This window comes from Erythrolamprus reginae, chromosome 1 (genome assembly GCF_031021105.1).
Source record: "Erythrolamprus reginae isolate rEryReg1 chromosome 1, rEryReg1.hap1, whole genome shotgun sequence".
NCBI lineage: Eukaryota > Metazoa > Chordata > Lepidosauria > Squamata > Dipsadidae > Erythrolamprus > Erythrolamprus reginae.
The window spans coordinates 374,151,006-374,431,165 of NC_091950.1; the positions used below are offsets into that span (position 1 = coordinate 374,151,006).

General features: G+C 39.7%; 9 protein-coding genes and 1 long non-coding RNA gene across 17 annotated transcripts in view; 3 read left to right on the forward strand and 7 right to left on the reverse strand.

Moving 5' to 3' along the window:
- The first annotated feature begins 1,216 nt into the window (after window positions 1-1,216).
- PEX6 (peroxisomal biogenesis factor 6) lies at window positions 1,217-26,460 on the forward strand. 3 transcript variants are annotated; one of them, XR_011557524.1, is made up of 17 exons: window positions 1,217-2,516; window positions 7,481-7,644; window positions 8,512-8,595; window positions 8,977-9,079; window positions 9,631-9,767; window positions 9,922-10,030; window positions 12,377-12,585; window positions 15,227-15,419; window positions 16,753-16,829; window positions 17,788-17,923; window positions 19,119-19,324; window positions 19,407-19,468; window positions 21,033-21,141; window positions 22,831-22,943; window positions 24,238-24,315; window positions 24,833-24,972; window positions 25,918-26,460. XR_011557524.1 is itself a non-coding variant. In XM_070734639.1 (17 exons), the coding sequence occupies exons 1-17, from the start codon at window positions 1,581-1,583 to the stop codon at window positions 26,049-26,051; spliced, it is 2,994 nt and encodes a 997-aa protein (XP_070590740.1). In that variant the 5' UTR covers window positions 1,217-1,580; the 3' UTR covers window positions 26,052-26,460. The 3 variants fall into 3 exon arrangements, 2 of the variants coding, with proteins under 2 accessions (XP_070590740.1, XP_070590741.1); XM_070734639.1 differs by having other exon boundaries at window positions 22,831-22,947; XM_070734640.1 differs by having other exon boundaries at window positions 17,791-17,923; window positions 22,831-22,947.
- Window positions 26,461-26,918: 458 nt separating this feature from the next.
- GNMT (glycine N-methyltransferase) lies at window positions 26,919-42,757 on the reverse strand. The gene is made up of 6 exons (XM_070734641.1): window positions 42,382-42,757; window positions 37,237-37,364; window positions 33,790-33,903; window positions 30,914-31,056; window positions 29,202-29,323; window positions 26,919-27,641 (listed from the first exon to the last, which is right to left on the reverse strand). The coding sequence occupies exons 1-6, from the start codon at window positions 42,585-42,587 to the stop codon at window positions 27,470-27,472; spliced, it is 885 nt and encodes a 294-aa protein (XP_070590742.1). The 5' UTR covers window positions 42,588-42,757; the 3' UTR covers window positions 26,919-27,469.
- A 12,645-nt stretch (window positions 42,758-55,402) lies between these two features.
- CNPY3 (canopy FGF signaling regulator 3) lies at window positions 55,403-64,425 on the reverse strand. 4 transcript variants are annotated; one of them, XR_011557519.1, is made up of 7 exons: window positions 64,090-64,296; window positions 61,839-61,962; window positions 61,446-61,542; window positions 61,192-61,314; window positions 59,961-60,078; window positions 56,603-57,240; window positions 56,323-56,464 (listed from the first exon to the last, which is right to left on the reverse strand). XR_011557519.1 is itself a non-coding variant. In XM_070734613.1 (6 exons), the coding sequence occupies exons 1-6, from the start codon at window positions 64,205-64,207 to the stop codon at window positions 56,304-56,306; spliced, it is 741 nt and encodes a 246-aa protein (XP_070590714.1). In that variant the 5' UTR covers window positions 64,208-64,296; the 3' UTR covers window positions 55,403-56,303. The 4 variants fall into 4 exon arrangements, 3 of the variants coding, with proteins under 3 accessions (XP_070590714.1, XP_070590712.1, XP_070590713.1); XM_070734613.1 differs by lacking the exon at window positions 56,603-57,240 and having other exon boundaries at window positions 55,403-56,464; XM_070734611.1 differs by having other exon boundaries at window positions 56,323-57,240; window positions 64,272-64,425.
- Window positions 64,426-67,773: 3,348 nt separating this feature from the next.
- On the reverse strand, window positions 67,774-75,954 carry PTCRA (pre T cell antigen receptor alpha). Its single transcript, XM_070734614.1, has 4 exons — window positions 75,839-75,954; window positions 71,274-71,594; window positions 70,657-70,701; window positions 67,774-69,269 (listed from the first exon to the last, which is right to left on the reverse strand). The coding sequence occupies exons 2-4, from the start codon at window positions 71,443-71,445 to the stop codon at window positions 69,133-69,135; spliced, it is 354 nt and encodes a 117-aa protein (XP_070590715.1). The 5' UTR covers window positions 71,446-71,594; window positions 75,839-75,954; the 3' UTR covers window positions 67,774-69,132.
- On the forward strand, window positions 75,721-77,675 carry LOC139157634 (uncharacterized). Its single transcript, XR_011557520.1, has 2 exons — window positions 75,721-76,067; window positions 77,227-77,675. It is a non-coding gene; the product is annotated as an uncharacterized lncRNA (long non-coding RNA).
- Window positions 77,676-85,347: 7,672 nt separating this feature from the next.
- Window positions 85,348-118,006, reverse strand: POLR1B (RNA polymerase I subunit B). Its single transcript, XM_070734616.1, has 15 exons — window positions 117,741-118,006; window positions 114,823-114,990; window positions 113,582-113,728; window positions 112,962-113,094; window positions 110,662-110,798; window positions 108,969-109,192; window positions 106,528-106,699; window positions 103,696-103,867; window positions 102,140-102,421; window positions 100,392-100,525; window positions 99,530-99,700; window positions 97,705-97,861; window positions 94,986-95,182; window positions 93,501-93,748; window positions 85,348-87,712 (listed from the first exon to the last, which is right to left on the reverse strand). The coding sequence occupies exons 1-15, from the start codon at window positions 117,915-117,917 to the stop codon at window positions 86,833-86,835; spliced, it is 3,399 nt and encodes a 1,132-aa protein (XP_070590717.1). The 5' UTR covers window positions 117,918-118,006; the 3' UTR covers window positions 85,348-86,832.
- Window positions 118,007-131,138: 13,132 nt separating this feature from the next.
- On the reverse strand, window positions 131,139-162,546 carry TTL (tubulin tyrosine ligase). Its single transcript, XM_070734617.1, has 7 exons — window positions 161,798-162,546; window positions 146,713-146,791; window positions 142,563-142,795; window positions 141,226-141,361; window positions 140,580-140,849; window positions 137,797-137,940; window positions 131,139-132,830 (listed from the first exon to the last, which is right to left on the reverse strand). Exons 1-7 carry the CDS (start codon window positions 161,952-161,954, stop codon window positions 132,713-132,715), a joined length of 1,137 nt encoding a protein of 378 aa, XP_070590718.1. The 5' UTR covers window positions 161,955-162,546; the 3' UTR covers window positions 131,139-132,712.
- Window positions 162,547-167,713: 5,167 nt separating this feature from the next.
- On the forward strand, window positions 167,714-182,706 carry LOC139154217 (uncharacterized). The gene is made up of 8 exons (XM_070728681.1): window positions 167,714-167,802; window positions 169,965-170,175; window positions 170,404-170,587; window positions 172,131-175,418; window positions 176,257-176,439; window positions 178,396-178,568; window positions 180,667-180,784; window positions 182,131-182,706. The coding sequence occupies exons 1-8, from the start codon at window positions 167,763-167,765 to the stop codon at window positions 182,212-182,214; spliced, it is 4,281 nt and encodes a 1,426-aa protein (XP_070584782.1). The 5' UTR covers window positions 167,714-167,762; the 3' UTR covers window positions 182,215-182,706.
- A 5,373-nt stretch (window positions 182,707-188,079) lies between these two features.
- Window positions 188,080-225,220, reverse strand: ZC3H6 (zinc finger CCCH-type containing 6). Of its 3 annotated transcripts, XM_070734618.1 has the most exons (12): window positions 224,608-225,220; window positions 218,253-218,436; window positions 217,665-217,787; window positions 214,158-214,389; window positions 207,767-207,879; window positions 201,640-201,756; window positions 200,621-200,732; window positions 199,580-199,689; window positions 195,365-195,618; window positions 194,531-195,000; window positions 192,869-193,111; window positions 188,080-190,392 (listed from the first exon to the last, which is right to left on the reverse strand). In XM_070734618.1, exons 1-12 carry the CDS (start codon window positions 224,697-224,699, stop codon window positions 188,894-188,896), a joined length of 3,549 nt encoding a protein of 1,182 aa, XP_070590719.1. In that variant the 5' UTR covers window positions 224,700-225,220; the 3' UTR covers window positions 188,080-188,893. The 3 variants fall into 3 exon arrangements, with proteins under 3 accessions (XP_070590719.1, XP_070590720.1, XP_070590721.1); XM_070734619.1 differs by lacking the exon at window positions 192,869-193,111; XM_070734620.1 differs by lacking the exons at window positions 214,158-214,389; window positions 217,665-217,787; window positions 218,253-218,436; window positions 224,608-225,220 and adding an exon at window positions 212,790-212,841 and having other exon boundaries at window positions 199,580-199,687; window positions 200,619-200,732.
- Window positions 225,221-243,101: 17,881 nt separating this feature from the next.
- FBLN7 (fibulin 7) overlaps window positions 243,102-280,160 on the reverse strand; it is a 50,594-nt gene continuing 13,535 nt past the window's right edge. Inside the window, exons 4-8 of the mRNA XM_070741513.1 lie at window positions 276,424-276,540; window positions 275,415-275,552; window positions 273,665-273,793; window positions 250,959-251,097; window positions 243,102-244,744 (exon numbers count right to left, since the gene is read on the reverse strand). Coding sequence (XP_070597614.1) covers window positions 244,372-244,744; window positions 250,959-251,097; window positions 273,665-273,793; window positions 275,415-275,552; window positions 276,424-276,540 — 896 coding nt within the window. The 3' untranslated portion in view covers window positions 243,102-244,371. The remainder of the gene's footprint in view (window positions 244,745-250,958; window positions 251,098-273,664; window positions 273,794-275,414; window positions 275,553-276,423; window positions 276,541-280,160) is intronic.

A 280,160-nucleotide genomic window follows, 5' to 3' on the forward strand; every position in this document is an offset into this window, starting at 1 on the left:
AATAAAACCTATGCTGGGTATGTTATCTGTGCAACAGGAAGATAAACTGCATTATTTGCATATATCTACTACATGGCAGAAAGCAAGAAGCAGTATGTTTGAAAAGTAGCCTCGTATTGCTAGTTTGACATTTAGTTTAAATCTATTATGTGCTTGTGTCTTGTTGCGGTTGAAGGTGAAGTAGTCGCTAACAGGAAGAACATTTTGGTATATGATAGTCGGAACAGAGACGACAGAGTTGTAAGTTGTCTAATCAAAGAATTTCAAGTCTGGCGGAGTAAGGTATTTTATTGTGAGGAGTGAAGGACCCTTCTTGTGAAATATTTCTGGACTCTCTCATTTATGTTGATGTCAGATATGCAATGTGAGTTCCATACAGGTGAGCTGTATTCTAGGATTGGTCTGACAAATGTTTTGTAAGCTCTGGTTAGCAGTTCAATATTACCAGTGAAGAAGCTGCAACGGATTAGGTTAACAACTCTTAAAGTTGTTTGGATATGATTTGCTTACAGAACAGCTATTCAGCTTTTCCGATATGTATGATATTAATATATGTCTAGTGGCTATGCCGCCAAGCTAGAAACAGAAAACTGTGAGTGATAACCCTGCCTTTGGCATGAAAGCCATCAGGGTGACTTTGGGCCAGTCATACTCTCTCAGTCGAACTCATCTCACAAGACTGTGGGTAAAATAGGAGGAGGAAGGAGTGTTATGTATGTTTATTGCCTTGAGTTGTTTATAAAAATAATAAAAGTGGGATAAAAACAAACAAATGAGGACAATTCATTTTGTTAGTTGTTCCTTTAGTCACAGAAACGGCTAGTGATAGAAATATTTAGAAGCATTTCCCTGCTGGGGTTGCCTTAATATTGCTACTATGAGGTTTTCAAAGACCCCTCTCTTGACTACTCCATTTTTTACAATTGAAGTGCGTGGAAATATATGGTGATGAACCTGAAATACTCCTTACAAAAAGATTTTCTATAGAGCAGTGTTTCCCAACCGTGGCAACTTGAAGATATTTGGACTTCAACTCCCAGAATTCTCCAGCCAGCATTCCCAAATATCTTCAAGTTGCCAAGGTTGGGAAACACTGCTCTAGAGCAAGGATCTACAACCTTGGCAACTTTTAAGACCTGTGGACTTCAACTCCCAGAGTCCCTCAGTCGGCAAACTATAGAGGAACTCTGGGAGTTGAAGTCCACAGGTCTTAAAAGTTGCCAAGGTAGGGAGATCGCCGTTTTAGAGCACTAAAGATTAAGCTCCCGTTTTCCTCAGGAGAGAAGGCTTTAAAAAGAAGCCGTAAGATTTACCCGGAAGTTATAAACTGGAAACACATCTTATTTTGTCCCCTTCATCTATTTCGCGCTGCCGCCTCCAGCTTTGAGGTAGCTATTTGCATCTTTCCGTTCCCACGACGATCCACTCCTTCGGTTGGGCTGCAAGCGTTTGAAAAACCGGTTGGCCACGGACCGGAAGTGCTCGGAACGGTGCGGGCTTTGCACTTGTCTCTCTATGGCGGCGTGAAGTCCCCTTCGGGGTTTCTTCACGAAGACTTCCCCCCTCGGCTACTCTTTTCCATGGCGGGAGCGGCGTCGGCGGTGGTGCTCCGGAGCCTGGACGAGCCCGTCCCCCAGGACCTGCCACCGGCCACGGGGCTACTGGTGGCTCCGGCTAAGGGAGCGTGGGCGACGGCCTGTCCGAGCGGCTTCCTAGTGCTGGCTGTACGGCCGGCAGGGACGAAGCTGCAACCGATCCTCCTGTGCGCGGCGTTCCTGGAGGCAGAAGCCTCGGCAGAGCCGGAGCTGTGGCTAAGCCGGGCCTTCCTCAGGCGGCTGGGGCTGGCGGCCGGCAGGACCGTGAGGGTTTGGCCTGTGCGGAGGCCGCCGCTGCTCGGCTGGGTATTGCTGGGCTCGTCCGCGGCGGGGACCGCAGGGCGGGCTCCTCCGAGGTCGTGGGCCGCCTCGAGTTCTAGCATCCTCGTCAGGCGTGGGGAGGTCCTGCCCGGCTCGGGGCTGCGCGTCTTGGAGAGCCGACCGGCTCTTCAGGGATTGCTGGGCATTGGCACCCGCTTGGCTGTGACGGAATGGCGAAGCGGCGTGGAGGGCCGGGACCGAAGGAGCCTGCAGACGCCTCTGGTTTCAGCCTGGGCGCACGGCGGGGAGCGGCTGGTGGGGGCGCAGCGGGGCCACCCCGCGCTGTGGGGAGGAGACCCCGCGGCGGATCAGTCTCTCTGGGTGACCCCTGGCTGCTTGCACAGCCTGGGCCTCTTCCAAGGAGAATGGGTGGCGCTGCGGCGGCGCGAGGGAGATTTGCGGGGGTGCACGGCCCCCCGTTTGGCCTCCGTGCAAGTCCTCCGACCCCAGTGGTATTTCCCGCCCGGAGACAACGACGACGGGGGACACCCGCGAGCCCCGAGGGCGGACGCCTTTCCCAACGAGAGCGCCCTGATTCCTGCCAGTCTGGCTTTCAACCTCTCCTGCGACCCTTTGGAAGGGAACCTCCTGACGATCCAGGTGGGCGTTGCTGATTAATAATAATTATGAATGCTTGTGAGTAGGGTGGAGTTGGAGAGTGAAACATTAATTCCTCAGAACTAAATGTCATTGAATTTAGATCAGTTAAATCCCAGGTTAGAAAAGCTGATGGTAAACCTTCTGAGCTCCTCCAAAACTTGAGAAATGTCTAACTTGATAGGTTTTTCTCAATATTTATTCATTCCTTTGTTTCAGGGGTTGGCAAAGTTGGCTTTAATATGACTTGTGGACTTCAACTCCCAGAATTCCTGAGCCAATCATGCTAGCTCAGGGATTCTGGGAGTTGAAGTCCACATGTCGTAGAGGAGCCAACTTTGCCTACCCCTGGTTTGTTTGTTTGATTGATTGATTGATATGCCACCCTGGGGCACGTACTTGTCCACCTGTCTGGGAACAGTTTGATCTGGTGACACCTGATGAAGTGGACAAGGCCATTGGAGCTGTGAGTTCCGCCACCTGTCTACTGGATCCGTGTCCCTCCTGGTTGGTTTCGGCCAGCAGGGAGGTGACACGGAGCTGGGCCCAGGAGATTACCAACGCTTCCTTGGGGAGGGGAGTTTTTCCATCACTCTATAAAGAAGCGCTCGTGCGCCCCCTCCTCAAGAAGCCCTCCCTGGACCCAGCTGTCCTTAACAACTATCGTCCAGTCTCCAACCTTCCCTTTATGGGGAAGGTTGTCGAGAAGGTGGTGGCACTCCAGCTCCAGCGGTCCTTGGAAGAAGCCGATTATCTAGGTCCCCAGCAGTCGGGTTTCAGGCCCGGTTACAGCACGGAAACCGCTTCGGTCGCGTTGATGGATGATCTCTGGCGGGCCCGGGACAGGGGTTTATCCTATGTCCTGGTGCTCCTTGACCTCTCAGCGGCTTTCGATACCATCGACCATGGTATCCTTCTGCACCGGCTGGAGGGGTTGGGGGTGGGAGGCACTGTTCTTCAGTGGTTCTCCTCCTACCTCTCTGGCCGGTCGCAGTCGGTGTTAGTGGGGGGTCAGAGGTCGACTCCTAGGTTTCTCCCTTGTGGGGTGCCTCAGGGGTCGGTCCTCTCCCCCCTGCTATTCAACATCTACATGAAACCACTGGGCGAGATCATCCAAGGACATGGGGTGAGGTATCATCAATATGCAGATGATACCCAGCTTTACATCTCCACCCCATGCCCAGTCAACGAAGCGGTGGAAGTGATGTGCCGGTGCCTGGAGGCTGTTGGGGCCTGGATGGGTGTCAACAGACTCAAGCTCAACCCGGATAAGACGGAGTGGCTGTGGGTTTTGCCTCCCAAGGACAATCCCATCTGTCCGTCCATTACCCTGGGGGGGGAATTATTGACCCCCTCAGAGAGGGTCCGCAACTTGGGCGTCCTCCTCGATCCACAGCTCACATTAGAAAAACATCTCTCAGCTGTGGCAAGGGGGGCGTTTGCCCAGGTTCGCCTGGTGCACCAGTTGCGGCCCTATCTGGACCGGGACTCATTGCTCACAGTCACTCATGCCCTCATCACCTCGAGGTTCGACTACTGTAATGCTCTCTACATGGGGCTACCTTTGAAAAGTGTTCGGAAACTTCAGATCGTGCAGAATGCAGCTGCGAGAGCAGTCATGGGCTTACCTAGGTATGCCCATGTTTCACCATCACTCCGCAGTCTGCATTGGCTGCCGATCAGTTTCCGGTCACAATTCAAAGTGTTGGTTATGACCTTTAAAGCCCTTCATGGCATTGGACCAGAATATCTCCAAGACCGCCTCCTGCCACACAAATCCCAGCGACCGATTAGGTCCCACAGAGTGGGCCTTCTCCGGGTCCCGTCAACTAAACAATGTCGGTTGGCGGGCCCCAGGGGAAGAGCCTTCTCTGTGGCGGCACCGGCCCTCTGGAACCAACTCCCCCCAGAGATTAGAACTGCCCCTACTCTTCCTGCCTTCCGTAAACTCCTTAAAACCCACCTTTGCCGTCAGGCATGGGGGAACTGAAACATCTTCCCCTGGGCATGTTTAATTTATATATGGTATGCTTGTGTCTATGTCTGTTAGTATATGGGGTCTTTTTAAATCTTTAAAATTTAAAATTTAGATTATTTATGATTTGTTTCCACGTGTTGTGAGCCGCCCCGAGTCTTCGGAGAGGGGCGGCATACAAATCTAAGTAGTAATAATAATAATAATAATAATAATAATAATAATAATAACAACTCCCGAACAACTCTTTTAATCCAATCTTGCAGGTTTGTTGTGGGGAGGGGGTGCTATATAGACTGCATCCTCTACGGCAGGCAGGATATAATTAAAATAAATCAATCACCCCATTTTTAAATATTGACAACAACATGGCTTCAAGAAGCTCAGAAGGAACAAATTAACAGTCATTGTCCTGCTGAATGTCTCTCAAACAGCATGTCTTTATTTGTTTGTTTGTTTGTTTATTTAATTAATTAATTGATTGATTGATTGATTGATTGATTTGATTTTTATGCTACCCTTCTCCTTAATCTTGGCAACTTTAAGATGTCCAAACCAAGGGTCTCCGACCTTGGCCACTTTAAGACTTGTGGACTTCAAAACGGGCTGAGGAATTCTGGGAGTTGAAGTCAACAAGTCTTTTAAATGTTGATCCTCAACATTTTCTTCATCATGGGCCTCTTTTAAATGCCTTTTTGTGGCCCCGGACCATGGCCACATATCCCCAAGATTTAATTCACGATTCAAGTTCCAAAACATGAATGGATTTATTTGTAATCCAGGATTTCCCAAATGTTGAGGTGTACAGTACCTTCCTTTGGGGTGGCCGAAACTGAGCCCAGGCGAGATTCAAAGAGCTTTTTAGTTTCATTGTTAGAATAAATCCACCTTTCCTAAAGTTTAATTGTATTGTTTTCCTAATTCACTTGTATTCATTTTGGTATTTGGATTTTTAGAAAAGGTGCATGCTTTTTAAGGCAGTGTGGTGTCAAAATGTTTAGGAACTGTTGCTCTAGTCATTTTCTTAGATTAAGTTCTTTCTGGCAGTCCACTTCCCAATATACAAACCATCAGGAAACCTGCTTTAAAAAGCAAATACAAAACCCCATGTAGCATTTAACAAGTGTTTTGGAAAGTACCAATCAGGCATTCCGTGGACAGATGCTTCTAAGGAAGCCAGAGTTCGTGCCAGAAAGATAATGGACTGACCGCAGTAGAAAGGGAGGAGGTTGGCAGATGATGGCTTCCTGCAGCTTTAGTTACAAGCTGAACAGATCTGTAAATCTTTGAAAAAAAGGCCCTATTATTTGTAAGTCACAAATTATTGTCATAAATTTTCCAAAACAGGTATATGTTTTGATGGTCAGGTGTTGTCTAAGTTGAATTGGTGAGAAGTCTGGATTTCCTCCTTTGGATACATGGGAATAGTGGGATTGCAAAGATCCATTGAACAGAGCCGGGGTGGCACAGCAGTTGGATGCTGTACTGCAGGCCACTAAAGCTGACAGTCGATCTGTAGGTCAGTGGTTCAAATCTCATCACCCGCTCAAGGTTGACTCAGCCTTCCATCCTTCCGAGGTGGGTAAAATGAGGACCCAGATTGTGGGGGCAATATGCTGGCTCTGTTAAAAAGTGCTATTGATAACATGTTGTAAGCCGCCCTGAATCTAAGGAGAAGGGCGGCATAAAAATTGAATAAATAAATAAATAGTGAACTGTGGGATGAAAGGAGGAGAGGACATAGGAATCTCTGTTATTATTGCAAACAATTATGTTCTGCTGAATGACCATAACTTTGGATACGATACAAATACTCCTTAACTTAAAACTGTTTAAAGTTACAACAGCACTGAAAAAAGTGACATGGCTGTTTTCACACTTACAACCATTGCAGTATCCCCACGGTAATATGAACAAAATTCAGATGCTTGGCAACTGATTCATATTTATAATGATTGCAGTGGATCATGTTATCATCTTTTGGGACCTCAAACAAAATCAATGGGAAACTAGATTCACTTAATTGTGTTATTAACTTAACAATGATTGCTCTGATTCTCTTAACAACTGTGACAAAAAAGGTCATAAAATGAGGCAAAATACACATAACAATTACTGTATTTTTGGACTATAGGACTCACTGGTGTATAAGATACGCCAAGATTTCAAAGTGGTAAGTAAGAAAAAAAGTTTTTGTTCTCCCTGGCCCCCCTGGAGCACTTGCAGGCTGCCCAAACCCTCTATATGTGTAAAACAAGCCAATTTTTGCAAAAAATGGGGTGCACAAAGGATTTGGGAGGCCTGCAGAGTGCTTTTGGGGGCTGGAGGAAGGCAAAAACACTCCTATTTTTGCAAAAATGGCCCATTTTTGCCTCAGAAGCATTCTGTAGGTCTCCTGAACCCTCTGCGCAGCCTGTTTTCACAAAAAATGGGCCAATGTTTTTGCAAAAATAGGGAGCAAGGCTTCTGGAGGCCAAAAATGGCTGTATTTGGGATATAAGGCGCACCAATATTTCCACCCTCTTTTAGGGGGGAAAAGGGTATATCTTATATTTTGAAAAATACAGTAACTTGCTTGTCAAAAGAAATTTTGGGCTGAATTGTCATGTCGAAGATTACTTGCATTTTGCTTACAGCAGGACGAATTTTATTTCTGGTGGCATTTTGAAAGGTGAAGAATTAAAAGCATATTTCATGGACTAGAATTAATTTCAGTAGGTGTTATCATAGGTTTTTAGAATGGTAATTAACTTAGAAATGAAGAAATGAAAGGGGCCATTTAAGATGTTAAGTTCCAAGCCCTTTATTTTGCAAGGAGGGAGTCATAAATTGTCAGGGCTTAGAAAAATGAAATGCAGTAGATAATTACAATCGTTATAAAAATTTAATGTGAAAAGAGTTGATTTTTTGCTAGTTGCTATAAAGTAATATTAATTTAATCTCTGAGCTATCAAACACATACAATTAGAATATGGCTAATTGTCCTCTACAGAGATATGCGGAAGCTGCTGGTGTGCAAGAGATAAAAGGAAGCCGATCTTTGCTATCTGTGCCACCCATTGCCAAGGAACTACACATAGAAATTGTGATTTCACCAACCTACAACACTAGAGGAATCTACGATCACATTCTTTATCAGCACTTTCAAACTCCCAGGTTAGCTATTAGTAAAGATAACAAGTTGACTTTTGATCCATTTTATGAGACTCTTGCTCTTATTTTTCACTTAATAAGCATACTGAACACAATATGGCCTTACTGTACATGTCAGTTATTTTTTTTCCAGAGTTATCTAAGACAATGCTACTATTGTGTTTTTTCTGTTTTGTGCGCCTATAAGTGTATGTTCTAAATTATTATCTCGTAGAAATTTCTCGAAATTTGTCCCTTTTACTTCCATCAATAATGCTAATTCCAAAGCATTGTTTAATGTTCTTTCCAGAAACCTACAATATATTGTAAATTGGATGTAAACTACTGGTCCTATTTGCTTTTTTCTCTATTTTTCCTTTTTTACATTGATATCATTAAGTGCTTTAAAGACAGCAATATTTCATTCTGCAGAAAAGATTTCCCTTATTGATTATACTTTTCTATATCAAACCTTAATCTAATAAAGATAATTCCACATTTGAGAAGCATGTATTCGCTTATATTATTATTATACCACGTATTGTTTGTTCAACAGAAATTGAAATATTTGAATAATTTATTTTAGTACAGTAATAAGTGAAATGTGATGATTGTTAACACAAAAGCTGTTAAAACTTGCATTGTCACAAAATGTTATGTATCTAAACATCTCTATCTTTATCCGTTTGTTCGTTCATTAATTCATTAATTCATTCATTAATTCATTAATTCATTCATATTCCTTGGTATTTACCTGAAAAGAAGACTCACTTGATCATATAGCTTTAAAATGAGGGGGTTGTCTTAGATTCAGTGGGAATTAAAAAAAGGCAGAGAGGGAGAGAAAGAGTTGGATTCAATATAATTCTTCATTATAGATATTTTTTGCAGGCTTGTACAAGAGAATGATATTCTTTGTCTCCCAACTGTTGGACATCCTGAGTTTTTAGAAGAAAATTCAACAAAGTTTATCAGGTATGTTATTGTGAAAAGTTAAATGGGTAACCTATTCTTAATATCTACACTATCAATCTGGATTTCTTTGACATACTGTAGTATTATGGAAGAACTGATTTTGAATGTTGAAACTTGTTCTGGACTTTGATATGCTACAGTGATTTTAGAAATTAGATATTCCAAGCTAGAAAATTATAATGGCAGTAATAAGTGAAATGTGATGACAATTGCTGTTAACACAAAAGCTGTTAAAAACCTGTGCTGTCACAAAATTTAATTCCAGTTATACTTGTTGCTGATTTTGTAATCAACAAGAGGAATAACTGGAATAATTAAATGTTGTAATGCAAAATGTCAAATATGTGGTTCTAAATTATAACTCATTTATTGTTTCTTTAGATGGCCAGAACTGTGCTTCAGGGTGAAAAGAATATTACCAGTAGAGAAAATAGAGCAAAGTATAGGGTATTTAGCTGATACTCAGAACACTACTTTACTCCTGGTAAGTTAGCAGGAATACATAAAATAAAGAGCTTTTGGATGTCTTGTGTCTGTGGTGCTCTTAGCTTAATTTTAACATTTATTTGAAAACTGCTCAACAATGAGATTTTACAATGAGATCTGAATTTTGCACATGGGAACAAGACTGGGTAGTATTAGATTTTAAAAAGCTCAATTCACCTCTTCCTCTCCACAACTATTTTAGAACAGCCAGTACTGACGTACAGCTTCTTGTATACTTTCTTATATGCCCACAGGAAATATGGAGTTAGACAAAAATGTCCCTTTTTTTGGAGCATAAAATGGTAGTAGATATAAAATATAATAAAAATGTAATGCTTATCAGTGGGGTTTCTTTTTACTTCCACTTTACTTCTACTTTACTTTTCACACACATATATCTTTGTTAGTTTCTTACAAAATTACAGAACATTTATTTTTCCTTTTGTTAACATTTGGTAGGGCTATTACCATCAAAGGTATTCACAGAAATAGTGTCTCTGCTTTTATGAATCTGGTTGAGAAAACAGGTGTTATTGCCTTACCTTGTAGGTAGGTTCTACAAACAGCGCAGTTCCTTCTTTTCCATCTCAAAATGGCTGTAGTTTTTGGAGCAGTTTGTCTCCTGCTGGGCTTTGCGGTACAGTGAAACAGCTATGTGACATCCTTGGCCCTCATTTACACAATAGGTAAGTCCACCTGTGGATTTGGATTCTACCATGTAGTAGTAACTCATTAACTCTTAGAACTCCTCCATTTGTATGTTCTTGCACCCTCCCTATTCTTCCTTTTTAAATTAAAATTATGCCATGATTAAAAAAAACCATATTTTCTATATTTCAGAGAAACCCTAAATGGATCTGGAAGTATTCTTCTTTCAGGACCCAGTGGTGTGGGGAAAATTACAGCTGTTAGAGCTGCCTGTAGCCGCCTCAATCTTCATTTCTTCAAGGTAGTTTTAGAATGTTAAATACATTTGGAATAAGTTGCTGAAAGAACATTTTTGTACTTTTAAAAAGGTATATGCTTTTCCATCCATGAGCACTGAAAGAAGAATGATTTCTTTACAGCGTCTCTCTGAGTAAAACATTTTCTTCAGCTTGGTCTTGTTTGGTATCTTTCAAATGCTGCTGGACTATAGTTTTTACCATTTTTACCAAGTCTCACCATTCACTATTCCTACTGAGACTGCTAGAAGTTATAATTTGGCAACATAGTGGACCAAACATTTCTGATTTCTGCTCTAAAATAACTTTTCAGTTAAGTGCCAATTACATTTGTCTTATTACTGTTCAATTATTATTATTATTATTATTATTATTATTATTATTATTATTATTATTATTATTTATTAGATTTATTAGATTTGTATGCCGCCCCTCTCTGAATACTTTTTGTAAGACTGTAGAGATAGTGAAGGAGAAAGTTAGGACTGTTAATTCCTTTAGTAGTTATTCAAAAATAAGATTTCAATTGGTGCCACATTTCTTTTTCTTATATTATCATTTTCCACTGCCAGAAATCTCTTCCCGCAACAGTTAAAGAAGTAGAAACCCTTCATTTGTCTCAATCAGTTTACCTCAAGAGATGGTAATATTTCACAATTTAAAAAGAAAGCTCCCATGTCTTTCATGAGAGCTTTCTTTTTACATTGTGAAATATTACCATCTCTTGAGGTAAACTGATTGAGACAATTAAGAATGGAAAATTGGGATAATGGTTTGGACATTCTAGAACAGTGTTTCCCAACCTTGGCAACTTGGAGATATTTGGACTTCAAGTCCCAGAATTCCCCAGCCAGCATTCATTGGCTGGGGAATTCTGGGATTTGAAGTTCAGATATCTTCAAGTTGCCAAGGTTGGCAAGCCCCTTTTGGTTTTTCTTTTGTTTCTGTTGGATTTACCTAGTGTCATAATATATTTTTTATCTTTTACCCTAATAAAGTCATGATGTGGCAAAAATAAGATTACATAGTGGTATTTTGAAAATTCATATTTTCTTAGTCACGAAAATTCAGATTTTCTTAGTCACATACACTCTAAACCAACCTTCCCACACTTCAATTGTGCAGGTGAGATTTTTTTTTTTCAACTTCACTGTCTCAGACTGCGTGAAAAATTGGATCTTTCTTAATAATGTTCTCCCAGTTTTTTTCCTTCTTTTCATTTTCTCTCTCTCTTAACTCTTCTCCTCGGCATCCAGTTATCTTCTCTTCCCTTCTGTATCCAGTTCAGCAATCCTTTCTTGTCCCACATCTAAATCCAGATTGTTTCCTTCATATTTTTGACGAAAACAAGGAGTACAAGTGTGCATACTTCTATGCTTGTATTTATGAGAATAGTTTGTACAAATGATTATTTTATGCAAAACATTTTGACTTCAAGTGTTTTGAGTATAAGCATTGCAAGTTTCTGAATTTTACATTTTTTTAAAAAATGTAACTGCTATTCCAAACATCTTAGATGTGCCCCAAGTGCATCCATTTCCAAATCCAAAATGTTTCCAAAATGGTTGAAAAAGCAGTCTGCCCTGAGATGAGAAGCTTTGTAAAGTTTCAAACTTGAAATTATTATAATTAAATTGTTTTGCATAGCTTAGCTCTATGCAAATGTAGTACTGGTTAATTTTATAAACAAGATACAGTGATACCTTGTCTTACAAACTTAATTGGTTCCAGGACGAGGTTCTTAAGGTGAAAAGTTTGTAAGACGAAACAATGTTTCCCATAGGAATCAATGGAAAAGCGATTAATGCGTGCAAGCCCAAAATTCACCCCTTTTGCCAGCCGAAGCGCCCGTTTTTGCGCTGCTAGGATTCCCCTGAGGTTCCCCTCCATAGGAAACCCCACCTTTGGACTTCTGTGTTTTTGCGATGCTGCAGGGAAATCCCAGCAGGGGAATCCCAGCATTGCAAAAACAAGCACTTTGCTGGCAACGGAAGTCTGGAGGTAGTGTTTCCAATGGAGGGGAGCCTCAGGGGAATCCCAGCAGCGCAAAAACAGGTGCTTCGCTGGCAATGGAAGTCCGGAGGCGGGGCATCCCAGCAGGGCAGGGAGGTTGTAAGGTGAAAATAGTTTGTAAGAAGAGGCAAAAAAATCTTAAACCCCGGGTTTGTATCTCGAAAAGTTTGTATGACGAGGCGTTTGTAAGACAAGGTATCACTGTACTTCATTAATTTAATTGGTGGAATTATCTTATTTTCTATGTTTTTGTACTGATTGAAACTGATTCTTATTATAGTTTTATCTTTATTTTTACATGGCATTTTCTCTACCTCTGCCATCTGACTTCGTGCTAGGTGAATTGTGTCTCTTTGTGTGGTGATACAAGTGGATCTACAGAAGTAAAACTACATAATGCCTTCTCAGAGGCTGAGTTTTATAGTCCTTGTGTCCTGCTGATGAAAGATATAGAGCTGCTGGGAAAAGGCCGTGATGGATTTGGGGAAGACTCCAGGGTCATTCTTGTATTAAGGCACCTTCTTTTGGAAAGAGAGATAAATACTAGGTATGTACTATTTCATCTCTGCAAGATTCCCGTCATTATGGTTCTACCATGAAGTTAACTATATCTCAATGGCTCAGGGTTACCTCAGCCTTTCATCTTTCCGAGGTCAGTAAAATGAGGACCCAGATTGTTGGGAGGCAATATGCTGACTGTAAACTGTTTAGAGAAGGCTCTAAAGCACTTTGAAGCGGTATATAAGTGCCATTGCTATTCAGAGAATTGATGAAAACTGAGATATTTACTATAGAGCAGTCCTTTAATTTAGTTAATACCTTTAGCATTTAATATTCTAATCTTTTAAAAATAATTGTAATAAAGTGATAAAGTAAAAATAAAACAAATATAAGTGGCCTTAGTACAGTGATACGTCATCTTACAAACGCCTCATCATACAAACTTTTTGAGATACAAACCTGGGGTTTAATATTTTTTTGCCTCTTCTTACAAACTATTTTCACCTTACAAACCCACCGCCGCCGCTGGGATGCCCCGCCTCCGGACTTCCATTGCCAGTGAAGCACCCGTTTTTGCGCTGCTGGGATTTCCCTGAGGCTCACCTCCATGGGAAACCCCATCTCCGGACTTCCATGTTTTTGTGATGCTGCAGGGGATTCCCAGCAGGGGAATCCCAGCAGCTCAAAAACGGGCGCTTCGCTGGCAAGGGAAGTCCGGGGGTGGGGTTTCCCAGCGAGGGTAGCCTCAGTGAAATCGCAGGATCACAAAAACACGGAAGTCCGGAGGTGGGGTTTCGAGACTTTGGTGTTTTTGCGATGCTGTGATTTCACTGATGCTCCCTTCACTGGGAAACCCCACCTCTGGATCTCTGTTGCCAGCAAAGTGCTTGTTTTTGCGATGTTGGGATTCCCCTGCAGCATTGCAAAAACACAGAAGTCCGGAGGTGGGGTTTCTCATGGAGGGGAGCCTCAGGGTAATCCCAGCAGCGCAAAAATGGGTGCTTTGGCTGGCAAAAGGGGTGAATTTTGGGCATGCACATATGAATCGCTTTTCCATTGATTCCTATGGGAAACATTGTTTTGTCTTACAAACTTTTCACCTTAAGAACCTTGTCCCAGAACCAATTAAGTTTGTAAGACAAGGTATCACTGTATAATTTATTTTTGTAAATAATGAATAGGAATGCACACAAATCAACTATATGGAAGCTACATGATTGTTTTCATATTTCAGAAATCCTAGCAGAAATCTGTGTGTATTATGGGCAATTGGATAATAGAATTGCGACCCTTTTTCTCTGTCTTCTAATAAACCCTAAAAGATTCTAAAGAAAATCTATTACAAACTCAATTTTATATTCCAAGCATAAACAAAGCTGCAAAATTAACTGTGTTTCAGTATGTTGGAAAATGATTCCAGATTGCTTTTCAAGCTGATTCAAAGGCTCCCTGATCAACCTAAGTCCCAATTGAATCCAAATCTCTCTACTATATCTTTGACTGGTTTTTTTTTTTTCAAATGTGATAAAATTGAATAACTTTTCAAAATCAGTAGTCCATTTTGGGAAAATAGCAAATTTCAATCAAGCAAATGGTGGTGTTTTGGGCATAATAGTTTTTAACATATATTTTCTTAAAATCTTGATAATTTTCTTTACTGGAAATTGGATGGAATATGTAGGTTGAATAGCTCAAATAGTACTATGTCTGCCAGGTTTCATACCTTCATGAGATCTTGGGCAAATCCAGCTTTTTGTTTTTGGAAAATTTAAAAACAAAACAGATTTTTTTTAATGTGAATTGTTTATTAAAATGATACCTTCCACTGTAACTTCCCTTTGTAAGAGTAGTAGATGCTTGGAACAAACTTCCAGCAGACGTGTTTGGTAAATCCACAGTAACTGAATTTAAACATGCCTGGGATAAACATATATCCATCCTAAGATAAAATACAGGAAATAGTCTAAGGGCAGACTAGGTGGACCATAAGGTCTTTTTCTGCCGCCAATCTTCTATGTTTCTAAGAAACCTGTAAAATTTCAGAAGGAATTCTGAGCTAGAGACATAACAAAATAATAACATAATAATAATGATGTGATGATGGTGTTGGATTGAATTGAGCATATATTTACATGATTTCTATTTTTTCTTCTCTCTTTTGAAATTGGTCTTATAAAGAACATTGGAGAGAAATGTATACATTCTTATAAAATACAGTCTAAAGATTTTTTGAATTACGCATTCCTAATGTGACTTCAGGAAGGTTCAGTCTGATCACTGTTTTCTCACTTGAATCTAACCTGATTTGATTTGAAATTTAATTTGGATTAAAATAGTTGTCTTTTATTTTATAACTACAGAAATGATGTTACAAATCATGTAAATTACTGGAATAAAATATAGCAGTCCATGGTATTTCTTTCCTAGCTTCTATACTCCAGCTATGAAATGTTTACATCACATCTATTTTATTTATTTATTTATTTTATTTATTTATTTTGTCCAATACACAATGAAGGTTAAAGAGAATAAGCATGTAGTAATATATAGCAAAGAAAGGATATAAGAAAAGGTATAAGAATAAAATACATCAATGAAGAATAGAGAAAAAGATATATGAATGGAAGAAAAGATATTGGAGATAGAGGAGAGACAAAATTTTTTTTAAAATTAATGTTTCTTAACAGTTATCCTGCGCTGGTGGTAGGCACAACAAGTAAACTTGCAGATGTCCCTTCAGATGTGCAAACAGCATTCCTACATGAGGTGAAAATTGAAGCACCAACTGAGGAACAGAGGAAGGCCATTCTTAGCATGCTAACACAGAATTTTCCACTGGGCAAAGAAGTAAGCCTGACCAAGCTAGCCCAACAGAGTGCGGTGAGTGATTGTTAACACAGTCGCTAGAAGAGATAAAGAATAAGGGGGATGTAGATTTGAGATCTCAAAATGCCATAGGATGGTTTGGTTATTGTAACTCATTGGGATTATCTTTTTCATTTAGAATTTGCCTGCCCAAACAATTTAGCAGGGAAGGGTGACTCTGAGCATTTACCCAGAAAAAAAGATTGTGGTTAGGACCCCAAGAAATGACATTCTTGGTTACATTCCCATTTCTGGAACAAATTGCCCCTTAAAGTCACATGTGTGTTTATTCTGACACCTTTATATAAAATGATGAAATTAGTCTTCACATCAAATAGCAAAATGGGTCAATTGGTAGCAACTATTTTAAATAGTTTTATTATAACTATTGATGAGCCGGGGTGGCGCAGCAGGTAGAGTGCTGTACTGCAGGCCACTGAAGCTGACTGTAGAACTGAAGGTCAGCGGTTCAAACCTCATCACCGACTCAAGGTTGACTCAGCCTTCCATCCTTCCGAGGTGGGTAAAATGAGGACCCGGATTGTGGGGGCAATAGACTGGCTCTGTCAAAAAGTGCTATTGCTAACATGTTGTAAGCCGCCCTGAGTCTAAGGAGAAGGATGGCATAAAAATTGAATAAATAAATAAATAACCATCAGGCATTATAATATATTTAATATCATATTAACAATTATAATGTCCGATAGTTTAAACTGTGCTTCTCTCTATTTTATATATTTTCTACTTATTTAATTGTATTTAAGTTCAAAGAATTATAAGAGGTGGTTTGCAAATAATTATTAATACATGTATAAACATAATCCATAATTGTAAACATTTGCACAAAAAAGGTTCTCCCTGAGAGTTAGTGATCAATATAAAGGCTGGATTACAAAATAGTGCAGTCCAGATGTGTGGATTTTAGGTCTCAGAATTTTACCTTTGATCTTGTTGGCTTAGAACAGGGGTTTCAAGCTCGCATCCTCATGGCGACATCACATGACATATCAGGACTTTTTCCCCATTCGCTTAACTGTGACCAGGTCCGCAGGCTGCAAGTTTGACAGCTCTGGCCTAGAAATAATGATGTAATGAATAGTGACATCTTTTTTATTATTTATTTTATAAGTACTTTCAAACATTGTACAGTATTACCCGTTATTTACATGCTCACACCATGTGTTAAGGGAACAGAAAGAAAAGAATTTTATTTGCTTTGGCTTTCACACAATTCATAAGGACTACTTTTGCTATGCAGAGAATGAAATACTTCATCCATTCCTTTCGGAATTCTTTGTCTGTTTGTCATGGGTCTTTGCTGCACCAATACTTTAATCCATGTTTTCAGGGCTTTGTTCTAGGAGATTTCTGTGCTTTACTTTCCCACAGCAGCCGTGCTGCCATTACAAGGATGCAGAATTCAAGGTACTGGAATAAAATATTTCTGAGCATTTAAATAGTAACTGTAAATGTAAATATATCTTATTTGACATACATTAGCATATGACATTTATACTAAGTGGATGGAATGGGGTATCAGTTTTCAAACTGTTTGTAGCAGTAGGAAAGAAAATAACTTCTGACATTTTTTAACTTTTTTATTATTATGTTAATAATAAAACTTCATGACAAGTTTTATTATGAACATTTTATTGAGAAGACTTTGATAACATTATACTGAATGTATATGGGGGTAAAAGCATGCTGTCTTTCAAAGCATGTAAATAAATGGCTACGTTCTTCTTGTTGTCATAGTTCCTAGATCTGTAACTGTAGTAAAGTAATGGTTACTACAGTTTGGGAAGAACTCCTTCTGTTATATGTCTGCTCTTGTACAATTGAGCATTTGAAAGAGGCACTCCCAAAATGTATAAATGCCAGTGAAATATCCCTTCTCAAATTCTTATTGCTTCAAAATTTGTCTCATTAATGTATGGGCATTTTGCCTAGCCATTTCACTGGCAGTGTGATAGTTTCAGAAAATGCAGATGGAGCCCCAGACCCCGGGGAAGGTGTTCAGAGAAGCTGCACTGAGCCTTCTGGGGACATGGCTGCTTGGTTGCTTTGAGGAGAGTGCTTAACCCACACCAGTTTTCTTTGAAAGTTACACCTTTTGCTTTGTAAATCCAAAATCCATAATATTATGCTTGTTTAGCATCTTGTAATCAGCTTGATATCAAACTTACTGGATGTCAATGGAGTAGCTTTCCAATCTAAATCTAGAGTTTTAAACTGCTGGATACATCCAACCATTTTTGGACAGCATGTTTATTGAGATTCTCAATCATCCAGACCATGGTTGAACCAAACGGGTATTTTCTTGGGGGGGTTTCTTTGAAAACTTGAACATTAGGACTGCTGACACTTTCTATGTCTTCTTCAGCAGCTTCCCATGGGGGCCAAATGAAGAGGAAGAATATGATTTTTATGCTGCTGGTTTCCCTCTTCTAGCAGAAGATTTCAGTGTTGCACTAGATAAGCTTCATGATGCTCATTCACAGGCAGTAGGAGCCCCAAAGGTATGACACTTAATAACTACAAGGCAAGGTATAACCCCCTAATAAATATAAGAAACATACCAAAGCTTACATTCCATCCTGTTTTGATGAATAGTTGTAATAAACCAAGAACGGTACTTCTCAAAATAAAGAGAAACTAGAGAGTTTTTGGGCTCCGGTTACATATTTATAAAACTTTAGAGTTATAGTTGCAAAGATCCAGAAAAAAGGCAATTTAATCAATAAAATAGCCAATCATACATTTAAAAAAATCAAATGAAGAATAAAGTACAGGAAAAAAACAGGCAATTTGCTATAAAGTATAGGAAAAAATAAATTAACCTCTATAAATTTGCCAACGCTTTTTATTAAAATTTGCTTTACTTTTTGATTTTAAGAGAATTGCTAATAACAATAAGAAATAGGATATAAAAGCCACAATTTGAGAAGTTTCATGTGAAAACTACTCTTTGGAGACCTTGAGGCATCTTTCAGAAGGCAAAGATAGGGTAGTCTGCAATAGTTGTGGTTCTGTAGAAATAAAAGAATAGACTAGAATAGAATAGAATTTTTATTGGCCGTGTGATTGGACACACAAGGAATTTGTCTTGGTTCATATGCTCTCAGCGTACATAAAATAAAATATACATTTGTCAAGAATCATGTGGTACAACACTTAATGATTGTCATAGGGGTCAAATAAGCAATGAAGAAGCAATATTAATAAAAATCTTAAGATGTAAGTAACAAGTTACAGTCATACAGTCAACATGGGAGGAAATGGGTGAAAGGAATGATGAGAAAAACTAGTAGAATAGAAATGCAGATTTAGTAGAAAGTCTGACAGTGTTGAGGGAATTATTTGTTTAGTAGAGTGATGGCGTTCGGGGAAAAACTGTTCTTGTGTCTAGTTGTCTTGGTGTGCAGTGCTCTGTAGCGGCATTTTGAGGGTAGGAGTTGAAATAATTTGTGTCCAGGATGTGAGGGGTCAGTAAATATTTTCCCCGCCCTCTTTTTGACTCGTGCAGTATACAGGTCCTCAATGGAAGGCAGGTTGGCAGCAATTGTTTTTTCTGCAGTTCTGATTATCCTCTGAAGTCTGTGTCGGTCCTGTTGGGTTGCAAAATAAAAATGATCTTTGAAGGCATCATAATGTTTGATTTGGGGTTGGTTATATAATAACATTGGCAAGTTTTAAGACTTTTGTCCCCTGCAGATTCCCTCAGTCTTCTGGCAAGATATTGGAGGGCTTCAGAATGTGAAGAAGGAAATTCTGGACACCATTCAGCTTCCATTGGAACACCCAGAGTTATTGTCTTTAGGCCTTCAACGCTCTGGCCTTCTGCTCTATGGTCCTCCTGGGACAGGGAAGACATTGCTAGCGAAAGCAGTAGCGACAGAGTGCACTATGACTTTCCTCAGGTGGGTTTTGTGATACAGGTGGTTGGGAGAGTTTGGAAATTGCACTAATGGAATAACTAAACCCTGTGTTTTTTCATTTCAGTGTAAAGGGCCCTGAACTTATTAGCATGTATGTTGGGCAGAGTGAAGAAAATGTTCGTGAAGGTAAGTATGAAGCCATAGTATTTATGTGGAGAGCTTAGCTCTGTGGGGAATCTTCCTTTATAGCCAGGCTAACATAGAAAATAATTCTTGCAAATCAGTCCAACATGAAACAATGTCCATATCTTTGTGGCTATTGCATTTATGCATGTATATAATCTTGCAAATGTATACACATATCCAAATGTTGGAATTATAGCAATCTTTCCAGCAGTTTGATACATATAGAGTAGATCACATTCTGTACTCTAGCAAGTCAGCAAATAATATTTTTTTCAGATGGGGAAATAGATTTCAAGACTATTTAAGATTTCAAAAATCAATATACATTTTATTTTATAGAAAACAATGTTTAGCTAGTGTATGTTTTTGTGCAGATCACTAGTAACTGTAGAATAGAATAGAAATGGGAATAAGATGAGAATTTATCTTGGACCTGAATGAAGAGCTAGAGCAGGAACATCTGGATTTTAAGGCAACTTCATTCCAGAAAACAGGTGCTTCGGCAGGGAAGGTGCATTTCCAGAGTCCAATGATTGCATTGGGATTAATTGCAGGAACCAAAAGCATGTCAATGTTCAACATCAAATTTGCAGGTAGCTACTGCGGAAGACAAGCATCCCTTCGAGTAACCAGGTCCTATGCTACATAGGGCTTTATGGGTAAAAATCAGTATTTTAAAAATATACCTGTGGCACCACATCCAGAAGAGACCTGGGAAGTGAACTCAGCCAACAATAATTGGAACAGGGTCCAGAGAAAGGAAAAGAATGACCATAAAAATAGTGCTACCAGTCCCCAACCCATAAAGCTGATTTTGAATACTGTGGTTAATTGTATTAAAAGCTGCTGACAGTCAAGGAGCACAAGGATAGATGCACCACCTCCATTCCATCTCTGCTACAAGTTATCAACAAGTGCAATCAATAATCCTCACGATGACTCCAAGGGGCCTTGCCTACCCAATAGGGACTGACTCACTCTAAGCAGAAGTGGTGGATGGCTATCAATGGATGCAATAAGGTGGAGAAATGTTAATGTATCTTCATATGAGTATGGCTCTTACCAAGGTCTAATCTGATTCGGTTTGAATCTTCCTCTAATGATGCTGTAGGCATCCTGTTTTAGCATTTCATGTCCTGGAGCCCCTCAATAAAACAAGGCACATCCCAGATTGGCACATAGGAATAGGCCACATAGGCACAATATGATCCAAAGCCGTAAACACCTGCCAATTCTATGCAACAGATAGGACCTTGGCTGAACCCTCTTATCAGATCTTTGGAAAAAGCTCCAAGCTGTCTCTGGAATACTTTTGGTTCTATCAGTCATCTGAGGTGGGCCAATTAAAGGGCCTATTTCCATGTCTGTTTAAAAAAAGACAAGTTGCTCTATTTTTCAGACATTCTGTTGCCAAGTCTGATCTTCCCATGCTTACAATCGCAGCATGTGTCCTAATGTGCATCTTTCTCTGGGTGGCAGTCTAGTTTATCTTTTATAATTAATATATTTGTGGCTGGCTTTAATGTGACTATGCAACCTGAGTACTATCTATCTCTTTCCTCAGTGTTTGCCAGAGCTAGGGCAGCTGCTCCCTGCATTATCTTTTTTGATGAGCTTGATTCATTGGCCCCCAGTCGTGGACGAAGTGGCGATTCACAGGGTGTGATGGACAGGTGAGTACTGCTTATTTATAATGAAGCCTTAGCTTCCTCTTTTGACTTGCTCAATGCTGATTTTACAAGTGGTCTCCTAAACTTGCTTTGTGAAAACATTAAAACATTCACAGATGCACAAAACATCCCTCTCCCCTTCAATTGTACATGTTAAAAGTGCAGTGGTATCTATTTCATTATGCACATAACTTTTATGCCTTAACTTAGATCAGATAAACATGTTATAACACGTTGAAATATAATATTTTTTTCTACCAAATGCTGTCCTCCAATTAGCTTGCAATTAATACCTGTAGTGTAGCCTGTAGTGTAGCCTGTTTAATATGCAAATAGCAGATTTTGCAGTAAATAATAAATATTTGCTTGTAAATATTTAAGCTTCACTGAAATAGGTTTGTTGCTTCAGAAACCAGTTTTAATAGCTAGACACCTGTATTCTAAGCCAATTTCCTTTCTTCCTTTTTAAGTCCCTAGTTCCTTTTCCAATCACAGAGGTACAGAGTTCGTAAAGTCACTTTATTTTACAAATACTCCTTGTTTAAATACCATGCATCAATGACCATCTAAAGTTATGATAATGTTGAACAAATGGTGCTTAAGACCCTTGATGCCTGTTGCAGCACCCTCATAGTGACATTATGAAATTTGGAGATTTGACAACTGGCCTATATTTATGACCATACCATATACAGTACTTCAATTTCCCTTACCCACATATCACACACACACCCATTCTGTCCTGCTGGCATTCTACCCCTACCGCCTACCCATTCCACACTCCACCATCCCCCAGATGACCTTCATTGTCTCTTCCTCCTCCTACTGACCCAGGATCTGGGCTATGGGTGGGGGCCTGGCAAGCGAGCATGCCAGGCCCAGCCAGGGAGAAGGCAGCAGTTATGGAACCGATGGAGAAGAAAGGGCAGTGATGCAGACAGTGGTTAACTGAGTGAAATTGGCAGCTGCTGGCAATTGGCTTACAGTACTGACATCTTGGCTTGGTGAGCCAGTGCTTATGCCACCAACCTGCCTCCTCCCCAACCAGGCTCAGCAAGCTACCTTTGCCAGATGAGGCTCCACCACTCTGTTCTACTTGCCACATACGTCCTATGGTCGCACTCTTGTGCTGTACCTTGATCCAACAGTGGGACGAAGATGGTGAAGGTCAGTTGGGCTTTGTCTACCGAAGGAAGTTTGCTGTGTGGAGCTGGCAGTTCTTGCAGGACAGAAGCATGAGGTCCTTCGTCCCCTAACAACTGCAACTAGGACTGCCAAAACTGCTGTCACTAACAGCTGCTATCACCTGAGGTTTCAGCTAACTGCTTTACTTAACAACAAAAATTCCCTGTCCCAGTTAGTCAATAAGCGAGGATTAATTGCACCATTGTATTTTAGTAACCTTGTGTTTTGCTGTACCCTGGTAAACTACCTTGATATACTGTATATTAAATAGGTGGTTTACATTGCTTTGTACATATAAATATATCTTACCTGTATGAATTGCTTCTGAGAGTATGGTATTTTATGTGTTCATAGTATACATCTGTTACTACAGTATTATATTTTGAACCTGGCTGGGTACGTGCCTAAAAAGATATTTCTGTATCTGCTGTTTTAAGTGAGTTACCCAGTTCAGTGAATCCACAAAGATTGATGGATGGCAACATATTAAAATGTTTCCCTTGATAGAGTTGTATCTCAGTTACTAGCGGAACTGGATGGGCTTCACTCGTCTCAAGATGTATTTGTTATTGGAGCTACAAACAGACCTGATCTGCTGGATTCAGCTTTACTCAGGCCAGGCAGGTAAAGGTTCACATTACAATTTTCTCTGTCTGCTATTATAACCATGAAGCTTTTAAGAGTATTTCAGGTAAAACTACATAACCATAGGAAACAAATTACCTTTTTCATTATACTTAATTTTGGTTTCTTTTGTTATGAAAAAACCTAGGGTTAGGATAACATTCAGTGATGGGCTATCAAAAGTTTTACTACAATGCTGTGGGCGTGGCTTATGCATTTTGTTCCAACATCTTTCAGTGCAAATTGGATGCTCTGGGGTGGAGCTCCAAATTTTGCTACCGGAACACAGTTCCTGACCGTTCCCGTAGGAGCCCATCACTGATAACATTCCTACTCTCTTAGATCTGCAAACACAGCATCTTACTTGCCTCAGAAGGCTAAAAATTGAGATGCTTTCTTTAGAGAAATTGTACTGATTATTTTGTTGGGTATGTTAATAAAATAAACCGCTATAGTGGGTTTTTTTTTCTAAGGATGGGTTAACTCTGGGATACTTTGGGAATCTTGTGCTCCATTGGTAGAATTGTGGCTATATACAAATGTTTAAAATAAATAATTATTAACACAATATATAAATACACTTGGTGATACAGGTTGGTCAGTTTATATTAGGAATCTGTAAAGATTCATTTGTGATGCTGGAAGAGTACTGAAAATGGAGAATCTTATTGTGTTATGGGAATTTTGTTTCATATTTAATAGACACAAAGATTTTATAGAAGTGAAGCACATGAAATTATACAATTCATATTAATATATTGAATAAATACCAGTAAATCAATGTAAGGACAAATTTACGGGACTGCCTACGACCTCATTACGGCTAGTAAGGGCCCATAGAGTCGGCCTTCTCCAGGTCTTGTTCGCCAGACAATGTCGGTTGGCAAGACCTCGGGGAAGAGCCTTCTCTGTGGCCACTCCGACCCTATGGAATCAACTGCCCCCAGAGATTCTCCCTACCAGTTTTCCGAAAAGTTGTTAAGACCTGGCTTTTCCGGCAGACGTGGAAGTACATTGACTGTAATGTATGTATGGTTTTTTAGGATATTGTTTTAATGTATTCTTTTACTCTGATTATTTTTTACTATTTTTCTATTTTATTATTGTTGTATTTTTCTGATTGTTAGCTGGTCTGAGTGCATCTTGGAATGAGCGGCATGTAAATTAATTAATTAAACAAACAAATAAAGTTAGGTGACAGTAATTGATGTATGATTTGAGTACGTTGTATGGAATATGGCTGCCTGCCTTTTTTTTTAATTGCAAAAAATTTTTTTGTATCCCTGGCAGATTTGATAAATTGGTTTATGTAGGGATAAATAAAGACCGAGATTCTCAGCTACAAGTACTAAGTGCCATCACCAGAAAGTAAGTGCCTGTTTTTGGTTATTATAATGCATAATAGTACTAGTTACAATTCTTAAGAAAAATGCATATTAATTATTGTAAGTGAACTATATAGACATCTGTTAAAGATAAATCTGTAGTTTGAGATGCTAAACTCAAAATCTCAATATATTTTATATCAGTGTCCACATAACATATATAGAGGGGTTAAATACGGAGAGGGGCGGCATACAAATCTAATTAATAATAATAATAATAATAATAATAATAATAATAATAATAATAATAATTAAATGATGCTCTTAAAACTTGTTCTTGAGATTGTAAATAAATGATACTTATGAATATTATATGCTGCCTGCTCTGGCTTAGGAGCTTTAACTCATATTATTTTAAGTTAACTACAACATTTAAAAATAATATATATATGAAGCCATGCTTTTCTAAAACATTTCTGCCCAATTTCCAAAATTATATTCTGACCGCATTTCTTTTTTTCCGTGACACTGAAACCCTTGGCGATTTCCTTTTGCAATAGGTTTAAACTGGACCCGGCTGTGAATCTCCTTAGTGTCCTAGACAGATGCCCTCCAGAATTAACAGGAGCAGACTTGTATGCACTCTGCTCAGATGCCATGATGTTTGCTATCAGAAGAAAAGTGGAATGGATAGAAGAAGGTAAGGAACAAAGCTAGATGGCTCAAATGTTAATTAGCTCAACTTAAAAGGTATATGTACATAAATAATAGACACGGGTTAAAAGTTGAGTAAGTATTTTATAAAGCTCTGGCTTGCATTGCGTGTAGAGATCCAGGTGTCTACAATCCTGTTAGCCTTTAACATAACATTAAAGATCTGGTTATTTCCCATGAAGTGTAGTTTGGGAGGTTCACTAAACTCGGTTGACTGATGTTTTATTATAAATTGGAATGTGGAATTTTTTACATTTATCATTTGGATTATTGTTGTATTTGCTGGTTATAATGCTGCCCAAAGTTGTGGCTGTGAGATGGGCAGCCACATAAATCAAATAGGTTTTTTTTATAGAAGGGAAAACCTCCATTGTTCAATAGTAAAACAGAAAATTGGACTGTGATATATCTCCAAATAAATGCTTGAGAAAAGCTGGAAAACTATTACTAGAATTTAGGAGAATGTATACTTGGTTCTCTTGTATACGTGGAGGCTGGCAAGTAGAAGCAGGCAACATACTTTAATGTTTAAAGCTTTGAAGAACAAATGTATTGAATCATATCCGTTATTTCGGAACTGTAGCATATTTATTAGTTCTCTTTCATTATTGTATGTTGTTTTTCTATTACTACTACCATAGTGCTGCAGGTTACGCTTTTATTGATCTTTTAAAGGTTACTGACTTTTTTAGAGAAATGTACTGATTTACATGTGAATTGACATCCAGTTCAGTGGCATGAGTGAATAAGTCATATGATAAGAAGCAACACCTATAAACTGACTTAAGCATGAGCAAATGCTTGAATCAGCATTAATTTTTTAATAAATGCATATATTTTTATCATCTTGCCTAACCAGGAGCAACATACACTGTGTGGTATGTCCAAAATAATTTTAATTTTAATCTGAACCATTTTACTTTTATTCCAGGTCTGGATACTGAAAGCTCAGAACTCACCCTTACTATGGATGATTTTGTACAAGCTGCAACAAGGTTACAGCCTTCTGTTTCTGAAATGGAGCTACTTAGATATAAATTGATCCAGCAGAAATTTCCTGCTTGATTTGAAACAAACATGACCAAGAAAGAAATATCCATATAACCTTTGAGGTACAGAATAAAAGCTGCCATGAGAACATTGTCCTTGTTAAAAGAAATAGCAAATACTCAGTAACAATTTGATGGATTCAGATGAGTTAGAAAAACAAGTTCAAGGCATGAATCTGAGACTGATGTTCAGATGTGTAGGATGTGTTGCAAATTAATCTTCATTCATACTCGGGACCATTGCATCTATACAGATGGGAAATCTTAAACTCTCTAATAAACTGACCCTTTGAATTATGAGGGAAATGAGTGTAAGTATTTAAAGATATTTAAATAAAGACTGTTTTGCTTTATCTGGAAAACTAAAATGCTATCAAATGCACTAAGTGAAAATTTATCATTTCTCATAAATGTGAAATACATTATTATGTATGTGTGTGTGTGTTTCTTTCTGGGTTTAAAATCGAAATAATAGTAGCCAGATTTTAAGTACTCTTGCTCTAGAGGGCAGCAACAGAATACAAATGTAATAAATTCCTGCAGCTGGTTTTACACACTGGCTTCTCTCCTAAATAGTTTTGAAAATGTTCTAACCTTTGGAAACCTCTGGAAAATCAGAGCAAGAAATCTGGAATTCAGGCAAGCTCCCGTATATTAAGATTAAAATGTCAATCTAAAATAAAATCATAGTTCCCTGCCACCTCTTCCCATCATTACTGAGTTGTGGAAAAGTAAATAGAAATTTTGCTTTTCTTAATGAGGGAACTTTTTTAAAAAGTCTCTTCTATTACTGTAAAAAGAAATTTCATTGTTCTATGGCCTGTTCTACAGATGCAGCAGCAAAAGACACAAACACAGAAATGTTTGCTGCAATGGGCAGTAATAGTGTGAAGGCAGGAAGTAAATTTATTTTGAAGTTGTCTCACAAGGTTTTGGAAACACGCGCCAGTCATCAGTCCTGATCAGCTCAAGCTAGTGCAGGCAGTAGGCTGTGAAGAGTATAGTCCAACTTAAACTGAAGGGCCACTGATTCCCCAGGCACAATAAAGAATGAAATAAGGTTTTCCGTTCCCATCATTCCTTTCTTTCCAGCCCTTGAAGAAAGCCTGCATCATTGTAATCATTAGTCTAACATAGGTGTAAATTAGCAAGGCATTTCCAGCAAAAAGAGTATCAAGAGAGAACAATGAACATTTTAGCTAACTATGCAACAGACTGATGCAAAGCAATCTTATCCCACCACCTCCTTCCCTCCATTGAGCATTTCAATCTTCAAAGTGGATTAATTTCAGTAGATTGGATTCTTTGGAAAAATTCTTTTCTGGTTCATGTAGTACCTCTGCATATTTATTCCTTTTTAACAAGTTCTGCACCTTGCCACCCATTGAAAAAAGCCCATTTGTATGACTGCTAGAGTAGTCTGTTGATTAGGTCTCAGCCAGTTCTCTTCACTACATGGATGAAATAGCATGGACTAGGCTTCTGGCCTAGTGTGTAAGGCTGGAAGTCCCCCAGAACTGTGTGTTCACATTGGCCTTGAAATGCATTTTTCAATAGATCTGTGAAAGGCTCCAGACGATGTGGGTAATAAGAAAGACGGAACTGACTGATAAAAAAGAGAGAAAATTGGTGTTAATAGCTAAGTAACAAAAACATGAAGATATTAATACAGAGGTACAGCAATGTAAGGAACGAGGCTTTTCCTCCTTTCCATTTAAATCACTTCCAATTCAGGAACATTAATTTGTCCATGATCCTTTGAGGATTCTGTTCAAAAAGCATGCTGCAAATCAAAATTACTATACTTAGAAATTGTTTTTAATTAAGAAAATAGAATACTTTTTATAAACAACTATTAGCATATGGATGGAATCTTACTCTCTGCTTCTAGCAGTACAAATCAAGAAATGTTAACTTACATACCAGAGGGTTCAAACTGAATGTATGTATGCTGTTTCACTGACAGGTAGTGTAAAGTAGACCTGTCACTTATACCTGTTAATTTGAGGGTTTTAGAGATGAGCAGGTTTCTGCAGTCATCTCATGGACAGGTACAGTGTAGTGTGTAAAGCAATTTTAAAAACTAACTCTTTCCCAGGCATTTGGGTTAGGCAGGTAGATGAGCTCTTCTTATTGATGTGAGTGAGATTGTTACTTATCCTATGGCACTAGCAGTTTATCTGTGCTGGGTTTTTTGTTTTAATATTTATTAGATGCCCAGATTCACTGCCCAGAGAGATCAGTAAGTAGCTCTACAAATTGGATGCACGCATTCATTCATGCATGCCCAGGATATCTATTAGCCCTATCTCTATTGCAAACTGCAGTTTAATGTTTCCAAATGTAAAATAATGCACTTGGGGAAAAGGAATCCTCAATCTGAGTATTGTATTGGCAGTTCTGTGTTAGCAAATACTTCAAAAGAAAAGGATTTAGGGGTAGTGATTTCTGACAGTCTCAAAATGGGTGAACAGTGCAGTCAGGCGGTAGGGAAAGCAAGTAGGATGCTTGGCTGCACAGCTAGAGGTATAACAAGCAGGAAGAGGGAGATTATGATCCCGCTATATAGAATGCTGGTGAGACCACATTTGGAATACTGTGTTCAGTTCTGGAGACCTCACCTACAAAAAGATATTGACAAAATTGAATGGGTCCAAAGACGGGCTACAAGAATGGTGGAAGACCTTAAGCATAAAACGTATCAGGAAAGACTTAATGAACTCAATCTGTATAGTCTGGAGGACAGAAGTAAAAGGGGGGACATGATCGAAACATTTAAATATATTAAAGAGTTAAATAAGGTCCAGGAGGGAAGTGTTTTTAATAGGAAAGTGAACACAAGAACAAGGGGACACAATCTGAAGTTAGTTGGGGGAAAGATCCAAAGCAACATGAGAAAATATTATTTTACTGAAAGAGTAGTAGATCCTTGGAACAAACTTCCAGCAGACGTGGTAGATAAATCCACAGTAACTGAATTTAAACATGCCTGGGATAAACATATATCCATCCTAAGATAAAATACAGAAAATAGTATAAGGGCAGACTAGATGGACCATGAGGTCTTTTTCTGCCGTCAGACTTCTATGTTTCTAAATGATTAGTTGTGCTATTCCTGGTTATCAAAGTGGAGACACAGTAATTGTGGGTTCCACAAAGAAGATACCTTAAATCTGAATCTCCATCATTGCCTTCATGTGGGACTTGCAGAGTATAGTCCAATGTCACCATGTTTGGTTTGTTGTTCACAAGGAGAACCGAGGTAGTAATGTCCTTAGTTAAATCACTCTGAGAAAGAAAGGGAAATAATTAATTAATTATCTGTATTTATGTTTTTCTGCATTTGTTTCTTGTTGGCTTGTTCACTGTGTTAAGCCAGCTCCAAATTACAAAACGACACTGCTGCCTTTTATAACCCACTTTTCTTTCTATTCTGTTATAAGTTTTTTTAAAAAGTAACATTGCTTCTTCTTCCTTCTGGTTATATCATAAGGTGCACTCTGCCCATAGGCAGTTAATTACTTATTCCTCAACTGTATTTGTGCTATTTTTAATCAACATTCCCCCTGGAGAAAAAAGTAGTGTGTGTTGTAACAGTGATAGTAATACTGTAATAATAGCACAATCCTGCTATAGATAAGTGATGGTTAGAGTTTCTCTGTTTTGATCTTTGCGCTGCTAACAGGCTTATGTTGGAGATCAGCTTCAACTATTAATATTTTGTATTTGGAGCCAAATATCTCATTCCAATCTCTAAAAGTCATGACTGCCTGTTAGATCTATACCTTCATGAGTACTCTAATCATCTTGCTGTCTACGTTTGACTCTACAATGTTCTCAGTTGAGTAGCTTCATATGTAATAGCAATAGCACTTAGATTTATACAGTATACCGCTTCAGCGCTTTACAGCCCTCTCTAAGTGGTTTATAGAGTCAGCTTATTGCCCTCAACAATGGGAGTCTCATTTCTGATATGAGCCGGGTGGCGCAGCAGGTAGAGTGCTGTACTGCAGGCCACTGAAGCTGACTTGTAGATCTGAAGGTCAGCGGTTCAAATCTTATCACCGGCTCAAGGTTGACTCAGCCTTCCATCCTTCCGAGGTGGGTAAAATGAGGACCCGGATTGTGGGGGTAATAGCCTAGCTCTGTTAAAAAAGTGCTATTGCTTACATGTTGTAAGCCACCCTGAGTCTAAGGAGAAGGGCGGCATAAAAAATCGAATAAATAAATAAATAAATTTCATTGACCTCGGAAGGCTGGAAGGCTGAGGCAACTTTGAATAATGTACTACGTAACTAAGCAACCAAGTAATGATACATATTGAGATCTCAATGGGATATGAGACTAGAAAACTATTAGCTAATTTAATTAGTAATTACAAATAATATATATACTATACAAAAAAGCTTCCTGTATGTCTATTCCAGTGCTATTTACTCTGAGGCAGCAGTGCTTTGATGACACAGAAGTCAATGTTCATATGTGGTTAATTGGAGACTACAATCTATGCTCTGCTAACCAATTTATTCTCACCCATCTCTGAAAAAATAGTAAAGGAATTTACAAGTTAAACAGAATCTCTGGAAGTAACACAGGGTCAGATTTTCTTCTCTATCTCTATTGTAATATGAATACTAGATTATCTAAATAGAGTCAGGTAGCTTGATGTGGTCCCATTCTGCTCAACAGACTTCTTTTACATCTACCTGAAAAATATTTTTTCAAGAGATCACATTGGAGTATGTTGTGTTGTGCTATAAAAGAGTACCTACTGTTATACGGTAATTAGCTATGATAAGCTCTAAAAAGATATATTTTTGCTTTTTAAGATATTTTAGATGACACAAAAGGTTAGGCAGAAGTAATTTCCAGCACTACCTTGTAGTAGATATTTTTCCCAGTAGGGGCGCAACCAGTTTCCAAGATGTAGTCATAATTACGGTGATCAATGACAAGAATTCCGCCTCGACGAACCATGCTGGCAATATTCCTAAGAGCCTGTTTATGCACACTCTGGTCACCTAGGAATAGGTACAAAATTTGTTACACTGATGAAGAACATGTTAGAATAGAATAATAGAATCTCTGAAGCCGAACTGTTCCATTGGTTGGTTTTTCTCACTGTCAGAAAATTTCTCCTTATTTCTAGGTCGAATCTCTTCTAGATCAGTTTCCATCCATTATTCGTTGTCTGAGCTTTCAGGTACTTTGGAAAAAAAGTTGATCCCCTCCTCTCTGTGACAGTCCCTCAAGTATTGGAACATTGCTATCATGTCTCCCCAGGTCCTTTTCCTCACTAGACTATCCATGCCCAGTTCCTGCAACCGTTTTTCATATGTTTTAACCTCCAATCCCCTAATTATATTTGTTGCTCTTTGCTGCATTATATCTTCTGTTCCCTTTAGGTTGTTTTTTGCCTTCAAACTAGGGGAACCTCTGGCTTCCTAGACATATTTTTTGTTGATTAAGAAGGCAACAATACCTAAATTATGAATATTAGTGCACTCATAAACTACCCGCCCACTACCCTTATAACCACCCCTTTGCACCCCGGAGCTAGTTTTCTGGAGCTCCCCTTGCCTAAAATAATTAGAGAGCATTGTTGTAATAGACAGCATGTCTATGGAGCATGTGCTTTGTGTTGGTTATGACCTATAAAGCCCTTCATGGCACCGGGCCAGGTTATCTCCGGGACCGCCTTCTGTCGCACGAATCCCAGCAACCAATTAGGTCCCACAGAGTGGGCCTTCTCCGGGTCCCGTCAACTAAACAATGTCGTTTGGCGGGACCCAGGGGAAGAGCCTTCTCTGTGGCGGCCCCGGCCCTCTGGAACCAACTCCCCCCAGAGATTAGAATAGCCCCCACCCTTCTTGCCTTTCGTAAGCTTCTTAAAACCCACCTCTGTTGTCAGGCATGGGGGAACTGAGATATTCTTGCCCCCTAGGCTTCTACAATTTATGTACGGTATGTTTGTATGTATGATTGGTTTTAAAATAAGGGTTTTTAGCTGCTTTAGTATTGGATTGTCGCATGTTGTTTTTACCACTGTTGTTAGCCGCCCCGAGTCTACAGAGAGGGGCGGCATACAAATCCAATCAATCAATCAATCAATAAATAAATAAATAAATAAATAATCCGTTCTTCGGATACTTTTTAGCTATGAAGTTATTTTTATTATTATTATTATTATTATTTATTAGATTTGTATGTCGCCCTTCTCCAAAGACTCGGGGTGGCTTATTTAGAATATGATATATTCATTTTTTAAAATTTACAACTCAATACTGAAATTTACATTATTAATTCCCTCCAGCACTAGCCTGCAAGGAAAAAATACAGAATATAATGAATCCAAAAGTGCTTGAAATTTGGATAGAATCTGCAAACTAAAATATCTATTTTTATTTATTTTATTTGTTATTTATTATTAGAGTTGGAAGGGACCTTGTAGGTTATCTAGTCCAACCCCCCTTCCCTCCCTCGCCACCCACTCAAGGAGTCCCTACACCATTTCGGACAAATGACAGTCCAGTCTCCCTTTGAAAGTCTCAAATATTGGAGCTCTCACAACCTCCGCAGGCAAGCTGTTCCACTGGTTAATCGCTCTCACTGTCAGAAAGTTCCCCCTTATTTCCAGGTTGAATCTCTCTTTGGTTAGCTTCCATCTTTTATTTCTTGTCTGGCCTTCTGGTGCTTTGGAAAACAGCCTGGCCCCCTACTCTCTGGGGCAGCTCCTCAAATATTGGATCATGTTAGCCCTGATCCTTCTCTTTGCCAGACTGGCCATGCTCAATTCCTGTAACTGCTCTTTGTATGTTTTAGTTTCCAGTCCAATTATCAACCTAGTTGTTTTCTTCTGCACTTTCAATGTCTTTTTTGTAATGTGTTGACCAAAACTGGATGCAGTAGTCTAACTAAGGCTTTATAGAGTGGTATTAGTACATCCCTAGTCCTAGACTGTATCCCTCTATTAATGTAATCTAGGACTGCATTGTTTTTTTTGACTGCCGCTCATATTTAGCTGATTGTCCACTAAGACTCCAAGATCCCTCTCGCAGTTGCTGCTATTGATTGTGGTTTTTCTTACCTAGCTGTAGGATTTTACTTTTCTCTGCATTGAATTTCATTTTATTTGATTGGGCCCAGTGTTCAAGTCTGTCAAAATCCATCTGGATCCTGAGCCTGTCCTCTAGGACATTAGCTACTTCCACCAGCTTGGTATCATCTGCAAATTTGGTTAGTTCCCCTTCTATTCCCTCATCTAGGTCATTTATGAAGCTATTAAAGAGTACTGGACCTAGGACGCAACCTTGTGGTACCCCATTGCTTACTTCTCTCCATGTGGACTTGGACCCACTGAGGACTACTCACTGGGTAGGGTTAGTCAGCCAGCTGTTGATCCATCTGGTTATGTAGCTGTCTATCCTACTTTTTTCTAGCTTATGGAGAAGTAGGTCATGGTCTAATTTGTTGCAATGCCTATCTCCTATCATTATACTCATTTCAGGAAGAATATATAAACCACTTGGATTACCTAGCAATTGATGTAATTTTCAACACAAATTTTGAATGTAAAAGTTCAACAATTGGTTCTTGTTTAGTATTTAAACAAATTATCATTTCTGCTAGTATTTTTATTTTCTATTTAAAGTCAAAGTAAATTTCTATGTAGACTAAGGAAAAGTCTCAGATGATGCCTTTCTATAGCTTTGGCAATGCAACAGACTTCTAAATAACAATCTTTTGACATTCACCTTTAAAATCTGGAAGATGGGCGAAAGAATTCCCTAAGCAGATGACAGCATCAAAGCCTTCACCAGGTTTCTGTAGATCCTGTGGCAAGGTGAGCCAATTAGCCTCTTCAATTACTGCAGAACAGAAAAGCACACTTTATAAAACTCAACCTCTGCTTCTTCATCATGCCTTGCTCTAGCTAAGAAAAGATGTTATGTTTCTAATGCAAAAGGGAATTGAAAATTATCCACTTGCAACTTTTGTTATTTGCCAAACCTGTGATACTGTATGGCTTTACCATTGTATCTTATACATAGTGGTTTGTGGTTTAATATGTTGTATGAACTGAAGCAGCTATAGTTTATATAAAGAAAACCATGGGTTAAACAAGTTGCAGCTTAGCATAATGTGTGAAGCTAACCTCACACTTTTAAAAATGCGACTCTGCAGGAAAGTCTGTTATGAAACAGCTTGTCTGATATAAAAAAATGAATCCTCACTTTTCCTTTTCCATTCCATTCCCACCAAAAGAAAGTTTATTTTCTGAAATCTTACTGTTACTAGAATAAATGATTAAGAAAGAAATACTGAGGTTTCTATAGCATGCTACATTTGTAAATGTCCTTATAGAACTTTTGCACCTGTGCTAGTATTTAATCGTATGTTTTAAGGGCTGATTCTAAAAATTCTCCTGATTATTGTAAAATCATTTTGTAGGACAATTCCAACCATCATCCAGCTTTTCCTATATAACTTTCAGATTCTTTTGTGGACTTATATCTTTTATGCCCCTGCAAATTTCATTACCATGTGGCTTTACTGTTGGGATCATAAATGAAATAATAACATAGCATTGTCCTTGAGCTAATTCTTTTTAATAGATTCTGTAACTCAGTATTGCTTTTGTAGAAATTTACTTTGCTAAGAGGCCTAATTATTTTGGGTTAAAATAGACTGACACTGATCCAGTTGGAATAGCAAGAGCTATTGGTTCACAGACCAAACTGAGTTATGAAAAATTACCTAATGGCCAAGGAAAAATTCACGTACAGTTTAATATTGTCAAGCTGCTTTTTGAGGCTATAGTTTTAAAAATCATAGGCATAGTGTACAGCTTTAATTACGGTAAAAAATTTAAAGAGTTTCTTAAATGCTTGCTCAGACAGGCAAGACATGAAGAATATCATAATTTCTTCATCTTTTGAGCCATTTCTAAAATGGTTCTGGTTCTTCTTCTTACCAAATCAATTAATCTTAAAGTATTGGCATATGAGTAATGGCTGTGGAGATTTAAATGCATGTAGGTATGTTGGACAAATATTAATTAGATGTTAACTAGACGCCTCCATCTATTGGCAACTGGTTCCAAAAGGTTGGGAAATGTGCTATAAAAGGCACAGAGAATAGTCTCATACTTTCAGGGATCAATTTTCAGAAGGCCAAGTTAGTTTTCATTCTTATTTATAAATGTAAAATAATAAATTCCATAGACAAATTATAAAACATTGCCTGGGAATAGAGGAACTATTCATTCCCCAATACAGTATATCCTACCAGCAACTCTTTCACCTGCACTCCCAATGGTGTCAGCAAAGGAGCACCTTATAACATTGGCATTCTGGCAACTGCTCCAACAGCATTGATCAAATTTCATCTTGCTCTTCTTGTCAAGACATAAATTTACTGCTAATTTTAAAATAGCCTGGAAATGATGCTCTGTTGTTGGGAAACATTCAAATCCCAAAAGTTTAAAGAGCCCAAGACAAGAACTCAGATCTGTTTTTACATAGGACTAAGATACTCATCAAGTCAAAAGTTCAGACTCCTAGCACAATATACAGAAATGTTAAATACTAGAGATGTCCATGTAATGACTGGTGAGTACATTAATATAGAGACAGATGGTTCATTAATCAAAGTACAGTGATACCTCATCTTACAAACGTCTCATCATACAAACTTTTCGAGATACAAACCCAGGGTTTAAGATTTTTTTGCCTCATCTTACAAACTATTTTCACTTTACAAACCCACTGCCGCCGCTGGGAAACTGCACCTCCGGACTTCCGTGTCTTTGTGATGCTGCAGGGGAATCCCAGCAGTACAAAAACTGGCGCTTTGCTGGCAACGGAAGTCTGGAGGTGGGATTTCCCAGCAAGGGGAGCCTCAGGGGAATCCCAGCAGTGCAAAAGCACAGAGGTCCGGAGGTGGGGTTTCGAGGACTTCGGTGTTTTTGTGATGCTGCGATTTCACTGATGATCCCTTTGCTGGGAAACCCCACCTCTGGACTTCCGTTGCCAGCAAAGCACTTGTTTTTGCGATGCTGGGATTCCCCTGCAGCATTGCAAAAACACAGAAGTCCAGAGGTGGGGTTTCCCATGGAGGGGAGCCTCAGGGAAATCCCAGCAGCGCAAAAATGGGCGCTTCGGCTGGCAAAAGGGGTGAATTTTGGGCTTGCACGCATTAATTGCTTTTCCATTGATTCCTATGGGAAACGTTGTTTTGTCTTACAAACTTTTCACCTTAAGAACCTCGTCCCGGAACCAATTAAGTTTGTAAGACAAGGTATCACTGTAATATATAAAACTACATTGATTAATGAACTTTTATCACTATAGTAATGGAAATATAATCTCAATCATCATGAGGTGATGTAATAATTTACAGCTTTATAGTAGTATTTGTGTGGCTAGGCATATAATGAAAGATGTAAAATATAGGAAGTAACACAAAAAATAAAGGTATACTCAGGAAGAATTTGTGGTATGCAGCTTGTGGAAATATATCGAATTGAAATGTATGAAGTCAAGATACATTAGACAGCTCCCACGTGAATTGGGTTTGAGAAAAGTTCCAAAATAAGAGTGTTCAAGCATTGATAAGTATCAATATCAAATCATGTCAAGTCATGCTAATGGGGGTATAAAAATATACGGGCTCATGGGAGTCATTACACAAAATGAGCATTTTATGTAAGCATTATGCTTCAATTCTTCTCGAACTCAAAACTGGCTTGGCTGGCTAAACTTTGAATTGAGAAGGTAATGCAAGGGTGTGTAAATAATTGAGCTTTTAACTCAGAACAATAAAAACCGTAAATCTGAATTTGTTTCTACATGTTTTGATCTCTGATTAAAAAAGAACAGCGTGGAAAGCACTTTTCAGCTCTGAATCTGACACAGATCCCAGACTAGCGATTTTGGGAACAGACCAAAATGTAACACCTACCTACTGGTTTTTTCTGCATTCAGACTCTGCCCTGGAACTAATAAGAACATTTTAATAGTTTGCTGTCAGCGAGATATGAATCAACTAAGAATGCATGACTCCAGACTTCCAAAGCTAATATTCTCCAGATTTGTTAGACCAAAGTCCTAAAATTCTACAGGTTACACTCCAACATATCTAGGATACATCAAATTGGGGAGGGCAATCAGTTGACTTTCTTAAACCAAAAGTTAGAATACCCCAATGATCAAACGGATCTTCTTTTCGACGGTTCCATCGCTCCTTCAAAGCGTATTTGAGCATTTTGTCACTGGCATCTACACTGGTAACACTGAATCCTTCTTCAACCAACATAATGGAATCCACACTGCACCAGAAATGGAAAGAGAAAATTATTTCCAGGTACTCTTTTCAGGGATAAAATCTGAAATAAACTATTAACTCAGATTAACTCAGCATAACAATCCCCTCCATTTATGTTAGCAGTTACATTTTAGTAGTTGGAGGAAAAAATGACATATGAAAATTAGAGCAATGGTTCCTATACTATATAAAATTCTTTCCTAAGGCTGCATACACAGTATCTCCTACATATATCTCTTAATAAATTTAAAAAACCATACCGGCACATATTCATTTAAAATCTATGGGGAAGATAAATTCAATATTCACTCCCTTCTGAAACAGCAAACATGAGTATGCTCTTTTTAAAAAGTATATTTGTGGAAGTGATTCCTTCTGTTTTCCTCATCTCTGGCCCTTTATTACATTATTACTTTTTAAATGGACATCTTAATTAACACAGCAAATAACCACATACATTCTACAATCTTTGTCAACTGAATCAAGAAGGCCTGAGTCAGGCTGTTGGTTTGAACTCTGAGCTTGGTAATTTGGTTACAAACATTCATCACCATTCAAAGAGACATCGCCAGTTGAATTCAAAGCGCACTGATAATGTCTCTTTAAATGATGATGAAATGTTTGCAACCAAATTGCCAACCTGGGAGCTCAAACCAACAGCTCAACTACCAACCCAAGCTACTAATATTCAAATACACTTCAAGACCTGAGTTAAGCATGTGTAATTTCAAGTCTGGCTAAACTCATGATGGAAATGAAATGTGCCATATAGGTAACTTATGATACTTAAATTCAAATTGTCTGTCGATCATACCTAAAATATATCATATTCATATTTAAAATACCAACTGGTTATAAGGAATTAAGCCTATACTCAAACTTCAAGAAGAAATGTTAAATGGTTTATTTTGCTCTGTTTGTACATTATCTGCTTCTGCAAAGGCAGCTAACAGTGTTATATATAAAAACAATCCAACCCTTGGTTAGGTATTTTTTTAAAAATCTGTAAAATACAAATCTTATGTGCCCTCCAAACTTACTTTCACTTACAGCACAACTTCCTACTGTGACAAACAGAAAATATAGGTCATCAACATTTTCCTCATGTTTAAGAGGAGAGACAATGACTAGACCTCAGGGTGTTCCAAAGAGTGGGCGCAGCTAATGAAAAAAAAACCCCTTCCAAAGTCCTATCATGTGACATCCTCATAGGGATGAGATATGGAGGAAGTTGATCCTATTTATTGCATGAACTGAATCCCAGCGGCTCATAAGGTCCCACAGAGTTAGCCTTCTCCAGGTCCCGTCGACTAAACAATGTCGTCTGGCAGGCCCCAAGGGAAGAGCCTTCTCTGTGGCAGCCCCGGCCCTCTGGAATCAACTCCCCCCGGAGATTAGAACTGCTCCCACTCTCCTTGTCTTCCGTAAACTACTCAAGATCCACCTATACTGCGAGGCATGGGGGATTTGAGATATCTTTCCCCCAGGCTCCTTATAATTTATGTTTGCTATGTATGTGTTGTCTGGTTTTAATATGATAGGGTTTTAGTTATTTCTTTTAATATTAGATTTGTGCCATTATAATATTGTTTTTATCATTGTTGTGAGCCGCCCCGAGTCTTCAGAGAGGGGCAGCATACAAATCTAATAAATTGAATTGAATTGCATGAACTGATGAGTGGTTTCTCAAACAACCAGGTCTAGGATCAAATTTGCACAGGCTATCAAATGGCAACCCATGCAGCTCCTTGAAGCAGCAAAGTCATCCAAGAAAATTAGGACATAGCCATCACATCTGGGCTGTTGGGTTCCATGCCAGTGTCAACCTCCAAATGCTCTTTAAGAGCAATTCTTTGTACAGCACGTTCCAAATGGAGGTGAATGATTGTCATCGGGTTCTTGTGATCCATGGACACAACTAGCACACAAATGCAAAAACCTTCTAGCCACCTGCTCTTCCAGCAGTAACTATGAGTGTAGGAGAACTTCCAAATTGCAAACCACTGTTCAGATTTAGAGATGGAATTTCGCAGGAATGTCAGGTATCCAAACCAAAATCGCTCCCTTGTTGAAGGAATTAATTTATAATCTATTTCTCTCCATCTGCACCCTGATAGCACTGGGTCAGCACTTTTGATGCATTAATTTTATTAACAAGCACTGGATCAGCATCATCACCTGTTCAGGCAAGGGACAAGATATATAGCTGATTATCAGCAGCAAAAACTACGGCAACAGATTATTCTCACCCCACTTTTTTTAAATATTAAAAAGGAGTGGAGAGAAAAAACCCTGGGGTACTTCACAAAATAGTAACCTCAGGGAAAATTATTCCTCTCTTACCAACACTGATTAAAATTGTCCCTTTAGGAAAGAAGAAAGCTACTACAAGATAATGTTCCTCCCCATACCTTGAGAAATGATCCACACAGATATCATAGTTGATGGTTTTGAAAGTCACTGAGAGATCAAAGAGGACAAAGAGTTGAACCTTACTCCAATGACTGCACAAGCGTGACCAGTTCACTTTCCTGCTATATCCTGACCTGAAATTTGACTGCCAAGTGTTCAAATAATCTACTTCCTCTAGGATTTTCTGCAGTTGCAAGGCCACAATTTTCTTAACAATCTTTCCTTTAAAAGGTTACAGATGTCAAACTTCTTCAACTTTGTCCAATTTTGGATTGAGAGACAGGAAGCCCCCTTCAAAGCTGACTGAATCCTCCCTCAACAAAATATTGATTATTGCTCAAATCCAACCTTCTATCAGCTCATCGAAACCGGCTATTAGAGGCAGGAACGCAGTTAGGAAGTAGCAGAATCACCACTGCAGAAATTCCCATCTTCTTTAGAACTCCAAATAAGGTGTATTTGTGCCTATAAATGCCTATTTTATAATCCCCTGAATATTCTTAGATTTTTATAACCAACATTCAGCAGTACCTATTCTGTATGTTTTCAGATTACTGTACAGTTATTTGAGGTATTTAAGCCTATAAATACAAAAAAAACAAGAAAGAAAGAAATGTACAGTATGTCATCCTAAAGGATTCACACTATAAGAAGGTGTAGACTTCCAGGTTGCCCACCTTGACACTTCTGTTTGTCCAGAAATATGTTCAATTCACATTCTGTTTACATTAATGTCGCAGGCTTCGTGAGGCAAACTTGAGGCAATTATCTCAAGTCAATTCTAACAGACATAACAGGGCAACAAATTGTTAATATTTGATGCATTAATCAGGTATGGATGGGGAAAAGCAGCAATGTTCATGGGAATTTCCAGGTGTCTAAATACCTCTGAACTTAGAGGAGGGGATAGAAACTTTTTCAACCAGAAAAGTATCTTGGGAAGACTAGTCCTTTCCATTGTAAATTAAAAAGTGCATTCTAATTATGTATTAAAAATACATTGGACCAGAATACCTCCGGAACCGCCTTTTACCGCACGAATCCCAGCGGCCGATAATGTCCCACAGAGTTGGCCTTCTCCGGGTCCCGTTGACCAAACAATGTTGTTTGGCGGGCCCCAGGGGAAGAGCCTTCTTTGTGGTGGCCCCGGCCCTCTGGAATCAACTCTCCCCGGAGATTAGAACGGCCCCCACCCTCCTTGTCTTTCGCAAGTTACTCAAGACCCACCTATATCGCCAGGCATGGGGGAACTAAACATCTCCCCCAGGCTTTCTTATATTTTATGTTTGATATGTATGTGCTTTATGGTTTTTTTTAACAGTTGGGATTTTTTATATAATTTTTATTATTAGATTTGTTCCATTGTTATACTGTTTTTATTACTGTTGTGAGCCGGCCCGAGTCTTCGGAGAGGGGCAGCATACAAATCTAATAAATTATTATTATTATTATTATTATTATTATTATATATGCATCAAAGTATAGGACGATATTCCTTATATATGCACAGAAGGTAGAAGAACGGGTAATGCTAAAATGTCACATACTGCAATAGTTGTATATAGAGCCTTGGTGGTGCAGTGGTTAGAGTGCAGTACTGCAAGCTACTTCTGCTGATCACCAGCTGCCAGCAGTTTGGCAGATTTGAATCTCAGTAGGCTCAAGGTTGACTCAGCCTTCCATCTTTCCAAGGTCGGTAAAATGAGGGTCCAGATTGTTGGGGAAGATATGCTTACTCTCTGTAAATCGCTTTAAAAGGGCTGTAAAGCACTGTGAAGCGGCATATAAGTCTAAATACTAAAATGCTATTGCTATTATTTTAACTTTTTTCTATTTCTACAGATATTTTAGTCATTAGGCCTTAGCATGATGCAATCATAGGTCTTTAATCTGAAGACAGTCTAAGGCTCCAAGCAAGCCTTAATCATCTGATCAAGAAGGATCATCACCCAAGCGTCCTTCCTGTCAATGCCTACCTCAGCTTCAACCACAACAACACACAAGCACACAACAGACACACACTTAAAGTAAACCGCTCTGAACTCGACTACAGGAAATACGACTTTAGTAACCAAGTAGTTGATGCATGGAACTCATACCAGACTCTGTAGTATCATCACCTGACCCCCAAAACTTTATCCTTAGACTATCCACTGTTGACCTCTCCCGATTCCTAAGGGGTCAGTAAGGGGCATGCATAAGTGCACCAGCATGCCTCTGTCCCCTATTCTAATGTTTCTTTTTTACTAGTATCATTTAGTGTTTCCCAAACTTGGCAATTTGAAGAGGTCTGGACTTCAACTCCCAGAATTCCCCAGCCAGCATTTGCTGGCTGGGGAATTCTGGGAGTTGAAGTCCAGACCTCTTTAAATTGCCAAGTTTGGGAAACAATGAGTAGATGAATATTATTATATCTTTATATATTATTATATCTTTATATAATAATATATATTTATATCTTTATATACCACCAATACGTACTTGGCAAAACAAATAAAATAAAGATTCAAAGGAATTGCTGCGATAAGCTTCACCTGCACTTTTCCCTACAAAAACCCCTCCAGCAGGCAGGCAAGCGGGCCCAGCGGACGCTTCTCCCGGCGACTCACCCGGTGCCGCAGGCCACGTCCAGCACCGTCTTGCAGCACTGAGCCCGCAGCAACGACATCAGCCAGTTCTTATACTCGGCCGTGCGGCTCCGCGTATCGCCGATGTAGAGCTGCCAGACGCGCGCCGCCCGGCCGTCGGCATACTGGTCCGGGAGCCCTTCGGCCGCCACGCCCAGCGAGCGAGTCCGGTAGATGCTGTCCACCATGGCGGGCGCAGGTGGTGCGGCGGCTCCTCCGACCTTCTTCAACGGCTCCAGATCAGCTGCGCCGGGAGAGCTGCTGCCGCTTCCGACAATTCAGGATCCCCCGGGGAGCCGGCAGCCGGTCGCCAGAAGAGCTCATTCCAGCCGGGGACCGCCCCTCGGCGCAGCCGACCAATCCAAAGAGGGGATAGCGGACACTCCCACCCGTCCGCCAGCTGAGGGGGGCCATTCCTCCCCTTCCCGCCCTCCCCCCTGTGTTCCTGAAGTCAAAGGTCTTGACCGGTAAATATAATGTTTCTCGAGCCTTCCCAAATCGACTGCCCGCCGGGTGGCTTGGATCCCCCCTGGCCTTTGCTGACTGGGGCAATACCGGCCCAACGTGGCTGAAAGGCGGTTGTTAATGCCACTTACCGCTTATCTTGGAATCACAGAACTTCTAACTGCTGAGTAAACGATGCACAGAATTATTACAAACGAGAAAATATCCGGTAGAACAGGGTGTTAACCCTTTGGTCAGCTTTTCCTAAAAATGGGGCACTATTATAAGTGATAGTGTGTTTGAATTTGGATTTGGGCCACTCGCAATTGTGACATTTTAAAAAAAAAATTATTTGTTTTGTCAAGTACATATTGGAGATATGTAAAGTTATAGTAATATTTATATACATGATACTAGTAGCAGGAAAAAAATAAGAAGCATTATAATTAATCATATACTGTATATCAGTGTTTCCCAACCCTGGCAACTCGAAGATATTTGGACTTCAACTCCAGATCAACTCCAGTTGAAGTCCAAATATCTTCAAGTTGCCAAGGTTGGGAAATGCTGATAAACATTATGCTAGTAAAAAAATAAACATTAGGTCAGGATGGAAGGCACGCTGGTGCACTTATGCACGCCCCTTACTGACCTCTTAGGAATCGGGATAAATGTTTTATTTAATTAAAAATGTTTTAATACAATATTTATTTCCCAAGTTTATATTTTGCTTTTTAAAAATTTATATATTATATGATACACTGCTCAAAAATAAATAAAGGAAATACTTAAACAACAACTCAATATAACTCCAAGTAAATCAAACTTCTGTGAAATCAAACTGTCCACTTAGGAAGCAACACTGATTGGCAATCAATTTCACCTGCTGTTGTGCATATTCAACTTTGTACAGAAGGAAGTATTCAATGAAAATATTTCATTCATTCAGATCTAGGATGTGTTGAGTGTTCACTTTATTTATTTTTTAGCATTATATCGTTATGTTATGCTATGTTATGTTAATATGTCACCCAACTCCCGAAGGACTCTGGGGCGCTTCCAACAAATAAAACAATTTCTAAAACAGTATAAAACATTTTATTAGTAAAAACCCCATTAAAAATCAAACTACGGGTTTAATAAATAATAAAAGCCAACCAGAAATCCATTATTGAAACAATTTAATAAAAATCATATAATCGCATGTGATCAAAAATCATATAATAAAATCATATAATAAAAAAGTTCAATATAATTCAAAGCCACAAAAACCAATAACAGCACTACAATGGCAATAGTTATCCAGTTCCAAGAGCTTCTTGAAAAAGCTGTACAGTATCTCTCTTCTTTTTCTGAATGTAATAAGAGTGTGAATCATCCAGAGTTCAGAGATAACTGATTGCACACATCTGGTTTTGAAAAGATATTCCTTCTTCCTTTTAAAATATTTCATTTAAAAAAATCTTATTGTTAAAAATTGAAAATAGAACTGGAAACAAATCCTTCAAAATGCATAAATAACTTTTGTAGCTATATGCAGGGAATAACTTTTTCAAGATAATATTGCAACTTCTGACAAAATAGACCAGTCTTCTCCATGAGCAATCCTGGTTCTTAGCAGGATCTAGGTGCGTTTCGTGGTTCTGTTCTTAAAGTCCGATGTAGCATGGAACCAAGTTACTTGTGGGACCATCTACCCCTGTCTTTTCAGTTACATCAACTGCCAAGAAGCAGACACTATGGTCTAATTTTGCTTTATTTGCCACTTATCAATGCTGGTAGACAGATTTTACTCTATGATAGGTAGGCAAAGTTGGCTCTTGTATGACTTGTGGACTTCAACTCCCAGAATTCCTGAGCCTATCATGCTAGCTCATAAAACTAATACACTGTGCATAATTACATAAAGTGTAAAAATTAAAGAATTAAATTCCTGGGTTTGAACCTCATAGACTCTATGAGGTTCAAACCCAGGAATTTAATTCTTTAATTTTTACACTTTATGTAATTATGCACAGTGTATTAGTTTTATGAGCTATCCAGGTGAACCACTGAATGAAACCTTTCAGAGCTCTGGGAGGGATAGTGGTCTATGTAAGACTCTAAATCTAAGGAATACTAAGGGAAGGTAGGCTATCTGCTGATTGCTATCCATCCCACTAAATCTAGCAGATAGACACATTAAGTGAAGCAATGTCACTTGATAGGTCCTAGAAAGTATTTTTCTGTCATGGGACCTGACTTACTTAACAGCATCTCCCCCACACCAGAGTTTCAGACAGTTTTGATTGTTTTCGCCTTCCTGAAGACCTGGTCTTTTCCCATGCAACCCAGCAAATACAAAGACATATTGGTAAGAAGTTTTTACAGTGGCTTCAACTTGATTATTTTAATTTATTTCTAATTCTAATTCAATATATTTTAGTTGGGTCATCATTCAGAGTTCCATTGGTAAATGGATGGTTATATAAATTTGTTAAATAAATAAATATACTGATTTATTAGGGGTAGGTTTGGTAGGGAAGATTTGCCTATTTGCCAATGACTCTAAAGTTTGCAATAGGGTTGATATTCCTGGAGGGGTTTGTAATATGGTAAATGATTTAGCTTTACTAGATAAATGGTCAAAGCAATGGAAACTGCAGTTTAATGTTTCCAAATGCAAAATAATGCACTTGGGGAAAAGGAATCCTCAATCTGAGTATTGCATTGGCAGTTCTGTGTTAGCAAAGCTTCAGAAGAGAAAGATTTAGGGGTAGTGATTTCTGACAGTCTCAAAATGGGTGAGCAGTGTGGTCGGGCGGTAGGGAAAGCAAGTAGGATGCTTGGCTGCATAGCTAGAGGTATAACAAGCAGGAAGAGGGAGATTGTGATCCCCTTATATAGAGCGCTGGTGAGACCACATTTGGAATACTGTGTTCAGTTCTGGAGACCTCACCTACAAAAAGATATTGACAAAATTGAACGGGTCCAAAGACGGGCTACAAGAATGGTGGCAGGTCTTAAGCATAAAACGCACCAGGAAAGACTTAATGAACTCAATCTGTATAGTCTGGAGGACAGAAGGAAAAGGGGCAGACATGATCAAAACATTTAAATATGTTAAAGGGTTAAATAAGGTTCAGGAGGGAAGTGTTTTTAATAGGAAAGTGAACACAAGAACAAGGGGACACAATCTGAAGCTAGTTGGGGGAAAGATCAAAAGCAACATGAGAAAATATTATTTTACTGAAAGAGTAGTAGATCCTTGGAACAAACTTCCAGCAGACGTGGTTGGTAAATCCACAGTAACTGAATTTAAACATGCCTGGGATAAACATATATCCATTGAAAGGTAAAATACAGAAAATAGTATAAGGACAGACTAGATGGACCATGAGGTCTTTTTCTGCCGTCAGACTTCTATGTTTCTATTTCTTCTGCTGAATATTTTTCCTGACTTGAATTAACAAACTGGGGGACATGTTCAGCAAGTCTCTACCCACTTTTATTTCTTAGGAGTTCCCAAATGAAGAATTCTATGGCTGGTCAACGCCTCTGTTTTTGGAGTGTTGCCTAATTATCCTTATTGTGGGTTTAAATTTCCATGAGGCATGAAATGCCCAGGCTGCCTAGGGCACAGAGTGGAGTGTTTATCATCTCCATCAGTGTGCGTGTGTCTCTTTTCCAGACAAATGGAAATAATGCAGTGTAACAGCAATATATGATACAATAGAGCAAGAAGTAATATGTGATAATAGGTACAAGTGTACACACAAAAATAATGCTTTGTAATTATAGAAATGGCTTGAAAAGTTGTGAAATATAAAACAAAAGGTTGATGTATTATTTTTGTAATCTTACTGCAACAAAGAAAATTGGATGTCATGACATTTCCCCCTTACTTTTCTAACATTTGTTTTTTTTCTGTATGTTTATCTTATAATGAAATTTAATACAATTTATTATAAACAAACAAAAATAATTCAAAATATTGAAAGTCTCAAAATGTTCCTCAGCACCACACACAAAAATGATACTGCAACATTCTTTAAAAAAAAAGTTTAGAGAGATTCAAACCTGAACAGGGCCTTGTAGGTGTTGGTTTAGTACCATAGTCAGTCTCTCTCCCTCCCTCCCTCCCTCCCTCCCTCTCCTGCTCCCGCTCCCTCAAATCTGATTTTCTGTTTCCATTTCCCAGCATCAAAATAAAGCCTGCTCAGTATTTGTTTCTTTTCTTAAAAGATACTAACTGACTAATAATCAGGAATTCAAGCAGAAAAATAAATAATAGGTGTTGCTTTAGAAGTCTGTTATGCTTTCTATTGTATGACATCTCTCTTTCTCTCATCTGATCTCTGATTTTTTTGTTTCCATTTCCCGGGAATCAAAAAAAAAGGTCTTTTCACTATTTGTTTCTTTTCTTAAAAGATAACAGCTGATTTAATAACCAGAAATTCAAATATTCAAAGACATGTCATAGGAGAAGATGACAGTTTCTATCAGTGACTGCAGTGTTGAAGGCACACACCCTGCATCTCTGTGTGATCAGAGTAGATTTTAAGGATCATAACAATAAGGAGGCTGGTTCTGCATCTTGGCCATAGGTTGACTACACCTGCATCCCCCTTGAGGAAATGTTCAGGCAATAAAATACCAGCTGGCATGCTACTCACTAAATTGTTTGGGCTGGCACAGCTTCAATTCAGCTTCAATGGCATAAAATGAGTTCATACAATCTGTGCAAAAATCCTGTCCTGGAAGTGTTTTAGAAAAGATGGATATTCAAACTTACATGTGCAGTTCTTAACAAATACATATGTTCATTACATGTTATCTTAACCACACTTCATTCACAGAAAGTAATAAACTGGAATCCAAAAAAATTGAATATAAACATGAGCTGAAATCATACAAAAAAACTAAACCAGTCTATATTGGGTGGCTAATTTTTGGTGAGAATGGTTATATACTGATACTGTCAATGTGTTGAGTTCACATTTTGGCTGACCCCACATTCATTCATTCATTCATTCATTCATTCATTCATTCATTCATTCATTCATTAGATTTGTATGCCGCCCCTCTCTGTAGACTCGGGGCGGCTCACAGCAATAATAAAACAATGTACAACAAATCTAATAATTTAAAAAAAACACTAAAAACCCCATTATTAAAAGCAAACATACACACAAACATACCATGCATAAACTGTATAGGCCCAGGGGAGATGTTTCAATTCCCCCATGCCTGACGGCAGAGGTGGGTTTTAAGGAGTTTACGAAAGACGAGGAGGGTGGGGGCAGTTCTAATCTCCGGGGGGAGCTGGTTCCAGAGGGTTGGGGCCGCCACAGAGAAGGCTCTTGCCCTGGGACCTGCCAAATTACATTGTTTAGTTGATGGGACCCGGAGAAGGCCAAATCTGTGAGACCTAATCAGTCGCTGGGATTCCTGCGACAGAAGGTGGTCCCGGAGATATTCTGGTCCGATGCCATGAAGGGCTTTATAGGTCATAACCAACACTTTGAATTGAGACCGGAAACTGATCGGCAACCAATGCAGACTGCGGAGTGTTGGTGTAACATGGTCATACCTAGGGAAGCCCATGATTGCTCTCGCAGCTGCATTCTGCACGATCTGAAGGTTCCGAACACTTTTCAAAGGTAGCCCCATGTAGAGAGCATTACAGTAGTCGAACCTCGAGGTGATGAGGGCATGAGTGACTGTGAGCAATGAGTCCCGGTCCAGATAGGGCCGCAACTGATGCACCAGGCGAACCTGGGCAAACGCCCCCCTCGCCACAGCTGAAAGATGGTTCTCTAATGTGAGCTGTGGATCGAGGAGGACGCCCAATTTGCGGACCCTCTCTGAGGGGGTCAATAATTCCCCCCCCAGGGTTACAGATGGAATTGTCCCTGGGAGGCAGAACCCACAGCCACTCCGTCTTATCCGGGTTGAGTCTGTTGACACCCATCCAATTATCTTGTCTTTGCGGCAGAGTTAATGCCTTCTCTATATTTTCAGGCCAGGAGGCCCATCGTTTTGTAACATAAAACTTTGAACTTTTGGCAACAAGGTCTTGTTTAATATTTGAATGAAAGGCTTGGGATCAAGGTGAAATTATATCAAGAAAGAGAACAGAGAGAGGCAAAATTGAAAAATTGCCAACATCTCCCTTGGTGATAATAATGGAGATATTTGTCTTGGAATCTTGGACAAATTGCTTGTGAAATACAGAAATTATGGTTAAAAGAGACAATGCAGTTGATAGTTCTGTCATTACTAGGAATTGTTCTGTCTGGGTTCCCCCAGACCTCAACACCAACTGGAAGAAACAGCCAGACACTCTGGTAAAAGCAAAAGTACTTTATAGCTGGAAAAAATAAACACAGAGGAAAACCTGTTCTTCCCAACAGACAGGCTATAATACTTTACAGCAGAGTCCTGATGTCCAGACAATACAGCAAGCTTCTTGCTGGCACACCCACCCCAAGGTTTCAGTAGTCAAAGGCACAAACCAGGATTCCAAGACGCCAAAGTTCACAGCTAGGTCCCAAGACTCTCAAAGATAAAACTCCACAAGCCAGGAAGGGTGGGTCTGCCTTTTAGCCTTTCCAAAGAGCACCACACACAAACCCAGCTGTTGCCTCTTTAATGCTGAAAGTACCTAGCCAATTGGTCCCTTCGCTGTGTAGCTCTTCTCTGTCGCAGATCAATTATGGCTTGTGCATTTTCCTCTAAGGAATCCAGGCTGCTTGCTGGGGAGAGCTCCCTCTGGGGGGACTCTGGCTGTCCTCCCTCTTCTTCAGCCTGGGATTCCTCCTCCTCGTCTGCCTGCACCTCCTGTTCCTCATCCTCTCCCTCTGAGCTGGAAACCGACAGAAGATCAGCCGTTCCCTGAGGGGCCTCAGACGGAACCACAACAAGGAATGCTATATTAGGAATGTGGAACAGATATAAATCCAGGTTGTGCTCCAAAATACAGTACTTTTATTAGCTTCAGCGCAAGAAGTACTTTATAGAAAAGAAACAACAAGCAAAGAAAAATGATTAAGGAGTCCTCTGAGATTGGTTGTTTTCTTGTAGACTGTATGGACTTCTTACTAAAAATGGTAAAATATTATTTGGTGATTTATGGATATGCTGATTAACAAGGTTGAATATGGTAAGAAGGGGACTGTCTAATGTAATCTTAAAGAGAGGGAAGAGGTCGTAACAGCTGTCAACCTGGATAACTTCAAGGCAGGATTAGACAGATTCATGGATGCCAAGTGTATCAGTGGTTATTGAAACGGATGTCCAGGTGCCGCCTCTATGTTGGTTGAGACACACAGGATTCACTTGGGTACCATTGGTTGGGGGTCAAGGGAAAGGAAGGGTTTTGCCTTTCTGCTCAAGATCCCCATGGACAATTGGTAGGCCACTGTGTGACACAGAATGCTGGACTCAATGGACTTTGGCCTGATTCAGCATGGCTCTTCTTATGTGCTTATGAAGAGGTTATGATTATGATAAATGCCTCTTTATGGGAGGACCTGTCTCCTCCTTGAGAGACCATCACAATATTGCACAATTTTTGTCCACCATTCAGCCCTCAGGGGAAAGTTTGTTCAGTGATGGTAGTCTTATAACTCCGAAAGGATTCTGGAGGAAGCAGATTATTATCAGATATCAGGCCAGGTTATAGTACCATGATGACTGTTAGTTTCATGCGTAAAAAAGGATCAAGCAGTTCAGCACTTTTATTCTCCTAGCATAGCTAATACGGAACTGCCGGCCAGCTCCAGGGAAGCTGTTTTTAAAGGCTTCCCTGAAGTCGGCTGGCCACTGACAGTCCTGTAAATTTCCCACTGCTGTGCTAACCAATCAGCGGCGACTATGCAAATATGTACCACTTAACGTCCATATGTAACACCCCTTCCTCTTAGTTCCTGCCTTAGCCAATTCGGAGTTGATACAGGTTACAAAGTCCCATAAATAAACAGGTCACTTGATAATCCTACTGGGTCTGCGTGAGTCAGTTCCGTGGTTGTCTTCAGCTTGATCAGACCTGCCTGTTGCTGCTCCGCCGTCGATTCTTGGAAAAATCTGGAACTGGCCTCCAGGCGTGGCAGATGAAAACTCTCCTCTGTTGGCCTTTGCTCCCGATAGACTCCGCTGATCTCACGCGAAGTGCACCAGTAGGAAAAGGTAAAAGGAACCCATCCTTGGTTCCACTTGTCCATTGTTGGATGGCTTGAAGGGCAAGTTGAGGGCATGTCTGATGCCCAGGCTAGCTAGGAAGCTTTCCATATTTCTTGCTGACAATTTTGATCCATTATCCAACACCAGAACATATGTTAACCTGTGGGTTGCAAATAGCTTCCGCAAGGTTCTTATAGTGGCTTTGCTTGTTGCGGAAAACATGTGAGTGACTTCGAGCCACTTTGAGTATGTGTTGACCACTGTAAGGAAGGTTTGTCCTAACACAGGTCTAGCAAAGTCGATGTGTATTCTAGTCCATGGGCCTCTTGGGGTTTCTCATTCACATGGTGTGGATTTCAGTGGGGCTGGTCTGGATTCTTGCCAAGGCAGGCACATAGCTACCCACTCTGTGATGTCTTTGTCCAGTTGTGGCCACCACAGGGAGCTCCTGGCTAGTAATTTCATGCACCTTGGGGCAGAGTGCTAGGGGAACCCTGCAAGGCTTAAGTCTTATTGGGATCACATTGGGGTCTAGGTTAAATGATATGGGCTTGCCCTTATATTTACCTAGCCCTCCGATGAGGACAGTCTGGAAATCTGAGCCGAGCTTGTCTAACTTGTCTTGCTGGATCTGTTTAAGCCCTGTTATTGCAATGGTTTTGGCCATTCTACTCCTAAGATGGTTGGTCTTGGGCCATCAATGACTGCTAGTAGGAGGGTACCACTGATTTATTTTAAGGCAATAGGGACTTTTGCTCTTCCCAGCACACGAATAGGATTTCCCTGGGAATCGTTTAAACAGATGTGCTGAGGTTTGAGGTTTTGCCTGGTCATCTCAGGTAATAATGTCTTTAGCGTTCCCCAGGACATGGTTGTGAATGCTGATCCTGTGTCCCACTACATGTTACAAGGTTGTCCTTTGATCAATGCTGTTATGTGGAATTTTTCTCCCTGATCAGCATCCAAGTGACCTACGGTGTGATAAAGTTCCCGGGGGTTTTGGAATTGGAAGTTGTCCCTTCGTTTGCCCTGTTGTCCTCCTGGGTGGGTCTGGTTGCTCTCCCTGGTCCCATGGATAATTGGGATGTGAAGGGGGTTGGCTGATAGGGGGAGAGTTGAATGGCTCTGCAGGCATCTGCAATGTGACATCACTTCTGGTAAGGGTAGCAAATTGCGTCCCTGAATTTGCAGGCAGCCCTAGTGTGGTTCCCTAGGCAGCCTGAACAGTGATTTTATAGAAGGGCATGAAGACCTGACTTTTCCATTTTGATGCTGGGGTGTTAATGGATGCTATCACTTGCATGTGGGACATGGTGGTACAGTAACTCAATAATGGCAGAGCTTCTAATGTCCTTGAAAGGTTCTTAGAAATTCAGGGAGATCTTCAGAGATGTATTTGCTTTGCAAGTCTATGTTGCACTATATACCTCACTATGTTGAACTTTATAACTCAAATACCCAGGGTTGACCATAGGAAATGTTTTATGACATTTTGTATTATGTCATATGTTTTTAAATAAAATTCGCCAAATTTCAGTTACTTAGGAGTTATGGTCCTGGATATTGAACATATGAGATACCTCCAACAAAAGGTTGTACACTATGATGCAGTGTTTCACACAATTAAAGTTACAAACAGAATAATTCTTGTAATACTATAGACTTAAGTGCATAATAAAGACTAACATTGGACATGCTTGCCACCTAGATTTTAGTCAGTACCTTTGTCAGTTTGAGAAAGATAATAGGGTAAGGAAAAGGCAGTGTAGTTCTGTTTGGGGTGATTTCTTGACTGACAATTCAACCCCTAAAATTTCTACTTCAAAACATTTTCATGTGACACTAAATAAATAAGATCATGCACCTGAGACAATGTTCAACCAGTCATTTGAAATGAAATTCCCATGACATTGACCATTAACAAAATGCAAGTCTTCATTTGGTTAATAAATCTCTTGAACGCCTAATGCTCCCTTTTTATTTACAAATTAAACCTAGAGACCTATCACATTAAGAAATTACAGCCACGATGCCATGCTTTCTATCCACCTCTCTTCAGACTATGACATTCAGATTGCAAAAATCCAAACAGATACAGTATTAGATAAAAGCAAGTAATTAACATTTCTGTATATCTTTGATGCCAATAGCGGCTATTTCAATTTTGAAGTCTAGGTATGGCAGCTTTAGTTTGGATGGTAGATTGCTTACTACATTACTTTGTGAAACAAATTGGATAAAGTTTCAGTTTCCATGTTTGTATTATACCGATTTTTTTGAATCCTGAAATAAGCGCTTGGCTTTATTGCCATGCACTCAAAAGCCTGATTGGGCTTTTTATCAGTAGATGTCTTATTTTGGGGAAAACAGGGTAAAAATGCAACAAACTGAAACAGTTTGTTTATAATGGAGACACATTTTTCTCTATAATGCAGGTGGTAAACAAAACAACATGTAATATTGACATCCTAAAATGCTATTAATATGAATAGAATTTTTACTGTTTCCTACAGTATTTTAAGCTTTCTAAATAAGTTCATAACTTATTATGTTACACAAGTAAAGTATTATTGCATTGAAATAATACAGTATAACAAGATCTATAAGGTACAAAAGGGGAAAAACAATGTGGTTGAAATTATTTTGATATAGTAATGTTAACTGATCAAATTTGGTCCTTTCTCTGACTTTAGACTTCAATTGTCATTAATGTATTCCCAGCTGAAGGAAACAATTGGCTTCCACTTTCATAGAACTGATGTTGTATGTACAAGTTTCTGAATCCTCAAAGACACAGACAGAAGCTTTGTCCAGGTGACATAATCAATTATCACAAGTTTTCATATTTAGATTTCAGAATGCATTTAAAAAATGCTCTTTCAAATGTGTAGCACAGAAGTTTTAAAACTCTGTCAAAATCCTACTGTAATTGAAAGTGTTCACTAATCCACTGAGTACATTTAATATAATTTTCACTCTGCTACACAGAAAGAAAAAGTTTTTTTAAAGTCTTCTGTCATCAAGCAAGACTGTTTAGCAAATCCATCAAAGGGAGCCTGTAAAATTATACAGCAGCAAACAAGTTCGTATAAACATTGCCAAGAGAGGTGTAGTATTTCGAAAGCACATGAAAGATGGATCAAAGTGTGCAGCAAATGCCAACAGAGGAGCTACGTTGCAAAGTGCAAAGCCAGCTGTGACACTCTACATATGTTTATATGTTTACTTTCATTGAAGTGCAATAGCAAACACTTCCCATTGAACATGCAAGTAATTTGCATTGCCCATGGGAATAGCACAGGAATCTGACTTTGTCACAAGATATTTTTTCTTGTCATTGCTTAGTCAATGCCTACAGATGATTAACTTTTTTCTAGGTATTTTTCAAAAGTAAACACTAGCTTCAAATTGTGACTTTTCCATCATAAATCAATGTGCAACCACAACGTTGTCTTTTGGGCATCTAATCTATAATTAGATATTTCTATCAAGTCACTTGGAAATTATTAGTATTAAGTTGGCATTAATGCATCAGTGTACTTTAAAAAAAATCTTATTATAAAGAACTTAGCTTAATGAGAGTTGGGAAATGTATGAAATACATTTCCAGACACTCCAAGTTAAGTTCCCTTATGTTTACTACCGATGAAGAAAACACCATCATACCAAACATCAATGGAAAAACCAAACATAGGATTTCATACCAAAAAATGAAGTATGGTACTAAATCCACTAAAGATAACAAGTGATCATAGAAAGTAAAATTTACCTCAAATTGACAAAATGAAACATGGAAATAAAAAGATATGTAGTATTTCATTTTGTTCAGTACAGTAACAGTATTATCCAACTCTAGATTATATTTTGATGGTTTTTTCAGACCAAAAGTTTTGGTTTAAAAATTATTTTGAGAGAGAGAAAAATAATGAAAATGTAACCCATCACATTGCGAAAAGCAATTTTCTTCTGCATTGAACTGTTGACTCCTGGCAATTTCCAGGACAAGCCCCTGCAAGTGTTTCGGCAATTTTCAGAAGTGGTTTTTCATTGTCTTCTGACTGAGAGAGAATGGCTGGTCTACAATCATGCCTAAATTGGAACTAGAATTCACCAGATTCTTAGCCCAATACATTATCCACTGTATCGAACTTATTCTTGTGAGAACACATACTTGTGTACAATCATTTTAAAATATAGCTAGTCTTCAATGATGACTGTAATTAGGGCTGAGAATTGATAGCTGACAAAATTAAGAGACCAGTTCTGGTTGTAGATATAAGTCAATCACATGCAGTTGATAAGCACATCGAAGGGCCTCTGTTTGCAAGTCCTCTTTGTCCTTGAACAGACTTGTCAGGAGCTTCGTTTTAGAAAACTGATGGTGCAAATATAAAAATTAAATTGAAAATTATTTTTATTTAATTCATATATAATACTATCTGGATCTACAGTTTCCAAGCTGAGCTCTGCAGCATCACAAGACACGATAGGATAGTTTGAATTTTCAAGGGAAATATAACAGTACTTAACATCAGTCACATACCACGAGTCAAGAGCATGGGGGGGCTTTGAAAAAAACTTACTGAAGCTCCAAGGATGCTGTGAAATGGGAAAGCAAACTGTAAGGAGTTTCTCTTGCCATTTTGCTCGCACTCTTCTGTTATATCTTATAGCAAGACACATTCCAGCTTTGTCCTACTTGAAGTAGGAGAAGAATATTAAAAAACGGTTTGAGTACAAAATGAAAAGGCCAGATAGCTACACCCAGTGTTAATTCCTGGCTTAAAGAAGTGTTTATCCATTTGATTACTCCACTCTGACATGGCACAATGCTTTTCAACTCATGGCAAAGGAATTTCATACTAAAATTTGCACACATTGGCTGGATTCACACATTGTGCTAAATCACATGTGTTTATAAATATTTATTAAACAAACAATAGTCACAACATTATTCTAAGTCATAAACAGTGATATACAAATCACTTTATGACTTAGTATAATGTGTGAACCAAGTTGAGACAACTGTTCCTCCTACAGGACACTACCTTTATTTTAATACTTTTCAGCAACTCGGCAAATATGTTTTGTCCAGTAAAAGATTAATAACAGAACGCATAAATGATTCATACATGAAACAAGCAGGTGACCTGTCTTAAAATGATTTTTAGTTGACCACTTTGCACCTGGAGGTCCTTGGTTATCTCATTCCTTTCAATCCCTTGAAGAAACAGTGAACACTGAACAGAGATAATAGATGCATTCTCTGGAACAGATATGGAGGGTGAATGCAGAAACTAAATGAAACACAAATTATGCAAAAAATATCCTTCTTTTTTATTAAAATGCATGACTTGTATGTCCAGAAATAAATTTTGGGTATTGGAAGCATCAACAAAGACATCTGTATAGGCTCCTCTTATTGAAATGGCTGCAGAATTGATTCCTCGTGTAAGAACTTTAAAAAAAAGGAAACAGAAGAAAAACTCAATGCCATTTATCCTGACAGAATAATGAATATTCTTCATTCTCACTTCCTCCCAAACTAAAACCGTGTTCTATTTAATAAGGAAGGACAACAATAAATTCATCTCACCCCCGAATAGAATGTACAAGTTAGAGACCTCTCAGATTACAATCAAATCCAGGAAAATGTTGTCCAGCAATCCAAAAGCAAAAGCGATGGGATAGGGAATTAATGAGGACAGCAAACTCAGCTTCCACATAGAATAGATAGTCCACAGCTCAACTGCATCTCCCACAGCACTTCTAATTTGACTGTCCACCGAAGAATACAAGTAACAAGCTGGCTTCTTGTAGCTTGCCTTTGCTGAGGTGTAGTTAACACTGAAGAATTCACTTTCAAGTGACCATGATCATTGCCCATTTCTTCACTTCCCCTTCACAACAATATGGATCTTCTTGCAACCCTTATGTCCCACAGCAATTCTCAGTGGTCCCACAAGACAAGTGTGGATAGAACGTGACACTGAAGTTTCTACAGTTCATCTGTGCTGTGTGAATGTGAAGCCACCAGATTCTGATCATCATCTTCCTTTGCAGTCTGATCAGGTGACTCTAATGTGCTCGGCTGCATGTTTTCTCTTTCTTGATCAGCCTTGGAGCGTTTTTTATTCTTGGAAGGCTTTTTTGCCTTGCCTTCCTTTTTCTTGGTTTTCTGCCTTGCATTTGCCAGGTCTCCTTTTTTCCCGGCCCAAGTTTCTCCCAGACAGCCTAGAAAAAGGACAAGAGCAGTTCCTAAGTTATCATCAAATTGCCACTTCCCTCTATCTCGACTTAAACATCGCTATTTTTCTTTCTCTCTCAACCTTCACAATTTCCAGTTTAAATTACTAGTTCCTGAAACCAGGAACTGCTGAGTTGACTCCAAGTTAATATTTCACAGAACTATTGTGAAGATGCGATATTTAGGAAAGGCAGAACCTGGAAATGCTGTCAATTCTGATAAATAGATCAGAGGTTTATTATTATTATTATTATTATTATTATTATTATTATTATTATTATTATTATTATTATTATTATTATTTATTAGATTTGTATGCCTCCCCTTTCCATAGACTTGGGGCAGCTCACAACAGTGATAAAAACAATACATGGTAACAAATCTAATAATTAAAATCTAAAATAACAGTTTTACATTAAAAAGTCTAAAAAGAAAAAAACCCAATATATAAAATACATACACACAGCCATATCATGCAGAAAACTACATAGGCAAAGGGGGATGTCTCAGTTCCCCCAAGCCTGACTACAGAGGTGGGTTTTAAGGAGTTTACAAAAGGCAAGGAGGGTGGGGGCAGTCCTAATATCTGGGGGGAGTTGGTTCCAGAGGGTCGGAGCCGCCACAGAGAAGGCTCTTCCCCTGGGTCCCGCCAGATGACATTGTTTAGTCAACAGGACCCGGAGAAGACCAACTCTGTGGGACCTAACCGGCCGCTGGGATTCGTGCGGCAGAAGGCAGTCTCGCAGATAACACTAAGCATAGCAAAACTTTGCATTGTCTACAACTGAAACTATTAACATTACGTCCTGATTAAGTCACCTTTTCCTTTTAATTAATGAAATCTACCTATGAATAAAATTGGCTTTCAATTCCATCCTTCTCAGACATAAATAATTTTTTTTAAAGTAAAGAATTGTTAATTATTATTAAGTTTTAAATTATTTACCTCTTTTTCCTTAGCAACAAAAATAGGAAGCTGCTCTTAGTGACAGTCTTGGTTTTAAGGGTAAAACCGTATTTTTCGGAGTATAAGATGCACCAGAGTATTAGATGCACCTTAATTTTAAGGGAGGAAAATAGGGGAGAAATCTGCCTATTCATCTGGCTGGCGTCCTTAGTCTGGTCAGCTTTAACACATTATTTTATCCCTTGCTTAGGGCTTAAAAAAAAGCTTATTCAGAGAGGGTAACAATGAAAGAGCCTGTAAGCTAGTAAGAGCTGGGAACATCATTAGGACCTCATTAGGGCTGGAAAGAAACTTATTCGGAGCAAGTAGAACAATGAAAAAAGCCTGCAAAGACTTAGGGATGGAAAAATATTCTTTGGAGAGACTAACAATAAAAAAGCCTGCAAGGTAAGAGCTGGGAAGATTGTTAGCACCTTGTTGGGGCTGGAAAAAAAGCTTCGGGGGGGGGGGGGAAGCTACATTCAGAGTATAAGACACACCCAAATTTTCAGCCTCTTTTAGGGAGGAAAAAGGTGTGTCTTATACTCCGAAAAATACAGTCATTCTTTTTAATATAGGTTTTCATAAAAGTCTGAGAAAGAAAATTCCTTAATTTATTCTATTTAATCTGATTCATAAACTCTAAAATTCTAGTGGCTAGCCAAATCTTAGAACCATTTTAATGTGCCAAAGAATTGAAATCGCACCCGAGATAAGTCATGGTTTGTTTTAATTATAAGGTATGGATTTTAAAAGTAGATTAATTCTTTAAAAAAAGAATTTAAAAAACCTAAAACTAAGAAGCTATACTTTCTCCCATGTGGCATGAGCAACTAGGAATCATGATGTTCTTCATATAGTGTAGTGGAACACGACTTTCGTTGCCAATGACAATTCGTTGTTTTTGACAATGACAATAAATTTATTATTATTATTATTATTGTTGTTGTTGTTGTTGTGAAGGGACAGACATCTACCTCTTCGACTATGTCAGTTCTTGTTTCCTAACTAGAACATTCCATTATGTTAAAGAGGTTTCCATAGTGAGCCTAGGATACTGATGGTGAACCTATGGCACGCGAGCTGTTGCCCAAGCTCAGTTGGAACATGTATGTGTGTGCCAGCCAGCTGTTTTTTGGTTCAGACAGAGGCTCTGGGACGTAATTTTTGGCTTCCAGAGAGCCTCCAGAGGGGAAGAGGGAGGACATATTTACCCTCACCGGCTCCAGGGAAGTCTTTGGAGCCTGGGGAGGGCAAAACATGAGCCTTTTGGGTTTACCAGAAGTTGGGAAACAGGCCGTTTCTGGCTTCCAGAGGGCCTTCGACAGGCGAGAGAAGCTGTTTTCGCCTTTCCCAGGCATTAAATTATGGGCATGGGCACTCGCACATGTGCAATAGCACCTGCCCATGCTCTTTCGGCACCTGAGGGAAAAAAAGTTCACCATCACTGGCCTAGGGAGACTTGGCTACCCAATTGTTTTATAGGCTGAACTTGCCATAGTTTTTGGGGAGAAAATATGTTGTTACCAATTTGGTTGCCTTTTCTGAGAGAGAGCTATCCATGGAATCCAATGGATTATTATTCCCACCTATTTTTATATGTCTTTCATCCTGCCCCAAATGCAGAACTTGACACTGCACAGAGAAACATGTTTCCCACCGGGGGGAGGGGGGGCAGGGGAGAGAGATGGGGCTGTGCTGCAGAAGCATCCCTAGATCCCAGCCACCCACATTAATTAATTCCATGAAAGAGAAACTCACTGGTGTCCTTTCCTTTCAACACATGATTTGCACACAGAAACTGGGAAATGTCTTCTTGTTGATGGTTTTTATACCAATCTTCAATCACATCTTCATATTCTTCCACCATTGTCTCACACTAGAAGACAAAGTGAGAGGGAAACAAAAATCATTCCGAAAAAGCTACAAACCCAAGGTTTCACACACCACACATTTTCACATCCTGTAGATAATTTCTTTTGTTCCAAAATAACTATTCAGGTGCCTCAGAATTCTTCCCCTGAAGAATAACAGAAACAGACCAAAAATAACAGAAGAGAAAGGATTAGAGAAGTAACATTTTCAGTATTTTTAGAATTGTAAATTTACATTTTTATCTTAAAAAGCCTTTTTTGTAAAGCTGAATCTAAAAATGAATGCTAATGTCAATAAAGATTTAAAGGGTTAGGATTTTGGAACCTAAGCACCTCAAAAAGTGTTTTCTGCAGTCCCTCTTTTCACGTAAATAATCTGTCAATACCCCCTGCTCCACTATTTGATATATACAGATGTCTACGTATGACAGGATCATTTTAGGCAGCACCTATGTTTTAGAATAATGCCTCAGAATTGCTCTCCTGGCCCCTAAAAATGTAGTCCAGGAAATAAATAGGTCAGCTATATTAAGGAAGCTTTTTGAGGCAAGATATTTTACAGTGACAGCTGATTCCCGTTTTTCACTGTTTTTGTTCTGTAAGATTACTTGACAGGAGAGCTTCTTCTGTTTGTGGCCTCCAGTCTTTAGAAATATAAGTGACATTTTTTCATAAATAGTGATTGGTAGAATTAAAGAGTAAAGACCTAGTAAACCACTGAAAGCTTCAGCAGTCTCCTTCCGAAGCTATTTCTGTAAATTCTTTGTAAATATTCAGATTAACACAAATTTTAGCTAATTAGATGCTTCATTATATATATTTTTAAGTAACTGACCATTTAGAAACTTCTTCTTTTTGGGGTCCCTCAGAGCCTCCCCGGATTACATCACATTGAAATAGCAATTATTGGTGATATTTTTTTTTTAGAAATGATTTAAGGTATATAAACACATTCAGCTGCCTCCATTCTTCTGTGATTTAAAGGCCCAGTCCTCCAAACTGGAAAAAAGGTAGGTCCCATACATCCCTGCAGCCCTGGAAGGCTAAAAATAGTATATCAGAATTTAAATAATAATAATAATAATAGTACAAAAATAAAAGTCCTTCAACCATCATACCTGTTTCTTAAGATCAGCAACTTCTGCCGAGGTTTCATTCCATAACTCATATGGAATGTCCATCACTACTTTTACTCCTTTGTGCACTAAGTTATGAAGAGTTTCAAATGTCTCAGATATACCCTAAAATAGAGTGAATAAAGAATATATTTTGAAAACATTAAGGCAGCCAAAGGAAAGTGAGGAACAAGCAATGCAAGTTGAGGCTTGTAAAAATTATGCAATAAATGCTAGAAGAATTCTAAGTTACAAACCTTTGCAAATCTGTTGCTTCCTGATCTTTCTTTGTGCAAATTGTATTCCAAAAGCCTCTTGCAGATGTTTTCTGTCACCTCGATCAATCGAATGTCCCTGAAGACAGAAAAGAATGCTGGGAAATTAATCAATATTTCTGGATGTCCATTATTTCAACTCTGAAAATGAAAATTCAGGTTGCTTCAATTATTGGAGGACAAGTGGCCAGTTTAATCATCCATTTGCTACCTCCAAATTTTTTGTCTGCAATGCTATGGCACTTTACTTCACAATTCAATGTTTTAGCATTTTGCTTGTACCTCAATCCATTCTCAGGATTCCTCTGTGAATCCTGAGGGAATAGCCAAGATAAAAAAAATTGTTGCATTTCTCAACAGCTTTGTTCCACTTACGATTTTGTGTACTTGAGTTTGGATCCCTTGCCATCCAGAAAGCCATATTTTGTGTCAATCACTTCCTTGGTCTTGCCAGTTTCATCAAAGGAAGTCTTCAGTTCCAAAGCAACATACTTGCAAACTAGAAACAATTAGTAATGATAATTGTGACTCCTGATCCACTATATTACAAACGTTGCTCAATTTCCCACCATTTTATAGCAATGAACATACTGGAAAGCAGACCAGTTTCCTCACTATTCCATTTGCAAAATTTAATGACTCGCTATGCATGGATATAATGAAAATTCATATACACATAGTACTACACTCTTTATACCACAGCCACACTTTTTGCAATTGGGCAACAACAGAAATTCTTTACATAATAAAACAAAGCATACATTCTCTGTTCCAATAAGCCCACACAACTAGCTTTGCTGAACTCATTTTCTCAGTCAAAATCCATTTTGCTTTCTTTACAGTACAATACTACCTATTTCAGAAACCTTAAAAACTCACAACTATGGGCTCATACTTTTTTCTGTTCCTCTTTTCTTTTTTACTCATATGGCCCATTTTAGTGACAACATTTTTTCACATCCTTTTTTCCATTCTATTAATACCATAATGATTTTTAAATAAAACCACCAACCATTCTCCTTTGAAAAAACAGCCATTTAATAGCTATCATTCACTATAGTAAGAAAGTCCTGTCAATAATTTATTTTATTTACTAACATTTATATCCCCGGCCTACTCTTAAACACTCCAAGCAGCTAATAGGCTGCAATATATATTTAAAAAACCCAAAATGATGAGGAGGTTACCCCATCATTCCCAGATTAAAATCATTTATTTTACATCTGCAAAATAACTTAGTAGCACTAATATCATTATATTAATGATTACATTACTTGCCTTATGGAGAGATGGGCAGCAAACAAGTCTAATAATAATACACTTAAAGTTTATAAATACTTTATCATATTAGGAGTTTCTAAACACAATTACTCCCTACTCCCTATTTTGTTGCCTGCCCCATCCCATAAATCTATTGTACTCTCTCACTCTCATGATTATAATTTTAAAAATACCTAGCAATTGGGAGACGGTATTGATCTAGTGCTGTTGGACATAAATATGTTACTTTATATCCAAACATTGTTTCACCTTCAGTGCATTGTAGCATTTTATTTTATTTTTTTAAATTAAAATTGAGTTTAAAACAAATCAACATACAAAATACAAATACAAAGTACAAAATATATATACAGGACCAACATAAAAAAAGAAAAAAAGAAGAGAAAAAAGTGTATACAGTATATGTGAATTATACCATTACGTATCGCTAGTATAAGTCTATTATGTTCTTAACTTTAATTTTCTTCCTTTATTTATTATTTTTCATCACCAATTGTGTCCTATATAATATTATTTATTCTATCAAATTTTTTTGTATGTTCCAACCATTCTCCCAAATTTGATAGAATTCTGTATCCTCTTTACTCTGAAATTGCACTGTCATTTTACACATCTCTGCACATTATGATATTTAATTATTTTCATACTGTTTGTAGAGATTATGTCTGTTTTTCAAAATTGTGCATAGAGAATTCTAGCCGCTGTTAATATGAAATATTGGAGTTGTCTGTCTATTTTTGTTCCAAATATTCCTAACAGAAAAGTTTCTGGATTAAGTTCTATGTCTGTTTGGTTACTTCCTCAATCCCTTTTTATATTGTTTTCCAATATTTCCTTATTTTTGAGCAAGTCCATCACATGTAATATTATAAGTACTGATTTCCTATTTACATTTCCAGCATATAGGACATATACAGTATTGGGAAATATTTTTGCCAGTCTTACCGGAGGTAAAAGAGCATTGTAGCATTTTAAAGAGTAGAACGTAATAAATACTATAATTTTTGACAAAAGACAAGATCGGTGCTCCATTCTGGGACTAAAAAAAAATCTACTGTTTTATGATTCATTTTTATAATCCTCCTAGCTCAGAGATAGGGAAAGTTGGCTCTTCTATGATTTGTGGACTTCAACTCCCAGAATTCCTGAGCCAATCATGCTAGCTCAGGAATTCTGGGAGTTGAAGTCCACATGTCATAGAAGAGCCAATTTTGTCTACCCTTATCCTAGTTGGACTTTACTAGACAAGAGTTTGCCTTGTCTAAGCTCCTGTTTAAATAACTGACGCTACAGATCCCACTCATTCCAGATCCCATCAGCTCCGTACGCCTGAATCCAAGCTCACCTTCGCATTTATTGGGCAGTTTAACCCAGTCGCTGTCATCAGCGACGGCTCCCCCCAGCCCAGCCGGAACCAGCAGCAGGACCAATAAAGCACCGAAACCCGGAACCCGCGAAGCCATCGAGGACCTCCCTTAAGATTGCCACGCCGCCACAGGCACAACAGGCGCACGAACTGATACTCACAATCCGCCCTCCGCTTCCGGGATCCTCCTCTTCTAAAGGTAACTATGACAACTGGCTGTATCAACCAATCGTGGCTATCGTCGTGGCACGCTCCAACGGAGGGCTCGGATTGCTTCGCTCGCCAGCCAATCGAAGACTCACACAGCACTCGCATTTGCGTGTTTTGCCCTCCTCCTCCTCCTTCTTACCCTTGAAGTGCTGCCTTCCTTGCTCTTTGATTGGCCGATCTGACTCCGTCCCTGTTTGTTACGCTCACGCCATTCGTTACGAAAGACGAATGATGAATGGAGGGGTGGGGAGGGAAGTGCTCTTTCCTGATTGGGTCCAGGGCATGTTGAATGAGATACAATTCTGTACAGTAACCAAGTTTGGTGCGCTTTTTTAATATTATTCAGGTTTCTTTTTTTCTTTCTTTCTTTCTTTCTTTCTTTCTTTCTTTCTTTCTTTCTTTCTTTCTTTCTTTCTTTCTTTCTTTCGGGATTGGGCGGCATCGAAGTAGAATTAATAAATAAATAATAAATATTTTTATATTCATTTATAGTTATAGTTATTTATTTATTATTAATATTCATTCATTCATTCATTCAATTTTATGCTGCCCAACTCCCTACCATAATCAGATCAACTATTTTATTCAAAATAGTAATATAAAAGATGTGGAATAAATGGGCCTTCCCTTGCTTTGTGCTTCTAACTAGATTTGGCCTGGAAAAAAAATTATAATGGAACTCAGTGAAAATTCTGGAAGTTGTAGTTGAACATATCTGACAGGCAATGTTTTTTATTTTTTTTATTTGTTTTGTCAAGTCCATATTGGGGGTATGTAAAGATATAATATTCATATAAATGATACTAGTAAAAATTTAAAAAGAAACATTAGGACCATATGGTAGGCATGCTGGTGCACTTATGCACACCCTTTATTGACCTCTTAGGAATCGGGAGAGGTCAACAGTAGATAGTCTAAGGGTAAAGTCTTGGGGATTACGAGATGATTCTACAGAGTCTGGTAGTGAGTTCCATGCATCAACTACTCGGTTGAAATAGGCTCCAGACATTTTGCTGCTGAGGCTGAGCACAAATTGGCACCTCTTACTCTTAAGTCAAAACAAATACTATTCAAATACTACTGTATTTGAAATTGTTATTTCAAAACTGTACAAATCCAAGAGCAGAACGAGATTAGTTTTCTGGTATTCACTGGCAGCTGCTCGGTTCTGCTTTAGGAGTCTTCTGCAAATGGGCACCCTTCAAATATATAGCACCAATAATTCCCACAATTGCTTCTCTCTGCTGGATAGAGGAATAGGGAAGATGAATGATGAAGGGCACCTGTAAGACATCCAGGATGGGAAAGCTCATTTACAAAAATGAAGTGGGTCAATAGTACATTTCACTAAACAATGGTGATTTTTTCCTTAGGTAAATTTGTAAATGATCATAATTTTGATTATGTGGCATCAAATTGTTATCAGCTCTTAGTGACCACATGGAAGTGATCACACCATCTCCATGATTATGGTAGCCTGGTCCTTTAGTTCTTCCCTCCTAGCCTTTCGTAAGCTCCTTAAAATCCACCTCTGTCGTCAGGCATGGGGGAATTGATACTTTCTCTCCCCCTAGGTTTATAAAATTTATGCATGGTATGCTAGTATGTATGATTGGTTTTTAAATTGGGGTTTTAAATTAACTTAAACTTAAATATTAGATTTGCTTACATTGTACTATTATTGCTGTGAGCCGCCCCAAGTCTGCAGAGAGGGGCGGCATACAAATCTGATTAAATAATAATAATAATAATAATAATAATAATAATAATAATAATAATAATAATAAATAATATTCAATGTTGCCATTGAATATCCACCTTGCTGCTGGTTGTCCTCTTTCCTCCCATCTTTCTTAATAGAAACATAGGTGTTCCATTGTATTAGTATGGCTACAAGTGGTGAAAAAATTAATAAAACCTCCTCTTACCTTGAAATCTTCACTCTGCTTAAAATCAGATGTCTCAAAATTGCAGCCTTTTATTTCTGGAGAGACAAAAGTTTCTAGGACTCAGATGGTATTGCATAATTCCATTCTAACACCTCATTCCCTTATATGAAATTGTTTATGCAGCAGACTACAGTAGGGAACCTCTGCTTTCCAGTTTCCATCTCTCTTCCATAACCACAACATTCATTGAAGATTTAAAATTGGAGTAACTAAAGGACATTGGAACTGTCCATACAGTACTTATTTCCCACAATATACTTTCCCTGTGATTCTGAAAGATCCTTGCCTTTTAATATTTAGATGTGGATGTATAAATAAAGTGGATTTTTACCAGTGCCCACTCCATCTCTCCCCCTCTCCCTCCCTCCCTCTCTCTCACTCTCAGCCCACCTCTGTTTTTGCCTGCCTTGTCTTATTTTGCTAGCTGTTTTGTAATAAGATAAACATCAAGCTGTATTTTTGCTACTTGAACTACATGACGTGTATACTTGCTCTGATATTGCTTCATGGACAAACAGAATAATTATCTAATACATTTAAGAACAAATCATTGAGCTCAGTGGGCTTTTAATATAAAAATATACATTGGATTGAATTGTTAGTCTTTTATCACTTTTTGATAACTCAGAAGGTAATCAAACATTGTATGTTATTAACTTTAAGAACTTTATAAAGTCTTCGTATAAACCTGATAATAGGTAACCTGTGGCTGTGGCCCTTCCTATGTTCCTGAATTAATTTTAATCTAATCATATTGACTGGATTTGCATAGTCTGCTAAATTAACCATTGGGTTGTGTGAATGCATTAGTATTTTGGATATTGAGGGAAACTAAAAGTCAAAGGAGTGGTTCCATAAGCTTGTGATACTGAAGCTGGAATCTCCCTATGCTGCAATTAAATAGATCACTATTCTACAGTTACTAGAAATGTAAACTTTAGGTTTCCTAATCCGGAAATCCTAATCCAGAGATGCCAGCCCTCAGTTCATTTTTGTAACTCTTCATTTGTCATATTATAATACAAATGATAACAAATAGTTTCCGACCTACTTATCTTTGCCAGTATAACTGGCAGCATGTAGTCATATTAACTGGGTCACAAGTCAGCAGTTGGGAATATGGAACTGTTTTCCACTTTTCCCAGGAAATGCCTGGCATTTCATAAGCTACTCCACTATTGCACTAAGCTAATGTTAGAAAGGGGTCTTAATATCTTAGCCCCCTTCCATGAGTCCTGATCCACAAAAAATTAAATCCTCTAATTCCAGTTGCCACTACCTGTTTTGTCATTTTCCCTTTCAATAATATCCATCATGTTTACAGCACTCTAATCTAAGGACACTTTCTAGCAGCCTGTTTTCCTTCCTCCTCCTAAATATACATAAAAGTCAGAAGATAAGATGCCAGTGGGAAAACTAAAAAAGGACCTAATTCCCTTCTCCATTTCTCCAATTCTTAGGATGCTCTCTGCAAAATGGCTCATGAAAAGAAAAACACCTCAAGCAAGAATATCAAAGTCTTTATTGAGAGAAAAAGCACCAAATAACAAAGCAGACATTTCCACCCCAGAGGACTAAGGGAACCCACAGAATGAAGAAAGGGGGATGCTAACTGGGAAATTCTGGGAGTTGAAATCCATAAGTTTTAGAGATGCTGAGATTGAGAAACACTGCCTTAATGCAGTGCTCATCTTTTTTCAAACTTCCACTGTTGTGGTTAGCTCTGGCCCAGCTCCTGCCCCAAGGAATGTGCAGGTGGATGTGGGGGAAACATCCGCATGCCGCAGGCCTGTTTTGCTCCCAATGGAATCTGCCGACGAAGCCTCCTCTGACCAAGGAAGTGTGAGTGACAGGGAAGAGGGGAGTTTGGCAGACAGCCCAGGAGGAGATCAATCATCTGTATCATCCTTGGATTCTGAACAAGCATTAATGACACATCCACGCATGCATAGAGTGATGCATAGGAGACAACAACTGAAGGATTATTACAAGAGAAAATGAGGCCACCTGTGGTTGGGTGGGGCTGCTGTAATTAGTGCTACAGATAAAAGTGCAACCTGGTGTTTTAGCCTCATGGCAGTTTATCTGATTCATTGTTTCGTCAAGATCGTGGTTTTTGTGCTGTTCAAGATTGTGTGTGGACTTTCTGGACTTTAGAATTTCCCAGTTATTGGGTGAGCAATTGGACTGCATTTAACCTGTGCCTTGCATGTACCAGAAAACCCCTTTGACATTTAAAAAGGGAGCTGTTTCTGTTTTTCTATTTATAAAAACTTTTGGGTTTTCCTTTTATCGTGTGGTGTGTGTCTTCCTGGTCTAATTACCCTGTTATTACGGGCTGTTGAAACACGCTGGCAGAACATCCACAGGCTTGAAAAACTGATGACGATGATGCTTCAATGAATTATAAATTGTTTCATAAATGATTAAGCAGCACATTTTAAATTCTTATATTGCATTAATCCTGATAATGATTAAGCAGCAACATGGAATCAGTCCAATGTATTTTGAGGCCATCAAATGCAGAGTTCCCACCAATTAAAAGTTTTGTCAAAGATTGCCTTCATCATCCAGTTGCTGGAACTTGGGAGTTAATAACTGAATATTTTCTTATGATTGTGGAATTCTGAATGGACATCACAAAACGATAGGATTGGAAGTGACCTGAAGGGTGCTGTAATCTATCTTGTGCTACATTCATAGCATATCTGATAAACAGAAGTCCAATTTCAGTTCATTGCTGTTTGAGGCAGTCTGACCCAGATTTCTTGAAGCATTTGAAATATTTTAAAAATAGTATTAGCAGTTCTTTTCATTTTTAAAAATAATTTGAGTTTATAGTAACAATGTACTACAATTTTGCTTATCTTTTGTAAAGGATGCAGCAGGTCATCAGTACATTAAACATTAGGAACTTGAACAGCAAAGTTCTGATAGCCAGAAGATGTAATTCTTGTGTGCGATTATGCAGAATTTCAGTAGACAACATCTGTTCCTCCACTACAATAAAATGCAAACAAGAACCGTATTATAGAGCAATATTTGTAGCAGATATTTTTGGTCCTGATTTTCTCAAATGAAACATTCAGTGCTTTATTAGCTATTTCTTTAAGCTACAAAATCAGAACCAGCATGTATTGCTACACAGTAAATTGTGAATGTGTGTCACTATAGTTTTACAAGTCATTTGCTCTGTTGGTTGAAAAATAATAATATTTATTATTTTAATCTGCTTCTTGAGCTATTTTAGTCACATAGAAATAATGTAAACAAAAATATAGTATTTAGACATGCAACCTTCTCACAACATTCTGTGAATTAGTTAAAACTCCTCAATAGGAGTTTATTTGGAAAGATTTGTTTATTTATTAAATTTCCATAGCCGCCCAACTCAACCAAGTTATTCTGGGTAGCTTACAATTTTAAAATTATAAAACAATTGAAAAACATTAAAATAATTAAATATCCATAAAATCAATAAGTATAAATAGCAGCTATGGTGATTAATTAACTAATAGTAAAGCTAAGTAATGGGGCCCCTAACACATTCCAAGGCCCAGACCTGGGCACATAGTCAACTTTTTAAAACTTTGCAAAAAGCCAACAGGATTAGGGCCATTTTAATCTTTGAAGGGAGAATATTTCATAAGTCAGGACTGCATTCTGTTTTCTAGTTCCTGTCAGCTGATACTCTGGCTGATGGGATCTACAGCATGCCCAATTTGATTGGATATGGAAAAGGACAGTCACTCAGTTAACCCAGTCTCAAGCTTCATTGGGCTTTAAAGGTGATAAGCACCTTGAATTACACCCAGAATCACACTGGCAGTTAGTGCAGCTCATGGAATAGTGGTGCTACACGTCAGAGGTAGGTTCCTCCCGGTTTGGACCGGTTCACCCAAACTTATAGCAAGACACTGGTGACATCATGATGATGTCACAGAACCGGTTCTTTTGCTGCCAGTTCATGGATGCCGCCATTTAAAAAATAATAATTTTTAAAAATATTTTTTCTGGTTTTTTCCCCCTGCGCATGCACAGAAGCTGGCACTGCGCATATGTCGCCATCTTGTTTTCACCTTTTTTTGGGGGGGGGGTGTTATATTTTTTAGCATTGCATATCAGGCACGGCCATATGGCACAGGAGGAAGCAAACCAGCAGCGAGAAAAGGTAGAACCACTCCTGGTACACATGCCATGTAATTGGAAATTTCTGAATGTTCTACAAGGGCAGCCTTTCTGTTGTCTGAGAAAAGATAGATCACAATAACTATGATCAAATGAGTGGTCCGTTAAAAAAATGATCAAATGAAGCAAAGTTACTCCCCTGTAGAAACTGATTCGCTAACTACTTGGAAAATAAGAAAATACTGTATTCTGTGCTTACCTTCTTGACTTTCATACGGACATAGATCATCCATATGTTGTTCCTCTGGGGAAAATAACACAATGGTAAGTATGAAACATTATTTTCTTGAATCCTTAAACCTTCCAAATAATTAATGTCTTCTGTTAATGAACAAATTGATTTTTAACTGAGTTCTCTTCATCTAGGTTTAAGACTTGGAGTGGAGAACAGATTGTGTTTTACATAATTATGCAGAAATATTGAAAATTCAGTACACTTTATATTGAAAAATCAGAAGACAAACTTTTAAGCGCCCACTTCAGTTATTAGAGATAACTGATATATCTATTTCTGGCCTGGCCAACCCTAATAAAATTGTTATTTATATGGGGCTAGCATGCACAAATTTGTTTATTTATTGTTTATTTATTTTGAGAAGCAAATCCCCTGTGTGTTTGGTTTTTGCTTGTTTTGTGAATTCAGGCACATTTGTAAGCAATAATTTTATGGCTCAGCATGACATGCTAAAGTAGCCAACTGCGCTTTATTTAATAAACAATAATTAAGTCAGAATTATTCCAATTTATGAATAATGGCCTTATTATAATTTAATGTATTTTTTTACACAAATATTTCCTTCCCCCTTTGATAAATACCAGAGATTTGTAGAGAAGTAGTGTTCCATATTATGGAGTTTTGATTTTGTGCAACTGAGCAAATGACAATATTCCATGATTCAAATTCTTTGCTGGGTATGGAAATCTGTGCAACTGTGCTGAAAGAGCCATCTTCTTCCTTGAAAACGCCATAAGTATAAGTATCCAACATGCTCCCATTTCCATTGGAAAACCAAATGAGTCCCAGTGAGTTCTCGGAGAAGTCATTCACCAAACATATAAAGAGGGTCTTTCTTTCACCATTTATTTCCAGATAGAGTGGTGGTGTCAGAGTTGAAAATAGACCTAAAGAGTGGTGACCTGTTATCCAAAGAAATTGTTTATTATAAAGATGCATGCACAAAATTAGTTTAGAGGACTATTTTTCCCTACAGAAATAATAGTGCTTTATTAAGATTATTGTTGTTTTTGGAGGTTTACTGGGATTTATCTCTTTTTCCATAAAAAATATACCACTTTTCTCCATTCACAGAATTTTATAGGTCTTCTAACACCATTGTCTCATTTATGTAACTCACCTGTGTTTTTCCAATTGTTTTTCTTTCTTTCTTTTCCAAAGAAGTTCTGAAAATTTTACTTACATGTCAGGAGCTGGAGAACTGCAATGATCAAGAGATGTCCAAATGGCCTCCTGGCCAAGTTCACTTGGAAAGCACACAGCATCATTTCAAGGAACAAGGATGCTTCTGAAAATGTGTGTTTGTAACTGACAAACTCAACTGAAGTTCTTTCTCACCACCGTTTTCCTTTCCCATGGGTAACAGCTGCACAGCTGCTTGGCAAAAACCTCAAGGTTTCTGCTTAAGTCACTCTCCTTTTTAATATTTTCAAAATGGCTCATCTCTTTGTATTGCCATTGCCACAAACAGATTTTGCACTAGTATTAAAACATAACTATCTGAAGCATGAAGAGATGATATGAACACCTGTACATGTATACATTACATTTATTTATTGATTTTAACCATCTCAAAACTGCCCCTGGATAGCATATATATTGACTGTTAATGTAACATCAAGTCATTTTTTATTTTTAGCGACCACACAAATGGATTTTCTCCATGACTATTTATCCCTAACCTGGTCTTCCTACTCTGCATTTGTCATCACTGTAATTGGGCCCATCTTCTTTCTTTCCTCCTTTCCTAGCATTAAAGTCATTTCTAAAGAGCTAAATATGTTCATAATATATCCAAAGTAGGATAATTTGAGCCTGGTGAGAACTTGGGGTTGATTTATTCAGTGATCTCTTGGTTTGTTTTCTTGAATGTCCACATATTCCAACACCAAAATTCAAAAGCATCAATACTTTTAAATCTTGCCTCTTCAAAATCCACAGTATACAGTGATCCCCCGATTATCGCGAGGGTTCCGTTCCAAGACCCCTCGCGATAATCGATTTTTCGGGATGTAGTGGTGCGGAAGTAAAAACACCATCTGCGCATGCGTGCCCCTTTTTCCATGGCCGCACATGCGCAGATGGTGGAGTTTGCGTGTGGACGGCGGGGAAGACCCAGGGAAGGTTCCTTCGGCCGCCCAACAGCTGATCTGCTCCGCAGCGCGGCAGCAGCGAGGAGCCGAAGATGGGGTTTCCCCGTTGCCCAGGCAACGGGGAAACCCCATCTTCGGCTCCTCGCTGCTGCCGCGCTGCGGAGCAGATCAGCTGTTGGGCGGCTGAAGGAACCTTCCCTGGGTCTTCCCGCCGCCCAGGCAAAGGGGAAACCCCAAGATCGCTTGCCGCTTGCCCGTTCACCCGCCCGCCCGGCTGCTCGCTTGCCCGTTCACCCGCCCGCCTAGCCGCTCCGCTTGCCCATTCGCCCGGCCGCCCGGCCGCTCCGCTTGCCCGTTCGCCCGCCCGGCCGCTCCGCTTGCCCGTTCACCCGCCCGCCCGGCTGCTCGCTTGCCCGTTCGCCCGCCCGCCCGGCTGCTCGCTTGCCGCTCGAGAGCAAGAGGGGGAGAGATAGAGAAAGAGAGAGAAGGAAAGAAAGAGATGAGAGAGGGAGGAAGAGAGTGTGAGAGAGGAAGAAGCAAGATAGAGAAAGAGAGAGAGAAAGAAAGATGAGAAAGGGAGTAACGTCATCGGGTGGAAAAATCGCGATATAGCGTTTCGCAAAGATCGAGATCGCGAAACTCGGGGGATCACTGTATACTTAAACACACACACTCCCCTCAAAGAGAGGTTTTTTTAAAGGCAAAGTGTAATTGGCATCTCTCACAAGTTTTAGAACATTTAGAATATTGGGAGAAATAAGGGAGATAACTGGAACAGGTTTAGTAAGTCTATATAAAACTAACAAACTTTCTTGAATCAGACTCAATGTCTTTAGTTTTAAGGAACATTGTCTTAAAATAGGCAAAACCCATACATATTATTCCATGGCCGGATCTTGCTGATTGCAGCCACGAGATCAACTGCTTCAGGCTTGCCCAAAAAGCCAGGTCTTAAGAGCTTTTCGGAAAGCCAATAGGGTGGGGGCAGTCCTGACTTCCGGAGGTAACAGGTTGCAGAAATCTGGGGCAGCCACAGAGAAGGTCCTCCCCTGCAAGCCCACCAGCCGACACTGTTTAGCTGATGGGACTTGGAGGAGACCAACCCTGTGGGATATCACCAGTCACTGGGAGTTGTGTGGCAGAAGACGGTCTCGAAGATAGCCTGGCCCTAAGCCATGTAGGACTTTAAAGGTAATGGCAATACCTTGAATTGCGCCTGGAGACCAATAGGGAGCCAGTGCAGTTCATGGAGAATTGGTGTAATGTGAGTGCAACCTGGGGAGACTGGACGGAGAATGAGGAGGCACCCATTGATGCTCCCGCCTCTATGCGGCCCACAAGTCTTCTCCCTGGACTTGGCCCAGCTCCACCATCACTTCCTGGCCCTGGCCTTGCAGGCTGAGTGTGGCTTCTCGGAGCAGCATGGCAACATCATCAACCTGACTTATGGCACCTTCTGCAGCCCGCTTTGCCACGATATCTACCTTGTGATGTATGGGATAGGGCAGCAAGAACAGGGGTCAGTGGGGTCCACCCTAAACTGTGCCCTCTGCTCCCTCCCAGCTGGGTCTGCGCAGGGTTGAATTGCCAGCGGGCAGCAATGCGGAGGCCAGGCCCAGCTTCCTGTCCAAAGTCTTGGAGCTGAATGAGCAGGTGGTGGCCACGGACTCTGAAGTGAGCCTGGTTGGGCTGGAGCGCCTTCTGGCAGGTCGGTGGGAGCCTCTGAGGCCTCCTGCAATGGGGGAGACTCCTTCCCCACCCCTCCAATATTCTTGGTGGCTTTTGCAAACAAGTAACTTGGCTAAAAGTAAAGCCAAATCAGCTCTGCCACTTGGCTTTATGGATGATTTATTCATTTTACATAGCTGTCCACTCCACATTTGTGACTCTGGGATACTTAGAATTAAAACAGAGTACAAAATATTATAAATAAAGCAAACATACAAATAATCCTAATTGAATATACTTTATGTACTGTAGTTTAGAGATAACTGATGTGAGCTGTAAAAAAAATCAATCTTGGCCAATATGAAAGTAGTTTTGTACTACTGCCTTCTGGGATTTATTTATTTTTTTGGCCTTTTTGTAAAACCTGCAATTTTGATAGTATTTCTTGCTTTCTCATTCAAGTTCTAACCAGGACCCATCCCACTCGCCTTTTCACCCCAGACTCACATATCTGGAAATTCATATGAACTGTAAATTAGGGGTTCAACAGCGTTTTCCAGACATTTTAAAAGTTGTCAAGTTTGGCAAGTGGGATGGGTCCATGAATGTAGGGAGGGCTGCAATTATTTTAAATTGTACTGTTTTTTATACTGATCCATATTTATTTTGCTGGGGTTGAAGATGAAGTAACCATTAACAGTAAGGACATTTTGGTGTATGATTTTATATATTAAGGGTTTTAAATTGGATTTGTAATGTTTTGTTGTTGTGAGCCGCTCCAAGTCTCCGGAGAGGGGCGGCATACAAATCTAATAAATAATAATTATTATTTTATTTATTTATTTATTTGATTTGTATGCCGCCCCTCTCCGAAGACTCAGGGCGGCTCACAACAGTAATAAAAACAATATAGCAGTGGAACAAATCTAATATTAAAAAACATATAAAACCCTATCATTGTTTAAAAAAACCAAACAGCACATTCATACCAAACATAAAACAAAGTATTAAAAAAAGCCTGGGAGAAAGGGGTCTCAACTCCCCCATGCCTGGCTGTATAAGTGAGTCTTGAGTAGTTTACGAAAGGCAAGGAGGGTGGGGGCAGTTTTAATCTCCGGGGGGAGTTGGTTCCAGAGGGCCGGGGCCGCCACAGAGAAGGCTTTTCCCCTGGGGCCCGCCAAACTACATTGTTTAGTCGACGGGACCCGGAGAAGGCCAACTCTGTGGGACCTTATCGGTCGCTGGGATTCGTGAGGTAGCAGGCGGTTTCAAGTCTGGTGGAATAAGGCATTTTGTCGTGAGCAGAGGAGTGAAGAGTTTACTATCTTTCATTGGCATAACGCTTCGATTTCTGCCAAGGCCTTCGGAGGGGGGAAAAGCCTTACTGTATTTCTCGTTAACGAAAGAGGCCCAGCATCGAAAAGCGCCGTTGTAGCATTTTCCACAATACTGTAGTAAATCGATCTCGGTGCGGCCTTGTTGTCATTTCCCCCTCCTGGCCTCCTTAAATTGCAACTTCCGGGCAACCACAAGGGTTCGGTGGTAAAAGCGGGCGGGGATTTCGCTTAGGGAGAAAACGGAATGGCATGGAAGGATCCTTTTTTTCTGCAATGGGTAAGGCAGGGGGGGGGGGAGAAACGTTGCTTCTGGCCAGACTGGACTGCAAAGGACCCGGCCGATCGGTGGATCTTGCAGGGCAACAGGACGGGTTCTCCCCGGCTCTTTGAAGTTCCCGGATTTTAAGGAAGCACACTGCTTTGCAGCAAACACGCGAGTTCACGTGTGAATGGGAGTGGTGGGGGAGCGGGAGCGGTCCGCGAAGGAAAGGGTACCCCAGCATGTTCAGCCTTGAAAGCCCGCCGGGGAGCTGGTCGCTCTTTGGAAGGCCGGACAAAAGCGATCGCAGAGAGGGGGGCAGGCCGAGTACTCCGCTCCTACGTGGGAATCCGCCCAAGATTGCTAAATGTATACAGCCCCTCCATAGAAAGGAGTGCTCCAAGTCAGAGACCGGGTCTGCTTGGCTGTTCATTCTCAGGAGTTTTATTTTCTTTCTTTCTTTCTTTCTTTCTTTCTTTCTTTCTTTCTTTCTTTCTTTCTTATTAATTATTATTATTATTAAATAAAATAAAATAAGAGGCATACAAGTCTAATTATTATTATTGTTATAATATAATATAATAATATAATAATAATAAGACTTGTATGCTTGTCAAACAAGTACTGTATAGTATTATAGTATGTATTAACCTAACATAAGTATCAAGTAGAGATAGAAAGGATAAAAGACAGTAGGACAGGATGGTAGACACAAAGGTGCACTTATGCACACCCCTTACAGACCTCTTAGAAAAGGGGAGAGGTCGATTGTAGATACTGTAAGGTTGAAGATTTTGGGATTGGGGGAAGAAACAACAGAGTCCTGTAGTGAATTCCAGGCGTTGACCATTCTATTGCTGAAATCATATTTTCTGCAGTCTAGTTTGGAGCGATTTACATTTAGTTTGTATCTATTGTTATTGTTATTATGTATTAGATTTGTATGCCGCCCCTCTCCGAAGACTCAGGGCATGCTCTATTGCATGCTCTTGTGTTGTTGTTAAAGGTGAAGTAGTCACTAACGGAATACATTGTGATGTATGATTTTATGAACAACAGTTACATCAGTTTGGAGGCAGCGTAGATGTAAATACAGTGTATGTTATTTGGGTGGATTGAAGATGGGGGGAACAGCTGCGGGCAAAGGTGATCCTTCCATCTCTTTCCCTGTGTTTAGGGACATGCCTGATGTTTACTCCTTTCCATGAATGACCGAGGTGATCAAGTGTTGTTGTGTGGATTAGCTTTCTGAAGAATGGAATCTGCCGTAGGATTTTCCAGGGCTGGAAGCCAGAGCAAGGAAGAGAGACAGAACAGCCCTGCCGACCCGCCACCTGCTCCAGAGACCGCTGTGTTGTTTTCAGAAATCCTTCACCTGATCCAGAGTGGACAGGACATCCCTGGACTCCAGAAGCTAAATATCTCTGCCACCAATGGGAGTCCCACGCCATCTCAGATGACTCAGAAACCAAAGCCTTGGGAGAGAAAAGCGTGACACAGTTGTGGAGTTGGAAACTTATATTGAAGATTTAGCACTCTGTTGGATATTAAATACAAACTCTTGGCCTTTCAGGTTTCTAAAGTGATTGAGTATACTATTAAAAATAAAAGTTTGTTTCCACAAAAGCTAATATCCAAAGATGATTTCTGTGTTTTGATCTATAAATATTTCCATGTGTTTCTTTCACATTATGTTGTTAGATATAGGTGAGACAAGGAACCTAGTCTCCAGTCTTAACTCACATGTCTTGCTTAATCGTAATGTGATTTCTTTAGTTTTGGCTTACTCTGATTTGTGAAGTGAAATGAATCACTTATTTCACACACCATGGCTTATAAAAATAATTGAAATACATAGAATTAAATATAACTCTAAATATTTGGGTTTAGTTTGGTATGAGAATACAAGAGACTGGTGGCAAAAATAGAGAATGTGTGATTAGAGCACCACGGCCAGATTTCCTTCACTTGCTAAATAAAGGTTCACAGGGGAGGCGAATGCTATAAACATAAAGTCTCAGGATTGTGAGATTGTAGTGTGTGTATGTTTAATTTAAAAATAATAATAATAATGTAACATTTTGAGAAAAAAAGTGCAAAGAAATAAATAGAAAACAGTTATATAGGAGCAACTTATAGTTATATAGAAGCTGACTAGATGGACCACGAGGTCTTTTTCTGCTGTCAGACTTCTATGTTTCTGGTATTAACAATAATTATATTTTACTCTTGGTTGTAACATAAGTTCTTTCCATAGTCTATTCTTTCTAAATCCATAAAACACAAGTTCATTTTTTTCTTTTTTTCAGCAAAGAGGTCACAACAGGTTTCCAGGATAAATAAATGTAGATATTGTCTTTCCATTTACCAAACAAGCCAAGTTTGCCATCTCAGCTAATTTTGTCGTCTTCAGCAACCATTCTTCTGTTGTGGTATTTCAAAGTTCATTTTTGTGCATATAATAATCTTGTAGCAGTTATACATAACAATCTTGCTTAGTTTCTTGAAGTTGTCAATCAGCTACGAGTTGTTGCTTTCCTGGTTTCAAGTGACATGGTGAAATTTTTCATTGCCTCCCAAAGTGCTTTTTCAAGAGGTAACAAGACTTTCTGGTTTGTTTGTTTTTTAAAGAGGTTAGCTACTTATCCAAGAAGCTTCTTAAGCTCTGAGAAAAAAAACAAAAGAAAAACCAGAAAGTCCAGTTGCCTCTTGAAAAAGCACCTTTGGGACAACCGTGACCTGGATGACAGAATCTTTTTAGATCTTTTTCACTGTGGTTTGTTAATCCATGATGTATTAAAGGAGCGTCAGATCAACATCAAAGGGAGAAAAGGAAGATATAAGTACCCTATGTGGAAACATCACAATCAAGTCTCTATAGGCAATTAACCTTTCTCAATGAGTATCTTCCTGATGTAGTGTGTTATAGCTCCCCAATTCACTAGATAGCACCAATTTGGAGGATGTCTAATTTAATATATTTGCAGTAGTTCCTTGGTACTCAACTGCTTTGAAACTCATAGAATTTGGTACTCAATAGCAATAGCATTTAGACTTATGTACTGCTTCATAGTGCTTTTACAGCCTTCACTAAGCTGTTCCCAGAATCAGCATATTGCCCCCAACAATCTGGGTCATTTTACCCACCTCAGAAGGATGGAAGACTGTCAACCTTGAGCCGGTGGTGAGATTTGAACTGCTGAACTACAGTTAGCTGAAGTAGCCTGCAGTGCTGCACTCTAACCATTGTGCCACCCCGGCGTCAATGCATTTTGATGTGAACATTTTGTCCCAATACTCATTATCTCTTTGATACTCAACGCACAAGCTAGAACATATCAGTGTTGGCTGCCTTGTGACTCACTACATTATTCCTTATGGGGAAAAAAAAGTTTGGTACTCATTGTTTTTGGTACTTATTGTACCCGGAAGCAATTAACGATGTGTTCCAAGGTACCATTGTACTTACAACTGATTTTTAAAAAAAAAAAAAAACTTATCTACAAAGCTTTTTAAAAAAGAAGTGTCAGCTTAAACTGAAAATTAGCAAGGAGTGCTGAAGAATAATTAAAGAAAATCCCAAAACAATGTCTAGCTGCTAACATCTTTTAAACCACAAAACCAGCCTGTGTTTGTTGTAAGCGAGTGTGCACCTGAAAAGTTGTGCTCTGCAGTTTAACCAAAAGTCATGTGTCACTTGTGGAAGTACACCTGCTGTTGATGCTGTATTATTAAGTGGCTACATGTAAAATGCTGATTGCTGTCAAGGCAGCTTTTTATTTCCCTAAATCTGTTTTCCTCTGTTGATGCCTATGATCATCCCGAGAGGTCACTATTATTAATGAGATGCAAAGTCGATCCTCTTTATAAAGCATAGTTAGTTGTACTAAGTCATGATTGTCTGATTATGGTGTAGTGAGTAACCTGTAACTGGACAGATATAAGAAAATGCTCAGCAGCAAATCATAGTTCATAAACTGTCTGGCTTTAAATACCATACATGACTAAGCTATTTGGCTTTCATCCTAAATTTTGCCATATCTACTTTATTCCTCTTTTATAGGAAAACCAAAGTGCACATTTTATGATTGGGGAGAAAAACACATCACCTATTAGAGCAGCAGCAGCCCCAATAATTCATACTGTTAAGCCCATGTTGTGTAAGACATTTTGAAAAACAGTGATATTGTTCCTAAACAGAAGTTTGAATAATGTTGGGTGAAATAACATCTTGAATTGCAAGACTGGTGAAAGGTTAGGACAGAATCATTGTAATGGTCACACGCCCCACTCATTTGCCGTCCATTAAACATTTTCTCTTCCTGTACTTATAAGTCAGGACACTTTCTCAACCTTGGAAACTTAAAGATGCATGGACTTCAACTTTCAGAATGCTAGCTGGGGAATTCTGGGAATTGAAGTCTACACATCTTCAAGTTGCTAAGATTGAGAAACATTATTCGCAAATTACTTAAGACCCACCTATATCGCCAGGCATGGGGAAACTAAGACATCCTCCCCCAGGCATTTATATTTTATGTTTGGTATGTATGTGCTGTATGGTTTTAATTGCTGGGGTTTTATATGTTTTTTAATATTGGATTTGTTTTACTGCTATATTGTTTTATTGTTGTTGTGAGCCGCCCCGAGTCTTCAGAGAGGGGCGGCATACAAGTCCAATAAATTATTATTATTATTATTATTATTATTATTATTATTATTATTATTATTATTATACACTGAGTTCTGTTCCTTAATGACTGCACGGACAAATAATCCTAACTGAAGTGGATACTATGGTGTGCTCAGTCTTTATAGACTTTTTTTTAAAAAATCCCAGTCTAAACTAACAGAGGAAAAATTTCCTGGTGATGCCTATGAGGTCCAAAGCCACTTAAACTTTGTTCAAAATCAGTCAAGGTTGGCTAATCCTACCTTCTGTTGTGATTATTTATGCAAATAGCATTTTGTCATTATCGCTGATGTGCAGTTTCTGTTCTCCATATACTGTTCACAGCAAAATTATTTTTTAAGATATGCAAATATGAACACTGGTGAGGTGATGTTGATGTAATTTCTGGGAAAGGTACTCTCAAGTTTCCTGTTCTAAGCAATATAATATCTTCACTCTTTTCTGGTCACAGTAATGAAATAAGCTTATTTTATTAAATATTATTATTAAATATTAAAGAGGCTACAGCCGTGATGGCAAACAAGTGGCACACAAAGCCGTATCGGTGGGCGTGTGAGCTCAAGTCCAGCATGCATGGACATGCCAGCCAGCTGATTTTCGGGCCTTCTGGGTCCACTGGGAGTCAGGAAACAGACTGTTTTCAGCCTTCGGACGGGGTGGGAAAGGCTTTTCCCAAGCACCAGAGCTTTTCTAGGAGCCTGGGGAGAGCAAAAAATGGATGTGCCATTGCGTGTCAGGAGCGGGGTGGGGTGTCATGTACATATACACATATATGTGGCGAGGGGGACGTTTGCCCAGATTCGCCTGGTGCACCAGTTGCGGCCCTATCTGGACCGGGTGTCACAGCCGCTCATGCCCTCATCACCTCGAGGCTCGACTACTGTAATGCTGTCTACATGGGGCTACCTTTGAAAAGTGTTCAGAAACTTCAGATCGTGCAGAATGCAGCTGCGAGAGCAATCATGGGTTTCCACAGGTATGCCCATGTTACACCAACACTCCGCAGTCTGCATTGGTTGCCGATCAATTTCCAGTCACAATTCAAAGTGTTGGTTATGACCTATAAAGCCCTTCATGGCATTGGACCAGAATATCTCCGGGACCGCCTTCTGCCGCACGAATCCCAGCAACCGATTAGGTCCCACAGAGTTGGCCTTCTCCAGGTCCCGTCGACTAAACAATGTCGTCTTACGGGTCCCAGGAGAAGAGCCTTCTCTGTGGTGACCCCGACTCTCTGGAACCAGCTCCCCCCGGAGATTAGAACTGCCCCCACCCTCCTTGCCTTGCGTAAACTCCTTAAAAGTCACCTCTGCCATCAGGCATGGGGGAATTGAGATCCTCTTTCCCCCTAGGCCTTTACAATTCTATGCATGGTATGTATGTATGTATGTATGTTTGGTGTTTTATATTAATGGATTTTTAATCGTTTTTAGTATCAGATTACTATTGTACACTATTTTATTGTTGCTGTTAGCCGCCCCGAGTCTCCGGAGAGGGGCGGCATACAAATCCAATCAATCAATCAATCAATCAATCAATCAATAAACAAACAAATAAATTGTATGTTTGTGTGTATGTCTGCTTTAATAATGGGTTTTTAAAATGTTTTTTAAATTTATTAGATTTGTTATGAATTGTTTTATTGTATGCTGTGAGCCGCCCTGAGTCTACGAAGAGGGGCGGCATACAAATCTAATATAAATAAATATACACAGATCCAGTGTTCCCTCTAATTTTTTTGGGGGTGGGCGGAAAAGTATAGTGTCTGAGGGGCAGTCCCTTCGGGACTGGGCGGCACAGAAATAATAAATAAATAAATAAACAAACAAACAAACAAACAAACAAATAAAAAACCCACCCTGTTTTGCCTCAGAGAATTTCAAAATAAAATACTGTACTGTGTGTCTATAACAGTGAGCTCATAATAGGGCAGCTCTATCAATATCAAAATGCCACTTAAATAGTTGAGCTAGTTTCAAACTAGATTTTGATTTTCTTTCTCTCTTCCTTACTCCCATTCTTTTTCTTTCTCTTTTCCTTCCTCTCTTTTTTCTATCTGTTTCTCTCTCTTCCTCTCTTCCTCTCTCTCTCCTTCCCTCTCACTCTTTGCCTCTCGGCTTCTGGGCAGGTTTGGAAAACTCTGAGTTGATGATGATTTTTAAGTGAGCGATTGCTCACTGCTCATCTTAGAGGGAACTATGCACAGATCCTTACGTGGAATAATGGGTGTGAGCACATCCCCCCGCATGCCCCCCCCCTTTTGGCACACTAACCAAAAACGATTCGCCATCACTGGGCTATAGTGGTTGGAGATTTTTCATTAATCTGGTTGTTTATATAGAAAAAAAATACAACGATTGCTGATTTTCTTGTTCAAATGTGATTTAGATGCTTAACAAGTTTTTGAGATGTAGAAATGTTTCTGTGCTTAGATGAAAAAGCTTCCTTGGCTTAAACTGAATTGGCACAAGGCTGCATTCAATGAATTTTTGATACCCATACCAATTGTTATTTCTCTCTATTATCTTCTTCCTCTACTTTGTTCCAGAGGCAGAAGATGGGAAGCCATGTTAGGTCTCAAAAGATCTCTTCACCTTACTGCCTTTCCCCTAGTCGAGAACAAAAGTGGATTAGCAAAATGGAATGTGTGAATTTGGGTGTCATGAATAAGTAAAAGGTTCTTTAGGGCAGTGTTTCCCAACCTTGGCAGCTTGAAGATATTTAGACTTCAACTCCCAGAATTCCCCAACCAGTGAATGCTGGCTGGGGAATTCTGGGAGTTGAAGTCCAAATATCTTCAAGTTGCCAAGGTTGGGAAACACTGCTTTAGGGTTGTCAGCCTTGAGTTCAAGTTTGAGCTTATTAGTGACTGCACAATGTCAGTAATAATGACAAAGCACTGTTCTGATAAATAATCCCAACAGAAGGTAGGATTAGCTGACCTTGACTGATTTTGAAAAAGCTAAAGTGAAATAGATACTACAATAATCCCAGGAACATTACTTTATTATGATAAGGTATAACAACAGAATATTGAATGCTTGTCTGCCCCACCCTATAGAGGACAGAATCAAGGCAGGGCTATTTTTCTGTCACATGCTTTCCAGTTTACCTGAATTGAATTGCTGTTTCACTCTTTTTAGGGATCCTTTTTTCCCAAGGTGATCTACGTTCCTTTACCAAAGGCAATCTATGCCCAATCATTGTTCAAGCTGCCTTATCCACAATAGTTTTTGTTTTTTTTATTCGGAGGTAAAGTGCCCTAAAGAATGCAGAATGCAGCTGCGAGAGCTATCATGGGCTTTCCCAAAAATGCCCATGTAACACCAACACTCCGCAGTCTGCATTGGTTGCCGATCGGTTTCCGTTCACAATTCAAAGTGTTGGTCATCACCTATAAAGCCCTTCATGGCACCGGACCATGGTATCTACGAGACCGCCTTCTGCCGCATGAATCCCAGCGACCGGTTAAGTCCCACAGAGTGGGCCTTCTCTGGGTCCCGTCAACAAAACAATGTCATTTGGCGGGGCCCAGGGGAAAAGCCTTCTCTGTGGCGGCCCCGGACCTCTGGAACCAACTCCTCCCGGACATTAGAATTGCCCCCACCCTCCTTGCCTTTCGTAAGCTCCTTAAAACCTATGGGGGAACTGAGATATTCTTTCCCCATAGGCCTTTACAATTTATGCATGGTATGCTTGTTTGTAGGGATGTTTGGTTTTACAATAAGGGTTTTTTTAAGTTGTTTTAGTATTGGATTTATATGATGTTTTTTATTACTGTTGTTAGCTGCCCCGAGTCTACGGAGAGGGGTGGCATACAAATCCAATAAATAAATAAATAAATAAATAAATAAATAAACAAACAAACCATACATCCCTTCTACTAAATGGGTATCTGTTATCTCCATGTTTTATTGTGTTGTATGCTTTCTGTAACATTAAGAAGGAAAATCTTTAGGTATAAAGACTGCATCCATCTTCAGCCTTTTGATAATCTCTGCACTTATGTGAACTGTACAAAAGGTCATTAAAACAAGATTACCATAGATAACAGTATATTTACATCATACTTTCCATAAGGACGAACGCTGCAGCCATTTTAACATTATTAAACACTTGTGATTCAGGATACAATTTAGGACAAGAAGCTATGGAATTAAGACTGGAGTCCCATAATTGAAACTTGTATTTATGAGGACTAATGTCCAAATGTATGGGGTGAAATACAGAGGCTAGATCCTGAATTTTTATTTTCCTTGCTTCTGCTCACTGATCCAGTCAATTTTACATTGGTTCAGATGCCAAAAACAGACATTGCTGAAGCAATAAAATATTCAATTTCTGACTTTCTAGAAATCTGACTAATAATTCCATTTTAATCACAACTTCACTGAGCAACACAAATTGCCACCGATATATCTTTTAAAACCATTGGTTTCTACGTTCTAGTTTTCTGCACATGCCAGGCTCAAACAATGAAATGCAATGAACTATGATGATCTCCAATAAATATACTTGGTTATAGATTTATTTATTTTTCCAGTCAAAAGCCTGAACAGTACTTTAAAATTATCATGCAATGAAATCTATTAAAATCAGTACCCATTTGACTTAAAATTTTATTTTAAAAAGTTAAGTGTTTCTCCAACAGAGTTCAGAGATATTTTTTCCTGTAGATTTATGATCAAAATAGGGAACATTTCAGCAGTGTTCTAAAAAAAAAAAAGTGAACAAGTACTTAATAAAGAAAAATCATTTGAATACAAATCACAATTTCCTTTCTGTTCTGAACAATGTTAGGGAAATGGTAAGAGTAAAAACAAGAACTACTCCATTCCTAAGCCACTTTCGATTCATGACATCTTGCCAGATGCAGGAGACAGATTATGAAAGACAAATAAGCAGGTCAGGACTGTCAGTCATGGCTGAATGTCAAACAGATAAAAATAACAAGTCAAGTAGTGCAGCCAGCTCCCTTCAAAACGGAAAGAGAATAAACTACATAAAATCTCTGGGTATTTATTAAATACAAATCAATCAGAACTTCTTTAATCTTTAATTCAAGGTAGTAGTTGCAAAAAAAAGAAAAAAAAGAACATGCCATCATGTTGCTCTTTCTCCTTTCCTTATTATATCCACATCAAGGAAAGTGCCATTAAGGAACTTTGACATCACTTCTCAATGCTATTAGGCAGCAATCAAAATAATGTTCTGCTTAAATGTAGACAGCTATTAAATACTAAAATGGCATAGGTCCTCTTAGCATCAACTTGCTTTCTATAGGAAAAGCTTCTGAATGTCATTTCCCATGTTTCCAGCCTTTCAGGGCTGTCAGGGACAGATGTAATCCCCAAAGAGTGAAAGAATAATTATTAATACAGTAGTACCTCTAGATACGAGCTGCTCCACATGCAAGTATTCCAAGTTACGAGCCACGACGGGAGCGAAATTTCTGTTCGACACCCAAGCTCAAATTCGGGATACGAGCCGAGCTTCCACTAGGTGGCGCAAGAATCCTTGCTTCTGGTTATCTCGGCGGGGAAAAACAAAGTCTAAAGCCATTTGGTTCCAGATACGAGTTGATCGACATACGAGCTCCGTTCTGGAACGAATTAAACTCGTATCTAGAGGTACTACTGTATATTTATTAATATTATTATTAATAACAAGGAGTATTGCATTAAATTAGCATTCAATCCTTTAAGAAAGACCCAACAGCTGTTCTATTTAACTTATTAAATAATTCCAAAAATATTTAGGGTGGGGTGGGGTTTTTTTGGTAGATAACATGCCCGTCTTTATAAATATATACCACTCTGATCTTACAACATTACATAAATACTGAATTTTTTGGAGTATAAGACACATCCCCCCCCCCAAAAAAAGAGGGTGGAAATGTTGGTGCATATTATACACCAAATGCAGCCATTTTTGCTATCCCGAAGCCCCATCCCCATATCCCATTCTTGGAAAGGGGGTCTGGAAAGCCTGCAGAGAGCTCCTGAGTGCTGGCAAAAATGCCTCCATTTTTTGAAAAACGGGCTGTTTTTAGAACAACTTCTATAGAATTAGAAAAGACAGTTGCCATAATTACTGTACATCAAGTTTCACTTTGACATTAATGGCAGCCAATTCTGCCACAAAGCAGCGGAAGACATAAGGGACAGCGATTGTTTCAATGGTGTTACTTTGATCACAAGAGGCGCAAACATATTGTCGGGCGCGAGTGGTGCACCAGGCTGGTGGAGCTTTCAAGAGTGGTGAGAGGAGACTACCACAGTCAACACACACGTGGGCCACTGAACGATCTGAACAATTGAAGAGACGGTCGTGCAGCAAAAAGGACGTGCCGTGAGCCAACAGCGCATCCCGCTCCATCTCCCCAAAGCGGATGCCGCCCTGAACGTTCCTTCCTCCAATGGGCTGGTTGGTGACTTTATCTCGGGCCCCTGTAGTCCTCACCTGAAATTTGTCAGAGACCATGTGCCTGAGGCGCTGATAGTACACAAGACCAATGAAAATGTCCGCTTCGAGCTCTAATCCGGATACCCCGCTGTACATCCTCTCTGTGCCGTAGTAATTATAGCCGGCAGCCTTAAGCAGCTTGCCAAAGTATTCCACAGCGGAATTCTCTTCAGAAAACGTAAAAGGGGTTGCATCATGACAGAGTCCGTGAAGCGAGGCTGATTTTCCTGCCATGCTCTCAATCAGCATGCCAATGGTCATTCTGGATGGAAAACCGTGAGGGTTGAAGAGGATGTCTGGCACCATTCCACTTTCCGTAAAGGGCATGTCTTCAGCTGGCCACAATCGGCTCAAGATGCCTTTCTGTCCATGACGGCTGGCAAATTTGTCCCCAATGGTTGGATTCCGGGGGACTCGGAAAGTGATGCATACACACTTGAATCTTCCAGTTCCTGTATCATTACCACATACTTTGATGTTATCTACAATACAAGTTTCCTTATTCCTGGAAAAAAAGAAAAAGTTTAATTACTACCAGAAGAGCTTCTGCAGGGAATATCCAACATATTTGGGGAGGAAATAAGTATATTATTATTATTATTATTATTATTATTACTACTACTACTATTATTATTATTATTATTTATTAGATTTGCATGCTGTCCCTCTCTGAAGACTCGCGGCGGCTCACAGCACAAAACATTACAAATCCAATGATTAAAACAATTTAAAACCCTTAATATAAAAAACAACCATACATCTCATACAAACCATACATAAAACGGAAACGGCCCAGGGGAATCAATTCCCCCATGCCTGACGACAGAGGTGGGTTTGCATAAACGTTTTACTTGCATAAAACAGAAGAAGATAACTATGCTAATGTCATACATACAAGATTTTACCAATGTAATAGCATTCTGAATCTTAAGTGTAATTGTTTTCAGGTTGTTTTGCATACAGAAGAAAGTATTTGAAAAGGAACATTATTTATATCCATAAAGTCTATAGTTTAATATCAGAGCATGCCTTTTGGAAGTCAAAAGGTCCTATGGTTCCAACTGTTGGACTTTCATTTCAAAAGACTCATACCTCTTGAAAGTGTCTTCACTATGACTCTGCAAAGCTTCTGTCATCTACTAACACAGAGACTGAGATAGCTGGACACAAACTAATATTGTGGATAACTGAAAATACAACTTTCCAAAAGTTATCTGGACTTTGATGTCCATGCACCAGGAAATGTGCCATGAATTTAAAAATGTTCTCACCTAAATTTTTCTTCTGTTTCATTACATTAAAGTGGTATGATCATATCCAAGAGATTTATCGTCAAATATGCTGCCAGCTACATAACAGCTTCCTATATCTTACCTCAGAGTCAGGCAATTCTCAATCAGACCTACTCAGGTGTTTCCCACAAATACTTCATTTCTACATGCATACAATTAAAACACTGAATGTACTTTTAACAAGTTGTTGAGGAATTTTAAAATTGGTTTAAAGTGATAGTGAAAACAGAAAAAACTCCAAGGCAGAAACAGCTGTGTGTGGGGGGGGTTGGGGGGGGAACAATTAGCCTTACTGCATATAATTACTTGTGACACACAGAAAGAAGAAAAATATTGTTTTCCTTTCTCCCCTTATAAGTATAAAAGTTGGGATCACCAAATAAAATTGACAAATAGATTCTATAGAATTGGACAAAATATTATTTTTCCTCTCCACGCAGACTACATAGCTAATTTATGCGTTTCCTTGATGCTTGTTGGAGAATGGCAATTCAGATAGCTACAAATGGGGATTAAATTAATTCACTTAATTTTATTACTTCCTACTGGCGTTCACAGCTACACAGCATCACTATATCCAGAGGCAATATACCACTAACATAGCCTGGTGGGGGAAAAGAGGAGGGCCTTTTTCCTATCAAGCTTCTTCCATTAATTTTATTTTACTTCAACAGGAAAAATATCTGCATGATTTGAAAGAAAGCAAGTTAACAAAGATCTTGCAACTATGAGAAAGTTAGTGAGAGGAGAGAAAGAGGAAAAATGCTTGTAGAAAAAGTATGGGAAATGAGAACCTGGCTTTCCTAAGGCTGCTTACTCAATATTGGTCATGACCTTTAAAGCCCTACATGGCATTGGACCAGAATACCTCCGGAACCGCCTGCTACCGCACGAATCCCAGCGACCGATAAGATCCCACAGAGTTGGCCTTCTCCGGGTCCCGTCAACTAAACAATGTCGTTTGGTGGGCCCCAGGGGAAGAGCCTTCTCTGTGGCGGCCCCGGCCCTCTGGAACCAACTTCCCCCGGAGATTAGAACTGCCCCCACCCTTCCTGTCTTTCGTAAACTACTCAAGACTCACTTATACCGCCAGGCATAGGAGAGTTGAGACACCTTTCCCCCAGGCTTTTTTATACTTTGTTGTTGTATGTTTGGTGCTGTTTGGTTTTTTAAATAATGATAGGGTTTTATATGTTTTTAATATTAGATTTGTTCCACTGTTATATCATTTTTATTGCTGTTGTGAGCCGCCCCGAGTCTTCGGAGAGGGGTGGCATACAAATCTAATAAATAAACAAACAAACAAACAAACATACACACACACACACACACACACACACACACACACACACATATATAATAAGGACAGAAACACCAGCCTGAAGATGACGAGTGGGACCTCGTCGAAACGTCGCCAGAAATTTCCAAATCCTACACGGGAAGAAACCCGAATATTCATGGGAAAAATCGGTGACAACTTGCACATTCCATGAAGAACAGTTTCACAATGCACGCTTTTTCTTCCATAGACAATATTTTTGAGTTGCCAAATAGACAAGCTACTTGTTAGGGATCAATGGCTATTAACTTTGATAGTAATGTGACTGCCTCTGAAAGTTATCTGCTTGGAGACAAGCAAACTATCTTGTACAGTTGACTGATCACTATAAGACTGATGTACTTGGCCAAGGATCTGATCCAACAGGGCCATACTTATTCAGGGGTCGACAAAGTTGTTCAGAATCTAGGAGCCAGCCAAAAAATTTAGGAGCCAGAATTTTTTTTAAGCAAACTTGGTTTTTAATTTAACAAAAAAAACATTACAAACGTTATAAACAACATTTTACTTTTAAAGATAATAAATATTATATTTTGATATTTTAGATTTTAGGCAACATTCTAGTGTTTTTCACTTTGCGTTTTGTGGCCATGAACATGCCTTGTGATTTTAGAGCTGAAGTACCAGTGGTCCACAGCCTTGGCAGGATCAAACGCCTTCACAGATGGCCCATTCATGGTGATCATAAACAAGTCACTTAAACTTTCTTCTTGCATCCTTGATCTGAATTTATTTTTGACCATGTTCATCAAACTAAATCCTCTTTCACAACATGAGGTTGAGACAGGGAGCACCGCTACAATCGACAACAGGTTTCCCAGAACTGGAAATCTCTCGGTGTTGGAGAGTGCCAAATCCAGAAGCTCACACAGTTTCTTTCCTTTTCCAAGGACCTTAAACTCATACCACTCATTGAGGAGTGAGTGAATGCATTGGTCATCACTTTCAGGTGGAGATAGCTGTTTACGAAAATGATGAGCCAATGCAGTAATCTCAACCACACCGTAGTCCGGTGTGGTTGAGATTACTGGCCCGAAGGGAAGGAGCGGTTCGGGTTCCCCGCGCGGCGGAAGGAGAGGCGCCAGAAGACTGACGGGTTTCCCGGCAGGCCAGTCCGGCCGGCCACCCATGCGAGCGCTTTTCGGCGACTGTTCCGGCCCGGGAGGTCCCACAGGACGCACGCCTTCGCCGGGGTTCAGTTGCATCAGGGGGGGAGGCTTGGGCAGCGAGAAGGGCAACGGCTGAGGGGAGGCCACGGCAGCTGCCGAGTCTCCACCTGACATCGCTTTCACCCCCTCCCCCCCGGCGCAGGCCTGGCTCCGCTGAGCCGGCTCTGCTGTACTCCCGTCGGGATCCGAGGGGAGACCGTTAGTCAGAAACCGAAACAGAGAAGAAGGAAAGGGAGACCGGGCCGGGGACGCGGGGGAGGGGGGGGAGGGGGGAGGAGGGGTTACTGGTCGGAAGTCACCGCGCACACGGCCGGAGGAGGAATGAACAAAACCTCACGCCGGGAGGGGAGGGGCTTCCGCTTCTCTCCGAAGGCGGGTGAGCGGCCAAGATCGGAGCGTCTGTGTGCGGTGGGGGGGAGTGAAGGGGTTCGAGTAGGAGGCGGAATGGAGGCAAGGGGGGGAGGGAGAGACGCACGCAAGCGCAGGGGACGCTGGGAAAGCAGCTCGCTCCGAGGTTGATGGGCGGAGCTACGGAAGCCAAGATGTACCATTTCTGGGCGTAAACACAAGGCGGGAAAAATATACTGTATACCAGTGATTTTCAACCTTTTTTGAGCCGCGGCACATTTTTTACATTTACAAAATCCTGGGGCACACCATCAACCAAAATGACACAAATCTAATAAATAAATAAATAATAAATAAATAAATAAATAAATACATACATACATACATACATAAATAACCCCCTCATATATACAATCCCATGTAACATCCCCTTATAAATACAGTCAATCATCAATCATCCCTCCTGAAATTTATACCACTGTCTCATTTCTGGGTACTTCTCCTGTCTTTCCCCCTTTTCTCTCTCATGTTTCTCATTTCTCTCTCTTCCTCCCTTTTTCCCTCATTCCTTCTCCCTCTCACTTCTCCTCTTTTTCCATCCCTGTCTCTCTCCCCCCCTTATGTGTGTGTATGTATACACACTCCAACCATTTCCAAAACCAGTTGAGGGCTGGGTTTTTTTTCTCTTTTATCCTTTTCAAAAACAGGTGTGGGCTGGGGGGGGGGTTTCTTATTATTTGGATGCTTTTTACCATATGCTTCAAGAATCACCTCTCTCTCTCTTTTGTTTCACTCTCCTCTCATTCTCTGCCTCAATCATTTTCTCATTTCTCCTTTTTTCTCCCCTTTTTGTTCTCATTTCTCTCACTCTCCTTTCCTCTCCCTATCTGTCTTGCTTTCTCTCTCTCTTGCTATCTTTTTCTCTCTCTTGTTCTCTTATTTTCTCTCTCTCTCTCTTGTTCTTTCTCTCTCTCATGCTTTCTCTCTCTTGTTCTTTCTCTCTCTGTTGCTCTCTCTCTCTTATTTTCTCTCTCTCTCTTTCCTTTCTCTCATTCCCTCTTTCTCTCTATCCTTTCTATCTCTCACTCTTTCCTTCTCTCCCTCCCTTTCTCTCTCTTTCCATTCCCTCTTTCTCTCTATCCTTTCTATCTCTCACTCTTTCCTTCTCCCCCTCTCTTTCTCTCTCTTTCCTTTCTCTCATTCCCTTTCTCTCTCTCCTTTCTATCTCTCACTTTTTCTTTCTCTCCCTCCCTTTCTCTCTCTTTCCTTTCTCTCATTCCATCTTTGTCTCCTGGGGCTGACTGCGCCTGCCCTGCACCCCCCACCGCGGAGGGAAAGCATTTGGCATCGGCACCGCCAACCCCCCCCCCTCCACAAGCAGCAAAAGCCTCTGCGACTGAGCCGGAAGGCAAACGGCGCACCCCGCCGCTTAGGCTTTTGCTGCTCCTGGGGGGGGGGGAGAGGATTTTCTCCTCCCCGCCCCCCCCCCCCGGCAGCCAAACGTCGCTGGTGCAGGAAAGCAGCGTGTTAAAAGGCGCGCTGCTTTCACGGAAAACAAACCCGGCTTTCCTGGCAACGGAGGATGACAAGCAGGACGAAGCGGGGTGGAGCAACGCGAGGCTCAAGCAGGCAGCTTCCGCGCGTTTCTTTCAGCGGAAGAGGAGGAGAGGGAGCGGATCGGGCGGGCGGGGGCAGCGCCTTCTACTGCCGGCGCCTCCCCGCCCCCCCCCCCCAGGCAGGCAGGGGAATGGGGACTGCGCGCCCATGGAAAAGGGCACGCAGGGGGGGTATTTTGGGGTGCGCGAGTAGCGGCGGCGGCGGGCAATAGCCGGGGGGCGGCTTCTGCAAGTGGGAGCTCCAGGGCTGAAGCCTCAGCCCTGGAGCTCCCACTTGCAGGAGCCACCTCGTGGCACCGGTTGAAAAACACTGCTGTATACATACAGTACAGCAGGCAACATTTTCTAGGCGCCAGACAACATTTTCTAGGCGCCACTGGCGACCAGGCGCCTGGGTTTGTCGATCCCTGCTTATATGATTATGCTACAGTACCCAAACAATTGAGAGACACCCAAGTGTTTTGTAAAAAACATTTCCCAGCTTTCTATTGGAAACAATGCTGAAACAACAACAACAACCAGCACTTACTTATGGTAAGTCACAAAGCTTTCTCCTGTGTTAAGATTCACATAGCTATAATAAGGATCTCCATATTGAAGTCTAGCTCCAATGTGTGGCAGGCCATCAGGGTCCAAATTCTGCACAGGTTTATCATGCCCAATCCCAAACACTAGATTGTCTTCTCCTTGCTTTACTTTTACTGCAAGATCAATACGTTCTGTCTTGTAGATGCTGCCATGTGCAAATCCTCTCTCCCAAGAAGATTTGCTCAGGATCTAAGGGGATAAAAGTTCACACTGAGTAAAGGAGATAATGCGTTTATAAATGTTAATGACCTTATTTCCCACATTATGGAAACACAATCATAGTTACTTTCAGGTTTCTCCATTTTCTACAAAACCTAACCCACTTCCAGTTGTGTTGGGTACCACTTACAGCATGGAAAGGATGCAGCCAGGGGCACCACACACAAAAAGAACACCAATTTGGAGCTACTGGCGTTTGGGGAAGGGCTGCTTGGATTTCAACATGTCTGAACTTGCTATCCCACTCTCAAAAGATATTCCAAGCCACCGGCCTGACTTGAATGGCGACAGATTAAGATTAATCTTAAACAAAACATTAGATTAATCTTAAACAAAACATTAAGCTTAACATTTCCAAGTGACATGAAAATTGTTGTTTTTGAATTTTAAAACCAAATCTTAACTTGATACGTTATAGACCAGTATTTCCCAACCTTGGCAACTTGAATATATTTGGACTTCAACACCCAGAATTCCCGAGCCAGCGAATGCTTGCTGGGGAATTCTGGAAGTTGAAGTCCAGATATCTTCAAGTTGCCAAAGTTGGGAAACACTGAGACAAAATACAGTAGGTCATCTTTTTTTACGCAATGATGCTTATGTATGCAACTCCTTTTAAGCTGCTTTCAGCTGGTTTCTACAAAGAATGACTTTTTGTTCCCACTTGATGAGGTAGAAATATTTTCACCTCAGAGATTAAGACCATTACAAGTAGTCCTCAGTTTATGACCACAACTGAGTGCAAAATTTCTGTTGCTAAGTGGGATATTTTTAAGTGAACTTTGATTCATTTAACAACAGGCAAAAGGTCATAAAATAGGACAAAAATGTACTATTTTACGGCCTTTTGCCTGTTGTTGAATGAATCAAACTTAAGTAAACCTGGTTTCCCTATTGATATTGCTTGTCAGAAGTTTACAAACGGTGATCACATGACTCCAGGCTATTGCAACCATCATGAGTCTACAAATCTAAATAATCATGAGTCTACAAATCTAAATAATAAATAAATAAATAAATAATAAATGAGTCAGTTGTCAGCCATCTGAATTTTTGATCACATGACCATGGTTATGCTCCTGTAAACTGAGAACTACCTGTATTGGGAAAATCAAGTTTATCATATTTCATGTGATTTTCACAAGTACAGAAAGAGAAATACCCTGAAATTTTCCTTCTATCCACATTTGTTTTATTATGGCCTTACCATGGCATCTTCCATATCGTAACCACTGTAGGAGATCACAGCAACAACGGCATTTGTTCCAATGGGATAAGAGTCCATACTGTAATAATCATATATGGATGGCCGAACTAGTGGGCTTTGAGGAGTCTGAAGCCGGTATAATTTGTCATCAGATCGATACGGGAAAGTCAGAAGTGGAAAACCCATCGTCTGCTTACCTGGGAGCCACAGGTGGGGGTAGAAAAAGGAAGGGGAAAAAACCCCCCAGAATGATTATCTACAATTGGAAAAGGCATTCAAAAATATATTGCAATTTTCATAAAAGGAATGGATATAAATTGGTAGCAAAACTCAGGTTTTCATACTTCATTTTATTATCTGCCATTAACAGGCAATTTGCTATGGAAAAAGACCATTTCAGACCACAAAAATTTTGCTAATCAGAAGAGAACAGGAATAAAAGTACAAATACAGTGTTCCCTCAATTTTCGCGGGTTCAAACTTAGCGAAACGTCTATACCACGGTTTTTCAAAAATATTAATTAAAAAATACTTCGCGGTTTCCCCCCCTATACCACGGTTTTTCCCGCCCGATGACGTCATATGTCATTACCAAACTTTCGTCTGCCTTTAAAAAACATTTTTTAAATAAACTTTAATAAATAAACATGGTGAGTAATAATGTAAATGGTTGCTAAGGGAATGGGAAATGGTAATTTAGGGGTTTAAAGTGTTAAGGGAAGGCTTGGGATACTGTTCATAGCCAAAAATAGTGTATTTACTTCCGCATCTCTACTTCGCGGAAATTCGACTTTCGCGGGCGGTCTCGGAACGCATCCCCCGCGAAAATCGAGGGAACACTGTATTCTGTCCTGATTATAGGCTCTTTCCTTCCTTCCTTCCTTCCTTCCTTCCGTCCTCCCCTCCCATGTTAAGAATTATTTTGTTCAGTGAGCAGTCCAAATTTCTCAGCTTCAGTTTCTTCTTTCTCTGCCACTGAACATTTATTTCTTCTCCTTTCTAAGAATATACAGTGGTACCTCTAGATACGAGCTGCTCCACATGCGAGTATTCCAAGTTACGAGCCACGACGCGAGCAAAATTTCTGTTCGACACCTGAGCTCAAATTCAGGATACGAGCCAAGCTTCCACTAGGTGGCGCAAGAATCTCCTTGCTTCCGGTTATCTCGGCGCGAAAAACAAAGTCTTAAGGCATTCGTTCGAGATGCAAGTTGATCGACTTACGAGCTCGGGTCTGGAACGAATTAAACTCGTATGTCGAGGTACCACTGTATTCCATTTAACTTCAGTGCTATATGTCCAATATATAAAAATATAATTGGCGTGGATTAATCTTGTCTGCTTCATACAAACCCTGAAGAAACCCCACAAACATGTCCACAAATATGCCAGGCTGGGTAAACATAATGTCTGGATCCTAGTGTCTAGTTAAACAATGTTTCTAATTTTAAGGAGATTAAATAAAAATTGCAGTACACATACTGGAGATGCACACATCCGTACTAGTCCAAAATCTTATTTTCAAAATGGCAGAGCCAGAGCAACCCCTGCAACAGTGATGGTGAACTTATGGCATGGGTGCCACAGGTGGCATGTGGAGCCATATCTGTCAGCATGCAAGCCGTTGCCCTAGCTCAGCTCTAGCACATATGTGCACACTGGCCAGCTGAGTTTCAGCTCATGCGGAGGTTCTGGGAGGGCGTTTTTGGCCTCTGGAGCCTGGGGAGGGCGAAAAACAGGGCTACCGGGCCCACCAGAAATTGTGAAATGGGCGTTTTCCGGCCTCCAGGGTGGTGAGGGAGGCCATTTTCTTTTTCCCCAAGCTGCAGGGAAGCACTTGGAGCTTAGGAAGGCTGAAAAACAGGAGTCCTTGTGTTGTGGTTAGCTCTGGCCCAGCTCCTGCCCCAAGGAATGTGCAGGTTTTTTGTCATTACTTCGTTTATACTATTTTTATTATATTTATGTTACGATTATTGCATTTTATTAGTTAGCCACTAAGAATCTCTGGAGCTGAGACGGTATAAATATTAGTTAAGTAAGAAATAAATACTCATCAAGGCAATTTTAATGGGAAAAAACTAATCTTCCTTTTGGTAAATATAGTTTATAAATATAATATATAAGAAATTGGAAAGAACAACGGATCAAAGTATTACAGTAACCTTTATAAAATGTGACATATAACAAAACAATTCAGCATAAAATACTCCTAATTATAATAATAAATGTCACTTTTTTCTAAGATTCTCTATACTGTACTCTGTTCATGCCCAATTTCTCTTACCCTCATTTTCTACTATTCAGCATGTTCCAGGTTTTTCTTGGAATATTCCTAATTTGTATTCTATTCCTTTTTTAAATACTAAAGTAGTACAAAACATGGAAGTCCTTAGAAACTTTGCTGATAATTTCTGTGCAGAGATGTAGTCATTTCTTGTCAGGAAATACCTAGCCATGCAAGGGGGCCCCCTCAAGCATAGATTTAGTCTTGAGTCTTTGTGCAATCACAATAGGTCCAGCTGGGACATTCTCCCCTCCTCCTAAGCTCCACATAACTTTATCTATCTGTTCCCAGACTAAGGCTGGCAGAATATAACAAAGTGGTGAGATTGAACTCACCACTTTGTGGGTCTAGTTGCTTCTACTTGCTTGATTACAAAGATGCATACTATGAAAATAATTTAATTGTTAGTATAGTTAGGAAACAGTAAATACTTACCCATCTGACACTGGTACATGTTTCTTGGACTTTGGTTGTGATCAGAGAAAGGAATGAAACTTGCCACCACACTTAGCATGCTATAGGGGAAAAGCTCCTGATGAGTGGTCAACCCAGGTTGAATTTCATCCTTGGATACTGCAATGTTCATGAAGACCTAAAGGGAAACCAGTTTCCATCACTTTCAAATATGGTGAACTGCTTCCAGTTCTTATTATTACAAGAATAATCATTCTGCAAAACTAGTCCAGTAAAACTTTAGCAGCCCACTACAGAAAAATTTAATTTTAATATGCAATATCCAGAAGGCCATTGTTTTCAATGCTCTTGATATTAGAGTGACAATGGAATCATATCTCACGTTTTTATTTCTAAAAATGTATCTACCCAAGTTAAAATATTTAATATTTAGAATAGAATAGAATAGAATTTTATTGGCCAAGTGTGATTGGACACACAAGGAATTTGTCTTGGTGCAGATGCTCTCAGTGTACATAAAATAAAATATACATTTGTCAAGAATCATGTGGTACAACACTTAATGATTGTCATAGGGGTCAAATAAGCAATGAAGAAACAATCAATATTAATAAAAAACTTAGGATACAAGCAACAAGTTACAGTCATACAGTCCTATAAATTAGACTGTCAAAATTATAAAATTTGTTCTAAACTGCATGGGAAACACTGGGAACTGTTCAGTATTATACATATTGACCCAGCTCCCAAATGGTTCAAGCAACTGTATCTTTTCATCCTGAATGGATAATGGGGGCACAAGCAAGACATGGTTTATTCTTGAGGTAGTGATATTTGAAAACATAGAAATCTGAGATTAAGTGAGCTCAACAGTTTGTTACTCATTATTTAAAAGGACATTTGCTAATCTTAAGAAAAAAGGGTTCATTTACACAACTAAGTTATTACTAATCACATGAACCAGGGGTCGGAAACACATTTCCAGGATCTCTCAACACTTTCCAAATAGAAGTCTATCCCTCCCCCCACTTGCCTTTATTTATTTATTTATTTATTTATTTATTTATTTATTTATTTATTTATTTATTCATTCATTCATTCATTCAATTTTTATGCCGCCCTTCTCCTTAGACTCAGGGCGGCTTACAATATGTTAGCAATAGCACCTTTTAACAGAGCCAGCCTATTGCCCCCACAATCCGGGTCCTCATTTTACCCACCTCGGAAGGATGGAAGGCTGAGTCAACCTTGAGAAGGTGATGAGATTTGAACCGCTGACCTACGGATCTACAGTCAGCTTTAGTGGCCTGCAGTACAGCACTCTACCTGCTGTGCCACCTCAGCTCTATTTATTCTTCTTTATTAAATTTTTTTATTTTTATTTTTATTATTATTATTATTTTAATGCAACAACGCTCACCATATCACCAAAATATTCAACAAAATTTGTTGCATGCTTTCAGGGACAAAATACAAAAGCTTGCAACATCGATGGGGGGAAATGAAAGATTTGAAACTGTCAAGATCTTGTAAGATTTGGCTGTCTTAACACAATTTTGCCCACTTTTAATTTCATTTCATTTTGGTGCCCTCTATTCAAGTCCTGAGAGGCTGACAAGGTCAGGAAACAAGAACCATCTGGATTCTGGAAAGATTTTCTGATAATGTAGGAGAATTCTGAAAATGTATTCAAGACATTATCCCACACCACTTATACCAAGTATAATTTTGGCAAATCTATATACTGCATCTCTTTCTCAACCCCTCCACCCGCCGCCAATTGCTGAAATGCAATAAATTAATTTTGGATTAGCTGATGCTTTCTTAGAGATATTAGAAGTGTTACCTGTTCCATTGTGCCAATCCATTCTTCTTTCCCTAAAGTCAAGTTTTGTACAGGACGCATCATCCTACAAGGGGTAGTGAAAATATAAAGTCCTGGGTAGAGACTGGGTTTCCCGGTCATCGGAATGAGCACCACTTCCGTCCAACCTGGAATCTTCTTTTCTTGCATTGCCTGTTAACAGATATCAAGACTCAAAATGATTTATTTTTATATCTTTCAGCAGAAAGGAGAAATAGTTAGCATTTAAAACAACTCATAGCAGAGGTGGGTTCCTACCGGTTCTAACAGGTTCTTCACAACCATTACTAACTTGGTGATGATGTGACAGAACTGGTTCTGTCGGTGTCTCTGTGGGTGCCGCCATCTTGAATTTTGCTTCTGAGCATGTGCAGAAGCTACTTTTTTTATTCCTGTGAGTATACATGGCGTGATCCTGAGTGAACCCGCAGCAAAAGGATATAGATCCCACCCGATTCAGATAGTACATAATAAGCCTTATAAGATTTTAAGAGAATTAAAACAGTGGAAGGAGAGACATGAAGTGACTTCAAGAGCTATCGGTATGACTTCGAAAGGAGGTAGAAATACACCTAGAAAATCATCCAATGCTGAATGACAATTCTGAACGCCATCAGCCAATTAATGAAATGATACAATTTTCCATGAGAGTGAAACTGAGATATACACTGCAAAGAAGTGTATAAGCCAGAAGTCCTCAAACTTGGCAACTTTAAGATCTGGGGACTTCAACTTCCAGAATTCTCCAGCCAGCTGTGTTGGCTGGAGAATTCTGGGAGTTGAACTCCACAAGTCTTAAAATTGCCAAATTTGAAGACCTCTGGTATAAGCAGAGAAGACTCACCTTGAAGCGCCTGAAAGTCTCCACAAGATCAGGAGCCTGATCCTTCTCTATCCAGCCCACCAGAGCTCCATCTAATGTAACTGGATAACATTCAGCATAAGGTTGGTTTGGTACACCATCAACTGGAGTGACACCTATGGAAACATTTTGTGGCAATGCTTATCATGTTATGAACAACTGTACAGAAACTTCCCAGAAAGTCAATGGAATCCAATTTAACATCTTCTCACTGCTATTCTGAAACTGCAATTCCTAATGTTCCCTAGCACGGCATTAGGTAAAGACACAGATGGGATTTGCTTTGATCAAAGAACCCTTATTAGAGGTGGAAGTATATGGAAGACAAAAGTACAATTTCTTTTAAATGTAAAAAATTGGAAACCAATTTGAAAACCAATTAATGTCCCCAAAATGCTGCATTTGAACTTAACATATTCAAAGCCCCCAGGAGCAGGCAGCAGGCTTCCCAAAACCTGTGTGCCCCATTTTTCACACAAACAGGTGAAAAACAGGTATGTTTTTTTGCAAAAAACGGGGTGCACAGAGGGTTGGGAAGCTTGCAGACGGCTCCTGGGGGCTGGCAAAAATGGTGTGTATATTTACTGTGTTGTTGTTACTGTTGTTATATTTTAGAGTTTCCATATTTTATGACTACAGTTAGGGCGGTTAACAGCAGTCATAAAACACAGAAACTCTAAAATATAACAACAGTAACAACAACACAGTAGAAACATAGAAGTCTGACGGCAGAAAAAGACCTCATGGTCCATCTACTCTGCCCTTATACTATTTCCTGTATTTTATTTTACAATGGATATATGTTTATCCCAGGCATGTTTAAATTCAGTTACTGTGGATTTACCAACCATGTCTGCTGGAGGTTTGTTCCAAGGATCTACTACTCTTTCAGTGAAATAATGATTTCTCATGTTGCTTTTGATCTTTCCCCCAACTAACTTCAGATTGTGCCCCTTGTTCTTGTGTTCACTTTCCTATTAAAAACATTTCCCTCCTGGACCTTATTTAACCCTTTAACATATTTAAATGTTTCGATCATGTCCCCCCTTTTCCTTCTGTCCTTCAGACTATACAGATTGAGTTCATTAAGTCTTTCCTGATACGTTTTATGCTTAAGACCTTCCACCATTCTTGTAGCCCGTCTTTGGACCCGTTCAATTTTGTCAATATCTTTTTGTAGGTGAGGTCTCCAGAACTGAACACAGTATTCCAAATGTGGTCTCACCAGCGCTCTATATAGTGGGATCACAATCTCCCTCTTTACTTCCAGTAAAATATACACACCATTTTTGCTTTCCTTCTTGGAGGGCGGCACACAAGCACATACACACACATGTATGTACGTATGTATGATGTATGTATAACATATTTTGCTGATAAAGGGAGGCTACTATAGATTTATTTCAGGCTTATTTGCCTTCATCAGGTAGCCACACCCTTACTGGGATTTGAACCTAGGGCCTCTGCCTTGTAAGGCAGAGGCCTTAGCCATTAGACTACAGGCTCATCTCCTGTATCAGCTTGTACCAGGGAAGGGTTATGTGTGATTTTTTGTCGAATCACCCTGGTATAAATAAATATAAATAAATAAATAAATAAGAGGATTCGGATACAGTCCACTGCTTTATAAACGGTTGTACACATGTAGAAATTGTACTTCTGAAAAAGTGACCATCCCAATGCAAGACTGGTCTTCCATATTCTGACCGTTCCACATGATTAACACCCACCTAAAGAGCAAAGCAACGGTAGCAGAGACACGGTGTGGAAGGTCTGGGTTACGATTTCGCAGGGGGCCGTCATGTGGTTCATCAAGCCGCAAGGCTCGCCGTCTGGCGTGTGGACGGGGCAGAGGAAGCCCCAGGACTCGGGCAAGAGCTTGCGCACGGTGGTGGTTCTCATCTTCATGAAAGCAGCTCCTCTGTGCACGCAGCGGAAATGAGCGAGGTAGCGGAGAAAGTTCAGCTTGTCTGCTATCACACAAAGGCCTGAGGCTTGCAGCATGCCCAAACCTTGGAAAGTCATAGGGGGTAGGTGGGAGGAAAAATAATAGAAATATTTATTTATTTATTTATTTATTAGATTTGTATGCCGCCCCTCTCCGCAGACTTGGGGCGGCTAACAACAATAGTAAAAGACAATATGTAACAATCCAATTTAATAAAACAACTAAAAACCCTTACTATAAAAAACCAGACATACACACAAACATACCATGCATAACTTGTAATGGCCTAGGGGAAGGAATATCTTAACTCCCCCATGCCTGGCGACAAAGGTGGGTCTTGAGTAGTTTGCGAAAGACAAGGAGAGTGGGGGCCGTTCTAATCTCTGGGGGGAGTTGATTCCAGAGGGCCGGGGCCGCCACAGAAAAGGCTCTTCCCCTGGGGCTCGCCAAACGACATTGTTTGGTTGACGGGATCCGGAGAAGGCCAACTCTGTGGGACCTTATCGGCCGCTGGGATTCGTGTGGTAGAAGGCGGTTCCGGATGTATTCTGGCCCAGTGCCATGTAGGGCTTTAAAGGTCATTACCAACACTTTGAATTGTGACCGGAAACCAATCATCTCCAATTCTGTACTTAGGCTAATTGTTTGTGAACAGCAGCAGTTTAATGCTTTTATTATGAACAGAGTTTGCTAAACACTCAACTGTAGCTACATTTGTATTTCTCAGGGAGGCACGTAGCAAGTGTTAGAACAGTGATGGCAAACTTTTTTCCCCTTAAAGATTGTGTGCAAGTTTTCCTGGTACTATATGGTAACCATGTACCTTCTTCATTGAAACAAGTCATTTCCTGGGATTATGCAGCACTTTGTGGTTTCTACCAGTAAACACTATTTAATAGCATATATTCAATTTAAAAAAGTCATATAATCAATTAATACAAAACCAGGAAAATATGCTCTATTCAGAAGACACAAGTAGGTGTGGAATATGTGCAATACATCCTAAGTACACTATGGGGTAAGATCTAGCATTCTGTCTGCTAAAATGGAAATGTTTGGGCAATTTTGCAATTTACAGCACTGGTTCAAATGGACAAATGAAGTTAAGAATTCAATATACTATGATTGCAATATGTGCAATTAAGCTGGAACAGAGGAAACCCAATACAGTTTACATTACCCAAAAAAGGTCATTTTTTAAAAAAATGCTTTTTCATACAACCCTGCAGCAGAGTTGACATCTAATTTTATTCAATAATTCAATTCAGTTTTACAAGGCCCTTTAGGTGTATAATGTAACAATTTCATTAGAAAAAAGACAGATGCAGGCAATCCTACCTGACTTTGAGCGCAGGTTACCAGTTGCCAGGAGATATTCAAGCATCCGGGTGAGATCTATTCCTAAGCCAAGAATCTTTATCATGTTTTCTGAAGTAATGGTTACATTTGACTTCTGAGCTTTCTTATCTAATGCTATTTTCACTGATTGTAGCCAAGTTTCCATTTTCTCCTGAAAGAAAGGATGAAAATAAGATAGAAGAGCTTTAAAACGAACAAGCTTTTATATTATTATATAAAGCATATAAAAGTAAATGGAGATTTCAGTTAGTGTGATTCATAGATATTTAAGACTAGACGGTAAGGTAAGGTAAAATTTAAAAATGTTAAATATATATTTATTTACTTATTTGCATTTCTAGGCCGCCCTCCTCCATAGATTCAGGGCGGCTTACAGAGCAGGGATAAAATACAAAAACAAACATGTAAGAAACCCAAAAGTTAAAACTAGTCTAAAATGTAATATAAACCCCAATACATTTAAAAACAATCATCCAATTCATTGGATTACAACCATACATGTGGCTGGAGAGCAAGATGTCAATATTCAACAGCCTCAGGCCTGCTGGCAGAGGTGAGTTTTCAGAACCTTGGAAAAGGCGGGTGGGGGGCGGTATGAATCACTGGGGGGAGTTGATTTCAAAGGGCCGGAGCTACCACAGAGAAGGCTCTACCCCTAGGTCCCACCAGATGGCATTGCTTAGCTGACGGGACCTGTAGAAGGCCAACTCTGTGGAACCTGACCGGTCGCTGGAATTCATGAGGCAGGAGATGGTCCCATAAGTAACCTTAATAAAATAGTTTATTAATAGTAATGTAGTCGCTATATTTTAAATCACACATGCTATAACTGAACCCAAGTAGGCATTTGTAACATTCTGAAATTCCACTTTCTTGGAATTTCCTCAGGTGAAGCCCCTTTTGTCACTAGCTTGTAGCAAATTATTCCATGACTCAATGCTATAGACCAGTGATAACGAACCTTTTTTGGCTACGGTGCCAAAAGGGTGTATATGCGTGTGATAGTCCCCTCCCCCTGCACACAATACCCCCCGCTTCCCCCCCACGCATGCGCACAGACCTCACTGAAGCCTCCAGACGTCTTGGTAGGCCTGTTGGGCTTATTTTTATTCTCCCTAGGTTTAGGAAAGCCTCCTGAACTCTGGGGATGGCGAAAAACGGCCCAAAAGGCCAAGCAGGAGTTTGTTTTCAAACTTTTGGTTGGCCCGTTGGTCTGTTTTTCACCATCCCCAGGGTTCAGGAGGCTTTCCTAAACCCCGGGGAGAGCAAAAATGGCCCAAAAGGCCAAAAATCAGCTAGCCAGCCTGTGCATGCCCACTGGAGCTGATATAGGACTTCTCGCATGCTCTCAGATATAGCTCTGCATGCCACCTATGCACTCGTGCCATAGGTTCGCCATCACTGCTGTAGACAAAACATCAGCGGGTTTGCAACAAGGCAAGAATGGAGTTGCCGAATATGCAGGAGACCCATCCAATATGAGCACAAACATTGACAGATGAAGAATCTATGAAAATAGTCAAAGGGTCAGGCTCCTTCTTTGTGCTGCTATCAAATTTCCTGGCATAAGAGGACACAATTCTTATTGAAAACTGATCCAATTTGTAACCATTTTATCCAAGGAAACTAAGCACGTTCTTATTTCATTAAACTTAGGAAAAGACTGAAGATACAGCACTGGAACCAGAAAAGGGGCATTCCTGTGTCTCTTACCACAACAGATATTGGGTGGTTATTACGTGGAAGACAATGGTTGGAATCATACATCATATGAAACCATAAACCAGGAGTGCCAACCTGCAGCTTCCTAGCATGCCATTTGTAGACCAAGATTATGCCATCAAAACGACAAGACTTTTAGTAGCATGCTTGTTGTAATAATAGGTTTTTAGGCACTGAACATTGGAATGGAATATTGCTGAAGAGTGATGTTTTAGCCAAATGGGTGCTGTATTAACCTTATTCTTCCTCTATTGAAAGGAAGCAAAGTCCAGGCTGAGTAAACAAGTTGCAGAATCCATGACCACATGGAAAATAATTAACTTGATATACAGCATGAAGATAACGTATAGCTAACTTTCATATAAGGAAATATATGCCTTACTCTCATTCCTTTGCTAATCACCAGTAAACACACAATCCAGGAAAAGGCAATGAATGGAGCTTCCATTAATCATCTATAGGGAAGTCACGAGGAGGTTGCCTTATACAGCTCATGAGTGAATGGTAGTTGGAGGATGGCTTAATGTATGTGGCGTTCGCGAATTGGTTATTCTGTACCACATGTCAGTAAAAGTGAAATACAATAAAAGGAGAGATCTCAATACAATAGAGGTCGTCTCATTGAGAAAATTCTTTCCGTTGCTTCATTTTGATGTGGCAATCACGGCACCCTGTGCCTTCCTAGAGGTCGGCCCACTGGGGGAGGGCTGTTTGCCTTCACATGCTTTTCAGATTTTAAGGACAGGAATCAGAGTGATTTATTCTCTGAAGGCCTCCCACACTTGTTCCAAACTTTAAACTAGTCAAAATTTGATAGTCAAGAGGCTCAGAAGTTTCAGCTGTACCTCTAAGATGGTCCCCTTACCAGATGGCGTGCAATTCTTCAAGACACCAAAAGGCTAATTCCTGACCTATTGTAAACGATGGTTTACAAATGAAAATTGTAGTTCAGGCATGGTAATCGCAAAATCAAATGAATCACATTAAGACTTATGTTATATGAACCCAGCAGTGGGAGTCTATCTGTACAATGTGAATACATGGCTGGGAGAGAAAAGAAGGAGAGGGGACAAATTTTAAAAGCATTACCTTTAAAAACATGAGGTAAAGTTGTCCTGAGGTGAGCACTTCTTGATTCATTAAGCTGTCAGGATTGTCCTCCATACAACCCTCTTTGGATAAAGTAAAAAGCTTTCGTGTCATGAAACAAAGCAAGTAGAATTTCTCAGATTTCGTTTTCAAATGAATGCAGATGCACTGGCTATAGGAACAATGAATAAGAACAAATTACTCTATGAATTTCCTTAATCATCTTCCCAATCAAGCAGCATTCACTGTCTAGCCTGTTATACAATCTGGATTAAGAAAAAATAATCCATAGGTATCCTAAAATCAATTTTCTTTTTTATTGGAATAAATTCAGTATATTAACATAGAAAAAAGTAACCAACAACCTTCAGAAGATTTTGACTATGAATATCACAATGCTTTCCTTCGGGTCACACAGGCTAGGGCTTATGAGATTTGAAGGCCAAAATGTCTCAAAAGTACTAGATTTAGTACAGATATCATTGACATAAGGGGGCAACTGTTTCTACCTCAAATGCATTAGGCTTTAATACGGAATACAATTACTAAAGAGAACTGCAATTACCAATTAGAAGGTGGAATTTGAAACGTAACAGCAAAGTTTCCTTCAAAACTAACTCAATTGCTGCAGACTTCAGGGATAAATATTTTTGGGGGGGGGCAATAAAACATAATTTGCTGCTTTCTTCTGAATTTTTTTAAAATTTCTGTTTAACCTACAGCCTCAATATTTCCTGGACGTTCATTCATCCATTATCAAGAGAAGGTGCTGCCTTGCTGAAAATTGTAATCTGTCCAGAATAGTCAGAAAACCAAGGTGAACAATGTCTTTCTCAGTGACATTGAACATTTATGGAATCTATCATTACACCAAGAACTATGAATTCTTTGTCATTAGGCAAGGCCATGAGACTTATTATACAACCCTGGAAAGATGAACTTGCTTGATATGTTGATATGTGGCTCGGCCTATGTTTTAGGACTACTTAAAAACATAAGTATCAATAATGATTAGATAGATTAGATAAGTGGGATTTATATTAATTGGATTTAGGATTTGTATTGTATTGTTCTTTTTATATGTTGTAAGGCGCCTCAAGTCCCTGGAGACAATCAATCAATCAATCAATCAATAAATAAAAGAATTTCCAAACAATTTTGTTCCATAATTATATCATGAACAAGTAGTCTTTGATTTATGACCACAATTTCAGTTGTTGAGCAAAGCAATTATTATTATTACCTGAGTGCCAATGTAACTTTGTTCAACAACAATCCTGGCATTCCTGGTTGTGATTGTTCAGCAACCACACAGGTGGTTATATGATAAGAAACCCAGGTAAGGAGTAAGGGGTGCCTCAGGATTTTTTTTTTAATCTCTGGGAGGCTTTGCTCAGGAGCTGAAAATCCTCAGTGTTGAAATACGAGCCCTTGAGTGGAGAGATTCTCTTGCGCAACCTGAGCAGGGGCTCAATTCACCCTTGGGAATCCATCCGCAAAAGGAAACTCCTTTGGCAGTGTGGATTTTTCAGTTCTGTTTCTGCACTTTTGGGAGGCAGCTCGTTCAGCCAGCCCCAAGAAAAGAAGGAGTCCTTTCAGCAGGCAACTGCAGCTTGCAATCTTTCCTGCCAGCTTCCCCACTGACTTTCTGGAGAAGCCAGTAGAGAAAATTGCAAATGGTCCTCATACGATTGTGGGACACCTGGCAATTATTTGTAAGTGGAAACAGGTTGCCAGGCATCTACATCATGATCCTACGACCAAGTGCTTTGTGGTCTGTAAAGCATCCTTTACGAGGCAATCGTAATTATGGACCATTGTTAAATGGGCAATCATAAGTCAAGGACTACCTGAAGTTTCTTCTAGCATTCCGCTAAAACCTACACCGCCTATTAGTCAAATCTTATATAGTCCTATCTCTGCAGGTAACAGAAAAATTAACTCAACATAAATTTGACATTGAATTTAATGACTCACCCTACTTTAGGACAATTTGACAAAGAACATATAACTCTATTCTATTAATCAAAAAGCCAATTAAATTTTCCTAAATCTTTATTTTAAGGAAATAAGGTATTTGTCCTCTTATATAAGAAGAGTTATTTAGCTGAGATGACAATGTAAGCATTTGATAAACTATTGTTTATAAGAGAACCATGCAGCCATGACTATTGTGGGGCTACCCTTTCCATACCAAACATATCTGATTCATCTTTCCGCCTAGGGCCTCCAACCATAATTTATATTCTCAGTAAAACACGACACTGAGAACTCATCACAAAACTTTAGCTGATTCATATGATACAACACACAACATAGAAAGTATGTGGCAACTCGAGAGCAGGCCAGGGATGGTTCATTAGGAAATGCTTAACACATTGATAATTTTCCCAGATATACCACAATGTAGGTTCCGGTTCAGTCTAAGCAGCTGTACATACTTGAAAAGGAACTCTCCAACACGCTCATTAGAATACCAATCGGGAAGGTTCAATTTTACTCGGAAGCGCTGTCCTAAGTAGATCAGCACTTGCTTCTGGGTCACACAGGCCTCCTCTGTGACCATCCTCAGCATTTGAGAGACACAGTTCTTATAAAATGTATCATCCTCTTTCCCTTTAATCAGTTCTTGGAAAATCTGAAAGTCTGAGAAACCAACCAATGCCTGGAAGGGAAAAATAAAAAGTTGGAATTTATATTATTATTATTATTATTATTATTATTATTATTATTATTATTATTATTTATTAGATTTGTATGCCGCTCCTCTCCAAAGACTCGGGGCGGCTCACAACAGTAATACAAAAACAATATAACAGTGAGACAAATCTAATATTAAAATAAAACATATCTAAAACCCCAACAATTTGAAAACCATACAACACATACATACCAAACATAAAATATAAAAGCCTGGGGGAGGATGTCTCAGTTCTCCCATGCCTGGCGATAAAGGTGGGTCTTGAGTAATTTGTGAAAGACAAGGAGGGTGGGGGCCGTTCTAATCTCTGGCGGGAGTTGATTCCAGAGGGCCGGGGCCGCCACAGAGAAGGCTCTTCCCCTGGGGCCATTGTTTGGTCGACGGGACCCAGAGAAGGCCAACTCTGTGGGACCTTATCGGCCGCTGGGATTCGTGCGGTAGAAGGTGGTTAGATGTTTTGAGGCTTGATTAATGAAGAATTCATAAAACCATTTACCGCAGCTATTATATTCTTATCCTTAATGTCCCTCTGGAGACATTTCAAAAAGAAAAGTCAAAAAGAGGGCAGGGAAAATATTTACTGACCCCTCGCATCCTGGACATAAACTGTTTCAACTCCTACTCTCAAAACGTTGCTACAGAGCCCTGCACAACAAGACAACTAGACACAAGAACAGCTTTTCCCCGAACGCCATCACTCTGCTAAACAAATAATTCCCTCAACACTGTCAAACTATTTACTAAGTCTGCATTACTATTATTACTAGTTTTTCTCAGCATTCCTATCACCCATTTCCTCCCACCTAGGACTGTATGACTGTAACTTGTTGCTTGTATCCTTAAGATTTTTATTAATATTGTTTCCTCACAATTTATTTGACCCCTATGACAATCAAAGTGTTGTACCACATGTACTAAATGTATCTTTTTCTTTTATGTACACCGAGAGCATATACACCAAAGACAAATTCCTTGTGTGTACAATCACACTTGGCCAATAAAGAATTCTATTTTATAGCATTCTAAATTCCATAATTTGATAATAGTGGCCTCATCATGATTTGGAGGTGGTGAATACCTTCCAGAAATATAACCCCATCCCTGCAAACAGTAATATCTAAAAATAGTTTCTCTACCACTAAACTGTGTTTGTGGACATACATGCTGTATTAGCCTGGCCAACCCATTCAGGATTTGATTTCTGCTACTGACCCAGGCCATAGTCAAGGCGTTGTGAATAACCATTTACTTTAGGTCTATTGACTACAATAGAGCCGTATGCAGCTCCCCAAGATAAAAAAGACTACCTTTTTTATTGCTTCAGATTGCTCCTGAACTGGATTCTTATTATGGTTTTGCAAGCAAGGTTATTGCCCCATATCTTATACTTCTGGAAATCATAGCTCTTTGAGAACAAAATGTAATGACAATACCTTAAGGAGAAATCCCAGTGGGATAAAGAACAGCTCCTTCTGATAGATGAAATTCACCATCACTGAACCACTATCAAGGTAGTGTAAGGTCATGTTAACAGATGTATGCTCATCTTTAACACAGTGCATGGAGACCCCTAAACACCATCAAAAAATACAAGACTTAATATTACTGTTTCATTTTACCATCAAAACTGCTGTCTCTAGGTAATTTATGACCTAAAGTTGTACTGTATTGGAGTTATTCTTCCCAGAATTCCTAGCCAGCCTTGTGCCATTAAATAGCAGGCATGCAGGCCTTTTCTTTTGCTGAATGCCACAAGTTACTGCCTAGAAATACAGATAGTCTTCAGGTTAAATGTAACTGGGGGCAGAAATTCCTTCACTAAGCGATGTGGTCATAAAGAGTACAATGACATTATCACATCACTTCTGGGAGTCCCTGTTGCCTGCCATTGTTAAGTGAGGAGTATGGGTTCTTAAAGTGAGGGCTGCATGTAAACACCATGTGGGGAGGGATGATGAAACTGCATCCCAGTCAAAAAGACCAGTTACAGGCAGGCACTACAGAGAGTGGGCAGGTGTTGCAGACGACCGCCACGGAGCGTAAGATCCCCATGCTGTCCAGGGGCTCACTGGGAGAAAAAAGGCAGGAGCAACTTGTGACTTTAGCTGGCTTTCCTATTGAATTTGCTTGTGGGAAGTTGGTTGTGAAGGTTGCAAATGGAGATCATGTACAGTAGTACCTCTAGATACGAGCTGCTCCACATGCGAGTATTCCAAGTTACGAGCTGCGACGTGAGCGAAATTTCTGTTCGACACTCGAGCTCAAATTCAGGATACGAGCCAAGCTTCCACTAGGTGGCGCAAGAATCTGCTTGCTTCCGGTTATCTCAGCGCAAAAAACAAAGTCTAAAGGCATTCATTTGAGACGCGAGTTCATCGACTTACAAGCTCGGGTCTAGAACGAATTAAACTCGTATGTCAAGGTACCACTGTAATCCCAAAATGCATTGAGGACTGGCCTTAAGTCCCCTTCATTCAGCATTGTTGTAACTTTGAATGTGTTGCTAAATGAGTGGTTATACCCAAGGACTACCTAAGACAGTAGTCCTCAAACCTTGGCAACTTGAAGACTTGTGGACTTCAGCTTCCAGCTATGCTGGCTGGAGAATTCTGGGAGTTAAAGTCCACAAGTCTTCAAGCTGCCAAGTTTGGGGACCCCTGACCTAAGGCAAACATAAGGAACTGGTGCGAGACTGAACATGAGGGGCATGTTAGGATCAATCTCCAAGAAGTGAGGATTCAATGACTAATGAGTATGATGAAAAGCACAGTTAATTTAAAATAAGATTATCATGTAATATAGAATTTAATATTTTTCCTATTTATTGTCCTTTTGCCTCACAATGGCCTAAGTCATAGAACATACTTAAACCATAATATAATTTGTTCACAATACATATATATTGTAATCATATTTGTTCATTCACACTTAAGTTATAATATAATTTGTCCATTTAAATCTTTAAAACTATACATTTAGCACTGTGTATGAAATCAATCTACACTTTGGGGACAATTTTTAGTGTCGTCTAAAATGTGAACGATGGATTTCGTGAAGAGGGGGCACGCGTAATTAGGGAAGGCAAGTCAATATACCAATAAATAATGGATGCTGGTACAATATAGTATTTACAGTACAGACTTTCTCACAGTTCAAATTAAAAAATGTCCTAAAGAAAATATTACAGACCAAATCACATCAGAAACAAAATTGTAGAATACAGTGTTCCCTCGATTTTCGCGGGTTCAAACTTCGCGAATAGCCTATACCACGGTTTTTCAAAAAATATTAATTAAAAAATACTTCACGTTTTTTTCCCTATACCATGGTTTTTCCCACCCGATGACATCATACGTCATCACCAAACTAATAATTTTTGCAAATAAATAACATAATAAACAATTATGTTTATAAATATCAGAATCACTAAGTGTCTTATTCAATGGTGAGTACCAGTAATAATGGTAAGTAAATGGTTGTTAAGGGAATGGGGAATGGTAATTTAGGGTTTTAAAGTGTTAAGGGATGGCTTGTGATACTGTCCATAGCCAAAAATGGTGTATTTACTTCCGCATCTCTACTTCGCGGAAATTCGACTTTCGCGGGCGGTCTCGGAACGCATCCCCCGCGGAAATCGAGGGAACACTGTACTGTGTATCTGCAATATCTAGCTTCTACCAAGAGAAATAGGGAAAAGATGTGTGACAAAGACAATTTGTAAGTCAAAAGTTACCATATTGTGTGTAGCCTGGGCCTCTAGATTTCCATTTTGGTTTTATCATTGCAAGAGGAAAGTTGCGCCGAGGCATAATCATCATTCTTATCACCTTTTCTATTCCATTAATTATGAAATAACCACCCATTTCCTGCCAAAAGTGTAAGAAATGACAATCATAAACCAAGCTATCAAGCAAAAAAGATGAAATATGTTCGCTGATCAACCTAGAGTTTTGAGTGAATTACAAAATTGAGGGGGAAGTGAAATTTTTGAAACTTTGATTTTTTAAAAGCCCTATCTTTTTACATATATTCAATACTTTAAGTACAGAAAAACGGGCAATCTAAGTTATGACTATTGCAATGTTTGCTTACGTTTCTGTGGTTTTTAAAAAAGTTTCAGTGTGTTGAATTATTACCATCAGATTTTCCATTTTAAAAACTGATATAACTCTTCAAGTAATCCATCAGCATCAAATAATAATTATATATATATTTAAGGATAATAAATAGAGCTCATTTCCCCAAAGGAAAAAAAAAATCTCAGAGGAGTACTTCTAAAACGGATGTTTAAAATCTACTGAAATTACAAAATAGCTTTCACTTTACACACAAACCAACCAAATTAAATAATACCTCTTCTTCTTCATGGTGCTGAACAAGGGCTTTGGGAGAAAGGCCATGGAGATGACAGAGTTTAGATTTCACCATAATTGGAATATTCCCAAGGGTCTGTTTAATAATTCCTTTGGGTATTCCATTCACTGACCAGCTGACATCAGCCTACACAGGAGGGGGGGAAAGGAGCAAAATAACTTTGGAGTAGTACTGGGACTTTTATTCAAAGAAAAAAAACCCACTCCAAATTCTTGTAACAAACTGCCTGAATAATATTTACCTATATTAAAAAAAACTCTTAATGGTTACATGCCCAAATGCACAAACTATAGAATTTATCAGCCACTCATCTGATCACAGGTTAACTTATGCTTATTATTAACATACTGATTATTGAAATTATTATTATTATTTAGAAAAGTGGCTAAAAATAGAAAATAGTTCATTGCAGTGTAGAGATGTGAGTAAAGCTAGAATCCTAATCATAGTATAAAACTTTAAAACTTATTTATCCAAATTATATTCTCCACCACTTAAAATCAAAATGCTTACAATTTGTTATTGGACATAAAGCCTTCATAATAAACAGCCCTGTCTGTTAAATACACCAGGTGTAGAATCATTCTTTTTCTACTAAAAACTAGTGTCATTCATTTAAATTGTCAGTCATAATTATATCTTGCAATAACAAGTAGATCCTGAATTTGCCATTACCACTGAACGACCTCAGATTCCGGTATTGCCAAAAAAAAGTGGGGGGACATCAGCATGTGGCTTTCTGTATTTGTTTAATGCCTTAAAACAGGGGTCCCCATTATGAGAGGTTTGCAACTGGGCTGTGGAAATGGCCAGTGTGGGTGTGCACATACTTTGCATTTATGTGAACAGCAGACATGTGTACACACTGTTTGTGGAAATGGAGTTACGCATGCACACTTGCCAGCCACTTGTGTGAACCATCCCTTCCCCCCACAAACTCGGAAACATTAGGAAACTGTGCTTTAAACAAAATTCTAAAACACTTGGAAGTATAAGAGCCATAGAGGTTAGAATGCAGTATTGCAGGTAAATTCTGCCAACTGCCAGGAGTTTGATCATGACCAGCTCAAGGTGGAGTTATCTTTCCAAGGTTTGTAAAATGAGGACCCAGATTGTTGGGGGCAATATGCTGATTCTGTAAATTGCTTAGAGAGAGCTGTAAAGCATGATGAAGCAGTATATAAGTCTAAGTGCTATTGCTGTTTTATTCCTCTACTTACAGTCAGTTTCCCACGGTAGGTACTTCTACGTGCTCGACATTCTGTTGGATAAACTTTCAGCTCTTTACATATGCTCCCTTTTGGTACCATTGGAGGGCTGATGGTGGCCCCCGAAAAGGCCAAAGTAATCCGATCATTCTTAAAAGCAAACTCCAAACAAGGAATATCCTAAAAAAAAGAAAAAAAGCAGTGTTTATCTTATGCCAATTAGAACTAAAAGGATATAAAAAAATCTGACTTGGAACGAAGATATACTTTTGTGGCTGGGACATCAAACATTGTTTCAATGCACAGGTGCTTTTCATTTTCTAAATTGTCAATTAGCAGCAGCCATTCTGTCAGGCAACAAAGCAGAGAAACCACCCATCTTTGGTCTTTCCTGATTTGTAATTTTGTGTCTAACAGACGAGCCTCATTATTATTATTATTTTTTGTCTGGGGTGTCAAGTCTTAAATTATGAGAGCCTGGAAGCCAAAGTTTCCCTTTTTCAGATGAAGAGTGGGATTAAAAAACAAAAGAAATAGTCCTTCAGGAGTTGGGTGGCATATAAATCCAATCAATCAATCAATCAATCAATCATCAAGATTTCATTTATATGACATCTACCATAAATGATTACAATAAATAAGTTCTCACAGAGAAAAGCTTCCTTATGCTGGAGATAACCAATATAATTAACAGCCAAAAATCAGAGGAAAGAACATAGACAAGAAATGTGAATAGAAAAATGCAAATTTACAAAAACATTAAAAAAGTGAATTTACAAAAACACACACAGCTTTCTTAATTATTTTTCCATACTGTACCTCCTCTTCCAACCTTATGAATCAAATTCAGTAGAAGATCAAAGCATGCTAGGGGTTGTCAAACTCTAGCATGGCACTTTTCTAGAAACTACATATTGCATCAAAAATTTACTTCTCTCTGCAACCAAGCCTGTTAAAAGAGATCTGATAAAAACAATGAAGATACTGCATCACATACAGTACCTTTTCCCCCCCTAAGAACTATTTGATTTGTTGAGGAGTGGAGTGCTGTCTTCTCTACAAGCAAAAGTTTAATTTTATATCATTTTCCATCCTGATTCCTTTTCTTTTTATATATATATAATTTTTTAAATAATTTTTTTAAACTTCATATTCATACATATTTCAATGCAAATACCATTACAAACATATCCATAACATGCATGGTTACTTAATTCTATTTGATCTCTTTTGTTTTCATATCAACACCTCTATTATATTAATAGGTTGTTAGTCTGTGTTCTTGTTTCTTTCTTACTCCCCTCCTGCTCTCTCCATCTCTCCCATTGACCTTCCTTCCCTTCTCTCCATCCTTTCTTCCTCTCTTCACCCCACCTCTACCTTTCTCCAACTACTTTCTCTCTCTCTCCCTCTTGACCTTCCCTTGAGTGATTTCAGTTCTAATCAATTTCTTATTAAACAGACTGATAATATACTATTAAATATATTTTTTATATTTATATTTATTTGTTTATTTATATTTATTTGGTGGTATACAAAGATATACATTAACAACATTTGTATACATACTAGTAAGAGAGAAACATTAGGACAGGGGACGGAAGGCACGCTGGTGCACTTATGCATGCCCCTTACTGACCTCTTAGGAATCAGGAGAAATCAACAGTGGATAGTCTAAGAGTAAAGTTTGGGGGGGGGGGGTTTAGGTGATGAGACAGATAGTGAGTTCCATGCATTAACTACTCGGTTACTAAAGTCGTATTTCCTGCAGTCGAGTTTGGAACGGTTTAAGTTTCTATCAGTTGTGTGCTCATGTGTTCTTGTGGTTAAAGCTGAAGTAGTCGTTGACAGGATGGATGTTGTAGCAGATGATTTTATTGGGTATCCTTAGGGCATGTTTAAGGCAATGTAATTCTAAGCTTTCTAAACCTAGGATTGTAAGTCTAGTTGTGTAGGGTATTCTGTTGCGAGTGGAGGAGTGAAGGGCTCTTCCAGTAAAGTATATCTGGACATATTCTAGGGTATTTATGTCTGAAATGTGGTGCGGGTTCCAGACAGATGAGCTGTAGTCAAAGATTGGTCTGACAAAAGTTTTGTATGCTCCGGTTAGTAGTGTGAGATTACCGGAGCAGAAGCTCTTTAGGATTAAGTTAACAACTCTTGAAGCCTTTTTAGCTATGTTGTTGCAGTGGGCTTTGGCACTTAGGTCATTTGATACGAGTATTCCAAGGTCTTTAACAGAGTTATCTGCAAGGTCTTATTTATCCAGCTTGTATTTGGTGTTCTGATTCTTTTTGCCAATGTGTAGACCAGGGCATTTTTGGGTTGAGATTTGGAGTTGCCAGATGTTTGACCATTCAGACACAAAGTCAAGGTCTTTTTGGAGAGTAGCTGTGTTATTGCTCATAATGGAATCGCAAAGGTCATTTATATAGAGCAGGGGTAGGCAAAGTTGGCTCTTCTACAACATGTGGACTTCAACTCCCATAATTCCTGAGCTAGCATGATTGGCTCAGGAATTCTGGGAGTTGAAGTCCAAAAGTCCTGGAAGAGCCAACTTTGCCTACCCCTGATATAGAGTATAAAGAGTGTTGGTCTAAGTATGCTGCCTTGGGGTACGGCCCTCTTAACCGTAACAGGATTAGATATGTTTATTATATTATTAATTATATATTATATATATGTTATAATGTATATATATATATAAATTATATAATTAATATAATTTTATATATTATTATTATATTACTATGTATTAGATTATGTTTATTATATTATATTAGAGTTTATATTATTTTGGTATCCCTTCTAATATTTTAATAATATTTATACATCCCAGTTCCTTTTCAATTGATCCCCCACATCCTTAATCCGCTCCCCACCTCGTTGCAATGTTTGTTTTTTTAATCTTTCCCCTCCAACTTTCTCACCTGCGCGGCACGGTTCAGTCCTTCGCTTACGGCGTAGTTAAACGACTCAATATGAGCCCGTGCAATATCCTGAAGGGCAGGCCTCTGTTGCTCTCTGGGCAAGCCGTAATCCGACGCCGTGAGATGCTTGAGATTTGGAGCGCTGGGCAAATTCCTCCACTTGCTCGCAGCATCCATGCTTTCTCATGTGCGCCAGCAACCATGTGAGCGTTCCTCTCGCCGGAAGACAGACGGACATAGGCGTTCTTCCTTCCCTCTTTTCTCCCAAAGCTTGCTGGGACTTGTAGTTAGTCGGGTCGAAGCGAGCGAGAAGAGCCTTCTGCTCCCAGGATGCAATGCGCTCACTCTTTCTTTCTCCGGTAAAACGGGGCGGGGAGAATGATTTGTAAAAGCTCTGTCTTTGCTGCTCCCAGAATTGGATTTAATGTCGAATTCTTTACTTTCAGTAATGCAAAGTGAGAAAAAACTGTGGGAATGCTACGATTTTTACAGAATCAGCTTCTATGGTGCAAAATATATAATTTAGCATGGTGGTAGGAAAATCAGCAGTCAAATCTTCATACTCAATTTGCAGAATTAAAGTATGAATTAAGTGGTGCATAAACACACCGCTGTGCCAACCGTCCCTGTCCTATTGTCCTCTTTTATCGTAACTTTTTATTTATGTTTACACAAAGTACTACTATCCTATATATGTTTGATAAATAATTTAATTTAGTTTAATTTAATTTATTTGACTTAATATGCCGCCAATCCTATGGGACTCATAAATAAATAAAATTTTCATTGGCACAACGTTTTGAATAATAGAGTTGGAGGGGATGCACATATGCAGTAGTATGTTCAATTACGATGCAAATTAGTAATATAACAGACACTTTTCTGACAGCTGTATGTTAATACTGTACTTTTGATTTGTGGTAGCCCAATATCATGAAGGGATGGGGAAAAGGATTTCTTCTGTTTTTTAAACTGAGATGCATATTTTAGGTCAACCTGACTGCTGCTCTCTGTTTCCTGGTTTGAATAGCAGAAAATGGTGCTTCTGTTTTAATAGCATGGCTGGAGAGTTTCTAGGTAGCACATAAAGGGGGCTTTTTACCACTACAGGGAGACCTGGTTTGTCTTCAGGGCAAAATAAACATTGGTTCAATATTTTACTAAGAAAAACAAATACAGTGGGGGGGGGGAATGTACGTATTCCAAAAGTCATGAGAATACCATGTAATCAGATATACAATAAAATAATTAAATGGGATATAGTTGCAAAGAAAACTAGCAGGGCTGGTGTGATAGAAAGGCATTGTATTGTGATAGTTGTACTTTATCTATCTATCTATCTATCTATCTATCTATCTATCTATCTATCTATCTATCTATCTACCTATCTATTTGATTTTTATGCCACTCTTTTCCTTAGACTTAGGGCGGCTTACAACATGTTAGCAATAGTCCTTTTTAACAGAGCCAGCATATTGCCCCCACAATCCGAGTCCTCATTTTACCCACTTCGGAAGGACGGAAGACTGAGTCAACCTTGAGCCTGTGATGAGATTTGAACTGCTGACCTACAGATCTACAGTCAGCTTCAGTGGCCTGCAGTACAGCACTCTACCTGCTTTTTTTTTTGGCTTCATGTTCTACTTCTTCTTTTTTTTTTTTTGTCTATTACTTACTCCTTTTCTGTGTTTTATGTAATGTTTCTTATCCTGAAAGGGAGCAGTAGGATGGATATAAATGTAGGGGAAAAAACCCAATACAAACACAAAACTCACAAAATAACGGAGAACACCAAACATTCCAGACACAAACCTATAATCTACTACTGTGATTTACATGTTAAAAGCTATAATACAGAGTGAAAGAACTTCCACTCTTGAATCCAGCCATCTGTTTACTGGGTTCATGAAGGCTGCTTGGGAAATAATGTGTAGATGAATTCATGCATTGTGGGATGTCTTGAAGGAGGCTATATACAGTAATACAACTCTTCCTCAAAAAATCATTGAGAATTCAACAGTTCTTGACTATTTTCATTAGTTTTCCAAACTTATGATTCTAGGATTCTCTAGACTCCTTTCAATTAATACTAATACTTCATTGAATGTACAGTAATGATGTCTGATGCCTAGTAATTCTTAGGTCTCAAATTGAGGCTTATCCGAAGTCATTAACAAGCACAAACAATGCTCCATTAATAAGCCTCAATTTGAGACCTAAGAATCCATTCTGTTTTTTCTTGATCTCTGAATGGCATACTCTTCATTAGTTTTCATTTTACTGTATTGGGCTTCTAGTTTGTAAATTTTAATTGATTGGATTTGTTGCTGTATTGTTTACATTGTATCCTGTGAGCTGCCCCGAGTCTTCGGAGAAGGGCAGCATACAAATCTAATGAATAATAATAATAATAATAATAGTAGTAGTAGTAGTAATAATAATAATAATAATAATAATAATAATAATAATAATATATGTCTTGATCACCAAGAAGTAGACTTGATGGTAGGGTCATTCTCCTGTTTCTTCTTTCTCTGAGCTGTTCTGGTCAATGGTGGCACTGGGGAACATTTAGCTTGATGTCCCTAACGTGTGGGCTTCTGCTTTTGCCCCTCTTGCTTCACATTAGATAAAGCATTGTGCCTGTAATCTGTCACTTTAGAGCAGTATAGAGATAGCCATGAAAAAGCCTTTATCTAGAAACATAGAAACATAGAAGATTGACGACAGAAAAAGACCTCATGGTCCATCGAGTCTTCCCTTATACTATTTCCTGTATTTTATCTTAGGGTGCATGTATGTTTATCCCCGGCATGTTTAAATTCAGTTACTGTGGATTTACTAACCACATATGCTGGAAGTTTATTCTAAGCATCTATTCTTTCAGTAAAATAATATTTTCTTACATTGCTTCTGATCTTTCCCCCAACTAATCTCAGATGGGCCTCCTTGTTCTTGTGTTCACTTTCCTATTAAAAACACTTCCCTCCTGAACCTTATTTAAACCTTTAATATATTTAAATGTGTCGATCATGTCTCCCCTTTCCCTTCTGTCCTCCAGACTATACAGATTGAGTTCATTAAGTCTTTCCTGATAAGTTTTATGTTTAAGACCTAAACACTAGCATAGCTCTGAAATGGAGACAGAAATGCAAAATTGTGCAAATTGATTCTTTTTGATATAAGAGGGAGTGAGAATATCAGGCTTTTGAGATTTTGTTATTATAGCCTATATAATAGAATCATTTTAAAAGCATTTAAAATATGACTGAACTTCCCCGTTCCCATATCTTTGGGATAGAATGGGTAATAAGTCTCCTACTGGATTATGTATGTTGAGATGGTTGCTTTTTTATTATAGACAGACACTTTTCTCCTTTGTTATATGGGCTTTGTATGTTTTTATTGTTGTAAACCACCCAGGTTTGCCATGGAGTTGGGTGGCCTTATAAATCTCATATAAATATTTATAAAGCTGCCTGATACTACAATTGTTATTCACACTATAAATAAATAAAGTCCCTAGTATTATTTAATAGCTATTTTGCTGAATACTAGAGTAATTTTTTAAACTTGCCAGCTAAATAAACAAAGAATTATATGAATTATAAAACTAAAGGTAAAATAAAATAATTCAATAAAATTTTGTTTCATAGATTCATATGTAAAGGACAGGCAGAAAAATGTATTGCATTTCAGCTAAGAACAAGATAAGTACATTAATATATGGATGAAGAATAGCCAAGAGGAAGAATGGAAGGAGTAAATTGAAATCATATTAGTGTTCAGACTTTATGCGAACGCTAAGAAGAATCTGTTATTAAGCAAGTTACTGTTTAGTTTGAGAATATCACTTGTCAACCTAATACAGATTCTGCAGGATCAGAGGAAGGTAAATATAATCACATCTTTACTACCTTGTTTCCCTGAAAATAAGACCCTGTCTTATATTTTTTTAACCCTGAAATAAGCGCTTGGCCTTATTGCCATGCACTCAAAAGCCTGATTGGATTTATTATCAGGGGATGTTTTATTTGGGGGGGGGGGTATACAGATTGTGGTATTGCTACATCTATTTAAAAAGGTACAGTGACACAATAATAAAACAAAGCTACTTTTAGGAGGATTAGAGAATGCTGTAAAAGGCAATTATTTCATTTATATGTATGTACCCGTGCTTGCATATATTTTAATGCATCTTTATTATTTGAGGCACGCATGCAAACATATATATGGTTCACAGATAAAGTCAGATTTTTATATTTTTAATTCATTTAAGAGAGGTTTGAGGACAAATATCAGCAATACATGCATTGCTTACAGTCATACAGTACATTCCATCAGACACAAACGTACAAAACCACACTATAACTTTCTGAAGACAGACCAAAAAATAATATGATGTAACTTTAGAGGGTGTGTCTTCAGTTCTGAACTTTTTCAAACATGGAGGCCTGATTCCAGAGTTAATTTGATTTGGAGGCAGAAACAGCATGAGTGTATTAGTATTATCTGTATGCCATCCTCTAAAATTGTAGTCACAATATATTTTACTCTTGTTGGCACAGCTGTTATAAACTAACACAACTGTGTAAACTAAACAACATTTCCTACAAATAATGCAGTATCTACTGGTTACAGTAAAAGTTTCATTATGTCTCCATCACCAATAGAAAACCTAACCTTTGAAGGACTACATTCATATTTTTATTCATTTAATATTCTTAACTTTACAGCATATTGCATGACAGGCACATTCAATGGTTCCCTTTTACCTTATAGTCTAAGAATAAAGGTAGAGGAATTGTGGTAGAACTGAGCCTAATATGGTCTCATGTTAGTCAAAATAGTCTCTCTCTCTCTCTCTCTCTCTGTCTCACACACACACACACACACACAAACACACATAAACACGTACGCACACGCAGAGAAAATCCAAAGGAGGAAAGGATTTGATGGCTTGTCAAATTCTAGGATAAATTATTTTAAATATTTGCCATATGATTCATCAAAAAGGAGCTATACCTTCATCTCAGTTACACTGTGGTGTAGTGATTTATTTTTTGCACTAGGATCAGGTAAACCTTAATTCAAATCTGCCCTGAACCACGAATGCTGAGGGACATCACTTTGTGCCAGTGATGCTCTCTTACTTCTTACAGGGAAAAAAGGGATGATGCATTTGCAAGATGAAAGGCAGGATATGCATGTACAGTACTTGAAAAAAGTTAGAGATCCAGTAGGTGATCTACAATAGGGGGAAGGTTGTGTGCATTGAGCGCATATGTATATTTATTTATTTTATTTATTTATTTATTCGATTTTTATGCCGCCCTTCTCCTTAGACTCAGGGCGGCTTACAACATGTTAGCAATAGCACTTTTTAACAGAGCCAGCATATTGCCCCCACAATCTGGGTCCTCATTTTACCCACCTCGGAAGGATGGAAGGCTGAGTCAACCTTGAGCCGGTGATGAGATTTGAACCGCTGACCTTCAGATCTACAGTCAGCTTCAGTGGCCTGCAGTACAGCACTCTACCTGCTGCACCACCCCGGCTCTCTTAATATTGGTGTATTATGGAGCATTGTTTGTGCTTCAGTGTATCGGTGGTTATTTAAATGGATGTCCATGTGCCGCCTCTATGTTGGTTGAGGCAGGCAGGATTCCCTTGAGTACCATTTGTTGGTGGGGCAGGGGAAAGGGAGGGTTTTGCCTTCTCTTTCTGCTCAAGATCCCCAAGGACAATTGGTGGGTCACTGTGACACAGAACGCTGGACTCGATGGGCTTTGGCCTGATTTAGCATGGCTCTTCTTATGTCCTTATGTTCTTATATGACTCTGTGCCTTGACTCCTGGCAGCTGTCTGGACTTATCTCTGCAGTGTTTTTGCCAAGATTTGGGGAGTAGTTTGCTATTGCTTGCTTCCTGAGACTGGGAGAGAATGATTGACCGGTCCAAGATCAGGCGAGTGGCTTTGTGCCAAAGGCAGGATTAGAATTCATTGTCTTCTAGCCTAGAAAACTATACCAATAGAATTTCTGCCTATTATATTTGTTGAAGGCTTGATCAAAGAATGCTGACAAAATTACTTAGTTACTAAAATTAATTAAAACTATCTGTAATTTTAAAATAGTCTATTATTATGAGGAGCCATATTGTTGGGAGCAATATGCTGACTCTCTAAACTACTTAGAGAGGTCTGTAAGTGGTATTGAAGTGCTATTGCTATTAATCCTGGGGCATTTTCTTTCCAAGTCTATTCCATCTGTAGACATCAATTGGAGGACCCCACATAAATGGTTAAACAAAGCAAACCCAGTTCAAAGTAGGTAATTAGTGGACACAAATCTTATGTCAACCTATGAATAAACAGTCCAGTCTCATGGATGCTTATATTTGAAGAAAGGGACTATTCTACATAGACATTCATAGATTTGTAGTTTGGTGTCATATGCATGGGTGAAACCTAGCAGATTCTGGAGATCCAATAGAGGAAATTTTGAGCAGTTCAGAGAACTGGCAAATGCCATCTTTGGTGTATTTGAGTGGTGAGGGAATGGAGATCTTGCAATATCCTTCCCCCAGGGGTGGGGAGGGAATGAGGATTTTGTAGTATCCTTCACCTGGAATGGTGTAGGAATGGAGATTTTGTGTATCCACACCCACTAAGCCACACCTTTCAAGCCGCTGAACTAATAGTAAAAAAAATTGGATTTTACCACTGGCCATATGTATATTTCAAAAATAATTGTGATTTTAAAGATAATTATTTTTCAGTGTCACCATCCTTTGTGGGAGTATTTTCTTTTGCTTTGATCTACTGGTCCTTCCTTCCATGCAAATTCCCAAATGCCTCTTGCCCACTCCTTCAAATTTCTTCTATAGGGCTGAGGGAATCCAAAGAGCAGATCTGGATACCCTCACCAGAGTGGAGTGGAAAGAAAGAGAAAAAGTCACTATATAAATCAGGGGTCTCCAACCTTGACAACTTTAAGACTTGTGGACTTCAACTATCAGAACTCCCAGCTTTGCTGGCTGAGGAATTCTGGAAGTTGAAAGTCCACAAGTCTTAAAGTTGCCACGGTTGGAGACCCCTGGTATAAATGATGCTTGTGTCACATTGTGCCCCTTACTCCATCAGCAAAATACATTGGTAGTGCAATTAATTGCTTAAAAGAATTGTGCATGTTGAAAGAGCTGCATACAGTGATACCTCGTCTTACAAACACCTCATCATACAAACCTTTTGAGATACAAACCCGGGGTTTAAGATTTTTTTGCCTCTTCTTGCAAATTATTTTCACCTTACAAACCCACTGCCACCGCTGGGATGCCCCACCTCCGGACTTCCGTTGCCAGCGAAGCACCCGTTTTGTGCTGCTGGGATTCCCCTGAGGCTCCCCTCCATGGGAAACCCCACCTCCGGACTTCCGTGTTTTTGTGATGCTGCAGAGGAATCCCAGCAGGGGAATCCCAGCAGCGCAAAAATGGGCGCTTCACTGGCAACGGAAGTTGGTAGGTGGGGTTTCCCAGTGAGGGGAGCCTCAGTGAGATCACAGCATCATAAAAACACAGAGGTCTGGAGGTGGGGTTTTGAGGACTTCGGTGTTTTTGTGATGTTGCGATTTCACTGATGCTCCCCTCGCTGGAAAACCCCACCTCCGGACTTCTATTGCCAGCGAAGCGCTTGTTTTTGAGATGCTGGGATTCCCCTACTGGGATTCCCCTGCAGCATTGCAAAAACACAGAAGTCCGGAGGTGTGGTTTCCCATGGAGGGGAGCCTCATGGGAATCCCAGCAGTGCAAAAATGGGTGCTTCGGCTGGCAAAAGGGGTGAATTTTGGGCTTGCACGCATTAATCACTTTTCCATTGATTCCTATGGGAAACATTGTTTCGTCATACAAACTTTTCACTTTAAGAACCTCATCCCGGAACCAATTAAGTTTGTAAGACAAGATATCACTGTATTTCAGTGTGCAAAGCTTTTTTTAAATACAAATCTGACATTTGTGTCAAGTATTTGGTGAGAGTTTTGACCTTGAAACATCTCCAAAAGAACTGAAATGACCTGTTTTATTTTTTTAAATATCTATTATCAAATCCTCTGTCAATGACTGGTGTTCCTGGTAATTCAGTATCATATCTTCAGGGAGGAGAGCTCAGTATAATTAAATAAAATGACATTAACAAACTACAGTGCAGCTGTATTTAAAAGACAGAAATAACTGGCATTAACTTGAAAGGCACAGATATATCAGCTTACCACTAGTGCTTTATTCATGAAATGGTTGGGCTTATGTATTTATTTAATTGGCAGTTGTACATGTTCTTCTAGCAGTCTTCCTCAACTGCTGTATCCAGAATTCCTATCCCCATCATTGCCAAAGTATTAACCAAGATTTCTGGATATTATACATGAACATTTGGACATAACAGACAACCTCGTTTTAAAATGTTTGCTGTAGAAACAAATCAGGTTCATTCATTTATTCATTCTTGAACAAACTTTCCTATGTAAGGTAATATTTTTGCCAATATTCAGTATACAAAATTTCAATCACTTTATGGAACAAACGTTCTGAGTATACGAATATTTATAGTTTAGTGCTTTTACTACTTAACTGCTTTAAAGGATTGTAGATTCCCCAGTTCCTTAATTCTGTTAGAATAAATCTACTGACCAAAGGATTTTCACTGCCTAATAATACTAGCATGCATGATCCCATCACATTATGAAAGACACACAAATCAGATACAGTGTAAAATATATACCCAATATCAGAAAAGGCCATACAGACAATTGCTTAGGGTGGAATACAGCCCTTTTAAGAGATTTTGTTTTAAATAATCAGGTGTGCTATTTTAATATTCCTATATAAGGCTTTCCCAAATACTTACAGTATTAAACATTGTCTCCAAAAGTTAAAAGTAAATTCTGCATCTATGAATTATTTCACAAAGTTATCCTGTATAGCTTCCATTTTTGCTTGCTGCCTTAATTTATACAACATGTATATAAAGGAATATAACAGTGTACTGCATTTTTTTTTTGCCTATGTGAGGACTGAATGCAAATAATCCATAATTCAAAAAAAGTACAGTAGTTTTACTGAGTTACATCCTGCCTCCTTTGCCATTGAAATAGCAATATAAAAATAAGGGGAAAATTATAATTAATGGACAAACAGATACAGTAGTGTGGTTACAGTAAACAGAACAGTATGTTATTTTTTAAGAAGCATGGACACTAACATTTCAGCATCTACTATGTAAAATGAGGCATATCCTAAGGATGCCTGGATGCCAATAACAGTACCAATTGCAAACAAGAACTGAACAGCTGAAAGGATATTCCTTAAAGATATCAGTTCTCAAATTAAGCTTACCTGGTAAACGTGGGACATTGCATAAAAATTTAGGGCATTACAATAGTCTAGTTTGGTTTTTTATCCCACTTTTATTAATTTAGCCCATAATTCAAGGCGGCAAAGGTACCTTTTTCTTAATTCTTTTAATGTCTAATAAACATAGCAAAACAAACATCCTCAGCTGAAAAAAAACCCTGTGACTTAAGCAAAAATCATGAATATTCTGATCCTTTAGGGCAGTGGTTCCCAAACTTGGCAACTTTAAGACTTGTGGACTCTTCAATTCCCAGAATAGCAGGCTGGAGAATTCTGGGAGTTAAAGTCCACAAGTCTTAAAGTTGCCAAGTTTGGGAACCACTGCCTTAGGGAATACTGCATATTCAGTCACAGTCACTGGATGAAACAGATTATCTAGATACTTTTCAATCGGGCTTCAGACCTGGCTACAGCACGGAAACTACTTTAGTCACTTTGATGGATGATCTCTGGCGAGCCTGAGATGTGAGTCATTCCTCCATCTTGGTGCTACTTGACCTCTCAGGTACTTTTGATACCATTGACCATGGTATCCTTCTGCAATGACTAAGGGAGTTGGGAGTGGGAGGCACCATGTTACGGTGGTTCATCTCCTTTCTCTGTGGCCAGTTGCAGTTGGTATTGGTAGGAGGACAGAGATTGACCCCTAGACCCTTCTTTTCTGGGGTTCCTCAGGGTTCGGTCCTCTCTCCTCTCCTATTTAACATCTACATGAAACCACTGGGTGAGATTATCTGATGATACAGGGTGAGGTATCAGCAATATGCTGATGACACCCAGTTAAATATCTCCACCCTGTGTCAGTTCAGTGAAGCAGTGGATATGATGTGGCGATGTCTGGAGGTTGTGAGGGTCTGGATGGGAGTTAACAGGTTCAGACGTAACCCTGACAACACCGAGTGGCTGAGGGTATTGCCTCCAAGAGACTGTATCAACTGTCCATCTTTGGTTCTGGATGGGGGGGGGAATTGCCTCCATCAGAATGGGTGTCCTCCTAGATTCACAGCTAATTAGACCAACATTTGACAGCTGTAGCTAGAAGGACCTTTGCACAGGTTCACCTAATGCACCAATTGCAACCCTACGTGGATTAGGAGGCTTTTCTCACATGTCACTCATGCCCTTGTCACCTCAGCGTTAGATTATTGCAACACATCCTACATAGAGCTACCCCTGAAAAGTGTTCAGAGACTATTGTTAGTCCAGAATGCAGCTGCGTGAGTTATGGGGGCACCTAGGTACACCCACATTACAACAATCCTCTGCAAACTGCACTGGTTCCCAATTGGTCTCCGGACGTAATTCAAAGTGTTGGTAATTACATTTAAAGCCCTACATGGCTTAGGGCCAGACTATCTCCGAGAGGGCCTTCTATCACATAGCTCCCAGAGACCAGTAAGGGCCCACAGAGTTGGTCTCCTCTGGGTCCCGTCAACAAAACAGTGTTGGCTGTTGGATCCTCAGGGGAGGCTTCCTCTGTGGCTGCCCCGGCTCTCTGGAAACAGTTATCACCTGAGATCTGGACTACCCCCAACCTATTGGCCTTATGGAAAGTGGTAAAGAGTTGGTTTTTCCAGTAGGCCTGGGGCCATTGATCTTGTGGTGGTAACCAATCAGATCCGGCCAGAAATGGCCTGCAGGGGTTTAACTGTTTCTATTGGAAATTCTTTTTAAACTGTTTTTAGAGGTTTTTTGTACTATTATTGATGTTTTATGTTGGGGAGTTGGGCAGCATAGAAATTGAATAAATAAATAAATAATTTGTAAGCACTCCACATCATTTTTATTAGACCAACATTATTTCATTATATTCAGAGTACCTACTTGTAAGCTAGTCAATCAAAAGCTTGTTATTCAGGAGGAATTCTGGGGGTTGAAGTCCACACTGCCAATTCCTTGCCTCTGTCTGTCTAATGTGTGGCCCTCCATGAATTCTATCCAGGACCATATTCTCTTGTGTGAAAACCTTTTCTCCACTCTACAGTATTATAATTAATCAGATTACCATTCTGATTCAATATCTCCCCCTTGGTTTTAAATCCTTATCGGTTTGGTTAAATTTCTTCTGCCTTCCTGGGAATGTGGCTGCAAATTTTAAGCATAAGCCTGTGCTTATGTTTGTGTATAATACAACAATTCTTGTTGTGTTGTACACAATAGTAGTAATATTGTAATCCCCATCCAATCTGAGTTGCTCTGAATACAATAAGATTGATACCTTATGAATGTGATAACTAGGAATAATACTATAATTGTCTTCCAACAATTCCCAATAGTTATTCAATCAATTTTCCTTTTTTTTATTTCAATAGAAGACTTTTAACTGGTGGTTTATATTTGCCAGATCATGCTCATTGGTCTACTGTTTGTTTCACTTTCCTAAGTTATAAAGCTATCCTACAACTTTGACCTAAAATATTATAGCATGCAACATGCAGTGATATCTAGAATGACAATGTATTTATATAATAAGTCTAATGATCTTAAAAAGAAATTCAGTGGTACCTCTACTTAAGAACGCCTCTACTTAAGAACTTTTCTAGATTTGTTTGCCTCTACTTAAGAACCATTTTCTACTTAAGAACCCGAGCCCGGAAAAATTTCCCAGGAAATTTGAGAGTGGCACGAAGGCCCAGCCAGTTTCCTGCCATTCCCCCTTTAATCCTGGCCATCTCAGGCTTTTCTGGGCTGCCAGAGGAGCCTTTTGGTGGCGCTTAAAGAGGCTTTGGCAGTCCAGAGCGAACGAAGCATTTCCCTTTCTCTGGGCGCTTGGAGAAGGAATAAACCTCTGCCAGTGTCCAGAGAAAAGGCTCCCTTCACTCTGGGCAGCCCAGAGCGAACGGAGTGTTTTCCTTTCTCTGGGCGCTGCCTCAGAGTCACTTTTTCTTTTAAAGCCTTAAATATTTGGATTTTTTTGATTCCCCTCACCTCACCTCCTTCCTTCAGCAGCGACGGTCTTCCTCCTCTTCTTCCTCCTCCTCCCACCCAAATTCCGAGCTTTAATTTTTTCCTAATGGGTTTGCATGCATTATTTGCTTTTACATTGATTATTATTTATTAGATTTGTATGCTGCCCCTCTCTGAAGACTCGAAGATTCCTATGGGAACAACCTGGTCACGGAACAAATTAAGTTCTTAAGTAGAGGTACCACTGTATTAGGAAAGTGTGTTGTGGCTTCCTGAATTTTCAGCATAAGGCTATGATCTAAGTACCCGTAGGTACTTTCAAAAAGCTGAACCTACTTATAAGTAAGTAAGTACATATAGGTTCAGGATATACATTTGCGGTTATTGTCTCTTTTTTTGCTAAACATTCTGAAGGTACTAACAGATTATACAGACTGTTTACAGTACACTATTTGCTATATTTGTGACACTCAAGGAATCATGACAGTATAGCTACCTCTTTGAATATTAAGAGAATACTTGCCTTAAATGTTTTAGTATGTTTTTCCCATTGCATTTAGCCTAAATAACATGTTTTGCTTAAGACAGAAACTAACAGTCTTGCAAGGAGACAGTTAATTTTTTAATATAATAAATTACACACTAAAATAAAATTGTTAATTTTAGGATTGGAAGGTCTGTGGATACAGTGCGTTTTGTAAATATACAAACTATGTCAGAATAATGAGAGTTATTTTCTCATTACGATAAGAGAATGCCTGATTTATTTCAGGCAGGAAATAGCTCTGGGAAAATTCTATTTTAATATTGAGAAAGGGTATTTTGCAGTGATAGGCTATCAAAAATCAGTTATGTTGCTTCACTGAATGCATTCTTGCTGACTATAAGTTTGCATATCCAAGTCAGCCCTAATTTTAGAAGAGGACCAATGAAATGAAGACACGAGTGATGTCTGGCCAGACTCCATTCTCTTCCTATGGACTGACAGCAAGTTCCCTGGATCCAACCATTCTCCTATGCACTCTTTTTCTAGAAGTGCAATAGGGAGAACGCTGATTCTGAATGAAAAGACTTCACTTAACTACTAATCCATATTGACTGGGTTCATGCATGATACAATTTATTCAGTGTTATTTGCCACTTTTCCAATAAGACAAAACATTCAAAGCGGCTTTCAATTAAAATATGCTAAGCAATTATGTAGCTCATTTAATTTGGCTCAGTTTATGCAAACCAACCAATTGTGCATTATTTTGCATTATTTTGGGATTACTTAATGCTGGCAAAAAATGCAGAGCTTGGATTAAACAATTGGCCTGGCACTTATTTGGGAGACTGGAATGACCTTCCTTTAAACTATGATCTATTCTAGTACCACTTTATTTTCTGCACGTGGTTTCAACTGAATTTTCATGATTTGGACTCTGTTACCATGGATGTGATTAGCATCAGTTTACTCAGATTGGACAAATTATAAAGGGAATACAAATTCACAAATGACAGATAGAGATGGAATAATGTGGACTTCAAGAACCAAACCATTATTTTGCTATGCCAAGTGAACTCAGATAAAATGACTATGTTTACTTAACCCCGAGTTTAAGAATGGTTTATTGAATAATGTCCTGGGTTCCCTATATTACGATGCCTTACTGGGAGAATTCACACATTATGGTCATCGCAATACATGGATACAACCAATATTTCTAGACCAAGGAAAGGATCAAGGCCCTTTAAAAGCTTCCATTTCACCAACCCAGAAACATTTCTATAAGGTAGAAAGACAAGCAAAGGGATGAGGTTGTTTGTTTGTTTTTTTAAAAAAAAGAATATAATATCATCTTTCCCAGAAAATAAGAGGCTGTCATATTTTTTTGAACCCTGAAATAAGCGCTTGGCCTTATTGCTAGGCACTCAAAGGCCCGATTGGACTTATTATCAGGGGATGTCTTATTTTGGAGGAAACAGGGTAGGATTTTGCAATTGTGCCAGCTTATCAGAACAAAAAAGGATACAGTTTTGCATTCTCCCAGTTAGTTTCTTGAAAACAACATACATTTTTTAAAAAAATGAATACACAAATAAATATATACTGTATATATAAAGGCAAAGATATTGAAACTTCATACCATGCAAAACAGGGCAGCTTTTTTGTTTCAGTTTAAAAGCAACATTGTACAAACAAAACAAATTAGGAGAGTTGTTGGGAACAAAGCTAAGGCACTAGAACTGCAGCAAGTAAAGAAAGAAAAGATCCACAACTCTTAGTGGAAAAATCTCCAGTCTCTCAAGGATAATGATACTTGCATTTGCTAAAACGATTTACTAAATTAGGAGGAAAAAGATAAAGACAAGACTTGATCATACCCCTGGATTTTGCTGACATTTTAAAAAAAGATTATGTTGTCCTCAAACATAAAGATCGGCTTACAGGATTTGTTATTGAAACAACGCTTCAAAACATTTAGAGTCGATGAGAGCTTTTTGGTTCATCTGGGGCTTTCTTCTGAAATGTTCCTCTTCTGAAATTAAAAAAATTATGCCACTTTTTCCCTTCTTCTTTTTTGGCATGATGTGCACATGCAATGCTTAGTGTTTCTTGGTCTTCCCTGGATCCAAACAGGTGGATGCTTTCCAATGTGTTCGTTTTATCCTTAATTATGACAACTTTATAAATACAGGCGGTTGATTCTGTTTTTGAATGGCATCATTCAGAGGAAAGATGCAAGAGATGGCTACATCTACGATACCTTGACAAAGCTCTGCATAAAGTTTCCTAAAAGACAGAAGGTGGAAAACAGTAATTAAAATCACACTTGTAAAATAGAAACATAGAAACATAGAAGACTGACGGCAGAAAAAGACCTCATGGTCCATCTAGTCTGCCCTTATACTATTTCCTGTGTTTTATCTTAGGATGGATATATGTTTATCCCAGGCATGTTTAAATTCAGTTACTGTGGATTTACCAACCACGTCTGCTGGAAGTTTGTTCCAAGGATCTACTACTCTTTGAGTGAAATAATATTTCCTCACGTTGTTTTGATCTTTCCCCCAACTAACTTCAGATTGTGTCCCCTTGTTCTTGTATTCACTTTCCTATTAAAAACACTTCCCTCCTGAACCCTATTTAACCCTTTAACATATTTAAATGTTTCGATCATGTCCCCCCTTTTCCTTCTGTCCTCCAGACTATACAGATTGAGTTCATTAAGTCTTTCCTGATATGTTTTATGCTTAAGACCTTCCACCATTCTTGTAGCCCGTCTTTGGACCCGTTCAATTTTGTCAATATCTTTTTGTAGGTGAGGTCTCCACAACTGAACACAGTATTCCAAATGTGGTCTCACCAGCGCTCTATATAAGGGGATCACAATCTCCCTCTTCCTGCTTGTTATACCTCTAGCAATGCAGCCAAGCATCCTACTTTCTTTTCCTACTGCCCGACCACACTGCTCACCCATTTTGAGACTGTCAGAAATCACTACCCCTAAATCCTTCTCTTCTGAAGTTTTTGCTAACACAGAGCTGCCAATGCAATACTCAGATTGAGGATTCCTTTTCCCCAAGTGCATTATTTTGCATTTGGAAACATTAAACTGCAGTTTCCATTACTTTGACCATTTATCTAGTAAAGCTAAATCATTTACCATATTACAGACCCCCTCCAGGAATATCAACCCTATTGCACACTTTAGAGTCATCGGCAAATAGGCAAACCTTCCCTACCAAACCTTCCCCTATCCCCTAAATACTGATTAACATCTCAAACAGTAATCTACAATAACTCTTGCCCTGCCAACAAGCTGATTTCACAGGACTGTTGACCTATTGATTTTGATCATGCTGAAAAGCTTCTGTATTTCTTGCTGAAAGCTAGATTTTAAGTGCGGGTTTCTTTTCCTCCACAGGAGACAGGAATTAACCTCTCCCAGAAGACAAGAATAGATCCCAACTGTTAGATCATTGTTTTTGTGCTCTTGACTTGAGCACATGTTACTTTATTTTTCACTGCTTCATAAACTGCTGTTAAAATGATAGGCAGGGATATCCAACACCTGCCCCTGGAGGCCTCTGATGCCAGGGGCTACAAAGGAAGCCACTCTGTGCTAGACTTTTTTCCAAAACCCTTTCCTTAGAGGGGAAGATTCAGATGCAAGATAGTTGGACTTGACTACAGTGGTGATGGATGCAATATTGTTGGATGACCTGAAGGGCCAGGCAGAATCCATCTTTATGTCACTAAGTATTGACACTATCTTAATAAAGAATAGCAGGATTGCAAATGAACTTGAAGGTCTGCCCCCCTGTTCAAGGAGAAACCCTATACAGTGTTCCCTCGATTTTCGCGGGTTTGAATTTCGCGAATAGCCTATACCACAGTTTTTAAAAAAATATTAATTAAAAAATACTTCGCTGTTTTTTTCCTATACCACGGTTTTTCCCACCCGATAACGTCATATCTCATCGCCAAACTAATAATTTTTGCAAATAAATAACAAAAAAAATAATTATTGTTAATAAATAATTATGTTTATAAATATCAGGATCACTAGGTGTCTTATTCAATGGTGAGTACCAGTAATAATGGTGAGTAAATGGTTAAGGGAATGGGAAATGGTAATTTAGGGGTTTAAAGTGTTAAGGAATGGCTTGTGATACTGTCCATAGCCAAAAATGGTGTATTTACTTCCTCATCTCTACTTCGCGGAAATTCGATTTTCGTGGGTGGTCTCGGAATGCATCCCCCGCAGAAATCGAGGGAACACTGTACTATTTCAGATAAATGGTTGTCCAGTATCTTATTAAAAACCTCCAGTGTAGGAGCACCCACAATTTCTGGAGGCAAGTTTTTCCACTGGTTAATTGTCAAGAAATTTCTCCTCGGTTCTAGGTTGGTTCTCTCCTTGTTTAATTTCCATCCTTGTACTGCCTTCAGGTGCTTTGGAGAATAGCTTGACTCCCTCCTCTTTGTGGCAATCTGAGATATTGGAACACTACTATCATGTCACCCCTAGTGCTTCTTTTTATTTAACTAAACATACCCAATTCCCATAACCATTCTTCACGTTTTTACCCCTCCAATCCTGTAATCTTTGTTGCTCTTATCTGCACCCTTTCTAGTCTCAACATCTTTTTTAAATGGTGACCAAAACCGGATACTTATTCCAAGAGTGATTTTATGAAGGGAGTGGTACTAACGTGATCTACAATCTATCCCCATTAATGCAGCCTAGGACTGTGTTAGCTTCTGGGGGCAGCTGTAGAAGACTGCTGCCATCTCCCTTCCACCATATAGGATTTCAAAGATGTTCCCAAATATTTCTCCTATTTGTTGGAAATGTAAAAAAGAAATCGGTACATACTTTCACACATGGTGGATCTGCCCTAAAGCTAAGATCTATTGGAACAAGGTAGAAAAATGGTTAAAGGAAATAACGAACAAGGAGATTAAAAAGACCCCAGAATTCTTCCTACTAGCCATCAGTGATACCAAATACAAAACAGAAATATATTATTTAATAATTCATATATTAGTAGCGGCAAGAATTACATTTGCACAAAAATGGAAAGAAAAGGAAATACCAAAAGACAAAGATGTTTTTAAGAAAATTATGGAATGTGCAGAATTAGATATGATGACGAGACGGTTAAATAATCAAATGGAGACAGAGTTTTATAAAACTTGGGAGAAAGTGTATAATTGGTGGAATGTTAAAAAAGATTATTGACAATATACAAATAAATTCTAGAAAATTTAAATTTATTAAATAGAACAAATGATATATTGAAATTTTAAGGATAAGCTATTAGCCTTATTAATGGATCTCAATTATTTTAACCATAACGAAAATGTTGAAGTAGATGTACAGTAGCATATTAAAAAAATTTAAGGATAAGTTTTTTTGTTTTATTAATTGATTTTAATTATTTTAATTATATTGTTAAAATGGAAACACAGAAGTAGATGTTAAATTACAGTAGTATATTACTCAAATTATTTTAATTACAACGTTAAAATGGAAATACCAAAGTAGATGCGATATTATAGTAGTATATTATGAGTTATTTTTCTGTATTGAGCTAAATCACAATTAGTCTTTTTTTTTGTATTAGTAAGACTTCTATGCTTAGTGGAGCAATGGTAGCTCCTTTAAATGTTAAATGCTGTTTGTCATAAAGAAAAATTAATTTAAAAATATTCCAAAAAAAAAAAAAAAAGAAGACTGCTGCCATCTTGATGACATACAATTAATGAGCACTAAGTGGGTGTAGAATTCAGCAGATTTCCAGCTTACTCTAAAATCTCCATAGTGAGTGTTTTCAAGTTTAGTTTCAAGTTTTATTGGATTTATATGCTGCCCCTCTCCGAAAACTCGGGGCGGCTAACAACAATCATGAAGCTTTCCTGAAACTAAACTTTTCATATTGTGAATAGCTGGGCTTGAAGACTGACAAAGGTGACAGGAAAAAGACTCTGAAGTTGGATTTCTTCTTTTAAAGTTAGCTTCCTTTCTTTACCTTTGAAGAGCAAAATCTCCAATATCCTATGGGCATTGGAATATAGCAGCAATTAAAATTTGGAATATCATTATTCAAAGAGATTAATAAAATCCCTTCAACTGCCTATCTATACCCTGATTTTTTTTTAAAAAAAATATGTTTATATGTTACACTGTGTTATTAATGAATTTACTTAGTTGCAATAAACTTATTTAGTTGCATTTAGTTGACATCAGGGTTGAGAACCCAGTTTACTTTGAATTTCATTATGATTACAGTATAACTTATAATCTGTTAGTTGATATCAACTTAGGCTCAGAATAATGTCTTTATATTTCAATTGAAAGATGAAGGGTTTGACATCTTTGTGTTGGGAAGAGAATAATTTTTAGGTTGCCAATCAATCAAACATAGAAACATAGAAACATAGAAGACTGACGGCAGAAAAAGACCTCATGGTCCATCTAGTCTGCCCTTATACTATTTCCTGTATTTTATCTTACAATGGATATATGTTTATCCCAGGCATGTTTAAATTCAGTTACTGTGGATTTACCAACCACGTCTGCTGGAAGTTTGTTCCAAGGATCTACTACTCTTTCAGTGAAATAATATTCACTGAGCATTCTCAATGATTCAAAATGAAGGCCAACAGCCATCCCAGAAAGAGTAATAAACACATGCACAGACAGCAGGTGCTAGCCACAGATCTAGGAATGCATCAAAACACTTGCTCTTTTTCACTTGAGCCATTTGTTTTCCAGATACTAGCTGAAAATAGCATCTTGAGCTACTACAGACATGAAATACTAGTATCTTTTGATGCTAATTGAGTTCTTTGTCACAAAAGAGGGTTAGTGGTAGCTCATAGCTTCTTTCTCCACTTTAACAGGAGAAGGCAATTAGTTTTCCAGTGAAGTAGGGGAAACTGGAGAAGGGAATGGTAAATAAAATCTCCGGAGGAGCCTTTTTGAATTGATCCTTTTGCATTTCAAGGGATTACACTGGATTTCCTTTCATAAGTATGCAACAGGTGCAATCTCCTTTGAGCTTCTGCCTACAAATACTCCCAGCAGGAAAAAAAACTAAAAACAGTTACTCGGAAGCAAAAGAAAAATATCCATCCATGCAGCTGCCACAAGTGGAGATCATTTGCTTTCCGATATGTCTTTATCCAGATTTTACAAGACATTGTGCACCATTCACATACTCAAGGGGACATGTAGAAGGATGCTTACTGGGCACATGCAGGAGCACCATTGACTTCAATTAGCCAAACTTTCAAGTCTTCATCCACCATGAAATCAAAACCAAAGAGCTGGAAACTCTGATAATGAAGATGTTTGGTACTGATAGCAGGTTCTATACACATAAGGCAGCTTCTGTGAATAGAATGAAATATTCCATCATTGAATTATTTGAAATTGTGCTTTGTCCAAAGACCTAAAATATTTAAAATAGTGCTAAAAAGAGATGCCAATACTGAGTAGCTTTGCTTAAAATAACAGTAAAGTCACTGAGTAGGGTTAGACGCTAGAATTTGCTCACTGAATCGGTTCACAAATTGCATTAAATCCATAATGTACTTTTATAGTTTTGACTCACATGCTTGTGTGAACAGTTAAGTATTTGTGGTAGCTCCTCAGGACCTGTTTCTCAGTTGTTTTGGATTTCACTCCATATAATTGTACTGGTCAAGGTGATGGGAAATTGTAGAAGTTGTGTTCCAAGGTATCTGGAGCCCAATAAGAGCTTAAATGATTTTGTATTCAATACCTACAGTCTACACTGTCCAAAATTAGCAAAACATATAATGAAACGGAGGATTTTCTTTAGAAAGATAGTTATGGTAAGCCAAATTCCCTTATCATTTGCTAAATTAAAAATCAATTTTTTTGCAGGGGAGTGTTAGTGTTATATGGGCATACTGAGGTACACCCAAAACAGCTTGCGTAGCTGCATTCCGGACTATCTGCTGTCTCTGAACACTCTTCAGGGGTAGCCCCATATAGAGCGCATTGCAATAATCTAGACGGAGATAATGAGGGCCTGAGCGACTGCGTACAAGGCCTCCTGCTCCAAATAGTGCTGTGCCTGATACATCAGGCGAACCTGGGCAAAGGTCCCCCTGGCCACAGCTGAGAGATGGTGTTCAAGGTTCAGCTGTGGATCCAGGAGGACACCCAAGTTACAAACCCTATTTGAGGGGGTCAGAATCTCCCCCACACCCAGAACAATGGCTGGACAGATGGAACAGTCCTTTGGAGGCAATGCCCAGAGTCACTCGGTCTTGTCTGGGTTGAGCTTGAGCCTGTTGGCTCCCACCCAGACTCTTACAGCTTCTAGGCACCGGCACATCACGTCAACCGTTTCACTGAATTGGCATGGAGAGGACATGTATTACTGGGTATCATCAGTGTACTGATACCTCACCCCATGCTGTCGGATGATCTCACCCAGTGGCTTCATGTAAATGTTAAATAGTAGGGGGGAGAGAACCGACCCCTGCGGCACCTCACAAAGTAGGGGCCGAGGGGTGGATCTCTGGCCCCCACTAACACAGACTGAGAACGAGCAGAGAGATAGGAGTAGAACCACCATAAAATGGTGCCTCCTACTCCCACCCCCTCCCGCCGTCGCAGAAAGACACCATGGTCAATGTATCAAAGGCCACTGAGAGGTCAAGAAGCACCAGAATAGAGGAATAACCACTATCCTGGGCCCTCCAGAGATCATCCATCAGTGTCCGCTGTCCAGTTGTGTTCAACTCTAGGGGCGGTGCTCATATCTGTTTCTTAGCTAAGGGAGCCAGCATTGTCCAAAGACCCTTTCGGTGATCCTGTGGCCAGCATGGCTATATGCCGAGAGCACGGAATGCTGTTACTTTTCCACCGAAGTGATACCTATTTATCTACTTGCATTTACATGCTTTAAACTGCTAGATGGGTAGGAGCTGGGCCAAGTAATGGAAGCTCACCCCATCGCACAGCACTCAGGTCTTGAATATGTGCTGTCAGCCTTCCAGCTGACAAGCCTAGTGTTTTTAATCACCTGACTTTTATTCTTGGAACTCTATTAAACTTTTCATCTTAGTATAAACATTTGCATTCTGTGGCAGGTAACGGACTTAACATGATGCAAGTCATCTTGACGATACACATTAAGGATTTTTCTTATGCTTACTATATAAAGTAAGATGCCTAGAAACTCTTTACCTGATTAAATTTGCCTTATAGTATGAACATAGATAATAGTAGAAATATTAATTACAGGTGGTCCTCGACTTACAACCATTTGTTTGGTGACTGTTCAAAGTGAACAATAATGAAAAAAATTACTTATGACCTTTTTCACACTTACAACCACTGCAGCATCCCCATGGTTACATTATCAAAATTTGGACGATTGGCAACTGGCATGTACTTACGACAGTTGCTGTGTCCCCGGATCATGTATCACCATTTGTTACCTTCAGACAAGCAATGTCAGTGGGGAGGCCAGAGTCACTTAACAACCATGCTATTAACAACTACTGTGGTTCACTTAACAACAGTGGCGAGAAAGGTCATAAAATGGGTTGAAACTCACTTAAGGCTGTCTCTCTTAGTAACAAGAATTTTGGGCTCATAAGTCAAGGAATACCTGTAATGGAGGAGGAAATTGTTGGGTATTCCTAGAATTGTTTTCATGTACTAATAGAAGGAGCTAAATATTAAATATCACTGCAAATCTATATTAAATATCACTGCTAATAAAGAAAAACTGTATGCATGTGCATGAGAGAGGGAGGGAGGGAAGGAAGGAAGAAGAGGGAAGGAGAGAAATGTGTCCCTTTGTGACACATTCACAATTCAAATTCTAACGGAGACTTCACATAGCCACCAGGGAGCACATTTGATGTCTTTGGCCTCTTAGCCTCTAGTCTCAGGTCGTCAGAGTGCAGATAATATATGAGTAATAACTGTGCAAGAAAAAGCTTCTTGCAGATAGGCTAGAATGAAAATAAAAGGCACATACATACCTTATTATATTTTTGACTTGCATTAAGATTGTATTTTCTAAAGTAACGTTCAAAGTATTCACCAGGTACTGATTAAATTCTTCAAAAAACATTTCATTCCCTTCTTCATATCTCCCATAGTTTTTAGAATATTCTTTCTGTATGCAGTGATTGGTCAAATGACAGGTTTTGTCCAGGAAATTACCACTATTGTAAGGTTCTGAAGAGGTCCGTAGAACACCTTCTCTGTAGAGGTAGATACTATACTGGTGATCCACTAGGACCCAACTTCTAAAAGTTAGAAAAACAACATATCGCAGTGTATAGTTTTAAAAAATGTATTAGGTATAACTATTCCAAATCAGAAGAATCAGATTTAATAACAAATATTTGATAATATGTTGTAATTAAAGTTAATTAAAAATATTTACATAAAGCAAAAGTTTTTTCTGATATCTAATCTAAATCTACTCCCTTGCAGTTTCATTCCATTGTTTTTAGTCCTTCCATGTGCTAATGAGAACAATGCTGATCCCTTTGCTCTGTGACAGCCCTTCAGATATTTGTAGACAGCTATCACGTCTCCTCTATTCTGTCAACCTAAACTGACAGAAAATTTATGAAAAGCATCTCAGATACAAAAATATTTTTAAAAAGAAATAATTACCTAATATCAAATTTGCGATGACCTGGTTCTAAGAGCATAGGCTTCTCCAGGTATTTTTGAATCACATGCACTTGTCCTTGATTATCTATAAAATCCAGAAGTTCAGTAGCCTCTGAAGAAATAAGAATTCCTTCACCTAATTGAAAAAATAAGGGGTTGGATAGAGAAGTACTAAATAAAATATAAACAATCCAATCCTAGCTTTCTTAAAATTGCAACTCAAAACTTTTTTTGAAGTTTAACTTATAACTTTGGGTATCAATAGAAGTGATAGGAGAATAATTCAGGATTGTACTCTGAAGTCCTTGGTGATCTCTGAACTAGATTGTTTTCTTGTACATATTTTATTACCAGGCTGGAGCATAGCTGAAATCAAGGGACTACCAAGGAGAAAAATATACTGAGCGGTGGGCTACAAGCCGGAACGCTAAATTGCGCTCGCTGCCGTGGCTCGTAAGTGCTTGCGGGGCCAGCGCGATTTTGCTTCTGCACCTGTGGAGGTAGCAAAATCATGCATGGAGCTGCAGGTAAAACCTCACCAAAACACAGGCGCACCTGCGGCTCCATGCGCGATTTTGCTACCTCCACAGGTGCAGAAGCAAAATTGCGTTGGCCCCGCAAGCACTTACGAGCCGCAGTGGCAAGCGCAATTTAGCGTTCCGGCTCATAGCCCACCGCTGAATATACCCCACTAACATTGACAGGCAAGCTCCGTAAAGAAACAGAGCAAGCCCCACTCTCTTCTAGCACTGAAGATGTTACCTAGGCAGGTAAATAAAGGTCTGCAAGAAAGATCAGTTTTCTAGGCCACTAGTATAGTAATAAAGCTTTGACTGCTGTTGCTGGACCCCCAAAAGCAGGCTTGGTTACTTTTCTTATCCCACTACCTTTGTCAGTGAAGTTGTTGTCTCAACAGATCTGCAACAAAGCTGCCACACAATATTTGATCTTAGGGAAGGTGCTTTAGTATCAATCACTTTTTCCAGATTGTTAATTTTCTCTATCAGTTTTAATCAAATTATGCCAAATTATGCTGGCTGACTGTGTATCCCAATAAGCCCAAAAGTTTGATTAAAAAATGCAAACAGGTTTTGCTCCATGAAACACAGACTAGGTGTAAAACTTTGGCTTAGCACAAAGTAGCAATTCACCCATGGAATCCAGGAGAATATGCCTGAATCAGTAAATGAATAGCAAAGTTGGAATTTGAATATGGGATCTTTTTTATTAATAAGCCATGGTTTTTATACTCCATGGCTCCCCATCTTCTCTTGGATAAACAAAAAACCCTATACAAATAAAAGAAATGCATTCCAGCGTCTTTGTCAGAAATTAACCTTTGGCTCCTGCTGAGGATTTGGCTATCCACACACTTCCTTCTCCACTCTCTTTCCTCTTCTGATAGGATGACAAAAAGACTTCCCTTTCATCTGTTCTTGTGTTGTTTATCAGAGGATGAAGCCCATTCTCAGCTGGAGCTACTGGTGTCTTCAAATTGGTTGGATAAATCACATAGGATTCTGGAAACCACGTGCAAGCCTCTACCAATTCAGGACTTGTCTTGATTAATCTAGAGAGAGATAGAGAGGGAGGGAAGGAGGGAAGAAGAGAGAGGGGGGCGATCTTAGGTGGTCTTGTTGATTTAAGCTTCTTTCATATTGCCGCCAATTGCCTCCATTTGGATCAATCCAATCATTTCTGTTTTTTTCAGAACAGTACAGAAATGTACAGTACAATACAGTACAGTACATACATACCGTGTTTCCCCGAAAGTAAGACAGTGTCTTACTTTCTTTTTATCCCCAAAAGCCCCACTATGTCTTACTTTCAGGGTATGTCTTATATTGGAAAAAAAATCATCAAATTTTTTGTTTTAACCATAAAATTAACATTTATTTACAACCTGAACAGTATTGTATTCACCACAAAACAGCAGATGATACCCCAGTATGCCAGTGTGTATGTTTTACTGATGTATGATTAATACTGTGTGCATTACCGTATTTTAAGCAGGAGGCGGCAGTGACAAGTGCAGGGGACGGCGCGGTGACGTATGGAGAGGGGGACGGCGCGGTGACGTATGGAGAGGGGGGCGGCGCGGAAGTGGGCAGGAGGCGGCGCTCATTAAGATCAGAGGGAGGTGGCAGACGCGGCGACGTATGGAGAGGGGGACGGTGCGGATGTGGGCAGGAGGCGGCGCGCAGCTAGATGAGAGGGAGGCGGCAATATCCCCGTGTTTCCCCGAAAGTAAGACATATGTCTTACTTTCGGGGTATGGCTTATATTAGCCGACCCCCCTGAAACCCCCGATACGTCTTACAATCGGGGAAACAGGGTACATAGTGCAGTAACCCAGTGACTCTATTTCTCAATGCATGCATTTCCAAAACTTTAGGAAAAGTATTTTTTGGAACATATTCCTATAATGGAAATAATACATTCTCTATTCCTTACTCATCTATGTATGTCTTGAAGGAGAAATTCAGCTTATTATTAGATTAGACTAGGTATTTTGGATGTAGGAGCTTCCGTTTCTTTGATATCTAGATAAGGGAAAATACTTCTCAAAACCTCCTGATAACTGTTGCTACTGAAAATAAGGTGGATGCTGTTCTAAAGTAGCTGTTGTAAAAGACATGTTCCAAAACCTTGATTTGATGTCTTCCTCAAGCCTATAACCTATGATCTTCTTTTCCAAGGTTCAGTGACTGGAACTGAAACAATCAGTATAAGATCCCTAAGAATGAGGCCTCCTCCAGAACAATATTTCATGGTAGTTTTCAAATACATATTATCATTCTGTATTAATTACATAATTAAGGACTTTAAAGCCATTCCCAGCTACTTATATAAATACTCATGATAGGCCCTGTACACCTGCAGTTTAGGAGACCTCTGGCTTTCTGATTCCACAGTAGCCAGCTACTCAACCTCTAGGAAGCTCATAGAGAGGGCATGGGAACAACTTTTGGTGTTGCAAGTAATTATTGTATTTGGGAACATGATGATCCTGATCTTGGAGAAAGGTAGTACATTTTGATAATCTTATCCCTTATGAAATACATTGTAATTATATTACTGTAAAGCTATTTTAAGATGGCATCCAATGTATTTCATGCCGGATATGTAATGGACCTACACAATTTAACTATGTCCTAAATGAGTATGTCCTTTTATCTACCCCAAAACCTTTCACCATTCAACCCCAGGTTAGAATTGTTCAGATTTGATGTTACAAGAAAAAGAGAAAAAGCATCATATTCTATACACATTCCCCACATTGTAAGAAAATGAAATAAAGTTTAACTACACCTGCTAGCGTAATTTTTTCCCCCAAACTGTGACAAGCTCATTTTTAAATTTTCCCCCTGAAAATGATTTTACTCACAATCAGGTACTATCTTCAATCAAATGCTTTCATAATTCTGGGACAGACTTCCCCACCCAACTTATACTCTCCAAATATGGTGAGCTTGTAAGTTTGAAACTCCCAGGCATTAATCAAATCAAGTTTGGGAAAAAGTAAATGGTGAATTAGCTGTAATGACCAATTGCCTGACAGCAAGCTCAGTTTAACAGAGTCCTTCTAAATAAAAGAGAGGATGAGAGATTCTTCTCAGATGGCTGTTCCTCATGAGGAGACTGCAGGTTAGTAGCCATCCTAACCACCCTAAGATTTACAATTATTTTACAGTTAAGAGGTTTTCCAAACAACAATTTAAAAAACTACCTGGTGAATACGTAGTGAGTAAAACTTCAACTCAGAATAGAAGAAAAGCTACCTAACTAGTAACTTAATATTTAAAAAATGGCATAAAGATTAATAAGAATTTAAGAATGTTTTTAATGGATAAATGGACCAGACAGATTTACTCAAAGAGCAACAAATATTCTACAAACAATTGGCTGGAAAAGACTGGTTTGGAATCAAATTTACCAACAGTTTAAGGAAGAAGATATTCTTGTTGTGCCAATTAAAATGTCTAAAAACCAGCTGTACTTTTTGCAAGATTTTAAATGAATCCTAAAACACAATAAAACATTTGGCAAAGCCCACAAGCATTTTATTTTATGTTTCCAAGAAAGGTCAGAGATTAGAAATGCCAACCAGAGCTTAATGGATTTCATATCCTTAAGGCTTATTAGTATATGTAAATCAACAGAGCATAAAGGTCACATATAATCCAAATGTGTATTATCCATTAAAACATGCCCTCTAGCACTCTTTTTCACTGAAGAGAGTGGCCTCTTATGTAATTTTTAGCCAAGCAGCACAATTCTAGGAGAATTATAAAGTAATACTTATTGATACACACACACACACACACACACACACACACACACACACACACACACATAGCCTTAAAAATTAAAAGTACCCTCTACCTTCAAGACAAGTATTTTATTTGTTGCTATTAAGGAAAATGAACAGAAGGTTATCAATTACACTCAAAAATCTTTCCAGTTCCCAAGATCTGTGACCTGAAAGTAATTATTGAGCATCCATATCTAAAAATGAGGCAATGCCAGTTTGAAGTCACAAGGCAGCGGGAAATTTCCTATTTTTGAAATTAATTGACTGTCAATGGCAGCATTGAGAAGGTAACAAGAGGAGAATTCCAAGGGATTTGTTCCCCAAAAGCCAACCAGACATTTAAATCAACCTAACTACATACAGAGTAACAAAGCAGCCACATAGCATGCACAAATGAATTGTCCTCCTGAAATCCAATGTCCACATCCCTTTTACTAAGATGGAGGGCATTAAGATGGAGGGATTTTCGCGGGTTCGAATTTCGCGAAGTCTCTACCACGGTTTTTCAAATTAAAAACTACTTCGTGGGTTTTTTCCCTATACCACGGTTTTTCCCGCCCGATGACGTCATGTCATCGTCAAACTTTCGTCTGCCTTTAATAAAAATTTTTTAAAATAAACTTTAATAAATAAACACAGTGAGTAATAATCTAAATGGTTGCTAAGGGAATGGGAAATTGTAATTTAGGGGTTTAAAGTGTTAAGGGAAGGTTTGTGATACTGTTCATAGCCAAAAATAGTGTATTTACTTCCGCATCTCTACTTTGCGGAAATTCGACTTTTGCGGGCGGTGTTGGAACGCATCCCCTGCGAAAATCGAGGGAACACTGTATATTCAATTACATTTATCTACATTTATGCTGAATGGCCATTAACTAAGACCCACAACCTCTTTATTTTTACAGATAGATAACATATTGTTTTTGGCAGCTCATTTGCATTCACATTTTCTTTCTTTCTTTCTTTCTTTCTTTCTTTCTTTCTTTCTCTTTCTTTCTTTCCTTTCTGATAAGCATTTGGAATGCAAATTGCTCTTTTCCACATCTAAAACAGTTGCAGTGATTAACCAGTAACAAGCTGAGTGTTTTAATGCAAACACAACTTCAGGAGATTTACAAAAGGCAGCATGGATCCCACTATTACATGTAAACGAGCAAGCAACAATATCTTACCTCACTAAAGAAGCTTTTCGACAAAGTTTATCAGCCCCTCTATAGTAGTTCACCAACTGTGTAAGCCCAGGTTCATGACCTATAAAAAGCAAATGTTAATATGTCCATGTTGTTTGCATTCTGGAAATGTTTTTCAACAAATATAAACAAGCATTTATATAGATAGCACCATTCTTAATCTCTTCTTTCTGAAAAACCAAAAAAGTTTACTGTAGAATTTTTAACATCAGGAACTTGCATACCTTGTATATATTTGATTTAAATACATATTGTTGGAAGATGATTAATAACTCTTTCCCCTAAGTATGCATGGGCTAATAAGTGTTTGGAAACTTCAGATCGTGCAGAATGCGGCAGCAAGAGCCATTGTGGGGCTTCCTAGATTCGCCCACGTTTCTGCAACACTCCGCGGCCTGCACTGGCTGCTGATCGGTTTCCGGTCACAATTCAAAGTGTTAGTAATGACCTTTAAAGCCCTGCATGGCATTGGGCCAGAATACATCCGGAACCGCCTTCTACCGCACGAATCCCAGCGGCCGATAAGGTCCCACAGAGTTGGCCTTCTCCGGGTCCCGTCGACCAAACTATGTCGTTTGGCGGGCCCCCCGGGGAAGAGCCTTCTCTGTGGCAGCCCCGGCCCTCTGGAATCAATTCCCCCCCAGAGATTAGAACAGCCCCCACCCTCCTTGTCTTTCGCAAATTACTCAAGACCCACCTTTGTCGCCAGGCATGGGGGAGTTAAGATATTCCTTCCCCTAGGCCATTACAAGTTATGCATGGTATGTTTGTGTGTATGTTTGGTTTTTTATAATAAGGGTTTTTAGTTGTTTTATTAAATTGGATTGTTACATGTTGTTTTACCATTGTTGTTAGCCGCCCCGAGTCTGCGGAGAGGGGCGGCATACAAATCTAATAAATAAATAAATAAAATAAATAAATAACACTATCCAAATAGTGAAAAAATATTGCTAGCTGTCTAGTTCCAGATCAACAAAAAGAATGTGAAGACTACTCAGAAGAAACTAAGAAGACAACCTTATTTGCATGCAGTAACGTCACAGATTCAGTCTCCGTGCCTTGAGATCTAGGACACCTGTCAGCAACAGGACAAAGGACAAACACAATGACTTTTTCCAAGGCAGATTCTTGGGTTGTGCTAATGCTGGAAATCATTCGCAAGCAACGCAATCACATTGAACTTAGACATCCTACTATCTTTGCTTAAAAATGAATGGAGTTCTTTTATGGAAAAGTTTGAATTGCCTCAAGCATTATCAACACATTTTTCAGGGGGGTGGGGAATCTTTTGACAAATCTTGGATGAATTTTTCAAGGAGCAATTCCTGCAAAGCACTCACAGTACCTAACTAGGAACCAGCTGGGCTCTTGAAAAGCAGTTGCTCTAAGCATGTTACATGACATGTTTTCATTTAGATATAAGTTTAACTGAATTCAGACTTGCCCACCTTTGTTTTGGGGCTGCTTGAATAATTTGGAAAGATTAGGAAAATCTTTCTAATGTTTAGGCTCTTTTGTCAAACGTACTTAGCACATATTGCCACAGTTAATAAAGAGAGGTGGAGAGGGATTCCATTCCTCCCACCCCCAAAATATTAGAGGACCACTAAGCAAAAAATTTCCTGGAATAGAAATTTCTATTGAGAGAATAAGAGAGATGGTACTTAAAAAAAAAAGGAAAAATATACAGTGGTACTTTGTCTTACAAACACCTCATCATACGAACTTTTCAAGATACGAACCTGGGGTTCAGATTTTTTTTGAAAGTTCTTACGAACTTTTTTCTTCTTATGAACCCGCCCCCGCCGCTGGGATGCGGAGTGCCCGTTTTTGCGATCCTGGGATTCCCCTGAGGTTCCCCTCCATGGGAAATCCCACCTCCTGACTTCCGCGTTTTTGCGATGCTGTAGGGAAATCCCAGTAGGGGAATCCCAGGATCGCAAAAACGGGTGCTCCGCTGGCAACGGAAGTCTGGAGGTGGGGTTTCCCAGCGAGGGAAGCCTCAGCGAAATCGTACCATCACAAAAACAAGGAAGTCCTCGAAACCACACCTCCAGACATCTGTGTTTTTGCGATGGTGCGAATCAGAAGTGTATTGAGAGGATAAATTTAAAGCCACAAATAACCCAAAACTGACAACACAAATCAAAAAATAAGATTCAATATAATATGTGAAACTATATGCAGAATGTTTTCTAATTTTTTTTCATTTTCTAAAAAATGTGAATATGCAGAAAGTCTAAGACCACGGATACATAATTAACACTGGAGGGTTATGCTTTTGAAAAGAATACATTATATTCATGCCAGAAAGCTTTTATTCTATTTTGTTAATCAATTCTGATGAACTGAAATTTTAGACGCAGAGATTTTGATTTGTCAAATAAGGCAGGAAAACCACACCTATTGATCTTTTTTCTTACATTAAAATAAAGGAAATAAATCACTGCAGTCTAAATATTTTGCTTGTCATTCCAAAAATCCCCAAAGATTGTTATTTATCCTTCAGGTTTGTTGTCCTCTAGGTTCTCAATTTGGGAGGTTATAATTCATTTCTACAGTACTATAGCCCCGTGATGGTGGACCGGTGGCACCGCAAAGCTCTCTCTGCAAGCATGCGAGCCCTCACTCAACTCAGCTCCACCGCGCATGCCTCCCATCAACGAGCTGATTATTGGGTATCTGCTGTGCATCCATGGAGGGTGGAGTGCCTCCCCAGGCTCCGGAGGCTTTCCTTGAGCTTCGGGGAGGGTGAAAACAGCCTACCTTGGACTCCAGAGCCCCCAGATGCTGGAAATGTGCCTGTTTCTGGACTTCTGGGAGGCCTGTTTTTTGTCCTGCCCAGACTCTGGAGGCATTTCTCAAGGCTGTGGGATGGCAAAAATGGCTGTGAGGGGAGCATGGGTGTGTGTGTGTATGTGTCACGCGTGCATATGTGTGTGGGAGCACTGGGGGGTGTCGCACATTTATCTGTCTGGCTGTCTTTCTGTCTATCAGATTTCTATGTCGCCCTTCTCCTGGGACTCAGGGAGGCTCACAACAAAGAATACAATATGTTGTGGTTAGCTCTGGCCCTGCTCCTGCCCCAAGGACTGTGGATGTGGGGGAGACATCCACATGCTGCAGGCCTGTTTTGCCCCCGGTGGAATCTGCTGATGAAGGCTCCTCTGACCAAGAAGACATGAGTGACAGGGAGGAGGAGAGTGTGGCAGACAGCTCAGAAGGAGATCAATTATCTAGCTCCTCCTTGGATTCAGAACAAGAGTTAATGATACAGCCACGCATGCGGAGAGCGATGCATAGGCAACAACAACTGAGAGATTATTATCAAAGAAAATGAGGCCACCTGTGGTTGGGTGGGGATGTGGTAATTAGTGAGGCTGCTATAAAGAGCAGCCTGTGGGTTTGGCCATTGTGGAGGATTATCTGATCGTTGTGTGCTGATTTCCCCCCCCGCTTTGAAACTAAACCAGAGCAAAGTGTGTTTCACTTTGTGAAAGAAGAAGGACTGTGAATTGCCTCACAGCTGCAAGCTAAGTATCAGAGAACTGATAAGGGACTTGTACAAATTACCAGTTTATTTGGAGACGAGTGCTCTTTCCTATACCAAAAGAGGGCTTGGCTTAAGTGAATTTTCATTATAAAGAACATTGTTTTGAATTTTCAAACGTCTGTGTGTCTGAAATTTGTACCTGTGAATTTTTGGGAGGATTCTACCAGAGAGCCCAACAGAACAACAATATATGAAGAAATCTAATACAGTATTTAAATATTTAAATGTACTAAAACCTCACTACTAAAAACATAAAAACCTAATTTACATTAATTCTAAAAACCCTTACACATTTAAGAAACGGACATCCGCATTCATCCTCACCATTCTGCATTCATGGGCCTGGGATTTCAAAAGTTCTTAGTGTACATGGAGCGTGCAAATTGCATTATGGGTCCCGGCATGCACACTTTTGACACACAAAAGAAAAAAAGTTAGCCATCACTGCTGTAGCCCCTTGCTTTTGTTTTAAAAGATGAGTTTATTCTGCAACCCAATCTTCCCTTCCCTCCCATTAATATCTGTCATCTCCATTATATGAGGATACCATGCAACACTTGTTTGAAACTCTTTGTCATGCCCCAAAGTTTCCAAACCTGGACAAATTGCATCATCATCTGAGTCTTTATTCAAAGACTAGTCAATCCAATACCATCCAGTACCAAGATGGACACGAACAGAGACATCCGCAGGTAACCACAATTATATAAAAAAAGATGACAGCAATGCAAAAATGTCAGGATACAATCTTTATCCTTTTTATACCTGTCTCTCAAAACTGGAGACAAGTACTGTATATGTAAGTCACGAGGTTTGTATCATGATCTCATAATATAATTTTGTCACTTTCTCCCTGCTTATGATGCTGATGGACAAAAAGCTTCTGCTAATGCAATCCATTAGCCTTTTAAACAGACCTCTCTCACTGCTGACTCATGTAACTCAATCCTCAGTCCTAATTGCTTTGATCTCAATTCTTTTGGCAAGCTGCTCAAGTTTTGCTTTTAATAATTTCAGTACTTTTCAATGCCTTTTTCAGTTTATTAAAAAAAAAGTTTTATACAGGATAGAAAAAAGTTTATTTTTTCTTGGTTTGTCAAAACCAACATGGGCAAGCTTTTCCAACCTGACAATCTCCAGATAGGTTGGAACATTTGGAACCAGCCTAGCCTTACAAAAAAAGCTTGTGGCCTAAGCACTTGTTATGCTGGCTAGAAATTCTGGGAACTGCGACTCTGAAATACGAAGAGCAGCATATTGGGTTAGGACTCAGTGGTTCTCAACCTTTCTAATGCTGCGGACTTCTTAATACAGTTCCACATGTTGTGGTGACCCCAACCATAAGTCTACTGCCAATTCTCCCAACAGAGCTTTAAGCTGATTGGCAGGAAGGTCAGAGGGACACCCCCACTGTAAACACCTGGTTGGTCGGATTGTAAAAATATGGCGCTAGAATAGAAGCTTTAGTTCCTAACCCAATTTTCATGGGAAATTTATCTTTTTCCATGGTCTTAATTGATCCCTGTGAAATAGTCGTTCGACCCCCAAAAGGGTCCTGACTCCTAGGTTAAGAACCGCTGTTTTAGGTGGTTATAAAGTATCAATATTATGGCTGGATAGTGCACGGCATTCCTTTCACGGGAGTTGGTAACTCCTCAAAGCATCTATTTGCCAGGATGACCAGCTGTCTGTCTTTAGCCCTCCAGAGCTGTAATGTGATCCCAGAAAAAGGCATGTTTTGTTTAAGGAGTTGCAAAACGGTGCCATATTCATGCATTTATGCTTCAAACCTGGAACATTACACATATTATATAAAAGTCTTAATAATAAAATCACCATGCCTATGATATTCCTTTGTTACTCCTTAAGCAAGATCAAGAGAAACCTAGGTCAAAAGTAGCAAAAGCAACCTGAATTAGAAGTCACTTCCACTATAATAGTTTCTTTAATATCAGGGAACCTGCTAATTCTTTTGCTAGTGAGGGATTCTGAGCCTATTATCCCCAAGTTTTGTTTTTAAGGTAGAGCCAGAATTTGGGCAAGAAACAAAATGTAACCAGACACTGGATAGCTCAGCCTAACTAATTCCTTGCTAACAGGATTGTTGTATTTAAAAGAAAAACCAATGGATTCCTAAAATCCATCCATTTCCAGCCTTGGTATCCTTAACAGCATATCGATACCTATCAGAAGAAAAAAGAAAACAAAATTTATTGCCACAGTAACACAGATGCTCTTCTTGGCACAGAAATTGTAGTGGTTCCAGTTTTAGCCATAAGGCTGAAAGACATCAGGTATCTGACCAAGGAACCACACCAGGGGTGAAATGCTACCGGTTCGGCCCAGTTCGGACATACCGGTAACAATGGCTGTAGGTAATTTGGAAAACTTGTGGCAGCGGCGGCGATGCAAGGCTTCGTCCACCTGCCCAGACACCACCATTTTCTTTTTTTAAACCTCTGCACATGCGCAAAAACTTTTGTGCATGCACAGAGGGTGCAGAGTGCACGTGATGGTGGCGTGCATGTGAGCAACGTAAGCGTGCATGTACAAATCACACACTTCTGAACCAGTAGGGGAGGTAAGTCGATTTCACCGCTGAACCACAGTAACATTTACACCATCATGAATGTTTGGTAGCATAAATGTTCCACAGGATTTTGCCTTCTGCTGAAAAGGTGATTTACGACTTGGTAACTGCAGCTAAATTTACTCATACATAATGAATATTCTTTTAAATAAGCATATTTTTCTTTACATTAAACTTTTTGCTGGGGCATCTTACTTTGCTTGCTCATACACTGAGTAATGGCCTCCAGCACAAAAAAGCACATAATCTGTTATACAGTCAAAATGTTTATGACATTATACACCCTGGCATTTTCTGGAGCACTCATCCTATTTTAAATTAAGCAACTGCCAGCATCACTTAGTGGCTGATTCCAAACTGATGTCCTCCAGATGTATTGGACTCTTAATTCCTTGTTCTTCCAGGCAATATACTGGCCAAGGGAGACAGGGAGGCTGGCTTTTAGGGTGGCAGAGTCCAATTATCAGTTTATGTCATTCCAACTTCAAAAATAGGAGCAAAAATAACGTCTATTCCAGTGATTGCGAACCTTTATTTCCTTGGGTGCCTAAAACGCATGTGTGCCTGTGCTATCATGCATTTGTGAGTGCCCACACCCATAATTCAATACCTGGGGATGGCCACCCCCACCCCTTCTGGAGGCACTCTGGAGGCCTGAAACAGCCCATTTCTCAACTTCTGGTGGGCCCAGTAGGCCCGTTTTTTGTCCTCCCCAGGCTCCAGAGGCTTCTCTGGAGCCTGGGGAGGGCAAAAATGCCTTCCCCATCCCCCCTGAGACTCTCTGGAGGCTCCCAGAGCCTCTGGGCAACCTGAAAATCAACTGGCTGGCACACATATGCACATTAAAGCTACAGCTTGCGTGCCAGCAGATATGGCTCCGTGTACCATTGGTCTATTCTTTTCGAAATCATGTCTAAGATTTGCAGCAGGTATAAATCACACAGTAGCTACTTTTATGGAAGGCGGTGTAGTCAATGGAGCAGGGCAATGCAGAAATTTCATATGAGTACAATACCCCAAGGCAGTTTAATGATTCTGCCCGCTCTTTTAATAAATGGCTCATAAGCTCTCGTTTGGTTTGTTTAAGCAGGATCCAGTTCAGTATAAAAATCACAGCTGGCCACACATTTATTCTGAATTTTCTGTTTTACTAGAAAATTCAAAGGAGAGCTATTTTTGGTCAAATGCCCTCTGCAAGAATAGTATTTAGTAAGCAAGAGGTATGTCTATACTGAATAGAAATCTATAAATTGCAGGTAAATCAATTATAGTACATCTTTCTAACTCCAATGTAATGAACCATTTTTCAGGAATGCTGAGTAAAAAGCCTTTGTTAGAGATTTGTTAGTTCTTGAGGTACATTTAGTCTTTGAGGTACAATTTAGTCCTTGAGGTACAATTCTTTGTATTGCTTTAAAGCAGAATTTTGGGTGTGATTCATTACTTTTATACTGGTTCTTACAGTATTTTGCATTTTCTAGGAGGCTTTGCTTTCTCCTCAATTTTTTTTCACAACCTCAAAAATATGAGCTCCCCCACTTCTTATTATTACAGGCTAAAATAAATTAGTTTTAGTTACGCTTTGAGCGTACAAAGCACTTTTACACATTTTACTTTTAGTTAAATATTTTGTTAAATATTTTGTTTTAAAACATTCATCCAGTGGCTCAGAGCTGACCCTCTGGAGCGGGGTCCCCAACCTTTTGGACCTCAGGGACCACCAAGGTCATAATTTTAAAACCCATGGACCCTAATTCATAATTTTAAGTTCCTGCAGACCACTAATATGATTTTTTTTAAAAGATAAATACAGTACCTTTATAAATACAGTACCTTTATAAAATAATGATAAGAGAACTTCCATTTTATTAATATGAAATGAATCTATAACAAAATTATCAATGCTTATTTAATTATAACAAAATAATAAATGTTTATTTAATCATAACAAAATATTTAAAGGTTAATTGTAACAAAATTAATAAAGTTAGTGTAATCATTACAAAATAATTGAAGCTTATTTGACTGTGGCTTGCTTGTATTGTTGGGAAAGTCAGTCCCATATTCCAGAACTGTGGCTGTTGTCCTTTCCCTCTCCTCTCCTTCATTCCCCCCTTTCTTTTCATCTTTTCTTTCTTTTCCTCTTCTTCCTTTCCTTCTTCCATTTCCTTTTCTGAAGAAAAAACAATTGCTACCAACCTGCCTTCCATTGAGGACTTGTATACTGCACAAAAAGAGAGCTGTGAAAATATTTACAGACCCCTCACATCCTGGACACAAACTGCTTCAGCTCCGACCCTCAAAACGAAGCAATAGAGCACCGCACACCAGAACAACTAGACACAAGAACAGTTTTTCCCCAAATGCCATCACTCTGATAAACAAATAATTCCCTCAACACTGCTGAACTATTTACTAAGTCTGCACTACTATTAATCTTCTCATTGTTCCCATCACCCTTCTCTTCCCACTAATGACTACATGACTGTAACTTTGTTGCTTACATATCCTTACAATTTATATTGATTGCTTATTTGTACCCGGACTATCATTAAGTGTTGTACCTTATTATTCTTGATGAAGGTATTTTTTTTAATGTACATTGAGAGCACATGCACCAAGAGAAATTCCTTGTGTGTCCAATCACATTTGGCCAATTAAAAAACCCATTCTATTCCATTCCATTCCTTCTTTCTTTTCCTCTTCTCCCTTCCCTCCCCTCCCCTCTCCTTTCCTTCCTTTTCCTGCAGCAGGGTGGAGGAGCTGCTACAGGATGACCAAAGGGCCATTCCTGTGACTACCACAGCTCTGGAATATGGGATTGGCCCGTGGTGGGGCTGGAAAACTCTGCCATACGGGGTGGCACATGCAATGTGCAACTTTGCAAGTGGTGAAATGCGCAAAAAGGAGCGCAGCCTTCACTAGCTGGAATGAAATAATGGTGCTGTCGTGGCCAGGTGGGCGCGAGTGGGCTGAAGTGGGGGTTGTGATGGCTGGAAGCTGTGGGAGCGAAGGGCTACTTGCATTTGTGCTGCATCAGCATTCGGCCTCAGTATATTTGCACCAGCCGGTGGCGCATGGAAACCCTTGTCTCCCCAAGTTCTTGGTCTTACCTTCCTGTTCCAACTCATGTGGCTCACACTATTATACTCAAGGTGAGGCTTGCACTCGGCCTTAAGATTGGGGGCTGGCATGTGGCGGGTGATGTTCGGCGGTGCAGCCTTGTGTTCCCACACGCCAGCTGGATTAATTGCTCTCAGCCATATCAGGCCAGGGGACAAATGTTCTCCACGAACCACCAAAATTTTCTCATGGACCACCAGTGTTTCACGGATCACTGGCTGGGAAACTGTGGTCTGGAGCATATTTGCTCAAACTTGTGCTCTTATGTTTGCCCAGGTTCGCCTGGTGCACCAGTTGCGGCCCTATCTGGACTGGGACTCACAGTCACACATGCCCTCATCACCTCGAGGTTCAACTACTGTAATGCTCTCTACATGGGGGTACCTTTGAAGTGTGTTCGGAAACTTCAGATCGTGCAGAATGCAGCTGCGAGAGCAATCATGGGCTTCCCTAGGTATGCCCATGTTTCACCAACACTCCGCAGTCTGCATTGGTTGCCGATCAGTTTCCGGTCACAATTCAAAGTGTTGGTTATGACCTATAAAGCCCTTCATGGCGCCGGACCAGAATATCTGTGAGACCACCTTCTGCCGTATGAATCCCAGCGGCCGGTTAGGTCTCACAGAGTTGGCCTTCTCAGGGCCCCGTCGACTAAACAATGTTGGTTGGTGGGACCCAGGGGAAGAGCCTTCTCTGTGGCGGCTCCGACCCTCTGGAACCAGCTCCCCCCAGAGATTAGGACTGCCCCCACCCTCCTTGCCTTTCGTAAACTTCTTAAAACCCACCTCTGCCGTCAGGCATGGGGGAACTGAGACATCTCCCCTTGCCTATGTAGTTTTATGTATGGTATGTTTGTGTGTATGCTTTTTATATAATGGGTTTTTCAGATTTTTAATGTAAAATAGTTATTTTAGACTTTAATATTAGATTTGCTATCATATATTGTTTTATCACTGTTGTGAGCCGGCCCGAGTCTGCGGAGAGGGGTGGCATACAAATCTAATAGATAGATAGATAGATAGATAGATAGATAGATAGATAGATAGATAGATAGATAGATAGATAGATAGATAGATAGATAAATGTTTTGAGGCTATATCAATGAGCAATAATGGAATTGTAGGAGGATACAAACTTCAAGAAATCTGGAGAATCTAAAGGACAGATTTGTCTAGTGTTTAATTGAAGATAGCTATGCTATTACCTTCAGTGGTAATAAATATCCTTAGCTAAACATAATTATAGGACTTGGTCCTCCTGTTTCAGTCATTCCAGGTCATTTTCCACATTTAGCAAGTCATACAATTGTAGAATTAAAAAAAGACAATTAGAAGCTCAGCGGTGGTGGGATTCAAATTTCTTCACTATCGGTTCTGCGGGCATGGCTTGGTGGGCAGGGCAGGGCTTTGTGGGCATGGTAGGGGAAGGATCAGTAGTGGGTTGTAAATCCCAGCACTACTGGTTCGCTTGCACATGCTTGCAACATTTCTGCGCATACATAGAAACATCCAGCGCAGGGAGTGGAGCTTCCCGCCACCGTTGCTCTCGTTTTTTAGATGCGACTGAACTGGGAGTAACCCACAGCTGGGAAAGTTACTGCAAAATTCCAATTTCCTCCCATTAGCTGGGACTCAGGAGGCAGAGAATAGAGGTGGTATTTAGAATAGAATAGAATAGTTTAGTTTATTAGATTTGTATGCCGCCCCTCTCTGAAGACTCTCCAAACAGAATGGAATGGAATAGGATAGGATAGAATTCTTTATTGGCCAAGTGTGATTGGACACACAAAGAATTTGTCTTGGTACATATGCTCTCAGTGTACATAAAAGAAAATATAAATTTGTCAAGAATTTGTCTGGTTCTCCAAACTACTCAACTACTCAAAACTACTCAAAATTTCTGCTACCGGTTCTCCAGAACTGGTCAGAACCTGCTGAAACCCACCTCTGGACCTCAGGTCTAATCTGCTACTCCATGCAAGAGTCCAAATGAAAGCAGCTCTTAAAAGATAACTGTCCAACCTCTAAAAAAGTCAGTGGAGAGCCCAGCCCTTTCTTAGCAATTGCCCTTATTCTTGGATGAAACCCAATGGGACCTCCAGATTAACCATACATATAAATGTAAAAGCATTTTGTCAAGTTGAATTCAATTTCTTGTGCTTGTGTGGAATAATGAAGTCATCTTCTTGGCAGGAGTATAATAGTAATTTGCCACTGTCTTGGGGAATGGAGGATGGGTTTCGTGACTTCAGTTTACTCTTTAACTATCATAGAATTCTCTAGAGGTGCTCAATACTACTCAGCTTGTGAGTCCAACCAAGGCCATCCAGAGGCCTGGATGACTCTGCCTCCTTCTGATGCCAGCGAAACCTGCATGCCTATAATAATAAATGGAATGATTGTTGTGACTCTCTAATATCACAATAATATAAGAAGCCACTATATCAAAGGAAGCCATTCTTCTTCTTTGCTTTAGAAAGACTAATGCAGAGTCCATGAACTGAATTTTAAAACAGCCCACTTGAAAACAAGCCTCTTCTTTTAAATTATAGCAAGAACTCTCAATCAGTATGGCATAAAACTTTGAACTGAATTGCTCATCCACTTTTCTGTAGAAGGAAATGGATTCTACAAATTTCTTCCTCTGAAAAGTGGTTCAGCATACAAGTAACTGAACCAATAACTTCGAATAATTCAGTTCAAAGTTTTATGCCATGCTGACTGAGAATTCAGGGAGCCAGACTGAAAGATATCAAGTTAAAGAAACCTGTTGCTTATTTATAAACATTAATTGCTTTTTAAAAAATTGATAAATTGTTAGTACAGTAGTATCTCTACTTAAGAACGCCTCTACTTAAGAACTTTTCTAGGTAAGAACCAGGTGTTCAATATTTTTTTGCCTCTACTTAAGAACCATTTTCTACTTAAGAACCCGAGCTGGGAAAAAATTCCCAGGAAATTTGAGAGTGGCATGAAGACCTGACCAGTTTCCTGCCATTCCCCCTTTAATCCCAGACATCTGGGCTGCCAAAGGAGCCTTTGGTGATGCTTAAGGAGGCTTTGGTAGTTTAAAGTGAACGAAGCATTTTCCTTTCTCTGGGCGCTTGGAGAGGGAATAAACCTCTGCCAGCGCCCAGAGAAAAGAAACGCTCCCTTCGCTCTGGGCAGCTGAGGAGTCACTACAGCGAAGGAAAGGCACTGGCTACAAGGTGAGCGAGTGAGCGAGAGGAGAGGGGAGCCCTTCAGCATGGGAAGGAAGAGGCAGCAGGTAGCAGCAGCCAGTGTATGGGAGGCAGTGTATGGAAGGCAGCCTTGCGCTAGGTGTATGGGAGGCGCGTGCTCCTCCTTGCCGCCTCAGAGTCCCTCTTTTTTTTTAAGCCTTAAAGTTTTGGATTTTTTTGATTCTCCTCACCTCGCCTTCTTTGTTCGGCAGCGACCCTCCTCCTCCTCCCACCCAAATTCCGAGCTTTTATTTCTTTCCTAATGGGTTTGCACACATTATTTGCTTTTGGGAAAAATTGTTTCTATTTAAGAATGTTTCTACTTAAGGACATGGTCACGGAACGAATAAAGTTCTTAAGTAGAGGTACCATTGTATTTCTCAAAGATTACCCCTGGGTAGAAAAACATTCCACAATTCACTTTAATAAAAATCATTGTAAAAATCCATTATACAGTGTTCCCTCGATTTTCGCGGGTTCAAACTTCGCGAATAGCCTATACCACGGTTTTTAAAAAAATATTAATTAAAAAAACCTTCACGGTTTTTTCCCTATACAACAGTTTTTCCCACCATATGTCATTGCCAAACTAATAATTTTTGCAAATAAATAACAAAAAAAATAATTATTGTTAATATATAATTATGTTTATAAATATCAGGATCACTAAGTGTCTTATTCAATGGCGAGTACCAGTAATAATGGTGAGTAAATAGTTGTTAAGGGAATGGGAAATAGTAATTTAGGGGTTTAAAGTGTTAAGGGAAGGCTTGTGATACTGTCCATAGCCAAAAATGTTGTATTTACTTCCGCATCTCTACTTCGCGGAAATTCGACTTTCGCGGGCGGTCTCAGAACGCATCCCCCGCGGAAATTGAGGGAACACTGTATTCATAATCCTGTCCCTAGTCACAATCTAACAGATACATGTAGCACATTAGTATATGCATCTACTCAAAATTAAATCCCATTTGAGGTTTCCCTGGTGCTTGCTCCCAAGTGAATGAGGACTAAAAACACTGTGCCTATGCATACTGTAATATTCTCAATGGGTTATGGAAATTAGTAATGCTTAGAGATTTTTCCCTCTGCCTTTATTATGAATCATTTCAAGGAAAATACCCAGTCTTTAAAATTCATTCCTCAAAAAAATCCAGTCTGTAGGCTATTTAAATATACCTCATTCAAACTAACTTGAAGAAAAGGGCAGAGAACATGACGCCTGACATCTAACACAATCATGTTCAATAGTTTGCTAGTGGTGAGCAACTAAAATATTATTGCAAAAGGGGAAAAAACTGGATTTTTTTTCAAATGCCAAAAGGAGTCAGCAAAGTTGCATTCACATTGGAAAAAAATAACTGACGTAGCATTTAGATTTAATATACCGCTTCACGGTGCTTTACAACCCTTTCCAAGCGGTTTACAGAGTCAGCATATATTGCCCCCAACAATCTGGGTCCTCATCTTACCCACCTTAGAAGGATGACATACCAGTTTGAATACAGCATCAATGGTTATTGAAAGGGATGTCCAAGTGCTGCCTCTATGTTGGTTGAAGAAGGCAGGATTCCCTTGGGTACCATTTGCTGGGGGTCAGAAAAGGGAGGGTTTTCCCTTCTCTTTCTGCTCAAGATCCCCATGGTGGTCCACTGTGTGATACAGAATGCTGGACTCGATGGGCTTTGGCCCGATTCAGCATGGCTCTTCTTTTGTCCTTATGTTACCAAAAACCGTAAAAACTATATTACTGTAATTTTTAATTTGGATTTTAGATATCTATTTTCCAGGGGAGCAAATATATTGTTGATATACATATACAGTATATCATCTTGAGCAGAAAGAGAAGGCAAAACCTTTCCTTTCTCTTGACCCTCAACAAATGGTACCCAAGGGAACCATTGATGCTGTATTCAAACTGGTATGTCATTCTTCCAAGATGGGTAAAATGAGGTCCCAGATTGTTGGGGGAAATATATGCTGACTCTGCAAACCTCTTAGAAAGAGCTGTAAATGTATATGCATATATATAACAATGCTAACTTAACTGATGATCCTGCCCTGGTTTAAACAAGAAAATGCTAACACCCCCCCAACACCCAACACCATCTCAGTACCTGCATTTTCCCTGCAATATTTCCTAACTCCAACAGATGCACACATCCACCCTTTCACAAACCCGGCATCCAAGCCAGTCTCATTGGCTTGCTAAGGATCCAGTCACTCCTAACGTTGCAGCAGGCAACACCCCACTGCTAAACATCTGCAGAGACCCCGGTTTGGCAGAGGCGTTCCCTGCCTACCGCACCCCTCTCGCCGGCACTTCCAAACTTCGGCCGCGGCATGCAAGATCCGTGGGGGGGCTGGTTCTGTAAACCGCTCAGAAGGGGGCTGCAAAGCCCTATGAAGCGGTATATAAATCTGAAGTGTTAAGTCTTTGGAGGCGGATCAGATGCCGGGGCTTGGAAAAAGCCAGGAACCCCCTTCATCCATTCTGTGGAAAGGTTGCCTCATGCCCAACCCAGCCCAACCCAACCCAACCCAGGTGTAGCCCAGGTACGGCGCGTGCAGCTTTGCTCACCCAGCCTCCCAAAAGGCAGCCTGTTCCTCTCGCCCAGCATGAGGTTGAATCTGGGATTATCTCTCTTGAGCCTCTTCCATTGTCCAGTGGCGAGGAGGATTTGAGAGACTTCGGCGTAGACGCTGCTGTTCTCATCCCGCACCACAAACGTGTACATCTTCGAACCGTCGGGCTTAAGCCTTATCAAGGGGGAAGGGTGTAGTGTAGTGTTGGATGGGTGAGAAGCCCACCGGTCACTTTGGAAGATGGGAGCTGGCCAAGCCCTAAATTAAAAGGGCATCAATCCCGCCCATTCACACCAAGCCGACGTTTCTCGCGGCTGCCTTTTCAAGAGAAATGAAAAAACCGGCATCGCCGGCGGAGAGGCGCTCCTTTTGCAAAGCCCGGGGCGGGCGCCGCGCCGTCTGACCTCCGGGTGAGGCGGCACCTGCGTCCCGGACTGAAGAGAGAAAAAAGGGGCGGGCGGGGGTCGCTCGGCCCGATTTCCCTCGTGAAGAAAAAAAGCCGCTTGCACCCTTGTCTTGAACTCCTCCAAGCGCTTCCTTGCAAAGCGCTGCCTGTACTACACGCCGACGCCGCGGCGGCTCGGCATCCCGACAGCGGCGGCCGGGGCGGGGGAGCAGCTCCCGGGGAATCCCTCCGGCTTGCCCGTCGTTGTGAGGACGCTGACGAGCCCGAACCGTCGGCCCCTTTTGCTGCTACGGGCGGGTAGCCGCCCATCCGTCGGGCTGCCTTGTGCCTCCGGACCCGGAGGCTCGCCCATGGCCACCGAGGGCTCCTCCCCGAGCGGGGCCGGCGCCGAAAGAAGGCGGGCCCGGCGAGGGGGCCGAGCCTCGGCGGTCGCCTCACGACGTAAAAAGAGTAATTTCAATCGCGCCGCCCTCTCGGTTTTCTCCCCCGCCCCTCAGAGGCTTCCCGTGCAGTTAATTCGGAGCCTATCCGGTTTCAGGGTGGAAGGAGCTGCGACGGCCTGCTTTAGGCTGGATTTATTTTTTATTTTTTTGCGGGGTGGTGGTGGGAATAAAGTGGAAAAAGGAGCTTTCGGGTTTGCGGCCCCGCCCCATTACGCTGCAGCCGGAAGGAAACATGCCGCAATCTGGCCCCAAATTATAGGTTCTTCTTTCGGGTGCAGAGAGAGGAAAGATCCGCCTGGCACAGCATTGGTGTTTTACGATTAGCATTGCGAAGCGAAGGAGATACATAAAGGCGGGGTAGAGAGCAAAAGCAACGAGGAGGGCCCTCCCGCGCCGCTTTTCATCCCCCTAAAGCCGTGTTTTTTGACCTCGGTAGCTTTAAGGCTTTATGGACTTCGTCTCCCAGAATTTCCCCAGCCAGCAAGGAATTCTGGGAATTGAAGTCCACTCTTTTATTTATTTTATTTATTTTTAATCTTTAAATATCATACAGGGTGTCCAGCAAATCTGGAAAAAGGAAATCGGAATTATCAGGGAAATCGGTGGTTCGGGAAATATTTATTTATCTTTTATTTTTATTTGTATTTATTTGTATTTATTTATTTTGTCCAATACATAATACACATTGAAGAGAATAGATATGTAATAATATAAATAAAGAAAAGAATAGAAGAAAAGATATAAAAGTATAGGTGAACATATATCAGGGAATTATTGGGGAATTCGTGAAAAAACTGAATAAATGGGGGGTGGGGGAGCAAACTATATTAAAATGTTTAAAAGTCAGAGAGAAATCATATAAAAAAACAACGGATCGCGCTGCCTGGCAGAGTCAAGCAAAAATGACCATAACTGGCAACAACTTGCTTCCTCAGTTACCAATATTTCTCCAGGGCTTAGCCATTTTGTATGACATCTACAACCGTGCCTTAACTAGATCGCAATTTACAGAGAAATGTTAGGGAAATATCGGAATTTCAAAATGCTTTCCCCCCCACACACACACTCTCTCTGATCATAACATTTTTTTCCACAAATTCACATCCAAATTTTATATTTTACAATTCATATTTTACAATTCACAAGATATATATTTCCATTGCCCAGATTTTTGGGTTTTTTCCACAATGTCACACTGTTTTTCTCTTTATTTTTCCCTTCCATTTACACCAGTTTGTCCAAACCTTATAATAGTCTGACTCTTTCTAATGAAGTCCACTCTTATTAAAGTTGCTGTGATTGAGAAATAAGTGCACCTCATATGTGGTGGACGTGCCCTGAAGAGTTACTGGAAAAAAGTTCATAAATGGTTGCAAGAAATCATGGAAACAGTAATGGAATTTACCCCTGAATTCTTCTTGCTGGAAATAATGAAGAAAAAGTACCCCCAAAATATACAATACTTACAATACACATCATAACGGCAGCATGAATAGCATATGCTCAGTACTGGAAGAATAATTTAATCCCACTGGAAAATGTACTTTTGGACAAAATTTAGAGGTGTACCGAGATGGACAGGCTGACAACAGAGCTTAAAGGACAAAATAACTCGGTTTGAATTGTATATTACTAAGTAGAAATAATTTAAGAAAATGGGTGCAGATCTGTGTTAAAATATTGTGATGTTTTAAAAACGAAAAAGAGAAACAAGAGCACCACTGGGTCCGCTCCCTTCTATGATTGACGTAACTGGAAGTCCTCCTCAGGTCTCCCCCAAGGAGAAAAGCGTGCGAGGCAACTGGTAAAGCTGATCTGCGAAGGTCTTTCTGGGAGTGGGCCTTCATGCTTATCCATTGTTGGTTTCCAGATGATTGTTCAGCTCCTAGGACAGTTTTAAAGGAAATTAGCAGTGGTGGGCAGCACCCAGTGCGCCCAGGTGCACAGCTCCAGTAGGTCTTATGCGCCCAGGTGAGCAGACCCAGTAGGTCTGGATCCGTGCATGCGTGCAACCAGTGAGATACCAGCGATTTTTGCAGTCTTTTTGCTCTGTTCATGCGCAGAAGCAAAGAAACAGAAAATCACCCAAATCTCATGTACACGAGTGTCCTTGTGCGAGCGAGATTTGGGTGAAAATCTCCCAAATCTCACACAAGGACACTTGTGAGATTTCGATTGTTGCACACGTGAGTGTGTGTGTGCAAGCGTGCACCCAAGCGTGCACGCATGCACACAGAGCACACCGTGGGCGCCGGTGACTGGCTGCCCATCACTGGGCATTAGGTAACTAGAAGGCTAGCTTGGTTGCAAACCATTACTGGCCATAGATATTTAGAGGGAAGCTGTGTCACGTGTGTCTTTTTGTATAGGAAAATGTACCATTTCAATTTGTTTCAAGCTGACAAAATAACCCGGTGATTTTCAAATTTATTTCAAAAACAAACAAAAATGGATGTGCTGAGCCACTATAGCCTTAAAAAAGGTGAAAAGGGCCAAATTTTAAAAATTCTATCCCAACAGTGACTTCTAACATTATCTCTGCCCTTTAAGGTCTTTTGTCAGTTGATGGAGAGAAATTGATATTGATTGCTTGCATGTCAAATGGATATTGATTGAACAACCACATAAACACTCCTCTAGGACAAAGAGAGACTTAACTGCTGCAAAAAGTTGGTTCTGTGGTGTTCCTCCAGGATCAAAGGCAGTGTATCTGAAAAGAACAATTTCAGGGTCCTAATAGAGCTTCTCCTACCCTGCTTCTGGGCTTTCTTGATAGTTACTGTAGGAATATGTGCCTGAATTAAAAAGTGCAGTATTTGATCTGACCTAGGAGCTTTTTTCTCAGATTTTAAAAATTAAAGATAGAAACATAGAAACATAGAAGTCTGACGGCAGAAAAAGACCTCATGGTCCATCTAGTCTGCCCTTATACTATTTTCTGTATTTTATCTTAGGATGGATATATGTTTATCCCAGGCATGTTTAAATTCAGTTACTGTGGATTTATCTACCACATCTGCTGGAAGTTTGTTCCAAGGATCTACTACTCTTTCAGTAAAATAATATTTTCTCATGTTGCTTTTGATCTTTCCCCCAACTAACTTCAGATTGTGTCCCCTTGTTCTTGTGTTCACTTTCCTATTAAAAACTCTTCCCTCCTGGACCTTATTTAATCCTTTAATATATTTAAATGTTTCGATCATGTCCCCCCTTTTCCTTCTGTCCTCCAGACTATACAGATTGAGTTCACTAAGTCTTTCCTGATACGTTTTATGCTTAAGACCTTCCACCATTCTTGTAGCCCGTCTTTGGACCCGTTCAATTTTGTCAATATCTTTTTGTAGGTGAGGTCTCCAGAACTGAACACAGTATTCCAAATGTGGTCTCACCAGCATTCTATATAGTGGGATCATAATCTCCCTCTTCCTGCTTGTTATACCTCTAGCTATGCAGCCAAGCATCCTACTTGCCTGTCTGTTATATGCGAAGAAAAGGAGGCAGAGGGGGGGGGGCGGAGGAAATCCCAGACAAAGCATGCATCTCTTCTGGTAAGTAAAATTAATGTTACATATTTATGTTATATGATTAAATGAATACAGTGTTACCTCTACTTAAGAACTTAATTTGTTCCATGACCAAGTTCTTAAGTAGAAAAGTTTGTAAGTAGAAGCAATTTTTCCCCTAGGAATCAGTGCAAAAGCAAATAATGCGTGCAAACCCATTAGGAAAGAAATAAAAGCTCGGAATTTGGGTGAGAGGAGGAGGAGGAGGAAGAAGAGGAGGACAGTCTTTGGCCAGAGCGAAGGGAGTGTTTCTTTTCTCTGGGTGCTGGCAGAGGTTTATTCCCTCTCCAAGTGCCCAGAGAAAGGAAAATGCTTTGTTTGCTCTGGACTGCCAAAGCCTCCTTAAGCGCCACCGAAAGGCTCCTCTGGAAGCCCAGAAAAGCCTGAGATGGCCAGGGCTAAAGGGGGAATGGCAGGAAACTGGCCGGGTCTTCGTTCCGCTCTCAAATTTCCTGGGAAATTTTTCCGGGCTCGGGTTCTTAAGTAGAAAATGGTTCTTACGAAGAAGCAAAAAAATCTTGAACGCCCGGTTCTTATCTAGAAAAGTTCTTAAGTAGAGGCATTCTTAAGTTGAGGTATCACTGTATATTATTTTATAATGAAAATCCCAACACACAAATGAATGTATGGAATTCACATTTCTTAATAAGGGACTTGTACTTATTAAAAAAAAAATCCTGTTTGGACCAATTCTTAGAACTGGTAGTGCCAGTGGCGGGAGACTCCGCCCGCTCACTTGGGATCCTTCTGTGCATGTGCAGAAGCATCGTGTGTGTGCATGCACAAACTAGTGACAAAATATTTTATAACCCATCACTGCTTCAGACATAGAAAAAGTTCAACTCTTCGGACCCTGGTATATAGAGAGCATATGAATTTTCTACCCTTATAAGATGTCTGTGTACATGAAAGTGTGTAATTTTGATTTCTGTTGTCCCCTATTAGCTTCAAAATTATTGGTATAGAATTCAAAACCTTAGAGTTTGCCCATTGTTCAAGCACGGATGTAGAATTTGAATTATTGAACTTCAGATACAATATGGAGCACACCAGGCCATTTTTGTGTGATTCAAAGCTTATTGCTCAGCTTCCATGTTCCTTTGGGGAGGTGAATTTTAATAGTAAACACAGGATTATTTGTGCCATAATTGTCAGTGACTGATTATTTGCACTTTGGAAAGTTACCACATCTCATTTTCTAAGCAGTCCCTATTATTAATAAATAAGCTTGTTCAATTATTTATAAAAGCAGAGTTCTCATGTTGCATGTATCGGTGAAGAATGCATCCTTCGAACCTACTAGGACCCACATTAAATAACAAAGGGAATTATTATCTTGCTCTGTTGCAGCTGGTATCTATCTGAATAGTTCCTTGAAGAAGAAAACTGTTTGGATTGTCATTTTTATTTTTCATGCTGGAAAGAGAAATGCAAAGTGAATCCATGGATCAGCAGCCTGTGAGTCACACTAATTTGAAATTGTAATTGTGCTCATAAGTCAAGAAAATGTAATTTATCCATTCAGAGGAAACTGCCTGGTATTATCACATGTATCTAGTTCAGTTTTGTCAACTCTTCAAGGTGTCAGGTAGAGAATTCTTTATATCACTTGTTGCTGATCTTTAGAAAACTGATCTAGAAATATCAAAGGTTGAACCTGTACTTTCTATTTGTAAGGTCTATGTTCAGTAATTGAGCTTTGGGCTATGTCATGACTTCCATCTTGATAGTTCATAATCTGAATTTATTGCTCTCTGAGTGAAGAAGAAATCTCTCTTTGTCTTTTTTTTCTTATACTGCCATTCCTTTTCATCCTTCTTTTTCTCACACGTTTCAAGTGTTTTATTTCATTTTATTTGCAGGCTGGGCTTTTTAATTAGTAGACTATGAGACTGGATTTTTTTTAAAGCTCCAAGGAATGATATATGGGGAGAAGATGGCAAAGACAGGTAAAGTAGAGAACTGGTAGAACATGTGTGTAGCTGGAGATGATTTTTAAAAGGCCTTTTTGACTGGCGCTGTAGTAACATAAACATATTCAAATATTTATCTTTTCAAAAATCAACTCTACTGGATTCAATAAGATTCATTCCCATTGCTGCTGCATTAGTCTAAGCTGGTTGTCTCCCTAGTAAGCAGACCTACTTCCAAGATTAAAAAGTAGTATTAGAAAGGGACATGGTGGATCTACAAAAGTAGGGAAATTTCTAGATGTATTATCTGGAAGGGAACTTTGTAGAAAGCCTGATATTAGGAGGAATAAGCAGTTAGGTCTGGGAATGTAAGAGTTTGATTGATGGAAAGTCTGTTTTAATTTCTGGAAATTGCCTGCCCTCCATTTGAAGTGAGGTGGTAAATAAAGCCAGGCGGGGTTTGCACTTACCAGCCACTTCCGACATACATATGTCGGCGTGATATTTGGCTTCTGCGCTGCCCAGCAAGCGATATCTCATGCAAGCAAGATTTCACTGATTTTTGCCGATTTCTTACTTCCACGCATGTACAAAAGCAAAGAAATCGGTGAAACCTCGCATGTGAGAGCGTCCTCGCGCAAGATCTAGGTTGCTGCGCATGCACAGAAGCCAAATTTCACGTGGGTGCACAGACACGTGCGTCGGGGGTACAGAGAGGCATGCGCTGATGTCTGAGCCATACTTTCCCCAATTCCTTATGTTCTGGATATAGTTTCAGCCAGTATCTTGTTTTGGCCCAAAATAAAATCATCATCTTTTTGCAAACCTCGTCTCAAGTCTCACTCTCTTTGGCATCTCAGTGGCTTGGTAAAACGTCTGGGACATTACAAGATGATCTTAATAAATAATTGTGTGTGTGTGTGCACGCGCGCATGTGCGTGGTGTGTGTGTATGTGTGTCTGTAAGTCTTTAATTTAAAAAATGTTTATACTTTTATTGATAGTGTTCGTTAGCTAGAGCAGTGTTTCCCAACTGTGGCAACTTGAAGATATTTGGACTTCAACTCCCAGAATTCCCCAGCCAGCATTTGCTGGCTGGGGAATTCTGGGAGTTGAAGTCCAAATATCTTCAAGTTGCCATGGTTGGGAAACACTGAGCTAGAGTATAGTAAATACTTGCAGTGGTGGGATTCAGCCAGTTTGCACCACTTCGGGAGAAGCGATTGTTAACTTTCTGAGCAGTTTGGCGAACTGCTTGTTGGGAGAAATCCTTTGGGCAGAAAACTGGTTGTTAAATTATTTGAATCCCACCACCACTGGTGAATAGCACTACATGTTTAATGAACTCTTTCTGTTCATGGCATTCTTATGTGAGTGATATTGCTTATGTAGCTAAAACAGTGCTATCTGCTCACCTTATCTCTAGTGCAAAAACAATTCTTTTTTAAAAGTGTTTTGAGGTTATTTAATGAACTTTTTTACATTCCTGCTATTGCTAATTTGATTTGTTTTGAATCGCTTTTCAATAATTTTTGGACAACTTGGTTTTAACAGTCCTTGTGAAAATTTCTCTTCAGATTTCCCATAACATCCACCACTGTTGACAGAAATGCCAGTAGCATCAGACAAAGAATCTTCTAAAAATAAGAGCTGAGTAAAATTGAGATATCTGTGGACATCATGATAAAAAAAAAGTAGACTCTCTTCTATTATGGTTTTTTATAAGAGCTTGCCTCAGAAATATCCTTCAGAACTTTATAATTCGTGTATCATAATATTTAAGTATATTTACCTAATAAATACAACTCAGATAATTGTGTCTTTTATTTCCAAAACAGAAGCAGTGGAGTGCTTTTCCCTGTATGACATCAGTGCTATTGTTTATACCAAATCCACGCATAGAATTATTTTGCCCATGATTGCTGAACTTTACAATTTAATAATAGCAATTGAGCAGAGAGAAATTACCCATGAAGCTTCTGCCAATTTAGAGACAACTGCAGAAGAATTAGCAAAAGCTACGGAAGAATTTGGCTGTATTGCTAGAAGGTAATGTTTATTTTAGAATATAAGCTATTTAATTGTAAATTTCGGGCTCAAACAAACCATCAAGTAATTTATACATTATAGGAAGGAAATGTAGGTTTGCAACTCAAAAAGAAGCTGTGCAGAAGAATGCTACATATGGGATATATGCAGGATCTCAAAGACTGGGTTTGTTTATAATACCAGCTCCCGTTAACTGGGCTAAGTGCCACATCTTTTGTCCCATTCTAGGCTGGCTGAAGAATCTGGTGATGAGGTCTTTGAGAAGGAGATGGTGCCAGCAACTCAAACTCTTCTGGTATCAGGGAAAACCATCCTCCTTGCGGTCCAGAAACTTCTCATTCAACCCGATGCTTGCAATTCTGTTGAAGAATTGGCTGTTTCTGCAAAAAGGATACTTGTGGGAACCATAAAAGTACACTAAATGTATTCCTATCTATTGAAGCATAGTTTGGCATGCTTGGCATAGCAGCTAGTCAGATATGTGCAGACCATTTATGAAAGATTGTTGCTAAAGTAAAATCTTTCTTGCCTTCCATCTGGTTGTTTCTGAGGTTTTTGATACAAATGAAAAATAGAGCATTGCTCATTTTTGCTATATTGTTTATACTTCTCTGTCCCAGAATGGGTATTTAGGTTTCTGCAGAGGGCAAAATCTCAGATACATATCAGCTGCTAGAGGTTCAACTATATAAACCTTTAAGGATGGTTAGATCTATAGCAAATTAAAAATGATGATACAGTAGTTATGTCAGTACATTCCACCCCAACAAGAAAACAAATAATTGATCTGTACCTCTTACTTATGATTATCTACTATTAAAATACATGAGTAGAAAATGCTTGGCTATCAATTGATATTTGTCAGATCTAAAACATACAAAGAAAGGTTGCAGGAACTGGGCATGGATAGTCTGGCAAAGAGGAGATCCAGGAGGGACATGATAGCAGTCTATAAATACTTAAGGGGCTGCCACAGAGAGTAGGGGATCACGTTGCTTTCCAAAGCACCAGAAGGCCAGGCAAGGAGCAATGGTTGGATGCTGACCAAGGAGAGATTCAACCTGGAAATAAGGAAGAACTTTTTATTTATTTATTTATTTATTTATTTATTTATTTATTTATTTATTTATTTATTTATTTATTTATTTATTTATTTATTTATTTATTTATTTATTTATTTATTTATTTATTTATTTATTTATTTATTTATTTACTGATTTGATTTGATTTGATTTGATTTGATTTGATTTGAATGCCGCCCCTCTCCGAAGACTCAGGGCGGCTAACAACAATAAAGAAGACTTAATGAACTCAATCTGTATAGCTTGGAGGACAGAAGGAAAAGGGGGGACATGATCGAAACATTTAAATATGTTAAATAGGCCATTTCCTCTCATCCCCCTCCAGATGCCTCCTAAAGAGAAAATAGAGGTATATGGGAAGGAAATATTTTGTAATTAAATAATGGGAGAAAAGGAATGGGAAAGAAATCATAAGTAAAATGGAGTAGGCTTCCTTCAAGACTCATATGATTTTTCTAATCTTTATTTATCTAGAGCTATAGCAGAATAGGGTGGACAAAGGGGAGCCAGGAAGGTTCCTAGTGAAGCTGTACATTCATACAGCTAGATTTGCCTTTATTCCCACTGAACTATGGACTATGAAAAGCGGATGTTTTTTCCACTAGGTGGTGCTGTGATAAATGTTAGAATCAACCAATCATTTTGCCTAAAATATATTGCGTCTTTACAATGAGATATAGGATAGAAATTGACAATAAGATTGATGGCATTTTAACTTAGCTGGAGAGAAAGGCCACAGATGACACTGTTGTTAACATTGCCAAATAACTTTGCCAGATAAATTATTGAAATGATCTTGATGACTGCTGTAAAATGAGACTTCTCTTAAGAATCGCTGACATTACTATTATATTTTAAATTTTAATTTACAAGGTTCTCTGGGCACAAGAGGATTCCACCATCAGGCGGATAATCCAAGCTGCTCGTTGGCTATTTGACTGCCTGCTGATGCTGGAATCTGCTGAAGATGTATCAGCGGTGCTAAGTGCTTCTCGCCCCTTTTCAGAGGCTCTTCTGTTATTCACCAATCTGACGGAAAGACTCCTTTGGGATCTTAAAGAATCTTTGCAGCGGAAACATTTAGCTCAAACCCTGCAGACCCTTAAAAACAGTATCCCTATGTTATTCACAGCAAAAGTCAGCTACCTTCAGTATCCCCACGAGCAGCAAATGAACCTATCAAAAAATTATATTTATGACTTAGCAAAAAGTAGTGTAAAAAAATTGATATCCCTGTTGAAAAGCAACATTGGAAGAACAAAAAGACTGCACGAAAGGTATGGCCTTTCCCCCCAGCATTTGCATCAATTTCTCGGCCTTATTTCTAGTCCACAGCCAATTCATCTACATGAAGATAAATTAATCTTACCTTTAGAAGTTCTAATTGCCTATTGCATGCTGTTTGCTGATTCACCAAGAACAACTCTAAAGCAAGAACTAATTCAACTTTGTCATCATTTACTGAAATTCAGAAAAGTGATTCTTGTGGATGTAAGTACATTTAATGGCTTTCCAAAAGAAAATATAAAAGAGGAATGTTTTGCCATGAAAACCCAATTGGAACATCTTAATCAAGTAATACGTTCTGTTGTTATCTATCAGATTTTGGATAGTTTGGTTGATATTAAAGGCCCCATGAGGAGACTGATAGGAGCTGCCCTGGAGCCATGTTCTCATGTCGGAAAAGAAGGCTTCCTAAGAAAATTGAAACCTTTGATTACCACATTCTTCAGCCATTCCACGCAGATACTTAAAGCAGCCAATCTGATTCTTGTTACATGCACTGAAAGGGAAACTGCTGAAGATATTGAACAGTGCATGGACCAATTTAATAGACTTCTTGCCACAGTACCTGGTCTCCTGAGTGAACTGAGCCTTTTTCCAGGAAATGGTGATGTGCGTAAAAAATTAAACTCCTTGTCCCAAATATGGTCAAGCACAACAGAAAGTTTGATGAAGTGTTTGGACAAAATACTTGATTTGCATGAATTCCTTGATGCATCTGTTCAAGAGATGATGAGACACAGAGAGGCAAGTGAAAAAGCTTTAGATATGCAGCACCTTGAACATTTTTGGGGGCACACGTCTAGATTGTGCAGACAAGCAGCACAAATAGTTGAGTTCATTAGTAGATTTGTGGCCAAAGCCAGTGATCCCATTTTCCGGAATGGGCTCTTCGGTTTAATTAAACAACTGAAAAATGCCATAACACAGACAGAAGTTAGCATAAACTGGTGTATGGCAAGAATGACCAGTTTACCAGATAAAGAAGAATATTCAAAGAGGACGAAGGAATTGATAGAGTTTGCTTGTAATGTCCGAAAGGGGCTGGATGAATGTAATCAGCCAGATATTCTTAGTCCACTTCGGGATAACGTCCATCATTTCAATATTTCCATAGATTTTCCAAATGCCCTGGCTTCACAGGATCCTATGGAATTTAGGACACAAAGTTTCATAAAACAAAATAGCTCAAATAATGCAGAATTGATGGTCGGTTCCTTGGACAAATTTAAACCACCCTATTGTCCTTCTCCGGAATTTCCCAGAAGAAATATTATATACCAGAAAGATGCAGTCAGAAGAGTTGATTTACACCCACTGATTAGAGAGCTGACAATAGCAACAAGTACACACGATGCCATACGCCTGAATAGTATTTGTGCCGATATGCTGGAGCTAGCTAACTGTTTTATTGATGCAGCTAAAGAAGCCTTGCGGATTGTTGAGTCACCTATGTATGATAAATTATTGCATTATAAAGAAATTGTGGAGTTAATCCCTCATTTTATTGGATTAGTTAGAGAAGTAGAGGCAAACCCGGTTCTAAATTCAGAGCAACTTCCACAAACAGCTATTTTGCTTTCTGAGAAGATTGATGAGACAAAGCACAGTCTGACTTTTGTTGCAAGTTCTTGGTACAGGCTGGCAAGGCAGTTAATTGGCTTTATGCCTCCATGTAGTTCTCATGATGAAATCCAAAGTTTCGATGAGATCATGGAGATTTTAGAGACGCTGGTTCAGTTAATTAGCAAAGTGGTCCATTCAGATGACAGAAAATTGCTCCCCGAGTGTTCCAGCCTTCAGGAAACTTTCCTGCGAGTTCAAACTAAGTTCACTTGTGTACAAACCAGAACAAAATACCTTCTTGAAAAAGCGCAGGGTATTAGTAAACCTCATCCTGATTTCGCCAAACAGGATAGATTTGATGCAAGTTGCATTCTGTGGTCTGTTACCATCCAAGCATTGTTAAATATTGTGGATCAGTTTGTAGGAAGAGATGTATTGGCCTTAAAAGAGTTACAAACTAAAATGAAATACCATCTTTGCTTGCAGAGCACGCTGACAAAAGTATCTGAAAATTCTGTTAGAATACAGGAAGCGGCTAAGTTGTCAGTTCTGTTACGTGCTAGACAAGGTATTGGGAATGAGATTCCATCTCAAACAGAACAGCTCAAAATATTGACAGAATCTCTGCTTCAAGTTGCACATGCTCTGGCGGTCTCTCCAGTAGCTGCTCCCAGTTTATTGGTTCAGTTTGAGGTTCTCCAAAGAAAACTTGCCCTAACAGCCAAAGCCATCTTGCTTCAATTGGATGGACTCAATGGAGAATACTTGAGCAGCATCCAAATCGTTGTCAGATTAAGCCAGTTTATATCACATGGCACTGGAAGTAGCGGTAACCTCATCCAAAAAGAGACCTTTGGAAGAAAGGCAGCCTTCCTCAAAGCCAATATCCGAATGGCGGACAAAGTCATCCGGGATGCACTGGAGGAGCCACCCAATTGTCTAAAGCTGAAAGAGAATTTACTCGCCACAACAGGGAACCTCCTGCTCCTTACTGATGAAATTATGGGGCTAGCTGGACAATTCCACAGCCAACTAGACCATCATCATCATCTGGTAGACAGTCTTCTTTATGAGTGGTCTGCTAAAGCTGGTTATCTTGTGAGACAGCTTCAGGCCACGAAAGGCATCAGTGAAACAGTTCTGCAAGTTGTTAGAAAGTGCTTACAAAATGACGAGGAACATATTTATTCCATCCAGCCTTCCTGGTCGAAGAAGGAAGATTGCACACAGCATCAGAACAGCCCAACCCTAGGACAGAAAGCCAACAAGGCTGGAGAAGGAATTTTGTCTGCCAGTAACAAAATTACCATGGTAATATTGACCTCCCCCTAATACACAAAATATTTAAGTATATTTTAAATTATAGCCATAGAAAAAGTGTGACCTTTTGTATGAGGACACAGTTATAGAACAGCAGGTTTTACATGGTCAGGTCAAAATACCTTTTTCACTATTTTGAATCATTGTCCAATAGTGGATATTGATGTTTTTATATTTGGAAAGTTGAGAGACACAGGCATAGCAATGACCCTGATATCGTTAGAGTCGGCTGGAGCAGAATTTTCTGCCCTTTAAAAAGTTCACCACTTTAGCTCACCAGTCCCTTGGGGCTCTCCAGCCTGCTAACCCAACCAAGTGTTGAGGGATCTTCAGAAACGTGGAAAAGATAAGACCAAGCTCTCTTCGGAGGGAAAAGATTCCACAGTGCAGGTGTCACTCTAGAGAAGGCCAGTCACTCTATCATCTAGGGCAGGGGCCTCCAACCTTGGCAATTTTAAGACTTGTGGATTTCAACTCCCAGAGTTCCTCAGCCAGAAAAGTTGCTAAGGTTGGAGATCACTGATCTAGGGGCTACATTTTAGATGACACAACCCATTAGATGTCCCCTTTGCTGGATTTGGTGGAATGGGCAGATTAAATAGAGAGATACAGTAGTCCCTCAAATCCATGTCATGAAGGGCTTTAAACCTCACAATTCTGATAACATTAGTGGTTATCAGGCAGCATGGCCAAATGGCAGACTTGCCACCATAATTTCTGGAGGTTGGTGGTTTGTGGAGGTAGGATACATCATAGCATAAACCTTCTTTTAAAAATATGAACATCCTGGAGCTTGAGAGATAAGTAAACTGTTTTGTTATCTCTGCAGTATCGGGAAGATCTTCTAAATGATTTCCAGCCTAGTCACTCTGAATGCAGTTTGGGATCCAGTCCAACTTCTTCCCTGGGAGACTCGGAGAACCATGGCTGTCTTATTTCACAAATAATTGAGGAAATGAGAATACAAGTGTCAGACATGGCCCAGTTTCTAAAAAGGAAAGGGCCAATCATGGTATTTCCTCTTTAACAGTTTTGCATGAAAGAGTATTGGGGGTAATGATTTTATTTTTGTTACAGAACAAACATATTCCTTAAATTCTGCTAGAGTAGCTCCTTTTGCATTCCTCGTTCATATATAAATGGAGATCAGCAGGGAATTAATTCCAAAGCAGTAGGTTAAAGCAGAAATTGAAACAAAATACTCCTGGGAAAAAGTCATGGCAGACCACCTCCATATTACTGTATTACAAGAACAGCATGGGTGTAGTCAGCAGGAGTCAAGCTGAACCTGAAGATGGCTTTACTTTTTTGTAAATGGAGCAAAATATTTGTGAGAGAATAGATGCTAGCCTGCTGGAACTGAACTCCAAAGACCTAGAGTTGAAGCATTCGATGACGGCTAGACTTTCAGATTCATGTCTACTCTCAGCCGCGAAACACATTGGATGGCATGGCTCTGAATCTAGGTTAAACTTTTTTATTTCTTTTTTCAAAAGATGCATTAAAAACTTCATTCTCTCTTATTCCTGTTTTTCTGTTCAAATAAGGTATTCTCTGCAAAATGAGATTGAGTTCAATATTTACTTACACTTCATTTTTCTTGTGGGCTGTTTCTTTTCCCATGATCACTAAATATGATGTACCAGCACCATCCTGTGGTCTGCCAAAAGCAGACTTGGCAATTGACTTGTGGACTTCAATCTCCAAGAATTCAACTCCAAGAATTCAACTCCAAGAATTCTTGGAGTTAAAGTCCACAAGTCTTAAAGCTGCCAAGTTTGGGGACCCCTAGTCAAAAGCATAGTGTGTTCTGCTTTTCCAACTGAGCTTTTTCATCCCAGAGTTTCTTAAACTTTTGGATCACTGAGCTCCTTCCCACTTTTAAAAATTACAAAGAGTGTTTGTTTTTGTGGATTATATAATTGATATTTACTATATTAAAATTCATGCATTTGTAAAAAACTTAACCTTCTGAATCATGTAAACATAACTATATTAAACTCATTAGATATTGACATAAACAACATATTTTTCATGAAAAAGCATACATTTTTAACAAATAAAACTCATGACTTATATTTTTATTTTATTTTAAAAATATTTTAAATATTTGCAAATATCTTCACAATCTGGCAAAAAAAAAAAGATTTTGTGGACCTCTGAGATATTCTAAGAAACACTATGAATCTGATCTAGCTTGTAGCTGTTATTTTTAATAGGTTTTGGGTTTATCATTTATCTTGAATTTGATTCATTTATTTCCCAATTGGTGGGGGAGAGGTGAGACCACTAGTCATCTTGCCTCAGCTTTATGCTCATCGTGTTTTCTGTCAAACTCAAGATTCAGTTCTACTTTGTGATTCTGTTTTTCAAACTTCATAGTGGAACACTGAGCCTGAATAGGAACTACATACCAGTAATTCCATCCTTTCCATTTTATCTGTTAACATTTTGATGTCTTCATTAAGTAATTGACATATTAAGACTTTTATTTTGAAGATATATGAATAAACCTTTTATTGTTAGCATTCATTACCATCTCAGGTCATTCTAATATTGCCTCTACAATGGCTACTATGTCTTGATTTTTTTGTACAACACGAAATGCTCCCTTTTTCTATTCCCCCCACAAGAAGAACCATATATAGTGGACTTTTCAGGCTTAGTTTTTGTATAGTAGTAGCTATGTGATTTCATCTGTTGCCTTTCATATCAAGAGCAGTTCAACCTATTCCTGTTGGTCTCCTAGCTTTCTAGATGCAGGAAATTACTGGGGTTTTTTTAATGTCCGAGAAATGCAGTATCTTGGCTACATGATCAGAGAGATACTGTTGGAGTTACATCAGCTGCATAAACTAGCTTCAGGCCATAGACCTGAGTTGTTCATATGAATAATAGAAATGTATTAATGGAGAGTTAGATAATATTCATTTCACTCCTGGTTTTTTCATAATTGCTTTTTGCTTAGACCAAAGAGGAAGTCATTGCCATTGCTTTTCAAGTTATTGCTGGAGGGGAAGCACTGGTGAAATTTGCTGGCAAAATTACAAAGGATTGCTTAGATGAAAGATGTGCAGCTGAACTGTTGTGTGCTTTGGAGAAAACCAAAACAATTAACTATCAACTTAGCATCATTACTCGGTAACTAGATTTATAAATAATGTTTTCTTGCAAAATAAAACATATTATATCCATATTTTTTTCTTCTACTGCCCTTTCTGTAGTATGACAATTCAAAATGATCTTCAAGCAGCTAAGAGCAACATAGGCTAATAGTTGGAGAAAATGTGAGTTGGTGGCACAGGTCTGTAATACCACTTCTCTCTGCACTATTCAATGCCTTCCACATTCTTGTATACATATACATACAAGAATGTGCAAGGCATTGAATAGTGCCGAGAGAAGTGGTATTGGAGACCTGTGCCACCAATTTCTATTTTTTTGTTTAATTTGTGTCAATTAAATTAAATAAGTGCTGACTTTTTAAAGACAGCCGGAAAACTTCTTTGAATTACCTTGGATCCAAACTGTTAGTTGCACTTAATTTTCATCTTTGAATGACCTTGGATCCAGACTGTTAGTTGCAAATATCTGATTTGTCTCATTAGTTTACAGATAGTTGACCGGTCCCTGAAATTACAGTTATTGCTGCACTCCAATAATTGTGATCAAATTTCAGGTGCTTGGCAGCTTTCTCAACACTTACAAGCCATACTCAACAACTATCGTCCGGTCTCCAACCTTCCCTTTATAGGGATGGTTGTTGAGAAGGTGGTGTCGCTCCAGCTCCAGCAGTCCTTGAGAAAAGCCGATTATCTAGGCCCTCAACAGTCAGAGTTCAGGCCTGGCTACAGCATGGAAACTGCTTTGGTCGCGCTGATGGATTATCTCTGGCGGGCCCGGGACAGGGGCTTGTCCTCTGTCCTGGTGCTTCTTGACCTCTCAGCGGCTTTCGATACCATCAACCATGAGTTGGGAGTGGAAGGCACTGTTCTTCAGTGGTTCTCCTCCTACCTCTTCGGTCGGTCAGTCGGTGTTAGTAGGGAGTCAGAGGTCGACCTCTAGATTTCTCCCTTGTGGGGTGCCTCAGGGGTCAGTCCTCCCCCCTATTTAATATCTACATGAAACTGCTGGGTGAGATCATCCAAGGGCATGGGGTGAGGTATCATCAGTACGCTGATGATACCCAGTTGTACATCTCCACCCCATGTCCATTCAGCAAAGCAGTGGAAGTGATGTGCTGATGCCTGGAGGCTGTTGGGGTCTGGATGGGTGTCAACAGTCTCAAACTCAACCCTGACAAGACGGAGTGGCTGTGGGTCCTGCCTCCTAAGGACAATTCCATCTGTCCGTCCATCACCCTGGGGGGGATTACTAACCCCCTTGGAGAGGGTCCGCAACTTGGGCGTCCTTCTCGATCCACAGCTTACATTAGAGCACCATCTTTCGGCTGTGGTGAGGAGGGCGTTTGCCCAGGTTCATCTGGTGCACCATTTGCGGCCCTATTTGGACAAGGAGTCACTGCTCAGTCACTCATGCTCTCATCACCTCGAGGTTCGATTACTGCTACACTCTCTATATGGGGCTACCTTTGAAAAGTGTTTGGAAACTTCAGAAGGGGAGACATGATCGAAACATTTAAATATGTTAAAGGGTTTAATAAGGTTCAGGAGGGGTTTTTAATAGGAAAGTGAACACAAGTTCAAGGAGGCACAATCTGAGGTTGGGGGAAAGACCAGAAGCAATGTGAGAAAATATTATTTTACTGAAAGAGTAGTAGATAGTTGGAACAAACTTCCAACAGACCTGGTTGGTAAATCCACAGTAACTGAATTTAAACATGCCTGGGATAAACATATATCCATCCTAAGATAAAATACAGGAAATAGTATAAGGGCAGACTAAGATGGTCCATGAGGTCTTTTTCTGTTGTCAATCTTCTATGTTTCTATAATTACTTATGTTGGGATCTTCTCAGTACCCGGGAAAAGGAGGTTTGGAAAACACGGGACTGCAGAACATCTACAGAGTTTTCTATTACAGTATTTAGAAACAGTTAGCGGATTCTTCTGTTTATTATTAAAAGAATAAAGAACATTTGCCCTAACACAAACACAAAGATATGCGCTTAGAAATAGAAGTATTTAGCCGTCGAGATTCCTGTCACTGAATCCATTTTTCCTGTTACACTTTTTTGTCCTTTAGGTGTTACATTATGTTTTCTCTCATTACTTCCAAGGGTAATTGCATCAACAGGTAGCAGTAGGTCGTCTGTGGAACACCTTGTGAGCAATGCTCAAAATCTCTTCCAGGGAGTTCTTCAAATGTTTATGGCAGCAGAAGCAGCTTGTATAAAAGTGAGTAAAATACGGTGTTCTTCAGAAAGTATTATGTAGCAGATGTTAATGTGAACTTGAAAGTCCAAATGAATTTTCCATACTTGGCAGCACCCCATCTCTGATAATTGCAATTACCAGAATTTCTCTGCTAGTGGGAAATGCATTTGGAAAGTGCCATATTGGATAAAACTGCGGAGTCTGCGGAGAGGGGCGGCATACAAATCTAAATAATAAATAAATAAATAAAACTATTATAAATATCAAACCTCCAACCTGACAGGTTTTTATCTATGTCTACTCCATTTCTATTCAGAGTTAGGGTGAGCACAATACAGTAGTACCTCATGATACGAACTTAATTGGTGCAAGGAGGAGGTTCATAAGACGAAAGGTTCGTAAGACGAAACATTGTTTCCCATAGGAAACAATGTAAAGTCAATTAATCCATGCAACCAAAACCCCCCCCCGCAAAAAAACGGCTTTCGGCGACTGCTGGGAAGCCGCGCGGCTGTTTTAAAAGGTGACAGCCGGCCTGGGGGGCTTCGGGAGACAGCTGGGAAGCGGCGCGGGTGTTTTAAAAGGTCGCAGCCGGCCTGGGGGGCTTGCCAGCATCCCCCCGAACCGAACCCGGGGTTCAGCAAAATTTTGCCTCTTCTTACGAACTTTGTTCGAGTTACGAACCGGCGTTCGGGAGGCTTCTGGGAAGCCCCGCCGCCCGACTGTCACCTTTTAAAACAGCCGCGCGGCTTCCCAGCAGTCTCCGAACGCCGGTTCGTAACTGGAAAAAAGTTCGTAAGAAGAGGCAAAATTTTTCTGAACCCCGGGTTCGTATCACGAGTTGTTCGTAAGACGAGGGGTTCGTATCTTGAGGTACCACTGTATAGCAAAAGTGCCATAAATGTTCCAGTGTATGTTTGGGCTCCATTTTTAATATTGCAGCACTGGTAGTACACAGTAACCATGGGATAAGCTTGTCAAGTGAACACTGCCATAGTCCCCCAGCCTAACCCTTGCTCAGTCTTTGATGCCAGATCAAAGAAGGAAGAACGATGTATGCCACATTGTGTCTTTGGAGGAGATATAGACAATAAATTAAACAAGAAGATAATTATTCAGAAGGAATTACAAATAGGTTTGGAACTGGAGGAGGACCTTAGAGGTAGAAGAGAATGAGTAAATTTCTCTCCTTCTTACAATATTGCTGCAGCGATCAAAATCTGCCTTGTAGGCATTCTTGAATTTTGATCAATGTTCTCAATTCCAAAAAATATTTTGATGGGAAGTTTTTTATAAGTGTAAAACATTTTGCCATGAATCATTTTAATGTTAAAACTCTAAGATTTTTCTGATCTCCCCTCCTTCAGGGTTTGCAACATCCATCCCCTGATACAGAAGAATCAAACACAGCTACATTTTGCAGCCAATGGAGGAAGTCTTCGTTGGCATGAGGCCAAGGAAAGTTTGAATTCAGACAAAGAGGTGGGACTCTGCAAAACAGAACTGTGGCCCAGCTCACTTTCACCTCTGTGATCTTATAAGATTATAATTAGTATACAGTGATCCCTCGATTTTCGCGGTCTCGATTTTCGCGAAACGCTATACCATGGTTTTTCAAATAATATTAATTAAAAAATACTCCACGGTTTTTTTGCTATACCACGGTTTTTCCCACCCGATGACGTCATACGTCATCACCAAGAGTCACTTCTCTGTCTCTTTCTTTCTTTCCTGTCATTCTCTGCTTCAATCATTTTCTCATTTCTCTTTTTTTCTCCCCTTTTTTCTATCATTTCTCTCTCTCTTCCTTCCACTCTTCTCTCTTTCTTCCTCTCTCTCTCTCTCCCTTCCTTTCTCATCTTTCTTTCTCTCTCTCTTTCTCTATCTTGCTTCTTCCTCTCTCACACTCTCTTCCTCCCTCTCTCATCTCTTTCTTTCCTTCTCTCTCTTTCTCTATCTCTCCCCCTCTTGCTCTCGAGCGGCTGGGCGGGCGGGTGAACAGGCGAGCGGCCGGGCGGGCGGGTGAAAGGGCGAGCGGCCGGGCGGGCGGGTGAACGGGCGAGCAGCAAGCGAGCGGCCGGGCGGGTGAATGGGCGAGCGAGCGGCCGAGCGGCTGGGCGGGTGGGTGAACGGCGGGTGGGCGGGTGCTGGGGGGGCGGGGGCAGCCGACATTCAAAGCAATCTTTGTCGACTTCCGCACTTTCGTCGCTCCCCGGCTCCACCATCTGCGCATGCACGGCCATGGAAAAAAAGGGTGCGCATGCGCAGATGGTGTTTTTACTTCCGCACCACTATACCGCGGAAAATCGATTATCTTGGAACGTAACCCCCGCGATAATCGAGGGATCACTGTAATAGCAGAAAATAATCCAGTCCCTTTAAATATAGGTAGTCCTTACTTAGCAACTGCTTCACAACGCATCTGCCCTATGCTTTATTGAATCCTGGCTAAACGAGGAAATTGATGGCAATAGCATGTATATACCAGGGTTTCAGATACTTAGAACAGATGGGATTGTAGAATTATCAGGGGGAAAAAGGGAGGAGGCTTATGTGTACGCAATGCTCAAAAAAAATAAACTAAAGGGAACACTTAAACAACACAATATAACTCCAAATAAATCAAACTTCTGTTAAATCAAACTGTCCACTTAGGAAGCAACAGTGATTGACAATCAATTTCACATGCTATTGTGCACATTCAACTTTGTACAGAAAAAAGTATTCAATTAGACTATTTCATTCATTCAAATCTAGGATGTGTTGAGTGTTCCCTTTATTTTTGAGCAATATTGCCCACACCCTCCTTGCCTTTCGTAAGCTCCTTAAAACCCACCTCTGCCGTCAGACATGGGGGAACTGAGATATTCTTTCCCTCTAGGCCTTTACAATTTATGCATGCTATGTTTGTTTGTAGGGATGTTTGGTTTTACAATAAGGGTTTTTTAGTTGTTTTAGTATTGGATTTATATGATGTTTTTTATTAATGTTGTTAGCCGCCCCGAGTCTACGGAAAGGGGTGGCATACAAATCCAATAAATAAATAAATAAATAAATATCAACAGCTGGTCTCAGGACATAACTATAATACAAAAATTATGTGATGAAAATTTGGAGTCTTTTATTCTCGAGAGTTTACTTCATTTCTACTAATTCTGGTGTATATTCATCCACAAGCCTTTGTAAACAAGGCATTAAGAACTGTAGCTGATCAGATTATGGAGGCTGAAGCCAAATACATTGATACCTTGTCTTACGAACTTAATTGGTTCCAGGACGAGGTTCGTAAGGTGAAAAGTTCGTAACCCGAAATAATGTTTCCCATAGGAATCAATGGAAAAGCGATTAATACGTGCAAGCCCAAAATTCACCCCTTTTGCCAGCCGAAGCGCCCATTTTTGCATTGCTGGGATTCCCGAGGCTCCCCTCCATGGGAAACCCCACCTCCAGACTTCCACGTTTTTGCGATGCTGCAGGGGAATCCCAGCAGGGGAACCCCAGCATCGCAAAAATGGGCACTTTGCTGGCAACGGAAGGTCCGGAGGTGGGGTTTCCCAACGAGGGGAGCCTTCGCCTAGCAACGGAAGTCTGGTGGTGGGGCATCAGAGCGGCAGGTTCGTAAGGTGAAAATAGTTCGGAAGAACAGGCAAAAAAAAATTAAACCCCGGATTCGTATCGCAAAAAGTTCATATGAAGAGGTATCACTGTACCCTGATTCACTGGCCATTATTTTGGGAAATTTGAACAAGGGACTTAAGGAAAGAGCTACCAAAATACTTTCAGCTTCTCAATTGTCCCACTAGAGGCAAGAATACTGTAGAAAATTGCTACACAACACTAAAATATTCTTATCAGTCTTTACCATGACCAGCTGTGGGACACTGACCGTGGCATGATTCACCTTGTACCTGCTTACAAATAAGACTTAAATCTACAAAACCAACAATTAAATCAATAAAGACTTGGACTGAAAAGCTACAGGTTTTGACTGCACTGATTGGAATATTTTTGAAGATACCTCTTCAGACCTGGATGAACTCAGATACTGTAACATCATATGTCAGATTCTGTGAAGACCTATGTGTGCTGACCAGAATTTGCGAATATATAGCAACAACAAACCTTGATTCACAGCTAAACATAAGTAATTACATCATTCCAAAGAGGAAGCCTACAAAAAAAGATGATAGAATGCTGTACAATCAGGCCAGAAATGAACAAATAAGGGAGATCAGAGCAGTAAAAAGAAGCTACTCTGAAAAGCTAAAGAATCAGTTCTCAACAAATAAACCAGCAGACATGTGGAGAACTCTTAAAAATATTACTGGTTATGGCAAACCACTTTCCCAGGCTGAAGGAAATCAGCAACTGACAGATGATCTGAACGTGTTTTACTGCAGATTTGAAAGGAAACTACAGCCACCAATTTCCACAACCCCCATCTCAGACACACCAACAACAATCAAGCCTTTTATAATTGACCCCATGCCATTGGGTTCACAATCCCTAGTAATAACAGAAAAGAAGTGCAAGATCCATTTAAGAGACAAAAGCCAGGAAAAGTTCCAGGCCCAGACAAGATAACTCCTTCTTGCTTAAAAGTCTGTGCTAACCAATTGGCCTCCATCTTCACCTGAATTTTCAATAAATTGCTAGAGATGTGCTATGTTCCTTCTCGCTTCAAACGCTCTATTATCCCAGTGCTGAAGAAGCCCACCATCAAGGAATGGAACGACTAAAGACCAGTTGCTCTAAAATCTGTAGTTATTAAACCTTTGAAGTGCTGTCCCACTTGGAAACCATCACCAATCCACTGTTACACCCCCAGCAATTTGCATACCGAGCAAATAGATCAACAGATGATGCTGTTAATATGGCTCTGCACTACATCCTACAACATCTCAAATCTCCAAAGATCTACGCAAGGGTCCTCTTTAGGTCAGCATTCAATACCATCATTCCAAACACTCTTCTAACTAAGCTGAACTAGCTAGCGGTACCTGAACACACTTATAAATAGATCATAAGCTTCCTAACGAACAGGAAGCAGCAGGTGAAGCTAAGCAGAATCACATCAGATACCTGCACAATTAGCACAGCCCCCCTCCCCCCGGTTGTGTGCTCTCTCCACTTCTCTCTCCATACCAATGGCTGCATCTCTAACGATCCATCTGTTAAACTACTGAAGTTCACAGAAAACACAAGTGATCAGACTCATTCGAGACAATGATGAATCCACATACAGACGGGAGATTGAACAACTAACCTGTGATGCAACTGGAACAATTCGGAACTGAATAGTCAAAACTGTAGAAATGGTGGTAGACTTTAGGAGAAATCTGCCCATACTTCCACCTCTTACAATACTAGACAATACAGTTTCAACAGTAGAGACCTTCAAATTTCTAGGTTCAACCATATTGCAAGATCTAAAATGGACACCTACCATTAAAAACATAATCAAAAAAGCAAAACAAAGAATGTTCTTTCTGTGCCAACTCAGAAAGCTCAAACTATCCAAGGAGTTGCTGATACAGAGGAATTGAGCGCATCATGTGCATCTCTATAACTGTCTGGTTTGGTTCTGCAACTCAACAAGGCAGAGAGACTTCAGAGGATAATCAGAACTGCAGAAAAAACAATTGCTACCAACCTGCCTTCTATTGAGGAGCTGTATACTGCATGAGTATCTGTCAGCCGCCCCGTTTTCGGAGAAGGGCGGCACATCCGGGACACAAACTGTTTCTACTCCTACACTCAAAACGATGCTATAGAGCACTACACACCACAACAACTAGACACAAGAACTTTTACCGAATGCCATCGCTCTGCTAAACAAATAATTCCTTCAACACTGTCAAAGTATTCACTAAGTCTGCACTACTATTAATCTTCTCATTGTTTCCATCACCCATCTCCTCCCACAAATGACTGTATGTCTGTAACGTTGTTCCTTGTATTCTTATAATTTATATTGACTGGCTCCTAATATGATTTGATTGCTTATTTCTACCCAGATTATCATTAAGTGTTGTACCTTATGATTCTTGGTGAACTTATATTTTATGTACACTGAGAGCATATGCACTAAGACAAATTCCTTGGGTGTCCAATCACACTTGGAAAATAAAATTCAATTCAACAATCATTCAAAATTAGTCTACGGAGAGGGGCGGCATACAAATCTAATAAATAATAATAATAATAATAATAACAACAATAATAAAACGATGCTGCAAAAATGACTTTACAAGCAATGCCCACATTTATAACCTCTGCAGTGTCCTCAGTCACGATTGCCATTATAGCCACTATATGATGCCTTCTGTCCTGACCTGTTGTTTATCTCCCCCCCCCCCCTCTTTCCTTATTGGAGCAATAAGGAATACAAGAGAATAAGCTGGCATACCATTAGGAATACACCTGGCTGTTTGCCTAGCATACTCATGGCTTCAAGCCACATTCCTTTCAATGTGTATGCCCATTGTATACCCTCTTTCTCTCTTATAATCATTCTCTCCAATCAATGTAACTTCTTACTAATTATCCCATTAGTGGGACGAGCAGTCCAGAGAATGGACAAGGAAAATGGAAACACAGTCACATGATTTCCCATGCTTAACAATGGAGCTGCTGATCCCAATTTTGGTCATTAAGTGACATCTGTCAGTATGACACAACTACTGAAGGTATAAAGCTTAAGCACAATTAGAAAAAATAGCACTCAAATAGGGAGTTAGGATGAGTAAGGAAACATGTTATCTAAGACAGTTTCACCCCATTGATTACCCTCCAGATTTATTAACTGTCAAGTCCTATAATCTTTGGAGTCCTTGGTGCTCTCTGATGTTGTTATCAAGTTGGGTAATGAAACTTCTGCAAGCAAACAAGGGAACTAAGAGAGCACCAAAACTCCACAATTCAAGCCTTTAGCTACTTGTATTCTTTTCTATTGTATCCTATGATCTCTACCTCGCATGATTCGGACAAAGTTGTTAAAAGAGATTTATACTCGAAGAAATGAGCCTCTAGAAGATGTAACAGGTTTTCTGCTTTCCATAACCCATAGGAACATTTATTTTTGTCTGTATTAGTTTTCGCTTACATAGAATGTCATAGGGACTATTATTATAATAGTATTAGGCAATATTATAGGCAACAATAAAATAAAAATTCAGATGTAATATTTTGGCCAGGAGGTTATTTGAATTGGCCTTTACCAGATGTGCTTGGCAAACAGAATTGCAGCAGAAATACATGAAATTTTCTGTTCATGAAATGACAGATCTAAGAAAACCACACGAGTCTCTGGAAAGTCAGAGATTTTACTCTTTTAATTTGTTAAAAATGCCAGACACATGAATACATGTTACTGTCATTACATCAATACAAAAAAGCAATACAAATTAAGTAGCTGAATACAAAAATACATTGAATACATGAACACCACAATGTGACATAACACAATAGAGAATAGGATATACATGAAAAAGTAAATACATTTTATAGACCTAGGTGTTTTCTATTTTAACAATAATGTTTTAGTTATGTCTTTTGCATATATACAGCATAGAATAAAATACTTTAAAAAGTTTATTCTTTTTCTCAGTGTGTAATACAGTATTTTTATGCTAAGAATATCAGTTTCATGAGTAAAAAATGTTGCCCTGTGTCAAATGCTTAGCAAGTTGGGCTTAAGAAGATTAGATAATTATCATCTTAAATAATGTTTCTCATAGTAATGTACTGTACATTATATTGCTTGAAACTGTACAATCATACAAAAGTGGTAAACATAAAATGCTGATTTTCAAAAGACACATTACACATATACAAGTCTTTAAATTGAATCCCTTAATGATGATTTACAATGAAAGTGCTTTTCTCGAACCTAACATGATATACACTTTTATTTAAACGGATCAATGATTCATATCCCTGAAATGGGAAACTTATATAGAAAATACCAAATTGGCAAACACTATAATATTACTGCATGTGGTTCTGAAAATAGCAGCCCCAACGTATTTCTGGTTATAATTTAAAAATAAATAAAGCGTAGAGGTAAACCCAGTTACAAAACTGCGGAAACCGGCATTATTCACAATGGTAAAAAATCTTAACAATTAGCTAACAAAAAGGTGAAGCAGTAGGGTCAAAAGTCTTGAAAACATCTTTCAGCGATTTGTCATCCGATTCTCCATTTGGATCATTTTCTAGTGCTGGAGTGATCTGCCCAGGTTGCCTTACTTGCCTCTGATCACTGTATTGTGGTCTGATTAACCCTGATAAAGCTTGGATAGGAAGGTTGTGCACTGCTGGAGCAGAACTGGAGTGTTTAGCCTGAGATTTATTCAGATTAGCTACTTTCTCTGAATTGGTTTCCCCAAATGCTTCTGCATGTTTTTCTACATGCAGAGATGCTTTTTGAGGCAACTGTTCTTCTGAGGTGGCTCCTTCATTCTGACCAGTGTTTTTCAAAATACCCCTTTTCTGGTTTTCTCCATTCTCTCCTGAATTAACTGGAGAAGAATCCAATGAAGTATGATTTCTTGGATCGTACAAACTAATACCACTTATTATTGAACTAGAAGTGCCTAGCTTGGAACTTGCAGATGACAACTTAGGTGCATATGGAGGCAATGTATCGGAGTCAGACTGGAAGACTGCGGCTTCCGAGGACTGTAATGTACTAGTGCTGGATCTAGCCAACCTAGGATCAGTTTTTGAAGGCAAAAGATCCTTCACAGTTCCATGATGGGAGTCTGCACTGGACAGTCTATGCAGCCTGGGATCAGTGGATTTTTGTAAGCGAGGATCTCCTAGTTTATTTGTATTACCAGGATGCAAATCTGTAGAGTGCTCCAAAGATCCACTCCTGTTTGCTAAATTTATATTATTTTTTGTTTTTGCTGCTAGCCGTGGATCAGATGGGACCGTGCTTAGGATAGAATCATTTTTGCTATTCCTTAATTGATTAAATCGCTGGTCAGCTATAAGTGGAGGAAGGGGTAAATTGATTGAAGATACTGGATCTGGTTTTGGCAAAGGTACTGGGAGTAAATCTTCTGGAGCCCATACAATATGCTTAGCAAAATTGGGTTTGCTCAGAACAATGTCCATTTTAATATGGCTGAATTGTCTAAGCTGAGATCTTGGATCTCGCAATGTTACTCCAGGAAGAGGTTCCAATGGTATGAGAAAAGCCCTGTCTCTTAACTCTCTTTCAGCATCTTCATCATCCTCATCCAATCCTTTTTGCATGATCTTGGCAACAGGCTGTGGATAATGCACATCCAATTTTGTTCCGCTAGAAGAGGAGCTTCCATGACTGCTTTCATTACCCTTTAAGGTTCTTGGATCTCGTGCAAGCCTGGGGTCCAAAACTCCTGATTCTGATGATTTCCTAGCATTTGATCTTGAAGCTGATCTGAGTCTTGGATCAACAGCCTGGTTTCCTGAACCACGTTTCTTGGCAAGTCTTGGGTCAACTGGCATAACACGCAGTTGCTTATCTGCTGACTGCTGGTTTCGAAATGTTTCACTTTGTTTTTTTAAGGTCTTCAGTATGGATTTAACACTGCTTCCTTCTTCTTCTTCACTACTAGAATACCAATTTACATTATCATCTAAAAGGAAAAAAGAGATCATTAAATCTCATAAACATATTGTCTAAAATAAGATTCTATCATTTCATATGAATAAAAGTTGCAAAGCGCTATTATAAAATTTTAAGCTTCTATTAAAATGACAAATAAGTATAAAAACAAGAAGATAAATGGCTTAGCTGTATACTTGTGTAACTTTTCATCTTGTAATCAGCAAAATTCAACTCCAAAACCTTCAAAACTGAAGCATTTTTTAAAAAATTGCTATACTGTATAACCTTTTACAAGTGCTAAAAATCCAGAAGGCCCCTGTATAACTCCACATTATTTTATTTTAAAGTATTTTGTTTTAAAATTTAAATTTATTGTAAAACAAAAACTTTTTAATTTTTAAAAATATTATTATTATAGAAGATTAGCCAGTTAGGTGACCTTGGATCAGTCTCTCTTTCTCAGGAAAATAGAAGAAGGAAGTACTATTACATATGTTTTTTAAAATAATAAAGGCAATTCAAAAAAAAAGAGTATCACTAAGGTCTTAAGATCACCAAAATCCTATAAAATTTCAGACAATTTATTTGTGGGTGGTATTGCATAGTTGTATTCTAAATGTATCAATTTTTATTAGCCATTAGCAAAAGGGCTCATAGAAAGATACACTAGTGTCCACAATAGAAGAGTACATGGTAACGGTGATGGAGTTATCAGAGATGGGAAAATGTACTTGTTTAAATAAAAATAAATTTTATCTATTTTTGTTTCTATTTGGAAACTGCTTCTAAATTTGTTGCTTGAAACTGAAATAAATGAAATGTTAAATGATTAGAATGATTTTGTTATAGAAATGGTTTGAAATATTATGAAATGTAAAGCAAAAGGATAAAGTTGTATATGTGTGTGTATGCACAAGTGCCTATGTATGTATATTTTGCTGCAATGAAAAAAGTTGGAAGTTATCACTTTTTCCTCTCTGCATTTAAAAAAAGATAATTTGTTTTTTTCTGTATTTTTTATCTTATAATGAAATTAAAATTTATGAAAAAAGAAAACTACAGCTCAATGTTTTGCTAACATTTAAGGGGCTCAATCAGTGTATCTGTATGACTGTTCTGTAATTGACACATGCTTGCTTTTCATGAGAGATTCAGCCACAGAACCCTATTTTCTTGGACCAACTGGGAGTGGATTATGAAATAAACAGTGAGCTTAATAAAAATTACAATGAATATAGTAAACATAAGAGGGCAGAATTCAGTATTTGAAAAAGAAAAAAAAATACAATGTAGTATTGTACAGTCATACCTTGTCTTACGAACCTAATTGGTTCCAGGGGGAGGTTCGTAAGACGAAAGGTTCGTAAGACGAAACATTGTTTCCCATAGGAAACAATGTAAAGTCAATTAATCCGTGCAACCAACCCCCCCCCCCGCAAAAAAACGCTGCCGCCCGGCTGTCACCTTTTAAAACAGCCTGGGGGCTTCTCAGCGACCTCCCGAACGCCGAACGCCAAACCCGAACTTCCAGGTTCGGCATTTGGGAGGCCGCCGAGAAGCCCCCAGGCTGTTTTAAAAGGTGACAGCCGGGCGGCGGGGCTTCCCAGCAGACGCCGAACGCGGAAGTTCGGGTTTGGCGTTTGGCTTCGGGAGGCTGCTGGGAAGCCGCCCGGCTGTTTTAAAAGGTCACAGCCGGGCTGGGGGGCTTCCCAGCAGCCTCCCGAACCCCGAACTTTTGCCGAACTTCAGGGTTCGGGAGGCTGCTGGGAAGCCCCCCTGCCCGGCTGTGACCTTTTAAAACAGCCGACGGCTTCCCAGCAGCCTCCCAAAGCCGAACGCCAAACCCGAACTTCCGGGTTCGGCGTTCAGAGGCTGCTGGGAAGCCCCGCCGCCCGGCTGTCACCTTTTAAAACAGCCGGGGGGCTTCCCAGCAGCCTCCCGAACGCCGAACCCGGAAGTTCGGGTTTGGCGTTCGTAACACGAAAAAAGTTCATAAGAGGCAATTTTTTTCTGAACCCTGGGTTCGTATCTCGAGTTGTTCGTAAGACGAGGGGTTCGTATCTTGAGGTATCACTGTACACTGTTTCCCCACCCCTGAAAGTAAGACATAGGGAGAGGTTTTGTAGAATTGCATAATAAAAGGTATCCCCTGAAAGTAAGACATAGGAGACATTTTGTTTTGCAGCATTCCCGAACAGAACATATATAACATATATTTGAAGAAAGTATAATTGTTGTACATGGAACTAATAGTATGGTGGTAGTAAGAAATTCTTGATAGGATTCAGGTTTTTTGTTATGCTGGTTTGTGATAACAACTACTGTACAGTATATAATAAATGTTCATTTTTTGTTCAGCAATAAATGTGAATTCTTCTTCATTGAAAAAAAATACATCCCCTGAAAATAAGACGTAGCACATCTTTGGGAGCAAAAATTAATATAAGATGCTGTCTTATTTTCGGGGAAACAGGGTATTTGACAAATGCACAATCTGAAAATACCTTCTTCTCTACTTAGTGATCTTTGACACTGATTGCTCTTCTGTTCTCCATCATCTTGATGTTTTTGACTGAGCCTTACAAAAAGAGCTTTCTGCATTGCAGGAAGAAAATCGGGTACATTCATAGCCGAATTGTGTCCTGCTGTGGTGGCACAATCTGATTCATACTCATTTCCACTGTTATGTGAATCTGAAGAATTTATGTAAGATTGGTGTTCTGCAAAGTCTCCTTGCCATGTAGCATCTGCATTAAGTATTACAAATAATTAGTGTTTATTATGAAAATTTAGAATTTATTTAGTATTATTTAATAAAGTAACAAAATCAAGTATAGTTGTGTGGTAGTTCCTCCAAAATAGAAGATAGTTTCGGGCTCCTTGATAACTGTGCAGGAAAAATATCTAGAGTACTCTAAACCAAACTAAACTTTTTTAAAAAAATTGGCTCTTATATAGAAAAGGCCCAGTGTTCTCAAGGATGTTTTTAAGGAGTGATTCCTAAGCCATCATTACTTCACTTTTTACCAGCTTTTCAGTTTAAAGTAGTAGCACCCAAGCAGGCACACATCCCCTTCCAAAGTAGTGTTCTGCATGGGGAAAGCTAATAACTTACATTTTACTTGCTGAGGTAGAAATGAATTGTTGCAATATACTCCTTTAGGAAAATATAAATGTATACCTAATAAGATATGAGATCTAGCTAGATGTAATGGTTTAGGATAGGGGTGTCAAACTGGTGGCAGGCGGTCTGGATGCATCATGTGCAGGCCATGCCCATCCCTGCTCCACAAAGGCAAAAATGTCACAATACATCACTTGACACAATCGAGTTTGAACACCTGTGGTTCAGGGCAACAAGCTAAAAATGGGGAGACAATTCTATATCTTGCCTTATGTGTTAAGCCAGCTATATGTTAATAATTTTCTTAGCCCTAAGAAGAAGACAATGACAAGCCACTTCCTAAAATCTTACCACAAAAACTGCATTATTTTGTTCAAGGAGTTGTCAGGAGTCATGACTTAAATACATACTCACACACTCCCTGTTACAAGTGAGTGTATAATACATGTAATATACTTATCCAAGGTATTCGTGGTCCCACTTACAAAAATTCTAGAAAGAGGTGAAACTGTTTCAATGCAAAATATATAATTACAGTACAACACTTTTCCTTTCATACGTTTTTCTATTGCATAGCACATTTTGAAAACACTTACATATGTATATCTTTAATGAAGGATTAAGACAAGCTGTCTACAAGCATTCACCCCAAACTGCAAACTTTTAAACTTATTTACTAATAGATTAAGGAAGTGTGTTTAAGATACATTTATTTACAGATTTCTAAAGTTTAACAAGATGGGATTCCTGGATTGCAGAAAAACTTGTAAGTAGATGAATATGTGGATAGTCTTTCCCTATCACCAATCCCCCAAAATCTAAAAATCCAGAACTCAGTGTATAAAGGTCTTGAGAAATGCCTGTATAGCTCCCAAGAATTCTAGGGATGAGGCTTTAATGTTATCCTTTTAGCCACACCACATTTAACTCTCAACTTCACATATTAAATGTTTGCAGAAAACGTGGTTGACTATCAATAGATAAAGATTGTTCAGTTCAGAATGATGAACTAAAATGAAACAATTTTTAAATTAAAACTTACCATTAGCATTATTGGTTGTTTGGAAATTATGCACAGCCTGATGTGAATAGTAGTTGTCATAGAAATTAGCTGGATTCTGAAGAGTCTCAAATGCAGGATTTGGCTGCCGTTCACTAGGAATGTGCTGATATGGTGGACCAGGTGGGCAGTGATTGTCTCTGGGCATGTTTGCCATATGTTCTTGAGCAACTGCACAGTTGTATGACACACCAGATGGTGTTAAAGGTGGGCCACCTTGATTTCCATGCATAGGTCCACCAGCTGGACCTTGTGCTCCTAAGTATCCTGCAGGAACTGGCTGCAAAGGTGGACTATGTGGCACCACTGAACCAATACAAGGATGACCAGGAGAACCTGGGTGCCCTGTTGGTCCATTATGTCCTGGGCTTGATTCTGTGTTATACTTGTGTGGATCATTTCCTTCAAACTCTGGTCCAGGGGGTGATGTACTATTATAGAATGCTGGTGGACTGTAAAACAAAAAACCAGCTCAAGTATATTTGTATACAAATATTAGATTCAGAATACAGTTGACAAGCAGTACTATGTAAAAACTCCGCAAATGGCAATATATACAATCTCCCCCAAATTATATTTTTTAATATTACTACTATTCAATATGTTTTCTTTGATGCCAAATTACTCTATACAATGGATTCTACTATTCATATACATGAACAGCTATACCAAAATGAGAGAGGGGAAATAGTTGCCCTCACAGAATGGTTTAATGTATTTTGAATTCATTTACTGTAAGGCTTGGTTTAAAATCATAAATTTTCTAAAACTGAGTTCCTAATTAAAATTTCATGCAGTTTTAATTCCTAGACTTACGTTTTCCCAATTTTATGTGCTAAATCCACAGTAGGTTTCACAACTATTTCAAAGAGAGACGGAATTTTCTTGAATTCACCAGAGGGATCCTGAAAATTTTCTGCATCTTCCTCCATAAATGAATATGGTTCTGGTGGGGTGGGCAGAAGTCCAACTCCGGGAGGTGGTTTAGGAAGAGGAACTATGCCACGTTTCCTAAGTTCTTCCACTTCTTTTTCATCATCATTTTGAGGTTCCTCTTCAGTATTCAGTACCTAAAAAACCACATTAGAATAGAATCAGAATATATGGTCTATTGGCAGCTATTCTAGAACTTAATAGCAAAAGCACTTATTGAGATCTCTGATAGCTGCTCTGTACAGCTTAGATAAAATTAGAATACGTCAAAACTATGACAACATTAAAACATCAGTATTTATTAATTTGGGGTCATTCTTCAAAATTCGTGTCTATGAACATTTAATAAAAATTCAGGCATAATTTAGACTAAACTGAAGTATGGAATAGTACTGGTCCATGAATTAGATTATATATGGCAAGGAACAAAGTACAATTTAAAACAACAGCACTTTGAAACAACAGCTAGTCAGCTTTCCCCACCAACATGTCCCAAAGCAAAAGATACAGGACCAAACCAGCACTAAACAAACAATACTTAGTCATTTTAAAGGTCATTTCCATGCTGTCCAGTTTCTCCTGCTCTATGATTTTCCTTCAGGAGTAAGGTATGACATAGCAGAAGCTGAGTAGTGGCATTTAAATATAATTTTTACGTGGAATATTTTCAATAAGCAATTTTTAGCTACTGTCTGCCCTGTACCTTTTCATGTGAAAATTATTAGGCAAGAGGGAAAGAAATAGAAATAAGTGCATGACTTTATCAAAACTTTCCGCTCCCTTTCCATTCCTTTCTCAAACTTGCTTTTACAGACCACCATTCAAATCCTTAGCGATAAAACAATGTTCTAAAACTTTATATAATACCACTTTATAATGTGCTGGTAACACCGCACTTGGACTATTGTATATCCAGTTTTGATCACCATGATATTAAAAAGATGGTGAGAGTCTAGGAAGAGTGCAGAGAAAAGCAACAAAGATGAATAGGGGACTGGCGGTTCAAACATATGAAGAACTTTTGCAGGAATTGTGCATATCTAGTTTAATGCAAAGGAGGACTGGAGTGACATGATAGCAGTGTTCCAATACTTGAGGGCTGCCACAAGGGGATCAATCTATTCTCCAAAATACCTGAAGGCAGGACAAGAAGCAAGGGATAGAGAATAATCAAGGAGAGGACCAATCTAGAACTCAGGAAAAACTTCCTGATAGTTAGAACAATTAATCAGTGGAAGGAGTTACCTCCAGAGGTTGTGAATGCTCCAACACTAGAGATGTTTTAAAAAGTTTGACAATAAATTGTTTGAAATTGTATAGCACTGAGAGCGAACCTAGGGCATGCATGCCACAGGTGGAAGGCAGAACCATATATGTGGGCATGCGAGCTGCGCACATGCTGGCCAGATGATTTTCATTTGGGATGGCCCATGCCACCCCTCCCTTCCCAGGAGTCCCCACATGGCCCCTTTTGGATGCCACGTAAGTATAGGGCTCGCACAAAGGCTCCAAGAGTCCGTTTTTTGCCCTTTCCAGGCTTCAGGAAAGCCTTTGGAGTGTGGGGAGGGCAGAAAACGGGCCTACCAGACGTCTGGAAACAGGCTGTTTCTGGCCTCCGGAGGCTTCAGGGAGGCTGCTAGGTCCAAAATGGGTGTGTGGGGTTGTTTATGCATGCGTGGGGATGGGGGTTGCGCATGCATGCGCAGGACAACATGGAAGAAATTGCACGCATGTGCAGAAGCGGGGCACAAAGGCATTGAATTATGGGTGTAGCCACACTGTGTGCACTTTCGGCACTGAAGGAAAAAAAATGTTTTGCCATCATTGTGGTATAAGGTGTTTTGCTTTTTCTGTTCTAACTGGGGAGAAATAGGGTACAGTGATCCCTCGAGTTTCGCGATCTCGATTATTGCGAAACGCTATATCGCGAGTTTTCAACCCGGAAGTAAACTCCACCATCTGCGCATGCGTGCCCTTCCACGCATGCGTAGATGGTGGAGTTTCCCCGCCGGGCAGAGGCTTCCCTGGGTCTTCCCCCTCTTGCCCCGGTAAGACAGCGGCGGCGCGAGCAACGGCGTGGGCGGGCGGGCGGTACGCGCGCGGGAAACCCCACCTCCGCCTCCCAGCTGGGAAGCGGAGCCGACAACAGCGTGGGTGGGCGGGCGACTCGCGCGAGCCTGGGGACACCCTTGCTCTGCTTCCCAGCGCGCGCGCGTTGCTGGGGAAAGCGCGCGCGCTTGGGGACACCTCACCTCCGCCTCCCATCTGGGAAGCGGAGCCGGCAACAGCGTGGGTGGGCGGGCGACTCGCGCGAGCCTGGGGACACCCTTGCTCTGCTTCCCAGCGCGCGCGCGTTGCTGGGGAAAGCGCGCGCGCTTGGGGACACCTCACCTCCGCCTCCCAGCTGGGAAGCGGAGCCGGCAACAGCGTGGGTGGGCGGGCGACTCGCGCGAGCCTGGGGACACCCTTGCTCTGCTTCCCAGCGCGCGCGCGTTGCTGGGGAAAGCGCGCGCGCTTGGGGACACCTCACCTCCGCCTCCCAGCTGGGAAGCGGAGCCGGCAACAGCGTGGGTGGGCGGGCGACTCGCGCGAGCCTGGGGACACCCTTGCTCTGCTTCCCAGCGCGCGCACGTTGCTGGGGAAAGCGCGCGCGCTTGGGGACACCTCACCTCCGCCTCCCAGCTGGGAAGCGGAGCCGGCAACAGCGTGGGTGGGCGGGCGACTCGCGCGAGCCTGGGGACACCCTTGCTCTGCTTCCCAGCGCGCGCGCGTTGCTGGGGAAAGCGCGCGCGCTTGGGGAAACCTCACCTCCGCCTCCCAGCTGGGAAGCGGAGCCGGCAACAGCGTGGGTGGGCGGGCGGCGGCGCGCGAGCCTGGGGACACCCTAGCTCTGCGCGCGTTGCTGGGGAAAGCCCGTGCGCGCGGGAAACCTCACCTCCGCCTCCCAGCTGGGAAGCGGAGCCGGCAACAGCGTGGGCGGGCGGGCAGCGGCGCGCGAGCCTGGGGACACCCTAGCTCTGCGCGCGTTGCTGGGGAAAGCCCGTGCGCGCGGGAAACCTCACCTCCGCCTCCCAGCTGGGAAGCGGAGCCGGCAACAGCGTGGGCGGGCGGGCAGCGCGCGCGAGCCTGGGCGCGAGCAACGGGGTGGGCGGGCGAAGGGCGGGCGGCAGTGGAAGCAAAAACACCATCTGCGCACGCGCAGATGGTGTTTTTACTTCCGCACCGCTACTTCGCTAAAAATCGATCATCGCGTGGGTTCCTGGAACGGAACCCTCGCGATGATCGAGGGTTCACTGTATTTCATAATTTCTCAAGAACTTTCCTGTTTCATTAGAATTCAACAGTTATGCTTATCCTTCTTTACATGGAAAGAGTGGAATCATACATCACAAATTCAAAATACCATACACATCTCAAATCTGGAGGTAAAGAAAAGGAATAACCTGCTGAATGCACTCTACTCCTCACATCAAGTTCAACTGAATATGAATACGTTTTGTTCAGTCAATAAACACAAGCAAAGAATCAGAAGCAAGTCTGCTTTGTGTGAGAAGATAACCTCTCACATAGAGAATTATTTTAGTTCACTTCCAATTTCACATCTGTTTGGCACTAATCCTTCATTTCATATGCATACATGAACTCACCTAAAACACTGTAAATTGCTTTAATATGCTTATGCATACATGTTACAAAAGACAAAAAATAGTAACTAAAGGATATTATTATCTTTTTTTTAGAAAGTCATAATCTATTCCCCTTCATTAGGTATCTGATATGTAACAGAAAATAAGAGAACACTTTGAAACAGATTAGATTTTCTGAGGAGTTGTAGTCCCCTTAAATATACTAATAAAAGATTAGGCCAAAAATCTTCCACTAAAATACATAAATTGATTTGTTGCTTTGTAGTAGTTTTTAAAGGAAGAACAAAAAAACTTCTGTTTTTCAGCTGTTCAGGTGCATTTCACATGCAACTTATTCTCAATCAACCTATCTAGCTTCTTTGAAAAACTGGAAGAATTTCTTATTACAAAGTTTGAATTAGGTCAAAGTTGATTTTGAAATACAAAGTTTGCTTTAGAGGGAATTACTTACCTTATCAAGCAGTTCTTTTGTCTCTTTAGTTAGAGGATCATGAGAAAACTTACATTTGTCACCATGGTAGCATTTTGCTCCTGTATGATAGAACTTGCAAGGAAATTCATGTGATCAAATATTAAGGAAACTACATAAGATACTAGTGAAATTCCCATAATTTTGGCATTACCTCCTTAAAAAGGTTTATTATAATATATACTTGAATTAAATTTCTGAGGAATCATGAGAATTGTGGCCGCTTCCAAAAGGGAAACCACTTCCAGAACACTATTGTGCAACCTCTCTATAAGAGGGTCATATGGTAGCTGAGCGCTTCTGCTTCTGATAGGTAATTTATGGAAATGGTAAGTGAACTGGTATGAAGAAGAGGGGAGAAGATGCCCAACTTTGTTGGATCCAGCGACAGAAAGCAGAGCATATAGTACAGACTGAATGGGGCACACCCTTGGAGACCTGGAGTAGGCTACGGGTGAGTTGAGGAGGTGTTGCAGAATAGGCCTAGGCCTTTTCCAGGGCTTCCTTCCCTGCCAAGACATCCCATGCTGCACTTAACAACTGCAATAAGAAAAGTAGGGTTTGTGGTTCAATGAAGGAATCACATGGGTGCTTCGTTAATGACTGCCCAGACCTCTTTGGAAGCAGCCACAATTCTTATGATTCTTCAGGAATTTATTCTTAACCATAAGTTACAATAAACTGTAAGTTGATAACCAAGTTTATGCAAATTTAAGCAGTGGTTAACTAAATAAAAGAGGAGATGCATCGCTAAAGTTTTTCTATAATGCTTTTATTTATGTTTCATTATTACTAATTTCTCTACTTTGTTGTATCTTTAATCTGGTGTAACTTTCTAAAAATTGTTATAAATTATTCTTTCAAAAGAGAAAAAAAATACATTCCTAACACTGTTACTTACTAACATTTAAAATATCTAGTCCTTAGGAACATCTATATTCTATTACAAATGGAACATTTAAAATGCTATGGCCACTTCAGCTTTTATCATAATATGACTGAAACATTTTTGTCAAAGGATATTATGCATGTAAATGCAGTTTTCTCCTTTGGAACAATAACCTTGAATGTAAAATTTACAGATTTCTTTTTTCTTTTCTATTTCTGCATCATGATCAAATTTACACTGGTCTCCCTGTAACATAAAGAGAGATTATAAGTTTAAATAGTGATGTTTTATATTTCATACTGTTTTATTTTACTCCACTATTCAAAGAAAATTAAAAAGAAAAAAGAAAAAAAGATAAAATGAATTGCAAATAGATGAAGGTTATGAAATCAGATTACATTCTATCAACAGTCTCTATTTATTTATTAATTAGATTTCCTGCCGCCCTTCTCAAGGCGACTCAGGGCGGCGTACAACATTATAAATGCAACAATATGTAAAGAAATCTAAATTACTATAAAAGAATGATACAAATTACTAAAAAGTATTACAAACCCCATACTTACGGCCCCCATGCCCACCAGCAGAGGTAGGTCTTAAGAGCTTTACGAAGGACTAGGAGGGAGGGGGCGGTACTTATCTCTGAAGGGAGTTCGTTCCAGAGGGCCAGGGACGCCACAGAGAAGGCTCTTCCCCTAAGACCCGCCAGCTGACACTGTCTAGCCAACGGGACCTGGAGAAGGCCAACTCTGTGGGATCTAACCGGCTGCTAGGATACATATGTGAATACTCTATATTCACATATTGATGTAACTGCTAAAGCAGCTATATTCAGTGATGCAACACTACCTAAGAATCACGTAAGATTTTAGAAATAGTGTGGCCAAGCTAAACACATGCATCAATCTTGTATTATTCTAAAGAATAATTTTCTCTAGTATCATTTATGCTGAATATATTAAAAGTTCCCTCAAATCTAATAAAAACTGGATATAATTTTTATGGCCATTAGATTTTGATTACCATAAGGATGAATGGATTTGGCAGGGTAAATGATGTAATAAATAATTAAACTTTGAACTTTGAACAAACTAAAATTAAATCAATAAATTGCTTACTTTTTCCAAAGAAAAGGGTGCAATTATATACTCACCTTAATACATCGGGCTTCTAAGAAATATTTACAAATTTGTTTTCCTTTGTGTTCCACCGTATGCTGGTTTATGAATGCCTGACTCATAGTTGGCCATTTCTTTACTGGCTTCATTTCCTGTTAAACAAAGTCTCAATTTTAATGTGATTATTCCTCAAAGGTTAGTCATTCACAAAATAGTCAAAGACGAGATAAAATACCTTTTTCATGATTAAACTAATCATTTATTTATTAAATTTATTTGCAACTCCTCTCATTTCAGGCAACTCAGGGCAGTTTACAGAATTAAAAGCACTAAAGTCATAAAAGATAAATATTATTAGAACAATAAAAATGAAAATTACCATGAAAAGTAGAACTATAGTTAAAAGATGGGGAGATAGGATTGGTTCTTAATTCATCAACCAACTCCACTGTGATGCTCCCCTATTGGTCATGAAACCATCTAGTGGAGTCATGTCTTCGGGCCCTTATGGAAAGGTCAGAAAGTTGGGAGCTGATCCCATCTCAAGGGGTAAGATGTTCCAATTTCCATGCATCCATACAGATACAGTATGTCACAGAAGTGAGTAGATCTCCTCACAGTTTGTAAATATAAAGTGTATCTTTTGATGTTACAACATAGAAGAAATGACACTTGACTACAATGTAAAGTAGTGAATATACACCTTGTATAACAATGTAAATGTGATGTCCACTCAAAATAGCGCAACACATAGCCGTTAATATCTTAACTGCTGTCAACAAAAGTGAGTACGCCCCTAAAGCGATAATGTCCAAATGGGCCGAAGGTGTCAATATTTTGTATGGCCACCATTATTTTCCAGCACTGCCATAATCCTCTTAGGCACCAGAGGTCACCAGAGTTTCACAGGTTGCCACTGGAATCGTTTTCTACTCCTCCATAACGACATCACAGATATAGCAGATATAAGAAGGCTTGCACACCTCCACCTTCAGTTTCAGAATGCCTCACAGATGCTCTGGAGACATGCTTGGCCAGTCCATCACCTTTACCCTCAACTTCTTTAGCAAAACAGTGGTCACTTTGGAGATGTATTTGTGGTCGTTATCATGTTGGAATAATGCCCTGCGGCCCAGACTCCAAAGGGAGGGAATCATGCTCTGCTTCAGTATGTCACAGTATATGTTGGCATTCATGGTTCCCTCAATGAACTGTAGCTCCCCAGTGTCCGCAGCACTCATGTAGCCCCAGACCATGACATTCTCATCACACTTGACAGTAGGCAAGAAACACTTGTCTTTGTACTCCTTACCTGGTTGCCACCTGGTTGCCACCTTGACACAATCTGAACCAAATAAGTTTATCTTGGTCTCATCGGACCACAGGACATGATTCTAGACCATGTCCTTAGTGTGCTTGTCTGCAGCAAACTGTTTGCGGGCTTTCTTGTGCATCATCTTCAGAAGAAGATTCCTTCTGGGATGACAACTCTGCAGACCAATTTGATGCAGTGTGCAGCATATGGTCTGAGCACTGACAGTCTGACCTCCCACTCCTTCAATCTCTGCAGCAATGCTGGCGGCACTCATATGTCTATTTTCCAAAGCCAACCTCTATATATGACGCTGAGCACAGGCACTCAACATCTTTGGTTGACTCTAACGAGGCCTGTTCTGAGTGGCACCTATCCTGTTAAACCGCTGTATGGTCTTGGCCACCATGTTGCAGCTCCGTTTTAGCGTCTTGCAATCTTCTTATAGCCTAGGCAATCTTTATGTAAAGCAACAATTTGTTTTTTCAGATCCTCAGAGTTCATTGCCATAAGGTGCCATGGTGAACTTCCAGTGACCAGTATAAGAGAATGAGAGTGATAACACCAAATTTAACACACCTGGTCCCCCTTCACACCTAAGACCTTGTATCACTAATGAGTCACATGACTCCAGGAATGGAAAATGGTTACTTGGGCCTCATTTGGACATTATCATTTAGGGTTTTTTGGTGGACGGGGGTGGGTGGGTGGGTAATTTTTTTTATTTTTTCTCCACTCATAAATGCATACATTTTTCATATACCTTCAATTTTAATACAATACAATAGTTTTCCATTTCCTTTTGGTATATATCATTAAACAAGTGCTACCTCCTTTACTTTTATCACCTAGATTACCCAATATAACTTTTTTCAATATCCTTATTCAAATTTATCACGCTATTAACTTTACATCTCATCAATTGGTTTGACTCATTTATTAAATCTGAGCCTTAATGCTTCTTTTCAATTATCATATAACCTTATTTATTTCCAAAATATTTCTTAACTCTTATTTTATACTAATTGCCCTTTTAAAAAAATTCTGAGTCTAAAACAATAATCTAAATCCTGTAAAATACTATCATAACAATAATATTACTGAAAGAAAAAAGGAATAAAAGAACCAAATTTCAACAATTCCATAAAAATAAATCAGCTTACTTTCTATCGTTACATATTCCATAACAAGTAATCAACTTACAAACATAATTATTTCTTAATTAAAGTATAATATTTAAATGTTAATCGACCTAATCAATGTAAATTTCTTTTATTCAAAAATCTTTAAGAGTGCTCCCAACTTATCTTGCATTTTATCCATTCTCACAGTTTCATAATACCCTATTCTAATTGTATTTCTAATTATATTTTTGCTGCAAACCCAGTGCAATTATCATGCCCTACTCTATTTATATTTCACTGCCAACCCAGTATAATCATCACTGCAAAACCAATGTAATAATCTTCCCTAATCTATTTTTTTCCACTGTAAACTCAGTGTAGATGTGTACTCACTTTTGTTGCCAGCAGTTCAGACATTAATGACTATGCCAAGTGTCATTTTTCCAGTGTTGTCATATCAAAAGATATACAGTGATCCCTCGATCATCGCGAGGGTTCCGTTCCAGGACCCCTCGCGATGATCGATTTTTCGCGAAGTAGCGGTGCGGAAGTAAAAACACCATCTGCGCATGTGCAGATGGTGTTTTCACTTCCACCGCCGCCCGCCCTTCGCCCGCCGTTGCCAGCTCCGCTTCCCAGCTGGGAAGCAGAGCTGGGGGTGTCCCGAAGCGCGCGAGCGCTTGCGGACACCCCAGCTCCGCTTCCCAGCTGGGAAGCAGAGCTGGGGTGTCCGCAAGCGCGCGCGCGCCGCCTGCCATTGCCAGCTCCGCTTCCCAGCTGGGAAGCAGAGCTGGGGTGTCCGCAAGCGTGCGAGCGCCGCCCGCCATTGCCAGCTCCGCTTCTCAGCTGGGAAGCAGAGCTGGGGTGTCCGCAAGCGCGCGCGCGCCGCCTGCCATTGCCAGCTCTGCTTCCCAGCTGGGAAGCAGAGCTGGGGTGTCCGCAAGCGCGCACGCACCGCCCGCCATTGCCAGCTCCGCTTCCCAGCTGGGAAGCAGAGCTGGGGTGTCCGCAAGCGCGCGCGCGCCGCCCGCCATTGCCAGCTCCGCTTCTCAGCTGGGAAGCAGAGCTGGGGTGTCCGCAAGCGCGCGCACGCCGCCCGCCGTTGCCAGCTCCGCTTCCCAGCTGGGAAGCAGAGCTGGGGTGTCCGCAAGCGTGCGAGCGCCGCCCGCCGTTGCCAGCTCCGCTTCCCAGCTGGGAAGCAGAGCTGGGGTGTCCGCAAGCGCGCGCGCGCCGCCCGCCGTTGCCAGCTCCGCTTCCCAGCTGGGAAGCAGAGCTGGGGTGTCCGCAAGCGCGCGCGCGCCGCCCGCCGTTGCCAGCTCCGCTTCTCAGCTGGGAAGCAGAGCTGGGGTGTCCGCAAGCGCGCGCGCGCCGCCCGCCGTTGCCAGCTCCGCTTCTCAGCTGGGAAGCAGAGCTGGGGTGTCCGCAAGCGCGCGCGCGCCGCCCGCCGTTGCCAGCTCCGCTTCTCAGCTGGGAAGCAGAGCTGGGGTGTCCGCAAGCGCGCGCGCGCCGCCCGCCGTTGCCAGCTCCGCTTCCCAGCTGGGAAGCGGAGCTGGGGGTGTCCCGAAGCGCGCGCGCACTTGCGGACACCCCAGCTCCGCTTCTCAGCTGGGAAGCAGAGCTGGGGTGTCCGCAAGCGCGCACGCGCCACCCGCCATTGCCAGCTCCGCTTCTCAGCTGGGAAGCAGAGCTGGGGTGTCCGCAAGCGCGCGCGCCCGCCGCCCGCCGTTGCCAGCTCCGCTTCCCAGCTGGGAAACAGAGCTGGGGGTGTCCCGAAGCGCGCGCGTGCCGCCCGCCCACCCACGTCGTTGCTGGGGCTGCTTCCCAGGTGGGAAGCGGAGCTGGGGTTTCCCGCGCGCGTGCCGCCCGCCCGCCCACGCCGTTGCTCGCGCCGCCGCTGTCTTACCGGGGCAAGAGGGGGAAGACCCAGGGAAGCCTCTGCCCGGCGGGGAAACTCCACCATCTACGCATGCGTGGAAGGGCACGCATGCGCAGATGGTGGAGTTTACTTCCGGGTTGAAAACTCGCGATATAGCGTTTCGCAATACTCGAGATCGCGAAACTCGAGGGATCACTGTACTTAAATATTTGCAAAATGTGAGGGGGGTGTACTTACTTCTATGACATATTGTATATCGACAATATATCCTATCATAAAAGATACCAATGTTGGGTACAGATGTATAGAAGAATTCCATCTTTATGAACAAGCAAATAATAGAAACTATGTTGAAAATCAAAACCCAGTAAAATTGATTTTTTTAAAATTGTTTTGTCTTAAGTAGTAGGGATATAAAAGTGACAATTCAACCACTGGCTGCTCTCAAACTAAATTTTCCTGCTATTAAGCTCACCAGGATTATATTTGTATTAGTCTGATTTTGCAAAAGTAGCTATCACTGATTATTAATATTTATCTTAGTTAAGCTACTTTTATTTTCATAATGCAGTTATCTTAGTTCTAAGATCACTGAAAGAAAAATAAAACATTTTACAATATATAGCATTTTACAATACAATTTTGAATGAAGCTTAATAAAACCACTACAGTAGAACCCCGACTTACGAGACTAATTGGTTCCGGAAGGAGGCTCGTAAGTCGGAACGCTCGTATGACGAAACATTGTTTCCCATAGGAAACAATGTAAAGTCAATTAATCCGTGCAACAACAAAAAAAACCGCTGCCGCCGAACGCGGAAGTTAGCGTTCGACTTCAGGAGACAGCTGCGAAGCGGCGCGCGTGTTTTAAAATGTGGCAGCCGGCCTGGGGGGCTCGGGGGCTTCCCCCCGAGCCCCCCAGGCCGGCTGTCACGTTTTAAAACACGCGCGCCGCTTCGCAGCTGTCTCCTGAAGCCGAACGCGGAAGTTAGCGTTCGGTTTCAGGAGACAGCTGCGAAGCGGCGCGCGTGTTTTAAAAGGTTGCAGCCGGCCTGGGGGGCTTGCCAGCATCCTCCCGAGCCCCCCAGGCCGGCTGCAACCTTTTAAAACACGCGGGATACGAGCGCCAAGTAGCTGCCTCCTGAAGCCGAACGCGGAAGTTAGCATTCGGTTTCAGGAGACAGCTGCGAAGCGGCGCGCGTGTTTTAAAAGGTTGCAGCCGGCCTGGGGGGCTTGCCAGCACCCCCCCGAGCCCCCCAGGCCGGATGCAACCTTTTAAAACACGCGGGATACGAGCGCCAAGTAGCTGCCTCCTGAAGCCGAACGCGGAAGTTAGCATTCGGTTTCAGGAGACAGCTGCGAAGCGGCGCGCGTGTTTTAAAAGGTTGCAGCCGGCCTGGGGGGCTTGCCAGCACCCCCCCGAGCCCCCCAGGCCGGATGCAACCTTTTAAAACACGCGGGATACGAGCGCCAAGTAGCTGCCTCCTGAAGCCGAACGCGGAAGTTAGCATTCGGTTTCAGGAGACAGCTGCGAAGCGGCGCGCGTGTTTTAAAAGGTTGCAGCCGGCCTGGGGGGCTTGCCAGCATCCTCCCGAGCCCCCCAGGCCGGCTGCCACGTTTTAAAACACGCGCGCCGCTTCGCAGCTGTCTCCTGAAGCCGAATGCGGAAGTTAGCGTTCGGCTTCAGGAGACAGCTCCTTGGCGCCCGTATCCCGAATGTGAGCTCGGGAGGCGAACAAAAATGTCGCTCCCCTCCCAGCTCTTATCTCGAGTAGCTCGTAAGTAGAGCTGCTCGTATGTCGAGGTTCCACTGTATTTTTAATGCAATAAACCATTTCCACTTAACTTACTTCCTCAGATCCTTTATTTACCCCTCTTCCTCTTCCACGATCTTTGCGTTTCAGTTTCTTTTGCATGCTGCGCCCTCGGCCAATACCATAACTATTGCTTGTTTGCATAGCACCTAAAAGATTACAAATTTCTGGATGAATATAATGATTTATTACTTATTATGGTGCAGAAATATATTATAATACATACCACTTATATTTTTCTATTCAATGATTATTCATTAAACTTAATCTAGTGCCAACTTTAAAAGTGTCTTGGCAGTTTACAGTAAACAAAAAAGGCTTGACTCTAAATGCCAGCAGATAGATTGAAACATCAATAGATAAGTATTTTCAGATGGATTGACTGGGGCTTGACCCTAAATGCCAGCAGATAGATTGAAACAAAAGTAGATAAACATTTTCAGCAGAATTGACTAGTTGTGTAGCTTCCTCTAGATTTAGTGTTTCTCAAATAGTGGGGCAGGCTATGGAGCAATGCCGGGGGAGGGCGTGACTCCAGGGAATGTGCTTTTTTTGCCATAGGAACTAGGATTATTTTTGCACCGAACAATAGCACACAGCACAGAGTAGGAGATATGAAGTGCATATAGTAAACCTTAAGAGACACCATGGGAAAATATTTAAAAGGGATGAAAAGAAAGACCGAGGTAATGAGACAAGTCTCCCAAAAGCTAAAATGAGGAAATATGACAAAGCATATGTAACGCTTGGCTTCACTGTGACTATGGTGGGAGAGGAGGAAAGATCAGAATGTTTACTGTGTCTAAAAATGTTGGCAGTGGACATCATGAAGCCAAATAAATTAAGGAGACACTTAAACACATTACACCCTGCTGATAAGACGCTTGAGTTTTTCAGCAAAAACGTGCTGAATATTGCAAACAATCAGCCGGACTGAGAGTTGGTGTGTGTGTGCAAAATGTTTACTTCTTCGGGGGGGGGGGGGGGGGGATAATTAAGAAATACTGCTCTAGAAAACGTTTTTCTCTCAAATAGCCTGGGCAAATCTCTGTAGGCTCTTCATTTTTGCCCTGGAACAAATAGGCAACCAAAATGCAATCTCTTTGTGTTCTTCTTGATACCAACCTGACTTCTAATTACTGATTTGTTTAACCAATCCCTGTTAACAGGAGATGTTCCTGAGGATTGGAGAATGGCCAGTGTTGTGCCTATCCACAAGAAGGGCAGTAGAGAAGAAGCTGGTAACTACAGGCCAGTTAGCTTGACATCAGTTGTAGTTAAAATGATGGATAAATTAGTGAAGATTGGACTTAATCCCTGGATAGTTCAGTGGATTTCAAGCTGGCTGAAGCATAGACATCAGAGAGTTATTGTTAATGGCGAGTATTCTGAGCAGAGACAGGTTACAAGTGGTGTGCCACAAGGGTCTGTTCTGGGTCCTATTCTTTTTAATATGTTTGTGAGTGACATAGGGGAAGGTCTGGTAGGGAAGGTTTGCCTATTTGCCGATGACTCTAAAGTGTGCAATAGGGTTGATATTCCTGGAGGGGTCTGTAATATGGTAAATGATTTAGCTTTACTAGATAAATGGTCAAAGCAATGGAAACTGCAGTTTAATGTTTCCAAATGTAAAATAATGCACTTGGGGAAAAGGAATCCTCAATCTGAGTATTGCATTGGCAATTCTGTGTTAGCAAAAACTTCAGAAGAGAAGGATTTAGGGGTAGTGATTTCTGACAGTCTCAAAATGGGTGAGCAGTGTGGTCAGGCGGTAGGAAAGGCAAGTAGGATGCTTGGCTGCATAGCTAGAGGTATAACAAGCAGGAAGAGGGAGATTGTGATCCCCTTATACAGAGCGCTGGTGAGACCACATTTGGAGTACTGTGTTCAGTTCTGGAGACCTCACCTACAAAAAGATATTGACAAAATTGAACGGGTCCAAAGACGGGCTACAAGAATGGTGGAAGGTCTTAAGTATAAAACGTATCAGGCAAGACTAAATGAACTCAATCTGTATAGTCTGCAAGACAGAAGGAAAAGGGGGGACATGATCGAAACATTTAAATATGTCAAAGGGTAAAATAGGGTTCAGGAGGGAAGTGTTTTTAATAGGAAAGTGAACACAAGAACAAGGGGACACAATCTGAGGTTAGTTGGGGGGAAAGATCAAGGGCAACATGAGAAAATATTATTTTACTGAAAGAGTAGTAGATCCTTGGAACAAACTTCCAGCAGACGTGGTCGGTAAATCCACAGTAACCGAATTTAAACATGCCTGGGATAAACATATATCCATTGTAAGATAAAATACAGGAAATAGTATAAGGGCAGACTAGATGGACCATGAGGTCTTTTTCTGCCGTCAGTCTTCTATGTTTCTATGTACCAAATACAAATACCTCAACCTATGACACAATTAAGGCCAACATTTATGTTGCTATGTGAGAAGTGTTAAGTGAGTTTTGGGTGGTTTAAAAAGATAAAAAAACCCAATATAAAAAACAATACTCCCCCTCCAGGCAAAAAAATCAATCCATCAAATAAATGGGTTCCGTCCTATTCTGGGATTACCAGACCCATTGACAAAACCAGGTCTTCAGGGCCTTGCAAAAATCATCCCAATGGAACTTGAGGCAGCTATTTAACTGGCATTCTAAACATTTCTGACGAGGCAAATTGGTCAGCCTCAAAATTTAAATTGTAGGTACCCAGACTCAGCACCTCACTTTTCCATACTGAAGCATTATTTCATTTGAGTGAGTGGAGTCAAGGTAGCTGTGTAAAAGTATGTGTGGACTGGACAGTCAATCAAGAAAATTGTCCAAATTTAGTTTATAAAACAATTTAACTATAATTTAAAATACTTTTCTGACATGCAAATTATATGCAACATTTTGCAAATAGGATCTAAACTTGCCATAAGTTGCCAAAATGTATTAATTAATCATAATTAATTTTGGAAACTTATGGCAAGTTTAGATCCTATTTGCAAAATATTACATATAATTTGTATGTGAGAAAAGTATTTTAAGTTATTCCAGTTTGTTCCTACTGGTTCTAACCCATTCTTTAAAACCGTTAGTAACTCAGTGATGACATCACAGAACTGGTTCTGTTGGTGTCTCCGTGGGTGCCGCAATCTTGGATTTTGCTTCTGTACAAAAGCTATTTCTTTCTTCTGCGCATGCGCAGAAGCTAATGTATTTTTTGATTGCTGTGCGCATGGCATGAGCCTGAGCGAACCGGCAGTAAAAGGATCCAGAATCCACCTCAGAGTTATTCCATATTTAAATATTATGTCCCCAGATCTGGATGCATCATAATAGACCATCTATTATCTGGACTCTTTCCAGTGAGGATTCAGGTCTAGGCAGGGGATTGAAACAGCATTTGCCATGCTTTTGGTTGACCTCTAGAAGGAGTGGGATGGGGACAGTATCTATTCATGGCTCTACTTGACATCTTGGTGGCCTCTGATACCACTGATTATGGTATCCTTCAGGATCAGCTCCACAGGAAGTGGATGGCACTGTATTGTGCTTGATCTTTTTCATCCTCCCAGCTGTTATTTGGGAGTGAGTGAGAGGTCCAACCCTTGACCCCTTATATGTAGGTTTCCATAGATTCAGTAATCTCTCCACTCCAGGTCAGTTCTAGATGAAACTACTGGGAATATCCATTGTCATGGGATGAGGTAGCATCAATACAATATGCTGATGATATCCAGTTATACATCTTCATCCCTGGTGAATTGATTCCTGCAATGATTCCTGTTTCATTGCCTGGAAGCTGTAAGGAGAACAACAAGCTTCAGCTGAACCCTAGCAAGACTGAGTGGCTTGAGGTTTTGAAGTCTCCTGTATCTGAGAAAGTACCATCTTTGGTGTTGGATGGGATTACTTATCCCCAAACAAACCTTGTGTGCAATTTGGGGGTTCTTCTAGACTCATGACTCCTGCTTGGTAGCAGTTATGGTTAGGAGAGCCTTTGCACAACTTTCTGTTGTACACCAATTGTACTTATTCCTGAATTGGGAGGTTCTATTCCCAATTACTCATGCCCTGGTCTCCTCCTGAATTACTAAAACGTGTTCTAAGTGGGGTTACTGTTGAGAAGAATCTGCAAACTTCAACTTGTGCAAATTACAGTGGTGAGATCAAATGTGTGCTGCTAGAACTTGCATATCTTACATCTCTACTCCGTGATTGTCAGTTTGCTTCTAAGTTCAACTAAAAATGCTGGTCCTTTGTGGCATGGGCTGGATTATTTGTGGGACAAATAATCTTCTCTTCTGGTTACATCTGCTTATTCAGTCAAGTCTGGCAGGAAGGGCAAGTTACAAATCACACTTGCTAGTTTCATCTAACAGGGACCCAAAAAAGTGAGCTTTCTCTGCTATAGCAGCTGCCCTTTGATGAGACTACCAAGACTGGGGTGTCAAACTCGCATCGTCACGGCAGCGTGATATGACATATCAGGACATTTTCTCCATTCACTAAACCGGGTGGGAGTGAGGCCAGCACCTGACACATCCAGGCATGAGTTTGATACCTCTGGCCTAGATCCTACTGACTTTACAGAAATCTCTTAAAACATGGTTTTGTTAGCAGGCTTGGGGATCCAATGTAAATAGAGAGTATATTATAACTATGTGGACCTTGAATGCACTCTCTCATTCATTCTGCAATGATTATATTTATATTTTTAATTTTAAAAGTTTTTAAGACTATGTTTCTAATTGTTTTGTTTCAACTGTATGCCATCGAAAGACCTATCCATGAAGTGGATTGCTATATCAATTATATAGATAGATCTCCTGCTATGTGGCCATGTTAAACTTATTTCCAAAATAAAGCATACTTTGATTACATTACTTCTGGTGTATTGCAATGTGCTTCATATAAAGCTGCCTTTGACAATATTCTGAGATGGGCTAGGAGATTGCAGTTCATTTATTATCAAATACTGCATAAATGGAGTGTAAAACTCTCTTGCTAAAATAGGTACATGGGCTTATAATTTGTTTCTGAATTTAATCAAAAGTGCTGGCATTACTGACCTTTAAAGATTTGAAAGATCTATGGGCAGAATATTTAATGGATTGCTTCTGTATGAATCTTACATGTTGAAATAATTTTCAGAATATTCTTTGTACATCTCAAAACTCCACAATCTGTATGGCTGGAATAAGAACATCTTTTTGATAAATTTATCTAGGTTTCATTTTAAAATAATTTTATTCAACTTATCAAACTATAAGATGTAAAGAAATGGACATACAATCTCACTCATGTATAAAGGTGCTTTATTTAATATTTAAATATTTTATTGTTATTTTTGTAATTCTATTTTGTGATTTATTTTTTATGTATTTTTATTATGAGATACATGGGGATCCTATAAGATAAATATGTTCCAAATAAACAAATTAATGTTATTACTAAGCCTTGAAGCCGTTTTGATTACTAGCTATATAATTAAATGCAATCAACTACCATCTAAGAAATAGAGTGCTTTCTGAAAATTGTCCATTCCCAATTTTAATGTTCTGGCAACTTAAATTTGGTTAAACAGTAAAGTAAGCATTCAAACTGTTTTTGAGGCCGAAAAAACGTAATTGCGCTTTTAATGTGCTTCTTCAAAGTATTAGCTGAGGAGCAGTTTGGAATCTTTTTGCACAAGACTATTTAACCATTATTACACATAAAACTGAAGTTACAAAATCAAGTTATTTAATCCCCAAGTTTTAGGCTTTTCAGATCCATGATCCATGTTTAATTTACAGGGCAAATACATTTCTCTAGAACAGTGATGGCGAACCTTTTTTCCCTTGGGTGCCGAAAGAGCATGTGCACATGTTATTGCGCATGCATGAGTGCCCACACCCATAATTGAATGCCTAGGGAGGGCAAAAACAGCTCCCCCCCAGGAGACCCTCTGGAAGCCGGAAATGGCCTGTTTCCCAACTTCTGGTGGGCCCAGTAGGCTCATGTTTTGCCCTCCCAAGGTTCCAAAGGCTCCCCTGGAGCCAGAGGCTCACATTAACTGGATTTCAGGTAAAAACATTACATATATAATTCCTTGTTTATTAATATGCAATTGTCCTACTGGAATAATATAACTATGTTGTCTATATTCTCTTATGTTAAAATTTCTGATGATTTATAACTAAATGAATTTGTTTGGATATAGGAAAGTAGTTTAGACTGGAAGACAAAAGCCATGAGGCTAATGAACCTATAAAAATATAATTAAACTCACTGGAAATATAATGGTGATAGGATTAATGGTGAGGTGATTATTGACCGTTTCTATTGCTACTAATGGATTAATAGTAAAGATCTGTAATAATAAATGAGACTCTGTAGTCTGTTCTGCATAGGTAAATTCAAACTCGGATTTAATTGTTCTTTGATTATTGCCTTACCTTTGTGAACCCCTTTCATTCCTTGCTTTTTCCCTGGGTCTTTTGAAATCGAAGCGTCTAACTCATTAGTTTCTTTAGCTTGTCTATATTGCTTTAACTGGTCAGCAAAATCTTCTTTTTCATCTTCATTGTAGCCAAAATCATCACTGTAATTATCATAATCTTTGCTTTTTGATTTTTTATTATGCTGTATCTTCTGTGAAGGGTTGTATTTTCCTGAAATATGCCCATGCTGGATAAAACATAAAGATAATTAGAAACATATGAGAATACTAATTAAGAATAAATCTCTAGTATATAATGTAACAAGATATATCAAGATTCTACCTGAGATTTACCAGCTATATAATTTAGCATTTACTCTTCTAAAATTTTCATTACTGTAATTAATATATATATATATATCAGCATATTATTCTTACAAATTTACAAAAATGGGAGGAAACTGTTTCTAATGATTACCCTCAGACAAATTGAGAGGTACTGAGGTAAGATGTCTGCTCATTTAATTATGAGTATATAGTAGTGTTGAAATATTCTAAAATGAAATAATTGGATTATTGCATGTCTTTTTCAAAATTAATGTTTTCCCTGACATTGGATATATAATTCATGTAATGTGGGTTATAGAAGACAATCCTTTTTTAAGCAGATTCTTTTTCTATATGTAAATGATTAAGATGGATAAAAAAGTTTTAAAAGTAGTTAAGAGCTCCTCTGAAGCAGATTTAATAGGTTTGAATCAATATTTTGTCTGAGGTCAAAATTACATGACTTTATTGAACATTCATTTGATTGCATAATTTTGTTGCAATAAAATTAAATCTGCATGGATGCAAGCACCTCTCATACAAGCAGTTTTTCCTTATAACTTCTTTTCATTCATTCTTGTGGGGGATAAAGATATACATACATATACATACATATATATAAGCATCTTATATGTATACATACATACATATACATACATATATATATAAATATATAAGTACATTCTTATCCTAGAGGTACTCTACTTTCATATCTTTCATTTCTCCAGTCTATTTCCTGTTTATACAGGAAAGTAGCCAATTTGATGAATTCCAGAAAGAAAGAAAAAATATTGGTACCATGAAGGACTGTAAAGGTGATTACCAACACCTTGAATTGCATCTGGAAACAAACTGGCAGCCAATTCAGCTTGCACAGCAGTAGTGCTATGGTCCATCGCCCTCTGCAGCAGCTGTAGCTTCCAAATGCTCTTCAAGGGTAGCTCATGTAGAGTGTATTGCAATAGTCCAACTGTGATACTTCCTTATAAATTGAAGAAAATAAGAAGCTTTAAAATGTCTGTTTCCATAAGATATATTTATTGGATTTGCTTGTCCATTATCTCATATTAATGTCAATATCATACATGTGTAACAGGCAGCTGTGCAGTATTCATGGAAACTTATTTAATCAATATATATCTGCAGTTTCTCTATACCCTATTACGAAAAATAATGTTAGAGATATCAACATATTATCAGAAATCCAAAATAGTATCCATTTCCTTTCAAAATGTATGAATTATTTTTCAGTGTATAAGACGCACCTAGATTTTAGAGGATGAAAACAAGGAAAAAAGTATTCTGAACTAAATGGTGTAATATTATATTGTTTAATAAAATACCAGTGTAACAGAATACTCTTAATAACCATGTATACTTTTTAAAAGCATGTATACTTTTTACAAACTTCAAACTTGACAGCTTCAAGACTTGTGGACCTCAACTCCCAGAATTCCTCCACCAGTCATGCTAGCTCAGAAATGGGAGTTGAAGTCCACAAGCCTTAAACTTCCCAGGTTTGAAGACCCTTGCACCCTTAGCGAGGACGGGAGGCTGCAGCTTTCGCCGCTGCCGCTACTTCTAATAGAGGCTGAGGCAAACGGACAGAGCTGCGTTCTCGTGTGGACCTGCTTCGTCCTTCCTCCACAGCGATGAGCAAGGACTGCCATAAGCCGTCCGGGTTTTGGTTCCGGGTAGGGATGGCAGCGAAGGAAAGTGTGTGTGTGGTGGCTTATGGCAGTGGCAAAAGCAGCAGCCTTCCATCCTTGCTATGTTGGAAGGAAACGACGTCAAGGCCGAGGAAGAAGCTGCAGCTACAGCCGCGGTTGCTTCAAGGCCAGGAAAAAGAGTTACAAGCGCTGCTTTGCTTGGTGGGGCTGAAAAGCTGCTGACACCGGACTGCCGGAAGGCTGCTGCTGCTGACTGCCACCCAACTGCATTCGATGTATAAGACGCACCCAGTTTTAGCGTACTAAAGGTGTGTCTTATACACCAAAAAATATGGTAAATGAAAAAGGCTTGGAAATTTTAGTCACTCCAAAAGGGCAACATCCTTTTATAGCCTTTTATACAGGTAGTCCTTGACTTACAACCATTCATTCAACGATAGTTCAATGTTATGACAGTCTTGGAAAAAGTGATTTATGACTTGTACTTACACTTATGAAAGTTGCATTCCTGCAGTCATATGATTGAAATTTGATAGCTTCGCAACTGGCTCACATTTATTGCCAGTTGCAGTGTCCCACAATCATGATTGCAATTTGTGATTCGTTTTGTCAATTTCTGACAAAAAAATAAGGAAAAATACCCACTGGAAAAGTCGGATTTGGTTAACAGCTGCAGTGATTCATTTAAAGACTGCTGTAAAAATTGTCATAAATTTGGGTCTGACTTAATATATGACTGCTATGACTAATGACAGAAATTCCGGTCCCAATTATGGTCATACGTCAACGACTACCAGTGCTACATTTGCAAATTATCCCTTACCTCCACATCGCAAAGAGTAACAAACAAGAAATAAGAATTATTTAAGAAATAAACTATAATTACATATTTCAAAAACAACACAGTACAGAAACCAATCCAATATAATTAATTCAAAAGAATAATTCATATCTTTTGAGAAAAATGATCAAACAACTACTGTATTTTTCAGACTATGAAATGCACTTTTTTGTCTCCCAAAAGGGGGTGAAAATGTGTCTGTGTTTTATAGATAGAATGTTGCCAAACCCCACCTATCTGCTGGCGGTTTTTTTGCCTCTGCACACCCTGTTTCGGGCCTGTTTTTGGCCCATTTGGGGGGCTGTTTTGGCCTGTTTTTGAGGCTTTTTATGGGCCATTTTTGATACGTTTTCAAGCCTGTTTTTGAGGCTTTTTGGGGCATTTTTGAGGCTTTTTGGGGCTGTTTTACCCCCTCCCCCCAAATGGGCCAAAAACATTTAAAAACAGCTGAAAAAAGTATCAAAAAAGGGCTGGAAAAAGCCTCCAAAACGGACCGCCCCCCAATAACGGGCCAGAAAAAACCTTTTAAAAGCCATGAAAAAGGCCCAAAAATGGGGAGCATGCAGGCTAAAAACTTTTTGTTTCCTCTTCAAAATTTAGGTGCCTCTTATAGTCTAAAAAATACTTAAAGTATTTAAACAGCATGGAAAAACAAACAAAATGAAGTTTATTTTGAAAGCTGTACCTGAAGGAATGAAGACTCATAGTCTCTATAGAAACCAGCTCCTTTCTTATGAAATCTTTCTGTACGTTCAGCATCAGAGTCAATGCTATAGTCAGAACTATCATCACTAGAAGGTGAATTATGCTGAAAAGGAATAACATTATCATTTATACAATTGCTGTAATATAATCATAGCGTGTGTAAGAGAGAGAGATTTCACACACATCTATCTATACGATTGAAATTACTTCAAGTATATCTGAACAAAAAGGTGTGCAAGCTAGGGTTATATAAGGCAAATCAACACAAGGATCAGTTTATCACCAATTAAGGTAGGTTGTGCATATAGTCTTTTGCAATACTGGAACACTTAATGAGCCTTGCCAGTACACATTTCAGTTCACATGGGATTAACAATGTTAGAAGCAGCATGCGATGGCTCAGTGTTTTTAGGCTATTTTGCAGTCTGTAGGGAACCTCACCTTTTCAAGGAGTTAATATTCACTGACCTAATTAAAGCAAAAGTATTCCAGTATAGTTTTTTTATCTTGTTTAAATGGGAAATAATTATTAGAAATAAATTGCATAGCACACCGGAGCACTTCATACCTTGTGTTTATCTCGTCTTCTCCTTTTTGATTTTTTCTTCTCTTTTTCTTTTTTGCGCTTCTTTCGAGATTTCCTATGAGATTTTTCATTTTTAGGTTTATCTTCAACTTTTGTGTCTTTTTCTTCCTTATCTTCTTCAAGTCCAGCATCATCTATTTCACCATCTTCAAGTTCACCGTCCTCTCTGCTTAAGAAAGATAAAATTTAAATAAAATAAATATTTGGAAGATTGCAGGAAACAATGCAAAACTGTTTTATATCCATGTGTCTATGCACCCTAAATTAGCATCTAGCAATATATTTATTTATTTTCCATATTTCTAAATATTTTATATTTATTGTATTTCTTATATCAGGCAATACAATTTCAATTGCAATTTTATTAACATTATTTTAATAATTAGAATCATTTTTTAATAATTGTAAGTCGAGATACCCATGTGACTGGACTTGATTATTTTAATGGCAGTCATTAAGCAAATCACTATGGTCATTTAATGAATACCATGGTCATAAATGCAAACCCATTTTTCCAAATGAGCAGTCTTTAAGGAAAATGACAAAAATTGTTGTCATGTTACCATAGGATGCTCCAATTGATGTTAAAGGTAAGCTGGTTGTTAAACGCCTGACATGCAGTCATGTGAAAACAAGGATATAGGTTTGAACGTGGGATGACATTTTGTGATGGCCATAAGTGCTGTACAGGTTAAACACTGGTCTGGATCCATCGTAATTTTTTGTTGTTAAACAACTGGTCATAAGTTGAGGACTACTTATAGAAGATTGCAGAAAGTAGCAAAACTAATACACTAAAACCCAACATTACAAATTATTTCTTTCTTTCTCAGTGGCACAATCATTACAATATCTGCTGGAAGATTGACATTCTGATTTAAAACATGATGTTTAAAGTGAAAAACCAATAAGGAAACTTTTTTAAAAATCTGGAAGAAATATTTTTTGAGATAGTACAATGATTAAGCTGTGGCACCATATGTGAGGAGACTGGTTTTTATTCCTACTCTTAGCCCTGCATCAAAAATTGCTGTTGTGGGGCAAAAATACACTTTGTACTAAGGTTACAAATGCATACCAGATAATAAAATATTATTGCTAAAAATAACGAACTAAATGAATTATGCAATTATTTTATAATAATGTAATTACAATATATGTAGAAATACATATTATGAAATATTATATATTGTAAACAGATTCGTTTACCCAGTTAAATAAGCCAAATAGTATTTCAATGTTGCTATGTTTGTTTCCTTTGTTTGAAGGTTACATAAATTATGTATTATTTTATTTATTTTATTTTTGCTGAACTCAAGATAGCATATACACTAATGCTCCAACTTCAGATTTATTAAGGTATTTTGTTTTCTTGATGACGTCACTTCCCTTTAAGATCGAATCTCACTAGGCTCAAGGGTGACACAGCCTCCCATCCTTCCGAGATTGGTAAAATGAGAACCCAGATTGTTGGGGGCAATATGCTGACTCTGTAAACCATTTAGAGGGGCCTGTAAAGTGGCATACAAGTCTAAGTGATATTTATTTATTTATTTATTATTATTTATTAATCAGATTTGTATGCCGCCCCTCTCCGCAGACTCGGGTGGGCTAACAGCAATAATAATACAATGTAAACAAATCTAATATTTAAGTTAATTTAAAACCCCAATTTAGAAACCAATCATACATACTGACATACCATGCATAAATTTTATAAGCCTAGGGGGAGGGAAAGTCTCAATTCCCTCATGCCTGATGACAGAGGTGGGTTTTAAGGAGCTTACGAAAGGCAAGGAGGGTGGGGGCAACTCTGATATCTGGGGGGAGTTGGTTCCAAAGGGTCGGGGCCGCCACAGAGAAGGCTCTTCCCCTGGGTTCCGCCAAACGACATTATTAGTTGATGGGACCCGGAGAAGGCCAACTCTGTGGGACCTAACTGGTCGCTGGGATTCGTGCGGCAGAAGGCGGTCCCGGAGATATTGCTATTGCTATATCTCACACATTAGTAAATGATACTTAAACCTGTAGCACAAGCTAGTATGATATTAATTCACAACTTCTGGAGGCAAGTTGTTCCACTGATTAACCTCAACGTCTCTCCTTGTTTAGTTTCCACCGATTACTTCTTGTTCTACCTCAGGTGCTTTGGAAAATAGGTTGACTCAGACAAAGATCTCCTGTTCTTATAATACTCTTTATTTTTACAATTAGTAGGGGTACAGAGTTAAAGCTACATTTGAAGAATGAATTGTTCTACGTCATAATTCCCTTACTTTTCATGCTCACTTAAATTGGCCTTCTCCAAATTGGCATTGCCCAGATATGTTGGACCAGAATTCCATATCAATTTTTGGGATTTGTAATCAAATACTTCTGGACAGTATCAAGTTGAAGAAGGTTAATTTAAAATGCACAGAGCTGGAGAAACTTTAGAACAAAGGAAAAATAAATTCAACACAGCTAATGGAAACATTGGCACAGCTGGCAGAGATGTGTTCAGAAAAGTGGCTTGGTTCAGCCATACAATAAACTCCTTAAGGTATAAACGAAATAATTTTGGGGCTAAAGTTATATAAGATTAAAAATCTTATATAACTGTAATCCTTGGAGAGGGACAGCATATAAATCCAATGAATAAATAAATAAATAAATTTATAAGTATTCAGATGTGTTTAATATATCTAGCTTAAAAAGTGAAGTTAGACAAGATGACTTTTTCAAAATGTAAGATACTGAAATTATGCCTTTAATGTAGTACTGGTTACTTAACAATATGCTGGCCATAGGAACTTAACTGATGTAATTTTAATCTACAGTTTAGACGTGCTTTATACACAATACTTTAAAATACAAAGTATAGTTTTGCCACATTGATTTGTGTGTGTGTCTATACATTACAAAACCAGAATAACAGTGTAACAAGAATATATCTTATACAGTTAGAGAAAAATACTGTTTTGAAGACTAATTTCCAAAACTCTGTTAACAGGATGAACTCTATTCATTCTATTAATAAAGATTTTAAAAATATTTACTGATAGAAAGTAAATAATGAAGATGTAAAAATATATTTACTTTCCATTATTTCAATTGAACTCTATACACTATAGTTTTACATTTGAAACTACATCATTTTTTTTAAACTAATAAACTAAGATGTGATAATGCATAACTGAGAAAAGCTCTTTCCAAATTTTTAATAGTAAACATTAACCAAACTTTTAATGACTTATTTAAAAACATTTAAATTATATAAAAATATTAAACAGATTGGTGAAACCTGATCCCATTAACCGCTTACTATAAGTGCAGTGGTGGCATACTTATTGCAATTAGTGATGTATTAATTTTCAAAAAGAAAATTAATTTAACTCTGACAACCATAGAAGTCTCAAATATTCCTATGTAGCTGTAAATTTTTCTGATACAATACTTTCTAAGACTTCAGTATCGTGAGCTTATATGGAATATAATACTTGGGGTTGTCACTGCTACTAATATACTTTTGAAGAGATGCTAATAGAATTTCATTTGTATCTTAAATTCCAAATGATTTTATATCATGAAGACAAAAATTAATGTATGCATACTGTATTTTGGAAAATGTATTAGTAAATGGATAATTAAAGTTATTTTAGTTAATATTTAAATACTTAAATGTTAAAACAATTACACAGGAATAAACTATTTAAATTTTAACCTTTGTACACTTAACTTTATTTATTTATGAATGCTCATGCAGAAAAACAGTCGAGAAATGCAATTTCAGGGAGTTACGGGTGAATCATTTAAGCATTTTATCTATTTGACATATGTTTAGTTATGACAGTGCAAAAATGGAACAGGAGAATGGGAAGCAATCACCACAGGTTAAATAATTGAGATCTGTCTCTAGATTATTTTATTGAAACAAACAGAGCTCTCTTGAAATGAAAAGAGCACATCCTTTTGTTTCCTTCAAAATGTTATATGGATAACTCCATTGTATTTGAAATATCGTAGTTGAATGTGGACTTTCACTACTTTTTTTGAGATTCCTGACTTGAGAGAAGGGGGAATAAATTGCATGGAAACCTTCCTTCTTCAAAATAAGAAGGTACAATTCTTGTGTACTATTCTGTCAAAAATAATTAGATACCCTCAACTTTAAAGTTATTCACTTAAAATGTGTTTCATTGATTAGAGACATCTTGAAGATTAAAAGGAAAGAATATAATAAATTATTATTGCATTTGTCATGGTTAACATGAACAATTTAATTAGGGGCTATTTTGCAGTCATACAATTTTTAAGCCTTAGGTGTCCTTCTTAGCCTTAGTATAATTCCATTTATCTGAACAGATCCACTTATAGATTTAGATTGGTTGGTCAACATCAATTACTACATGAATAATTTTGTAAAAAAAAAATTGCAATTGTATAGGAAAATGTTTATTGTTTTGCATACATCTTTATTATTGTATAATTAACATGCAAAATTTATCTTTCTGGACAGTTCAATTCAGGTTGATTAATTCAGGTAATCCTTGATTTACAACCACAACTCAGCCCAAAATCTGTGTTGTTAAGTCAGACAGGTGACTTTTGGGCCCATTTTGCAACATTTCTTGCCACAGTTATTAAGTGAATCAATCAGGCTGTCCAGGGGGAAAGCATTTTGAAATTCCCTGATATTTCCCTGACATTTCCCTGTAACTTGTGATCTAGTTAAGGCGCGGTCATAGATGATGTCATACCAAACGGCTAAGCCGTGGAGAAATATCAGTAGCTGAGGAAGCAAGTTATTGCTTGACTCTGCCAGGCAGCGCGATCCTTTTTTTAAACATGATTTCCCCCTGACTTTAAATTTTTAATAGCTTGTTTTCCCCCCTGATTTATTCCATTTTTTCACCAATTTCCTGATAATTCACTGATATTTCCCAAACTGCCGATTTCCCTGATTTCCCTGTTTTCCAGGTTTGCTGGACACCCTGATCAGTGCAGCTGTTAAGTTAGAAACATTGGATCTGGCTTCCCTATTGATTTTGCTTGTCAGAAGGTTAGAAAGGGTGACCCCATGATCTTGGGACACAGCAATGGTCATAAATATGAACCAATTGCCAAGCATCTGAATTTTGATCACACGATCATGGAGATGCTACAAAGTCATAAGGGTGAAAAATTGTCATGTCAGTTTTTTCAATGCCTTTGTATCTTTGAACAGACACTAAAAGAACTGTTGTAAGTCCAGGACCACCTGTATTAAAAATAACAATGCTGTACTGCAGTAACCATTTGAAATATCCACTGTTTTAATCAACAACTTAAAAGACTGTTACTACATTAGTGAAGAAGTGCTGACTTGAAGCCATGATATATGAGGCCCAGACTTGATTCACTGTAGCTATGGGCAAGTCATTAAAATTGCTATTCTCCTTGGTATTCCTATTTTTAGAAAAGGGGGAAATGCTATGTATTCTACTTACTGTGTTGCTGAATAAGGGATTATGTAATGTTTTGTATCACTTTCATAAAACAGCATTGTACATAGTTTTGGAGGGACACCGGGATTACAGGAAATTTGTCTGTTAATGGGACCTCCATTACAAATCTTGATGTAAAGAAAAAAATTGCATACATGTTGGAAAATGTGGGAGAAATAATTTCAGGTGTCCACATGCTTAAAAACAAATTAGTGAAGAAAGCTGTATCTGTATGAAAACAAAATTTGCACAGAGACAGAGAGGGAGAGAGAGAGAAAGAAAGGGAGCAGGACCTCAAACCAGAAAATGCCTCTGGTTCCTTAAGATTAGAATTGTAAACTGGCAAAGAGAAAAATCTGACAAAACCTCATATTCACACACATACAAAGAGCTCAAGTGTAAGGTGTATACATTGTTATACAGCTTCATATATGTTACATATATGATACAGCCTGCCTTTTGAGTTCAAATGGCAATGAGACGGGATTAAGAACAACAGTGACATTACACACAGCCAATGTAAAGTGCATTTTATGAAAAAAATGTAAAAAAAAAAAAGGAAATGTAAAAAAAATGCATGCAAAATGCACCCTGAAGTTATCACCCACCCTTAAAAACATCTTTGTATCTAGGCTAAAAAGAAAAAAAAAGCCCACCCCTACCTCAGGCTGAAGGTGACTTTCCCCCATACAATGCTATAGACATTTTTTCACTTTAAATTCACCTAGGCACATTTAAGACATCGTTATTACCACCATTATCATCATCATCATCATCATCATCACATAGCATACCATCATTCTTAGTTATTATCACTGTTAATTATCACCATTGAGAAGCGGAGAAAGAGAAAGAGAAGAACGTTACTCGACCTTTCGTCCCCTGCATGTTGCCTGTCAGAGTCGGGCATGTTTTGGTCAAGAACTGGGTTTGGGGGCTTGGAGAATAGGCTTTCAAAGGCCATTGTGCTGGCTGTGCCTGTGTGCAGGGAGGAGGAGGAGGAGGGTGAGGAAGGCAGGACGCTGCTGCCAGTCGTAGGGCGCAGGGAGAGGAGGTGGAGGCGGCGCGCACTCGTCCGCACACACAAACACACACACTCACACGAGGGAGCGGCGGCGCCGCGTCTACAAGGCTGGACGAAGCGAGGTGTCCCCCCCCCCTCCGTGCAGCGGCGAACAAAATTCCCCTCACGGATTTTACTGAATTGGGGGAACACAAACACGCTTACACAGAGGGGCCTTTTTTTTTAACGGCCGCCCTAGGGGAAGCTGTCCTGCACCTCATGGGGAAAAAAAAAGAGTCGGGAGATAAATGCAGCTTATGAGGAGTTCGGTACACACAGACCATACGGAGGAAGGAGGCAGCGGGAAGAAACAGGCAGAGCGGAAGGGAGGAAGACGGGACGTTGGCCGAAGAGATGAGCTGCTCTGATTATGTCTTCGTTACAAACATGGCGGCCGCCCGCTCGCTCGCTCACAAGAAGAGAGAGAGAAAGACGGGGAAAAAGGGGGACCAATGGCGCGCGCGGAATGGATGGGGGCGGAGGCGGAGGCTGGACACGCTCACAAAATGGCGGCGGTTGGCGTCGCTCACAAAGCGCCGAGGAAGGCTGGGGGGGCAACAACAGCGAGCTTCTCCCTGGCAGCTTTCGGGTCGCCGTGACCGTTTGGTTGCGCGCTCTTCTGTGCCTCGCTGTCGTCATCGGATACGGGAAAGGCTTCCCCGCCTGCCATTGGCTCGCGCCGCCGAGGCCAAGATGCCCGTTGGGCGCGCTGGGGGGGAAGAGGGGGGGGAGCGAAAAGCGCGCGCGAGCCCACCTGGCGATGGCGCTATCGCTCTCCGAGGGGATTGATCGCCGTACAGTCGCGCAGAGAGGTTCGCCTCTTGGGCTTCTTTTGGCGGCGCCTTGGCTTGAGGGCGTGAGAGAAGTACGAGAAGGGAACGTACTTGTACAAGAGAAGCAGATAAAATGATTGTTTTAACTTATTGTAAATCCTTACTGATGTTCAATAATGGCACTAGGACCGCACTAAAAACAGATATGTATGTCTGAAACAACCTCAATTCTTGCTGAGTTCCTGAACATTTCATAATTTTTTTCAACACAATGGGACACTATTGAAGTGGTTTGCCATTGTCTTTTTCCAGGATATTTTTCTAACTTTCCAGTCTAGTCTATAGTTCTGATCAATTTAATTAAATTTATTAAATTTATATCCTGCCCAGTTCCCAACAACTCAGTTTTTTACCAATTGTTAAAAACATCTAAAAATAAGAAAACAACAAAACCAAAAAAAAAAGATGTCAAAATTGGATGAGAACAAAGAAAAAACACCCCCCATAATCTAAAGAGAATTTCAGTGGCCCTTGCTTGGGTGAAGAGTGAGAACTTCAGGACTCTTTGAAACAATAACAACTAAGATTTTCTTTCTGTGCTAACTCTGAAAGCTCAAACTGCCCAAGGAGGTGTTAATACAGTTCTACAGAGGAATTATTGAGTCTGTCGTCTGCACCCCTGTAACTGTCTGATTTGGCTCTGCAACCAAACAAGAGAAGCACAGATTTGAACGTACAGTGATCCCTCAATTATCGCGGGGGTTACGTTCCAAGACCTCCCGCGATAATCGATTTTCCGCGGTATAGTGGTGTGGAAGTAAAAACACCATCTGCGCAAGCGCACCCTTTTTCCATGGCCGCGCATGCGCAGATGGTGGAGGCGGGGAGCGACGAAAGTGCGGAAGCCGACAAAGATTGCTTTGAATGTCGGCTGCCCCAGCGCCCACCCGCCGTTCACCGCTCGCCCGCCGGCCGTTCGTCACCCGGCCGGCCGGCCGCTCGCCCGTTCGCTCGCTCGCCCATTCGCTCGCTCGCCCGGCCGCTCGAGAGCAAGAAGGGGAGAGATAGAGAAAGAGAGAGAAGGAAAGAAAGAGATGAGAGAGGGAGGAAGAGAGTGTGAGAGAGGAAGAAGCAAGATAGAGAAAGAGAAAGAAAGATGAGAAAGGAAGGAAGAGATTGAGAGAGAGGAAGAAAGAGAGAGAAGAGTGGAAAGAAGAGAGAGAGAAATGATAGAAAAAAGGGGAGAAAAAAAGAGAAATGAGAAAATGATTGAAGCAGAGAATGACAGGAAAGAAAGAGAAAGAGACAGAGAAGTGACTCTTGGTGATGACGTATGACGTCATCGGGTGGGAAAAACCGTGGTATAGCAAAAAAAACCGTGGAATATTTTTTAATTAATATTTTTTGAAAAACCTTGGTACAGTATAGCGTTTCGCGAAGTTTGAAGCCGCGAAAATCGAGGGATCACTGTATATTTAGAATTGCAGAAAAAACAATTGCCTTCCATTGAGGACCTATATACTGCAGGAGTCAAAAAGAGGGCTGTGAAAAGATCTACAGATCCCTCACATCCTGGCTATTAATTGTTTCAACTGTATTATTTCTACCTTCAACAATGCACATCAGAACAACTAGACACAAGGACAATTTTTCCCTGAATGCAATCACTCTGCTAAACAACTAATTCCTACAATACTGCCCAATTATTACTAAGGCTATATTACTATTCTTCTCATCCTTATTATTACCTATCTCCCCTCACTTATGACTATAACTATGTTGCTTGTATCTTTATATTTATATATAAATATATTGTTTTATTTGTTTCCTAGTATGATTTAATTGTTTATTAGTAACCTATGTTGTATATTATGATTCTTGATGAATGTATTTTTTCTCCTTTTGTGTACACTGAGAGCATATGCACTAAAGACAAATTCCTTGAGTGTCCAATCACACTTGACCAATAAAGAATTCAATTCTATTCCTATTCCTTTCTATTCTTCTAGTTTATTATTTATTCTTGTCCACTAGGAGGCAAGTTTGAGCTTTTTATCTTTTTTGTTAAACAAAAGTACAGCTATTCAGATTAAAAAATTTATAATTCTCTTGACAAAATACTGACAGTACTCTCAGTATGGAGAAACCACTATTTCACAATGAGGAAGAAATTCAGCAAGGAATCTTGTAGCAAAAATTTTGAAAGATTATATCGTTTTTAAATATAGTGGCACACCATCTCTCCCCTATCCTGCTATATGAATAATAGCATTTGCATTCAACTTTTAGACCATCCAGTTTAGTAACTCTCAATAGTTTCATCTAAGTTTTATGAGGCAATGGGGACAAGAAATCTGTGCCATCTATGGATAGGCCCCGTGAAGGGCTACCAATATGTTTACTACCACACTATGGGCGTGGCTTATGCAGGACGCCCTGCATTTTCTTTCAACATCTTTCAGTGCAAATTGGGTGTTCTGGGGTGGAGTTCCATTTTTCCTACCCCACTGCATCACACACACACCCTGGTCCGGGCAGCAGCCCATCCCTGGACAGGTCCATATGTTACAATAAGCCAAATTATAGTTTGGTTTTGTAGTAGGTTGTGTGAAGTTAGTCCATTAGGATTTCTTTTTTTAAAAAAAATGATACTTTCCTGATGGATTATATCTAAAAATTAGACCAATACCATAGCCTTACCTTGGAGGGCACCAGATTGTGGGAGGCTGCATTAAAGAATTTATAAAGATGTGATACAACCCAGAGGAATGTTTTTCTTATAAAAATATCCACCAAAGTGCCAGTTACTTCCATTTACTTCAGTGAGGGAGAATTGTGCAGGAAAACTTCCTATTGAGTTACAAAAATAATTATTTTTTTCACAATTAAATTTTTATATTGATTTTTGATTATTCAAATTCCAAAATATTTTCAATATTCTTCTCTGCATTATAAAACTGAAATACATTATTATGTATTATTATTTATTATTATTATTATTTATTAGATTTGTAAGCCGCCCCTCTCTGCAGACTCGGGGCGGCTCACAACAGTGATAAAAACAATACATGGTAACAAATCTAATAATTAAAATCTAAAATAACAATTTAACATTAAAAAGTCTAAAAAGAAAAAAACCCCAATGTATAAAATACATACACGCAGTCAAATCATGCACAAAACTACATAGGCAAGGCGGGGGATGTCTCAGTTCCCCCAAGCCTGACGACAGAGGTGGGTTTTAAGGAGTTATATTCACCATTTGAGGAAAAAAAGGAGGAACCATACTTAAGTACAGTGTTTGCTTACTGTATGAAAATTAATGAGTCTGTATTCTCTTAGTTTATAAATATAATGGTATAGTCTGAAATCATTGTCCCGAAGGTGCTTTTTTCAAGAGGCAACTGGACTTTCTTGTTTTTCTTTGAAGACATTTCGCTTTCACTTCTCATCCAACAAACTTCTTCAGCCCTGACTGGATGGTGGAGAATAGAAAGATTTTTATTCCTTGCAGACAGCTGGTCATTTTCATTCTTTTAGTGGATCATTAAGATCACCTGGAGGTTTATCTGTTTCCTTAACAGAGATGGTCCCCTCCTCCCGCTGGTTCGGACCAGTTCACCCGAACTGATAGTGACCTGCTGGTGACATCACAATGACATCACGGATCCGGTTCGGTAGATGCCGGTCTGTGGGCGCCACCATCTCTTTTTGTGGGAGGGGGGATTTTTTTTTATTTCTTAATTTTGATAGAGTTGTTTTTCTTCAACCCATGCACAGATGTCGAGTTTCCTGCACTGTGCATGAGGACACCATCTTGTTTTCAGCTTGAAAATTTTTTGGCACTGCACTTGCATGTCCAGGAGTTGGGTCCACGCGATGTTGGAGGAAGCGAACCAGCAGCGAGGGAAGTTGGGATACCCCCCCCCCCCCCGGGTCCTCAAAATAATCTGACTGATGCAAATTGGTATGGAGCCTTCTTGGAACTGTTGAAAGGACCGTGTTGTCTGAAGTCATTGTTTTTTCTCTTGTAAGTGTAAAATAAATGCTCAATTCATACAGCTGTGGAAAGAATAAGCTCTCCAAAAACACTTAGCCATAATTACATGCATTCTATGTTGTCCAAAAAAATGGTTCACATATAGGAAGCTAATGAATGGCACCTTTTATTAAATGCAAAGTGCAATTGGTGTAACCCTGAAGAATTGTATAATTTCATTCTCAACCAATGTCTCTCTAATGACTGGAAAAATGTTCTGTAATGTCTGGAAAGTTAAGTTTGGAGGCTTTTTACAGAATGAACTAAAAATGAAGATTCTGAGAAGCAAGAAGAAAGAACGAGCATAAAGGTTGTTTGTTTGTTAAGATGAGATTGTTTAAATTTGGAATTCTTCATGTGCTTTTTGCTAACATTGAAATGTCAATGATTTATGAATTTAAATATGAATAAATATTCGGTTACAGGAAGATGCACCGGTCTGTCTGTCTGCATGCATGCATGTATGAATGAATGAATGAATGTATGTATTTATATAACACCATATGTAACACTATAGGGCATGATGAATTATTACATTTTTGATTAACATTGGAAACTACGGCAATTCTTTATTTCTATTTCTCTTATCTTCTGTGTTATTTTTCTGTATTCTGTATTTTTTCTGTATTTTATTCTCTGTTTACTTTTCCCTCTTTCTGAGTTTAGTTTGTGTTTTCTTTTATTCTTGCTTCAAATTGTAATAAAGAATTATTTTTGTAAAAGGAAAAGTTATTTGTCTTGGCTTTGGCGGTGATTTTTCACCTCAGAAGGGAAGCTATCTCAATAGGACTAGAATAGGCTTTAAGGAAGTCTGCCTTCAAACCCTCAACTCTAACTTCCCAAGGGAGACAGCAACTACTCTCCTGGATCAAAGGCACAGGACAGGCAATTTTTTCTCACATCCAAGAATAACAATTCCCTGATCGTTTAGCAGTGTTTAATAATGAGCAGTGTTAATAGGAAGGAGGATGAAAAAGAACAGCCCATAAAAAAATATGCATTGGGAATGCTGGTGAACAATAATAGGGAGGGAGGAAGAAGATTCTTCTTGATAACCCATCAGATGAGAAGGAAGATTTAGGCTCATAACAATGACAATAAGTGTCATTTGTCCACCGCTGTATAATTAAGTCATTCTTATTTGACCAGGTATTTATTTTATTTATTTATTTATTTGTCAAACAAGTATAGTATTATAGTGCATATTAACATAACATAACATAAGTAGAGTGTAGTAATAGAAAGGATAATAAGACAGTAGGACAGGGACATTAGGCACCTAAGTGCACTTATGCATGCCCCTTACAGACCTCTTAGAAAAGGGGAGAGGTCAATTGTAAATAATGTAAGGTTGAAGATTTTGGGGTTGGGGGAAGCAACAACAGAGTCAGGTAATGAGTTCCAGGCGGTGACCACTCTAGCTGAAATCGTATTTTCTGTAGTCACGTTTGGAGTGATTTACATTCAGTTTGTATCTATTACGTGCTCTCGTGTTGTTGTTAAAGGTGAAGTAGTCACTGACAGGGAGTACATTATGATGTATGATTTCATGAACAACAGTTAAATCAGTTCGGAGACGACGTAGTTGTAAATTTTCTAGATTTAGTGTTTGAAGTGAAGGACTCTTCTTGTGAAGTATTTCTGGACTCCTTCAATTGTATTAATATCTGATATGCAGTGTGGATTCCACACAGGTGAACTATATTCTAGAATAGGTCGGACAATGTTTTGTATGCTCTGGTTAATAAATCAGTGTTTCTAGAGAAGAAGCTACGTAAGATTAGGTTTACAATTCTTAAAGGTATCATTGTTATGAGCCCAAATCAGCAAGAGTAAATACCTGAGAATTATCAGACTTCCGCAACAAAAGACAAGTGTAGTCAGTGCAATTAAGTTGTTAAACTTTCTGTACTTCTTTGATGCCATCTAGGGCAGGGGTCCCCAACCGCTGGTCCGTGGACCAGTACCGGGCCGCAAGGCATGTTGCACTGGTCCGCGGAGTCAGCAGCTGCTGTGGAGCCGGCGAGTGCCAAGCTGTTTCCTGTCTCTTTCCCCTCACGTTCACTTGGGACCGCCATTTGCCTCGGGCTGAGAAAACCTTTGCTTGCTTGCTTTCTTCCTTTCCTGTCTTTCTTCTCTCGTCGAAAGTGGTCTATTTCCTCCTTGCAAAGCCCTTGCAAAGCCCTCGCTCTGCCTGCAGCTCAAACGAAAAGGCTTTGGCATTGTGCAGCTCTTTTTTTGCTAGGCTCCCCCACCCTATTCCCGGGGTCCTGGGTGGGAGCGAAGCCAGGGGTGTGTGTGTGACCATGAAACCCCCACCACCAGCTCCGATAATTTTCTTTTGGAAGGATTCCTTGCTGCAAGAAAATTACCAGACCTGGCAGTGGTGGGCGCTCCAAGCAGGCAGCGATCGCAAAGGAAGGTGACTGTGTCCGTGGAGGCACCTCCCCCTGCTCTGGGATTCCTTGCTGCAATCCCAGCCAGAACGGGGGGGGATGTCCCCTGGAACTGCTGAAAGGCAAACGGCGGTCCCGAGTGAACAGGCGGGGAAAGAGACAGGAAACCGCCCCCTCCTACCCTTCTCCCTCTGTCACCTCAACTCCCCCGCAAAATTAAAAAGGGAGGGGGAGAGACAATGGAACGATAAGCTAAACCCCCTTTCCGCCCCCACCGGGCCATAGAAAAATTGTCTTGCTGAAACTGGTCCCTGGTGGAAAAAAGGTTGGGGACCACTGATCTAGGGAATACCTATATTTTTGTTGCCCATCTCTGCTATCTGCTCTTTAGGATGGTGGTCTCACCATGTCATTGAAGTTACCTCTGCTTTTACTGCATTTAAGAAAGTAAAATCTGAGGAATTGGGCAGCATAGAAATCTAATAAAAAATTAAATTAAATTAAATTAAATTAAATTAAATTAAATTAAATTAAATTAAATTAAATTAAATTAAATTAAATTAAATTAAATTAAATTAAATTAAATTAAATTAAATTAAATTAAATTAAATTAAATTAAATTAAATTAAATTAAATTAAATTAAATTAAATTAAATTAAATTAAATTAAATTAAATTAAATTAAATTAAATTAAATTAAATTAAATTAAATTAAATTAAATTAAATTAAATTAAATTAAATTAAATTAAATTAAATTAAATTGTTGTTCTTAGCACTTATTATTATTATTATTATTATTATTATTATTATTATTTATTTATTTATTTATTTATTGGATTTGTATGCCGCCCCTCTCTGCAGACTTAAGAGGCACATGAACACTGGAATGTATTTCTAACCTCCAATATTCAAGGGGAGCTACTATGCCGCCAAATGCAAGTCTTTAACTGCATGCTGTAATTTATTGTTCCTGTTAATTACATTTCCAGAGAATTGTGTGGTTGACTCATGCTGGACCTTTTTTTAAATAAGTTTGGTTTGGCTGCATCTCTGTATATTTCTGTACATTCTGTTTGTCCCAGATCGCCAATAGTACAAATGAATTTGATTTATTGTGGAAGAGAAGGGTGCTTAGAAAAATTGCAGGTACCTGTGCTGTCTTCTTCAACTCTTATTTGAGCCTTCCCCCAGAATTTGTGATAAAGCTGCAGTCCTAAAATAAATGGGGGAGGAAAACAGAGAAAGCATGTGCGTGTTGGAAGTTCTGCAGCCAGCAGCAGAGAAATCAGTCAAACAAAAGAAGGCCATTTTCCTCTGCAGAGGCTGGGGGGTTCAGAGGAAAATAAAGAGGCAAAACAAAGGACAATACAATGTAAGGAGGGGCAAGTAACTTTATATGTTACCCCTTAGCAAAAGAAATTACACAGAGAGGAATTAAGGTAGAATATGAACACTTTGCATCTGAGCAGCATACCTGAATATGCAGATTGGTTTTATAATCTTCACTATTACAGTGAGATACAGTGAATTTCTATTTAACAGGATCACTCTTTCTAAATGTGCATCTCTACAAAATTTGTGCATTTAAACATTATTCTTACTTTCTGTAGCCTACTCTGCTGGAGATTTACTTCTTATCTTGGGTAAAATGTAAGAGGCCAGATCATTTCTATTCAGAATATTAAGAAATGTTGAAAAAACTTCTGTTGTTGAGACATTTCACAAGCAGAAAATTATAACAGAGATGATTCTTTCCCTGATTGTTGCATGAATGGTATTCACATTATACGTAATGTGTTGTGTGATACATAATGTGATTTGTTTGGTTTTGTATGAACCGCCATTGTGATTTGTAAATGACGGTTTGAGGGTTAGTATGTTTTTATGAACCTAATCATTTAAAATTCATTCAGCAGACCATGTTTCCACATGAGCTCAGTCACAACATTCATTGAACAATTTTTCCTGCAAATTCCTATGGCGAGATCCAGTAATTCAGGATTAGCAAACTGTAAAATCTTTATTGTTATATCACGTTGTGCCACATTAACAATCAAGAATGAAGAAACAGATCACTCAAGGAATGCTAGATGTAGTATTTTGCATTTGAGATAGAAATATATTTTGTCAAGACATAGTTGAAGTTTTTACTGCAGGCTATTTTTTAGCTTTTTTAGTTAACACATTTTTTGGGTCTGTCTCATGGGCCTTTTGTGTGTAAATTGTAGTTCACACAAAAAATAATCTCGTTTCATTGCAAGATTCTATTATTCCAGCCATCAAGAAGATCAAATGGGATTTATTTCTTAACAAGATTATGAAGCAAAACAGTCCCCACTATGTTTGTATATCACCATGACATTAAAGCAATTCCCATTACCTCCAGATAAATATTTGTACTTTGATTAAGCCAAACTACCTAAATCATAGCCCAATTGATGTTTATATTGGCAACTGGCATGTATTTATGATGGTTGCAGTATCCTCGGATCATATGATGCTTTTTTGACTTTCTGACAAGTAAAGTCAATAGGGAAGTCAGATTCACTTTACAATCATGTTACCAACTTAACAGCTATAGCAGGAAAGGTCATAAAATGGGGCAAAACAACTGTCAGAAATTTAGGGCTCAATTGTGGTCAGAGTTGAGGACTACCTGTACCGTGACAAGAAGTATAATGCAATATATGATAGCATCAGAGGAGGGTTCCTCCCAGTTCGCCGGTAGCGATCCACTGGTGAAATCATGATGATATCACAGAACCGATTTGGTCAGTGCCTGTCCATGGGCACCACCATCTTTTTTTTAAAAAAAATTGAATATTTTTTCCCTTCTGAGCATGTGCAAAAGCCGAGTTTCCGGCACTGTGCATGTGGTCGCCATCTTGTTTTCAGCTTTTAAATAATTATTTATTTGGGGGGGGGTTGGCACTGCACGTGCACGTATGCACAAAGCATGCTTGTGCCCATGAGGGCGTTCCCATGCAACCTGGGAGGAAGTGAACCGGCAGCGAGTTAAGTTGGAATCCACTCCAGGCTAGCATCCCAAGGTAACTAAATTCAGCAACTTATAATTGAAACAGTGAACAAGTGCTAGAAAATGGAGCACATAATTTGAGTGTAAGGAAGGCAGAGAGGAAGTTTTCTAAAAACTGCATATCAGTACCACCTTCTAATCACTTTCTCACTAAAGTCAAAGGCAATCTGGGAGGAAAATGCTTTGAAAGAAAAAGCCAAAATCAGGTATCTATATAGATAGATATCTGGCTGATCTTATAATGGGGTTGCCTGAGTCAGCAACTGTAAGTGATTGTACATTATGCAATTTTTCAGGACCAAGGATAGCAAAAAGGCAACTCATGTTGTAGAAATTAAACAACAATACAGAGTCTTCCTAAGAAATCCACTACACTGAAGCCAGAAGAGAGCAAACAATATGCTCGTACTCTTAAATTTTATTTCTCCATAAAGGAAATTATTATTATTATTATTTATTAGATTTGTATATTGCCCCTCTCCAAAGACTTGATCCTTCTGCACAGGAAAAAATTGTGGGCTAGGTGCTTGATGTAAGGAACTTATTCTTAATTAACATATTAGGATGTAGGCATTTAATAGTATTTCAGAGGCTCAAACTTCCAGAAAAAAATAATTCAATTCTGATAATTCAATATATATTTTCAACCGGTTAGGTAGCAAAAGGGGCAGCGCATAATTTCAGGAAAAGACACCGTCGCTTAAGACTATAGATATATGCTACATTTATGTTTTTGTGCATTAAAAGCACCTCTTTGGAATTGCATCCACAGTGCTACATAGCCCTAATATTTGCAACCTATGCACTCAGTATTTGTGTGTGTGTGGGGTGCAAATACAACTACTTAGATTCAAGTTTTCTGAATCCTTAACTTGCTCAAGAATGATTGTTTAGTAATGGATGTGCATTGCTGGAGTCCATTCCTGCAATGATTTGGCATGGAATTTTTCCCCCCATGCATAACCTGGCCCTGCTGGACAATAATAAATAGATAGCTGTGGTAGCCTTTTGCTATAAGCTGGCAAATTTTGAAAATACATTCCGCAGCTAAATATTAAGCAAGCATTCCAGAAGAATGAACAAATGGTTTATTTAGACTTTTTAAAGACATAAAGCCTAAACATAATTTAAGTTATGATTCTTTTGGATTCCTCTCAAAGGGACACACAAATAAAATCTAACAGATAATAAAATAAAATAACCAAATAATAAATGTAAATATTTTGTCCTTCCAGATGGAATGGAATTTTGCCTGACAGTTTTATTGTTTATTCTTTACAAGTAAGGATTATTGGCTCGTTTTTTATTCTCTGGAATGACAGAAAACAAATTTGCTCCCTTTTCTGGGCAGTATTTAAGTATTTGAAGGCAATTTAATATTTTCTTCTTTGGAGTAAAGAGATACAAATCTTTCCATTGTTCTTCATAAGACTTGACTTCCCAACCTTAAGCATCACTATGTAGTTTTCACTTTTCTTACTAGAAAGATAATCTTAGAAGGATTTTAAGATGGTAAATGACAAATAAGAACTAAGGAAAATTGGGTGGGGGAGAAATATCAAATCAAATTTTTATTATGATCATAGACCAACCCAAGGGGATATTTTTTTCTGCCTATTCTCCTCATCTGTGAATCATGAAATATGATTTTTGATCCACGTTTCTCTAAAAACGTGACTTATTTTGCAATTATAATAAGGAAATAAGCAGTCCCTTGCTGGAACAAAGTCATGGCCCATCTGTTCCAGCAGCCTGTTCTCACAGTGGCCAACCAACTACACATGGGGTCCGCTAGTCTCCCAGCAGATGTTCTTCAGAAGTAGTCAAACTGCCATCAAATAGCTATTGATTCCCTTGACTTCCATGAATTGGACCAACTCTTTTTTGAAGCCAGTCAAACTGGCAACCAGCACCATAGCTGATGGAATTTCCTTGCAAACATCTGGTTCCATAAATGGAGTACTATTCTAAGGCTACCTTTACACCGCTTGCTTCCATTTTAACATTGTAGCTCATCAGAGAAATAGTGAGGAGATAAAATATTTCATAAGTACAGTATATGATATGAACTACATATTTCTTTTTTAAAAAAATCATATATACTGGCACAAACTTACTAATTTAAAGAACCTCAAACTTTCAAGACCTGAAATTCCAAGGATACCATGTGCTTTTCACACTTTATTTCTGAGAATAAATGTAAAATAAGCATAGTAATTGCCCAATTCTTCATTTTTATTTAACAAAATAGTTGTACAATTGCTTTACAATGATTGAGGAATTCAAGCAGGAGATTAAAATGCATTTGAATGAACAAATCTATTCAAAACATAGTTGCTAGGTTCAGAGTTTAATCTAAACAGAGTCTAGTTCTGCCATAGGAAACAGCGTTTTTAAAGTACTTTTACTTTCCAAGGGCTGTGGCATTATAACATGCCAATTTTCTGCTTTAAAAAAAAAAATGTTGGGGATCTTTATGTGCAGTACAAACCATCAAAGCCACTAGAATACTTATTTAGGGCTTATTTCAAAATGATACTTATTTCAAAATTATAAACTGTAACAGAATTTTAAAACTGGTATGTTATGCCTGCAAAATGTGCTTGAGCTCATTTAAATATCATGTTTCGCTTAAGCAAGGTATATTGCATAAACTTCAATTAGTTGGATTTACACAACAGGCTTGATCCAAACCACCAAACATATGATGACCAAGAATAATATTTGAGCCAAGTCTATTTGCTGATATCTAGGGTAGAGGGGATTTGATTTTAACGTGACTAATATCTTTAGAGTATAATTGCTACCATGCAAACATGAATATGCAGTTAAATGATAATGAGAGCCATTCTAGCTTTGCAGTGAGTGTTCATTAGGAGACAATAGTGGCCCAGAAAGGTGATTACTACTTTCCCTTTCAGAAACCTAAGGAGGTAGACAGAAAGAGATAAACTGAGAAAGGTCTATTGCTTTAGAGAAGGCTTTTAAGGACTATTGAAATCCTTAATAGAAAACCTGCATTTTGTTAATGCAGTTTATATGGTAGACCAGAGGTCTTCCATAGCTGGCTGGAGAATTCTGGAAATTGAAGTCCACAAGTCTTACAGTTGCCAAATTTGGGGACCACTATCAGATAGACTAACAATGCATATTTCCACAAATAAGATATGGCTCTTTATTTTGTACTGATTTGGATTACTCTAGTCCAGTGATGGCAAACCTATGACATGGGTGCCACAGGTGGCACGCGGAGTCATATCTGTTGGCACGTGAGCTGTTGCCCTAGCTCAGCTCCAACATTCATGTGTGTGCCAGCCAGTTGATTTTTGGCTTGCACAGAGGGCATTTTTTGCTTCCAGAGAGCTTCCGGGTAGAATGGGGAGGCTGTTTTTACCCTCCTCTGGCTCCAGGGAAGCCTTTGGAGCCTGAGAAGGGTGAAACATGAGCCTACTGGGCCCACCAGAATTTGGGAAACAGGCCATTTCCAGCCTCCAAAGGGTCTCCGGGGAGCAGGGGAAACTATTTCTACCCTCCCCAAGCATTAAATTATGGGTGTGGGCACTTGTGCATGCACGACAGAATGTGTGCATGCTGTTTCGGCACCCGAGGAAAAAATGGTTCGCCATCACTGCTCTAGTCCCTTCCTCTATAAGGCATACAAAAGAGTTGGCTGTTTTAAAGTAAAATCAAATTCAGAACTTCAGAAAGGAAATGCTGGTAGAAAAGCAGACTTTTCTATCTCCTCAGAAGTCACTAATTAATGCATTAGAAATTTCAAGGAACTGGAGCTAAACAAATCATTGCTTCAGGATGTAAGTATAATCAAACACTTGCTTCAGGAAACTTCTATTTTGTAGGAATATTATAAAAACAAGTACCCAAGAATTTCCATTTTTTTAAAAAAAATATCTCTGTTTACTGTGATGCTTTGGCGTTCTGAATCAATTATATAACTGTGTTTAATTGCAGTTCTCCATCAAATCTCAGGCTATGTTCATGAAGTTATATTTCTCCATCTTTCTTGTAATAATGTAAGAATAATTTAAAACATCTCTAGAAATTTCTGAGATTCTGGAAGAAAAGGCGGTCGTTGTGGCAGCCTGTGCTTAGTAGTCTGCTCATGGTGAGTTATTGCCTTTTGTAATTTCCTCATTAACCTTTTAAACTAATGTGTAAATTGATGTATGACAGTGATCTGTTCAGATTTCTAATTCTTCTTCCATACTTAATGTTTGAATGTTCACATTTAACATTAGAACATTCATTTTTCATAGCTTCATTTTGTTTTGTTTTCTTGATTTCATGTGGGATTGGCATATCTGCCAAAGTTATTGAGTTTTGGGGAAAGAGGGTTGAATATTCAGTTCCTCTATGCCAGTGTTTCCAAACCTTGGCAACTTGAAGATATTTGGACTTCAACTCCCAGAATTCCCCAGCTAGCGAATGCTGGCTGGGGAATTCTGGGAGTTGAAGTCCAGATGTCTTCAAGTTGCCAAGGTTGGGGAAAACTGCTCTATGCTATAAACCAGGAAGTAATACCATGTAAATTATTTCAATTTTCTCATGTCAATTTTTTTAATTACTAGAAATGAGGGGCCTGTAAGATGGATACCAAGTGACATACTTCTGGGGGACAAGCGATTTCAGTAACAATGAACAAAGCAAGCAGTGGGATTAGGACATGGAGAGGATGGCAAAAAAGCAGTCTCGATGGTAAAATAAAATAAAATAAAAAACAATTGTTTTATTGAAATAGAAAATATATATAAAAGTATTTTATTATTATTGAGAAAATGAAATTGTATATTTGTGATGTAAAGATGTGAAATGCAATTTTAAAAATTGTAAAAACGGGGTGAAGATCCAGAGGGTTTTGAATAAATAGCATTTAGACTTATATACCACTTCATAGTGCTTTTACAGCCCTAAGTGGTTTACAGAATCAGCATATTGCCCCCAACAATCTGGGTCCTCATTTTACCCACCTCAGAAGGATGGAAGGCTAAGTCAACCTTGAGCCGGTGGTAAGATTTGAACTGCTGAACTGCAGCTAGCAGTTAGCTGAAGTAACCTGCAGTGCTGCACTCTAACCACTGCGCCACCCCAGCTCATCAAAGGAGCTTGGGACCAGAGATGGGATCCTCCCAGTTCGGACTGGTTCAAACCAGTAGTGATCTGCTGGTGATATCACGATGACATCACCGAACCAGATCGGTTGGTGCCAGTCCATAGGCGCAATCTTTTTTTTAAAAAAAATATGATTCCCACCCCCAGATTTTTAAATTAAATTTCTTCTGAGCATGTACAGAAGCTGAGTTTCTGGCACTATGCATGCAGTCACCATTTTGTTTTCAGCTTTATTTTTTTAATTTAATTTTTTAATTTTACTTTACTTTTAAATTTTTTTCTGAGCTTGTGCAGAAGCCAAGTTTCCAGCTCTGTGCGTGTAGTCGCCATCTTGAGGAAGCAAATCAGCAGCGAGGTACTGTAAATGAGTTAAAGGAAAGACAATTGGACAGGGGCCGAAAGGCACACTAGTGCACTTATGTACGCCCCTTACTGGCCTCTTAGGAACCTGGAGAGGTCAATCGTGGATAGTCTAAGGGAGAAATGTTGGGGGTTAGGGGTTGACACTACTGAGTCCGGTAATGAGTTCCACGCTTCGACGACTCGATTGTTAAAGTCATATTTTTTTACAGTCAAGTTTGGAGCGGTTAGTATTGAGTTTGAATCTGTTGCGTGCTCTTGTGTTGTTACGGTTGAAGCTGAAGTAGTCATTGACCGGTAGGACGTTGAATCCATCCCTGCTTGGAACCCACATCTGCCTTTCAATTGTGGTGAGGAGTAGAAATAGATCTCTGTGTTCAATGATTTATGTTCAATGATTTATGTACCTGTTCTCTGCTGAATCCTCATGTCATGGCATACACATGTAGAGGCCACTTTTTGTGTCATATAAACAAACACTCATACACATGCATATGGTATCACAATTTGACTTCTCGTAGGAAATCAACCAGCTTCACTATCTTAAGCCATTCCCTTCGAAAGAAATAATGGCCCCTTTGTAAGATTTGGCTTGCACTGTGGTGGGAACCGCTGTTCTGTGGAAGCTTATATAGGCAGGTTTGTTTGTTTGTTTAGTTAGTCCAGAATATCTCCAGGACCGTCTTCTGCCGCACGAATCTCAGCGACCGGTTAGGTCCCACAGAGTTGGCCTTCTCCGGGTCCCGTCGACTAAACAATGTCGTTTGGCGGGACTCAGGGGAAGAGCCTTCTCTGTGGCGGCCCCGACCCTCTGGAACCAACTCCCCCCACATATCAAGCTTGACCCCACCCTCCTTGCCTTTCGTAAGCTCCTTAAAACCCACCTCTGTCATCAGGCATGAGGGAATTGAGATATTCCCTTCCCCCTAGGCTTATAAAATTTATGCATGGTATGTGTTTGTATGATTGGTCTCTTAAATTGGGGTTTTTAAAATTACTTTTTATATTAGATTTGTTATATTTGTCTTTTTTACTGTGGTTAGCCGCCCCGAGTCTGCAGAGAGGGGTGACATACAAATGTAATAAATAAATAAATAAAATAATAGTCCAATACACAATACATATTGAAGAGAATAGATATGTAGTAATATATATATAAACAAAAGAATAGAAGAAAAGATATAAAAATAGAGGAGAAGATATAAGAAGCAAGAAAAGATATATGGGATAAAGGAGAGACAATTGGACAGGGGACGGAAGGCACGTTAGTGCACTTATGTATGCCCCTTACTGACCTCTTAGGAGCCTGGAGAGGTCAATCGTGGATAGTCTAAGGGAAAACTGTTGGGGGTTAGGGGTTGACACTACTGAGTCTGGTAATGAGTTCCACACTTCGACAACTCGATTGCTAAAGTGATATTTTTTACAATCTAGTTTGGAGCAGTTAATATTAAGTTTGAATCTGTTGCGTGCTCTTGTGTTGTTGCGGTTGAAGCTGAAGTAGTCAGATAGGCAGAAGGTTGCAGCATATGATCTTGTGGGCAATACTTAGAACGTGTTTTAGGCATCGTAGTTCTAAGCTTTCTAGACCCAGGATTGCTAGTCTATTTTCATAGGGTATTCTGTTTCGAGTGGAGGAGTGAAGGGCTCTTCTGGTGAAGTATCTTTGGACATTTTCGAGGGTGTTGATGTCCGAGATGTGGTATGGGTTCCAGACAGATGAGCTGTATTCAAGGATGGGTCTGGCAAAAGTTTTGTAGGCTCTGGTGAGCAGTGTGAAATTGCCAGAGCAGAAGCTACGTAGGATCAGGTTAACAACTCTAGAATCCTTTTTGGCGATATTGTTGCAGTAGGCTTTGGCACTTAGGTCATTTGATATTAGTATTCCAAGGTCTTTTACTTAGTGGGGGCTGGCTGTGAGATTTTGTTTATTCAGTTTATATATGAGGTTCAGATTCTTTTTGCCGATGTGGAGGGTAGAGCATTTGTTGGTTGATATTTGAAGTTGCCAGGTGTTACACCAATCTCAGGTGTATCATTGGGAGCTTTCAGTTTCCCTTGGTTCTGTGGGCTTCCAGTTCAGGCTTCTTAGCCAATGCCTTAGTCACTTCAGTGATGTAAATGTCTTGAAATAGTTTTCCATAAAGGAAGTGGAGGAAGATAAAACAGCTAGAACATCAATCATTTTTAAAAAAATGTGTGTGTGTGTTTCTTTGTTTGTGTGTGTGTGTGTATGTGTGTGTTGTTGGCCCAGATTTGTTTTCCTATGTAATTTTCATTGGTAGCTCTGTTGTGATTTATTTCCAGTAGCCTGCTATTTCAATTGTAACTTGGAAGCTGATTATATATTTATATGGCTTTATATATTTACAGACTTCTAAAATTTATTGAAGTTGTTATTGGTAGTTATGGAGAATCTTTTTTTTTAATGCACAAAAAAAGCCAGCCTGGAGACTAAATACACAATAAATTTGACAAAATAGATAGGTTTCTGTGATCCAGTTTCAAGAAGTACCTGTATATCTAAAGATAAAAAGAAAATCAAACATTCATTGAAAAATACAAAAAATGTGTTTAATAAGTGCCTTTCCCCCTACATTTCTTTGCCCAAAGAAAATATTTGAAAGGAAATAATATTTTCATTATAATAGAGTGGAATCATATTTCTGGAGGAGTCACAAACATGTGGTTATACTGTTAAATTTTTTGGCTAACAAATTAAACTAAAACTCATGCTAAATTAATGTTATTAGATTACAAAAAATAGTGTAAAATACTATTTTTGTAATGCTTTAATATTAAATGGCATTAAACGAAGTACATTATCCAGGCAGAAAAGTTATTTCCCCCCCAACCTTGCTGAAAGTTGTTCTTTCAAAGATAGAAACAGTAAGAATAAATTTCAGTTCTGGAATTACAGCATTGAATTTGTGGCAGCTGTTAATTTCTTCCAAGCTTTATGATCCTGAAGTACAACACTTCTGTTGTTGGTTAAGAAGGATTTGGTTAAGAAGAAGAATTTGGTTAAAAAGAAGAAGAATTCAAAATATATAATTTAATTATGCCATTATCAATCATTACCATTGTCATTATCATCATATGTCACACAGTCTGCCAGATGTTCAGACTGTTGGGGAAATGTGCAACCTAGTCCACTATTTCACAATCTGGACAACTTCAAGATGCTGGCTGGACAATTTTGGACATTGAAAATCCAGGTATCTTAGAGTTGCCAAGGTTGAGAAATGCTGCTCTAGTCCAATATACATTTTTTAGAAAAGAAGTCTGATAAAAATCAGATTTACCTCCATGATTTACCCATTGATAGTCATCTGTTTTCCAAGCAAATCAACATTTAATGTTACATGGCAATGTTAGAAAACAGGAATGACCTCTCTTATTGTTCTATAGATATAATATAGTTGGTTAGGTACATTATCCACAGAGGGATCCTATATCCTCCTTTCTTAGACTGGATGCAGGCAGTCTTGTTAAAGTCTGGTTGACTATATGTACAAAATGCTGCATTGGTTCACAAAGGGAAGGTTGAAACTAGATGGGGTACAAGGTGTGGCTGGAGCAACAATACTTGATAGAAAGGTTACACTGCTACTCTCCTCTTCTTTCAAAGGCTTCAGGTCATCTAAAGGTATGTGAGGATGGAAGCAGAAAGGCTACATGCCAGCAATGCTGAAAAGAAGGTGTTAATTCAGTTGAGAAAGCCAAGCCATGCTTGATGCCATTTTAAATTCTGGACTGTTTGACATGGGAGCCAATGGAGAAACTAAACAATAGTTCCTGATGAAAAATTGTTTTTCCTCCCACATTGAACCAACCTTCTTTAAAACTCATAAACTGATACAAAGATGGTAATTTTGGAAACATGTTTAGCTTGGAAGGTGCGATCCAGATACTCGGACATCTCAACCTCCACTGTTATAGTCTGAGGCCCTTGTAGCCTTTGTACCAGCATGAGTTCTCCCGTCTGTCTGTCGGAGCGTTGCATCACAAAATGTCCTCGGCTGTTTCCGCCTATAATCCCAAACCGCAAACTGTCAGGACCTGGTCGTCCAGGTGCCGAAGCAGTTGCCATGCGGAAGAGAGGAGTGGGAGTGGCGAGATTGGATGGCAGCGGGAGGTAATGGAAGGAGATTGTCTTGGGGGCTTGATGGCATGTTCTGCTGTCCATGGGACACGGATTCCGTTCACACTGACTATGAAGAAAAGTAAAGTAAACAGCAATAGGGTTTGGTTAAGAAGAATAATTCAAAAGGTATAATTTGATTATGCCATTATCATTATCAATCATTACCCTTGTCATTATTATGGTATGTCACACAGTCTACCAGAAGTTCAGACTGGATTTGGCAATTTTGTCTACCTGTCCTGTTGAAGGACCTGGGCTAGGCAGGTGTGGATGTTTGATGGTCATACAGACATCACCACAGGATGTAAGCATTCCGAGTAAAGCTGCCTTTTGTAATCGACAGAGGGTGAATTTTCCAATGTCGATGGTGTTTAGCTGGTGCTTCAGTTATTTTGGGATTGCACCTATGTGCGCCACTATTGGTACAACCTTTGCTTAGTTTTGCTACAGTCGTTCTAGGTCTTTGTATTTTGATATCTTCTCCATTTTTTTCCTGTTCTGGTATCTCCAGACTATTTTGTCTTTATTGTTGACAATTGTTAAATCTGGGATGTTATATGGCAGGTGCCTATCGGTCACAATTCAAGGTGTTGGTTATTACCTTTAAAGCCTTACATGGCTCAGGGCCAGAGTATCTTTGAGACCGCCTTCTACCACATATACCTCCCAGCGACTGGTAAGAGCCCACAGGGCTGGTCTTCTTCGGGTCCTGTTAGTTAGTCAGTTGGTGGGCCTATGGGAGACAGCCTTCTCTGCAGCATCTCTGACTCTCTGGAATCAGCTACCTCCTGAGATCCATACTACCTCTATCTTACTGGCATTCTGGAAAGCTGAAAAGACCTGGCTTTTCCGACAGGCCTGGGACCATTGACCTCAGGGGGATGTGGCCCATGAATGTATGGAGGACTTTAACTATTTTAAATTGTAATGTCTTTTATATTGACCTATATCTGTTTTTACTGTGAGCCACCCTGACTCCCTAGAACAGTGATGGCAAACCTATGGCACAGGTGGCACACAGAGCCATATCTGCTGTCACATGAGCCGTTGCCCTAGCTCAGCTCCAATGTGCATATCTGTGCTAGCCAGCTGATTTTTGGCTCACACAGAGGCTCTGGAAGGGCAGTTTTGGCTTCTAGAGAGCCTCCAGAGGGATGGGGGAGTGCGTTTTTACCTTGCCCCAGCTCCAGGGAAGCCTTTGGAGCCTGGGGAGGGTGAAACACAAGCCTACTGGGCCCACCAGTAGTTGGGAATCAGGCCATTTCTAGTCTCCAAAGGGCCTCCAGGGGGTGGGGGAAGTTGTTTTCGCTCTCCCCAGGCATTGAATTATGGGAGTGGGCTCTCACACATGCACAATAGCTCTTTTGGCACCTGAGGCATCACTCCCTAGAGAGTTGGGCAGCATAGAAACGAATAAAATAAACGAATAAAATAAAGTCATCCAAGAAACTTTTTCAGTTTCCAGATATCTATAAATATTTGGGAAGTGATTTGCCCTTTTTGGGGGGCTAAGAGACAATGACCAGTCCAAGGTCACCCAAGTGTTTTCATGCCTAAAGCAGGATTAGAACTCACAGCCTCTTGGTTTCTGGTTTAGTGCCTTAACCACTACACCAAACTGACTCCCAAAATTTTTTAATGGAGTATTCCTTCAAATCACTGTTTACTCTTGGTCTCTGCCTGGACTAGTCTCTGCAGTTATTTTAGCAAACTTTCAGAAGTAGTTTGCCATTGCTTTCTTCCTAGGGTGAAGAGACAGTGACTAACTCAAGGTCACCCAACTGGCTTTATATCAAAGGCAGGATTAGAACTCATGGTCTCCTGGTTTCTAATCTTGTGCCTTAACCGCCATAAAAACTAGTTCTCTTATTCCTTTACTAGGACCGCCCAAATGGACTTATTTCAGAGAGAAACCAAAGCGAGGCAGGAAAATTCAAGAATTGCAATTTCAACTTTTTCTGCTTCCTCATCACTTCCTTTTCATATAACTTTGATGGTGAGTACTGTAACACTTGAGAGCTTTCACATTCCTTTAGAGACACACTTGGGGAACAAAGTTTTATAATAGATGGATGTGTCAAAGATCTTATTATAACTGGGCATAGCATTTATCTAGTCATTAGAAATGAATGGGGATAATGATTCTCCTTATTATCAAAACAGAAACACAATCCTCCTTATGTGGATATTTGTAAATAGGGAATATACTTGTGCCAGATGTTATATTTTTAGATTAACGGACATAAAAGCAGGCTTTGTTTACAAGATTTCTGATCTAGCAAAGGAATTTATGTGTACAAAACTATTTCCATCTGTGGAATGGCAGCAATACCAGATTAAAACATTGAGATAGGAATAAAAAAAGTTATATTTGGATAGAATTTGAGCATATGATTATGCCCTTCCTTTAAGGATCAATGGGTACCAGTGACTGGATAAACATTTGTATTTATCTGATAGGAACACAACATCCTCCCCACTCCAAATAGTTTCTATTTAGAATTAGGAAGCTGTCCAATTTCACTAGGAATACAACAGTGGGGTCAGAAAAATTATCTCTAATAACCTCTTTTGTGTAGTAGTTCTAAATTTGGAGGATCTTTCATGAAGTATGGTTGCTGGGATGCTACACATCTCCCTAACATTTGTCTTCTTCTCTGGCTAAAACATAGATTTTCAGTAGATCAGAATAAAATGGTCTGAAAAAATAATTAAATACAACCTCCACAATATTACATTATATTTGAATTCTTGTTAAATTAACAATTTTATTTCTGGCCTAATAACACAGGTTTTCTAAGATAGCAATGATTTAGCCAGATGTGTTAAAGTAAAAAAAGAAAATAAAGTTCTTTTAAAGCCAGTTGATGCCAAAGCCAGAAGTTGAGTCATAAGGTTAGCTCTCTTACCAAAATCAATGAAACTTAAAGGTTTTAATTTAATTTCATTTAATTTATTAGATTTGCATGCTGCCCCTCTCCGAGGACTATTTCACATTAGCTGATTTGTAGCAAAGATGCTGTCGAAACCTAAACAAAGCTGCATTTTCACCATTTGGCTAGGATGACTCACTAAGGCATGATCTATTTTGGCCACATATCAAAGAAGACATAACAAATAATCTCACTGACCAGAGGGAAAATGTTTATACAGAATAATCCAAGAAACAAATTGTAAATTTTTCTGGTCTATTATCAAACAAGTAAAAATAACTTCATCGTCAAGTTATTGATTTTAATCTTAGCTTTACAAAGCATTTCAGAATTACTAAGGATTTCCTGTCAAGTCATTATTTCCCCGTTCCTCTTTATTTTTTCTGTTACTGAAGAATCCAACTAGCAACTAGAGATTATCACAGTAGAGCAGGTAATGAATGTCTATGTCAGTGATGGCGAACCTATGGCATGGGTGCCTTAGGTGGCACACGAAGCCATATCTGCTGGCATGCGAGCCGTTGCCCTAGCTCAGCTCCAATGTGCATATCTGTGCCAGCCAGCTGATTTTTGGCTCGCACAGAGGCACGGAGGCACGGAGGGCAGTTTTGGCTTCTAGAGAGCCTCCAGAGGGAAGCCTTTGAAACCTGGGAAGGGTGAAACACGAGCCTACTAGACCCATCAGAAGTTGGGAAACAGGCCATTTCCGGCCTCTGGAGGGTTTCCGGGAAGCGGGGAAAGCTGTTTTCATTTCATTTTCATTTTATTGGATTTGTATGCCGCCCCTCTCCGTAGACTCGGGGCGGCTAACAACAGTGGTAAAAACAACATGCGACAATCCAATACTAAAGAAGCTAAAAACCCTTATTTTAAAACCAATCATTCATACAAACGTACCATACATAAATTGTGGAAGCCTAGGGGGAAAGAATATCTTAATTCCCCCATGCCTGACGACAAAGATGGGTTTTAAGAAGCTTGCGAAAGGCAAGAAGGGTGGGGGCTATTCTAATCTCTGGGGGGAGTTGGTTCCAGAGGGCCAGGGCCGCCACAGAGAAGGCTCTTCCCCTGGGTCCCGCCAAACGACATTGTTTAGTTGACGGGACCTGGAGAAGGCCAACTCTGTGGGACCTAATTGGTCGCTGGGATTCGTGCGGCAGAAGGCGGTCCTGGAGATAACCTCCCCGGCACTGAATTATGGGTGTGGGCACTGTCGCATGTACATGCTCTTTCAGCACCCAAGGCAAAAAAGGATCCCAATCACTGGTCTATGTAGTGAGGCAGTGCATGGAGTTTCAGCCATACATTCTTTCTTCTTTCTTTTAAAGTGGCAGAGTAATTATTACTTGTGACTGCCATATTCCTGAATTTTCATTAATTGGCCAATGCTGATTGTCTTAAATATGTTTGGGTGATTACTGGAAAAGCACTTGCTTTAATGATTTATCTCTTATCCATTTTATTATTTTATTTTTAATTCATAATCACTAATTGATTTTTCCCTAGGAGCATGAACAGATAATAACGAGCAAAGGAAACGCCTCTAATGAGCTACTTCAAAAGAAATGAATTAGGAGGAAGCTTCTACTTCAAAGAACTGTAGCCCTGACAAATCTCAGAAGAGTTGCTGAAAGTGAAATCAAATACGGTAATGTCTTTAAAAAGTGGAATAGTAGCCTTTTCTTATTAACTGCCTATACGTGAGAACGACATTGTGACATTTTAAAAATGCCAAATGCATCCACAGACCTCAAACTGCCCACCCATGAGGTAGTGAAATTACATTGGAAATTATAAATGATGTCTGAGTAACCACTCAAAGCTCCTCCATTGGTTGACTTCTGACTGACTATATCTTCGGTCAGAAGTCAACCAATGGAGAAGCTTTGAGTGGTTATTCAGCATTTAAAAGCCACGATTTAATAATTGTGTTTTGAATTATCTTTGAATTATCTTCGGGACTGCCTTCTGCCGCACGAATCCCAGTGACCAATTAGGTCCCACAGAGTTGGCCTTCTCCGGGTCCTGTCGACTAAACAATGCTGTCTGGCAGGACCCAGGGGAAGAGCCTTCTCTGTGGCGGCCCCAACCCTCTGGAATCAACTCCCCCCAGAGATTAGGACTGCCCCCAACCTACTTGCCTTTCAAAAGCTCCTGAAGACCCACATATGTTGACAGGCATGGGGAAACTGATATACCCCTAGCTATTATGGTTTTATGTATGGTCTGTTAGGTTGTGTGATTGTTTTTTATAATAAGGGTTTTAAATTGTTCTTTTTAGCATTAGATTTGTACATTGTGTATTGTTGTTGTGAACCACTCCGAGTCTTCGGAGAGGGCGGCATACAAATCTAATATATTATTATTACAGTATTATTATTATTATTATTATTATTATTATTACTACTACTACTACTACTACTACTACTACTATTACTATTACTATTATTAATTAACAGGAAGAGAGCATATGACACTTGTATTTTTATAATGGTAGCCAGTTGTGACAGATATACACTTTTTAAAAAATGGCTTAATGCAGATTTCTGCTGTGGAAGCAGTTTTTCCACATTTTTGTTTCTCTGTGGTTGAGAACAACTGGAGTTGTAATCTAATTCATCTGAAAGGCACCATTTGTATTTGTATTTGTATTTACTAGATTTGTATGCCGCCCCTCTCCGAAGACTCGGGGCGTCTAACAACAATAAAAAAGACAATGTAAACAAATCTAATATTAAAAATAATCTAAAAAAACCCAATTTAAAGAACCAACCATACATACAAGCATACCATGTATAAATTCTATAAGCCTAGGGGGAAGGGAAAATTTCAATTCCCCCATGCCTGACGACAGAGGTGGGTTTTAAGGAGCTTGCGAAAGGCAAGGAGGGTGGGGGAAACTCTGATATCTGGGGGGAGCTGGTTCCAGAGGGTCGGGGCCGCCATAGAGAAGGCTCTTCTCCTGGGTCCCGCCCAACAACATTGTTTAGTTGATGGGACCCGGAGAAGGCCAACTCTGTGGGACCTAACCGGTCGTTGGGATTCGTGCGGCAGAAGGCGGTCCCGGAGATATTCTGGTCCGATGCCATGTTGGGGAAAACTCATTTCTCATTAGAGCAAGAGCATTGAGACTTATGTATAGTGCTGTACACCATTCTCTTAGCATTTTACAGAACCAGCATATTGCAATCCAGTTCCTCATTTTACTGACCTCAAACGGATGGAAAACTGAGTCAACCTTGAGCCAGTCAGGATCGAACCGCTGATTGTGGCCAGAGTTTGCCTGCAATATTACATTCTAACCATTGCGCCACCAGGGCTTTTTGATGGGAGGGAGATGTTACTTACAAGGGAGATGTTTTCACATAGCTCACATTTCCAGCAGACTGGGGACACTCTGGCTTGACACACCGAAAGCTTCCCCCGATGTTAATGCATGTTGTTCCCCTATTGCAGCTGTGCAATGAGAGTGCGCATTCATCTATATCTGCAAGGTAAACGGAAGAGTGAGCGATAGAAAAATAGATTCAACTCTTTTGAGGTTAGCAGAGGGTCAATTCAAACAGAAACACAGACGTTGCCTTATAGGGAGTGAGATTAATGGTCCATCAAGTTTTGTAGGTGAAATGAAGGAGACTCAGACAAGAAGTACAAGATGGTTCCGAAGGAGACTCAGACAAGAAGTACAAGATGGTTCCGTTTATTCAGCTCTTCCGCAAGTGACTTCAGCAAGGAACGCATCTGAGCTGTCAGTGTCAAAACAGCCCTATTTATACTTTAAAGGCTCGCGCCTAAAAGAAACGGCCGTGCGTCTTAGCCAATCAGACGCGGCCAAGGTTTATTCATAGTTAGGAACAGTATTTACAAAATCTTTCTTTTACAGAGTTTTACATTGGTTATACAGACTTAACACCCCTCCCTCATTAGTTGAGTCAAACTGTCAATCAGTGAGCCAAGTGACGTAGTCCTCCAATCGATCTGGCCGGCGTGACGTGCGCTCAGACCTGCGCAGATCATTACCGGCTGGTATGTCTATGGTGGAGGTTGGCTCGCTGTTGTCTCCTGTCCGCGGCTGGGCCCAAGTTGGGGCTCTGGCCTGCGGAGATGAGTATGCTGGTGGCACACCGTGCCCTGAAGAGGAGGAAGGCTCGGCGTCGCTGGAGGATGCATCTGGCCGTGGTAAGTCCTTTTGTAATTCCAAAAGTTCGAGTTGCGAATTAGTGTCTGCTTGGGGGGAAGAATTTCCGTTAGCGGCCGGCTCTCCATTTGGTGTTATGCGCCCTCTTAAATGATCGATGTGCCGCCTCCATGTGCGGCCATCTTCCAATTGAACTACATAAGATTTTGGGGCTGTTTGTTGCATTATTTTTCCTTTCAGCCAACTCAACCCCCCGTCAAAATTTCTAGCAAAAACAAGTTGCCCTAGGTACATACTTCTTTCAGGTGCTATACATGTTTCATCATTTACATTTTGAGTACAATAACAAGGGTGCAACCTGTCCAGGGGGGACCTTATTTTTCGACCCATTAAAATCTCTGCTGGGCTTTTGTTTGTGATGGAATTTGGGGTGATATGCTGCATTAATAGAAATTGATCTAATTTGTGTTGTATTTCCCCTGGGCCTGCCCTGCGCAAGGCTTCTTTGGCCACACGTACGTAACGTTCTGCAAGGCCATTAACCCATGGTGAGTAAGGGGATGTGAGTGCGTGTCTGACCCCTAGGTTGCTTAAAAAACACTCAAATTGTCTGGCAGTCAATTGTGGCCCGTTATCTGAAACTAGGATGTCTGGGCACCCATGTGTGGCAAACAAGTGATATAATGCCTTAATGGTGGCACAAGTAGTAATGTTTTGCATAGCAATGATTTCCACCCATCTGGAGAAGGCGTCTACCACAATTAAAAAGTTTTGAGTTCCAATAGGCCCTGCGAAGTCAATGTGAATGCGGGACCATGGCCCAGTGGGTCTTTCCCATTCCAGAGGTGTTGTTTTCGGGGGATTGGGTCGTGACTCCTGGCAAGGGTCACAGTTTGCTACCCATTGCTCAATGTCCCTATCTAAACCTGGCCACCACAAGTAACCCCTGGCCAAACCCTTCATTCTAACAATGCCTGGGTGGCCAGCATGCAACATACTTAGTACCTTCTGTTTTAATGTATTGGGGATGACCACCCTGTCACCCCATAACACGCATCCCTTCAAGTAGGATAATTCCAACCTCTTTGATTTAAAATCTGACAATCCAGTTTCCTCAGAGTCTCCCAACCATCCTTTTTGAATACAATTGATTACTCTTAACAATAGTGAATCCCTTTTAGTGTGCTCAGCCACCTCTTTGGCAGTGGTCAGGCAGTTCTCCTCAAGGTCTATTAGTAAAACATCCTCTGTGGGGGTTGGATCTGAGACTAACTCGGGCATGGGGCATCTGCTTAGGCCGTCAGCATGGTTTATTGATTTCCCCCCCTTATGTGTTAGTTGATATTGATACCCTGACAGGAATAGAGCCCATCTTATTAATCTAGGGGACATGAAGGGAGGAGTTGGTTTGTTGGAAGCTAGAAGACCAAGCAGGGGTTTGTGATCTGTTATTAGTTCAAAACTCCTCCCACACAGATAGTAGTGAAATTTCTTAACGCTAGAGACTAGGGCCAATGCCTCTTTGTCTAATTGGCTGTAATTTCTCTCGGCCATGGACAATGTTTTAGAAAAGAAGGCGATGGGGGCCTCTGTATTGTTTGGCATTATGTGAGCTAGTACTCCACCAACCCCATACGCCGAAGCGTCGCACGTGAGCCTTATGGGCAAAGTTGAGCTATATTGAACCACTACGCTTTTAGAGGTCAATAACTGTTTTATTTTATGAAAAGCTTCGCGCTCCATTGTGCCCCAGGTCCAGGGAATTCCCTTCTGCAGCAGTCGGTGTAGCGGTTCTGCTGCCGTTGCCTTCTGTTTCAGAAAAACAGAATAAAAATTAAGAAGGCCCAGAAATGCTTGGAGTTCCGTCTTATTATTTGGCTCGGGTGCTTTGGTTATGGCCTCTAATTTATCTGCTGTGGGGTGTATTCCCTCACTGTCTATTCTATAGCCCAGAAATTCTATGCTATTGGCTCCCCACACACATTTGTCTGGTTTTACTTTTAACCCCTTAGCTTGAAGTCTAGCCAACACCTCTCTAATGCGCATGTTTAATTCTGCTTGGTTTTTTCCTGATATAAATATATCGTCAAAATATGGGGTGGTTCCTTTTATACCTGCTAATAATCGTTCCATGAAACTTTGGAAAATGCCTGGGGCGGTACTGACCCCAAATTGCAGGCGGGTGCACCTGAAAGCACCCCTGTGGGTCACTATGGTCTGGGCCAGGGATGTGGCCTCATCGACCGGAAGCTGTTGGTACGCTTGCGCCAGGTCGATTTTTGAAAAGACTCTCCCTTCCTCCAGGGAATGTAGCAACTGTTGGACTACTGGGATTGGGTAAGGATGGTGTTGAAGGGCTTTATTGATAGTGGCTTTGTAGTCTGCACAGACCCTTAAGGAGCCATCAGGTTTAACTGGAGTGACTATGGGGGTTTCCCATGGCCCTTGTTCTACAGGGACTAAGATGCCCTGGGCAATAAGTTTGTCCAATTGGATGTCTAATTTAGGTAATAGCGGTAGGGGTACCCTGCGAGGCTTAAGTCTGACTGGGGGTACCTTGGGATCTAGAGAGAAGGAGATAGGGGCCCCATTATAGGTGCCCAAAGTAGGGCTGAAAACCTCAGGAAATTCTTGGATAAAGTTAGGAATATCAGATTCAGCATTTATATGACAAAGACCCAGTATTTCAATTCCCAAAGGAGACATCCATGTTAGCCCCAGGAGGGAGTGTTTGGCTCCCTCAACCACGATCAGAGGAAGAGAATATTTACAATTTTTAAATTTTACAGGCACATCTACTTTCCCCAAAACAGGTATGACATTACCTTGAAAATCCCTTATTACTAAAGTTGAGTTAGCAAAGTCAGTTTTAAGAAAATTTGGCATATACATTTTGAATTTGTCCCAAGGCATGATAGAATGCTTAGACCCTGTGTCTAATTCTAGGTTACAGGGTTTGTTATTTAAAAGTAGCGAGATGATAATCTTGTTCCCTCCTTTAGTAGTTGCGCAATTTACGTAAGTTTGTGCTTTACCTCGTGCGTAGTCACGGTTAGCGGTGGAGTCGTTTCTGCGATTGAAGCCTCTGGAAAATTTGTTGTCCCGCGGTTGTTGTGCCTGGTTGTTGAAACGTTGTTGGCGGGGTGTAGAGAAGGACTCCTCTGGGAGGGGCGCTCTGCAAGCCTCGGCGATGTGCCCGCGTCGATTGCAGCGGCGGCAAATGGCGTCCCTGAAGGGGCAGCGCTGTCGTGGGTGATTTCCTCGGCAGCCGGGGCATGGGTTGGATGGACGTTGGTATCTGGGTTGTCTGGCGTGCTCGGACGGCAGCAGGAGGCAGGTGTCGTCGTCCGTGGCAGCTGGGCTGAGGTCATCAGGGGTTTCGGCGCGGGAAACAGCGACGGAGATTTTGGAGACGATTTCCTTCTTTTCGTGTTCTTTTAGTTCTTTGGCGGCCGCGTCAGCTACTTCGGCTGTTTGGGCCAACTTGATAACCGACTGAAGCGTTGGGTCATCTTCTGTCAGGATTTTATTTCGTACCGTCGCATTCTTCATTCCAAAAATCAGAGCGTCTGTGAGGCGAGCTTCTGGGCTGTCAAATTTGCACTTTGACAGTACTGTGCGAAGCCGCGTGGCAAACTGATTGATTGTCTCTGACTCACGCTGGGTCATCCTAGAAAATTGATGTCTGTAGACTACGGCAGGCTTCGTTGGTTTGAAGTGGTTGGCGAGTCTTGCTTGGAGGTCGTCCCATGGAACGGATTTAGCCGGGAGCGGGTCGGTGAGTGTTTGGACGAGGTCAAAGATTTCCGTCCCGCAATAATTCAAGAAGATCGCCCGCTTTCTGTCGTCTTCGGCTTCTCCCATTCCTGCCGCTTCTAGGAAGATTTCAAATTTCGCCATGTAGGCGTCCCAGGACGACTTCTCGGGGTCGAAGTAGTCGGGAGCCCGGCCGATCTGGAGGTGATTCATGCTTGACTCGTGGATTCTTCGTTCTCTCGTCGCCAGTGAAATGAAGGAGACTCAGACAAGAAGTACAAGATGGTTCCGAAGGAGACTCAGACAAGAAGTACAAGATGGTTCCGTTTATTCAGCTCTTCCGCAAGTGACTTCAGCAAGGAACGCATCTGAGCTGTCAGTGTCAAAACAGCCCTATTTATACTTTAAAGGCTCGCGCCTAAAAGAAACGGCCGTGCGTCTTAGCCAATCAGACGCGGCCAAGGTTTATTCATAGTTAGGAACAGTATTTACAAAATCTTTCTTTTACAGAGTTTTACATTGGTTATACAGACTTAACAGTAGGGTCCATATTGACGGGCTGGATTCCAGGCAGAATTCTTGCACTGTCCTATCGGGAGCTGCCAAAGGCTAAGCCTGAGAGCTTTTTGATGTAAACCCATAGAAGTCAAATATACTGGACCATGGCTGAGAATTTGCTGCCAGAATTTCCATTGCCAGACCTAACAAAAACATGTGCTGTGTGAATGGACAAGTTGCTAACCTTTTCTCCTCTCCCATGTTCAGTACAGAGTATTAGACATCCCCACACCATCCAGTGGAGATGATCTCACTACTTCCTGAGGCACTTTCATACATCCCCTTTCCAGAACAAGACTAATGCTCAAGTAAACTTTTATCACAGTTAAGTGACCTAATTGTTCATCACATCATCACCATCAACAACAGCAGATTAGAGAATTCAGAATCACTTCTACAAACTTCTACTAGCTGGAAAAGCACCTTGGATAGATCTCATAGCATTTTTCTTTTTTCTTTTTTTAGCTGCATACTTTATATATAATTGCTTTTAACTGTACTTGTTGCCTCATTTTATTTGACTTCTATGGATTTTATCTGAGTGTTGATGAAAACCCCTTTAAATCTAGTCTTTCTGTAGCATCACATTTTCCACATCAAGGCTGTAATTGGACTGTGGGTAAAGGGCTAAAGGCTGCAATCCATAGAAGAGTTTGTGTGAGCAAAATTAAAACTGAATTCCGTCTAACTAATAGAATTCCTCACCCATCCCTCATTTAATTATTTCCTCTCTGATTTAGACAACTTTTGGATGTTTGTGGGATGACATCTAAGATTTTTATGAGATATAAGTTGCATTAATATGTGCACTTTAGTTTTATATTGAGGCTAAAACATTTTAGCATTACATAAGAAATATATAGCTTTCTAAAAATAGTAATAACTTTAAGTAATGGAAAAAAAATGCGGCAGGAATCAGCAGGGTAAGTTTACATAAGACATAATTACTTCTTATTTATATCAGAGAGTTCCAAATTTTAAGGCTGCCAAAACATTTGGTCTTTTAAGAGCTTATTGTAGGGCAGTGATGGCGAACCTATGGCATGGGTGCTACAGGTGGCACGTGGAGCCATATCTATATATTTGTGCCAGCCAGCTGATTTTTGACTCACACAGAGACTCTGGGAGGGCATTTCTGTCTTCCAGAGAGCCTCTGGGGGGATGAGGGAGAGCGTTTTTACCCTCCCTGGCTTCAGGAAAGCCTTTGGAGCCTGGGGAAGGCAAAACATGAGCCTACTGGGCCCACCAGAAGTTGGGAAACAGGCCATTTCTGGCCTCCAGGAGATGGGGAAAGCTGTTTTCGCCCTCCTCAGGCACTGAATTATGGGTGTGGGCACTCACACATGTACAATAAGGTGTGTGCATGCTCTTTCGGCACCTGAGGAAGAAAAGGTTCACCACCACTATTGTAGGGAATCTTCTGAAGTTCTGCAGGTTATGGTGCATGAGTAGTGGCTTAGGGGCATCTTCAGCGAAGTGATAAGCATTAAGATGACAACACTAATATGGTTAAATTTCTACTTTTTAATGTGTCACACACATACAAAAAGTAGGTGGAGCTTCGATTGCACAGTCACAACTGCCAAATTAACAATTTTTACTCCCCCATTTCCTCTTGGTGGATTCTCTTGGAAGGCTTGTGTGCTCAGAAATGGCTGCCAGAGTGGATGTGGCCAACCACAAAACACTTAGACATGCAGAAGACACATGGATCCTGTAACCACCGTTCTTTAACGTGTCAGCAATCATTTGTGGTGGGTTTTCTTTTTTTGGAAGATGAATATTGTTCCATCCACCATTTTATTTTTGAGAATGGCTGGGACTTCGAGGTATTCTTAGGGACAAAGATGCTTTCTTAATAAAAAAGAAAGATGCTACATTCAGATTTACATAGAGCAGGAACATTAAAAAAAAAATCAGGATGGTAGCCCAGCCCCCTTTTACATATGTCCTATACATGTAAAAAAAAAAGAGTGGGTCTTGGTGTGGTCAACTGACATCTGTCATGGCCAAATTACTTTGAATGGCATGTATGTGTGTTGTCTGGATTGATTGAGTTATGGGTTTTTAAGTGGGGTTTATAGTTTTAAATTTTCTATATTTGACTTATTTTTTACTGTGTTTGTATTTTTATATTGTTGTAAGCCACCCTGAGCCCTTCGGGATAGGGCGGCATAGAAGTTGAATGACATAAAATAAATTAAAATAAATTAAAATAAATTAAAATAAATAAAAATAAAAATAAAATAAAATAAAATAAAAAAATAAACAAAACAAAATAAAATAAAATAAATTAAATTAAATTAAAAAATAAAATAAAATAAAATAAATATGAAATGAAAAATAATAAAATAAAATAATAAAATAAAATAAAATAAAATAAATAATAAAATAAATAAAATAAATAAAATAAATAAAATAAATAAAATAAATAAAATAAATAAAATAAATAAAATAAATAAAATAAATAAAATAAATAAAATAAATAAAATAAATAAAATAAATAAAATAAATAAATAAAATAAAATAAATAAAGCAAATAAAATAAATAAAATAAATAAAATAAAATAATAAAATAATAATAATAATAAAATAAAAATAAATAAATAAATCTCCCTCCCCCCACCAGTCTCTTGTAGTATGAAATCTAAAGCAGTTTTCAATCAATTTTCAAAGCATGTACAATCTTATTATACATGATGTTGGCATACATGTACATAAGAAAAAGCAAACTGAGACAGTTGGATCTTATGTATACAAAGTGATGACACCATGGGACGATTTTCTATGCATGAGAGAATGAATATAAGAAAAACCTGGCTGGTGTTGTGTTCAGCCAATAGGCAGCCTAATGTCTCTTAGAGAGCATAACCAGAAGAACAGAATGTATATAGTTTCTCAAGCAAATTATTAAACCACCAATTTATGGCAGATAATGTCTTTATTTAGCTGTTTTGTACATAATATATGTAATCCTTTTATTCATCCCAAATCTTTTTTGGCATAATTTTAGGAATTGATCCCAAACTCTTGTACAATATTATGATTAAAGGGGAATAAATTTTCCTTCTTCACGTTTTCTACCCATTTTACTGATCTCTCAAGTTAATTTTCTTTTAGCGTAAGATAAAAGTACTTCTCTGCCAGAGCTCCTATCATATCACAATTACATTTTTAACAAACCATTTGTGCTTCCTCAACACTTTTTGCTCCTACTGTAAAAATGCTTGACCAAGGAAAGGTGTATAGATTAAAATGGTTAAAACTTTTTAAATGGTTAAAAGAAAATTCTCAAGTGATTGCTAAGAATTTTAAAGCTAGTTAAATTCAGGCCATTGCCCTAAGACACATTTAAAGGAAGAAATTGAATCAACACTAAGATTACGGGTAACTCATTTCTCTCATCATTTGAAGTCAATTTTCCACAGCAGCCCGGGAACAGAGCACATACTTCATGGTACAATGTGCCTTTTCAGGCTGAGACAGCTCTTGGCACTTCACCACCATCCCATCCCATGTACTTTGCAGTACAACAAATATTTTGTTTGGGGGAATTCTTCTGTCAGCATTCAGAGCTAGCATTTCACATTATGGTGCATCACAAATGGTCTTATCTGTGGGAAATCTGATGCCCAGACTGTTGTATTTTAAGTAGGCATCAAATCCACATCAAAATGCAGGAATGCACAGATGTCTGCAAAAGAAAAGAGTTGTTAACCTAATTCTTCCCAGCTTCTTCTCTGGTAATATTGAACTGCTAACCAGAGCTTACAAAACATTTGTCAGATCTATCCTAGAATACGGCTCACCTGTAGGGAACCCGCATTGCATATCTCAGTGTTTCCCAACCTTGGCCTCTTGAAGATATTTGGACTTCAACTCCCAGAATTCCCCAGCCAGCGAATGCTGGCTGGGGAATTCTGGGAGTTGAAGTCCAGATCTTCAAGTGGCCAAGGTTGGAAAACACTGGCATATCTGACATCAAAACAATTGAGAGAGTCCAGAAATATTTCACAAAAAGAGTCCTTCACTCCTCTTCCCACAAAAAAACACCTTACTCCGCCAGACTTGAAATTCTTCGATTAGACAACTTACAAATCTGTCACCTCCACTCCGACTTAACTATAGTTCATAAAATCATATACCAAAATGTCTTTCCTGTTAGCGACTACTTCACCTTCAACCGCAACAACACACAAGCACATAATAATCTTTAACCTTAGATTATCTACAATTGACCTCTCCCTCTTTCTAAGAGGTTGTGTAAGGAAAGTGCCTACCTACTGTTCTATTGTCTTCTATCACTACTTTTTATCATTACTTTTCTAATGTTTGATTTACCATCGTATAATTGTTTGAAAAATAAATAAATAAAAAATAAAACCTATAATAATGGCAAGCCAAGATAGCAAAAAGTTTTTATAACGGTTGAAGATTTAGAAAACTGCCCCACTGATCTAGCTTGTCAGAAAGTTCAACCGCAACAACACATGAGTACGTAATAGATTTAAACTAAATGTCAACCCCTCCAATCTAGACTGCAAAAAATACGACTTCAACAATAGAGTAATCAACGCCTGGAATACATTACCTGACTCTGTGGTTTCTACTCCTAACCCAGAAACCTTTAACCTTAGATTATCTACAATTGACCTCTCCCTCTTTCTAAGAGGGGACCTTTCTAAGAGGCAGCATTGTGCCTACCTACCTACTGTTCTGTCTTCTATCACTATTTTTTATCATTACTTTTCTAATGTTTGATTTATACAAATTAACATGCTATAATTGTTTGCAAATATACAAAATAAAATGAAACCTATGATAATGGCAAGTCAAGATAGCAAAATGTTTTTATGGGGGTTGCAATCCTCCTCTCATTCTTGATTATGATTTATATCCCACTTGAGCATCAACATTGTGAGATAAGAGGCTGCCTACAAAACGGGCCAGAAGCTGTTCTACTGCAGCCCTGTCTCTTTAAATCCTCTCCGCTTGGCAGCTGTGGGCTATAAAAGCTGAGCAGAGAGGCAGTTCCTGCTGTTTGGGGGAGAGGGAAGGAGGCTGTTGTTTGGGAAGGGGAAGCTAACACAGATAGAAAAAGCTAATTCTCTGCGGCATGGGACTTGGAGTAGTAACTGGAATGGAAGGAGATGGTGTAGTAGAATGGGGAAAGGAATGGAACAGTAAGCATTGAGAACTATGAATACTTGTGTGTGTATGTGTTACCAGGTACCAGTGTGGTTGTATTGTTGGATTTTGAAGCCCACTAACAGCGACATAAATAAAAGAACCTGTGATAAAGTGCTTGTAGCAATGGATATACATAAGAAAGATGGGGATATCCAAAAGATAGGATATTCATAAAAAGTGGGATACTGACAAAAGTTAGTAAGCTCACAATTGGAGATGGTTTAGACTCAAAGGATTCTAAACACTTCCATGGGAAAAAAACCTGGCTAAAAGGGGCTTGAAAGGTAAAAATATTGGCATTTGCTCTCCTCAAACTTTGCAAGAATTAATCAGCATCCCGACTGCAGAAACTAAGCTTTCCTGAGCCTACATCAAATAAACAGCCATGGAAAAGGCAGAAGGGACAGATTCTCCATTAGAAGAGGCTGGTACTTTGGCAGAGACATGTATCCACTCAAGACCTATTGTAAATCCAAAGCAAATGGTAGACCAGTCTGAAATTGAACTAGGCAGAGATAATAAGGCCAATATCATAGAACTGATAAGGCAGCAGCAGAAGAAAGACTGGGATTCATTTAAAAAACGGAGAAGCTTTAGAGGCAGAAAGAAAGAATAGACTGAAGTGGGAAAGGAGTGAAAGAGATGCAAGAAATGATAGACCTGCTTAAAGGAATAAAATCACTAGAAGAGGCACACTGGGCTCTAAAGTGTATAAAGTCTATAGAGAGTGGAGAGAGTGGCCTCAAAGACATTAAAATCCTCAAATTGGCAGAGGAAGAAGACATAGCCTATTTAACCATGTTTGAAAGAGTGTCTGCCTCTTGTAAGGGGTCTGAAAGTAAAAGGGTGACCAGCCCCATGTTTAACAGGAAAAGTGGTAGAAGACTTAAGTTTAGAACAATTTCAACAAGTACTTCACATCAAATTAATGTCTTGGGGTGCAAGAATATAACCCAGAGTCAAATCAAAAGGCCATTGAACTAGGTTAGGACTACAGGCAGCACAAAAGTCAGAGGATATTGGTAGGGAAGATGAAAAAGGAGAGAGGAGAATAAGAAAGCCTGTTCTAGAACTTTATAACTTTAAGGAGCTGGTGGAGAGAAAGGTAGAAGGTGTAAAGAAGCCTTTAGGTTCTACCCAACTCACAGGAAGATAACCTGGTAATTGTTTCAACAGTGGGGAAAATGGCTATTTGTCAAAAACCTATATAAAAAAAGTCGGGGGATGGCTGCAGGAGCACTGGGAAGAAAAATATGAAAATATGATTCCCAGCAAAAAATCATGGATTTACTATGAGAGGCTTAGTAGGCACTGTGGAGTAGATGAAATATTGCTTATTCATTGAGGAGAGAAGACAGCATCTACAACTGAGTTTGGCCAAACTGAGATAATCACATTGATCAAAGCCCAAAGTACAGGCCACAGGAAAAAGACCATGTAATTATGGTTAAGAGTTATCCATAATTTGCCATACAATCTAGTGATTGGAACTGATTTTCCATTTAAGGTTGGCCTCTGAAAAAAGGAAGTGGAGGCTAAGACATTGGGAGTAACTACGAGAGCCTAATCCAAGGCAAAGATAAGACAGGAGCAGAATCATAGAAACATAGAAGATTGACGGCAGAAAAAGACCTCATGGTCCATCTAGTCTGCCCTTATACTATTTCCTGTATTTTATCTTAAGACAGATATATGTTTATCCCAGGCATGTTTAAATTCAGTTACTGTGGATTTACCAACCACATCTGCTGGAAGTTTGTTCCAAGCATCTACTACTCTATCAGTAAAATAATATTTTCTCATGTTGCTTCTTTCCCCCAGCTAATCTCAGATTGTGCCCCCTTGTTTCTTGTGTTCACTTTCCTATTAAAAACACTTCCCTCCTGAACCTTATTTTAACCCTTTTACATATTTAAATATTTTGATCATATCCACCTTTTCCCTTCTGTCCTCCAGACTCTACAGATTGAGTTCATTAAGTCTTTCCTGATAAGTTTTATGCTTAAGACCTTCCACCATTTTTGAATCAAGAAAGGAAGGGAACCTAGGATTCTTGCTAGCTATAGTGATTCAATAAAAGTGAGATACTCTAGGAAAGAGAAAGTTGATGAAACATGGGTGAACCTATAGAGTATAAAGAGACTCCTGAATTCATTTGCAAAAGAAAGTTACAACATTAAAACATGCTTGATTAACAGCAGAAGAGGTGGAAATATAGATTAAAACAAAAAACCCACAGTTACTGTACATATAAGCCTGGACTGTAAAGCTTATTGTTGTATCCTGAAATGGCTACCTTGTAACGCTGTAAATAGTTTGTTCCTCTTTTCCAGCGCTGTCTGAGCCCAAGCAGGAAGTCGCTCCTGATTGGCTCAGACGCGGCCGGCTCTCGCTTTGGCGGGAACCGCAAAAGTATAAAAGAAGCGGCTTCTCCCTGCAGAGCCAGTCGGTACTCGCTGAATCGTCACTTTACCTTGCTGAGCTGTCACTTATTCTCTGAGCTGAATAAAAGTACCGATTGCTCAAACCCTGTCTCTGGGTCTACTTCACTGGCGACGAACGAACGGAAGAACTTCGCGTGCAACATGGACAAAATCCAGATCGGCCAGGCTCCAGAACTTTTCGATGCCGAGAAAATGACTTGGGACGAGTACATGGCCACCTTCGAGATATTCCTCGAGGCGGCGGGAATGCAGGACGCCGGAGCCGATCGCAGACGGGCTATTTTTCTAAACTACTGCGGCGCAGAGATCCGTAGACTTGCCCAAACTCTCACCGAACCAGAACAAGCAAGAGCCACAGCGTGGGACGTCCTTCAACAGAAACTAGCGAGCCATTTTAAACCAACCAGACCAGCCGTGGTTTACCGGCATCAATTTCACATGATGGCTCAGAGAGAAACCGAGTCGATAAGCCAATTCACAACGCGGCTTCGAACGGTACTCGCTCAATGCAAGTTTCAAGATCCGGAAGCTCGCCTCACCGACGCCTTGATTTTCGGCATGAAGAACCACACAGTGAGAAGTAAACTCCTCACCGAAGATGAGCCGACTCTACAAACCGTAATCAAATTAGCGCAAACCGCGGAAGCAGCCGACGCAGCGGCAAGAGAATTAAAAGAGCACGGAAGGCGAGAAACCATTGCCAAGATCGACGCCGAGTCTCCCAGCGCCATGGGAACAGACGTCCGCGGCCAGCTAACTAGCAACGGGGACGACTGCCTCCTCCTGCAAGACCAACCGAGACACCCTAGAGCTACTCATCCAGCCCCCTGCGCGGGCTGCCGGGGAAATCACCAGCGCCATCGATGCCCGTTCCGCGACACCACTTGCCGCCGTTGCAACCGGAGAGGCCACATCGCCATCGCATGCAGGGCAACGGCACCAGAAGAAACTTTTGCCACACAACAATACCAGCGACCCCAAAACCACCCCCCCCCAATCGCGAGAAAGGAGACCGTTCCGCAACTCGGGTCAAAGGAATTACCCCACCGCTAACCGAGACTACAATAGAGGTAACTCTCAATATTCCGTGAACAACACGGCAACCAAAAAGGGGGCTAAAATTGTTATCTCGTTGTTGCTAAATAACCAGCCTTGCTCAATGGAGCTAGATACGGGTTCGAGATATACCATCATGCCCTGGGAAAAATTTAAGCTATATATGCCTAATGTGTCTGAGGCTGACCTAATTCAAACCTCTTTGGTGATCAGAGACTTCCAAGGGGGGGTAATCTCGGTCCTGGGAACTGCAAATGTACCTATTGTATTTAAGAATGTCAAATGTACCCTTCCCATGCTTATTGTGACGGGGGCCAAACACTCCCTGCTAGGGCTAGCATGGATGGAACCGTTGGGGATTGAAATTTCGGGTGTGTATAATGTAAACTGTGATATTATGCCTAACTTTGTGAAAGAGTTCCCTGAAGTGTTCAGCCCCACCTTAGGATTGTATAAGGGAACCCCCATATCTTTCTCTATTGACCCCAAGGTCCCACCAGTTAGACTGAAACCTCGCAGGGTTCCCCTCCCGCTTCTCCCCAAGCTAGACTTACAGCTGGACAAACTCATTAGTCAAGGTATCTTGGTCCCTGTGGAACAGGGGCCATGGGAAACTCCCATAGTGACACCCCTGAAGCCAGATGGCTCCTTAAGAGTTTGCGCTGATTACAAATCAACCCTGAATAAGGCACTCCAACACCACCCCTACCCCATTCCGGTTGTGCAACAACTCTTACACTCCCTGGGGGAGGGGAAAAGGTTCGCAAAGATCGACCTGGCGCAGGCTTACCAGCAACTTCCGGTCGATGAACAAACAGCAAACGCTCAAACAATTGTAACGCACAGGGGGGCTTTCAAATGCACGAGGTTACAGTTTGGGGTGAGCATAGCCCCAGGGATATTCCAGAGCATCATGGAACGCCTATTGTCAGGGGTAAATGGGGCCATCCCATATTTTGATGACATCTTAATTGCAGGGGAAAACCAGGAACAAGTGAACAAAAGAATAAGGGAAGTACTTAAGAGGCTACAGGACAAAGGGTTACGAATCAAGCCTGATAAATGTGTCTGGGGAACTAACAGTATTGAATTCCTAGGATATAAAATAGATAAGGAAGGTATCCACCCCACAACTGAGAAGCTGAGAGCAATTAGAGAAGCCCCAGAGCCACGAGATAAGAGTGAGTTGCAAGCATTTTTGGGCCTCCTTAATTTTTATTCCGTTTTTTTAAAGCAGAAGGCAACAGTAGCAGAGCCTCTCCATCGTTTACTCCAGAAGGAAGCCCGCTGGACATGGGGGAAAATTGAACGTGAAGCCTTTGCTCAAATAAAAAATTTACTAACTTCTAAAAGTGTAGTAGTCCAATATAGTGCCTCACTACCCATTAGGCTCACGTGCGACGCTTCGCCGTACGGCATAGGAGGAGTCCTAGCTCACGTTCTACCTAATCAGACAGAGGCCCCAATAGCATTTTTTTCAAGAACCATGACCAGCACGGAGAGAAATTATAGCCAGTTAGACAAGGAGGCTCTGGCATTAGTGGCAGGGGTAAAGAAGTTTCACAATTACATTTTTGGAAGAAATTTTGAGCTAGTCACTGACCACAAACCCCTACTAGGCCTGCTAGCCCCCAACAAGCCCACTCCACCTTTTATGTCTCCAAGACTAATCAGATGGGCCCTTTTCCTCTCTGGGTATCAGTATGAGCTCACCCACAAGGGGGGGAAGGAAATCAATCATGCAGACGGCCTCAGCAGATGCCCCATAGCAGACTTGGTAGAAGACCCTGTTCCAACCACAGACGTGCTAATGATAGAACTCGAGGAAAACCCACTAACCACAGCAAAAGAGGTAGCTGCACACACGCAGCAAGACCAAATCCTGAAACAAGTAGTGAACTGTGTTCTAAAGGGATGGCAAAATGATATTGTTAAACCTGAATTGTGTGATTTTAAGAACAAAAGGCTTGAATTGTCATATGTAAAAGGTTGTTTGCTGTGGGGGGATAGAGTGATCATCCCCAAACGCCTAAGGGAAAAGGTACTCAGAATGTTACACGTGGGCCATCCTGGGATTGTCAGGATGAAGAGCCTAGCAAGGGGGCATTTATGGTGGCCAGGGCTTGATGCTGATATTGAAAGTTGGGTTTCAAAGTGTGACCCGTGCCAAGAGTCTAGGCCCAATCCCCCCAAAACAACTCCGGCTGAGTGGGAACAGCCTGCTGGCCCTTGGTCTAGGATCCACATTGATTTTGCTGGCCCAGTGGGGTCTCAGTATTTCCTAATAGTGGTTGATGCTTTCTCCAAATGGTTGGAAATAATAGCAATGAACAACATAACCACAAGTGCCACTATCAAGGTATTGAGCAGACTGTTTGCATCCCATGGTTGCCCTGATCTATTGGTGTCTGACAATGGACCGCAACTAACAGCCAGGCAATTCGAATTATTCCTAGATGGCCTGGGGGTCAGACATGCCCTCATCTCGCCTTACTCGCCCTGGGCTAACGGGTTGGCAGAACGTTACGTAAGGGTGGCAAAAGAGGCATTGCACAGGTCAGGCCCTGGAGATGTGCAACAGAACTTGGACCAATTCTTATTAACCCAGCACATTACCCCTAACTCGCACACACATGTAAGCCCTGCAGAGTTATTGATGGGGAGAAAGTTGAGGTCACCACTAGACAGGTTAAACCCAAGGTTCTGTTTGAATAATAACCAAATGTGCATAAAACCAGAAAGAGAAATGTATTTGGGTCAAAATGTATATGTAAAATGCTTTGATGGAAATGTAAACTGGATGAAGGGAATTATTGTTAAGCAAAATGCACCCAAGACTTATATTGTTAAACTGGAGGATGGTCGTTTGTGGAAACGACACATAGACCACATTCGGAAACGAACTGAAAACCAATTACAACAACCCGCTGACTCGGACTCTCCCCCCTCAACAGACTTTTATACATTGCCCGAACTAAGAAACACGCAGAGAGACTTATCGGGCCAGGGGGAACCATCCAGCGACGCCGAGCCATCCTCGTCCTCCGAGGCCTTCGTTGGGCCCGCCAGGCCTAGTCCACCGCACCGGGAGAACAGCGGCGAGCCATCCTCCACAGTCAGTGGCGAAGGAGAAAATGGACTGCGCAGGTCAGCGCGAGAGTCTCGAAGGCCTCACCGATTGGACGACTTCGTCACGTGGCTTTCTTGATGGATGGGTCCAACTATGAGGGGAGGGGTGTTGTATCCTGAAATGGCTACCTTGTAACGCTGTAAATAGTTTGTTCCTCTTTTCCAGCGCTGTCTGAGCCCAAGCAGGAAGTCGCTCCTGATTGGCTCAGACGCGGCCGGCTCTCGCTTTGGCGGGAACCGCAAAAGTATAAAAGAAGCGGCTTCTCCCTGCAGAGCCAGTCGGTACTCGCTGAATCGTCACTTTACCTTGCTGAGCTGTCACTTATTCTCTGAGCTGAATAAAAGTACCGATTGCTCAAACCCTGTCTCTGGGTCTACTTCACTTATATGTCTAGATATTTTCTAGATATCATTAAAGGTTGGTGTGGAAATCTAATTGAATATTCCTAACTCAGAAAAATAAGTTAAAGGAAAACATTTCCCAGGAAGATTTAGAAAACTGCCCCACTGACCTAGCTTGTCAGAAAGTTCATAAAATCATATACCAAAATGTCTTTCCTGTTAGTGACTACTTCACCTTCAACAACACATGAGTACGTAATAATTTAAACTAAATGTCAACCCCTCCAATCTAGACTGCAAAAAATACAAGTTCAACAACAGATTAATCAACACTTGGAATACATTATCTGACTCTGTGGTTTCTACTCCTAACCCCAAAACCTTTAACCTTAGATTATCTACAATTGACCTCTCCCTCTTTCTAAGAGGTGTGTAAGGAGAGTGCACAAGTGCACCATTGTGCTTACCTACTGTTCTATTGTCTTCTATTACTACTTTTTATCATTACTTTTCTATTGTTTGATTTACCATCCTATAATTGTTTGACAAATATATATATAAATAAATAAAACCTATGATAATGGCAAGCCAAGATAGCAAAAAGTTTTTATAAGGGTTGCAACAGCTCCTTTGGTTCTTGATTATGATTTATATCCACTTGAGCATCAACATTGTGAAATAAGAGGCTGTCTACAAAACGCCCAGAAGCTGTTCTACTGCAGCCCTGTCTCTTTAAATCCTCCTCCTAGCCAGCTCGGGAGCTGTGGGCTATAAAAGCTGAGCAGAGAGGCAGTTCCTGCTGTTTGGGGGAGAGGGAAGGAGGTAGTTGTTTGGGAAGGGAAGTTAACACAGATAGAAAAAGCTAATTCTCTGCTGCATGGGGCTTGGAGTAGTAACTGGAATATGGAAGGAGATGGTGTAGTAGAAAGGGGAAAGGAATAAAACAGTAAGCATTGAGAACTATGAATACTTGTGTGTGTATGTGTTTCCAGTTACCTGTGTGATTGTATTGTTGGATTTTGAAGCCAACTAACAGGGACATAAATAAAAGAACCTGGGATAAAGTGCTTGTAGCAATGGATGTACATAAGAAAGATGGGGATGTCCAAAAGATAGGATATTCATAAAAAGTGGGATACTGACACAAGTTAGTAAGCTCACAATTGGAGGTGGTTTAGACTCAAAGGATTCTAAACACTTCCATGGGAAAAAACCTCTGGCTAAAAGGAGCTTGAAAGGTAAAAATATTGGCCCTTGCTCTCCTAAAACCTTGTAAGAATTAACCAGCATCCCGACTGCAGAAACCAAGCCTCCTGCCTGAGTCTACACCAAATAAACAGGCATGGAAAAGGCAGCAGAAGGGACAGATTCTCTATTAGAAGAGGCTGCTACTTTGGCAGAGACGTGTATCCGCCCAAGACCTTTGTAAAGCCAGAGCAAATGGTAGACCAGCCTGAAATGGGACTAGGCAGAGATACTAGGGCCAATGTCATAGAAACGATAAGGCAGCAGCAGGAGGAATGCTGGGATTCATTTAAAAAACGGAGAAGCTTTAGAGGCAGAAAGAAAGAATAGAATAGTGAAAGAGAGGCAAGAAATGATAGACCTGTGTAAAGGAATACAATCACTAAAAGAGGCACACTGGGCTCTAAAGTGTGTAAAGTCTATAGAGAGTGGAGGTTGCCTCAAAGACATTAAAACCTCCAAATTGGCAGAGGAAGAAGACATAGCCTATTTAACCATGTTTGAAAGAATGGCTGCCTCTTGTAAGGGGTCTGAAAAGTAAAAGGGCGACGAGCCCCATGTTTATAAGGAAAAGCTTTGACAGCCTTATAGTAGTCTTCCAGCAAGAGGAGTAATGGATTACTCTCATGTCAAAGGGTTAATCCTATACAGATATGATGTCACTCCCCATAGATGCAGCTGAGAAATTATACCTAAGAAAAACATTAAGGAGTTCATGAATTGCGGGCTTGCTTGGAAGAGGTAGGAAGGAAATGGCTGAGGCCAGAGAATGTAAACAAGGAAAGAGTGGTAGAAGACTTAAGTTTAGAACAATTTAAACAAGTACTTCACATCAAATTAATATTTTTGGGTTCAAGAATACAACCCAGAGCCAAATCAAAAAGGCAATTGAACTAGTTTAGGACTATAGGCAGCACAAAAGTCAAATGCAGAAGGAGAGAAGAGAATAAGAAACCCTGTTCTAGAACTTAAGAACTTTATTTTTTTTAAAAATGTTTTTTCATAGATAATAAAACAATTAGACAAATAAAAACAAAACAGTAAATGAAACAAAACATATAATTACAGACATTTGGGAAAAATAATTTCCCCACTCTTTCAGACTATTTGATCAGAGAAAATGTTCCTCTTAAATTGGTATTCGTTTATTAACGTATTGCTTTGCTTTGCTTATACTTTTCTAATTTGTAATTTATTTATTTTATCATTGTCCTTTTCTCTAGCCAATTGTAGATATTTCCCCATATCTTATAATATTCTGTATCTTCTTTTCCTTCTAATTTTTTGGACATTCTGTCCATCTCTGCACATTCTAGTAGCTTTTTAATAATTATACCTTCTTCTGGTATTCTGCCTGCTTTCCATTGCTTGGGCGTAAGCTATCCTAGCAGCTGTCAATATATGGATGGCCAAATACATAATTTCTTTTTTAATTTTTGTATTAAAGATGCCCAATAAATATAGTTCTGGTTTTTTTTTTCCAAATTCTTGCGATGTTATTTCTTTTAACCAATCTGCTATCTTATTCCAATACTTCTTAGCCTTTAAGCAAGTCCACCATTGATGGTAGAATGTGCCTTTTTCTTTTTTACATTTCCAACATAATGGTGAGACTTTCGGGAACATTTTAGAAATTCTTTCCGGTGATAAATGCCACCTGTAAAACATTTCATTTTCATTTCATTTCATTTTATTGGATTTGTATGCCACCCCTCTCCGTAGACTGGGGCAGCTAACAACAGTGGTAAAAACAACATGCGACAATCCAATACTAAAGTACGGTAGCTAAAAACCCTTATTTTAAAACCAATTATACATACAAACGTACCATACATAAATTGTCGAAGCCTAGGGGGAAAGAATATCTTAATTCCCCCATGCCTGACGACAAAGGTGGGTTTTAAGAAGCTTACGAAAGGCAAGAAGGGTGGGGGCTATTTTAATCTCTGGGGGGAGTTGGTTCCAGAGGGTCGGGGCCGCCACATCTTATACTGGTTTTCCTTGAACGTCATAGACTTTGTCATCTGCCAGTTATGAATCCAGAGCTTTTCCCACTTTTCTATATCTATTATGTATCCGGAATTTCTTCTCCAACTTATCATAGTTTCTTTTACAATTTCCACTTCTGTTTCGTACCTAATCAAATATTTGTATATTTTGCCAATTAATTTTTCATCGCTCCCTAAGAGTATCTTGTCCAGGTCTCCCCTCCCCACCTGAAAATCATGTTCTCTTTTATCCTTTTGGTATGTGGCCTTGGGCGAAGTCAGATAACCTGGTAACTGTTTCAACTGTGGGGAAAATGGCTATTTGTCCACAAACTATAAAAGGAGGGGTGGGGAGGAATGGCTGCAGGAGCACTGGGAAGAAAAATATGATACCCAGCAAGAGTTAATGGATTTACTATGAGAGGCTTAGTAGGCACTGTGGAGTAGATGAACGTTGCTAAATCCTTGAGGAAAGAAGACAGCATCTATAGCCTCTGGCCAAACTGAGATAATCACATTGATTAAAGCCAAAGTACAGGCCACAGGAAAAAGACCATGTAATCATGGTTAAGAGTTATCCATAATTTACTATGCAATCTAGGGATTGGAACTAATTTTCCACTTAAGGTTGGCCTCTGAAAAAAAGGAGGAGGAGGCTAAGATATTGGGAGTAACTACAAGGGCCTAATCTAAGGCAAAGGTGAGACAGGAGCAGAATCAAGAAGGGAAGGAACCTAGGATTCTTGCTAGCCATAGTGATTTAATAAAAGTGAGATATCCTAGGAAATAGAAAGTTGATGAAACAAGGGTGAATCCATAGGGGATGGAGAGACTCCTAAATTCACTTGCAAAAGATAGTTACAACATTAAAACATGGTTCACCTGACAACATACATATATACCCCACCACCAATTGGAGGGTCTGTACTAACATCTTTAATATTCTTCTAAGCTGGAATCTGCATTCTATTTACATATCAAAGAGTGATTCTAATTTATTCTTTATGGCTAGATCACAAATTCTACTTGTCATATAACCTCTCACCATTTCCCATCATTCCATCAGTTTTTTCAATTTATTTTCATTATACATATTCATCCTTACCTCCATAATTTCAAAGCAAATGTGGTCCACCAATTCTGTATCGTCCATTTTGCTGCTTCTTTCCAGCCCAATACAATTACTGCTTGAGCGCTTTCCAATGCTGCTACTTTTATTTCTTTAAATTCTCTTAAGTCTCCCTTTTTTTACCAGTACTGCCATTTCTTTTGTAATTGTCCAATTAATATTTAACATCCTGTTCATTTCATCTTGCACTACTTTCCAAAATTTCTGTACTACTGAGCACTCCCAGAACATGTGCACTATTTTTATGTTGTATGTACGTAGTCTGTATGTTTTAACATTTAAAACTAATAAAAAAATTATTTTAAAAAAACATTAAGACATGGTTGGTTAACAGCAGAAGAGGAGGAAAACTATACCTAGATTTAAAAAACCCAGTTACTGTGTATAAGCCTGTACTGTAAAGCTTATATGTGTAGATATTTTCCAGATACCATTAAAAGTTGGTGTGAAAATCTAATTGAATATATTCTTAACGCAGAGGAATAAGTTAAAGGACACATTACCCAGGAACATTTAGAAAACTTCCCCACTAACTTCGCTTGTCAGAAAGCTGCAAAAGCAGACAGCATGACTTGGTTATAAATGTGAGTCTTGTAAACTCTCATAAGTCACTTTTTAAAAATTGCAATTGTAGCTTCAAATGGTCAACTAAACGAACTATTATACGTTGAGGACTTGTAACCTTCCCAACTGGTTTCCAACAAACAATCAAATGGGGGAAAGCTACATTCACTTAACAACTGCACTGATTTGCTTAACAACTGCAGCCAAAAAAGGTTGTAAATTTGGGGTTCAACTGGGATTACGAGTCAAAGACTACCTGTAGTAGCTCTGGTCCTATGAACGTTAAATTATAAAGGGAGACTTAAAATTAGTAAAAGTCATATAGCAGGTTTTATGCCAAAGCAAAAAAATGTGATGATGATGATGAGCTAGCTATATGAGCAAATGCTAGCGCACGTGTTTCATGTTTGCGGGATGACATGCTTGCGCGAAGCCTACGTTTGGGGAGGGAAGTTATGTAGCTTCTATTATATGCCATCTGTTCCACGTTTAGTAAAAGGAAAGCTCTATGTCACCTTCACAGTTTTTGCCATCACTGAAGAGCTTGTATCCAGGAGGACAGGAGCAGTGGTATGAGCCAGGAGTGTTGATGCAAGCGTGCATACAGACTCCCTCCAGCTTGTAAATTTCACATTCGTTCACATCTGCCAAGAAAGAAACTGACATGACATTCCTGCAGGAACAAAATGCATCACTCTGTGGCTGGGCTAGCAAGGAGAGTGAGAATGTAACTGCTACCGATATCAAAGATAATGCAATTGATATTGTTAGAAACATAGAAGATTGACGGCAGAAAAAGACCTCCTGGTCCATCTAGTCTGCCCTTATACTATTTCCTATATTTCATCTTAGGATGGATATATGTTTATCCCACGCATGTTTAAATTCAGTTACTATGGATTTACCAACCACGTCTGCTGGAAGTTTGTTCCAAGCATCTACTACTCTTTCAGTAAAATAATATTTTCTCACTTTATTTCTGATCTTTCCCCCAAATAACCTCAGATTGGGCCGCCTTGGTTCTTATGTTCACTTTCCTATTAAAAACTGGGAGGAGGTTGGAGAGATCAGTGTAACTATGATTTAGCCTGCCTCTCTCTCTCTCTCTCTCTCTCTCTCTCTCTCTCTCTCTCTCTCTCTCTCTATCTATTCTATTCTATTCTATCTTTCATTTGGATTTCTAGGCTACCCTTCTCCGTAGACTCAGGGCAGCTTACAAAACAGAATAAATACAGTAAGAACAATGTGAGAAACCCAAACAATTAAAACTAATGTATATCTAATCTAAAGCCCCCAATTTCCATTTCATACAATCATACATATGGGAGGAGCAGGATGCCAATACTCAATGGCCCCAGGCCTGAGGGCAGAGGTAAGTTTTTTAAAAACTTTACAAAAGGCCAGGAAGGTGGAGGCAGTACAAATCTCTGGAGTGAATTGATTCCATGAGCTATTTCTTTAAAAAACTGGAGCAAAACCGAGTAGATGGAAATTGTGAAAGCAACCAGGTCCTGATATTAATGGTCCAAATGATATGTGGTGCCTGTAATGATTTACAGGCTTCCTGGTCACGACTACCCGAAGGTGTAAAATAGAGAGATGAAATACAAGCGCTACGAAGAGTAGATTTTGATGTTGAAACTGGGGTTAAACTGATCTGGAAGCAGGAATAGCTCATGAGTTTTTCTGTTCAGGTGTAAATAAATAAATAAATAAATTAATTAATTAATTAATTTATCAGATTTGTATGCCGCTCCTCTCCGCAGACTCGGGGTGGCTAACAGCAATAATAATACAATGTAAACAAATCTAATATTTAAGTTAATTTAAAACCCCAGTTTAGAAACCAATCATACATACTGACATACCATGCATAAATTTTATAAGCCTAGGGGGAGGGAAAGTCTCAATTCCCCCATGCCTGACGACAGAGATGGGTTTTAAGGAGCTTACGAAAGGCAAGGAGGGTGGGGGCAACTCTGATATCTGGGGGGAGTTGGTTCCAAAGGGTCGGGGCCGCCACAGAGAAGGCTCTTCCCCTGGGTCCCGCCAAACGACATTGTTTAGTTGACGGGACCCGGAGAAGGCCAATTCTGTGGGACCTAACCGGTCACTGGGATTCGTGCGGCAGAAGGCGGTCCCGGAGATATTCTGCTCCAGTGCCATGAAGGGCTTTATAGGTCATAACCAACACTTTGAATTGTGACCGGAAACTGATCGGCAACCAATGCAGACTGCGGAGTGTTGGTGTAAATGATCTCTTACCCTGGCAAATACTGTTTTCTGTAGTGCCACTCATATGAAAGCCTGCTTCGCAGCTGCAATGTTGCATTCGATCTAATTGGGCACAGCGTGGCTTGCGACTGAAAGCCGGGTCATGTGTTATGCTCCATGCTGGAGGTACTGAAAAAAGAAGAAATTACCAATAGAAGAAAATATTTGTAGCTCAGAGTTGACCTGTCGGGTTCTTGGTGTTCTTGAACTTGGTGGTTTCCTTGGAGATGTTTTATTACCAAACTAGGTAACATCAGCAGGGTTATTAGCAAGTGGAGCTTGCTCTAATTTTAAATATTTTTTGTTGAAAACTTTTTTCTTTTTCTTTTATTCACTATTTTGTTTCTTAAAACTCAGCTCTTTTTCTTACTGTGTAAAATTCTTCAATAAAAATTAATTTAATAAAAGGAAAGCATAGGAATCGGGACCCGTGTAAAGGAAAACATAAGAATCAGAACCAGTGTAATAGTTAAGATGTTGACTAATAATGGGGAGAACAGGGTGAAAGCTTGCTGGATGAAAATTGGTGCAGTCATTGTCTTCCTTGCAGAGTTAAACTGAAGAAGAAAACATTATATCTTCCACAGAGCACTTGTATGTTATGTGTGTGCTCATATTCTTTAAAATCAATTAATTTTTGTTTTAAAAAAACTGGCTCTTGAGAAAATGTAACAAATAAAAATGGTTCTTCCTCTTGTATATCCTCCTCTAGTATATCTTTCTCTATACTATTTCTTTACTTTTCCTTATAATTGTTTGCATATTTATATGAAGAGTAGTTCCCCCATTTCTAAAATACATTCAGATTTTCTTCTGCCTTTTGCAAGTACAGTATATGGAGGAAATTGGAAGTCTATACTTTACAGCAAATCCTAATTTAAACAGCTAATCGTGACTTGAGCTAACCATGGTTTGCCACATGCTATGCATCCTTCCTTGGTGCATAAAAGAAAGGAGAAGGGGAAACATAACCCTCACCACCACCCAGCAAAATACAAACCTGTCTGGGTTTGATACTGGCAACTGGGACCGGTCCATCCCTGTGAACAAATGCATTGAACCTGGTCACCTGCCTCTGTACATGTTCCTCCATTCCGGCACTGATTTGCACACATATCTGGTTAAAAAAGCAAATTACATACTTAGAAAGTTTGCTTCTTTCAGCTCACAGGCTGCATTGTGTAAGCATAGAAAATTTTGTCTACAGAAAATCAGCAGTGGTATTTGGATGACAAGCAAAAACCACTTGACATGAAGGGGATAATGTAGTCCCTAAATTGGCTTTTGCACATGTGCATTTGAACAAATTCATAAAAGGCGTGAAGGAGTGACTTATAGTTTTAGGTACTCACACTTCTTACCATATTCAGCAGATGGTTCCACTAACTCTAGCAAGGTGGGAAGTTATATCCTTTCTCTTCACTGAGGGAATCATTCTGGATCTTGAACTTCAAATCTTGAACTTGAACAGGGGTTTCTGTGCTTTAAATGGCAATGTTTATGATTTTTACCTCAAAATTATTGAGGCTAATTCTGTTATATGGAAGAGAGAGAATCCCCAGCTCGTTCTGTGGTAAGATAGACCCTCCCTCTGGGCTTCTAACCCAAAACTATATCCTGCTGGCATCAGTGAAAGTGGACACCTGCTCTTGACAGTAGAAGTGGGATCAAAAGGACCATCTCCACAATAGTAGCGTTTTTCTAAAAGGCTGAAAGAGCTTAACAACCATAACACAACTGCAGATGTGATCCCTCCTTTTCTTCTGTAATTTCAGGAAAGACGTGGGGACTGAAAAGCCCACATTTAGTTTTTGAAGGCACTATCTTACAAGAAAGGAGCCAAAACCCACACCATTGTCTCTGAGGAAGCAAGCCAGATGGCTCCATCATTCCTATTGATCTGCTTTTCACCTTGCCTGAGTTTGTTACGTATCGAAATAATGGGTGGGGTGTGGAATTTCTTGAGAAAAGAAGACTTTGTAGGATGGCTGGAGCTTGCTTTATTTATTCATTCATTCATTTATTTTATTTATTAAATTTTTATGCCGCCCTTCTCCTTAGACTCAAGGCGGCTTACAACATGTTAGCAATAGCACTTTTTAAATATATATATATATAATTTTATTGTTTTTTAAATTTTTTTTACAAAAGACAAAACATAAAGCATAAAATGTGCCATCCCCAAAAAGAAAAAGAAAAATTCCCTTCACCAGGGAAGATTCAATTTTGTATCCTTCATTTGCTTCATCTCTGGGTTACATTGTTCATTCTTTATAAAGTGATTGAATTTTATTTCTTACATTTGCATCGCTTACTGACGTTGTTAATATATAATTTTTGACCTTCTCCCACCGCCTCATTGTTGCTGCTAATTTCTCTTCATTATAATTATGTAGTCTAATTTCCATAATTTCATAGTGAATGTGGTCCGCCATGTATCTGCACCAATTTTTTATCGTCCATTTATTGTCATCTTTCCACCCGAGCACTATTGTTGCCTGGGCACTTTCTATCGCTGCAGTTTTGATTTCTTCATATTCTTTTACCTCACTATTTTTTATCAATAATGCTGCTTCCTTGGTTATATTTCAATTACCATTTGTAATTTAGCAATAGCACTTTTTAACACAGCCAGCATATTGCCCCCACAATCCGAGTCCTCATTTTACCCACCTCGGAAGGATGGAAGGCTGAGTCAACCTTGAGCCGGTGATGAGATTTGAACCACTGACTTACAGATCTACAGTCAGCTTCAGTGGCCTGCAGTACATCTGTCAAAAGCCCAACTAATATTCAAAATAATCAGGGGCCATCGAACCATGAGGCTATTTGAATAATCACTCTAGAGGGTTTAACTAACCCCCCTCTTGTTTCACACATACTGTTGAAACTTCCCATCAGCTGAAATGTTCATCTGGACCCCTGGGGAAGCAGGTATTGAGGGCTATAGCATTAAAAAAAACACTTTAAGGTGGTTTCGAAAGCAACATTTCTTGCCCAGAAACCAGCCACCAACTCCTTTTTGCATAATCCAAGAGTCACTCTGGGAAAAAATTTATATGTAAATTTTTTAAAATAAAAAATATATTTATTAGTTATTTACATTTAAAACAACAAAAAGAAAACATAAACACACACAGAGAGAAAAAAGCTGAAGATATACAAATAAAGAACATAATATAATAAAGCATACTGCTTTATAATATAATTTACATTGCTATCAGAACTTCTAATGAATAACATAAATGCCAGCTGTTTTGCTGGATCTTATTATTTACAGCCTATCCATGTTTTCTTCCACTTCATTTCCTAATTTTGTTATATACTAATCTTCTTAAATTACCTTGTTTCTGTCTCTCTATACTTCTTTCCTTGGGTTGTATTTAACTGTGGGTTGATGATTGTGTAGAGATCAGTGGTTGCGTTTAGCCACAGTTTGTCTGTTTTTCCTTTTTTTCCATTTTCTTTTGAATGTGTATATAGTATTAAAGTTTTAGGTATTTTTTTATTTATCCATCATTCCACCCATCCCAAGTACTATGGAATTCTCTATTATCTCTATCCTATAGCTCCTGTGTTAATTTGCTCATCTCTGCCACCTCATGTACTTATATGTAATTATAATTACATGTAATTCTATGCAGATTATACAAAGTACTGTCTTCATTCCTTCCTCACTTCTGAATAGAAATAAGGGGCTAACGCTGTGAGTCTCATCTGTTTAAAGGCAACATTTCCATATCTTCAGTCACAATGGAGGGCTAGGCAAGCAGCCTTCTCACAGTAGCTTAGGCACAGGTTCAATGGTGCATTAGCATTTTGCACAATGAGAAAGGAATTCCTTTAAACAAACAGCCCGGGCTAGGCAGGCTATGTGCAGGGATCTGGAAAAATGGAATCTCGCTAAGAAGGAGCGTGTGAAAATTTAAACAAAATAGAGCAAAACAAGAAAAGGCAAGCTAATTCCTTCTCCTCTTCCATCATATTGGCTACATGGATCAATGTATATGCAAGTTCATCTCATCCATTCTTGACACGCCCTTTTCACTAAAACAGCGCTTGAGACGAAAGGAAGGAAACACTGCATTTCAAATGACAGCAGAGAGAGTTTTTCTGAATTGGGGAATGTCTGTCTGTCTCAATTCTTTTCCAGAATTGGTGTGTGTATGTTTTGGGGAAAATGTCCAATAGCATAACTAGAAGTGCTGAGTGTATGTGGATTAACTTTGGGTGGGGACCCTAAGTGGGATCATTGTGTCATCTAAACAAAAAACAGTGGCTGCCTCTGACTTCCTTCTTTCTTGTTTGAAAATACTTTATTTATTTTATTTATTTATTTATATGTCACCCACTCTCGAGAGACCCAGCTTAAAACAAAATAAATATAATATAAATAAATATTTATAAATATATAAATATAAAAAATAAATATAAATAAATAAATATTTATTTATTTTTATTTATTTATATGTTATATTTTATTTATTTATTTATATGTCACCCACTCTCGAGAGACCCAGCTTAAAACAAGAAAGGAAAGTTCTGTTCTTTAAATTTCAGTTTCCATTATTTAAAAAAAAAACTTTAAAAAAATGGATGCCTATAATGGTTCCCCATTCCTTCCCTTCTTTTTTAGCTTTATTCTTTGAGGTGGTAGACAGAGGCTATTTTTTCTGGTCATGTACAATTTGCACTTAAAAAGTCTTTTAATCTGAAAAAAGACTAAAGTTGTTTCAG

Coding starts and splice junctions, on each gene's coding strand:
- PEX6 (XM_070734639.1), top strand. CDS start 1,581: ATGGCGGGAGCGGCGTCGGCGGTGGTGCTCCGGAGCCTGGACGAGCCC. Junction 19,469..21,032: donor TGAAGAAAATGTTCGTGAAG/GTAAGTATGAAG, acceptor CTCTTTCCTCAG/TGTTTGCCAGAGCTAGGGCA. Junction 24,973..25,917: donor AGTGGAATGGATAGAAGAAG/GTAAGGAACAAA, acceptor CTTTTATTCCAG/GTCTGGATACTGAAAGCTCA.
- GNMT (XM_070734641.1), bottom strand. CDS start 42,587: ATGGTGGACAGCATCTACCGGACTCGCTCGCTGGGCGTGGCGGCCGAA. Junction 37,365..42,381: donor GACGTGGCCTGCGGCACCGG/GTGAGTCGCCGG, acceptor TTTCTGGTGCAG/TGTGGATTCCATTATGTTGG. Junction 29,324..30,913: donor GGAAAAATATCTACTACAAG/GTAGTGCTGGAA, acceptor TTTCTTTCTCAG/AGTGATTTAACTAAGGACAT.
- CNPY3 (XM_070734611.1), bottom strand. CDS start 64,425: ATGCGAGTGCTGTGTGAGTCTTCGATTGGCTGGCGAGCGAAGCAATCC. Junction 61,315..61,445: donor GAAGCAACAGATTTGCAAAG/GTTTGTAACTTA, acceptor ACTCTATTTTAG/GGTATATCTGAGACATTTGA. Junction 60,079..61,191: donor TTGCTGATCTTAAGAAACAG/GTATGATGGTTG, acceptor TTTGTCTTCTAG/TGTGAGACAATGGTGGAAGA.
- PTCRA (XM_070734614.1), bottom strand. CDS start 71,445: ATGTTGGATACTTATACTTATGGCGTTTTCAAGGAAGAAGATGGCTCT. Junction 70,702..71,273: donor TACTTCTCTACAAATCTCTG/GTATTTATCAAA, acceptor TATTTTCCCCAG/AGGAACAACATATGGATGAT. Junction 69,270..70,656: donor TCCGTATGAAAGTCAAGAAG/GTAAGCACAGAA, acceptor ATTTTATTGTAG/TGGAGGAACAGATGTTGTCT.
- POLR1B (XM_070734616.1), bottom strand. CDS start 117,917: ATGGATGCTGCGAGCAAGTGGAGGAATTTGCCCAGCGCTCCAAATCTC. Junction 99,701..100,391: donor AGACTTTCAGGCGCTTCAAG/GTGAGTCTTCTC, acceptor ATCTGTTAACAG/GCAATGCAAGAAAAGAAGAT. Junction 95,183..97,704: donor CATGTACCAGTGTCAGATGG/GTAAGTATTTAC, acceptor TGTGGCTCCCAG/GTAAGCAGACGATGGGTTTT.
- TTL (XM_070734617.1), bottom strand. CDS start 161,954: ATGTACACGTTTGTGGTGCGGGATGAGAACAGCAGCGTCTACGCCGAA. Junction 146,792..161,797: donor GCTGCCTTTTGGGAGGCTGG/GTGAGCAAAGCT, acceptor TGCTTTTTATAG/GTCATGAACCTGGGCTTACA. Junction 140,850..141,225: donor CATCGCAAATTTGATATTAG/GTAATTATTTCT, acceptor TCTAACTTTTAG/AAGTTGGGTCCTAGTGGATC.
- LOC139154217 (XM_070728681.1), top strand. CDS start 167,763: ATGTATCTAGTTCAGTTTTGTCAACTCTTCAAGGTGTCAG. Junction 170,176..170,403: donor TTTGGCTGTATTGCTAGAAG/GTAATGTTTATT, acceptor GTCCCATTCTAG/GCTGGCTGAAGAATCTGGTG. Junction 180,785..182,130: donor CAGAAGCAGCTTGTATAAAA/GTGAGTAAAATA, acceptor CCCCTCCTTCAG/GGTTTGCAACATCCATCCCC.
- ZC3H6 (XM_070734618.1), bottom strand. CDS start 224,699: ATGGCCTTTGAAAGCCTATTCTCCAAGCCCCCAAACCCAGTTCTTGAC. Junction 214,390..217,664: donor ATGAGTCTTCATTCCTTCAG/GTACAGCTTTCA, acceptor TGTTTTATCCAG/CATGGGCATATTTCAGGAAA. Junction 200,733..201,639: donor TAGAAGCCCGATGTATTAAG/GTGAGTATATAA, acceptor TTTATGTTACAG/GGAGACCAGTGTAAATTTGA.